Genomic DNA, 280,627 nt, shown 5'->3' with positions numbered 1-280,627 from the left:
GACCGAGTCCAACACAGCCCTGCCCTCATGGGACTTACCGTGCAGCAGGAGGGCACATCCTGAACTGTCACAAGAGCGACCAAAAGGGAAGGTGAGGCCACTCGGGAGCCTGTGACAAAGAGATCTAACCTCTCCCGGGGGTCAGAGGAGGCTTCCCTAAGAAGTGACATCTGGATGTGGAGACCCAGAAGAGGGACGCGCGTTAGTTAGGTGGATTCTGGATTCTGGCCACACCCAGCTACCCTACCAGGCTCCGGCAGATGAGGGACGAGGTGTGGGTGGAGGCCCATGGAGCAGTTTTTATCATTAAAGTGAAGGTGGCTGGATCAAAGCCACTTGAAGAACCAGAATGTGTTGCCCTAATGCCTGCACTGGCCCTGGGAGCCAGCCTTCAGGGAGCCAGGCCGGCGCTGGGGTTACCTGGGGACAGCAGCGGGCTTGCGAAGATGTTTACTCAACTTACTACGTGTCCAGATGCGCGTTAGGCAGAGTTGTTACTTCCTGCCCCCGGGCCTTTGCTCATGCCTTCCTGTGTGCCCCCTCCCGCCCTCCCAGAACACACACTGCATACCTCCTTCTACCTTCGGGGTCCTGTTTATCTGAAGCTTGGGCTCTGGAGTCAGATGACCTAGATGAACGCTAGCGCCGCCGCTTGCCAGCTTCTGACCCTGGGGAGGTTACTTCCCCTCCCTGTGCGTCACCGCCTCATCTGTCAGCGGGGATAATAATAGTGCTGCCTGGCGGGAGGAAAGGACGCCTGTGAAGTGCTTAGGATAACGCCTAGGGGGGTATTATCGGGTGTTAATATAGAAGACCCTTGCTCGTTCGGGAAGTGTTCTGTAACGAACACAACTCTCACAGCCCTGGGATCCTTACAGGATCCACGCTGCACTTGGGGTATTCTTTTTGTTCCTCCTTAACATTTACTTGGTCAATGCCCTTCGGCCAAACATCCGCAGAAGCAGCCCTGGAGCTAAACAAGCAGGGTTGTAGCGAGCGAGAGTCCAGACCAGGAGCGGTGGAGTGTCCCAGGAAGAGGGGCTTAGAAAGAGCTTATTGAGGATTTCGGGGAGCACCTAAGGAAATGGGGCTTTGCCCTAGATTGGAGGCTGCCAGGAAGCAGGCAGGCGAGTCTACGATTAGGTCTTATCTGCAGGAGGGGAAGACAAGCCTGTGGATAAGCTGTACTGTGTAAAGAAGCAGCAGACCTCGTTGTGGCTGAGGGATGGGTGTTTGGTATTCTCTGGGTGGCACACTGACCTTATTTTCGTCTGTGCTTAGACAAAATTATGAGGTGGCCTTGCTGTGTCTCATTTGGTCATAGTCTCCTCGTAACCTTGCCCGAGGTTGGCATTCCGTGAGTTGATGAGCAATGGGAGAATAACATGGCAGTGCAGGTGCCAGGCGAGGTTCTAAATGTCAGGGGCTGTTCTCTTTTTCTCTCTCAACCTATTAATTAACTATTTATTTGGACTAGTTTTCTTCTCCCAGGGAAATTGTAAGTGAATATATTCATTCATTCAACAAAGCACTAGCTGAGTATCTGTCTGGACTAGGTAGCAGGCACTGTGTCAGGCAGGATACAGTGGTGAAAACCCTGCCTTCCTTCAAGGAACTCAAAGTCAGGCATAAGAGGAGATTTAGAGACTGTCTGTGTCACTCCGTTTTGCTAGTTGAAATGCCTTCTTCAGCTTGCCCACCAAGAAATTCTCCATCCTGTCTGGAACTCCCAAACAACCAACCCCTGCACCCACGAGGCAGGGGTAGAAACTCAGCATGAAGTTTAGACCTGCCACCCCTCCCCGTACCTTGCACCCCTCGGACCGTGTCTGCCCAGTGAAGATACCCAGACCAGGTGTTCTGCGTGTTCCCTGCTGCACCCCTGTGTGGTCCACACTCAGGGGGTGTAAGGGAACTTGACATCCTCACGTCTCAACACTGCACTGGCTCCTCTCATAGTTTTCTCAAGAGGATAGTTTAATTCAACAAACAGTGTGTCCTGAACGGCTTTGCTGTGTAGGGCGATCCTGTCTGGGTGGAGGACCGACCCCACGATGCTGGGGGCTCCTAATTAGACTGGCGCCTGGGCAGTGAGGTGCTGTTGAGCGTGGAGCAACAGGCACTAGAGGGCAGCATCTCACCCCAGAACCCAAGCCGCAAAGTCAGGAGCTGAGCTCCTGTCACTGAACTTCAGAGAGCAGGGTGGAAGTCCCCTCCAGAAAGCGCCTGGTCTCCTCTGCCACGAGGTGGCACCGTCCCTGGTCAAGTCCATCTGGGTCTGTATTCCTCCCGTTTGTAATAATTGCTGGGAAAAGCAGGCCCCTTTCCAACAGTGACCTCTTCAGATGTTTTAGAATCTGGCCTGTCGGAAAGCGCTTCCCAGATAACCTCTTCCCGTACTATCACTGAATCCTATTTTCTTTCCTTTTCTCATATGAAATTTTATGTCATCCAGCAAATAATTTGGGGGTACTTTTTGAGTCCATAAATACAAAGATGCTCTTCAAACCTTCCCTCTTCAGGCATCAAATAAGTGAACTCACAGTCTCTAATCCTGTAACTTCTGTCTTGCCTTACTCTCCCCCTCTTTATCTCCCCACGAGGCTACCTCCGGGGATGCTCCGTGTCATCGTTACGTTATGGTGCCCCGGAGTTTCACCATCCTCCTTGGCACAGCTAAGAGACTCGCTTTCTTACAGTTGTGAAGTCAGCACCTCGGAACACTGCATATCTGTGCTCTTTACCAAATGTGTGTCCAAACGTTGGGCCATAAACTTAGCTTAAAATTGGAATCTATGACATATCAACACACGTTTCTGAAATACTTCTCTCAAAGTCCGAGGAATTGAACTTGGTACGCTGCAGATTTTTTAAAGGTAAAATTTCATACCGTTCCTGTGAAACTGAGGTGGGGTCAGGTAGTAATTTGTCACTGCGAGGACAGGAAAAGCTGACTCCCGAGGTCATGTGTCAGTCTCAGAGCTGGCAGAGATCCCAGCCACAGGCTTTGTGATCACGGGGCCAGCAATCCATCTTCTACTGTAACTTCGTTGTAATGTGGCTGTAGTTGCCTGCTCTGGGCTCTGATAGCCTCCATTTAAAAACTATATGTATTATAAGATCAACATTTAAAAAATATGTGTGTCCTGGGTTTAGCATTTTCTGTTTGCAAAGCAATGTGATGTAATGAAAAACATAAGTTTCAGAGTCAGACCACCGTGTGTTACAGACCCAGCTTAGCCATTTTCTAGCCACGTGGGCTGGGAGAAGTCGCCCAGCTTCTCTGAGCCGCTGTCCCCTTGTCTTTTTATTTATTTATTTATTTACGTATTTATGTATTTATTTTTGGCTGCGTTGGGTCTTTGTTGCTGCGCGTGGGTTTTCTCTAGTTGTGGCGAGCGGGGGCTACTCTTCGTTGCAGTGCACGGGCTTCTCATTGCGGTGGCTTCTCTTGTTGCGGAGCACGGGCTCTAGGTGCACGGGTTTCAGTAGTTGTGACACGTGGGCCCAGTGGCTCGCGGGCTCTAGAGCGCAGGCTCAGTAGTTGTGGCACACAGGCCTAGTTGCTCCGCGGCATGTGGGATCTTCCCGGACCAGGGCTCGAACCCGTGTCCCCTGCATTGGCAGGCGGATTCTTAACCACTGCGCCACCAGGGAAGTCCTGTCCCCTTGTCTTTTAACGCTGCTGTGAGAATTACCCGAGACTGGGCTATGAAAGCGCTTGGTACAGTGTCTGATGCACGCTGGCTGCTCCACACTTAACATACAGTTTTATCCCTGGCTGAGTTCTTCCCAGAGGACGGCATCTATCAGGCCAGGGTGTAGGCCCAGAGGCCTGGGAAAAGTGACAATGGAGAGCTAGTGTCAGATCTCGACACAGGCCTTCGCCTCTCAAGGAGTGTAAGAGCACAAGATGCAGGAGAGGAAGACCAGGCAAGGACAGGCCAAGCGGCACGAATAAGCATCCATCTGTGACCTAGATTCCATCCCCCGGCTTCCAGACAGCCTGGTGGGCTGGGGGCGGAGCAGGTTGTTGATAAGAGTAGTAGGATTTCGGATATTCCTTCCAGCCTGAGGACTCTCTGTTGAGAAGTCTTCATCCATTTTCATCATCAACGATAACAACAATAGCACCTAGGGCTTTGGCTCTTCCTAGATTACCATGGCCTGCGGTTAAGAACCTGCCATCACCGACTGTCAAGTCCTCACGGCCAGGTTGTAATTCTTCTTCTCTTTTCTTCTGGCAGAATCTAGCTTATTGCCTTAAATATGCGCATGTATATTCGTTGGTTTCACAGTTCCCTGCATTAACTTGAATCTCATCTTGGCTCTTCCCCACCCTTGGCAAGTCACTTCCTCCCCCTGGGCTTCAGCTCCACATCTGTAACATGAGGGGGTGGTCTAAGGCCCATTCTAGCTCTTGTCTTCTGTGATCCACAGCTCTCACTCTCTCAGAGCCGCCAAAAATAAAAACAAGGTCACTTCTGCAAAGCAATTTATGTTCCCAGTTCTCCCAGTTTAACATCAGTCTTGGACCATAAAAAGGAGGGTAGACAGAACACTAAATATTAAGCAAAATATACTAAAGTAAAGGATGAAGTAGCAGAGATTGAGGGTATTTCAGTGGAGCCAGAGGTTTTGTTTTGTTTTTTTTTTTAATATTGGCTATATTACCAGTGCTGTACAATATATCCTTGTAGCTATTTTATTTTATTTTTATTTTTATTTATTTTTGCTGCACCGGGTCTTAGTCGCAGCACATGGGATCTTCGTTGCGGCATGCAGAATCTAGTTCCCTGACCAGGGATCAAACCCAGGCCCCCTGCATTGGGAGCGCAAAATCTTACCCACTGGACCACCAGGGAAGTCCCTAGCCAGAGGTGTTTGAGAGAAAGTGGACGCTCTTGCCAGATGACCTTTGAGAGTCTGGTCCATTGTAGTAAGAGGAATGAGACCCCAGGGGGTGTTCCCTGCTGCCACGCCGGTTATGTGACATCCACAGGCAGGGAAGATCCTCATAGGGAATCTAGATTTTGAGGAATTCCCCCAAATGTCTGGGGCTATGAAGTGTAAGGAAACTGGCACGACTCTGGGTGGTAAGTCCCCACCTAGAGCAGAGGGAGTACAGGGGCTTCGCAGGAGCTGGCTGGCTGACTTCATGCCGTAGTCTTCTACGTGAGAAAGCAAATTGCAAGGGAATGACATGGGGGGTCATTCTGAATAAACTCTAATGCGTGTGCAAAGTTAGATCACTCAAAACTAAACGCTCTTAATTGTAAAAACAGTTTACACAGCACAACTGTGTGGAATCTTTGCGGCCGAAATCTGCTAATCTAGGGAAAAGGCTCAGGACTGAAAAACAGGTATTTGCCTTGTTTAGCATGTAGCCAACCCCACAGGTACATTGTCCGTTCACTTGTCAGTAGCGCAGTGTGCACTTTGGAGCCCAGGGAAGATAAAAGTCTGTTTACCGTTCGGACTAATATGACAGTGAAGAAGCTTCAAAAGTGTATGGCAATACGGGACGATGGTTGTTACAATAGCATTTGGCGAACTTGAATAAAGTATTTTGGATAGAAATAATGAAACCAAATTCACCCACTCATTAGCCTTTAATTCACTCTCATTTCCTAGAGAAAAAAAAAAAGGAACTAAGGAGTTTTGGTAATGTGAGGTTTCAGCTATTAAAACTACCAAATGAATTCTCGAAAGTAGAAACTGTTCATTGTTGCTGTAGTCGTTAAACATCACAACAGCGTCCTACCGTAGAGCACAGAGAACTATATTCAATATCCTATGATAAACCATAATGGAAAAGAATATATAAAGAAAGAATGCATATGTATATATAACTGAATCACTTGGCTGTGCGGTAGTAATTAACACAACATTGTAAATCAACTATACTTCAATAAAAACATTTTTTAAAAAAACCACAAAACATTGATTGACCATCCACTATGTGCCCGGAGATAGCCATTCACATACCAGGCCCAGTACTAGAACTGACTTCAAAGTTGAACAACGGATGGTCCTTGCCTTCCAGGAGCTCTTGGCCTCAGAAAGAGACACACAGATCAACAAATAAATGATAATTCCTTGTGATAAGTGTTGATCAGAGAGATGAATTCACATGTCCTGGGAAATACAAAGGGGTCAGATGCACCTGGAGAGCAGGGTAGGTTTAACCTAAGAGTAAGGCCACTTTCTACCTCAATCTTGAAGGAAAATACAGGTGACAGAGTGAAAAAAGACAGTCCAATCCAGGCAGAAATGAGTGTGGGCGAACGTGCGGGGCTGGAGGGGGGCTGTGTGTCCGAGGAATAGCGAGCAGGTGTGGCAGCCACGTGTGCTTGTCTGGGAAGCAGAGAGTGGAGCAACTGAATCAGCGGAGGTACGGCCAGAGGGATGGCTTGGGCCAGGTTGGGAGGGGCTTTGTGTTCTAAGCAAAGGAGTTTGGATTTTGTCTGGGGAACCGACCAAACTTTTTAGGAAGTTCAGGCACAGTGGGCAAGACTGGATAAGTAGAGATGTCCTTGGGGGAGATGAAGGATACGGAACACAGAGCATTGCTGGAGAGCGCAGTGGACATTCACATGTTATTTACCTGGTGCTGCTCCCATCTCCTGGGGACAGCAGACACACCTGGACGCACCTGTTCTCTTCTGACCCAACCTGAATAAGTGAGCCTTAACAAGAGCTACCTTTTTAATTTAAATTTAAAAATAATAAAAATATTTTAATAAAAAAGGCATCTCCTTGGCTATAATGATTGTTCTAAGGGTGGATACCAGATACAGGCTAGTTCAATCATATTGTCTTATTTTCTCCACTGTCCAGAGTGTTTGACCAACATATGGGCATGTGACCTAATCTGAGACCTTCCGTGATAATTCTGAATTTTGACTTGTCACTGAGGGTAAGGGCCTTTTCTTTTTTTTTTCTGATGGTGAATCTGTCAAGTTCCAAACCTAGAGATGCTAATGGTTATGTCTCTAATATTTGGAAAAAGCTCATCTTCAGTAGAAAAAATAAAATAAAACTAACATATGGAGAGAAGTAGACGTGAGAGACGGAAGGAAGGAAGTTCCGGTGGCCTTTCAGCCTCTGGTGCCAGGCATCCCTGAAACTAGTTTCATCCCTGCCTGTCCTACGGTTTGGTTAACATGAGCCAATAAATTACCCTCTTTGCCTCAGGTAGTTACTATTGGGTTTCTGACACTTGCAAATGAGAGTCCTGACTGATGAAGACAGGAAGATAATGAAGTCTGATCTTGATCCATTGCAGTTTAAAAGACTCTTCTCTGGGTGGTAATGGAGCTCAAGGGGAAGATCAGGACCAGGGATAGAGATTTGGAGGTCATGTTTGGATTAGTAGCTGTCTGAGCCATGGAGGCAAATGAGCTCACCCAAGGTGAGCGTAGGAAGTGCCTGGAGGTGGGAAGTGACCGGAGGTGAAGAGGCATCTTGAAGAATGCCAGCATCCAAGGGCACAGAGGAGGAGGGGGACCAGCTGTCTCACTCTCAGGCCTTTTCTGATTTCACCCAGCTCTTCTGTTCTCATGGTCCTCCGTGGGGAGAAGGCAATCTCTAAATCCAGGAGGGGCCACCAGCGCTCTCTCTCTCTCACTTTTAACTGTTCTCGGGCCACATCTTTTGAAATCTGCCTGCTATAGCTCTTAGGCATCAGAGCAATTATAATTCTTCTTCCCGCAAACGCTCTTCCTTATATTTGAAATCTGTGATCTCATAGCTTCAGTCTTCTTCTTCAGGGTTAAGTCTCTCACGTCTTTCAGCCGATACTCATCTGACAGTGATTGGATTTTACTGAACCCTTCGGGTCTTTTTCATGGATGGTTGTTCTGTAGATAGTTGCAATGTTGGTGTGCTCGTGAGAGGAGGTGAGCTCGGGGTCTTTCTACTCCGGGTCTTAGCTGCTCTCTGAACTCTTCTAGATGCTTGTCCATGTTGCTTGGGAAGGGTGGTGTCTGGAACAGATACTATTTCCGATTTAATGTGCCCAGCACAGAGCACAGTGGAACTAGTGTCTCCCTGACCTGAGCACCATGCTGGTTGCACAGCTGGGAAATACTGCCCTTGTGAACAACCAAAAGATCCTAGGGCTTTCTTTTCTTCTAGAAATTGCTGGGAAATCAGACAAATAGAACCTATAGTTGTGATCGTGTTCGAGCCTAAATAAAGGCCTTTACATTTTTCTCTGTGAAATTATTTTTACTATAAAAAGATGATCATTGTAACATTATTTTTAAAGATCAAATACAAGCATACCTCATTTTACCACACTTCACAGATATTGTGTTTTTACAAATTGAAGGTTTGTGGCCACCCTGTGTCAAGCAAGCCTATCAGCGCATTTTTCCAACCGCATTTGGCTCACTTCGTGTCTCTGTGTCACATTTTGGTAATTCTCACAATATTTTAGACTTTTTCATTGTTATTATATTTGTTATGGTAATCTCTGATGTTACCATTGCAAAAAGGCTACAACTCACTGAAGGCTTACATAATGGTTAGCCTTTTTTAGCAAAAAGTATTTTTTAATTAAAGTATATATATGGGTTTTTCTAGACATAATGCTATCGCACAGTTAATAGACTACTGTGTTGGATAAATACGACTTTTACATGCACTGAGAAGACAAAAAATTCACGTGACTCACTTTATTGAGATACTCACTTTATTGCTATGGTCTGGAACCAGGCCCGCAGTATCTCTGAGGTCTGCCTGTAATTAGAAACAACGTACCTGGTCAAAATAGGAGAATGAAAAATATATTTCAGTACATACATAAGATGGAATATTGTGTGTCTGTGAAATGGTCTTTCTGAAGGAAGGATTTAGGAGGTAGTAAATGGATTTAAAAAAAAAAACTGCTAGTACCACCTCAAATTATTTAGGATCAAATTAAAATATAACATTGATTTATCTCTTTATTCCTCATTTTGCCACTTGCCTCTCCCTAAGGAGGTGACTATCTGGATGGAGAGCAGACCCCTTGTCCCCTAAAACTGCAGTTTTAGAATGAACTTCTGTGGGTTTTAATAGTGATGACGTGGTCCCAGGGTGCCTCCTAGTCTATTTGTTGTCTTTGGGAGAAAATCACTAGCCACCTTGCCCCTGCCTGCATCCAACAGCTTGTCCGTGGCCAAAGGCAATTGCACTGTCTTCCGTGTCACTAAATTTGGCAGAAACTTGTTTGCGTGAAAATGAAGGACCGTGTCTGTGTCCTGTTTTCTCCGTCAGTCCATGATGGGCAATTGTGTCTGGAGCTCTGGAGGAACTTCTTAACTGTCTCCAACCCCCTGAAGGGTTGTGATGCAGAAGATGGTGCCCAGATGCCCTCCGTCCTCTCTGAGGACAGACCAGAGGGGCCAGATTGAAACTACAGAACAAGATGTTTCTGGAGACATCAAAAACAATTGTCTGTCATGGTTTGGTTTGATTTTATTTTATTTTTAAACTAATTTTTTTTTAATTTATTTATTTATTTTTGGCTGTGTTGGGTCTTCGTTTCTGTGCGAGGGCTTTCTCTAGTTGTGGCAAGTGGGGGCCACTCTTCATCACGGTGCGCGGGCCTCTCACTGTCGCGGCCTCTCTTGTTGCGGAGCACAGGCTCCAGACGCGCAGGCTCAGTAGTCGTGGTGCACGGGCTTAGTTGCTCCGCGGCATGTGGGATCTTCCCAGACCAGGGCTCGAACCCGTGTCCCCTGCATTGGCAGGCAGACTCTCAACCACTGCGCCACCAGGGAAGCCCCTTAAATTAATTTTTATTGGCGTATAGTTGATTTACAGTGTTGTATTAGTTTCTGCTGTACATCTATCCACGGTCTTTTAGATTCTATTCCCATATAGGTCATTACAGAGTGTTGAGTAGAGTTCCCTGTGCTGTACAGTAGGTCCTTATTCCTGTCATGGTTTTAAAACGCAGAACTGGTGACAGGGCAGCAATGGAATTCCTTGCCCTGAGGATGTTACAGACAGGAAAGACAGGCAGCTGGACTGGGCAGCCTCCCAGGGAAGGTGACGTAGCGAGGTCGCCCCTTCATGAATGACCCTCCAGGCAGACACGCACTTGTCCTCAGAGCTGCTCTCATGGCTGATCACGAGGTGGGCTCATGCCTCATCTCCCCCCCACCCCAGCCTCTAACAATGTTTGGGGCAAGGAGACTATCTGACGTGGCCCCTTGTACATAGGAGAGACACAGGAAAGGTTTTGGAGGGAATGAATCAGTGCAGATGAGAAGTGTCTTCGGAATTCCTCAGTTCCTCACCTTCTTTTTCACCTCTTCCTCCTTTCAGCCCAGTCCCCCGCTCAGGTGAGCTCCCAGATCTCTTCCAGCTCAGCAGTTTTACTCGTCCGGGTTTGCTTGGGTTGTCACGACACGCTTTCACCTTTCTTGGCAAACACAGATCTTACAAGTCACACCTAAATGTGAATTTCCTAACAGAAATGATAGCTGCAGAATAATAGACATTATTTCAGTGAATCCTCACAATGCTGTGGGCTGGCGTCATCATCCCAATTTTACAAATAAGCAAAGCTCAGAGACTGTGACATGTCCCAGGTTCAGTAACTAGCAAGGATGTAAACTCACAGCTGTCTGACTCCAAAGCCCAGCACTTAAACACAAGGCCAAGTGAGTTCTCTCACCCAGGAATATACAAAATTATCTAAGTGTATTATCTATGTATATGTATATGTATACCTATACCTATATCTATACCTGTATCTATACAGATACCTATATCTATATATCTATCAAGGAGGAAAAGCCCAAGAGACATTAGTCTCTTTGCTTAGTCTCCTATGATGGGATAGCAAATCCTGTTCACCAGGGTGAGGGAGACATAAGTTGAATCGTATGAGGGACTAAATCCCCACCTACGTTGGAGAGCAGTCCTGGTATCCGCCTGCCTGAGCCTAGCTGCCCTCAGCCTGCAAAGAGCAGGCAGGTTCCCAGCTTCTACCGGCATGGGGGTTACCGGGTGCCTTAGGGGTGCTTGGGGCCCTGATACTTGACTGTGTGCTACTGCCTGGCCAGCGTGGGCCTCAGCACTGTGTCCACCCGCAGGGTCAGTTTCCATCACCTCCGATCTGGCAACTGAACCACGGGACGCAGGATCTCTGTCAACAGCCCAATTTTATGGTTTATATTTCTCTCCTTCAGTTGATTTGTTCTCATTTTGGGTCACTAATCCACTGCGGGGAACGGATGATCAGACTCAGGTCACAGAGGACCAAGGCTGTTACGGATTTAACTGCTACATCAGAAATAGCAAATACTGAAATCCAGCGCATGTTGCCTGCGGGCCTTGTGCATTGAGTTCTCCTGGCGAATTTCTTACTTTTTGACCAAATATGTTGGTCTTCTGAGACTCCTTTTTAAGAAAGTTATAAATTCCCTCCGTGCCATTATAGTGTAATTCACCAGGAAAGTATGATTTAATTTGCACACAATTTTCTTGGATTGAATACATCAACCTAAAGCAATTGTCTGTTGAAGGTTTGTTATCCCATCACTGGAGAAGACGGTCTAATTATCATTTAGGGCAGGGACTGGCCCGTTCTAAGGTGAGGGCTGAAGGGGAAACACGGGTTTATTTTCAGTGGCACTGGCCTTGGTTTCCAAAAACTATCATCCTCTGTGCTGAAGCGAAGCCAGGGCAGGGGGAGCTGGGACTTGGGGCCCCTACTTCGAAAGGGTAATGAGCTCCGGGAATACACCCACTAGACTGTGTCATTCTCCGTGGGCGAGGCCTGTTGCCATACACTCGTGTCCAGGGCAGCACAGTGCAGCGATTAGCAGTATAGACTCTGAAGCCGGGCAGCCTGGGCTCAAGTCCTGCTAGGAGCACTCGCAGGCTGTGTGGCCCCTCTGCGCTTCAGCTGCCCCATCAGTAAAGCATCACCTGTCCCCCAGGGCTGCTGTGACAGCTCGATGGGTCAGTATACCTCAGTGTTAGAGCACAGCCTGGGCTGTAGCAAGTACTTTACATCTGACACGGTGCCCAGTGCCTCCTGGGCTCACACAGGTCTGTGAGTGAGTAGAGCAGCCTTCCGTGGCTCACCTGTCCTAATTCCCACAGGTATCCGTACCCCTGGATCAGAAAGGTAGCGACACATCTCTAGAAAGAAAAAACTGACTGGTGGGAATGACTGACCGGGAGGGGAGTGAAATCTCTTTCTTTGTGGTTCTCGTAACAATCCTGACTCTCCTGGGTCCGGGAGTCCGGCGTGTAGTCCTGCGTATTTACCAGGAGCTGGAGGTGGGGGAGGGAAGGGGCTCGTGAGTTCTTCAAACCAGAGAAAGGATGGTCCTCTGCTCTGACCGTGCGCGGGTCCACGCTGGCTACAGCCGCCGCCGTCCGCCAGAGGGCGCCCTGGGGTTGACGTCGCCGAGCCAGTAACCGCGCCTACCCCTCCAGGGGGTCTCAGCTGGGTTTCTCAAGGACTTGTCCTCGGTCTCTATTGAATTTTTACCGCCTGGAGCCTTGACACTATCAGCTCCCCCTCCCACCCTTCTACATCCTCTTTCCTGTGACCCCGAGTCTCTGGTTAAGGCCTATGCCCTGTTTCGCTTCACAGTATTTAGAGATCACGGTGAACGTGATTCTGTGATCCCTTGGAGGAGATGGTCTGGTGGTCTTCTAAGCATTATCGCTGTGGCAGATCCTCTCACTGTCAGGCTGTCTTTAACATGTGTGTTTGCATGCACGTACGCATGTGCACATATACCCCCTTGTATGTAATTTATAAGTGAGTGTACGTACATGCACTTTAAAAATATGACGTTTGTACTCCTATTCCCTTAAGCTGTAAAATGCCTTGCTTCTCCTACTGCTTGAGGCTTCTGGCTTTCTGTGTTCCTTCTACCTTCCCAAGATTGCAATCTCCAGAACACTTACCTTGCTACCGGGCCAAACTTGGGTCCCCTTGCTCATGGGCAGTAAAGCCGTTCTACTGACTCTGGGTTGTAGGGAAGGAAAGGGCAGTGTTTATTGCAGGTGCCAAGCAAGGAGTCCAGGACAGCTAGTGCTCCAAACACCCGAACTCCCCCATGGGTTTCAGGAAAGGATTTTTAAAGGCCAGGTGAGGGAGAGGAGTCCCAGGGTATGTGATCAACTTGTGCACAGTTCTCCGGTTGGCAGATGGTGAGGTACCAGGGCAGTGTCCCAGGGGTTCACATGATCAATCCTCAGACTTCAGGAGTCCTGGGGTCTATGTGCTCATGGTCATCAAGTAGTTAACTTCTCCCATTTGGTGGGGGGTTTCACATCTGTAAAACAACTCAGGAAATGTGCATCAGATACTATTATCCGGCTCCTTCAGAGAGGAGCTACAGCAGAGGGTACAAGGGAGGGGTCTCACCCCGAAGGCCCCATAGGTTCCAGCTCGGTTACAACCTTGCACCAGATGTGAGGTGTAGTTCAACGCCTGGAAGCGAAAGGAAAGAAAAGGAAAAAATTGTCCCATCTCATATTCTGCTAGCGTGAGAATGCTTTATATATTTCAGAAAACGTTAACTTTACCAGGAGATGAACTTGTAATTCCTACCAAGTGAGCTAGTTGACCATACCTTACACACACCGCGGGTACACAGACCATACCTTACACACACCGCATCTACTGAGTAGTAGACTGTCTCCACATGTGTTCTCCCCGAATTCTCCATCCTCCAGATGCCAGGGTCCTCAGGGAAAGAGACGGCGCTTCTCAACTTTTATCCCCAGCCTCCCTACCAGAGCCTGAAAGACAGTCATTAGTTACATGAAGTCAGGGTAATCATTTCCTTGACTGGCTGTCTGTGAGGGTTGGCGGGCGGGGGGACTGTGCGTGTTGTTTGCAAGGAGCAGACGTTTCTGCCGGCTCAAGAGGAAAAAGGGGGTTCACTGCAGGACGACATGAGAGCTGGAACTGGAAACAGTACCAGGCTTTCAGCGGTTTTAAGACACCTGTCCTCCTCCTCTCTGCCTCAGTGTCTCTCTCATGACACGTTTTCTCATCTCTGTGTATCCGCTCTTCTTCCCTTTGGTCCTTGCTGGTCCATCCCCTCCGTCCTCTCCAGCCTAAATCCTGATGGGCTTAACTCGCTCCTACTGCTCTACTGGACAGCACGCTTCTTGCAGCCCGCCTCGTGGATCAGGGCCCAGCCTATGACTGAGCTTCCCGGGGTCCCATGCATAATCATGTCCTCAGTGGCCACTCCCGCCAGAAAGACTGCCTGGCGCAGCTTTGAAGGGTGCAAGGGCAATGCAGCTAAAGGGAACAATGAACACAGCAGGAACATTGTGACTCACAGCAGAGCATCCCTGGAGGAGGGCACTGCTACCCTGTAACAAGCAAGCAAAAGAGTGACAGCTCCCGTGACCTTTTCGGCCAAGTTTGTTTCAAGCCCTTCACACATAGTCACTCATCTGACCATTTATGACATAGTGTTAGGGTTGCCAGATTTAGCAAGTACAAAAACAGGATGGACGCCCCTGCAATATTTGGAACATACTTATGTTGCAAGAAGGGGGACCGCTTCCAGGGCCCGAGAGTGGGCTCTTGTCTAACACTCAGACATAAATTGTCTGAGGAGACACATGTGCTGACAAAGCAAGAGACTTTATTGGGAAGGGCCCCCCACCCCCTGGGCGGAGAGTAGGAGGGTAAGGGAACCCAGGAGAACTGCTCTGCCATGTGGTTTGCAGTCTCGGGTTTTATGGCGAGGGAGTGAGTTTCCAGGTTGTCTCTGGCCAATCATTCTGACTCAGGGTCCTTCCTGGTGGCCCGCGTGTGGCTCAGCCAGGATGGATTCCAGCGAGAAGGATTCTGGGAGGTTGGTAGGACATATGGACTGGAGTCTCCTCTCTCCTTCTGACCTTTCCTGAATTCTTCCCGGTTGGTGGTAGCTTGTTAGTTCTGTGTTCCTTACCAGGACCTCCTGTCGTAAGATAACTCGTGCAGACCTGGCCAGGGCAGGGGGTTTTAGTCAGTGGTTCCCCTAACACTTATACTGAGGAATTATTTGTTGTTTATCTGAAATTCCTATTTAACTGGGCACATTGTATTTTATATGGTAAGCCTATTTATCCCCATTTTACAGATGAGGACACTGAGGCACAAAGAGACTATTTGCCCAAGGATACACAGCTAGCAGGTGGCAAAGCCAGTTTGGCTTCATTTCCTGTGCTCTTAGCCACGGTGCTAAGTTGCCACTTTAAACCTATGTTAATGGCAAAGACATGCAAACACACACACACTTCCTAATAAAAGAGAGTCTTTTGTGCAAAATAAAAAGAGTCCTTTCTTCAAAAATAAAAATCAAACACCACAGTGTACTTAGTGTACTCAGACTCCAGGCAAGAGACAGAAATCACAGCGGAAGTTTGAACAGGGAAATTTAATAAAGAGACTTTTGACTATAGAAGGGGTTGGCAACTATGAAAAGGGGTCCAAGAGAACTCTAAGGGATAGAGAGCCAGTAACTGCAGGAAGCAGCTACTTGGCTGGGGACTGAGGGAAAAGTGAACAGGGAAGAAGCTTAGAAACTCAGAGTAAAGGGCCCACGTGCACGCTGGCCTCAGACCCCAGAGGAGAGTTTCCTGTGTCACAGGAACACGCTGCTTGCAGCGTGGTGATGGGTGATGGTGACCAGGATGAAGACGCCCACTGCTGACCGCCAAGGGCAGCCTGCTGCCCCTATGAGTAGCCACTGGGATGCCTGCTCACTGATCTGCTTGCCGCTGCTCTGAGAAACAGACAATGGGAAGGGGAAGAAAAAGACCCTCTTTCTCTCCCAGCCCTGCATTGTCCCACCCACGCTCCTATTGTCCAAACCTCACGTCCAGCCAGCTGGCAACAAGAAACCTAGCCTGTAGGGTCCAGCTCCAGTGTTACAAAGCAGGAGAAAGATGGGGGGTTTGGAGCTGAAAGACATTAAATTAATAACTGGCACAGATGGAAGGTAGATTTTTCATCCCGAGGATGGAAAGAAGGCCAAGACATCATCATGCAAAAGGGAGATAGATTGACTCAGAGAGGCATTTGCACCTAAAAAACCGAAGGTTTGCATGAAAACATCTCTTGGAGTAGAGCTATAAAATGCAGTCTGCCGGCTGCCAAGGTATTGGGGTAAGCAAGACAGGGTGTTATAAAGCCTATTGTAGAAAAATATGCAGAATGCTGAGGGCTTTTCAACTGAGCAAATGCCCAATACAGAGTTAAGATAGCTGTCTTTTAATGACTGAGTAAAAAAGTCAATGATTAAAAGACAGATCACTCTTTTGGGAGCCTCTTTAGTTATTACTTTCAAAAATGGTGATAAACTTGTACTGTGCAAAATAGCATTTACCCCCTGAAATCTTGACATTTCTGGAGAGTGTAAGACTGATGTTCGTAGGGTCTGGGGCACAGACTTGGTGAGCTGCGAAGACCCCACTCACTGCCTGAGGGTGTGAGTCTGAGGATAATGAATGAAGACAGCTCTTTGCACGGGAAGGAGAGGAAGTCAGGCATCCGTCCGGTCTGCTGCCTCTGCTTGCGATGATGGCCGAGCTGACCAGTCAGCAGTTACTCCTCTCTGCACAGCCCCAACTTCCCTGTCTCCATAGTAGCTTCTGTAATTGCAAAGTGTCCCCCTTGATTTGCTCTCCAGACCGTCATGTCCGTGCCGCGAACTGCTGACTCTCAGCCTTGCTGGGCAAATTGAACACATCACTCTTTGAAATGCCGGTGGTGCCAGGGTCAGTCCAAGGCGCCCTCTTCTATACTGAAGCATGCTTCCTCCTCCTGCCCACCCCAGCACTGGTGTCTCTTAGTATTTATGGGACGTCTACCCCCAGCTGTACCAGGTCCTCATGAATGGAGTCAAGCCCCAGGCCATCCTGTAGGCATGGAAATACGGCCTACCTATAGCCCATGCTTTAAATGCACCTGCTTTAAACTTGAGACCAGGGCTACATCCTACTCTTTCTTCAAATATCGAGGCGTGTTTTAGGGATTTTTATACTTCTAATACTTACTTGAGAAGCAATATAGCACAGTGCTTAAAACCATGAGCTAGACTTCCTGGGTTCAAATCCCACCTCTAACGTTAACCAGATTCATGAATTGGGGTGAGATTTTTCATTCCACTGTGTCTAGTTTCCACATCTGTAAGATGAGCATAACAATAGTAGTGTCTATTTCAGAGGGCTATAATGAGAATTAATGTACATAAGTGGGACTTAGAGTAGAAGCCACTGCTTTGGGAACTTCCCTCCTGCCCTAAAGAATTAGAAGGCATTGAACAACAGGGAGTGTAGGACTAGGATCTCTGAAAGAAGAGAAACAAACTAGAGGAGCCCTGTGATGCCCCAGCTGACTGTCTGGAGGCAGTTTACAGGCTGCAATGCAGGGCAAGGGGATGCAAAGGAAGTCCTGCAGTCTCACTAAGTTGATCAGAGCTCAGAGATTGGGGAGGCTAAGGCAGCTAGAATTTGTGGTGCAGAGAAGCCCCAGACAGCTGCAGAGGGGTCCCCTCCAGTCTCTGGCTGATGATCTGCATTTGTGTGAAGCAAAACTCCACAAGGCTGAAGAAATAATCATCAGAAAGGAGTAGGTTGAGCAATTACCAGAGCTCATACAAGGCTGAGGATATTTCCCATGCCACTGACCTGAATGGAGAAAAATTACAATACGCAGGACATCGGGCAGAGTTCTTAGAAGGGTCATCCTTTATAGTAGAGCTTTGCTCTGGACCCACTTTATCAAGCTTAAAAGCAAGCCTCTAAAAGAATAAACATACCTGCTGGTAACTTAATCATATTCCAGGACAAAACCCAACATTCTTTAAAGGAGTACAACAAAATCCAGCACTCAACATCATAAAATTCACAGTGTTTGTCATACAATAAGAAATTACCAGGGATCCAAAGAGGCAGGAAAATATGACCCATAGCCAGGAGAAAAAATAAATCGATAGAGATCAAAAAATGAGAGAGATGATGCAATTAGCAGATAAGGACCTTGAACAATTATATATATGCTAAAAGATGTAAAGAAAAACATTAACATATTGAAGAAGAAAATGGAATATATAATAAAAACCCAACTAGAACTTCTAGAGATGCAAAATATAATGTCTGAAATGAAAAGTATACTATCAAGCAGTATGAACTAATTGATAGTGATAGAACATTCCACCCAGCAAAAGCACAATTTTCTTGAAGTCCACGTGAAACTTTCACCAAAATAGACCATCAACTGGTCCATAAAATTAGTCTCAATAAATTTAAAGTATTTGAAATTATGTGGAGTAGGTTCTTTGGCCACAACAAAAATAATAACATAAATACATCAGGAAAATCCCCAAATAGTTGCAAATTACCACTCTTCTAAATAACACATAGTCAAAAAAGAAATTAAAAAGAGAATTAGAAAATACTTCGAACTGAATGAAAATGAAAACATGCATGCTAAAATTTGTGAGATGCAGCTAAAACAGTGCTTAGGGAAAGATTTATCACGTTGAATGATCACATTAGAAAATTAAAAAGGTCTTAAATTAATAATCACGTCTTCCATCTTCAAAACTACAAAAAGAAGAGCAAGTTAAGCCTGAAGTAAGCAGAAGGAAGGAAATAATAAAAATAAAAGGATAAACTAATGATACAGAAGTAGAGAAAATCAATGAAACCAAGACCAGGTTCATTTGAAGAAATCAATAAAATTGATAAACCTCTAGCCAACCTGATCAGTAAAAGGAGAGAACACACAAATTACCAATATCAGCAATGAAAAAAGGATGTCACTACAGATTCTACAAACGTTAAAAGAATAACCAGGGAATATTATGAACATCTTTATGCCAATATATTCAACAACTTCAATGAAATGAAAAATTCCTTGAAAAACTCAAACTGACAGAGCCCATTCAAGAAGAAAGCGATGCACTGGAAATTCATATATCTATTTAATATTTTAAATCTGTAACTTAAAACTTGTCCACAAACTCCAGGCCCAAATGGTTTCCCTGGTGAATTCTATCAAATATTTAAGGAAGAAATAATACCAATCCTACAAAAATGCTTTTATAAAGCAAAAGAGAAAAGGTGTTTCCTAACTCGTTTTATGAGTTCAGCATTATTCTCATACCCAAACCAGACAACGTTATTACAGGCATCCTCTGTTTTTTGAAAGTTCGCGTTGTGCCACTTCACTTTTATGAAGGACCTATATTAGTACCTGTTTCTGCTAACCGAAAGAAATCCAAAGAGGATTTTTGCTGTTATGAAAAAAAGGCAAACAGCTTTCAACGCTTGTTTTGTAGTGAGCCATTAGAGAGGCAGTGTGCACCCCAGAGCGGCAGCAGGAGTGGCCCAGCCAAGCTCCTTCCCCAGGAGCCACACTCACTCAACGTCTCCGCCTCTCAGCCTCAAGCCTCCGCCGCCTTGAACTGTGTGTGTGAGCATCCGTGCTTTCTCTCGATTTATTTTGTGCATCCATTAGCAAGATGTGTCCTAAGGTCATTGCTTCTTTGCTTTCTGCCATTTCGGCTTACAAAAGGTTACAAAGAATGCTGTACTTTCGGAGAGCGGAGAAAACCGGTACTAGAAAGCTACAGCCCAGTGCTCCGCAAGAACATAAATGCAAAGACCCTTAGCAAACAAAACATGAGCGAATTAAATCCAGCAGCATATAAAGAGAATAAGCATCCTGGCAAAGTGGCGTTTGTCCCAGGAATGAAATATTAATTTAATCTTTGAAAATCAAGCAATGTATCAATAATTCATCACATCAGTAGACAAAAAGAAAAACCACATGATCGACTCAATAGATGCAGGAAAAGGATTTGAGAACATTCAAAACTCGTTCATGATAAAAACACACAGCAAACTGGAAACAGACTGGAACTTCCTCAGACTAATGAATGGAATCTAGGAGAAGCCAACAGCTAACATCATATTTATCGGCGAACGATTATAGGCTCCCTCCCTAAAATTAGAAAGAAGACAAGGATGTCTGCTTTCCTCACTTCTACTCAACGTTACACCAAAGCTCTTTGGAAATGAAGTCAAGTAGAAAAAGAATAAAAGGAAGGGAAAGGAGGAAGTGAATTGGAAAGGAAGAGATAAAACAATATTTACAGTTGACATACTCTTAATATGTACAAAAAAGTAAATCTACGAAAAGTGAATAGAACTTCAAAAATAAAACTACAAAAAAGTGAATAGAACTAACTAGAGTTTAGCAAGATTGCACATACAGGGACAATACACAACATATATCAATTGTGTTTCTATATACTAGCAACTAGTAATTGGAAATTGGGATAAAGATAATCCTGTTTACAGTAGTGTCAAAAAACATGAAATACTTAAAGTTTACCAAGATGTATGCAAGAGCTTTACACTAAAAACTATATGCTTATGGATGAAAAGACTCAATATGGTTAAGATGTCAGTTGTCCTCAAGTTGTTCTATAAATTCGACACATTATCAAGCTGATTCTTAAATTTATATGGAAACTCAAAGATCTTAGAGTAGTCAAGACAATTTTGAAAAAGGAGAAAATTTGCACCAGCTTGCATTACCCAATTTCAAGACATATTAGAAGCTACAGTAATCAAGACAGTATCATATTGGAATAAAGACAGACAAGAAAGTCCAGAAATAGACCCACACATATATAATGGATTGTTTTTTGTTAAAGCCACCAATTCTATGGGAGAAAAGGTAAACTTTTTAACAAATAGCAGTGGAACAATTGGATACCTATGTGGGAAAAAATGAACTTTGACTCATGTCACACCATACATTAAAAAATAACTCACAATATTATAAATCTAAACATAGAGCTAAAATTTTTTAAACTTTAGAAGAAACTATAGGAGAAAAATTTTGTTACATTGGGTAGGCATAGGTAGGACACAAAAGGTACAAAACAAAAGTACTGATGAATTAAACTTCATCAAAATTTAAAATTTTGTTCTTGAAAGACAATTTCAAGAAAATAAAAAGGCAAGTCACAGACTAAGTAAAAGTATTTGCAAAACATGTATCTGATAAAGGACTTTTATCCAAAACAAGAACTCTTACAGTTAAGTTGTAAGAAGAAAAATGATTCATTTTTTTTTTAAGTGTAAAAGATTTAAACAGACACTTCACCAGAGAAAATATATGATTGGCAAATAAGCTCATGAATAGATGCCCAACACTATTTAGTCATTGGGGAAATGCAAATTAAAGCCACGTTGAGATACCATTACACATCCACTGGAATGGCCAAAATTAAAGAGACTAGCAATATGAAGTGTTGACAAGGTCTTTGAGCTGTGGGACCTTTCATACATTGCTGATGGGAAAGCAAAAATACAGCCACTTTGGAAAAACAGTTTGGTAGTTTCTTATAAAGTTACTAAATGCCTCAGCAACCCCACTTTTACATAATTATCCAACAGAAATGAGAACATACGTCTATACAAAGACTTACTTGTACACGGATTTTCTTAGCAGCTTTATTAATAATAGCCCCAAACTAGATACATACAAAGTGTCCATCAATTAGTTAAGGGGTAAACAAATTGTGATACATTCATTCATTAGAAGACTACTGATAACATGCAACAATGTGGATAAATTCAGAAACAGCATGGTAAGTAAAAGCAGACACTCAAGTCTACACAGTGTATGAGTCCATTTATATGAAGTTCTAGAAAAGGCACAACTGTAGTGATAAAAAGAACAGTAGTGCCTGGGGTCATGGTGTGAGAAAGGTTTGGTGGTAAAAGGGGCACAAGGGAGCTTTTGGAGGTAGTGGAAATGTTCTGTCTTGCTTGTCGTGATGGTTACAGGGTATATACATTTGCCAAAGCCCGTCCAATTGCACTCAAAATGGAGAATGGATAAATAATGGCATATTATTCAATAATAAATAGTTATAAACTACTGATGTGTAACAATGTGGATAAATCTCGCAGACATTATTCTGGGGGAAAAAGCCAGACACACAAGAATACATATTGTATTATTCTGTTAATCTGAAGTTCTAGAGTAGACAAATATATATATATATATATTACCCACAGTGAAGAAAAAGAGAGATGTGTTTGGATCTGAAGCAGGGCCTGGGGAGGATTGACTGGGAAGAGGTAACTTTTTGGGGTGGTAGTGATGTCTGCATGTTGATTGAAGTGTGGGTTACTCAGGTGTGTACATAGGTTTAAAAAACTCATTGAGCTGTATACTTAAGCTCTATGAATTTCATTGCATACAAATTATTCCTCAATAAAATTTTCTTAACGATTAAAAAATGTTTTCATACACATTGTTTGTTTGTTCTCTACGACAAACTGACAGAGGAATGCAGCGAAAATTCTCCCCATTTCCCATTTCAGAAATCCAATGTTCAGATAAAAAATTCTATGAGTTGCCTGAGATCACATAACTGTGATAAGATTCAGTCTTTTACTCCTATTCCATTCTTCTTTCTATTACATGTGGTATTTAGTGGTTTTAGCTGAACCATGAAACAGGGTGTAAGTTAGGTCTTTTATAAATACGTGAATGGGATATAATGTTCGAGAGCCAAACCAAACCTGCATGTTTCCTGAAACAATTGACTCAAATAAAAACTGGAACATAAAAAATATTCTCTGCAGTGATATTTCACATGGGCATGCACAATGTTTATTTTAAAAATTTAAAAATTGAAATACAGTTGATGTATAATGTTATTTTCAGGTGTACTAGGTAGTGATTTAATATTTGCATACACTGTGAAATGATCACCATGATAAACCTAGTAACCATCTGTCCCCATACAAAATTATTACAATATTTTATTTATATTCCTTATGCTATATATTACATCCCTGTGGCTTATTTATTTTATAATTGGAGGTTTGTACCTCTTAATTCCCTTCACCTTATTCACCTGTCCCCCCACTTCCCTCCTTTCTGGCAACCACTCATTTGTTCTCTGTATCTATGAGTCCATTTCCATTTTGTTTTCTTTGTTTGTTTTGTTTTTTAGAATCCACACAAAGTGAGATCATACAGTATTTGTCTTTCTCTATCTAACTTATTTCACTTAGCATAATACCCCCTAGATCCATCCATGTTGTCACAAATAGCAAGATCTCATTTTTTTAATGGCTGAGTAGTATTTCATTAGTAATATACATTGCATGTATATATACGTGCATATATGTGAATATGTATGTGTATATATGTATATATGTGTGTGTGTGTGTGTGTGTGTGTTGTCTTTTTTGGTAATAGCTGTTCTGACACGTGTGAGATGATATCGTATTGTGGTTTTAATTTCCCTGATGATTAGTGATGTTGAACATCTTTTCATGTGCCTGTTGGCCATCTGTATATCTTCTCTGGAAAAATGTCTATTCAGGTCCTCTGCCCACTTTTTAATCGAGTTGTTTGTCTTTTTGATGTTGAGTTGCGTGAGTTCTCTGTAAATTTTGGATATTAGTCCCTTATCAGGTATATCGTTTGCAAATATACTTGCCCATTCAGTAGGCTGCCTTATGTTTTGTTGATAGTTTCCTTCACTGTGCAAAAGCCTTTTAGTTTGACATAGTCCTATTTATTTTTGCTTTTGTTTTCCTTGCCTGAGGAGACATATCCAAAAAATATTGCCAAGACCAGTGTCCAAGAATGTACTGCCTGTGTTTTTTTCTGGAAGTTTTATGGTTTCAGTTCTTGCATTTAAGTCTTTAATATATTTGAGCTTATTTTTGTATATAGTGTGAGAAAGTAGTCCAGTTTTATTCTTTTGCATGTAGCTGTCCAGTTTTCCCAGCACCATTTATTGAAGAGGCTGTCTTTTCCCCATTGTATATTCTTCCCTCCTTTGTCTTAGATTAATTGACCATAACTGTGTGGGTTTATTTCTGGGCTCTCTGTCCTGTTCCATTGATCTATATGTCTGTTTTTGTGCCAGTACCATGCTGTCTTGATTACTATAGCTTTGTAGTATAGTCTGAAGTCTGGGATCCTGATTCCTCCAGCTCAAGATTGTTTTGGCTATTGGGGGTCTTTTGTGTTTCCATAAAAATTTTAGAATTATTTGTTCTAATTCTGTGAAAAATGCCATGGGTATTTTAATAGGAATTGCACTGAATATGTAGATTGCCTTGGTAGTGTGGTCACTTAACAATATTAATTCGTCCAATCCAAGAACACAGCACATCTTTCTGTCTGTTTGTGTTGTCTTCAATTTCTTTCATCAGTGTCTTATATCTTTCCAAGTACAGGTCTTTTACCTCCTTAGTTAGATTTATTCCTAGGTATTTTATTCTCATCGATGTGATTGTAAATGGGATTGTTTTCTTAATTTCTCTTCCTGATAGTTTGTTATTAGCATATAGAAATGCCACATATTTCTGTATATTAATTGTGTATGCTGCAACTTTACTGAATTCATTTACTAGTTCTAATAGTTTTGGGGTAGTGTCTCGAGGATTTTCTGTATATAGTACCATGTCACTGCAAACATTGCTATTATTCATTGGTTTCTCACAAAGGTTTCTTTGGTGTAAGTTCCAGCTTTGCCTGCTCAGTGGTTTACATTTCTGGGAAAACTTCAGAAAGGGTCCATTCCTGCATCTCTGTATGTCTAGATGGCACTCTTCTCATCCCAACCCAGATTTCAAGGTTTCCAAAAATGCCAAGGAAGATGGCACAGACGTTGTCATGTATTCTTCTTTGTGTGAAGGTTCTCACGCAAAGAATCTCCCTCCCTCCCTCCTTCCCTTCCTTCCTTCCTCCCTTCTTTCCTCTTGCTCAGCAAATGTCATTGAGCACGTACTATGTGCCAGGCATTGAAAATGCAAATGACACAATCCTTTTCCTTAAGTTACATCTAGTAACAGACAGATGTGTACCCAGATAATCAACACGATTTTAAAGTGTGTGATAAAAGCAGGGAGGAAGAGGACCCCGGAAGGGAAGTTTAGGTCTAGATTGTGAAGGGACTTGTATACCATCTAAGGGGCTAGATTTACTCGGGGGAGGGGGGGCATCAGAGAACCTGGGAGAGCCTTAGCAGGCAGGAGTCAGGACCACATCTGAGTTTGGAGAGGTCACTCTGGCCTCAGCATGAAGGGTGGATTAGGCTCTGAGAAGATCAGAGCCTCCTCTGCTGGCTGTCCCTCCTTTTCCTGACCTCCAGATGCTGGAGGGTCTCAAGGTTCCATCCTGGGCATTCTCATACCTCCCTTTCTCATGTCTTGTCTTCTCTAGCTGCAACCCCTCCACTGCTGCCAGGTGATCTCACCTCGTCCCTGATTTAAATAGGATCTATTGAGTGATGACTCCCAGTTTTATATGTCCAGCCTCTCTCCTGACCCACAGCATCCTGTATCTAAAAGCCTTCTTGGCCTCCTCTTGGCTGTCTAAAACCTGCTTTCCCCCTCATTTTTCCCAGCATAATAAATACCACCAGCATCCACCAGTGAGTTCCCATCAGACATCCTCTTCCTCCTTCATGACCCCACACCAACACATCAAGACTGGCCCTCCCCCAGAACACATCCCGGATCCATCCCCTTCTCCCCACTTTCTTTACTGTCCGGCTCGGCCAAGCCACAGTGACCTCTCAGTAGTTTCCTAACTGCCCTCTCTTCATTCATTTCACCCCCTCCGGTCCACTGGCCAAATGCTAATCGAGTGATTTCCAACAAACATAAGTCAGATTACATCACACCCCCCAACCCCTGATTAAAACCTATCATTAGAATCCACTGCACTTAGAAAAATATCCCAGCTCCAACCTGAGGACAGCGAGGCTTTCTATCCTTCGGTCTCTGAGCCTCGCCCTGCACCAGCCTCTCCTGCTCGCTGCCTCCAGCCTCCTGTCTTCAGGGCCCCGGAACGCTCTGGGTGAGGCCGGCCTCTCCTCCCCCAGGCCTCAGCTCCCCGTGTCCTCCTAGAGCTGCACTGTCTGTGCGGCCCCTCTGCCCTCAGCCACCTCTCCCTCTGCTTTCTTCCTAGAGCTTACCCTAATTTACAGTGATCGTACTTACAGGTTTTCCTGTCCGGCTCTTAGAGGTTTCATTCATTAATAAACCTTAGCCGTTTTATTGTCCAGAAGCGTGTGAGTGAGGCTCTCTTACTCATCACGGCGTCCCGGGCCTAAGAGAGCCTGATACAGGATGCACGCCCTGAATAAAGAGACACGGCTCGTTTCCAGGGCTGTGGCAATAGTTCAGGTGCGCGATGATGAGGCCTTGACCTTGAGCAGTCAGTGTCAGGATGGGAAGCAGAGCAGCTGTCAGTCAACATACATGCAGAAGATTGAACCTGCAGGACTTGGTGACTGAGGGTGTCAGGGGTGAGGGAAAGGAGTGAAAGACTTTTCTTGTCCGGGGGGATATGATGCCATCGATTTGTGATGCAAAATCCGGAACAAGGAGCAGGAATGAGCATGGAGACGTGCAGAAGCTCGAGGCTGGAGAGGAATGAGGAGAACTGATGACCTGATCTGTAGAACTGGCTTCCGTTCTAGAAAAATTTTACAAGTTTAATTAGACTTGTAGATATTTTCAATTAAAATCCAGGTTTCTGCAAGTTAGGCATGTACTAAAATATTGTATCTGAGTCTACTTTTTTCCCTACTTCTATTTCTAATTCTTTGTCTTCTCGTCTACCTTTAGAAATGGTGTTTTGTGTGTGTGTGTGATACACTCAAAGAAAATGCCAGAAAGTGAGTATCCCAATTTAACTGTCTGATCAGGACTCTGCTATTTTTTTTTAAATATAAAGCTTTTTGGCTTCAAAACATTTAAAATCTCCAGAACCACGTGGCTTTTTCAGATCCTTCGTATACTTTGAGCCCAGGTAGTGAAATTTACTGAGGTAAAGGAATGGAGAGTTTTAGGGGTGGATGGCACGTTTGAGGTCATCAGTTCAGCAGAGGAAAAAATGCCCACGTTCAACAGAGCTTGCCAAGTGGCTGAAGTGGGAAAAGAACCCAGGGAATGTCCAGCTAACTAAATCCACTGAGCAGCCCCGAATCTCGACCTGGCTTCTGATGGCAGCTTCTTTGGAATGCTGGTGGCCTGTTTTTTGCTGGCTTGTCACGGTCTCTGTATTAACTCAGTTTAATTTTCCAGCTGTCACAGCCAGTGCCCACCCTCATCCTTTTCCATTTCAGGGCCGATCCACGGTATTTAAGCAGAAGTTACTGCCTTGTAAACGAACTTACTTACAAAACAGAAATAGAGTCACAGATGAAAAAAACAAACTTATGGTTACCAGGAAGGAAAGCGGGGGGTATAAATTGGGAGAGTGGGATTGACATATACGCACTGCTATATATAAAATAGATAACTAATAAGGACCTACTGTATAGCACAGGGAACTCTACTCAATACTCTGTAATGACCTATATGGGAAAAGGATCTAAAAAAGAGTGTATATATGTACATGTATAACTCATTCACTTTGCTGTACACCTGAAACTAATGCAACATTGTAAGTCAACTATACTCCAATAAAATTTTTTTTAAAAGTCAGTCGTCTGACTTACTACATCTCTGACCCCTCCGTCCCTCTTTCTGAGATAGGACCCCTCGCTTGTGCCCTTCCCTTCTGCTTCCATTGCACGACTTCTGGCCCCAGCAGGTGTTTTGTATTCCTGGAACCAGCAGCCAAGTCGTCTAGGGAACGATCCCCGGAGGAGAGCTGGGAGAGATTCTGCATATTTGTCACCTTCTAAACTCTTCTGACAGCCTGCCTGAGCCTGCCTGGTTCCTCCACTTAAGAACCTTTGTCTGTACAGTGGAATTAATACCAATTTATCTGACAGATCCTGAAACAGCATGGGCGCACGCCCCGTATTGGCTGACCATCGTGCTAGCGGTAGGGACCAGCCCACTTGGTCCTTGAAACATGAGAGACCATGCATGTAGGAAGGCCATCCTCGCTTTCTAATCTTCAGAAGAGACTGACTTGTGAGCAGACCACGCCCGGGGCACATCCCCCGGTGGCCAGCTCTTACCCCAAGATCCATACTTGGCTCTGGCCACACAGGGCCTCAAAAGATGAGAGTTCATTTTCCATTCATGGCCTCCCAGGGCCCACCGAGCTTCAGTCTCAGGCTGGATGGGAATTAAAGGTCACCCAGGAGAACCATCCCTATTTTGTGACCATATGGGGACATTCTCCAGGTATGACTTATGGATCTGGTCAGGATGGAGCCAGAGTCTGCGTCTCCATCATTTACGTGCCTTTTGAGTCGGAGAAGGTTCACGTTGCCTGCCCAGAAGTGAATCAAAATCTTGCCTGGGAGTCGATGTCCCACGTGATTGGACTTCAGCTTATATTTATAGACTCATGTGCTACTGCTCCCGGACACAGTTCTGTATTTTAGCAAAACGATAAGGTTTTTCTCCCAAATACATCTTGTGCTTTCCCATTTCTAAAAGCCTCTACTTCCATGTACATATCTTTGCTTCTACTAGTGGTCTTGCCACTTTGTCACTCACAGTTACATCCATCCTGAAGGTCTGATTTCAGCAATACTTTCTCCATAAAGACTTTTCCTGACTCTTCCCCTCAAAAGGCTTCTCGCTTCCTCAAAATTCTGACGGCTCCGTTTGTATCACTGTTACCACGTTAGCTACTAGTTTAGGTATTTGTGTGCACCTTGTCTACCTCCTGCTGGAACTGGATTGTAAACTCTCCGAGGACGGGCCATTCTCTGCCATCTCTGTATGCCCCGCAGCATCTAAGATAGCCTTTTGCACAAACTAGGAGCTCCATAACCATCTGCTGTGAAATGAATGAGAATCAAGAAATGAGCTGTTAAGGAATTTTGGAAAACTCAGCTGGTGACGGGGTCCAGAGTAAAAGGGAAAGTCAAGAGCAGGAAATGTGCTGGTTTGATCCCTCTTTGGGGGAAGCCAGCTGCAGCCCTAACAAAACTCTTTCCTTAAAAAAAAAAAAAAAGAAAGAAAAGTCCCAAAGCAGCAAAGCTGGCAGAGGAAGTGATGACGTCAGCCTTTCATTCCTTCCCAGATGTGTCCCTCAAAGAACACTCAAGACACCAGATGACATCTCCAGGCCTCGTCTTCCACGTAGGTTTCCTGGAGCGTACACACACACACACACACACACACACACACACACACACACACACACACACATATATATACACTCATTCCTGGGGGACAAACAACAAGTATGTTTTAGATGCTTGATAACTATTCTTGTTGGGACAGAAAGTGTCACCCAGGTTATGCAAGTACAAAGCATTAAAGTACATTTAGTTCTTTTTCTGTGCAAAAGCCAAGATTGTAGATGAGAATTTATTTTTGTTAGATTTATAATAAATGCATATGGACTATCAACAGGTATCAGAATTATCTCGATATCGTGATGCTAAAAAGTACTGAGCAGGAGGCTGAAACCTGGCACCATGTCCCAGAGCTCGTGACAGTGAAATCCAAGGGCCCACAGGAAAGGCGTGACCTGACCAGGTCTGGCTTTGGCTGGGGCTACCGTGCAGGCAGCCCGGGTGGGTCAGGGGGAGGGAGAGGGAATTTATGTCACAGCAGGATGGCCTTGTCTGTACTTGTCTCTCTGGGCTTACATCTTCCGGAGGGCACGTCTCCCTTGCTGAATCAGTCCTGAGCATCAGACTTTGTTTTTACAGATTTATTGAGGTATATAATTGGCATACCTTAAAATTCACCCCTTGCAAGTATATGATTTAATTATTTTTAATAAACGTATAGAGTTGTGCAACCATCACTACAAGCCAGTTTGAGGACATTGCTATCATCCTAAAAATGTTATTAAGTTCATTTGCAGTCAACATTGACTTCCATCTCCCGACCCAGGTAGTCACAGATCTGCTTTCTGTCTCTGTAATTTGACTTTTCTGGGCATTTAATATAAATGAATCATATAATATATATATAGGCTTTGCAACTGGCTTCTTGAAGCATGATTTGTTTAGGTTCATCCATGCTGTAAAATGCACAGGTATTTCATTTCTTTCTAGCACCAAATAGCATTCCATTGAGTGGATATACCACATTGGGTTTATCCATTCAGCAGCTGGTAGACATTTGGATTATTTCCAGTTTAGAGCTATTATGAATAATGCTGCCGTGAACATTCACTTACAAGTCTTTGTGTGAACACATCTTCATTTCTCTTGCATAGATTCCTTAGAGTGAATTTGCTGGGTTTTGGGTAAGTTTATATCCAAAGTAGATGTACCATTTTCATTCCTGCCAGGAATGTGTGAGTGTTCCCATTTCTCCAGATCTTCGTCAATACTGTCCTTCTAAATAGAGCACACTAGTGGGTGTGTGGTGGTATCGCACTGTGATTTTCATCTGCATTTCCTAATGACTAATGACGTTGAGCCCCTTTCCATGTGCTTATTCACTATTCATATGTCTGTCTTGGTGAAATGTTTATTCAAGTCTTTTATCCATTTTTCAGTGGGGTTGTTTGGTTTCTTATTGAGTTGTAAAAGTTTTTATATTCTGGATACAAGTCCTTTATCAAATACATGTTTTGCAAATATTTTATCCCAGTCTGTGGCTGGATTTTTCCATTTGTTAAGGTGGTTTCTTGAAGCATAAAGGTTTTTTAGTTTTAATAAAGTGCAATTTATCCATTTTTTATGGCTCTTGTGTTGGAGCCATAAAGATTTTCACAAGGTTTCTCAAAGATTTTTCTCCTATGTTTTCTTCTAAAAGTTTTATAGTTTTGGCTCTTACACATAGGACTATGATCCATTTTGAGTTAATTTTTATGTGTGATGTGAGAGAAGGATCTAGGTTATGGCTATCCCCCATCCCAGTCCCTCTTGCTGCACAGATGATCATATCTCCATTGAATTGTCTTGTTACTTTAGTTGAAAATCAAATGACCATACATGTAAAGTTTTATTTCTAGACTTTCAATTCTGTTCCAATAATCTATATGCCCGTCTTGATGCCAATACCACATTGCCTCGATCACTGAAGGTTTTTTAATAAGTTTCGTAATCACGTGGCATAAATCCTCCAACTTTTTTTTCTTTTACAAAATTGTCTTGGCTACCCTAGGTCTTTGCATTTTCCATATAAAATTGTAGGATCAACTTGTCATTTCTACCGAAAATCAAATTAGGGAGAAATGACATCTTAACAACATTGAGTCTTCCAATCCATGACCATTTCACCTTCATTTATTAAGATCTTACTTTAGATTTAATTTGTTCTTCTTTTTCTAGTTTCCTAAGATGGAAACTTAGATTATTGATTTTAGATCTTTCTTCTTTTCTAATATATGCATTCAATCCTATAATTTCCCTTGAAGCACTGCTTTCACTGAATTCGACACATTTTGATAAGTTGTATTTCATTTTCATTTAGTTCAAAATATTTTAAAATTTCTCTTGAGACAGGAAAGTAGGTAATGTTTGGAGAGGTAGGTAGACTGACTTGAGACTTCTTTCACCATGAGTTATTTAGAAACGTGTGGTTCAATCTCCAAATATTTTGGGATTTCCCATCTATCTTTCTGTTATTGATTTCTACTTTAATTTTGTTGCAGTGAGAACACACTTTGTATTATTTTTATCCTTTTAAATTGTGTATAAATGTTGTTTAATGGTCCAGAATGTGTCTATCTTGCTGAATATTCCATGTGAGTTTGAGAAGACTGTGTATTCTACTTTTGTTGAAGTGTTATGTGAGTGTTGCCTAGATCCAGTTGATTAATTGTGCTATTCAGTTCAACTATATCCTTATTGATTTTCTGCCTACTGAATCCATCAGTTACTGAAAGAGGGGTCTGAAGTCTCCAGCTGTAATAGTGGATTTGTCTCTTTCTCCTTGCTTACTATTTTGACACTCTGCTGTCAGGTGCGTACATGTTAAGGATTCAGTCTTCCTGGGGAATTGACTCCTGTATCACTAGGTAATGTCCTTCTTTATCCATGACAACCTACCTTGTTCTGCAGTCTGATTTGTCATATTAATGTAGCTCCTGCAGCTTTCCTTTGATTAGTGTAGCATGGTGCACCCCTTTTATTTAATATATCTGTGTCTTTATATTTAAATTGGGTTTCTTATAGACAACATATAGTTGGGTCTTGTGCTTTTACTCATTGTGACAATCTCGGTCTTTTGATTTCTGTATTTGACATTCATATTTTAAGTGATTTTTTATAACATTGGATTAACATCTACTGCATTTATAACCGTCTTATATTTGTTACACTTGTCCTTTGTTTCTTTTTTTGTTTTCCCCTCTTTCTTTTCCTTCTCAATTTCTCCCTCCTGTCCTTTATAATATTGCTGTCATTCACTTATCTATATGGTATAATCACCCCAAATGTTGTTATTACTATTACTCTAAACAAATATTTATCAATTAGATCAATTAAGAATGAGATAAGTAAAAAATTTTATTTTACTTCACTTATTCCTTCCCTGATGTTCTCCCTTTGATTATATAGATCCAAGTTTCTGACCTGTGTCATTTTCCTTCTCTCTTTTTCTTTGTCTTTTTTTGCCTTTTTATTTTTTTATTTTTTTAAATATTTTATTTATTTATTTATTTATTTATTTATTTATTTATGGCTGTGTTGGGTCTTCGTTTCTGTGCGAGGGCTTTCTCCAGTTGCGGCAAGTGGGGGCCACTCTTCATCACAGTGCGTGGGCCTCTCACTATCGCGGCCTCTCTTGTTGCGGAGCACAGGCTCCAGACGCGCAGGCTCAGTAATTGTGGCTCACGGGCCCAGTCGCTCTGCGGCATGTGGGATCTTCCCAGACCAGGGCTCGAACCCGTGTCCCCTGCATTGGCAGGCAGATTCTCAACCACTGTGCCACCAGGGAAGCCCACCCTTTATTTTTTAATTGAAGTATATGTGATTTGCAATGTTGTTTTAGTTTCAGGTGTATAGCAAAGTGATTCAGTTATACATACACACATATATATATACATTTATATTCTTTTTCAGAGTCTTTTCCATTATAGCTTATTACAAGATATTGAGTAGAGTTCCCTGTAGTATACAGTAGGTCCTTGTTGGTTATCTATTTTATATATAATAGTGTGTGTATCTTCAGGTGAGACAGGAAGGCTCTAGGGAACTGGAGCTGGTTAATTGCCCTTCCCCCCCAGTGGATAAGGCTCTGGTAAAGTTGGTCCCTTGGAGAGCAGAACTTCGTTATGGAGAATGTTCTGGGCATATATAAAAATGGTTACTTCCCCCAACCTCTGCCTGAAACATGAGGGAATTTGTGTCGGGTCCTGACCTTGAGAATCCAGTGGGTTCCTGAAGGTAGAACTCGTAAAAATGGGGGGGGCCTCCCTAAAACTGCACCTCCAGGAGATTCTCACTCTCCAGCAAATCCACACTCAGCCTCCAGCAGTTCTTCAAAATTATCACTTAAGTGTTTCTACCCTTTTATGGCCACAGTGACTTCTTCCCCAGATGAGCTGATCGAGGCTGTGGTTCTCCATATTCACCTGTTCCCCCAGGATGGTGCCTTGGCTGTGACGTCCATTTTCTGATACTCATATTCTAAGATATTCATTTATTTTCAGTTGGTTCAGCTTTTATCTTGTCACAAGTATAGAAGTGATGAGTTCCAAGCTCTTTACGTGTTACAGCTGAAACTGGAATTCCTCCATTCTTTTACTTTTAATCTCATTGTTCCTTTGACTCTAAGCCACTTCTCTTGTAGACAGGATATAGTTTGGTCTTGCTCTTTTTTATTCAGTCTGATAATCTGTGCTTTTTAAGTGGAGTGTTTAGTGAAAATTCTGTACCCAGTTCCATGCGTGGGTCTTTTTTCCCACACCACCAAGCAATTCTCCGACATCAGCTGGGTTTTCAATTCAATTTTGACACTACCTGGAACTAGCATCTGATTCCACAGGTTGAGGGTTCAGTCCCACAAGCCTGTCCCCCACTTCAGATGCCAATTTCAAGTCCAGGTTGTTACCTGCGCTTCTGACCAACCAGCTATAAACTGGAGGTTCCCACGACCCCCTCCTCTGGTTTGATTAATTTGCTAGAGTTGCTCACAGAACTCAGGAAACAAAGGATATCAAAAGATACAAATCAACAGCCAGATCAAGAGATACATAGCACAAGGTCCCAAACAAAAGAGCTTCTGTCCCGGTGGAGTTTGGCACCCAGCATGGTGGCACATGGAAGTGTTCTGGTTCACCAACCTAGAAGGTCTCCAAACCCCATCCTTTGGGGGTTTTATGGAGGCCCCATTACACAGGCGTGATTGATTAAATCGTGGGCTATTGTAGTTGACTCAACCTTCAGCCCCTCTCCCTTGCCCAGAAATCAGGGGGTGGGACTGAAAGTTCCAACTCTCAATTCATGGTTTGTTCCCCTGCCAACTAGCTCCCCCCATCTTTAGGGGATTTCCAAAAGTCATCTCATTAACATAAACTCAGTTGTGGTAGAAAGGGGCTTGTTATAAATAACAAGACACCCATTTTACCTGTATGACTCTGAAGCTATTTGGGGAACTGAGGACAGGAGACCAAATATTATAACAAAAGATGCCCCTATTGCTCTAATCACTTAGGAAGTCCCAAGGGTTTTGGGAGCTGTGAGCCAGAAACCATGGGCAAAGACGAAATACATATTTCTTATCATAAATCACAATATCACAGTAGCCCGTTTACATTTAGTGTAATTACTGATATGGTTGGATTTACATCTGCTATTTTGGTATTTTCTATTTTTCTCATGTCGTTTTAAATTCCTCTCCTCCTCCCTTCCTTCCTTCTTTTGTGTTAAATAACTATTTTAGTGTATCATTTTAATTCCTCCGTTGATTTTTTTGCTGTATTTTTAGTACTTTCTTGATGGTTGCTCTAAGTATTATAATATGCATCTCAACTTACTGCAATCTAATTGAGAATAACACTAAATTAATTCTAGAAACTTTGTTTTGATATATTTTCCTTTCCTCTCCCTCCTTTGTTCCATTATTATCATATCTATTTCTACATAGCTATTTCTACCCAATAATACAGTGTTATAATGTTTGCTTTATACAACTTCTTTTAAAGAAGTTAGGAGAAGAAATGAGAAAATATATTTATAGAGCCTTTTGTATTTACGCACGTCTTCATCATTTCTGGAACTCTTCATTTCTTATTGTGGTTTTGAGTATTATCTGGTGTTACTTTCTTTCAGCCTAAAGGACTTCCTTTAGTATTTCTTGTAAGGTGTGTCTGCTAGTAAAACATTATCCTGGTCTTTGGTTATCTGGGAAGATATTTTTCAGCACTGTGAATATGCCAGTCCATTCCTCTGTGGCCTCCATTGTTTCAGAATGGATTCATTTGTATAATTTCTACCTTTTTATTGAGGTTTTTAAAATTCATTGAATCATTGTTGTCATACTTTCCTTAAATTTTTTAACATAGTTTCTTTTACTTACTTAAACATATTTGTAATAGCTGCTGTAAAGATTTTGTCTGATAAACCCAACATATTAGGGACACACAGAGACAGTTTCTCTTGACTGCAATTTTTTTTCTGAATATGGTCACACTTTCTTGTTACTTTGACTGTCTTGTAATTTCTTTGGTGAAAACTGGGTATTTTACATAGTATATTTAGCGACTATGTCTTCTAATTTTCCGCTGAATGCTGTTGGTTTTTGGTGTGTGTGTGTTTGTTTAATAACTTGCCCGCACTAAATCTGCTAAGTTTACCACTTCTGCAGGGTGCATCCATGAAGGCCTCTGCTGTTTGGTTTTTCTTCTGTTTTATTCTTGAGCCTAGCTTTCTATAGTCACCCTTTGTCTTCTTAGATCAGTGTTCAACCAAAGGTTGGTCACAGGTTGGGCTCAAGTACCGCGAGCCAGTAAGACCTCCACTCTCTGCTGATAAATCTGTGAGTGAGCTGGGCAGCACACTCCAATATACAGGTTTTGGTTTTTTTTTCCAAGTCTGCCCAGGCTTCTGTTTTCCATCAAGCCCTTGCATCTCCACCGTACGTGTGGGCAGGTTCCACTGGCCAGCACTGTGTGGGTGCCGTGGGCTGTTCCTGTCTGTGCAGTGCTTGCAACCTGGGTCAACCCGTGATATGTGGAGAGTTTATCCCTCTCCCCATGGCTGCTTGACCTCCCTCAGTTTCCTGTTAAATTTCCAGGTAATCAGCAGTCCATTGCTCACCAGTGTCAAGCTAGCAGAGCCGCGGGCCCTCCCTGTGCACTTGCTTCTGAGATCACTGTGTAAATTGACACCTCTCCAAATACAGAGGCCCCCCTGGCAATGACAAAACACTGCTCGTTTTCCCAGTCTGCCCTGGTTGAACCATCAAACAACAGAGCTGCTGGGGATGGGAGCAGCTCCAGGCAAGAACACAAATTCAGTCGTTTTCGTGGACAAACATTTCTCAGTTTGTGGCATGTTTTCGGTCAGTTTCTGGAGGGCTGAAATGGTTGTTTGTGACAGTTTTGACCAAGCTTTATAGTTGCTTTTTGGAGAACTGGTTTATCAAACGCTTTACGTTCTCATGCTGGAAGTTACCCTCTGAGCAGGAGGTTTTTCCTGTGTCTTTCCCAAACCTGGAGAAGCGATGTACAAGGAAGGTAAGAGCTCTGGGCTGAAAGCTTTTCAGTCTGGACTCTGCCTCTTAAGCAGCTCTTGCCCTTTGCCATTTCCTTAGCAGAAAAGCAGTGGGGGTGGATGGGTGATTGCCACTGTTTTTCCCATTTTGAAAATGTTAAGTTTCTAATAGAATTCAGCTCATAAATGTACACAGTGGACCTAAAAATATTAATTGATTTCACCCTTTCCCTGATCCTGATGTCAGTTTTATGTCAGACTTTGTCTCCAAGGAAGGTTATGTGTGTGTGTTTCATCTAAGAAGAGGCAAGTCCTTTGACTCCAGTAGAAAAAGGAGGTAATCGATTTCTTTTTCTCCCTTCTCTTTCCTTCCATCCCCTCCTCTTTTCTATCCCCCGCCCTGCCTTCCCCCCACCCTGTCTCTCTCCTCGTTTCTTCCGTTCTGTCACTGTGAGCCCTGACTTAGTCCCACGCTCCGGACTAAGTGCTGCCTACGTGAATTATCCCCTCTGCTCCCCACGGCAACCTCGTCAGGTCCGTCCTGCGTTAACGACATATGATGCGTGAGGAAACTGGAGATGGGAGAAACTTCCCGGTTTGCTCAAAGCCAAAGAGTTTGTTTCTACCTCTCTATTCCCTTCCCCTCTGGGACACCAACTCCAGAAATAAATTGGGTATGAGGCGGCAGTGCGATCACGTCTCTGGGAGACATGGTTGGGAGTCGGGGGTGGGGAGTAGGATGTTCCCCCCCGCTGTGAGGTGAGGGTGAAGGCTTCCTGTGCAGGGGCAGCGTGAGAGCTGGATCTGGCCCTGGACTTTGGATGGAGAGGGCAGGGAAGGCCCTTTGGGCAGGAGAACAAAGTCAGCACAGCACTGATGCTGGAGTGCAAACGAGGGGCTCTTAAAGGCCTGTTGTCAGTGAGTCAGAAGGAGCGAGGTGCCGAGGGCTTTGGAGGCCAGCCTAAAGATTTTGGAGTTCATTCAGAAAACACAGAAAGGGTGTTCATGGAAGGTTTTTTTTGTGCAGAGAGGGGACAGGTCTAGACTGTGCTTTGCATTTGTCATCATCTGGCCGTCCTGTGTAGGGAGCATTCGGTGCAGGAGAGAATAAAAGTATGCAGTCAAGGTCATTGTGCAGAAAAAGGCGAGGAAACCTGAGCCCAGGTGACAAACCGGGAAAGGAGACTAGGGGCAGGCCAAAGGCATCACCAAGGAGATTCCACGGGACTTAGGAGGACTTACAACTTCTCGAATCAGTAGCAAAATCCTACTACAAATCTCATCTTTTATTGCTGTCTAGTGAGATGTTTTATACCCTCTGTATTGTTTTTCCTGAAATAACGTTAAGCAGTTGTAGTCTTGATTATTTTTTCTCTTCCAATGGGTCAAGAGACAACTGTAGCTTTAAAAAAAATAGCTTTAAACAAAATTTACATTTTCTCTGGGAAGGAGGACAGATGCTGTCCTTCTGCGTGGCGCCCGGGAGAGTCAACATTGAAAGGTCTGTTTGTTTTTTTGGCTTCCACCTGTTGGAAATTCTGTCATCATAGCTGCTGATAATAAGGAAGAAGGGCCAGCAGGAAATTCCTGCACTTGGACAGGGAATGTTTCCACTGTTCCCCTGGGGGACCACACACGAGCAACTGGCCGCCCATTATAGTTGAGAGCAGCACATTAGCAAGAAAACACAGAGACTCCGGGGGGACTCAGGAAGAGGAGCGCGCATCTCCCTGAAGTGTGCCCTGCAAGCCCACGGACTGCTCTACGTGCCCCCCGCCCCCGCGGGGTGGGTGTGGGCAGGAGCTCCCTCACAAAGAATGAGTGGAGTTTGGTGAGAAAAACAGCCCCTTGGAAGCAGCGATTCCTTGGATGAGTCTCAGCCTTTCCAACCCTCAGTTACTCCACCTGTAAAATAATACAATGAACGGTAGCAAAGAATCAGTAAGAGCCAACAAATTCGGCATTTTTTATGTACCAGCGACTATTCTAAACCCTTTAAAGACACACTATTATTTAGATCCTTAGAGCAACCCTGTGATACAGGAACTGTCACTGCCCACATGCTAGCGATGGAGGCAAGTTCAGTAACTCGTCAAGGTCACAGCGGACAGGTTGGAGCACCGAGGTCCAAACCCAGGTCTTTGGCTCCAGACGTGTACTTCACTGCTGATATCTTAAGACCTCGTGGGACCCGGGGGGGCAAACAAGCATCAGTACGTGGAATGGCTTCAGGACTCGAAAGGCAATCTCAACCCGCACCGTAACAGCATTAGTACTACCTTTTAACAACAACGACAGCAATGGTAGGTACCTCTGATGCCCCTGATCTCTCTGCCCTCGGGGGTGGGTAGGCTTCGCATCAGAGGAGCTACGTGAGCCCTTGCAATCCTCGGACGCTGATAATAAAGGTCCTCCTTTCCCCTCGAGGGGCTGGGAGAAGGGCAGGCCATCCGTGCAGCTTGCTCTGCTCCCTGGAAGGCCAGCCCTCACCTGTGTGTGACGGGGCAGCACTAGACTCAGGGATGGACACAGTCATCTTTGACCTTGGGGCTGACGCAAGCAGGCATACCCCAGAGCAGGGACGGAGAAACCCAGTGCGTGGCGCAGGGGTGCGAGAAGGAGGGCGGGGGAGGCCTGACAGCCTTCTGAACCTCTGGTGGGGACGGCTCTGGTGCATCCCCTCGCTCTGGTGGGGCGAGGGGACGCTGTGAGCCTGTGGTACCTACCCGGGCTTCATGGAGAGGCACGTCCACACCACACAGCAATTTGTAACAGCATCTCGATAAGTGTTTATCGAGTGTTTCCTTCCCTCCTGGAACGGGGCTTGGTGTGGAGGGGAGGGGAGCAGAACCGGGCAGAGAAAGGAGATGCTAATCTATAAACCAGCGAGGGAACCATGGGTTCACCAAGAAGGGGCTGAGAGTTCTGTTGGGGCCGGCGTCTGGGGAAGGATTCCCTGAGAAGCGGGCATTGCAGTGGGGCCTGGATGGATGAGTAGGATTTCGTGTGCAGGCAGAGAAGAATGGGAAAGCGCATTCCAGGCAAAGCAAGAGCCCCCGGCAGCTGGTGTGTGGCCGCCAGAGCGTGGCTGCGTGTGTGTGTTTGGGGGAGAAGCTGTGAGTCTGGAAAGTTAGCTCGTGTCCAGAGAGTGTGCGTAGAGGGCCCTGTGTGCCAGGCTCAGGGTCATCCTTCAGCCCGACCGCCTCAGGAGGCCTTTGGAGATTTATTTAATGCTTTATTAATTGGATGCTTTTTATTACACAAGCCCTCATGACCACGGTAGAATGTGCAGAAGAGGCAGAAATGTATAAAGGGCAAAACCCCAGAGATACCAGCTGGAGGGGGCCTGCAGGTTTTCAGGGAGACTCACCTGGTCTGTAACTTTTTCTAGCGGGCTGCTAAGGCCGGGGACTGATGTCCACCTTTAGAGAAATGCCTGGAAACATCCCGGAATGGGGGCAAGAGGCCTCTGGGACTCCAGAACAGAGGGGCCCAGGAAGCCCGACCAGTCAGGAAGGCTGTTACCAGCAGCCCCGCCCTCGACACCCAGGCTCCCCCGCAGGGCAGTCAGAGGTCGCCACCGGCCCGGTCCCCACGCGGCGGGCGCGCGCAGATCCCGGAGGGCGCCCAGGAGGCGGCGGCTCCCGGCGCCGCTTCCGCTGGGGGCCGGTTCAGCGGCGCGGGGTCGCGCGGAGCGGCGGGAGAGCGGGCGGTGCCTGACAGCTGTGGGCCGGCGGCGCACGGTGGCGGCAGAGTCGAGGCGGCGGCGGCCGGTGCAAGGTGGGTCCGGAGGAGGGAGGGAGGTGGGAGGTGCGTGTGGGCGCCCCCGCCCGGCAGCCGGCCCGGGTGGCGCTTCCTGCTCTCTGGCCCGCCGCGGGGGCCAGCGAGTGTGTGCAGCACATGGAGTTCTGAGGTGTGCGCCCCAGGAGCAGCTGGACTCCCCACCCCTGTCCCCAGGCCCTGCCTGGCCCTGGCCCCCCATGACGCTCTGAACCCTCTGCGGACTAGAGGAGGGCCAGAAGCCCCCGGTCTGAGATCAGAAGGGACCTCAGGGACCCTGTCGCCACACCCAGCCTCTTCATTTCACAGAAGAAGAAACCGAGGTTCAGAGTGGTGAAGTGACTTGTTCAGGATGGCAGGTCTGGAAGCCAGAAGTCCTCACCTGGAGGTCAGTGCTGCCGGGAGCCCTTGCAACAGGGCCAGGACAGCAGGCTGTGGCCCTGAGTAGAAACAAAGTGCTGGGAGAGACGGAGTCAGAAAGACAAAGAGACAGAAAGAGAACCTCCCAGAGCAAAGGAGGGTCAGGAAATGGGGCGGCACTTCCTCCCTGGCCCCACTTGAGCTGTGGTCTGGCTGCGTGACTCAGCCAGCCTTGCTGACTCTGGCCTATGTGTGTATGCATGTGTGTGTGCATGTGTGTGTACGTGTGTGCGTGCACGGGAAAGTCCTCTGACTACATACGTCTGTCCACATACACGCAGTGACCTTGCTGGGAGTCTGCCCTGGGTTTGGTATCTGAAGAGGATACCAAGGACCCCAGATGACTTAGTTCTGAGCGGCTCCAGACAGCAGGAAAGGCCCAGAGGGTGGGAGTCCCCAGAAGGGGGGCAGATCAGAGTCCAGGAGAAGAGCCTAACTCATGAGGCGGTGAGTTCCCTGTCTCTGGAAGAAACCAGCATGTACCAAAGAATCTTTTTATCAAGGCTGTGGGCCTAGGAATATGAAACTTGCTAGGGCAGCATACTCCGTATAGAATTGGAATTATTTTAGTTTGGGGGTCCAGGGTTCGTGTCCTTTTTTGGGTGACATTACCATGCATGGCCATGTTGGGTAGTGTTTGCCCATCAGAGCTGCTCTGTGCACAGTTTTGGGGGATAAATGAGAGGCTTGTGTCTGCCCTCGGAGGTCCCCTCGCCTCTCAGGACTGACTGGAAAGGGTGATGAATAACGTGAGTCTAGGGTGAGTTTGCAGGAGGGGGTGGTCACCTCTGCGAAGAACGGGTCAGGTGGCCCTCTGGAGGTGGCGCTTCGGCTGGGCCTTGAGGAGGAGGCTGGGTCAGGGCATTTGGGGGCAGGGACGTCTCAGCAGAGGCGGGGAGGTGGCGGTGTCTGGGGACCAGGGAAAACGCAGTGGGCAGTGTGGTGCAGAACGTTGGTTGGGACGAGGTCGGGGAAGGCCTGGTGTGTCAGGCCAGGGAACTTGCGCTTCTTATTCGGCCTGGGCATTTTGGGATGGGTTCTGAGAAGGGCAGTGAGGTCACTGGGGTTCAGAAGAACTTGTCATTTGGCAGCGATATTTGGGAAGCCAAGGATGCTGTGGGAGGGGAACCCGGGAAGGAGAGGAGGCTGAGCCGGGCTGCAGGGCATACGGGGAAGCGCAGGACCAGGGATGCTGCTAAAGGGCGAGGGTAGGAGGAGAGACAGTCTGTTACAGGCCAGGGCCAGGGATGCTGCTAAAGGGCGAGGGTAGGAGGAGAGACAGTCTGTTACAGGCCAGGGCCAGGGATGCTGCTAAAGGGCGAGGGTAGGAGGAGAGACAGTCTGTTACAGGCCAGGGCCAGGGATGCTGCTAAAGGGCGAGGGTAGGAGGAGAGACAGTCTGTTACAGGCCAGGGCCAGGGATGCTGCTAAAGGGCGAGGGTAGGAGGAGAGACAGTCTGTTACAGGGCCAGGGCCAGGGATGCTGCTAAAGGGCGAGGGTAGGAGGAGAGACAGTCTGTTACAGGCCAGGGCCAGGGATGCTGCTAAAGGGCGAGGGTAGGAGGAGAGACAGTCTGTTACAGGCCAGGGCCAGGGATGCTGCTAAAGGGCGAGGGTAGGAGGAGAGACAGTCTGTTACAGGGCCAGGGCCAGGGATGCTGCTAAAGGGCGAGGGTAGGAGGAGAGACAGTCTGTTACAGGCCAGGGCCAGGGATGCTGCTAAAGGGCGAGGGTAGGAGGAGAGACAGTCTGTTACAGGCCAGGGCCAGGGATGCTGCTAAAGGGCGAGGGTAGGAGGAGAGACAGTCTGTTACAGGCCAGGGCCAGGGATGCTGCTAAAGGGCGAGGGTAGGAGGAGAGACAGTCTGTTACAGGGCCAGGGCCAGGGATGCTGCTAAAGGGCGAGGGTAGGAGGAGAGACAGTCTGTTACAGGCCAGGGCCAGGGATGCTGCTAAAGGGCGAGGGTAGGAGGAGAGACAGTCTGTTACAGGCCAGGGCCAGGGATGCTGCTAAAGGGCGAGGGTAGGAGGAGAGACAGTCTGTTACAGGCCAGGGCCAGGGATGCTGCTAAAGGGCGAGGGTACGAGGAGAGACAGTCTGTTACAGGCCAGGACCAGGGATGCTGCTAAAGGGCGAGGGTAGGAGGAGAGACAGTCTGTTACAGGCCAGGACCAGGGATGCTGCTAAAGGGCGAGGGTAGGAGGAGAGACAGTCTGTTACAGGCCAGGGCCAGGGATGCTGCTAAAGGGCGAGGGTAGGAGGAGAGACAGTCTGTTACAGGCCAGGGCCAGGGATGCTGCTAAAGGGCGAGGGTAGGAGGAGAGACAGTCTGTTACAGGCCAGGACCAGGGATGCTGCTAAAGGGCGAGGGTAGGAGGAGAGACAGTCTGTTACAGGCCAGGGCCAGGGATGCTGCTAAAGGGCGAGGGTAGGAGGAGAGACAGTCTGTTACAGGCCAGGGCCAGGGATGCTGCTAAAGGGCGAGGGTAGGAGGAGAGACAGTCTGTTACAGGCCAGGGCCAGGGATGCTGCTAAAGGGCGAGGGTAGGAGGAGAGACAGTCTGTTACAGGCCAGGGCCAGGGATGCTGCTAAAGGGCGAGGGTAGGAGGAGAGACAGTCTGTTACAGGCCAGGGCCAGGGATGCTGCTAAAGGGCGAGGGTAGGAGGAGAGACAGTCTGTTACAGGCCAGGGCCAGGGATGCTGCTAAAGGGCGAGGGTAGGAGGAGAGACAGTCTGTTACAGGCCAGGGCCAGGGATGCTGCTAAAGGGCGAGGGTAGGAGGAGAGACAGTCTGTTACAGGCCAGGACCAGGGATGCTGCTAAAGGGCGAGGGTAGGAGGAGAGACAGTCTGTTACAGGCCAGGACCAGGGATGCTGCTAAAGGGCGAGGGTAGGAGGAGAGACAGTCTGTTACAGGCCAGGGCCAGGGATGCTGCTAAAGGGCGAGGGTAGGAGGAGAGACAGTCTGTTACAGGCCAGGGCCAGGGATGCTGCTAAAGGACGAGGGTAGGAGGAGAGACAGTCTGTTACAGGCCAGGGCCAGGGATGCTGCTAAAGGGCGAGGGTAGGAGGAGAGACAGTCTGTTACAGGCCAGGGCCAGGGATGCTGCTAAAGGGCGAGGGTAGGAGGAGAGACAGTCTGTTACAGGCCAGGGCCAGGGATGCTGCTAAAGGGCGAGGGTAGGAGGAGAGACAGTCTGTTACAGGCCAGGGCCAGGGATGCTGCTAAAGGGCGAGGGTAGGAGGAGAGACAGTCTGTTACAGGCCAGGGCCAGGGATGCTGCTAAAGGGCGAGGGTAGGAGGAGAGACAGTCTGTTACAGGCCAGGGCCAGGGATGCTGCTAAAGGGCGAGGGTAGGAGGAGAGACAGTCTGTTACAGGCCAGGGCCAGGGATGCTGCTAAAGGGCGAGGGTAGGAGGAGAGACAGTCTGTTACAGGCCAGGGCCAGGGATGCTGCTAAAGGGCGAGGGTAGGAGGAGAGACAGTCTGTTACAGGCCAGGGCCAGGGATGCTGCTAAAGGGCGAGGGTAGGAGGAGAGACAGTCTGTTACAGGCCAGGGCCAGGGATGCTGCTAAAGGGCGAGGGTAGGAGGAGAGACAGTCTGTTACAGGCCAGGGCCAGGGATGCTGCTAAAGGGCGAGGGTAGGAGGAGAGACAGTCTGTTACAGGCCAGGGCCAGGGATGCTGCTAAAGGGCGAGGGTAGGAGGAGAGACAGTCTGTTACAGGCCAGGGCCAGGGATGCTGCTAAAGGGCGAGGGTAGGAGGAGAGACAGTCTGTTACAGGCCAGGGCCAGGGATGCTGCTAAAGGGCGAGGGTAGGAGGAGAGACAGTCTGTTACAGGCCAGGGCCAGGGATGCTGCTAAAGGGCGAGGGTAGGAGGAGAGACAGTCTGTTACAGGCCAGGGCCAGGGATGCTGCTAAAGGGCGAGGGTAGGAGGAGAGACAGTCTGTTACAGGCCAGGGCCAGGGATGCTGCTAAAGGGCGAGGGTAGGAGGAGAGACAGTCTGTTACAGGCCAGGGCCAGGGATGCTGCTAAAGGGCGAGGGTAGGAGGAGAGACAGTCTGTTACAGGCCAGGGCCAGGGATGCTGCTAAAGGGCGAGGGTAGGAGGAGAGACAGTCTGTTACAGGCCAGGGCCAGGGATGCTGCTAAAGGGCGAGGGTAGGAGGAGAGACAGTCTGTTACAGGCCAGGGCCAGGGATGCTGCTAAAGGGCGAGGGTAGGAGGAGAGACAGTCTGTTACAGGCCAGGGCCAGGGATGCTGCTAAAGGGCGAGGGTAGGAGGAGAGACAGTCTGTTACAGGCCAGGGCCAGGGATGCTGCTAAAGGGCGAGGGTAGGAGGAGAGACAGTCTGTTACAGGCCAGGGCCAGGGATGCTGCTAAAGGGCGAGGGTAGGAGGAGAGACAGTCTGTTACAGGCCAGGGCCAGGGATGCTGCTAAAGGGCGAGGGTAGGAGGAGAGACAGTCTGTTACAGGCCAGGGCCAGGGATGCTGCTAAAGGGCGAGGGTAGGAGGAGAGACAGTCTGTTACAGGCCAGGGCCAGGGATGCTGCTAAAGGGCGAGGGTAGGAGGAGAGACAGTCTGTTACAGGCCAGGGCCAGGGATGCTGCTAAAGGGCGAGGGTAGGAGGAGAGACAGTCTGTTACAGGCCAGGGCCAGGGATGCTGCTAAAGGGCGAGGGTAGGAGGAGAGATAGTCTGTTACAGGCCAGGGCCAGGGATGCTGCTAAAGGGCGAGGGTAGGAGGAGAGACAGTCTGTTACAGGCCAGGGCCAGGGATGCTGCTAAAGGGCGAGGGTAGGAGGAGAGACAGTCTGTTACAGGCCAGGGCCAGGGATGCTGCTAAAGGGCGAGGGTAGGAGGAGAGACAGTCTGTTACAGGCCAGGGCCAGGGATGCTGCTAAAGGGCGAGGGTAGGAGGAGAGACAGTCTGTTACAGGCCAGGGCCCGTGGTAGGGCATTTCCACCCAGGATCCCATGTAGTCCTCCCAGCAACCTTACGAAGAGATTGTTACTACTGTCTCCACTCTATAAAGGAGGAAACTGAGACTCAGAGAGGTCAACAACTTGTCCAAGGTCACACAGCACATGAGTGGTGGGGCAGAGACTGAACCAGAGAAAGCTGGAATAGATCCAATCTGGCAGCTAAGTAAATGTCAGAGGCCTGAGCAGAGAAAGAGACCATGGTGATGGAGATTGGGGTCCCAGTGCTGGACAGGGAAGCCCAGGTTTGGAGCAGCGTCGGGTTTGGTGGTGATTGGAGATGTGTGAGCCTGTGATGGTCCCAAGCACCGGGATCGGGGCTGCAGTAGCTATGGCTCTGCACCCCTGCCTCGAGGCTCCCTGTCATGGGTTTGCTGAGCCCACAGGCAGCTGGGGGGTGGCCGGGCTGAGGGAGTTTGGTGGGGGATCCCCCAGGGATCTGGTAAGTCAGTCGCTGAGTTCACGCCCACACAGAACATGCGTGCGTGCTGTGTCCGTGCTCAGGGCCCTCAGGCACTTGCCATTACTCCTTGGGTGAGAATTCGTTCAGGTTGTCACACTGTCCCAGGCCTTGGTTCCTTCCTGTGTTTCACCCATGAAAAGGGCTGGACAGACCCTGAAGATGGGTTTGCAGAATATTGTGGAATTCCACAAGTGCCTTTTTAGGATCCTAAGAACAGGGCCAGGCCTCTCACAGTGTCAGAGCATCTGGGTGACCTAGGGCCAAGTGTGCTCAGTTTTACAGATGGGGAAACTGAGGCTTCAGAAATCACGGTCCTTCACCAGTGGTGAGTGAGTGGCAGAGAGGGTGCCGACCCCTGAGCTCCTGGCCCTCTCCACTGCCATGCGGGGGGCAGCCTCCAGCCTCTCCCTTTATAAAATCGCCCTGGGTGGGGTTTTTCACAGACAGACCCCCGCATCGGATGGACCCTTTCCAACTGTTATTCTCTTTTTCCCCCTTAAACTATACACACTCACACCCATACGCAAAATGGAAAACGATTTCCATTCACCCGTCTGGTGGTCAAGTCATGTTTGACATCTCAGAGGGTTTCCATTTCTCTAAGGGAAATGTGGTGAGACCTAGCTAGTCTAGTCAGCGAGCCAGAAAGCATCCCATCCCCGTGTGCAGAGCCAGGGAAGTCCCCACTAAAGTCGGAATGTAAATGAGGTGGCACCGGTAGGGAAGCAGCGGAGAGAACAGGCGGGAGACCGGGAGACAAAGGGAGGAGAAAAGGAGGAAAGGAAAACTGAGCAAGTTTCCGGCACAGGGCAGAGCTACCTTGGGGGACACACCCTCTGGGACCTGGTTGTCTGATCCTCAGGCAGCGTGGAGCAGGGAGGTAACCAGGGGGACCTAAAAAGAGACAAGAGCTACTCAGCCTGACCATCCATCCTGCAACCCGTTCACGTTTGAGAGTGAAAGGCAGAGTGTTGGCAATGATGCTGGGACAACGGGCAGAAGCCAGGATGTCCTGGGCGAGTTGTCATCCTGATGACAGCCAGCACACATCGAGCGCCAGACGTGCATCTTCTTGGTTAAGCCTCACGAGAACCCAGTGGCGTAGGCGCTGCTATCATTCCCGCTTTACAGGAAGAGTACATGAGAAACAGAGAGGCAGAGCACCATGCCCAGGGTCACACAGCCAGTAACCGGCAGAGGCAGGATTTGCAGCAGGCAGTTTGGCTGCCCCAGAGCCGGAGCCCACAGCTTCACACCTCACTGGCCCTGGAGGCTTGGACGCACCAACAGCTTTGGCACAGACAAGACTCTCTGTCCCTTTCTACGACTCAGCTCGTGACCTTTTGGTCCTTGTCATACCTTCCCAGCTGTTCTCAAAGGCCGATTTAGCCTGACTTCATCTGTGGTTGAGCCCGAGGTGATGGGGAGGAAGTGCCCTGCAGGTTCTGTCCTCTGCGGCCTCTGCACCTGCTTCAGGCTGGTCTCTCCCTTCTTTCTTGCCTTGTAACCGCTCTGCCCATTCAGACAAGGTCACGGGGACGGATGGACTGGGTCAGACACAGGAAGACCCTCTTGAAGGCCAGTGTGGGGAGTGGGTTGTCTGCCTGAGGGGACTCTCAGGGGCCACCGTCTGGGGGACTAAGTGACACTCAGGGGCCTCTCCCAGCTTGAGGAATATGAGCTTTTCTTTTGTGACAGATTCTTCCGAGACATTGCATTCCCTTTGTCAGTTTGTTTTGGCTCCCAGCCCTGGTTCCAAAGAATGTCAGCAGTACTTTCTCCCCTGCCCGTTTGTTGACACATCCTGGTCGGGCTGGCGTGGCCGAGGGGGCAGTCACGGGGCAGCAGAGCCTGACTCTGGTGACACTCCAGCGGTTCTGGAAGATGCAGGGAGGAGGGAGCAGACAGGTGTCCCACGAGGCTCAGATTCCAAGGGCCTCTGAACCCACTGAGCCTGTGCTGAAGGCCCTTTATTTGCATAGTAGAGCAGCCCTGTGGCCCGTTGGCTTGGCCCCAGCCCTCTGCTCCCGGGACCCCTGGGCCTGTGCAGCTCCGTGTCCTGCTGGGCCGAGAGGAAAGCTGAGAAGGGCAAGACGTAGTGCACACGCTGTGGGTGTGCTGAGACCTGCCGGATCCAGGATCCAGCGGTGTGGACACCCGCCTCCCAGACCTGCATTTGCATCTCTGGCCAGGCAGCTTCCTGAACTCCCTTTTTAACTCAGGGGAATAGGAGGCTGGCTCCAATGGCTGAATTACCAGGGCAGACAAGAGGAAAATCTCCTATTACTGGGCGATTGGCTTATTTTCACTTTATTTACTTTAGAGATCGCTCCGTGTTGAGCTCCGGGATTTGGTGAATGGATGGAGCTTTGCCACACTGAAGCCGTGTAAACACAAACCCTTGCCCGCTTTGGTTTGGAAGGTTGCATTGGTGCTGAGGTGGGGGAAGGAGACCAGCGTCCCGCAGCGCTACCCTGATCCAACACAGAATGTCAGGAACCCCCTTCCCACCTGTGCCTTGAGGCTGGACGCCCAGAAATGCACCAGGCGCGGCTGAGAGCTTGGCTCCAGCAGACTCACTGGTCCTTACTCCAGCCTTGCAAGATAGGTAACTATTATTGTTATTCTCCCCATGTTAGGGATGAGAAAGCCAAGGCTGCGAGAGCTGGAGTAACGTGCTTGAGGTCCTACGGCTCCCGAGAGGCTGAGCTGGGATTTGAACCCAGGCAACCTGGCCCCAGGGTCACGGGCTCAACCCAACCTGCCCCTCGGGGTGCTGAGCGCCGGGAACAGTTCTGACTCCAACCAGCCATGTGTCGTTGGGATTCACTTTTCCGGCCGGCAGGGGCTGGGTCACCACGTCAGCTCTTGTTCTTGATGGTGATCAGTTGTGCTTTTCTGTGCCCTCTTTGTGTCTTGCTGTCGCCTGACCCTGCATCTGCTCAGGGCAAGGTACTTTATTTCTGGGTTGTGGTTGTCCTGCTACAAATGTGGCTAAGTGTGTTTCCTAGTTCTCTAGCAGGCATTCTTTCTAGCATTTTTATCTTCTGCGCTGTGTCTCTCTGGCACATTTCTTTTTTTGTTGGGGGGAGGGGCTCAGCAAGGCATTTAATTAATTAATTAATGAACGAACTTTTAATATTTTAATTTTATTGGAGTAAGTTGATTTACAATGTTGTGTTAGTTTCAGGTGTACGGCAAAGTGATTCAGTTATACGTATATATATATATATATATTTATATATTTATATATGTATATTCATTCTTTTTTAGATTCTTTTCGCATATAGGTTATCACAGAATATTGAGTAGAGTTCCCTGTGCTATTCAGTAGGCTCTTATATATAGTAGTGTGTATATGTTAATCCCAAGCTCCTGATTTATCCCTCCCACCATGTTTCCCCTTTGGTAACCGTAAGTTTGTTTCCGATATCTGTAAGTCTGTTTCTGTTTTGTAAATAAGTTCATTTCTATGTTTATTTTTAAATTAGATTCCACATATGAGTGATAGCATATGATATTTGTCTTTCTCTGTCTGACTTATTTCACGTCGTATGATGATCTCTAGGTCCAGCCATGTTGCTGCAAATGGCATTATTTCATCCTTTTCTATGGCTGATTAGCATTCCATTGTATATATGCACCACATCTTCTTTATCCATTCATCTGTCATTGGACATTTAGGTTGTTTCTATATCTTGGCTACCGTGAATAGTGCTGCTATGAATATTGGGGTGCACGTATCTTTTCAGATTATGGTTTTCTCCAGATATATGCCCAGCTCTCTGGCATGTTTCTTGTTGCTTGTCATTACCCTCTCCGTGAACTATACTAGCCCCTGCTGTGTTGCCCTGTACTCAGGTTTTGGGGGTTCATCTTTGCTCGGGGCTCGGGGTTCTGGTTTCAGTAGATGTGGTGTAATTCTGGGGATGAAGGCAGCTGGAGAAGCAGCACGGCCCCCAACAGACTTCCACAGGGACCCCTGCAAATAAGAGAATGTATTGAATGCCTGCCATGTGCCAGGCACTTTTTCTCATCTAGGACTTAGCATCCCCATTTTACAGATGAGAAAACCGAGGCTCAGAGAGGTAAATAAGTCGTCTGAGTCCACACACCTAGTTCTGGTATAGACACCTCCCTCAGGGACACCCCACCATGCTGCTTCTCCCTGCGCCCCACGCTGGCTGCCTGCAAAGAGCTGCTCCGGTGGGTGGAGGGCTCTGCTTGATACCAGAGCTCTGTTAGCACACCTGTAAGATCCCCTGACTCCACACCAGGTGAGCTGCCCCAGGCACAGGCCAGTCAGAAATACAGGGGTGGGGAGGGCCAGTTAAAAAGTCTGCTCTGGAACTTCTTTTTAAGGAACGCAATTTTAATACATTGAACCACAGCTCAAATCAGAAACAAAGACGCAGAAAGGAACTGCTAAGGGAAATGAATGTTAATGAAAAAAAAAAAAAAATGATTAGGCCTCCATTATGTAATCACACATTGCAAACTAAAAATATTTTTTTAAACGCACAAGTCCTATTTACTGGAATTAGAAATAGAATCAAAAGCTCTAATTTGTACTGAATAGTGATCATGTTATTCCACACACCACATCTGAATTTCCTGACGCTGGAGGGAATAAATCAATGCGGTTTTATTGAATGTTAATGCACAACCCCCCCCCCCCCCAAAAAAAACCCTCCAGAACAAAAGCAAAATGGTTGAACACCTACTGTGTGCAGTGCGTTGTACTGGGAGAAAGAACAAAGGCCACAGTACTTCTTCTGACAGCATAGGAGACCCCTGCCAAGGGAGCAGGACAGACTGTATGTTCTCTAGAAGGACGTGGGCTTTGGAGAGGCTTAACTAGTTAGGCGAGAACAGAGCGGGGCCTGCAAGGATGGTGGAATTCAGCAAATGGGAGTGGTGGGGTCCTGGAAGAATGTTCCATGGGGGCTCTTCAGTCCGTCTTAGTAGACAGCATCTGAGCACCAGTCTGCATGGAAATTAAACCAATGAAGTTCTGCCCAGGCCATAAGATGTGCCTTGACCCTCTCCATATTTCTAAGGGTCACCTCCTCCTCTGGCTGGCCTCCACTTACTCAGTTTACCATCTAAAAGCTGTGAGGACCCAGGATGCGGCCCTGGACCCTCTGAACCTTCCTGCTTCCTGTGGATAGAGGTTGTCGTATAGAATCAAGCACAGCTGGCCCTGCCTGGCACACGAGTGTCTGCTCTGGAGGGGTGTTCTCTAGAGTCTGCATGGATGTGGGTGTGTGTTACATGGACCACGCTCCGTTAGGAAGGAGATGGTGATCGGAACCCCACAGAAGGTGCTATGGGGCTGAGGGGGAAGCAGGTAGGCCCACACTCAGAGACTGCCTCCCTTCGTACAAACTTATCCACCAGGAAAGCCAAACAAAACAGACGGCAAGGAAAAGCCAGGTGATACCCTTTTAACAATAGGCCACTGTTGATTTCTTTCCTGTCTGCTGCCTCATCAGCCCTGGTTGGTTATAGGGCCAAAGGCAGCTTTTCACAGTTGGCCCCGTCCGAGGTCTGGTCACAATGGTCGGTGGAGACCTCTCTGCCCCCACCTGCCCAGGGCTGTGGCGTGTCCCTCACCGGGCAGCAGTGCCATGCTCCGTCTGCAGCCGGCGGAGTCTCTGGGCCAGGCTGTCCAGAGTCACTTTAGAAAGAGGTGCTAACTAGCACAGGGGTGGTCGTGGCTGACCGTCTCGCTATCACCCGGGGACACGTGTACCCACCCCACTGCCGACGGCAGGTAGCCTGACCTCCAGGCCAACTGAGCATGTGTTTTCTTTCCTGGGACTAAGACGCAAGCTGAGTGACCAGCTCCCGTCCTCCGGGCCTGCCCCATCTGATGGGGTCCAGATGCGGCCCTCCTAGGATGCAGTTCTAGAACTCAGTGCCGGGGGCCAGAGCCGGCAGGTGGGTGAGCAGCTGTGCTTGGTGGCAGGTTCGTGTCGGGAGGAGCTTCTCCACGTGCTGGTGGTGGTCCTGGGCTGCCTCACTGATGAAATAGCTGTCCTTCCCGTCTCTTAGGCAGGTCGTGACAGTGGGGTGAAGCAGCGACAGGTGAAAGTGCGTTTACGTGGGGCTGCTTATATTTTTTTGCAACCCAGTGGTTTCCATCCATTCATCAAGTTGGGCTTAATTAACCATTTGCTTCGTAGGTCATCTAACAGGTCCACGTGGTGTCGGCTCAGGCCTGGGTGCCTTTTAATAGGGTGGCCGCACAGTCCAGTTAGGGCACTGAGGCTTAGCCGGCGACCTATATTCCAGAACTCTCTGGCCTGCCGAAGCAAGACCCTCAGCTGGCAGTGGGAAGAGTCGGGCTGCCGGGGACCTCAGGGAGCCTGGGCTCTGCTTCCTTCCAGAGCAGCCTGGAGACACCCACAAAGCTAGTGAGAATCTGAAGGCTGGTCGTCTTCAAGAAACCATCCACAGTGTGTCCTGTTGTTCAGAGCTTCTGCCCTCCCTTTGCAAATATTTGCCCAGGCGTGGGGAGAGTGGATGTAACCACGGATAAGAAAGGAAGGAGGATGCTGGGAGTCAGGGAGTGCGGATGTGTGTGGTCAGACACCCGTGGGCTTAACTTGGTGTCGCTACAGTCGGTTCTCGTTCCCGGAGAGCCTCCCGTGTACGGAGCCCTGAGCTGCGAGATGGGGCTAATCTTACCATCCTTCACTTAGAAGGGAGGAACTGAGAAGCTAAGCAACTCGCTCAAGGTCACACAGCCGGTCAGCGTAGAATCAATCCAAGCACGGGCACTTGGACAGCAGAGCCCCCGCTCTTAAGAGGGTCAGTCATGTGACGCTGGTGATGATCCTTCATGCGGATGGAGCTCTTTGCCGTGTACACAGCCGTCCACGCTCTGCTTTTAAATCTTTACAGCAGTGAGGTGAGCATTATGCTGGGTATTATATACCTGACGGTGCATAGTAAATGAAATTATGACTGAGGAAACAGTTGGGAAATTGTAAAATGCTCTACAAATATGGAATAATTGTTGACTCCAATTTACAGGTGAGGAAAATAAAGTCAGAGAGGTTAACTGGCTTGCCTGGGGACACATAGGTGACAAAGGGCAGAGTAAAGATGTCAGCCCGGGTCCTAGGACCTCCTAACTGGTGCTATTTGTTTCCTTGACATCATCAGGGAAAGACTGGTTCTGAGTGTATCTGTCCCTTCTCCATCCCCGTCTCCCCTCCCTGCCCCCCACCACCAAATTGGTGCCATATGAAAATTAGGCAGAGAATCTAAAGGAGACTAAGGTCGCTTTCCTTAGCTTGGCTTCCTTGCCCTAAATGCAAAGGAGAGTGAAGTTAGGGGTGGAGTTGGGGAGGGTATCTGTCAGCACGGGGGCCGGGGGGCAGGATGCAGAAACTGCACAGAGGGATCCTTTGTGTGCTGCTACCTCCTAGTTGGCGGAAGAGCCCTGGGAAGGGGTGGGCAGGACAGGGCATTTTGCCCCCATGGATGGGCCAGCACGTATTTTATGATCTCATGAAACTGTGAACACAAATTTATTTTAAAATTGTGAGTTAAGCTGGAATCCAGGGTCTATCCCTGGGGCTTGTGTGTTCACATGCAGTATTTATAAAGAAATCATATTATAAAGAAATCATAAATATTTTGTCTGAAAGATCTTAGGCTTGCTACTGAAAAGATGAAAAGAAAACCTCTAAAGCATCAGCTCTGCAGTGCAGGCTTTTACGACGTGGAAAAGTGCTAGAATTCTATCTCACACTTGAAGCAGAGGGAGGGATTCTTTCTTGCTAACAATGTCTTATTTACTTGCTTGTTTATTAATTTTTGAAAAGATCAGAAGTGAACATTTATTTCACACCTTCTAAATGCAGAATCTATGTTCTGAGCATTTATATGTGGTGGCTCATTTATTCCTCACAGAGACCTTGCTTATGTATTTTTAAAATGAGGCTATCAAGATCCTGAGAGAGTAACTTGATTCAAACTTCCCAGGTAGTAAGAAATGACAGCAAGATGGGAGATAAATATGGCTGACTCCCAACTGATGTTATTTCCTCAACAACAGACTGAGAAACTCTATTTTCATTTTCTTTGTTTTTCATTCCTTCTTTAATCTCAGATCTCCCATCTAGAATCTTTCCTCCCATCTGAAATACCCCTTTAAAAAATGTCATTTAATGAGGGTCTGTTTGTGACAAACTAGAGTTTTATTTATTGGAGAATGTCTTCATTTCTCTTATTCTTAAAGGACATTTTCTTTAAGGCTAGAATTCTCAGATGACAGTTACTTTGGTTTAGCGTGTGGAAGGTATTCTACGTTGTAACCATTGAAAGGGAACTCTTTCTCTTTGGTTGCTTTTAAGAATATGTTAGCCTCTATTTTTCATGTCTCTTAAGCTCCCATATTTTTCTGAGTCTCTGTCTTTCTGGGCTGCATTTGGTTAATTTATTTTGACCTAGCTTCTAGTTCACTGCTTCTTTCTCAGGCTGTATCTACTATGCTATTAAGTCTGTCCACTGTGATTCCAGTTATTTAATTTTTATTTCTAAAAATTCTCTTGGGTCCATTTTTCTTCAAGTCTTCTTGATTATTTCTCATTTTTGTTGTTGTTGTTGTTCCCTGTTCATATTTACCAGCACGTCTTTAATTTCTTTAATTACATCATAGTCATTATTATAGTCAGAGCCTGAATATCCCATTATCTGAAGACATGCCTGGCCAGTGAGTTCCTTCCTTTCTTGCCAGCTTATCAGTGCTTTTAGAAATATTGTTTTTTATCATTTATACAAGATTTTCAGTGGGAGGTTCCGTCTAAGTACTTAGCCTGCCGTAACGCAGGAAATAGAAGTCCAGCATATTTATTTAGTATTGACAAAACTAGGAGAGGGAAAAGCAGTGCAATGGAGGTCGGCCTTCTGGACCTAGAAGCCCACCCTGTACTGAAGGCTTCTGTGAGCGCCCCGAGCAGCTCGTGAGGTACCTCAGTGAGTAGCAGTCACGGCGCGGCTCACCCAGCGGAGGTTTGTTCTGTTCAGCACCCACCCACCGAGGACGTGATGCCAGAAGGAGCATGGACCAAACAAGAGGAGGAGATTTTCAGGAGTCGTTTTATCTCTGAGAGTTCCCAGGATGGATGTAGAGAGGACCACGGAGTCCGAGGCAGCCTCCACCTCTCCTCCGCCTTTGCCGCATCGAACCCCTCCATCCTCTTGATCCCACTTCTAAATAGCCTAGCATCCATTCACCTGTACCTACTCATCTGCCTCTACCCTGGTCAGGATACACCAGCATTTGTCTGGACTGTAATATTCCCCTAACGGGTCTCAGTGTATCCACTCCCCCTCTTCCCCCTCCTAAATTCATTCCCACAAGGAGCCCAAGTCACCTTTTAAACATGCAAGTCAGATCCTGTCTCTTGCAGCCTTTAGGTGTGGCTTCAGTGATTTCTCACGGCTGTGTGGATGGAGTCCCAGGTCAGCATTAAAGCCAGAGATCTCATCCCAGAGAACAAAGCTTAACCCTGCCACTTCCCTGATACCAGAGGAAGGTGGGCCTGCATCTCCCTTAGGGGCCAGGAAAACGTTTCCAGGGTCCCTCCCACGAAGCCCCTCTCCTGTCTCAGTGAGCAGAGGCGGGTCAGAAGCCCACCCCTGCCCCCCTCCGGCAAGGGCCTGCACTTGCTCTGACTGGATGGGGCCCTGAGCTGAGCAGAAGGTCGCCTATTACCCTGAGTGATGAACAAAAATGGCATCTTTTTGGAAAGGAGGAAGGGAAAAATGAGTGATATTAGGCAGGCAACCAGGGTCTGCTGCAAAACCTGACCCAGACCACAGCTGGCAGTTGATTTCAGGAGTCCCAGGAGGAAAATTAAGAGACTTTCAGGGTGTTCTCTATCCTGAGATCTATAATGAGTTACTTGAAGCCAAACTGAAGACACCTTCCCTCTGTGTGTTCCGCCGGCAGGTCCCGCCCTGACCACAGCTGCCCTTCAGGAAACTGGCCTGGAGCCACTGTCGGGCCACTGGGCTGCTTGTCAAGGGTGGGGCAGCGGCGACTTGCCACCTCGCTTCGTCAGCCCGGCCTGGGGCTCCACCTGGCACTCAGCACGGCCACGGCTCTTACTACAGAGAGAGCTGCAGGACGAGCCCCGGTGCAGCAGGACCCCGGAGACCGGGATCCAGAAGAAACCGCAGGAGAGACCAGTCAAGGTGAGCTGCCCGGACCCCTGCCCACCCCGGGTGTGTAGCTGGACACGAGGCTTCTCATGGTGAGAATCAGAGGCTCCTAGAGGCAGGTATGGTGGGAGCAGCCGCCTGCAGGAAGGCTGGGCCGAACGAGCAGAGGTTCGGAATGATGCCGCAGGAGACAGTATCTCTCATCTTCCGTAGCCCCTCTTAAAAACTGTTGGTCAGCTTACCAAAGTGGACTCCCAGACCACGTGGCGCTTGTGTTTTCTGCGTGCCGGGTTTGTGGAGGGCTGCAGGAAAGGCTGACTGTCCTTCCAGGGCCTGCCTCTCTGAACAGAAAAAGCAAGTGGGTGAGAAACCAACGTGAGAGCCTTCGATCAAGGGTGGCAGAGGAACGTCACGGACAGCAGTGGGCCTCCGCGGTGGGTGGGCGAGAAGTTTGAGTTCCAGGCCAGGAGCAGGGGTGACAGCTTCTAGAAGTTGTCTGCTAGCCTGACATTCTAGTTTCCCCAGTTCTTCAGCCAAAATTCAATACAGTAGAAGATGGAGTCCAGATGGCAGCACAGTGGGGTTTAGTTACGGGTGACTGATGTAGCGTCCGCTGGGGGGTGAAGTCACGCCTATTTGGCCACTGTGATGTGTGTTGTTACGTTTTATGTGTCTGTCTTAAATCTTCAGATTGTCGACTCCTTGAGGGCAGTCACAGAATACTCTACTTCTCTTATATTCTTCACGAGGTCAGTACTCAGTAATTGCGTACTGTTTGATTGTTCGCTGTATACCTGTGCGATAAAACGTGATCAATCAGGGCCTAGAATTTTCGTTCATTGGGCAGAGTCGCCATCAGCATCTCCTGAGCACCTAGTGAGGTGGGAGAATGTCAGATGCCTTTGCCACTAGAGCTGGCCTGAGTGTATTCATTCCTTAGGGCTGCCCTAATGAGTGCCGCACACTGGGTGATTTAAAACAACAGAAATGTGTTGTCTCACGGTTCTGGAGGATGGAAGTCCAAAGTCAAGGTGTCGGCAGGGCCCTGCTCCCTCTCCGACCTGCAGGGGAAATCCTTCCTGGCCTCCTCCTTGTTCTGGCAGTTGGTTGGCAATCTTTAGCGTTTCTCGGCTTGCAGCCGCGTAATCCACGCTCTGCCAGCGTTGTCACACGGTTTCTCCCTGTGTGTCTCTGTCTTCACGCGACTGTCTTCTTCTGAGGACACCGGTCATATTGGGGTACCTTCTGAGGTCTTGGGATTTAGGACTTCACTGTGCCTTTTCTTGGAGATCGTAATTCAACCTGGAACACTAAGTGAGCTCTTTTCAGTGACAAGACGAGGACGTACACGGGGCCAGGGGTGAATAGTTACTGTGTCCCTTGGTGGGGGTGGAAGGAACAGGGAGATGAATCAGCGGGCCGTGTCCTCTGTTCTCTCGGCATCCTCCAGGGAACGTGGCTGGGCCCAGTGGAACACACATGACGCTCTGGCCAGTGGAGGGACGCCACGCTCCTATCACTGCACCTTTTTTATAGGACAATCCAGGGAGAGGCCTCAAAGGAAGGGAGCAAACAGACCATCTGGGTTCCGGTCAGCCTTAACTGGGAGGAAGGTGGAGAAACCCAAGCTCCGAAGGGGGTGGAGAGTGGCACCCCCTTCTCCTGGGAGAACAGGAGCTCCTGGGCCCAACCAGCTCATTGCCAGGCAACCCAGAGGGGGTTCCAGATGCCAGATTTGAACAGCCTGCTGGTCTTCAGACCCAATACAACTTGGACCCCTTGCTGCCAACTTTCTGCCTCCCGTTCGGGACCCCTTAGTGCAGAGGTTGTAAAGCTGAGGCCAACAGGCCATGTGTAGCCTGTAGATGTGTGTTGTTCACAGTGGCTGGTGTTCACATTGTTTTTATATTATTTTTGGAGTAAGTGCTATATTCACATAGCTCAAAAATCAAATCATTATAGAAAGATATCTAGTGACCTCTTATACCAGCCTCCATCTGCCCGTCCTGCCCCCTTCCCAGTAACCATTTTTATTTGTTTCTTATACATCCTTCTAGAGTTTCTTATTGCAAAGAAGAAGCAGTACAAGTATACATTCTCCCTCCATCCCATTCTTTCTTACATAATTATAGTATACATACTATACACGCTGTTTTGCCTCACTTTTTTCGCTTCATTGATCTTGGGGATCTTTCCCTATCAGTGAACCAAGAGCTTTCTCCTTCTTTTTCACAGGGGTGTAGTATTCCGTTATATGTATCGCTATGAACGTCCCTCTAAGAACCGCTGCATCCCATAGATGTTGTATGGTTGTGAGTGTTCTGTTGTATGGATGCACCGTCATTTATTCAACCAATCCCTGCTGATGGACACAAGCTGTTTATAGCTGTTTGGTGTTTATTACAAGTAACGTTGCAGTGAATAAAACTGTATTTCGTCCTGTACCTGAACACGTACAACATTTTAAAATTCGGAAATATCTTTGAATGATCAAAAGGGCTGGAAACACTGGGTTCTAATGACTGTTGACAGCTGGTTGGATCGAGTGGCAGCTGTCTCTAAGGGTCCCTAACTGGAGACCAGCCTGCTGCCCACATCCAACGTTTTCTCCACCCCCTCTCTGTCTCTTCCACTAAGGCTGAGCGTTGACTCTCACTGAGCACATGAGGGTGCTGCTTTTCTCATAGTAGATTAAGAAGGAAGGGAAATTGCTCTCGTCCTTATGTCTCTTCAAAGTGGAAAATGAAAGCCAGGGAGGCTGTCTTTTTCCAGAAGAAAGGGAAGGGCAGACGTCTACGTGGATGTGATTCTGCTTCACTTGCACCTGATGGGTCGGCCCCTGTGTGTTATCGTCTGAGCGCTTGAGCGCATCCTTGCCTTGCTAGGCCCCTGCCTTCTTCTCATCTCAGAGTAGGAGGGAAGGAACTCTGCTCGCTGGTCACTTTTGCTCTGCTTGGAGAACTTTAGCTGCTCAGAGCCCAGCAGTAAAAACGAACAAGACAGTCAGGAGTACTGTTCGATGACATATGTCATCGCACCAGAACCCCACGAGGACAAGGTATCCCTACTCCTGTTTTAGAGACAAGAAAACAGTAACGGGGTGAAGTCGCTCTGCCAAGGTTCATAACTTGTACATGGCAGACCTAGGATCTGACCCAAGAATTTCAGGCTCTAGAACCTGTTGTTTTAGCCGGTATATTATGCTGCCTCCAGAGTCTTAAAAAAGAGGTGTGGTTTATGGTTACACCTCTCACCTTTGTGACTGCTCTCAGTGGTGGCATGGTGAGGACGGTCACGACAAAGAGAACATCTCTGAAAATGGGTGAGATGGCGACACGCCCCAAAGAAGGCACATAAAGAGGATGCCATCTTGTTCTCCTGACAAAGGCGATGGCTCATCCTTTGCGGTCTGTCACACTGTATAGAGAGGAATTGGCTTCATTGCCCCTGAGGGTCTTTTATGCCCAAACATCTATGGAGTGCCTTCTGCATGCCAGGCCCTGTGCCAGGCGTGAGAGATGAGACGGAAGAGCCACATCCTGGTCGGAGGGGCCGAGTGAGGACATGTGGACCGAAAGCTGCAGTGCCACCTGGTACCCGGATGTGTCAGGCTGGGTCCTGAATTTCTTGACAAGAGAAACAAATTCACCGTGGAGTAAGGAGGTGGGTGGTTTCCTGTCTTGGGTCCACCGTTGCCTGATGAAGGAAGGAAGCGGGGCCCGGAAGCGCAGGCTGTGAGTTAAGGTGTTGAGCCATCCTTCTGCCTGCAGCCTGGGGGGAGGCTGATGGTCCTACTCTCCCGAGGCCGTGGGCTCCTTGAGACGGCCTCGGCCGGGGTCGAGAGGCGGCCGGAAGGAAGCCTCCTTTCCCCTCGCTGTCCTCCAGCTCAGCTTTTCTCGTTCCTGGTCATTTGTTGAGCAGGTGAGCTGGACTTACCTCCCTGTGAGGCACTCACTCTCTTCCCCAGTGAAGGACCAGCCTGGCCAGCCTGGGGGCGGGGATGGGGCCAGGAGGGCACAGTTCACAGGCCGCTGTATTGGACTTTTGAAATCACACCCCAGCAGAAGGATCTGCAGGCCGGGGCTTCTCGTCACTGGGACACGCCTTTCTTGGTTTTTTATAGTCACTGTTTATCTTTCATCTCGCCCAAGTTTGCAGCATCTGTCATCTCTGTGGTTATCTTAGAACAATGGGGTGGGGGGTTGCTTTCTATTTATTCTTTCTCGAGTGTGACAGTGTGACGAGTGTGACGCTAACCACAAGGGCCTACAGGCAGGGGGAGGGGGAGGGAGCCGGTGCCTCGTCAAACCCTGTGGTCCTCCGTGCAGCTGGGGCTGGTGGTGAAACTGACAAGACCAAGGTGGTAGATGTGCCCCAGTGACCGTGAGGGCTGGGGGCATGTGGCCTGTGCTTCTGTGGACGAGCAAAGGGAGCGAGCTGCTTTCTGGGTACAAAGGAGAATTTGGAGTCTGGAGGGAATACAGACAACAGGCACTTCTAGGCCCACAGCTGTGTGGGCTTCTCTGTGCTGGCAGCTGGGTGGGCATTCAAGAGAAGAATCCTGTGTCCTTCTTGTCCTCAAGGAACTTAGTGACAAGGAGAGGAGATAAATAACAAGGATTTACTGTAGAGCCCAGGGAACTATATTCAATACCTTGTAATGGAAAAGAATCGAAGAAAAAAGAACATAGATATATGCATATATATGTATATGTATAACTGAATCCCTTTGCTATACACCTGAAACTATCACAATATTGTAAATCAAGTATACTTCAATTAGAAAAAAAAAAAAAGAGGAGCAAAATGTACAGCTGACCTGCCCTCTTGGGCCTGTTTCCTCATTGGAGAAATGAATGAGGTTGAACTTGGTGAGGATTCCTAATGGGGTCGGTGGAGTAGTGCCTCGCTGTGTTCCGTGAGTGGATGAATCACCTGGGGGTCTCCTTCTAAAAGGAACATTCTGATGCAGTAAGTCTAGTCCAAGGCTGAAGATCCTGCATTTCCAGCAGACTCCCAGGTGCTACTGCTGGTCCAAGGACCACAGTGCTTTGAGTGTTGAAGCCCCACAGGGCATTCTGGAAATCTGTGGGGTGGCTTTGAGCTGCCGTGTGACTAAGAGATGTCCTTGGCATTGACTGGGTGCAGGTTAGGGATGCTCGTTGTGGTTCCATGTGCAAATCAACCCCATCAGTGAAGAATCATCACCTGCCCTGCCAAACTCAATCCAACACAAAGAGAAATCAGTTAATACCTTTGACATAGTAGTGTGAAACATTTTCAAAGAAGTTATGCCCAAAGCCCAGTGATTTAGGAGCTGGTTGTTTTGGGACGAGAAGAGAAGCCTAAATGGAATAAAGGCAGAGTCCTGAGGTGATTGGATAATTTCCCCACTCCACGCGTTCTGTCTAGTTTAGAGCATTTCCAAACATACATTTAACTGAAAAGGGTTTCAGTGCAACGTGTAGTTACTGCAAAGGCAAGGAAACCTTTGTAACAGGAGATTCGAGACTCCATCTAACAGACATGGACATGGGGCAGCACATTATTAAATTAGCAGGCACCTGAGATGCCACCATCGCGGTGAACTTCTTTATAGAAGCTGTTTTTGAAATAGTTTATATTCTACTGTATGTATATGTATAATCTAATCTATCTATATACATATATATGGAGTTCAATGATAAGAAACCTCTTGCAAAATTTACATATTACAATGATTTCCTTTGGGGTTGCCTGTGTGTTTCACTCTGACTCTGATGTTCTCATTAGAGATCTACCAAACAACTTTTTCCAATCCATCTTCCTCTCCCCTCTCCCTAAAGGAAAAGGATAATGTTTCCAAGGCTTTTTTTTTTTTTAATTAATTTATTTATTTATTTATGGCTGTGTTGGGTCTTTGTTTCTGTGTGAGGGCTTTCTCTAGTTGCGGCAAGCGGGGGCCACTCCTCATCGCGGTGCGCGGGCCTCTCACTATCGCGGCCTCTCTTGTTGCGGACCACAGGCTCCAGACGCGCAGGCTCAGTAGTTGTGGCTCACGGGCCTAGTTGCTCCGCGGCACGTGGGATCTTCCCAGACCAGGGCTTGAACCCGTGTCCCCTGCATTGGCAGGCAGATTCTCAACCACTGCGCCACCAGGGAAGCCCTCCAAGGCTTTTTTAATGCTAAAGACTGAATATTGGGATTGACATATATACACTAATATGTATAAAATGGATAACTAATAAGAACCTGCTGTATAAAAAAATAAATAAAATAAAATACAAAAATTCAAAAAAAAAAAGACTGAATATGTGTGCCTACCCCCCTCCATGGGTGGAGTTTCCAGGTTAGAGACTTGTTTTCCATGATACTTTGTTCCATGTCTCAGCATGCTAAAGTATATTACATCATACCTGTATATAAGGCTTAGCTCATTCACAAGAATAATTTACTTCTTTGTTTTCTCTATTTCCACACTTGTAATTTAATTTCGCGGTGAGGTGATTTCCTTCCTGTTACCAGATGCAGACAGGTAAACGGGTTTGTTATTTCTCATCCTAACGTGTTTTATTGTGTTGTCCTCTGCTCTTTTATTTCCTTGTGCTCCTTATATGGATTGTTTAGCCTAACCTTACCCATCACGAGTAGGTATAAGCATTGTCTGCCTCATTCTGGGTTCCAGAGCAGTCACGCATTAGTACTTCCTTACTGAAAAAGTTATTATTTTGTTATAAATGGTATTCCTTTTTCTCCTTCAGATTCCAGTTAGAGCTCAATGATGCATATGGGTCAACTGATTTATCTAGGAGTTTCATTTCTGGTGGCGAAGGGGGCGTTTCCAAATATTTGTTATAAAAATGGGGTGTTGATTGGAGAGGGCGGGGCACCATTAGACGAAATGATCTCTGAGGTCTCTGACCTTCTTTGTGCAACATTGAAAAAACAATAGATGACAGGCAGTGTGATTTGTGAGTAAACTGAAAATCATGCTATCAGTGAAAGTTGGTGTCACCCATGATGTCTGCTTGGATGAGAGGCTGTGAGCCCTCGAGCCTGGGAAACTCTAAGAAACCAAACAATAAAACCTTGCTCCCCTCCCCGACCCCGCTCCTCACACTTTGACCGCACTCAGGATCATGTGAAACTGAATCTCTGGAGTGAGGCCCAGGCATCTGGAGTCTAAAACTGTCCCCAGATGATTCTAATGTACTGAGAGGTTCTGGTTGTCCCAACTACCAGAACCTATGAAAGTGAGCCTATCAGAAAAAGGTTTTTGCAGATGTCATTCAGCTACAGATCTCCGGGTGAGACCATCCCGATTATCCAGGTGGGCCCTAAATTCAATGACAGGTGTCCTTATAAGAGGCACACGGAGGAGAGAACCAAAGAGGACAAGGCCGTGTGAAGACAGAGGCAGAGCCTCTAGTGATGGAACTACAAGCCAAGGGACACCGGGAGGCGCCAGAAGCCAGAAGAAGTAAGGAAAGGACTCTCCCTAGAGCCTTCGGAGGGAGCACGGCCCTGTGGACACCTTGATTTAGGACTTCCGGCTTCTAGAACTATGAGAGAATACATTTCTGTTGTTTTAAGATACCTAGTTGGGTATTTTTTTGCTTTTTTAACATCTTTATTGGAGTATAATTGCTTTACAATTGTTAGTTTCTGCTTTATAACAAAGTGAATCAGCTATACATATATATATATCCCCATATCTCCTCCCTCTTGCGTCTCCCTCCCACCCTCCCTATCCCACCCCTCTAGGTAGTCACAAAGCACCGAGCTGATCTCCTTATGCTTTGCGGCTGCTTCCCACTAGCTATCTATTTTACATTTGGTAGTGTATATATGATACCCAGTTTTTGATCATTTGTTTCGGCAGCCCCAGGAAACGAATGCTCTGCCTATAGGGTGGATAAAATTTGGTGAGATGGGGCTTCCCTGGTGGCACAGTGGTTAAGAATCCTCCTGCCAGTGCAAGGGACACAGGTTCAATCCCTGGTCCAGGAAGATCCCACATGCTGCGGAGCAACTAAGCCCATGCGCCACAACTACTGAGCCTGCGAGCCACAACTACTGAGCCCACACGCTACAACTACTGAAGCCCGTGTGCCTAGAGCCCGTGCTCCGCAACAAGAGAAGCCACCGCAACGAGAAGCCCGCGCACTGCAACGAAGACCCAACGCAGACAAAATTAAAATAAATAAAATAAATAAATTTTAAAAAAAGAACCATTTTTAAAAAATTTGGTGAGATGGAGGGAGTAAAGGAGTTTTTCAGAAATGGAAGCAAAATGAATGAAATTGAGAAGGCACGGCTAGAGGTAGAATAGAGGCAGAGTGGCTACCACAGAGGGCTGTTCCTAAGACGAGTGGGAACTCCTTCTGTACAGAGCCCCCCCCAGAACACCCCAGAAGTTGACGATGCCTTTCCTCTCCGTCTCTCCTGGCATATTTCAGGGAATTGCCTTTGCCACACCTCCTTAGAGCACAAAAGGCCCAGGAACCCGGGAAGTGAGTTTGAACTTCCTTCCACAAGCATGGGGGCTACCGAGGGACGCTGAGGAGGGAGCAGTGTGGCTTGGAAGTTTGGAGGCCTGCCTGCCTGGCCTGGGGTTGCACGGCGCAACACTGGGTCCCTTCTGCTCTCCGCCCCTCCCTGCATTGGGGGTCGGGGGGACCTCTTTCCATGGCGGCTTCGTGAGCTTGAGTGAAGCATTTGTTTCCCAGCCCGGGAGCTCTGGGTGACTTCACCCACATCAGTGGGTGGATCTGCCGACGCCTTAGAAGTTGATCCCTTCTGCAGACCCCTAAATAAAGCTCCATCACTTCTGATGAACCCCAGAGGGACCGTCCTCAGCCCACCGCACTGGAATGAGAGCAGCCAGCTTCCAAGCATGCACAATGCCAACTGTACTTTGTTAATAACCAGCCAGTTATCTTTTGGAGGCATCTCATGGGCACTGTGTCGAAACCCAGACCCAAACCCTACTTTCTGCCAACAGAAGCAAGGGAAACGTTCTTCATGGAGCCTGGGAAACCAGAGTCCTCCCTGACTCTTTGGCCAGCCGAGCGGGAGCTGAGAGTGTTTGTACTGGAACTCACTAATCACGTGACCGGATCGCGTGTGTGCATTTCCCAGGCATTGTTTTGAATAGCAGACTCAGAAAGGACCAGTAGCACGGGAGCAGAGAGGTCACCCTAAGAATGATTGCCTTAGGGGTGGGGGAGCGATTAAATGCTGCCTGGCAGGAGCTGTCTAGGGACTACCGTGCCCTGAACTGGGGGTGGGCAGGGGGGCCTGGGTGGGCTGCAGAGAGAAGCAGAAACGGGAGCAGCCACCCATCCGCCGTGTTGGGGATTCAACGTCACCTGGTGTCCCAGGTATGAAGAAAGGGCACAGGAACACCGTCATGTCATTTTGTGGCGATGAATGTCTTTAAAGAAAGCAGGTCACTTCCTCCATGGACACCCCGCTTTGACACTGTGAGGTCAGTGGCTTCTGTTTTAACGTCAAGGGCGAGGCTGCAGAATGCTGGGTGCAGGTCGGAAGGCAGCTGCTGACCTCGGGGAGCAATGTTGGGGTCCCCTGGATAGGATGCTCTGGTAGAGGTCATTCTGGGCGTCCTCCCGCTTCCAGGAACCCCTGCCCGTTATGGGTTGTGAAAAAGAAGGGCATCTTCAAGTGAGCGTGATGCTGAGGTCAGGGACGGAGGACCACCGCCGCCGCTAAGCCTCCCGGGCGCTGAGCCGCCCCCTCCCGAGCCTTGCTGTCACTGTGACCCTGAGAGAGGGCACCAGTGAAGGTGTCTCCAGTCAAGCAGCAGAGCATTCTGAACGCAGACACACAAACTGTTTCCAAACCTCCACCTCCGATGTCGTCCTATTTGCAAGAAAACCGGAGGGATTTTCCCGGGGTGGGTGGAGGACACCCACCGATCTGACACTAACTGGCCCCCTGCACTGTGGGGAGAAACCGGACCCCAGGGAGTCATGCCTCCCGGAGAATCCCTGCTGGGACGGGACGTCTAGGGCTGGCTGCCTTCCCACACGCGGGGACAACCCGGAGAAGGGGCGGCCCCAAGACCAGCCACCGGTCCATTCAGTGGGCAGACACGGGGTGCGGCCTCGGGCTGGGCACTCAGGACAGGGCTGAGGATGCTTCTGGGAACGGGCCAAGCTGCCCTCGGGGAGCTCAGGTCCGGCAGGAGAGGGAGAGGTTGACTGATGCTACACATTGTTACGATGGGCATACACGCTAGAGAGGGGTCGAGGTCCCTGAGAACCTACAACAGTAAACCTAGTCTGAGGGTCTTAAAGGGCATCTGCCCCTTTAAGATCTGCCCTATTTACAAATGGACCCTCCTCATTTACAGATGAGGAAACTGATGGGGAACGGGGGGGGGGGGGGGGGGGGGGGCGGGGGGGAGTCGTTAAAGTTGACCTCTTTAGTCAGTGATCGAGATGGTTGGGAAGCCACTTCTGGCTCCCAATTCTGCCTCCATCTCGGCCGGGGGAGTTCATGTCTGCTGTGGTCGGGGCCAGTTTGATGGGCATTGTCGGGACAGTGTCGAGGTCCAGGAAGTCGTAAAGCCCTGCGGCGGATGGGGGAGTGGCAGGGGTGCCCGCAGCCCGGGCTGGCAAGGGGCTCTTTCCACAGGCCCTGTTTCTGAGAGGCGGGAGCTCTTCCAAGGGATGGGTGAGCCCCTGTGGAGCTGTCTGTCCCTGAGTTGACATCAGAAATAACGAGCCTGCTTGGGAAGCAGCCGAGGCGCGGTCCGTGCCCAGGTGTCGGCACTGCCTTCAGGCTGCCCTCCAGCCTTTTCCTCCCCTCCCCTCCCCACTCTGAGCAGCTGGGCCAGCCCAGGTCACCAGAGCCCCTCCCTGCTCTAGTCTCCTTGTTTGTATGAGATTTCTGTTTGACTCCGTCCTCCACACTGTCTTCAAACTGTCCTGGTTCTCTTACCCTTGGCTGTATGACCTCAGGCAGGTGACTTGACCTTTCTGAGCCTCGTGTGTAAACGAGGGCGGTCGAGATCACACAGGGCTGTAAGTGGGATCAGTTAGGACAATGTCCTTGCACCCAGCACAGCGCCTGGCATGTATTAGCTGCCTTAAGTGCGTAAGTTTCTGGAACCCATGATAAGTGCTTATCACCGACGAAATAAAAAATAACCCCCCTTAGCATTCAACTCATCCAAGAAGCTTCTGTGGACTCCTGTTCTGTGCTAGTCATTGTGCTAATGCTATGGTTACAGAATGAGTGAGCCAGGATCCCTGACCTCCAGGAGCTAAAAATTTAGTGGGGGATAGATTTGAATAGAACCAAGTGTAACGCAGTGTGATGAGTGATGTATTAACAGCAAACACCAAGGGCGAGAGGAGCACAGAATAAACAACTGAGTCCGTTTGGCCTGGCCTCCCAGGCCCCCAGTCCTGCCTCTCTCGACGTGAGTGCCCAGGCATAGTCTTCTTGCTCGCGTTACCCCAAATCGGCCTCCCCCTGCTGCAGCCTGGTGGGCCATTTCATGCTGCCCCCTTTGCCTGGAATCTCCTCCCCTCGTTTCCTCCCTGCCCAATTCTCCCTATCCTGCAGGGCCCATGTATGTACCCCATCCTCTGCAAAGTCTTCACTTCTCACCAAATCACATTTATGTTTATCCTAAGAAGAAAGATCTGAGAATGTAGCAAACAGTAACGAAGAGAAAAAAATCACCCATAAACCCAATAAACAGAGATAATCACTACTAACATTGGGGTATATTTCCTTCCCATCTTTTTTTTTTCAGTACACACTCACACACACACACACACGCACACACACTTATTACCTTGCCCCGTTCTACCTCACATTTTAGGTTGTCACGTGCATCTGTCTGCATTTGATGGTGAGTTTTCTGCGGGCCCAGATGACGTGTCACTCACTTTTTATCCCTGTCCCCTAACCCAGCGCCTTGCACTAAGGGCCTCTGTAAATGTTAGCCCACGCATGAGAACTGCCAGGTGGATCCATTTGGCCTTGGGATGCAGCACATGATTATTCTGAGGAGGCAGATGTGCTGTCCTGGGCTTTGCTGGTTGGTTAAAACTCACGTGCGTTCCTCAAGCACCAGGCACTGCTGGCCCGTCAGGTGCTCTGCTGGGTGGCTGGGGAAGGGGATGAAAATCCGTAATGATTCAGCGGCTGAAACATGGGTGGGTGATTATGTGCGGTCTGCATCCCAAATCGGGTTGAGTTGAAAGCAGCTTTTTGATGGAGGTCCTTTTCTTGCATTAGAATGACAGTTGATTCTGGCCAATCTTTCTTTATTCTTTCTGATCAAAAATAGTGTTGGCGTGTCACCCGGGAAGGTGAGAGTGAGATTTTTCTTCTCTGAGAAATCAGTTTTGGCTCTAAAATACCTTTGCTCAGATAAAACTCAAGAGACTCTTGAGCTGGGGTTGGAAGTGGAAATGACAGATGCTTCCAAGAAGCTCGGTTTTGAGGGAGGTGGGTGGCATCAAGTCAGGAGGGGACCAGAGGGGAAAGCAGAGCAGAGCAGAGCACATTGGAGGGTTTCACGGGGACAAAGGCAGCAGAAAATGTTCACAGGACATCAGGATCCCTTCAAGGCGTACGTGGAGAACATGGGCGGCTGGAGGTATATTGACCACCTTCCTTTTTTGGGAATAAAATGTGGCAACCGAACAGGAAGAGCAGATATAAGGGCGACAGACCCATTTGCCTTCTGAGATTTGTATGTGAATATGGCAGGATGCTTGTTATTTAGATGTCTTTTTTCTTTCAAGGAGATGTGGCAGAGCAGAGGCTATTTCTAGAATCAAATACCTCTGAGGGAATTTAATGACAAGATCAAGGAAAAAGTCTGCAAGGTTTTGGCTTCTGATGAAAAGTATTGAAACCCAAGTAAAATGAAAGGGAACCTTAAGCTAACACTTTATGGATATGGGTGATGTGAAGGCATCTCAGCCAGAGAGGCTCTTTGGGGGCCAAAGCATGGAGAGGAGAGCGTGGAAATATTTAGGGCTCAGCCTCTCTATATGACAGGATGAGACATGAAACTGAGGGGCCCTGGTGGTTTACAAGCTGCAAAAGGGGAGCTCAGGAGCCCGAGGCCCAAAGCTAGGACATTGTTGGCGATGGAGGGGAATGTGCTTTGTAAGAAAATCCGAAATCTAGTTTTCTTTCTCTACTCCGCGTTGCTGTGGGCGGTAAAGGGATTTAGTAGAAAGAACTTAGGTTTGGGATGCACTTGATTTGACTCTTGCCGTTTGGGGATACGTTCTTAATATTTTTCCCAGACTCAGTGTACTCCTGTGTACGACTCCCAAACTGCCCCTGCCTCCTCAAGCTGACCTCCAGCTCTGAAAGCTCTCCTCCAGGCCTCACACCTCCCTGTGCTCATGCATTCAGGGCCTGTCCCGGGGGGCTGGGGACGCAGCAGTGAACCGGAGAGACAGAGCCTCGGCTTCATGGAGCTCGTGTTCTTGACCAGGACTGTGCAGCCGAAGTCTATGTGAGCACACGAACTTTCTCACATTCTAGTTGCCACTGAAGAAGAAGGAAAGGAAGCAGGCGAAATTAACTGTATTCACATTTTCTTTAACCTAATATACCCCAAGGTTATCATTTCAGCATGTAGTCAACCTAAAACGTTATTAATTAGACATCGCACGTTCCTTTTTTGGGAACTAGGTTATTCTTACAGCGCGTCTCGTTTTGGACCGGCCACGTTTCCAGAGCTGGACAGCCTGGTGTGGCTCGTGGTGACTGTGTCGGACAGTGTGGCTCTGGGGCTCGGGGGTGACAGTCCGCCATCCCCACCAGCCGTGAACACAGAGGGGAGCGCTTCACTGCAGGTCCTGCTGCTCGCAGGAGGGTGCTGCCAGCCCGGAAAGGGGGACCCCCTCCCTGGGTGCTCTGCCCCTCCCCCCGGCTGCTGATTTCATCCAGAGAGAGGAAGATGCCGTGCCCCAGGGTGCTGTCCTAGTCTGTGGGTTCAGGTGAAGAAATGACACTGAGCTCTCCTCTCTGTAATAATAATAATAATAGTAATGGTAATAATACAACTAGTACTTAACGAGCACTAAGCATAGGCCGGGCCCCGGGCTAAGCACTGTACCTTATTATCTTCACGACACCTTTATGAGAGAGATGCTCATATTATCCATGCTTAACAGAGGAAAGTGGCTCAGAGAAGTTAGGAGCTTGCTGAGGGTCACACACGTAGTAAGTCACAGACCCGGGGCTTGAACCCAGGGCTTCCTAAAGCCAAAGCCTGATGCTCTTAACGCAGAGAGAGCGCAGAATGAGATCCCGGATGAAGCCAGCTTCTCCGGCCTCCGCTGAAGGCTCTCTTCCTCTGCTCGCAGGCCTTGGAGATGAAGGTTTCCTCACGGGTGACTCAGTGTCCCAAGGAGAGGTAGACGGGAGATGTCCAGCACCCTGGGCTTGGCCCTCCACCAGCTGTTGTCCAGAAGCCGTACCTGCTGGCATGTTCTTATGACAAATCAGACAGCACGAGCTTTGGATGCCATAGAGTCATGTCTGTGTTACAAATATGATGTTAGCTGTTAGGCTTAGATGACAAACATCTTTGTTGACTCTAAAGCACCGTACGAAAGCTTGCTGCCGTTGTTGTATGGTTATTACCACTGTTAGGGTTGAGTCTATGTGGCTGGGTCACTCACCGTAGCCCAGATCACCGCAGCAGCGCCTGTAACGTCAAATGGCAGCCAACACGACTTGAGTTGTCTGCCCCCGGTGGGTCCCAGCACCTGGCAGTCTGGCACTTCGCTCATGCATGTATCGCAGTAGAATCCACTGTGCAGGTGACCTAGTTAGCCAGGTGTTCTCAGCATTTGGAGCTCGCCCTATGCGGAAATCTTCTCGATGTTCAGCCTGGGGTGTCTAGCAGCATGCCTGGCTCTTCAGAGCAGAGCGGGAGAGACGCTTAAAATCCCTCTGACGTGGTGGAGCGGCCGGGAAGCCAGCCACCAATGTCTGGAGGAGAAAGGGCCCACAGGCTGTGCTGTGGGTCTTCCGGGCGTCCTCGTGGCCTTGCTGAATGGATTGACATTGAGGAACATCCAGATCCCATTCACTCTCTGAGGCCACTTTAAGTGTCCCCTCCTACCCTGAAGACTTTCTTCCTTGTCAGCCCCCTCCCGTCCCGTCCCATCTCTAGTGTCCTGTAGTGCTGAAGGCCTGGACCCTCACTTAGATCTTGCATTGTCAGCTACACGTTTTCTGTATGGCCGTGCCCCTTCTTTCTGTGGCTTCTCCCAGTGACAATCCCGAATTGACTTGTGACATCCCTGGTGATCTGGTTGGTAAATTCTGCTTTGCTCCAGAGAGGGTTCCAGGGGCTGTTCCATCGCTGTGAGTGCCCGTGCTGCGCCCCCCCATTTTTTTTTTTTTTACTTTTCGGCCGTGCCACACAGCATATGGGATTTTAGCTCCCTGACCAGGGATCGAACCCACTTCAACTGCAGTGAAAGCGCGAAGTCTCAACCACTGGACCGCCAGGGAGGTTCCCCCATGCTGCCCGTAATTAAGTTTTCATCCGGCTTTGTGCGCTGCCTGTCCATCCAGAATGCGCATCCTCTGAGAACTGTGCTCTTGTGATCTTGGCCTCCAATTAGGATGTCTGCCTGGCTTACCTTGCGGCTCAGTGACAATGTATTGCTCCATGTGGAGGAAGGTCAAGCGCCCCGATCCAAGCAGCTTCCTCTGATGCTAATCATTTGCGTAATACCCTTTACTTTTATTTCACTGCAATGACCATGATTTGTAGTATATATTCACTAACTTGGTAAAACCTCTCTCCTGCACTGGAGACCTTTTCGGCTCTGCCCTGTATCCCAAGGCCCAGTTCAATACCCCTAGAACCTGGCAGGAGCTTGGGAAAGACTATAGTTTAATAATGCATGGATGAGTCAATCAGCTTGGTCACTGCAGGAGAGGCAAAGGCGGTGGCGGGGAGAGGGGCCGGAGCTGGGGTGCTCAGTGGCTTTTGGAGGGCTTCAGCTGTAAAGAGAAGTGAGGTCAGTTACAGAAGGACAGGTGGAATAACAGAAAACACATTGGCCTTGAAGTCAGGGCCCTGAGGGCCAGGCATTTTCCTGTACTGAAGTTTATTTTCTATGTAACCTTGGGAAAGTCTTGTGAGGGTCGAAGGAGGTATTTATTGTGAAATTGCTTTGTAAACCATAAAGTGGCCTGGAAGGATGTTATTCATCACCCTTAGATCTGGTTCCGTGCCTACCTGTCCAAACATATTTCTTACTCATTTGATTTAGCTAGAATAATCCTCTCATTTTTTAAAAAAAGATATGTTTTTTCCTTTATTGCAAAAATAACACATTGAAATTACAAAAATATTAGAAAATTCAGTGAGGTACCACCTCACACCAGTCAGAATGGCCATCATTAAAAAATCTACAAATAACAAATGCTGGAGAGGGTGTGGAAAAAAGGGAACCTTCCTACACTGTTGGTGGGAATGTAAATTGGTGGAGCCACTATGGAGAACAGTATGGAGGGTCCTTAAAAAACTAAAAATAGAGCTACCATATGATCCTGTAATCCTGCTACTGGGCACATATCTGGAGAAAACTATAATTCGAAAAGATACATGCACCCAAATGTTCATAGCAGCACTATTCACAATAGCCAAGACATGGAAGCAACCTACATGTCCATCGACAGATGAATGGGTAAAGAAGATGTGGTATATATATATACAATGGAATACTACTCAGCCATAAAAAAGAATGCCATTTGCAGCAATGTGGATGGACCTAGAGATTATCATATGACGTGAAGTAAGTCAGACAGAGAAAGACAAATACCACATATCACTTATATGTGGAATCTAACATATGACACAAATGAACTTATTTACAAACAAAAACAGACTCACAGGCATAGAAAACAAACTTATGATTACCAAAGGGGAAAGCGGGTGGGGGAGGGATAAATTAGGAGTTTGGGATTAGCAGATACAAACTACTATATATAACCTAGAAACTGTCATACAGTGAAGTAAGTCAGAAAGAGAAAAACAAATATCGTATAATATCGCTTATATGTGGAGTCTAGAAAAATGGTACAGATGAACTTATTTGCAAAGCAGAAAGAGAGACAGATGTAGAGAACAAACTTATGGCTACCAAGGGGGGAAGGGAGGGTGGGATGAATTGGGAGATTGGGATTGACAAGTATACACGACTATGTATAAAATAGATAACTAATGAGAACCTACTGTATAGCACAGGGAACTCAACTCAGTGCTCTGCGGTGACCTAAATGGGAAGGAAATCCAAAAAAGAGGGGATATATGTATATGTATATAGCTGATTCACTTTACTGTACAGCAGAAACTAACACTGTAAAGCAACCATACTCCAATAAAAATTTTAAAAACAAAATAAAATAGGTAATCAACAAGGTCTTACTGTACAGCACAGGAAACTATATTCAATATCCTGTGCTAAATCATAAAGGAAAAGAATATGAAAAAGAATGTATGTGTGTGTATATATATATATATTATATATATATATATAATATATATATAATGGAATCACTTTGCTATACACCTGAAACTAATACAACATTGTAAGTCAACTATACTTCAATTTAAAAAAAAGAAAAAACAAAGAAAATTCAGAAGAAAATCAAAATAAATCACCTTTTAAGATTATCATCTAAAGCAAACACTATTAACATCTTATATACAGCCTAAATGAGTTTTTTTCGGAACACATGTGACCGAAGTTTGCCAGGTGTCAGCAGCTGGGAGCAGACACGGCGACACTCCTCTGTGCCCTCCCAGTGCCCTGGCTTTGCTGACGGCTCTGCCTGGGAAGCCACTAGAAGGAGGCGCCTCCCCACTCTGGTTTCTTCCAGCCTCCCGGGGAGCAGAGCTGGCAGCAGTGCCGGTGAGGGTTATAGAGAGGTGCTCTAGGGATGGGCTTGTCTTCCTCCAGCACTTTCCATCATCTGAAAATGCTGACTGGGTTTAGAGATTTATTGTTTGCCTCTCTCCACTGGAATATAAGCTCCACGAGGTCCAGAGCTTGCTGGATTTGCCTGTTGCTGCCTCTTTGGCACCTAAAACAGTGCCTGCCCAGAGTAAATATTCATTGAATGAGTGAACGAGCGCCCACATGCTGTACAGAATAAGAAGGATTTGCTTCGGATGAACTGTGCATATTCTGAGCTGAGCAGAGGCCACAGTCACTGGGGATACCCGTCTGGTCTGCAGTTGCGGCTGTGGCTGGAGCTTCGGCCGGGGGTGACGGATCGCCCTGGCCCCCTTGGCCATCACCACTGCCTCTTGCCAGTCATGCCAAGCGTGCACACAGATGCTGTGACTTAGCACGTGGCCAAGGCATTCTGCCAAGTGCCTCTCCAGGCTCACGGCCTCAGCATCCCCAAGCTGCCCCAGGCCAGGAGCCCCATCCTCTCCCTGTCTCAAAGCTTGGTCCAACCCCAGCATCCTCAGCTGACTCTCCTCCTGGGGCCCTTATGCTCCTCTGACAAATACTCTGCACATCTCACTTAGGTAGGGATGCCACAATTCTGCATCTCTGTCTTCAAGGGTGAGCTTCAGTGATGCAGACGACATTTGTGGGTTGGATGCAGAAAGCTTCACAGCTGAGAGCTGGGGCTTCTGGAGGGGATGTCTAGTTTGCCCTGAGGCCACCCCCTTCTCATGCACAAGGGTCTGCCCCCGCTGGGCTGGGCACAGTCTCCAGACTCCCGTGGCTAAGCAGACAGCCCACTGCTACCCCTCCTCCTCACCTCCTCGTCCCCACAACCTGGAAGAGGATAGGACTGAGTTCGTTTTCTTCTGAGACATTGCAGCCCTATTAGGAGGGGCTTTTTCTGCCAGTTTTCTCTAAATTGTCATAAAATTGTGGCCCCAGTGGAAAGTAAGGTGTTCTCATCTCTGTGTGTTTCCTAGGTGGGATTTGAGTCACCGGTAGCAAAAATGTCCCCCAGATGTGAGGATTTACCCATCCTCTGAAGAGCCAGGACCTTCATCCACATCCCACAGCCCTCAACACCAGGCCCTGTGCTGGTGCCTCCGATGCTGTGTTTAATATTCATGAGGATCATCTGTGGACGCTTAGATTCGAGAAACCGAGTTCATCAGACTAGCCATTTCTCCCAAGCTTTCTTGAGCTTCTTTCTCTTTTTTCTATCTTTTTTCCCCAGCTTTGTTGAGATGTAATTGACATATATAACATTATAGAAGTTTAAGGTGTACAACATAATGATTTGGTGTATGTTTGTGAATATATGTGAAATGAATCCCACACTTACTTAACATCCATCACCTCACATAGTTATAATTTTTTCTTATGATGAGAACTTTTAAGATCTGTTCTCTTAGCAACTTTTAAATATGCAATAGAGTGTGATTAACTAGTCACGCTGCTGTACATTACATCCTCAGGACTTATTTATCTTATAAGGGGAAATCTGTACCTTTTGACCCCCTGCACCCATCCCCCCACCTCCTGCTGTTGGCAACCACCAATCTGTTCTCTATATCCACGAGTTAATTTTTTTTTAGATTCCACATATAAGTGAGATCATACAGTATTTCTTTCTCTGTCTGACTTATTTCACTAAGCACAATGCCCTCAAGGTTTATGTTGTCACAAATGGCAGGAATTCCTTCTTTTTTATGGCTGAATAATATGTGACTATCTAATTTCCCAGCACCATTTATTTAAAAGACTGTCTTTTCTCCGTTGAGTATTCTTGGCTCCCTTGTTGACCGTATATGTGTGGATTTATTTCTGGACCCTCAATTCTGTTCCATTGGTCTATATGTCTTGTTTTTTATGCTGGTACCATACTTGTTTGATTACTATAACTTTATAGTATAGTTTGAAGTCAGGAAGTGTGATGCCTCCAGCTTTGTTCTTATTCGTCAAGATTGCTTTGACTATTAGGGGTCTTTGTGGTTCCAAACAAATTTTAGGATTTTTTTTTTTTAATTTCTGCAAGTAAATGTCATTGGAACCTTGATACGGATTGCATTAAATCTGCAGATGGCTTTGGGTAGCATGGACTTTTTAACAATACTAATTCTTCTGATCCATGAACATGAGCTATCTTTCCATTTATTTGTGTCTTCTTCGTATCTTTCATCAGTGTCTTATAGTTTTCAGTGTACAGATGTTTCACCTCCTTGGTTGAATTTATTCCTAAGTAGTTTATTGTTTTTGATGCTATTGTAATTGAGATTGTTTATTTCTTTTTCAGATAATTCACTGTTAGTATATTGAAACGCCGCTGAGTTTTGTATGTTGATTTTGAATCCTACAACTTTGCTGAATTTATTGATTAGATCTAACAGGTTTTTGGTGAAATCTTTAGGATTTTCTATATATAAAATTATGCCATCAGCACACAGACAATTTTATGTCTTCCTTTCTGATTTGCCTGCCTTTTATTTCTTTATCTTGCGTGATTGCTCTGGCTAGGACTTCTAGTACTATGTTGAGTAGGAGTGGTGAGAGTGGACACCCTTGTCTTGTTCCTGATCTTAGAGGAAATTCTTTCAACCTTTGACCATTGAGTATGATGTTAACTGTGGGCTTGTCACATATGGCCTTCCTTATGCTGAGGTATGTTCCTTCCATACCCAATTTGTTGAGAGTTTTTGTCATGAATGGATGTTGAATTTTGTCAAGTGCTTTTTTGGCATCTCTTGAGTCGATTGTACAATTTTTATCTTTCGTTCTATTAAGGTGGTGTATCACACTGATTGACTTGTATATGTTGAAGCGTCCTTATAACCCAGGCATGAATCCCACTTGATCATGGTGCACGATCCATTCAATGGTGCTGTTGAATTTGGTGTGCTAGTATTTTGTTGAGAATTTTTGCATCTGTGTTCATCAGGGATATGAGGACACAGTTGCTTAAATATTAGATGACAGAGGTCTGTCCCTCCCCATTGGGGAAGTTGGTGAAACAAGTGGATATCACTTAAGTTTGTTTAAAGGAGGCCTCTGGAAGAGGAAGCTTGTCACTTTTCGTAGCTCTTTTTGCCCTGCAGTTACACGTGGGCAGAAGAGCCTGGAGCCTTTGCTGGCCCCTCTCCACGAGGAGCTGGTGCCAGGCACTCGCTTCTCATAGGAGTCGATTCCCCGTGGAGCATGCCCGTCTCTCTGCCCTTCTTCCTCTGCTCTCCGCCCTTCCCCATAGCAATGGTGAGGATACGTCTGCATTTGTGTACAACATCATGGTTCACTTTCATATTCAGTGTCCCATCTGACCCTCCTCCCATGGGACAGGTGGGAAACAGTTAGTTCTGTGTCCACCCTAATGCCCCTAGCTCTTAGCTCTCTACTCTCAAAGCCCCTGTTTTCCCTTTGATCATGACGTTCCATCTGCTTTGGAGACTTGGCAGGGAAGGATTGGAACTAAGGGGAACTGGGAGCACGTATTTAATAGAAAACACGCAAAACATTATCATTCGTGCTGAGTCGAGAGAGCTGACTTAGGTTGGGTTCCCTGGAAGCAGACCCCGATAGAGGGCTGACCAGGCAAGTGGTTTATTAAGGAAGTGCTCCAGGAAGACCTAGTAAAGGAGAGGAACACAGGACAGGAGAGGGGAGGAAGCCAGAGTGTGATGTGGGGCAGAGTTCCAGCTTCAGCCTGGCCTGACAAAAGTGTAAATCCCAGCTCAGAGTCTTCCCCACTGAAGCAGGGAAGAATGGGTTTCCCTGCTTCTGCACCAGCAGGTATTGGCTAAGGGCTGTTTAGGGGTGACTGGAAAACTTCAGACACTTCTGGCTCTGTCCATGAGACAAAGCAACTCCAGAAGCCCAAGGATGTGCCTTCTAAGAGTCACAGGTGCAGGGAGCTTAGAACAAAGGCGGGGACGGTGGAGGGGGTGGGTAGTGCACAAATATTGGAGGGGATGTGGGTGGGGCATCCATAGTGTCGCCTTGGTAACTGCATCCGTAACTGTGTCTGGCTGTACCACTTTGCAGCTTCCTCATCTGTCAAACAGGGATCGTGTTAACTTTACTTGCCCATATCATAGAATGATCGCGAAAACAAAATAAAATGAGAACAGGGAGCCCAGAACCATGTTGACAATAATCAAGACATTATACAAAGCCAGGTGCCATTATTGAATCATTCTCTTCCAGGCCCAGAGGATATATTAGCTCTTGGTCTCCGCTCGTCTGTCAGACATCAGCACTGACAGTCTTGGGAAAGAGCTTGTTCTGTTGGGAAGAAAGCAGGCACTTTTTTAATGTTGATAAATTTTGCAGCAGTGTCTTTAATATATACCAGCCGCCTTGAAATACATCTGATTAACCACCAGATCTCACTCTGAGCCTGTGTTTGGCTTTGATGTACTCATCTGCAAGGAAATATTGCAAAGCTAATCATAATAGGACTTAGCTCTTGTAAAACACCTTTTATCTTCAAAGTGGTTTACAACCACTAATTATGAGACGAATTAGTGTGAACAGCAGTCGTGTCGCGGAGACCCCCAAATCATGATCAAGGCCTTTAACGTATCTCATAATATAGCAAGAGAAGCGTGAATGGTGCCGCTGAATATTAGTTGTCCAGACTTGGAAGACTTATTTTATAGCGGTAGAAACAGCTGTTCCCTGTCTCCCTTGAGGCCAGACAAGGAAATTGGACCTAATTCAAGGAAAAAGGAGGCAGAACATAGCGGTTGAATAAGCCACAGCAGGCAGAGTGGTGAGTTGCCCTCTCAAAGGTGCTTCTGTACAGCTGCCCCTTTAAATGGGCTGGTGGGGCATGTTGCCTTCCTGGTGGCCTGTGGTGGGTGACATCACACCATGAGGTCCCCTCCCGCTGGGCCATCAAAGGTAGATCATATCTCTTCAGGTAGTGTTTTTTTGTCGTTGTGTTGCTTTTTTGTTTATGAGTCTGTTTTGTTAGAATTGTATCTGGGGTGGAGGAGGCCAGTTTGGGTTCCATAATGATAAGAATAATAACAGTAGCTAACACTCGTAAGGTACTACCCTTGCCTTCATTGTACAGGTGAGGAAAGCGGAGCTCAGAGAGGTTGAGTAACCTGTTTGTGGCCACACAGCCAGGGGCTCGGGGGCTCTGGACTTGGACCTGATGTTCTTACCCACCACAGTAAGAGGGCTATCAGAGAAGAGGTGGGACTGTCCGAAGCCCCCCAGCACTGTTGAAGAAGTAAAGAACAATCTGATACAGAACAGGGAAAGACTCCTTTCCAGACTGGCCTGGCTCCTGTGCTTAATATTTTTATCCTGAGCAGTGGTTGGGGAAGAAGCAGCATCTTTGTTCATCTGTCTCACTGCCCTGGTCCCACCAGAGGGTCTTCCCAGGGCTGTGGGGTGTCGGGGGGCCACAGGCATGAATGTCAGGCAGGCCACCTGTGAGACCCTCAAGCTTGGGAAAAGCACATTTTCCCAGGTACTCAGATGGATTTAAAATGGGCCCCGCCCTGTAAGCCTAGGGTGGGGAATACAGTTTAAAGAGGTGTCTTCACCTGTGCAGACTGTGCTGGGGATTCAGAGATCACCCTCTCGGGAGACCCTGGGCAGAAACATTAGCGTCACAATTTCTTTCGTGGTGAGAGCTGATGGTCGGTAGCTTGACAGTGGCCACGGTGGGAATATTGACACCATAGAAATAGGCAGAAGCTGCAAATCGGGGTTCTTCCCCACCCACCCAGGGGGACTGATTGTTAAATATGGCGGTGTCTTTTTTTCTAACACCACTTCTGACACCAAATGTGTGTCCTAGGATCCAGTTCAATTCTAACACTAACACAGACCCCACAGGGTAAAGGCTTAGTCCCACAAGCCTGTCCCCATTCAGATGCCAGCTGCGCGTCCCAAGTTGTTACCCTGCGCTCCACGCCGCAGCCCTGCAAGCCCTGTACTCGCCCAGCCTCAAAACCGAAAAAAGAGCCTGGAGACGGCGACAGAGACATCGGTGGTTTATTGAACAGGGGATTTTACATGTCGGAAGCAAAAGGGTCCTGGAGTGACACCCCGCCATGCACGGCAGATGGCAGGCAGGACCTGGCAGCGGTGTTCACTCCCAGGGGAAGAGGGAGGTTGCCACTTGTAGAGGGGATTGACATAGGTTGGCCCATCAGTTGGTTACCAGGAAAACCAGCAGAGGGATACACCCCTCAACACCCCTTTGATCAACTATCATAGTGGAGACGCTCTGATCTAAAGACGAGGACAGTCACTAGCTGGGGCTAGGGGCAAGTGCTAGGCATTTATTGATTAGGCTGTATGATTAGGAGGGAAGGTCAGTCATGTGAGTAGGTGTGGGTGCAGCAGGGACTGGTCGAGCAGGGGATGTACAGAGAGCAAGAGAACAGCCACCTTGGGGGGCCTCATCATACACCCCCATAAGTCTGACCGACTAGCTGTAAATTCTGAGTTTCCCACAACCCCTCCTCAGGTTCAAAAACTCTCTAGCGCACAGAGCTCAGGAAGGTGCCTTACTTATTATTACCATTTGTTATAAAGGATACAACTGGGGAACAGCCAGAAGGAAGAAATGCCCAAGGCAAGGGAAGGTAGGGTATGGCATGGGTGTGGCACCCCCTAGATCTTCTGCGGGTTCACCAACCCGGAAGCTCCCCAAGCCCCATCCTTTGGGGCTTCTTATGTAGGCAGAATCGATTAAATCATTGGCCATGGGTGATTAACTCAAGCTCCGGCCTCTCTCTCCTTCCTGGAGGTTGGCGGTGGGGCTGAAAGTTCCAACCTACTGTGGACAAAAAATGTCACCATTTCCTTAAACAACAATGTGGAGACCATCAAGCTATCGGCCACTGCAACCACCCCCAGCCGTGCATCCTGGGGTGATGCAGGATGGAGAAAAACAAGATACTGGCCCTAGATATTTACGATGCGTATGAAAGGAATAATTTCAATGAGCCCGGACTCTTGCATCTTCCCATACATAGAAAAGTCCTAAAATCATTAACTTGAGATGTCCGGGTTTTGTGATTAGCAGTCATCTTTTGATCTTTGACTACGAGTTTTATTTTTCAGCAAAAACTCCTATGTATCCTGGCTCCTTCCTTGCCTCTTTGGAACAGAGCGATCTGAGAGGCTGCCTTCCCGTGCTAGGGTCCTCAGGAGTGTCCTCAAACAAAACGTAATTCTCAACTTTTAGGCCGTGCATTTTTTTCAGTCGCCACTTCTAATCACATGGTTGGTTCCTCTGGCCACCAGCCCCCATTCCTGAAACCCACCCAGAGTCACTCCTTAGCACGAACTCAGGTGTAGTTGAAAAGGGGCTCATTGTAAATAACAAAAGACCCTGCTTTCATTCAGGAAATTCTGAGGGTTTTAGGAGCTCTGCACCAGGAACTGGCACAAAGACCAGATAGATATTTTTCCTTTTACCACCAATACGTTCCCTTCTCAGCCCTCACTCTCAGTGGCCAGTTAGGAAGCCAGCACACACTTACTGAGCACCTGTTCTATGCAAAGTACCAGGCTGGGAATTTGTTCATTTAAATGATCAAATATCAATTTCACACTTACTAAGATTTATTGATAGGGCTTCTGCTTTTGCAGAAGAAATAAGACATATCATGTGCACTTGAAAATCTAGCCAACTGGATCAAGCTGGGTGTTCTAATGCATAAAGCATGAAAAAAGAGTAAGTACTCAGAGGGACAGAGGCCAAAGCAGTCCAGACCAGGGAGTCAGGGAAGACTTCTCGGAGGAGGCGGACTTAGAACTGGGCCCTGAAGACACATACAAGGCTGAGAGTTGGCGCAGACTGTGGAGTGTTCTTACAGGGAGGGAGGACAAACTGAAAACTGCCCTTCACTGAGTCCTAGAAAACAAACGCAGCCCCAGTATGCTTCTGGTCTTCTCACTTACTCTCAGGGGTGGTAAGTTCAAGTCCTAGCTCTTCTTGATGTCCCTGGATGTGTCACGTAACCTCTCGGAGACTGAGATGTTCATTACTAAAAGAGGGAAAAGACAGCCAGTCCTGACAGCTTCACAGGATCACTATGGAAATGGGATGATAAAAGTGAAAGTTCTTTTTAAACTGCGAAATATAATTAGCATCATTATGAGTTTATATGTCTTTCATTATTTTATCACCTCCCAAGGAGTCATCTCACTATCAGAATTTCGAACTAAAACGAATAATACTGAAAATGCCCTAGAAATTATTGTAAGAGCTCACACTTACCAACCACTTACTGTTTGCCAGGCATCGTTTCCAAGTGTTTTACGTGTTTTTACGTTGCCCGGTCCTCACAGGAAGTAGGTACTGTCACCTGCTTTTTTACAGATGGGGCAATTGAGGGTTAGGGCCTGTGTGGATGGCATGTGGGTGGCCCAGAGCCTCTCCTTCGCCCACGTCCTATGTACCAGATGCCTTTGGTGGCCTGCCCTCATCACAGTGGGAGGACTGACCATTTCCTTGTCCTGTGGCCACTTCCAGCTGCTGGCCTCTGTCCCTTTGCCTGGGGGCTTTCTCCAAAGCCATCCCCCGTGGCCCACTGGAGCGCTGGGGGTTAACACCCTCAGAGGCAGTCTCCCCATGACTGAGGGGTTGACATACAAGTAGCCTGACCCTTTCCCCTGAGGTTGGATCCCTGAGACCTGTGATCTACCCTCGAGTTCCTGGGAGGCCCCAAGCCCCAGCAGCTGCTCGCCCGTTGCTGGCTGGAGAAGGTGCCTCTCACAGGCTGCTTCCCTTCCCACTCCCCGGACAGTGTTTCCCGTGTCCCTTCCAAACAAGCCACTTTCACCCAAATCCCTGTCTCAGGGTCTTCTAAGACACCACCAGTTAGAAGCTGAATTGTGTCCCCGAAAGGTATGTTGAAGCCTTAACCCCCAGGACCTCGGAATGTGACCTGATTCGGAAGTAGGGTGATTATGAATGTAATTAGTCAAGTTGAGATGAAGTCATTGAGTGGGCCCTTAATCAATACGACTGGTGATAAGACAGGAAGAGGATGGGGGCAGACACGGGAGGGGAGAGGCCACGTGATGGAGAAGGCAGAGCTCACAGGAGAGATGCAGCCGAAAGCCGAGGACTCCAGGGTGGCCGCCACCTCCAGACGCTGGGAAGAGGCAAGAAGGATGCTACCTGGAGTCTCAGGGAGCACAGCCTGCTCTGAGACATCTGGATTTTGGACTTCTAGCCTCAGAACTGTGAGAGAGTAAGTTTCTGTTGTTTAAGCCACCCAGTTTTTGGTCCTCTGTTGCAGCGGCCCTAGGAAACTAACACACCTCCTGTCTGAGGCCCTGATTCTTCCTTAACAAGCTCCCTCCCAGGGGTCCGGTAAGACCTGTGAGCATCTCACGTCCTTTCCTGGGGCAGCTCCCTTTCAGATCCTTTGCTCAGCAGCCCTCCCGTGTCCTCACAGCTTGACACGACTGGCCCATCTGCCTCTTTTTGACACGGCCAACGCGGAGTTAGTGGTGGACACGTGAGGTACTGCCACATGTAGAATATTCCTCCATTGGAGCCTGGGTGATTAATGGGATTTGAATGGATCCTGAAGATGCTTTGGGGCTCTTGATTTCCTAACTGTCTGCTGCAGGAGAGATTCAAGGGGGATCAGGGTGACTTTCAAGTTGGCCTCGGGTGTGGTGTGCCGCAAGGTATCAGCCATTCTCCAGCTCCGTGGAGCCCAGAGTGAGGGGGAAGAGAGCTTAGGGCCTTCAGAAGGGATTTAGGCTTAGGTCCGTGAACGTTCTGATTACAGCAGTTACTAAGCTGTGAATTACTTTGGAAGTCTGGGAAATGTTCCTGGAAATATTTGAGGGCTGGACAATTTCCATCTGTGTATAAAGACTTTCATGGAACCATTCTGGAGGGAGAATGGCAGTCTGCCGGCTCTGATAGAGACAGGCAGATAAAAGTGGGCTCTTTTTTCCCTTTGTGATGGTGATGGCCTTCGCCCTTTGCCTCTGGAACGCATCGCACCATTTTCCCTTTTATGAGTGTACTTTCTGGCGGCCTAAAAAATCTTGGAGACAGAAAGCTGTGTCCAGCCGGGGCCCAGGGCATCACAGGGCTTCATCCAAGTGTAAGGCAGCCGAGCCCATCACAGGGCTTCCATTTTATTTTGAAATGAAAGTAGAAACACTTCTGTTGTTTTGTCTTCCCTTCCACTCGGAAACCCCACAGATGCTGTGGGAAGATTGCAGGTCAAAGCCAGAGGAGAAAGGAGGCGAACTCATAAAGGGAAATTGTCCGCAGGAAGGACTCTGCCCTGCTCCCTTACTTTCCAAGTTCATTTAGCTCCCTACACTCAGGGACTGAGCATTTTCACAGGGAAATTACTTAATTTTCAGCCATTTCCAGCTTACCAGAGTTGAAGGTAAGAGGAAGAAACAGGATCCTGGGAATAAACACAGTAGGCAGGCCTAGATTTGCAAGTCCCAGGGAATATAAGAAGGGTCTGGCTGACCTATTCTTTTTTTTAAAAAGTAGATCTAGTCAACTGTTGACATACAATAAACCACACATATTTAAAATGTATAATTTGATGTTTTGATATATATTTGTATCTACATGGATGTACGTTTGCGTATGTGTGTCTGTCTGTATGTATATGTGTATCTCCATGAAACCATCACCACAATTAAGATTTCGAACATATCCACACCCCCAGAAGTTTGCTCTTGCCCATTTGTCATCCCTCCTTTTCACCCTCCCCCACCCTCCCTTATCTCTTTCCTGTCACTACAGGTGAGTCTTCATTTTTTATAATTTGAAATAAGTAGAATCAAATAGGATGCACTCTTTTTGTCCAGCTTCTTTCACTCACATGATTATTTTGAGATTCATACAGTTTGTGGCTTGGATCAACAGCCCCTTCCTTTCAAAGCTGAGTAGCATCCCTTTGTGTGTTTATACCACAACCTTACCAGTTCACCTGCTGATGAACATTTGGGCTGTTTTTGTCTACTACAAATAAAGCTTCTGTGAACCTTCATGGACAAGTCTTTGTATGGACGTATGCTTTTATTCTCTTGGGTAAGTAATACTGAGGCGTGTCATGGCTGGATCAGATGGTAGAAGTTTGTTTGACTTTTGTAAGAGACCACAAAGTGTTTTCCGAAGGGATTGTATGTTTGTGTACATTTCCACCAGCGACATATGAGTGTTCCATCCTGTCACCCCACATCCTTGCCGAGACTTGGTCAATCTTTTTCATTTCAGACATTCTAACAAGTGTGTATTGGCATTTCATTTTGGTTTTAAATTTCATTTCCCTTATGACTAATAATGATGAACATTTTCATGTGGTTATTTGATATCCACATATCTTATTTGGTGAAGCACCTGTTCAAATGTCTGTCCATTTAAAAACAACCGAGTTGTTGATTTTCTTTTAAAATTTTTAAAATAGGTATAGTGTTGTTCGGGCTATCTATTTCTTCTTGGGTGAGCTTTGATATTTAGTGTGATATTTCAAGGAATTTGTCCATCTCATCTAAATTGTCAAATTTATTGGCATAAAGTAGTTCATAATATTCCCTTATTATCCTTTTAATGTCTGTAGAATTTATAATGATGTCATCTTAAATTCCTTATACTATAATACGTATCTTCTCTCTTTATTGATCTTCTTAAAGGCCTAGCTTTTAGTTTTGTTGATTTTCTCCATTGTTTTTCTCTATGGTTTTCTATTTTATTGATTTCTGTTCTGATTGTTATTATTTCTTCTCCTTACTTTGGGTTTAATTTACTCTTCTTTTTCTAGTTTCTAGAGGTAGAAGATGAGGCCATTGGCTTGAGACCTTTCTTCCTTTCTAATATATGTGTTTAGGGCTATAAATTTTTTCCTCAGTACTGCTTTAGCAATATCCTACAAAATTTGAAATATTGTACTTCTTTTTCATTTAGTTCAGATTATTCTTAAATTCCATTTTTATTTCTCCTTTGAGCCATGGGTTTCTAGAAGTATGTTACATAGTTTCCACATTTGGAGATTTTCCAGAGGTCTTTCTGTTATTGGTTCTAACATAATTCCATTGTGGTCAGAGTACATACTTTGTATGACTGAATCCTTTTAAATTTATTGAAACTTGTTTTGTGGACCGGAATATGGACTGTCTTGGTAAATGTTCCATGTGCACTTGAAAGTGTGTTCAGGTTTTGTTGGGTGGATTGTTCTATAAATGTCAAGTAGGTCAAAATAGTTGACAGTTTTGTTCAAGTCTTCTGTATCCTTACTGATTTCTGTCTTCTTGTTTTATTAATTATTGATAGAGGGATAATGAAATCTGAATGTGATTGTGGATTTGTCTAGTTCTCCTTGAAGTTCTATCAGTTTTTGTTTTATGCATTTGCTTTTTGCACCTGTTGTTAGGTGTATATGTGTTTAGATTGTTTTATCCTATTGATGAATTGCCCTCTTTATCATTATGAAATGACTTTATCTCCATTAATATTCTTTGTTCTATGGAATCCACTTTGCCTGATATTAATATGCAGCTTTCCCTTGACTAGTGTTAACATGCTATATATTTTTTCAGTCTCTTACTTTTAACCTATTTGTGTCTTTTTTTTTTTTTAATATAAATTTATTTATTTATTTATTTACTTTTGGCTGCGTTGGGTCTTTGTTGCTGTGCGTGGGCTTTCTCTAGTTGCAGCGAGCGGGGGCTGCTCTTTGTTGTGGTGCGCGGGCTTCTCATTGTGGTGGCTTCTCTTGTTGCAGAGCACGGGCTCTAGGTGCACGGGCTTCAGTAGTTGCGGCTCGCGGGCTCTAGAGTGCAGGCTCAATAGTTGTGGTGCACGGGCTTAGTTGCTCCACAGCATGTGGGATCTTCCCAGACCAGGGCTCGAACCCGTTTCCCCTGCATAGGCAAGCGGATTCCTAACCACTGCGCCACCAGGGAAGTCCCCTATTTGTGTCTTTATGTTAAAGAACATTTCTTTTAGGCAGCATATAGTTGGGTTTCCTCTATTTAGGGTGTCTGTCAGGCGCCACCTGGGTTTCCCCTTCCTGTGCCATGAACTGAAAACTCTTTACGCAATAATGGGGCATATTTCATTTGTTTCCCATCTCTCAGGAACAAGGCTTAGACTAGAGGGAGGCAAGTGTGGGCCCTTTGGGAGCAAAATTTAAAAAGCTGGTCACTCTCAGATACACAGCTTCGAGAGTGGAATCCTCTTCTTGCACCTTAAGAAGACACTCTCAAGAGTGGGAGTACAGGGTTAGGACCTGAGACTCAACACGCCTCTTAATCTGATACTTTAGGGGCCTCCCTCCGCTCACCCTCGTCCCAGCCCTGCTGTTCACTATCCTTCATTGCCTGATATCCAGTGTCTGGAAAACCATTTAAAAAAAAAAAAAAAAAAATATATATATATATATATATGTATATATACATCTCATCTGGATTTTGGGTTATTTCAACTGGGAGGGTAAATCCAGTCCCTGTTATTCCATCTTTTCTGGAAACAGAAGTCTGGACTTGCTCTTTATGAGATGAAAATCCCATATAAAGAGCTTCCTGACCGAAATAAAATGCTTTCAGGCATCCCTGCAAAGAATTTACGAAAGAGCGATCTTCCTTCATTCAACAGAGAATCAATGAGCACTTACTTTATACCATCTTTGGGCTGATGCCTGGGGTTAAAATCAAATAAGAGGTGGTGCCTCTCTTCTAGTGATCATAGCCGACTTCTTTAGAACTGTGAGATTGCCTCTTTTATGCCATGCATCGCCTGTGACATGGGCCAGGGAAGCTGGGGGCCAGAGAAAGTCAGACCTAGAACGGAGAGGTCAGGTTTACTAATTCCCAAGCCCAGAGTGGCTCTGGGGCTCTCTTAAGCTCACACAGCTGGTCAGTAGTAGTGGATTGCTATGCACTCTATTTGGAGGGCTATAGAGGAGGAACCCAACCCCAAAGACCTTCCTCCACTGCCAGTCACCATGACTGAAATCCCGCCATTAGAGGGCGAGGAAATGGCAAAATGTATATAGAGACCATGGTGTGGGGCCTGCCTCCAAGTAAACACTCCAGAAATGGAAGCTGATCTATCAGCATCTGTGTTCTTGCCGTTGATTTAGATCGGGAGAAATTCTCTGGCCACCTCCTTTCAAGCTGGAAATGTCTGTTTTTCTTTCCCCCTTCTTCTCTGCTCTCTTTGATGGGCTGGCTGATCTGTTAATGATCAGGGCACACTTCCCCTTGTTCCGAGCTTGTGCTGATGAAGAGAGAATCAGGCACTGGTGAGCGGTCCTCTGCTTCCCTCCCATCCCCTCTCATCCTTTTCCAGCCTTCCTGCATTCCTACCACACCCACTCCTCTCTCTCGTCTTCCACCTTCAGGTTCTGAAAAGACTCGAAGAAATTGACAGATCTGGATGGCCACCCCCGACAGGAGAGTGGCCTCCAGACCCCGGGGACCTGGCTGGGGGCACCAGGGGAGCAGGGCCTGCCTGGGCTCCCTGGACGACCTGCCGTGTGAGGGGACCCAGGAGCTGGCACCGGCACAGCTGACCATGCTGAGGAAGGCACAGGAGTTCTTCCAGACCTGTGATGCCGAGGGCAAGGGCTTCATCGCCAGGAGGGATATGCAGGTAAGAGGGTCCCGGGTTGCACCTGCCCACCTGGAATGCCACCTGGAATGCATGGGTTTCCCTTTCTTGGGCTGGAGCCTGCCCCACGGGAGGTGACGTCTTTAACAGAAAAGATGCCGTCAACTCTGTCCTGGAAGGAGGCATCGGCCTAAACTCTCCTGGGGGCTAGATCTCCTGGGTTCATTCTTTTTCTGGCCTTCACTTGGTGTCAGAATTGGGGGCTATTTTCTCTGAGTCAGTAACTCCCCAGAATTGTGGAAAATGGTGGCAGCAGTATAAGAAACTTAAGTGAGACACGGAGAAGAACCTTCTGGAACAAAGGTGGAAAGGCACTGACTTGTTACTTTACAACACAGCTCCGAGCTGTGCCCAAGCCACTCCCAAGAGGTGCCATGACTCTCAGTCAGCTCTGTCACGGTGTTACTGAACCAAACTTGGATCTGTTCGCTCATGCACAGTAAAGCCGATCTACTGACCCCAGGTTGTGGTGAAAGAAAGGGCAGCGTTTATTGCAGGCGCCAAGCAAGGAGTCCGGGCCAGCTAGTGCTCAAAACACCTGAACTCCTTCAGACTTCCCTGGCGGTTCAGTGGTTAAGACTTAGCCTTCCAATGCAGGGGGTGCAGGTTTGATCCCTGGTCGGGGAGCTAAGATCCCACATGCCTCAGGGCCAAAAAACCAAAACATAAAGCAGAAGCGGTATTGTAACAAACTCAATAAAGACTTCAAAAATGGTCAACAGTAAAAAAAAAAAAACACCCGAACTCCTCAATGGTTTTCAGCAAATCATTTTTAAAGGCCAGGTGAGAGAGGGGAGTCCCAGGGTATGTGATCAGCTCGTGCACAGTTCTCTGGTTGGTGGTGGTACCCGGGCGGTATCACAGGGGTTCACATGATCAATCCTTAGGCTCCAGGAGGCCTAGGGGCTATGTGCTCGTGGTCATCAAGTAGTTAATGTCTTCCGTTTGGTGGTGGTTTTTAAAATTTTATTTATTTATTTATGACTGTGTTGGGTCTTCGTTTCTGTGTGAGGGCTTTCTCCAGTTGCGGCAAGCGGGGGCCACTCTTCATCGCGGTGCGTGGGCTTCTCACTATCGCGGCCTCTCATTGCGGAGCACAGGCTCCAGACACGCAGGCTCAGTAGTTGTGGCTCACGGGCCTAGTTGCTCCGCGGCACGTGGGATCTTCCCAGACCAGGGCTCGAACTCGTGTCCCCTGCATTGGCAAGCAGATTCTCAACCACTGCGCCACCAGGGAAGCCCGGTGGTGGTTTTAGCATCTGTAAAACAACTCAGGACATGTGCATCAGATACTATTATCTAGGTCCTCCAGAGAGGAGCTAAAGCAGAGGGTACGGGGAAGGGTCTGTCCCGCGAAGGCCCCGTAAGGTCCTGCTCGGTTACAGCAGCGCTAGCAGCCACAGGCAGTGTGGAAACAGCAGAGTGTGGCCTGTTGCCAAACAACTTTATTTACCTACACTGAAATGTACATTGTATGTCATTTTCATGTGTCGCCAAACATTATTCTTCTTTTGATACTGTTTTCAACCATTTAAAAATGTAAAAGCGATTCTTAGCTCTCTGGCTGTACAAAAACAGGCACTGGGTCCCATTTACAGGGCGGGGCGTGGTTTGCCCACCCCTGGTCTGGTGCCTTCGCAGTGTCTTCCTTAAGTCTCTCATGCTGCAGTCATGATTTCACCCCGAGAATAAAGGAAGCGCGGGCTGCACTGGACCTCTGACAGCATCTCTCCACACCGCCCTCCCATCGCTCGTACGTCAGGGGCATTTTGGGGAGGGACACACAGCTGCACGAAGGGGAAGAAGACCCGCGATGGGCAGGTTTTCTCTTTTAAGGCTGGTTTTTCAGAGTACACTGAAGTTGGGCCATGAAATGCAGACCCTCGTTCGTATCCGTCCCACCTCCACTCGCTGTGTGAGCCTCGCGGCCTGGAGGCTTGTGACCTGGATGGAGCACCGCAGGCCTTTCTCCCACCAGCCCCACGGGGTGGAATATTCTGGCTTCTCCCAGACTCTTCCCCGTCCAGTAGGTGCTGCAGGATTTGAGGGGAAAGACCTGGGAACAGTGGTACCTTAGCCCACAGGCGAGCCTGGGTCTCTCTAGTTTTCAGCAATTAACACCTGGTAAATTTCTGCCCCTGATACTCATCCCCAAAGCCTCACCCCACCTAGAAGTCCAGCCTAGGTGTGTTTTGAGAAAACCTCGACAACCCCAGCCTGGGAATTCATAGTTGTCCTTCACAGGCCTGTGGCCATGGTGCTTGTAAGAGTGGTTTTAATGGCATGTTTCATTTGTGCTTGTCCTTCTAGAAAGAAAGAAAAGGGAATTCTCTTTTATTGAGGGTCAACCGTGGGTCACATGCACAGTGCAACTCAGCACTCTCACTGAATATACCCCCATTAACCTGCACCGAAGCCCACTCTAGTGAAGGCTGGGAGAGGCACGGTGAGTTTAAACTGTAAAGTATCAATTGTTCAAGAAATCCTTTGCTTTGGGCTCGGAATGAAGTCAGAAGCATCAGATCCCAGAGACACCAAAGCAGCCTTGTTCCCTCCGGCCTCATCCCTGGTCCAGACAGCGGGAGGAGGGCGGGCCATCCCACCAGCTGGTCTGCTGGGTCCGTGGCATTCAGCTCTGCCGGCTGCAGTTTCCTGAACTTTCTGCGTGCCTGTGCACGGCGAAGCATTTGAAAAGTTCAGCTCTTCAAGCTGAGAGAATGATATCACGAGAGAACAAAACGCGTCGTCGAAGGGCCGCCTCCCTGCCGCTTTCACGGTCATGTCTGGAGGAGGATGGGCTGGAAGGAGATTTGGGAAGAAAGTCACCCTCTTGTTGTCCCCCCTGGGTTCCCTGTGAGGCCCACGCGCCCTTGGTTCTCCTGGCAGGACTGAGGACATCTGCCTGCTGCTGTCACCCCCGCACGTACCGCAGCGGCCGGTGGCTGGCCCCTTGGTCCTGGTCACCACCCCCTTTCTCACCCTCGGCTCCCAGCACGGCCTCTCGGGACCCGGAGAAGAGCTCACAGCATGCACGCACACCCAGATCCAGATGCCGGGAAAGGCCTGTTAAGGCGGAGAGGGGCTGGGTCGGGGTGGGGCGCCTGGGCAGGAGGGGCCGGCGGGGGAGGGGAGCTGGCACAAAACCGCACACAGTTGCCACCCTTTGGGGGAGGGGGAGGGGCAGGGCTGGTCCCCTGGTGCGGCCATCCTTCTTTCTCCTGAGTAACGGAAGAAATCCACCTGCAGGGGGTGAGACAGGCTCCCAGCCATCCGAGAGGTGGGGAGACCCAGGCATCCGAGAGGTGATCGGAGGGCAGCAGCCGTGGGCAAACAGACACCCTGACCGAGCAGGACCACAGACGGAAAGGAGCAGGTCCCCGGGGCCGAGGCCAGGATGCAAGCCGCCCTGAGCTCGGGTTGCGCAGGAGCAGGTCCTGCTACGGGACGTTGGATGGATGATATTGAGCTGTGAGCGCAGAGTTTAGGCAGGGGTTGGAGGGTCTTCAGCTCCAGCCGTGGCCCCCCAGACCTCACTCCCTCCTCCACAATGAACCCCTCTGTGTGTCCCATGGAGATCATTGCAGGCAGAAGTGGGGTGAAGATTGCTTTGCAGGGAAGGGGTCCCCTAGAGAACCAGAGTCGTGAGCCGCAGGGTCCCTAGTGAGAGGCAGAGGGACACGGGAGGACCAGGCTGAAGAGGGCGTGAAGGGACGCCTCCAGTTGGGAGAGGGAGATGGGGTCAGGTCGGGCAGGAGATCTCTGAAGAGACCAGCAGCCTCATACACCCTGTTTCCCTGATTTCTTAGAGGAGTGTAATGGTTATTACCAATGCCAAGTACCCACTCTGCAACACTGCCTGGAATTCCTGGATTAGCCAAACTGTAAAGAACCATCCAGGAGTTGGCCAGCCAGCCAAACCTGGCTCGCTCGCTGTTTCTGTGAGTGCCGTGTAATTGGAACACAGCCGGCCTCTTTCCGTCTCATACCATCCACGGCGGATTCCAAGTTACAACACGGACTTGGGAAGCTGTGACAAAGGCCCGCAAAGCCTCAAATATGCATGATCTGGCCTTTACAGGGGATGCCAGTTGACTCCTGATTTAGGTTAACAAAGAGACTCTTAAAGAATTTTGTGGTACATTGCCCTGAGTTTTCATCCTGAATCTGCCACTTACTAGCAATGTGAATTTGTGTAAGTCTCTTAAGCCCTCTAAGCTGTAGCCCCTCATCTGTGAATTATTTATAACTAACTCCCAGCGTTAGAAGAGAATCAGGCGCGTGTGTACATGCAGAGCACTTAGCCCCGAGCTGGGGCCTGGAAATCTCTCCATAAATGCTCACTGTGTGTGTGTGTGTCACTGGGGGTGGGGGGACTTATACCCCGAGTCTTAACACAATTCCTAGTGTCCTCCACTCTGTGATGTTTCTAAATTGTGGTAAAATACACGTAACAAAATTCCCCATCTGAAACCATTTTTAAGTGAATATTTCAGTGCTTTTCAATACATTCACATTGTTGTGTAACCCTCACCAGAACTCTCCTTATTTTGCAAAATAGAAACTCTGTCCCCATTAAACACTAACTCCCCATCCCCCTCCCCCAGCCCCCAGGACCACCATCCTACTTTGTCTCTATGGATATGGCTCCTCTGGGGACCTCGTATAAGTAGAATCATACAGTATCCGTCCTTTGGTGACTGCCTTATTTCACTTAGCAAAATGTCTTCAAGATTCCACATGGTGGCACATGAATTTCCTCTCTTTTTAGGGCTGGATAAGATTCCATTTTATCTATTTACCACATTTTGTTTATCCATTTGGCCTTCGATGGGCACTTGGGTTGCTTCACACCCTTGGGTGTGAATCACGTTGCTATGGAGAGGGACGTACAAATGCTCTTTGAGTCCCTGCTTTCAGTTCTTTGGGGTATATACCCCAGAGTGGGATTGCTGGATCATATGGCAATTCTAGTTTTAATATTTTGAGGGATCCCACGCTGTTTCCGCAGCGGCTGCACTGTCGTACTGGGAGGTCAAGTGCAAGTCATCTGTCTGCCTGAGAGATCAAGAAGGGGCATTTCTGCTGGAGAGGGTCCCTTCCATTCGTCTCTAGCTGGTGCTGCGCTTGTTTGTGTCCAGTCTATGTGAGCGAGGGCACTTTGGCTTCTTAGAGGACATTTGGCAACGTCTAGGGACATTCTTGATTGGAATGACTGGAGAGGGAGACGCCACGGGCATCTACTAAGCGGTGTCCGGAGATGCTGCTAAATGTCCCGTAAAGCACGGGCAGCTCCTCCCCCACCTCCCTCTCCAACAAAGAATTCTTCATCCCGAGATGTCAACAGCGCAGAGGTTGAGACTCCCGTCTGCACCCGGCCGTCAGCCTGAACCAAGCACATCAAGGCACCAGGCGGAATCAAGGTAGATCCCGCCTCTGGACCTCACAGTCCCATCCTGAAGATGTCTGGTGCGTCTGGGCTCTACCACAGGGAAGAGAGTGGTTGGTGCTGGGAGAAGGGTCTGAACAGGAGGCTTTGGGAGCCTGGAAAGAGGGAGAGATTAATCTGGCTGTAAAGGTGGATCTCCTGGTTTTCTTTTTAATGAGCATTTCTCTTAGATGCATTTGAAGCTGTGCAACCCTTGGCTTTAAGCTGCACGAGGCATGTTGCGGGCTGGTGACCAGGATGGTAGAGGGTCCGGCTGGGGTGTAGCGGGAGACAGCGTTTTCCCCTGGCTCTGGGAGCCTGCGCCCTCAGCATGGCTCCTGCAGGACTGTTTCCTGTTCCACGCCCCAGTTTATAAGACCTCGCCGAGCATCCCTGGGTGGGGGACGGGGACTGGTCAGGACCTAGAGTGGATGGGGTCTAGGCCAGTGCTCCGTGGACAGGAGTTCAGGACCACCGGCTATCACTCGTAGTCACTCGTTTGTTGATTCACTTGTTCAACAAGTATCTAAATACCGCCTGGTTGTCAGCCTTGGGCTAGATCCTGGGGCCATGACAGTGAACAAAAATGAACGGGGTCCCTCTTCCCAGAGCTTCCAGGCCACTGAAGGAGCAGACATTCATCCACTAATCGCATCCATCAGTATGTAAAGTACAAAGCGAGGTGAGACTTATGAACGAAAGAAATGTGTTTGGGGCGGGTCTGGATCGCTGGTCTAAGCCGGGGGCTGCAGAGGCTTCCTGAGGAAGTGATGCAGGAATTCAGGGTTCAGAGGAAGCAGGAACTTAGAGTGAACTGGAAGGCGGTGGAGGGAGGCCACGGTCGGAGGGAGTGTGGAATCGTAAAGAGCCGCTGGTTGGGCCGTGGGCAGAGTGAGGAGGGCAAGCCTGCCTTCTCCCCGACTCCCTCCCCCCTCACCTGCTCTTCCAGGTGGGAGTGGGAGACAGGATCCACCCGTGAAGCGGGATTCTGGAAGGCTGGCACGGGTGGTGCTGGCCGGGCAGACTTTTGGTGGCAGGGGTGGGATAGCAGTGAGAGAAAGGAATTAAGGATGCACGGATGCACGGAGAACCCTTAGCTGACAGCGGAAGCCCTGAAGGGGAAATTGCTTCTTTATCCCAGCCTGGCCTCCACTGTGACTTTAGGCAAATCTCAGAGCTTCGCGGGTTGTCAGCACTGTGGAATGAATCATCGCGTCCCTCTCCACCTGGCTTGGCTCCTTTAGTTAAAAATGTAGACAGCACTAGGTACCCAGGGGACAAGAGCAGAATAAGTTGGTTTTACGTGGCTCTGCAGGCCCAGAGAAGAAAGATAAATAAGAGGTAATTGTGGTTATTAAGACTAAAGGATTTTTCAGGTAGGGCCAATAAAGAGAGGTTGAGGCATCAGGCTTGTGCCGTTTGCAGAGAAGGCTGGAGAAGACCTCGGTACTACTTTGCCGGGATGTGAAGAGGGAGTATGACTTGGAGGATGTCATATTGCCCTCCGCAGCTTCAGTGACAGCAAGAGCAGGAAGCCGGTTTGAGACAGAGACAAGGAATAGGATTAGAGCATGGGAAGGACTTGGGGTCAGAAGTGCTGCTGGCTTCAGGGATGGCGCCTGAGGCGGGCTGTGACCTAGCTCTTCCTGGGTAATGCTAACAAGAGCAAGGGTGTCCACGTGTGGGTGTTTTGGGCAAGAGGCGAGTTGAGGGTCCCACTGACTCTGCAATTCCTTTCAGCCCCTTTCTGGGTCCGGCACAGTGTGAGAGACCACATTTTAGAGATCACATTCAGGCGGAGGGTAGGGAGGGGGGCAGGATTATCCCAAGGAAAGGACTGGAATCTTGGGTTTTCACCCTACCTCCAATGTGATGCCTTTGGCTTCAAATGGAGCTAATGAACTTCCTGCTTACAAACTTGGCTCCATCCTCGCCCTGCATTCTCTGCCTTTGGCTTTGAGACCGCTGGTTTATAGATTGTGGATAAGCCAGAGATTCTGCTGTTTGCTCAGCAGATGCACATCTGGAATCCTTGCACTAACTCTCACCTTCCTTTTTAAAAACCTCATTCCTATGTAATTCAGTGATTCTAAACGGCTCCCACATCATCCTGTCTCCCCACGTTGTAATGCATCATCGTCTCTCTCTTTTTTTATTTTATTTTATTTAATTTATTTATTTATTTATTTATGGCTGTGTTGGGTCTTCGTTTCTGTGCGAGGGCTTTCTCTAGTTGCGGCAAGTGGGGGGCCTCTCTTCATCGCGGTGCGCGGGCCTCTCACTATCGCGGCCTCTCTTGTTGCGGAGCACAGGCTCCAGACGCGCGGGCTCACTAGTTGTGGCTCACGGGCCTAGTTGCTCTGCGGCATGTGGGATCTTCCCAGACCAGGGCTCGAACCCGTGTCCCCTGCATTGGCAGGCAGATTCTCAACCACTGCGCCACCAGGGAAGCCCCATCGTCTCTCTTAATGCAAGTACCTGCCAAATTAATGGTTATGGCTTATCAGCTAGAAGGGTGCCTGAGGGTCAAACCGAGTGTCTCGCAAGTTACGTTACGGGCTTTCAACACCTGCCAGCTCTTTTTGACTGTTCAGATGGGTGTGTACCTTCCTTCCTGTGGCCCCGTGGTTCTTGTCTTCAGCCGTCAGTCACTTGCACAGTGGCAATTTTGTGCAGTCATCCCTCGGGGAACTGGGAGGATGGGGGAGGGTCAGCTGGGCTGTAATGAACTCCCTTGGGGAGTCTTCACTGGAAGGTTTTGATTATTAGGGTAGAAGAGGGTACTTGCTTCAAAGATGCAAATTAACGTTGGCCTGGGGCCACCGGTGCATCAGGCGGAGGCCAGAGGGAAGCATCCGCAGCTCAGCCACTTTGCTCCTCATCCATCAGTGTCTGCCCTTGTCTCCCTGCGTGGTCCGGCGCAGCCCAGGACTCAGGTCCAGTGACCTCACACCCCATCTTGGCCAACTCCCTTTTACAACACAATTCTGTTTTTTTTTTTTTTAAGTTTTTTTTTTTTTTTTGATGTGGACCTTTTTAAAAATCTTTATTGAATTTGTTACAATATTGCTTCTGTTTTATGTTTTGGTTTTTTTGGCCGTGAGGCATGTGGGATCTTAGCTTCCCAACCAGGGATCGAACCTGCACCCCCTGCATTGGAAGGCAAAGTCTTAACCACTGGACCGACAGGGAAATCCAACACAAATACTCTTCTCCATACCTTAAGCCAGTGGCAGTTCATGTCTTTTCAGGAAGTAGTTGAGGGCCAGCAGGGAGCAGGAGTGGGGGGCAGGCTGGTATGATGGGTGCGTGTCACCCAGTGGCCTTGTCCGGCTTCCCTTCAGAGCTAAAGGACCATAGTGTGTGTCCACAGAAACTGCAGCCCTGGGACATGAGTGGCCTCCATCAGGGAAGGCTTCTGAGAGTGTGACCCACACCTGCATGACAACAGGGGGACAGAGGGAGGGGCTTGGGCAGAGCAGGTGAAACCAGAGGGAAACCTGTCTGTGCCATTCACTCACTGAGTAACCTTGGTGGGTCTGTGGCCTTGGTGGGGACCTTCTGCTTCCCCCTTTCTTTCTGTACCTCCCTCATACTTTTTACTGAACGCTTTCTCTGTGCCAAGCACTGTGCAATATTCTTTACATTCATTATCTCATTGACCTTGACCGCATCGTGTCGTGCAGGTATTATCCTAAACAAGATTCAGTCCCATGCAGTTCTGGTCCTTTACAACTGTGAACAGTGCCAGCTTTGAAGTCAGACCTGGATTTGATCCTGGCCATGTCACTTACTGGCACGGACAGGTCATTTAACATCATGCTTCATCTATAAAAGGGGGATAATTATGCCCACTTCAAAGAATTGTCATGAGAATTAAATGCAAACATATATATAGTAAATTATATATAAATATAGTAATAAATATACACATATTTACTTATAAATCATCCAGCAAGTTGCCTACCACATGAGTAGGCAACCAAGAGATGGTGGGTGTCCTAATATTGAGAGGAGGAGAAGGGTGGTGAAGCTTCAGAACCCGGCTTCTGGCTTTTGTCGGGGGGCGGGGGCGGAAGGCGCTGCGCCCCTGGGCAGCCGTCCGTGATGAGCAGGGTTAACCAGCGCGGTCTGAATCGTTTGCAGAGTCTCCATAAGGAGCTGCCCCTCAGCCTGGAGGACCTGGAGGATGTGTTTGATTGCCTGGATGCTGACGGCAACGGCTTTCTGACCCCAGCGGAGTTCACCGCTGGATTTAGTAAGTTCTGGTGGATGCTGGGGCCCCAGGGTATGGGCTGGCCTAAAGCCGTATAAGGGCTTCCCTGCCCCACCAGCTCTGAGGGTCCATGGAGCACAAGCTCTCCTGCCTCCTGAAGTTTCCAGGCCGTGGGTCATTTGGTCTCTTTTCATGTGTCCGTCTCCACTGCTCACACCACTGCCCCCTCAGTGCCCACCACGCTGTCACCGCCAGGTCCCCTCCTACTGGAAAATGGCAAGGAACGGGCAGAGAAGCTCTGGCAGAAAGCTCAGTTTAAGAGGGGTGGGGGGGGCTGAGATGGGATTTCCAGCCTGTCCGTTTCTGCCGAGATACCAGTGGACCACAGAGTGGGAGGCGTGTATGGCTCGTTTCAACCTGAGCGTGGCCGAGTCCTCCAGGTTGAGGGGCACCAGCTTTCAGAGGAATCTGTAAAGGGTTTGAATAGACCAGGCGTTCTCAAGGTGACCAGGAGGAAAAACAACTGAGATCCATGAACAAGATAAAAAAAAAAGAAAAACAGATGCACCATCAGATCCAATACTGATCAGGTATTGATTAGAACAAATATGGGTCAGATAAATCACCATACATCTGCCTCCTTCAAGGTGCCAGGTATTTGCCTGGCAGTATCTGATGCCTTTCCTGACCTTCAGGAATTTGTAACTGACTTGTAAATGTGAAGCACAGTGATGCCGGTGGCCAGGATGACTGGGTGATAACACGGAGCACAGGCAAGCAGGCTGCTGGAGTGCGATGGGGGGAAAGGTCTTGTTGAGAGAAGAAATCAATGAAGAGATGATTCTAAGCCAGCCTTTAAAAGACTAAGAACCACAAAGGTGCCGTAGTACCTGCCATGCGCTCTGCCTTTCCCAGATTCTAGCATCTCTGGCAGAACCTCATCCAAGTAGGAAAGACATAAAATCCAGAGCCTGGCATCCAAGGATCTTTGCTACAGGGAGTCTGGCCTCCCCTTTTCTCCTCTCAGCTGAACCTCGATTGATTCCTGGCAACTGAGGAAGCAAAGGTCTTCCTGGGTGAGTGTTGCCTAATCCAGATCCTTGTGCCCGTGCATCCCCCAGGTCAGTTCTTCTTCAGCCAGAATAAGGCAAGTCAGGAAGATACTGGTGAGCACCCGGCCCAGCTCCAGGAAGAGAAGGTGTATCAGACCAGAGGGGATGAGGAGCTGGGTGACATGGACAAAGATGAGGAAGCCCAGTTCCAGACGCTGATGGACAGGCTTGGAGCCCAAAAGGTTTTGGAAGAGTAAGTGGCGACTGTGATTTGGGGGATGGAGCCCAGCCTAGGGGCAACCTCTCCATCTGTTCTGTCCAACCTTAACGGCTGCTAAGCCCTCAGCCAAGCCCTGGGTCCCTGCTTCCAGCTAGGCCACTGGCTCCGTGCAGCCTGCCCTTGGCCATGACCTGTCTGCGTCAGGGTCGAGGGCTCTGCCTCTGCTTTTTACATTATTTTCACGGGAAACACTCCTATCCCCTGATCTCCCACACTCCTTCCTCACCCCCCTGCTGTCCATAATCAGTACAGTCCTTGGCTTGGCCTTGCTCCCTGAGGGCTGCCCGCCCATCAGAGGGCTGTGCAAGGGTTGAAACCCTTGAGGGTTTCGGCGCGTCGCGCCTAAGGCTTTCCTGTCACCATCAGGTCACCAGCATCTCCACCGCCGCTGGGTCTCCGGGGCTGCAGTGCGTCCCACGTGCTGTGCTCCTGCCAAAGCCACCTTACACGGACGCGTCTGCGCATCAGATCCCTGAGCCGAACCAAACCTGTTCTGGAAGCCGAGGTGGGAGGTGAACCTGTTTTTACCAGCCCATCACTTGGGTGATCAGTAACTCAGCTGAAAATTTTAGGTGGCCGCAACTTCAAACCAAACGTAATACCCCCATTTTTTTTTTCTTTTTTGCAAAAAGTGTTTTGTAAGAAAGAGACGCATAGATGTAAACCCAGATCTTTGCCATGAAATGAAATGAAATCAAGTGATGTTGTAGCTAGTGGAAACCAGAGAGTCGCCCGAAAAACATGGAAGAACTTCTGCCCCTTTGCCATCACCTTTTGCTTTTTTGTGTTGGGGTCTCCAGGTCTTGGGTTGGGTGTGTGTTTCATGAGTGAGGGGCGGAATGGCCTGATGGTTGGAGCTGGTATGTCTGGAGCTTGGGAAGAAGAAGACTGTGGAGGAAAATGATAAAGGGGAAGCAAGAGAGAGGGGCCTTCACACAACATGCAGGCCAAGAAAGTATGTGTAGCTCCCAGCATCTTTTAGGTTGTGGCAGAGTTGAGACAGCCTGGCAGAAGCCTGGGCAAGCCAGAGAGGACACTAGCTCCACTTCTCCAAGGACAAGAGGCCAGAGCCCAGTGACCATGCCCACGACCCCGTGAAGGCTCGTCCTGGAGGAGGGGGCAGGAGAGGGCAGTGTGGGCGAGCCAAGGCGCTGTCATGAAAGAGAGGCGTCTCTCTGCCCGCCCATCACTTCTGGGCCGCCGCCCTCCTGGCAGGGCTCTCAAATCAGAGCTCACCAGAGGTTTCTCTGAGGACGTCAGTCAAAGGCCCGCGCAGGGCCGAGCCAACACGAGAGCTCCTGGAGAAGAGAAGGCTCTGGGGAAGGTTCCAGGAGTGGTCGATAAAAACCGACACACAGAAGATGGTGCCCGGCCATTGTCATCCTCCTTGAAGTTAAACAAGAAGGAAGTGGGCTTTTGCTGCAGCGTGAGGGAAAACGGTCCAGACTGTAGGACCCCAGAAGAGGAAACAGAGGAGGCTGGAAAACTTCAGAGGTCTTTAAAGATCTCACCGACCAAGATGGTTTGTGTGCTGTTCTGGAAGCAGGGAGACGGATGGACTGACCACCCAGGACCCTTTCTCACCCTGCACCCCTGTGTCCTTCCAAGAGAGTGGCCTTGGCTTTGTCCGGAAGTGGTAGACGGAACACCTGGGCTCCCGGCTTTTCTCGGTGCTTCGACTGGCTGAGGGATTTGGCAGCTAATCGGCCTTGGCTTATTTTTCATCCAGTGTTGAGAGACTTATCCCTTCTCCAGAAATCTGGCGGGGGTGGGGGGGTGATGTGGCCACGACTAGGAGGTTCAGATAGCTTTGGAAGAGCGTCAGATAGGTCTGCAAATCTCACTGGAGGCTCTCACCCTAATGGTTCTCTGCCAGGCTCCAGCAGGAACCCAGGGGATGGGAACAGACAGACCTCGGCCAGCAAGGTGCATTTGATTTTATAAGGCATTTACCTTATGAGGGGCAACCTGCCACAGTGATGGGAAGTCATCGTGGTATCTCCCAGAGACCCTTTATCTCTGAACCCTTTGTGCAATCCCCATGTATCTACAGCCCAATAGAGCCACAGCCACAGCGTGTTCTGTATGGGGGAAAATGGAAATTATTCTGGGAAACAGGAGGCTCCTTACCTCCCCTTCTCTCGTTTCCTAGATCTCTCATGTCATCCAGATCAGTGCTAGGTTTTCAACAAATAATAAATACTTGTTGGGTGGATGGATGGGAGGATGGATGGGGGATGGATGGATGGTCTAGATGAGTTGGGAGATGTTTGGATGGAATGGAGCAAGGGAAGGAAAGAGGGAAGGAGGGATGATTGGATAGATGATCAGATAACTGACCAGAAGTAGGTTCATTTCTCGGTGAGCCTCTTCTCTGCTAGGTGTGGAGAGTAACATTTACACCCCAGGCACATTACTAACATGGCACTATCAAGTATCACTTTTGAGTAAAATTTCTCAGATATAGTGCTTGTCACACAGCACAAGGATTTTATTCTTTATCCTGAGGGTCCCTAGTTGTAGCTACCTTCAGATCAAAGGGGTTTTAGAATTTAATGAGTGAAATCAGGTCACCCTCTGGCTGTCTGTTTGATCACTGGCTGTAGACTGTTGAGTTTCTCCAGAGGCAGAGCAGGTCCATGGGTGTGCCGCCTCCCGGCCCTCCCCTCCCTGATCACCGTGACCCGTGTGTCTCCTCCGCTGAGCGCCAGCCTGCCTGTTGGGGAGGGAGCGGTTCTAGGCACGTCTGTGCCTCTCTGCTGGCCTCCATCCTCCCGACTCTCCACCCGTCTCTCCGTGCGTGCACACACACCTCTCAGACCTGCTCCGTCCCTTGCTCTCTCCTGTCACCACGCCCGCTGCCTCCAGGCCCCAGTGGGCTGCTGCATCTTCCCTTCCTCTCCCTGCGGTGACAGCTGCCTCCTGCCATCCAGCAGATGCCACGTCCTTCCCTCTCAGCCGTGAGGCCCGTCCTTCCTGGGGCGGCAGGCTCGCTCCTTCAGCTCCACGGCATCCGTCCTCCCGCGCGCTGGGCTCCTGTCCTCCCGCTTCCTCCTGGCGTTTGGAGAGGCTCCTGGCCCGCGGCTCTGTGTGCTCCCCGCCACCAGCTCAGCGCGGGAGACAGAAAGCAAGGCTGTTGAGTGTGGCCATTAGGAGGCCAGCATGACTCCCGGCTTCATCACTTCCCAGCTGAGTGACCTGAGGCCGCTCACCTCCCCTCTCTTCATCCGTCCCCTCACCCGTAAATGGCGGTGTTAGCGGCACCTGCCTCACTGGAAGGTCAAATGAGCAAATGTGCATAAAGCAGCCAGCATGCGGCAAGCGCTCAATAAATGTCAGCCACTGCTGTTCCTTACTGACGATGATAATGATGCTCTAGCCATTGGCGTCACACCTGGGACCTCCGTGTGTCCCGTGAAGCCTCACGGCCACGCTCCCACCCTAATGCTCCTTTTTCTCTCACAGTGAAAATGACGTCAAGCAACTCTGGCTGCAGCTGAAGAAGGACGAGCCTCACTTACTGTCCAACTTTGAGGATTTCCTGACCAGAATCTTCTCGCAGCTCCTAGAAGCCCACGAGGAGAAGGACGAGCTGGAGTGCGCCCTGAAAAAGTGGGTACCAGTCTCAGCCGCCCTCTGTACAGATGCGTGCAAACCAGACACACCTCTTCCGTCTCCTATTCGGTGATGCCGCCTTACGACCATCCGCCAGAGCGGGGGCCGGGCCCGGGGCTGTCACCGGATATCTATTTCTAAGCCCCCGCTCACATTTATTAGGCCCTCGCCATGTGCTAGGCACTATCCTAAATTCCTACACAACCCATTTGGGTATTTGTCATTATCCACAACTTACCAATGGGGAAATCGAGGCACTGAAAGGGGAAGTAACACGCCCCCAGAACACACAGTGTGTAAGCGGCAGAGCCAGGACTCAGAGCAAGATGGTCTGGTGCCCGAGACCCATTAGAAACCACTCTGTCTGCCCCGGGGCAGTAAGGCCCCGGCCTATGGGACCTACCCCCATCCCTGGACCAGCCCCCGGCCCTCCTGCCCTCTCACTCCCGTCATGGTCTTCAGTTTGTCCTGCTGCCCTCTTGGCCCTGGGGTCTCTCCAGATACTCGGTGCGTCCTAGAACCCCTCGTGCACTGGAGGGCGCCGCACCAGGCAACGCGCTCGGGCCCTGCAGACACTGCTTCGGAGCCAAGCCCGAGTTGGCCAGGCCCCGGGCGCCGCAGGTGCGGGCCCGCCAGGTGGGTGTCCCTTGGCCTGTGAGGACGAGTGTGCCAGCGGGGCGCTGTGCTTGTCCACACTCATCAGCGAACATTACAGCAAGGAGCTCGATTTTGTGACCCACAGGGTAACTCAGGACAGCTTACCGTCCTGAAGCCTCAGCCAGAACGCAGGCTGGGTGGGGGGCGAGATCGGAAGCACCCTGAGGAGGTCCTCCCCGGGCCCCTTGTCCCACCCGGAGATTTGCTCATGTTCCATAGGAATCCTCAGCGATTCCAACAGAGACCACAAGAAAGCACACAAGCCCCTAATATAGAGAGAGATCACCACGTGTGCGGACCGCTGCCCACGCACCACCCTGAGCTCCCTTTCATCTCACGCCTCCTCCCCATCAACTCTAAAATAACTTGCTGAGGCCCACTGGGTATACACAGGTCTGGAAGAGGACCTTCAGGACCCTGAATGATGAGAAATCGTGGCCGTGTGGTGCTGGAGGGAACACGGTCGGGCTAGAGGAGTGTTCAGAGCATTCTGGGGCGAGGCTCCCAGGGCTGGGAGAGAGAGGGGTTGAGGGTATACGCTATAGAGCCTTTAGCTGAATAAGCTGTGAGTCAGAGCTGAGTCCGAATCTTGGTTCTGCTGCTTACTAGCTGTGTGACTTAGGCCAAGTTACTTAACCTCTCTGAGTTGCAGCTTCCTTATGTGTAAGATAGGGGCGGTAATACCCGTCTCATAGACCTGTGAGGATTACATGTCAGCATTTAGAACAGTGTTGGCACTTAGTAAGTATTCGATGAACGTTAAAATAATAACATTTATAACTATTTTAAATAAGTATGTCGGTGAGTCTTGGAGGATTTGCCTGGCTGAAGTGGAGAGTTGGAGGTGAAGTATAAGGATCCCTTTATCCTTCCAGACAACACAGTGTAGAACTTTCCTGTCGAAGTCTAGTCTACGGACCAGAAGCTTCGGAATCACCTGGAAGCTTCTTGGGAATGCAGAGCCTCAGGCCTCGCCCCAGGCCTACCGACTCTGCGGTTTTTTGTTTTTTTTTTTAATTTATTTATTTATTTATTTATTTATTTATTTATTTATTTTTTGGCTGTGTTGGGTCTTCGTTTCTGTGCAAGGGCTTTCTCTAGTTGCGGCGAGCGGGGGCCACTCTTCATCACGGTGCGCGGGCCTCTCACTATCGCGGCCTCTCTTGTTGCGGAGCACAGGCTCCAGACACACAGGCTCAGTAGTTGTGGCTCACGGGCCTAGTTGCTCCGTGGCATGTGGGATCTTCCCAGACCAGGGCTCGAACCCGTGTCCCCTGCATCGGCAGGCAGATTCTCAACCACTGCGCCACCAGGGAAGCCCCCGACTCTGCGTTTTAACAAGATGTCCAGGTGCCTCTTGTGTGGATGTGAGAAGCAGACCCAGGGAATCAGGGGCTCTGGGTCAGAGTCATGTGTGGCTCTCCAACCAGCTAGCTCTGTGACCTTGCTCTGGTCTCTTGGCCTCTCTGAGCCTCAGTTCTCCCACGTGTAAAATGAGGCTTATTTTCTGCCCCTCACCACCCCCCTCTCTGAGTCCAGCACTGATCACCCCAAGGGGCCACAGTGAAAGTCAGGGGGCACCCCCAGAGGGGACGGTTCCCTTGTTTCATAAGGAGACGAGGGCCTGAATGCCTGCAGTGACCTAGCTCGGGGCCCAGAATCTTACCTGCAGGGGGCCCCTCTGCTGGCCTGCACCTCCGCAGGGAGAGACTTACTGCAGAGCCTCTTGGGCCATACATCCATCTCTAAGTGGCCTCCATTCGTGTTTTTGTTCCAATTTAATGATGGTTAAAAAGTTCTTGAGCTGAAAGTCAAGGTCACTCTCAGCTGCATGGTCGAAACTAGCTCAGCCAGGAGTTCCAGCCCTCTGTGCCCATCTTCCCTTCATATGCCTGCCAGCTACCCCTGCCCCAGGTCAGCTGATGGGGTCCACTCCAGCCGGGGGGCTCGGGTGGGCTCGGGGGTCACTGAGCTCTCTGGCAGTCCTTTTCCCAGAGACCTGTAGCAAGCAGAGCACTGAAACAGGAGACAGGAGAAACCTGAGGTCCTGCCCAGGCACTGCCACTGACCAGCTGTGTGACCTCAGGCAATGTGCTTTACCTCTCTGTGCATCTGTTTCCTTACCGGCAACATTCGAGAACGGGATTGGTGTTGTTCAAACTTTCTGATTGTGACTGGCCAGAAGACACGCGCTTGACTTTGCAGCTCCCACACACTTGTGTGTGTGAATAACTGAGACAAAAGTTTCATGAAATGTGTTCACCCTCATGACATGTGACGGGCTCTGAGGTCTTCTCTTAGAGTCTCTTGTGTTCTCTTCTCTTCTGTTAAAGAAAGAAAACAGGTTGTTCACATCTTGTTTCCGGGTTCTACCTGGACCAGGGGATCCCTGGAGGTCCTTGCAGCTTAGAAGTCAAAGAAAAAACTGAAACCCCAATGGGATACAGAATAGTTAGATGGGAGGTTTGACAAATGGCTCAGCGTGAGGCTAAGTGATTCTGGGACATCTAGGAGGCGAGTTTGGGGGTCTGGGCTTGTTTGCAGGAGGGGCACACTCTGGCTGGTGAAGGGAGAGAAAGGAAGGTCTGGGGAATCGTTTGGCTCGGGCTGCAGCCTGGGGAACCCTGACTGTCAGAGCATCTCCCAGGCTCCGCCACAAGCAGGCTGTTCAGCCCAGGAGCTAACACGTCACTCCATCTGGGAAATGAGCGCTTGTCCCAGAGAGGGCGACGAGACTTGACTGCTGTGTGCAGCCCAGGGCTGGGCACCAGGGTACAGCCGCGTGTGACTAGTAGCTGGCACGTAACGGGCACTTACTCTGTGCCAGGCTGAGCTGAGCCAACGGAGCACAGCGTCCCCGTCTTTGAGGAGTTTATGATCACACCAGTGAGGCAGAGCTGTAAAAATTCTGCCGCAAAGCCGACCAGGAAATCCCCGTGCTGTTGAAGCACCTGACAGCGTGACCATTGGCAGCAGTGGCCTCAGCTGCCTCCCCCTTTTCCAAACCACACACCTCGTTTCTCTGTCCCACGGGGCCCAGAGACTGGCGACCGACCTGGGGGGAGTCCTGGTCCCAGGTCCCCAGGCTGGCCGTGTCCCTCAGGGTTACAGTTTCACTGCAGTGAGTGAGAAAGGCCCCCCCTGCAGCATCCTCCAGGGTCACCCCCAGCCTCTAGGAGGGAGGAGGAATACAGCGGGGGCAGTGCTTCGGCTTGACATCTTGAAGCTGATGTCCGGAGGCCCAGGCTCTAGGGCAGTGTCAGAAGCAACTCCAGGCCTTTCCTCCCGGCCGTGGATTTTATCTTCTGACCCTGCATATCGGGAGCAGGGGAAAGAAGCAAGCCTGGGGGCCTTCAACCTCCCACCCTCTTGCCTTTGGGACGGAAGTTGAGAAAACCTTAGATCTGAGTTAGACTCTGGGTTCAGTGTTTGACGCTGGTGCGTGTGCACCGAGAAGCAGCCACGGCCCGGTGGGGTGAGGTGGGGGCCAGGTGGAACGCAGGGCCCTGGGCTGGTGCCCAGCTCGTCTGCGGCACCTCCAGAGCGGACTGCATTCCCTCCACCTCCCTCGGAGGAGGAGGGGGTCAGATTGCAACCAAGCCGCTTTTCTCTGTGTGCACCATGCAGAGGCTTGTCGAACCTTACATTTTACCATGGGAGACATGGTTTGACGTGAGGAGGAACTTCTGGCCATCAGATCTACGAATTCCTTTGCCACTGAAAGCACCCTGCCCAATTATGTTGATCTGGAAAAAAAAACTTGAGCTCTCCCCATGTAGAACGATACTGCCTGGAGGCAGCAGGAACTTCAGACCTTTCACCAGTAGGGGATGCTGGGGCCCTACTCCAGGAGGGCCCCGTTGCCTTGGTCAGGGGTGAGGGCTCCAAGTCTGCGCGTATAAAATATCCCGAGGGATTCTGACTTTGCACCAGAGTTGGAATCTGCCGGAGGAGTTGCCCTGGCTGAGTTCCTTACCAAGATCTAACCCAGAGGATGGGGGTAAGAATGGATTAGGCTGTGTCTGGGGAGTGCTTTGAGCTCTTTGAAGAAAAGTGCTTTCGAGATCAAAGGCAGCCCTCTCTCAGTCTTCTGCAGCTCAGTATCCTGTTCTGCATCCTCGGTGGACCACCCTTGGCCTTGACAAGTTTCGTGATGCTCCCCACACCCTCATTGGCATCAGTCCCTCCTCTGCACAGTCTTTCCTCGTCCAAATGATTCAGGCCTTGGGCAGTTTCTCGGGAGCATGGGGGGTGGGGCTTTGGGAGGGCTTCGCTTGCAGCTCCCACCCAGCCACTATGCTGCTGCTTTCTGTCTAGACCAGTTTTCCTCGGCTCTGCAAGGGTGTCCAGACCAGGAGGGAATGTGTCTCACAACCTGACAGGCAGCCCAGCTGTGATCCCGGCACCTGACACAAGCCTGATAACTGGTGTTCTGTGATGTGTGTGTGTGTGTGTGTGTGTGTGTGTGTGGGCGGGGAGGTCATCATTTCCTTGGCCTTGCTTCCAGGTAGGGCAGCAATTAAAGCATCGTACGTATGGCAGGCGACCCTTACGTACCACTTGTGACGAGCCTTAGCTGTGTGGTTCTTGAATGTTAGCTTGTTTCAGAATGACCAGGGACTCTCGATTAAAGAGTAAATTCCCAGGTCCCTCCTCCAGGAGGTCTAAATCAGTGTGTTTTGGGGGCAGGGGACCCAGCAATGTGCATCTTAGCACACGTTCCCCAGGGGTTCTGATGCAGGCAGACCCCACACCCCACTGAGAAATGCTGCTCTAGCCTGTTCTTCCAGAAGGTACCAGCCTGCAAAAGGCACGCCCAGGAGCCCTTCCAGTCTATAATTCCACTCCTGTTCTCAGAGTGGAGGGAAGTTCTTGGGGAGGGCTCTAGGCCATAAGGCCACAGCTTAGTCACGCACGTGTCTTTTTATTGGTATATTATTATCGGAGGCAGAAGCACATTGTTAACTTGGCCCTGAGAGCAGATGGAAAGGTGAGGTCGATTTGTGCTCTGTGTGCACCGCGGGCATGATCTGTAAACTTGACTGATGAGAAATGGTTTGCTTTATAGGATGGGATAAAGCTGCAAAGTTGGTTTATACAAGGCAGCAGAATCTAATTAGGGAGAAACCATCCGTCTTGAAAATCCAATTGGCGATTTTACAGCCTTTGCAGAATTTTCTACAAACTCTTATGTTTGCCTTTCATTCACCGCTACCCTAATCGTGTGGGGCTGTGTGCATGTGAAAGAGAGAGGGACAGACAGAGACAGAGACAGAGACAGAGAGGCATTAGAGAGACTGAGAGAGACTGATTTCAGGGGAACAAGGGAACCCTAAGTGGGTTTTTCTAGTAAGAGCCTCCCTTTGCAGCCGGAGACCGCAGTTGTGTGGGGAAGGCGGCAGGGGGCAGTGGTGAGTCTGAGTCCCTCATGACTGTTCTCATCCCCACGGCAAAGCTGGCGGAGGCTGAACTTGCTTCCATTTTCTTCTCCGGCAAATAGCAGACTCATTGAGATGTTTCTGGCCCAGGGTCTTCACTCCGTGATCAGAGCATGAGGGGCAGGGGCGGGGGAGACCCAGGAAAGGGGGCAACCTCCAGACATTCGGCCCCATTCCTCACCCCAGGGCATGCTCACTGCACAATTGACAGATGCCAGATGGAATTTGGATGCTGACAATCCTAAATGCAGAGGTTTGGAGTTGTCAGGTTTTTGGTTTTTTTTTCTTTTCTTTCCTTCTTTTTCTTTTTTTAAAATTTTTATTGGCGTATAGCTGATTTACAATGTTGTGTTAGTTTCAGGTGTACAGCAAAGTGAATCAGTTATACATATACATATATCCCCTCTTTTTTAGATTCTTTTCCCATGTAGATCATTACAGAGTATTGAGTAGAGTTCCCTATGCTGTACAGTAGGTCCTTATTAGTTATCCATTTTATATATCGTAGTGCGTATATGTCAATCCCAATCTCCCAATTTATCCCCCCCCTTTCTCCCCCTGGCAACCATAAGTTTGTTTTCTACATCTGTGACTCTATTTCTCTTTTGTAAATAAGTTCTTTTGTATCTTTTTTTTTTTTAGATTCCACATATAAGCAATATCGTATGATATTTGTCTTAAAACTGTGGATGCTGGGAGGGAAGTGTGGTACTGTAGATGCACGTGGGGTGGGAGTTGAGGCCTGGATTCTTCCCCCACTCTGGCCCAGGGAACCAGGTGACCACACACTGGCCACTTGCACTGCCCCGACCCTCACTTCCTTCACATGGGATACAGGACACTTGTCTGTGTTGGGAGGGGAACTCTTCCTCTCTCTGCATCTGCCTTTCCCCAGGCTTTGCAAACCGGAGTCCTATGCATCAGACCACTGTTGGTCCACACGGAAACACATGAGATCAGAGCGACTGCTCTCCAAGGCCAGTGGCCATTTCTGAAGCTCTGCTTTGAGTTCGGCTTCTGAAATTTATCTAAACTGTAGAAGAATGCCATTTGTTCTGTTCAAGGTCAAGACTATCCTTTCATTTAGGGAAGGAAGACGCTACTTTTTTTCCTGGAATGATTTCAGCACACCCTGCCTAGAACCTAGAGGCGGGACCAGATGACTTTCTGAGACCCTTTGTTCCTAAGTGAAGGCAAAGGACAGAGGGAACAGGAAAAAAATATGTTGACCAAGTAATATTCTATAGCAGAAAGGCTCGGCCTGTGTGCCATCAGCTGGAACCCCGGTGGAACTGAGTATTAATGCTCTGTTCTAGCCTGGCACCTTGACTCTCTGTGTGCAGTGCACTTTGTGAAGCTTAATTAATTTCCACAGTGCCTGTGGGAGGCTGGCAGGGAAAGTCCTTGCTCGCTGCGAATTCTCTCTGAAGGCCTCTTTGAACCTAAGCCTTGTATTCACACGAGCATCTCTATTCCCAGCCCATTTTGCTTCCCACGTGTCCCATCCTTAGACCTCCAGTACCCCTGATACCATGCACGTGCACACTACACACCCACACACACATACACACACACACACACAGAGTCATCCTTCTGAGAGGCGCAATCCACCACAGTCCGACGTCCTGGGTGGCATTGCATCCTCCAGGTCACACCTGGGCCTTTCACCCTGGCTTTCAGTAGGTTCCATCCTTTCCAAGTCCATCACTACCCTTGCAGCATCCTCAGTATACAATTGTTCTCCTTCCCCCACTGTTGAAAATCTCCCTTGTCTGGACTCAGCCTTTCTTAACTTTTCCCCTGATAACTCTACACCTGCCCCACTGCCGGAGCAGGTAACTTCCTCCACTTAACTCAGCCAAGGCTCTGTGGTCGCAGAATTATGTCAGCTGGAGCTCAGGAAGGCACCATGGGGTGGGGTTGGCACCGTGGGGCGGTGTGTGGCCTCTTCTGCCTGTTCCTTTCCTCCACGCCACTTACACGTGGACTTGGAGTTCATAAATGCTGAATTCCTGGTGGGCAGAGACCATTCGGTAAGTCTAAATTATGTTACCCAGAATGTTGTTTTATGAAGTAGTCAGTCAATACTTGTTAATGCTGATGGTGACGTAATGGGTCTGCTAGACATTTCCACATGCATGATCTTACTAAGTCCACATGATTTCTTTCTTTTTTTAAAATTTTTATTGGAATCTAGTTGATTTACAATGTTGTGTTAGTTTCAGGTGTACAGCAAAGTGAATCAGTTATACATATACATATATCCACTCTTTTTTTAGATTCTTTCCGCATATAGGCCGTTACAGAGTATTGAGTAGAGTTCCCTGTGCTATGCAGTAGGTCCTTATTAGTTACCTATTTTATATATGTGGTGTGTATATGTCAATCCCAATCTCTCAATTTATCCCTCCCCCCCTTACCCCCTGGTAACCGAAAGTTTGTTTTCTCCATCTGTAACTCTATTTCTGTTTTGTAGATAAGTTCATGTGTACCCTTTTTTTACACATGACTTCTTTCTAATGCAGGTATTACCATCTGGTTTTCCAGATACAGAAAACCTCGAGCTCATTGAGGTAATGTGACTTGTCCAAGGCCAGAAAGCTTATAAATGTCAAAAGCAGGATTTGAACCGAGGCCTTCTCACTCTGGGTCTAATGAACTCGGAGCCAACTGTAGGTGTTAGCAGGGGGTTAAGACCTACACTACCCTGGACTACACAAGAGAGGCTCCCCAGCTATCATAGTGAGACAGAAAGAAGAGGATAAATAATTAGTGCTCATGACTCTTACTCACTCTCCCTGGCTCCTTCACACATATGTCCCCTGTCCCCCTGAGAACTCGTGTCTCTTTCCCTCCCTTCTCTTATCTATCTCTTCTCTGTCTCCTCCTCCCTCTGTTGTTCAAAATAACTAGGCATAGCTATCATAGAATGAAATCATTAGACACTGCCCTAGGGGAAGGGAGTGTTTTCAGAGTGGTTAATAGAAGACAGGTTGCATATTTATGCTCCCATGTAATTAATTAATAGCTCAGAGAGCTCTATTACAGACTGTTCTTCTTGTTATGTTCAACATGTTTACCAATGGCATGAATTAAGGGAGATATGGAAGAATATTTTGTAGTAATAAAAAAAAAAAGGTCCATCCATAGAGAAGATACAACAAATATAAACCTGTATGTGCCAAACAACATAGCAAAACACAAAAAGCAGAAACTTAGAAAAACAAAGAAAATTTGATAAAAACAAGACTTTAAAAGAGTTTTAGAAGACTTCAACAAACTTATCTCAAATTTGACATATCAGTCAAGCAAAAAGCACATCAAATATACAAAGTATTTGAAACCATCAGCCAGCAAGCTTGATTTAAGAGATGAATGTGGAGTTGTGTGCCTTGCAGTAGAATACACATTCTTGTTATAGAACTTATGTAAAAATTGACAATATGGGGATACAAAGGAAAGGCTAATAGATTCCAAAAAGTAATCCCTTACCAATATATTTTCTTACTATAATACAATAAAACTAGAAACCAACAGTTTATATATTTTTTAAAATGCTCTTCCTTTTTTTCTTTTTTAAAATATATTTATTTATTTTATTTATTTGGCTTCACAGGATCTTCGTCATGGCACACGGGAGCTTTAGTTATGGCATGTGGGCTCCTTAGTTGCAGTATGGGGGCTTTTTAGTTGCAGCATGCAGGATCTAGTTCTCTGACAAGGGATCAAACCCTGGCCCCCTGCACTGGGAGCTCAGAGTCTTAACCACTGGACCACCAGAGAAGTCCCTAAAATGCTCTTCTAAGTAAATCTCAGATAAATTAAATAATCAAAACCAACATTATAGGTTATTTAGATTACATTATGATTGAAAACTTAAAATATCAACAAAATTTGGAAGGTCATTGAGTACACTGAGCCACCAGTTGGGATCCATTAAGATAGTGACAGTTGAGAAAGATGGACTGAATCTAACAAGCATAAAATCTAACAGAATTACATTTGAGATCTTGCCAAAATCCAAAACACCAATGGCAAAAGCACAAGGTGGGAGAGATACGATTCAGTCACCCCATCTTTTTCTTTGTTTTTTAAAATAATTAATTAATTTATTTTTGGCTGCTTTGGGTCTTCGTTGCTGCACATGGGCTTTCTCTAGTTGCAACAAGTGGACTTCTCATTGTGGTGGCTTGTCTTTGCTGTGGAGCACAAGCTCTAGGTGTGCGGGCTTCAGTAGTTGTGGCACATGGGCTCAGTAGTTGTGGCTCATGGGCTTAGTTGCTCTGTGGCATGTGGGATCTTCCGGGACCAGGGCTCGAACCCATGTCCCCTGCATTAGCAGGCAGATTCTTAACCACTGTGCCACCAGGGAAGTCCCTCAGTCTCACCATCTTTAAAACAAAAACCATCACTCTGCCATCAGGTTTAGGGGTTTTAGTCGACAAATGGGTTCAGCATTCATCAACTATGTGATGTGAGTGCCCAGAAAAGTGAATGTGCTCTTAGGCTGCATGAATAGGTAGGCAGCAACTAGATCAAGAGAGATCTAATCTGCACCGATCAGACCTCATACACTGGGCATTCAGTTTGCGACTCTATGGCTTGAGAAAGCTCAATTAGAGCCCATTCAGAGAAGAGTAAAGGGGATGGTGAAGGGACTTCCAAAAGAAAAAATTCCATGTGAGACATGGCTGGAGGAAGTGGAGAGGCATGACCGCAACCCAAGGCTACTCCTTGAGGTCTTAATGCTGTTTTTAAATATATGAAGAGTTATTACACAGAGGCAGGATAAGGTCGTAGAAAGACACATGTCTATGAGCCAGAATAGTCCATAGATGAAAGACCTGCTTAGAGATCCAGCGTTCCCTCTCACTGGAGGTGTTCTAACCCAGTCTGGGTAAATACTTGGTGGAGATTTTGTGGCGAGGATTTTAACACTGGAAAAACAGGTGGTTGGATCAGACAAGCCTTCCAACCCCGAAATTCTTCAACTCCCCTGGAATCTGGTATTTCCCGCCATGTGGTCCACCCATGGACTTCTGAGTCTGGTATCCAAAGTCTTAAATTTATTTCTTACAGATTTTCAGCATTAACATTTTGAGCACAGGCCCTGTGGGTGACATCAATGTCTGAGTGTTCGTAACCTAGTGAAGACAGCATAAACCCAAAGGAAAGAGTAGTTCAGGACTTTGAAATGTTCAAATAAAGACATATGGTGTCCTCCGAGGTCAGAGAAGGGGGTCAGTGCGTTGGAACAGACAGGGAAATACTCATGGAGAAGACTTCAAAGTCTGTATTTGTGTGCGTCAGGCAATCTGAGTGGTTTTAGAAATTGTGGCAACAAAGGGGTGTATAAGAAGCAAACATAATCAGTTGCCTCTTTCCTCTGATGGCAGGACGTGGTAAGCCCGGCTGGAGCACCATAGGCCATATGCCCAGATCTTCTGAGAGTGTCTCTAGCCATTGTTTCTCCCAGAAAAATGATCTCTCTGCAGCCCCTGCTCACACACAGCCTGCATCTCTAATGGATCGCTCCGACAGGAGGTTTTATTGACTAAGCTTTCTGTTCTTCATCTTCTTGATTGCTTCTGACCCTTTCCAAACCTAGCAACCCTTTTATTCTTGAAACAAAGACCCTCCTCCCCTTGGGGAGTGTTAGCCTTTGCCCCCCGCAACCCATGATAATAATTACGATAATGAATAATCCCTTACATCCATTTAGGACTTTGCAGTTCCAAATACCTTGCACACCTGCTCTCTTGTTTGGTCATCGAGATGATGCTGGGAGGAACCGGGGGTACAGGTGCTACTTTGGGATCGGAGGAGGTCTTCTGCCCTCTGAGCTGGTTTGGTGATGGGAGTGGTGTGCACAGCACCTTAATGATCTCATTCCCGGGACTCGGGTGTCCAACCCTGGGTCAGGGCTCATCCTCTGAAGTCATTCAGGCCTTGGCAGCCTCCCAGGATGCTGGCCGGTTTTGTTCAAGAGCGTTTGCAAAGAATGAGCTCCATGTCTGATCCAGTGTGGGCCCAAGATCGCTGATGCCCGCCTGCATCCCAGGACTTCTTTGTGGTGGGCGCATCCTTTGTGATGAGGGCTGGGAGTAGGTGCCATTCAGAGGCTACATCTCTCTTCCCCCCATTTGTTTGTTTGTTTGTAGCAATTTGCAAAATTCCTTACTTCACGACTAACAGACTAACGTGTGAGCACGAGAAGCATAGAGTTTATTAATGTAATCCAATAAAACTTCAAGTTAATATAACACATTTAATGATAGTGTAGAATTAATGCTCTGCATGGTTATTAGGCCTAAATGGTACACAGCTTATATGCATGACTGTAGTTAGTATTGCTTTAGCGGCATCAAATCCATTTTTAAGTTTTTCTCATATCACTCTATTAGTTCCCTGGTACTTATATAGTTGGAATCACCGTCTCTAAAGTTTTCCTGGATACCATTTACCACGTAGCATCAGAATTTCTTCCAGCACAGGAAGATAATTCCAGGCACCAGGGGAAGACCATCTTTGTTTCTGAAATTTCCTTTCCACTGTATCATTTCTGTCCCTGAGGTGTCCCTATGCAACAGCAGGTGCCTCGGCTCCTTATTTCTTGCCAAGATTTTCTTGTAATTGTTATGGGGTAGGTAAGAACCAAAGTAACAATCCAAACATTTGTCATTTACCAAGAAGAGAGTTCTCACTCTTCACCAGAAAGACATTTGTTACTCCTGGGATGGGAAGCCCAGTGCTGAACACAGAGCCTTGGCTTGGAGGAGTCTTGGAGAGCTGTGTCCTCTTGCTGAGCGCACCCTGGGCCAGCGCCGTACTCACTCAGAGTCAGGTTTGTGGCCTTGGGGATACAACCAAGAAAGGGAACTCAGACAGGTGAGTGACCTTGACCATGCAGATCCACACTGGTTCCCTCGTCTGGGTCAGTTGTGTGGTTTCTGTAGAATTGGAAGGATGCCAGTCAAAATGGCAGCCTGTGCAAGTGGTGCCAGGTTCCCCCAACAGGTAGCGAGTGAGGAAGGGGCAGCCTATGGGCTGTGGTGCAGCCTCGGGCGGCGGGGGAGGCTTGGCGCTGGATTGGAGTCCTAGGGGGACTTAGGGATACAGGGAGGTGGGAGTTTGAATGACGGAAGGCTCAGGGGAATGAATGCTTTCCTATCCTTGATGATTTCTTCCGAAATCTCTCTGGTACCTCTTAGAACCGAGAACCAGGGCTGTTTCCTCAATTATAAAAGACTCCTTCGTTGAATAAAGAACAAGGGAGTGCCAGCATTTGAGTTTAGAATAGCAGGTGCCAAAATTGGCAGTAGGTGTGTATATTACAGGTTCAAAACAGACCTGGAGAGCTATGACATAAGCCTGCTTGCTGGAGCCTAGAGTTTCCTTAACAGGAAAGAGGGCAGAGAGCGAGGGGCAGAGTGGGCCTCCCATGCCCGGTCAGAGAAGAGGTGTAAAGATGCAGTCCCCTGGGAATGTCACATGTGATCATCTCCAGTCTTGGTTCAAATGCTAATACTTGGTCCTTCCCATTTGAACTTGGGGGAGTACTTGAAGGAGGATCTATTACTGGGAGAGAAGAGGAGCCATCCCAGGGGTGACCCACAAACCTTGTCCCCAGAGCCGCCTCTGTCTTTATCTCCATGTAGGAGCAGAGAGGCCAGCTACTTACTTCCTGTCCTGTGGGGCTCTTTGGAGTAGGAGGGGACGCTGAGAACCCAGCGTGTCACTATTGCCATCAGCATTTAACCAGCCTCGCCCTTCCCATGGCCCTGTGCCGAGATGGGTGAGCCCTTGGACAGGTGTGGCCCCCTTCCTTTCTAGGGGCGTCGTGATGGTGGTGGTGGTCATCACCATGGAACCTTTTGAGATCCTGTGAGAAATGAGGGTCACGCAAAGTTCAGCCCATAGTTTCCAGGAGAGTACAGTTCAGATGGTGCTGATGGAACCAGGCAGAGAGAAAGCGCCCAAAGTGGGAAAGAGATAAACCAAGAAACCAAGCAGAAAGGAAGCCCACACCGCACACCTTTATGCTGTCGGCAAGCATAGGGGTCAGTGGGCAATAGGATGGTGAGTGTCACAGAGGCTGGGTGGATTGGTGCTGAGATAAAGCAGAGGCAGGAAGATAGAGCCAGGGACGCTCCCCGGGGGGGCGTGTGGATCATCTGGGAGGGACAGCTGGGAGACAGGAGGATGAGAGGGTCCTGCCGGGCCTCAGTGGTCAGCTGATCCGAGGAGCTGACCCTGCAGCCTTGGCTGACCCAACCGCCATGGTCACCCAACCACCCAGAGCTCCACTGGGGAATAAAGGCATCTCCTCACGCTCTCCTTTTGTCACCTGTGCAGGAAAATTGCTGCCTACGATGAAGAAATCCAGCACCTCTATGAGGAGATGGAACAGCAAATCAAAAGTGAGAGAGAGCAGTTTCTCCTGAAGGTAAGAGCCCATTCCCGGGGCTTGGCTCTGCGGGCCAGGCTGAGATACCACCTGCTCTGACCGTGCCCTCTCCTCAGCCCCGGCTCTAAGATTGCAGTGCCCCATGGCACTATTGATTTCCTGTTTCCCTGTTTTGCTTATTTTTTTCAAGGCCGTTGTCACCTTCAAACATGGCATATAATTTACTGGTTTATTTTTATTGATTGTGGTCTGTCTCGTCCTACTAAGATGCAAGCCCCAAAGAGCAGGGATCTTTACCTTTTACGTACTAATGCACCCTGAGCACCTCCACCGTGCTTGGAGCACAGCAGGCAGGCGTTCAACAAGTATTTTGTTGGATCAGTGAACGAATGAACAAGGAATAAATGCAGAGAAGGATGGAGGGGCTTTACCAGTTAAAGCAGCCTGAAGACTGGCTTGATGCTGGCTGCTCCTGAGACCTCCACGGCAAGCCTGCACGAACGCGACAGCCCGTGCCACTCCACGCCCAGCAGCTCCCCTCAGGGCACCCTCGTTAGAGCCGATGTTTCCCATCCTTTCCCCTTGGAAACCTAGACATTTTAATTCCCAAGACAACTCAAGTTCCACGCTTCTCGGATTCCACGGGGGAAGATGTAAAACTCACATTCCTGCTCCTAGTCTGGCGCTTAGCCTTCAACACCAAGCCCTGCTGTTTGTCTTGGGAGCTCAGAACTGGTGAAATCCCTTCCTGTTCCAGGCTAAGCAGGATGCTTTAGGGGAACATATTCACCAGACAGAGCTACAAGAAACTCCCTCTTATCCATTTTCGGATTATCCACTTGTTGGGCTCTCAGCGGAAAAGTCTTGGATCTTGAAAGGTGGCCTCCTGTCTTAGTTCGGGGCCATTACAAAAATATCATAACCTGGGTGGCTTATAAACAACAAACATTCACTTCTCACGGCTTTGGAGGCTGGAAGTCCAAGATCAGGGTGCCGGCGTGGTCGGGTTCAAGGAACAGCCCTGTTCCGGGTTGTAGGCTGCCAACTTCTCTGTGTCCTTCTCTGTGGGCAAGCAGGCTCTCTGGGGTATCGGACAAGGTCACTAATCCCACTCTGGCGGGCTCTGCCCTCGTGACCTAGTCACCTCCCAAAGAGCCCACCTCCTTGGGGCCACCTCCTTGGTGGTTAAGTTTCAACGTATGAACTTTGAAGATAGAGACCCCATCCCTGCTGCCTGTCAACGCTGAACCTGAGCCGCCGTCACATCCCTTCCCTGCTCCTTAAGGCAGGTTGGTCTAAACCAACGTTTCACTTTAGGCTGCCGATTAGCCACACCACGGCCCCGTTTCTTATCACAGATGCCCTTCCAGCTGAGAGGGCGTCAGAATGCTTTCCAGAATAAGCCGGTTGTGTTCTCCACCCGGAGCCCTCTGGAGGCTGGGCGGTATTTCCAGACCTCCCCCTCGCCTTCCTTTTTAGAGCGCTAATGCATCCTGGCTGACCCCGCCCTCCCCCGACTTCCAGCGTTAGTGAATGCAAACACGGCAGAGAGAACTCGGAGCTCCTCACCGAGCGGACCCTACGGGGGTCTTCCGAGAGCATCAGCCTGACCCCCGCCGCACCCCCTGCAATAGTAGACCCGCTCCCTTTACCCCAGTGGCTTTGTGCACAGAGGGGCTGAGTTCTGGGGCGGGGGGAGGGGGCGGCATTTGGCCCCCTCGCCCCCACCATGACTACAGGTCAAAGGTCATAGCTGAGGAAAGATGCTGCTTCCAGAAGTCAACGCCTGGGGACTGGGCGCGGAAAGAGGTCGGGTGGGGGGGAATTCCAGGGCAAATCTGCACCAGTTGGGGGGTCTGACCCCACTGTCGCACCCCCACCTCCCCTCTGCTCCGGCTCCTCCCTTCTCAAGGCCTCTGAGCCCCAAACGCCTGTCAGGCTCAGCGCTGGGTTGTATGCTATTTGCCTATGCGTGGGAGCTGTGAACACGTGTTCGGCTGTGCTGTTAAGCCTTTGGACGCGCAGGCTTGGCCTGGCCACTGTGTGAGGACGGTGGCCTACAGCTCATGACAGCGTGAGAGGCTGCAGCCTCTGGCCAGGGCTTGGAGCTCGGCATCTCACTGGCCGTGACCCCCTCAGCACTCTGTGCCGGGCAGGGGCAGTAAGACACTCCGTCTGGCCTTCGTGGGGCTGCCGGCATCAGCTGGGGGTCCTGGAGCTGCTGCCCCACCCCCCACCGGCGGGATGGAGAAGACCCCCCGCAGCAAACGTGGGGGCAGGAGCTGCCTGGTGCACCCTGCCTGCGCCGTCAGGTGTGGTTGACACGAGGACAGTCACGGGCTCACCCCGAGCCCCGCCGGCCTGTCCTAAATGGGCAGGGGGCGAGGCGGCATCCCCAGAAGAGGAGCCGAGGAAGAGCCCTGGGCTTGGACGGGGGCTGCTGTCCCCTCACTCTGCTGCTCCCAGACAGGCCGCCCCCTAGGGCTGCCTCTCACCACCGTCCTCCTTGGGGCGGAGTCGTTCCACGTCACGGAAAGCCCGGGGGGCTCCCGTGGTGAGTTATACGGAGGCTGTGATGCTTTCTTCTCTTCCTGCCTGTCACGCGCCGCGGCCGTGCCTCGGACAAGCAGAGAGCTGCAGGTGGTGCGGGTACTTTTGTTTCCCAAGAAACAGCGACGTGGAAGAAAACAGCAGGGACGCTGGGCAAGGCAAGGGCTGGACCCCAAGTCTCCCGCTGCCCACTCAGGGCCCTTACACCGGATCAGGCGCTGGTGAGAGTGTCAGACATCCTGCCAGCGACACACTGTCCTCTTTGTCCCACGACCAGGCCCCTTCCCGCTTGCATCACTGGGGTCTCCGCATCCCTCAGTGGGGAAGGCTGGTTCTAGGGCAGGAGGGAGGGGCTGTGGAGCTCAGGGCAGAGATCCCCCCGGGGGCTTGGGAGCCCTCCGTCCCAGCGGGGACACAGCGAGGGCCTAGACCCGCCTGAAGGAGGAAGAAGTGGGGCCCCTGTGTTTTCAGAGGGAGGGCAGTTTAAAGGATTGAATGACTGCGCCCAACATGGACAGCATATCCGAGCCGGAAGGACGTTCCATCTTCCAGGGTACAGACGAGGGGCCTGAGGCCTGAGATTGCGGCTCAGCCCCCGTTCTGTTCCCCGTTCGGTACCCGCCCACTATCCGCCGCTGCCTCTCTTGTGGGAGGCGGTCGTCCGACATGGTCGTACGTGGTGGGAGCTGGCATTGTGCACACTCTCCATCCGCCAGGGCAGGCGGGTGACCAAAGCCCTGGGATGTTGTGGGAAGACCCCAAAGGATGGGCGGGCCCCTCCCTGCTATTGAGCAGGTTCAAGGTGGGGAAAACAAAAAATCTCCGTCCCGGTGCATCTGGGTCTCACGTGTCCTTCTTCCTGGCTTGGCAGGACACGAAGAGGCTCCAGGTCTGCAGTCAGGAGCTGGAACAGAGGCTGTTCTCCAAGGAGCAGGAGCTGGAGCAGCTCATTCAGAAGCAGAGGCGGGTCTGTTCTTGTCCGTGTCCTCGGAGCACCTGCTTTTCACTCCATCCTCTCCTCTGGCACCTGCCCACTTCCCCTGCCATTCACTTAAGGACTCTGTTTTCTTAAATCTGAGAAGAACCATTTAGTTGTACAAAAGAGAGCATTTGAAATCACAGGTGATCCCAAGATAAAGCCTTTACTCTCCAACGCCTGGTGTTTAACTTGGAAAAATTGCCAAGAATTCCCCCAAGTATCCTCCGCAGACATCGTGGTATAATTATGCCCAGGAGCCACCAGAATGCCAAAACGTTACTTTGTTTCCTGCATCCTGTATGAGAGATAAGGGGGATGCTGCGGTACGGGGGGTCACACACACTGGTATCTGGGGGGAGGCCGCAGATTGTGATGTCTTCCTGCCAGGATGGCCAGGGATGCCTCCAGCTGGAACGGCAGGTTGACCAGGACGAGGGTCAATGTGTCCATCCCCTGTCTTCCCATGTGCCCGCACAAGGTGCCTCAGCCTCCTCTGGGACAGTTCCCGTCACCCCGCAGGGTGGATGCAGACACCAGACGCACCCCTGCTGCACCTGAGTCCCCAGAGACAGGCTGGGTGGTGTCCCAGGGTCCATCCGCTGTGGCCGGGAGCACGTGGCTCAGGACCCCAGGGAGATGGGTTACCTAGGCAAACCTCGCGCTCGCCGCCGCCTCTCCAAAGCAAGGGGCTCGTAGGAGAGAGAGGCCCGGATGCCACTGGCCTCCTGTTTTGTTTTGTCTGGTGCTGGAAGGCATCCAGCCCTGGACAGACCCGGACACATTGCTTCCATTTGAATAGAGAGGGATATCTTTAGCAGCACATTAAAATACACTTGAAGACACCCCCATGCTAAGGCTGGAGACGGTTCCACTCCTCTGAGTACCCAACCTGTAGATTTCGGTTTCTCTCCTGCAGCAAGACGCTCTCACTGCCAGCTGCCTCCCCGCTCCCCTGCACCGTCTACCTGGCTTCTCATCCTCTCCCTCCTCCTCGCTATTATGCATTAAGTTCTTACCAATTAGATTTACCCCTCCAGTGAATGATTGCCACTCGACTTAATTACTGCATGCTTGCCTGATTACTCAGGGGCCTCTTGAGAATCACCCAAAATTCCTTGTTGTTGCTTCCTCCTTCTCTTACTGGCCACGTTCATTAAACTGAATTTATTCTTCCTGCCTCCAGAAGCGTGTATGTGTGCATCAAGGGGCAGAACAAAGCTGACTGAGGCTTGAGGGCCGTGAGGGGCAGTAGCATGGATTCCCGCCCACCGAGTGAAGGAAGCAGGGCGCGGCTGGGAAAGACCAGCCTGATGGGGCGGGGGGGTGCTTGCTCATCGCTCCCCTCTGCACAACGCCCCCGTTCCTTTCCAGCTGGAAGGCCAGTGCACCGCCCTGCACGACGACAAGCACGAAACCAAGGCTGAGAACACCAAGCTGAAGCTCACCAACCAGGAGCTGGCCCGGGAGTTGGAGCGGACGTCCTGGGAGCTGCAGGACGCCCAGCAGCAGCTGGAAAGCTTCCAGCAAGAGGCCCGAAAACTCCACCAGGAGAAGGAGATGTGAGTGTCACCCTTGTGCCCTCCAGATCCGTCCCCTGCTGTGAGCGCGTCAGCCCGCCCCCCAGACCCTTCTCCTTGCTCATAACATGGGGATGGGGCTCCTTGGTCCCTGGGACCTCTTCTAACCTTCTAGGGTTCTGAGACTATGAAGCAGACCAGTTCTGCGCCAAGCACTACCTAGGATTGACAAGAAACGTACAGCCTCATTCTCAGAAAATTTATTATGTGATTAGAAAGACGTTGTCCAACCAACAAATAGGAGGCAGTCTGGGGGAAGATCCTGAGTGAGTGGAAAGACCAGACATTGACTGTCATGGTTCGGAGACCTGGAAGAACAGGGTGAGCCAGGAAGACTTCCGAGGTCAGCGTGTAGTTCGACAGGGCGTGCGACAGTGCCCTGGACGCTTCACCCCAGCTCTGCCCATTTTTTTCCTTCCTCTTTTTCCTTCCTTTTTCAGCCTTCCTCTGTGTGGGCAGCCCCACATCTTTGGGGACTGGTTTGCTGATAAACTACTTTAGGTGTCCAGCCATTGGGTTCAGCTTGCTGGATGGAGGTGCCCCTGGGACCAGTCCAGGGCTGGGTCTGCACCTGAGCCAGAGAAGTCACTGAGGAATCGGTCTCAGGAGTGTTGGGCTTTGAGAACAAGGGCTCTCTGAGGCCCCGGAATCTCACTTGCTTATCTGTTCATCCATGTACCAGGGCATTCATTGGCGGATTCACCTCAGCAACATTTGTTGAAAGCTACTCAGTGCTTTCAACACTGTCCTGGGCACTTATTATGTCGAAAATCTGACATTAGCTCATTTGAACTTCTCAGCATCCTGATGTGCCAGGTACTGTTGTTATCCGCTCTAATTTATGGATGAGGAAACTGAGGGTCAGAGGTGTTAAGTACCTGTCCCGAGACGCTAAGAGGGTCAGAGGTGTTAAGCACCTGTCCCGAGACGCTAAGCGCTGGACACACGCTGCTGACTCCCCACAGTGACAAATGAATCAGCCGGAAAATCTGTGCCCAGCACTAGGACTGGCCGCCCTTCACTCACTCGCTTGTTCAAGGACTCATATAGTCATTCTGCAAAACCTGGGTGCCCGGTCCTGGGTGAGGTAATGTATAAAGTCTGATTTCTAAAAAAAGGGCAGTCTTACCAATGCTTGATGTTTTACGTGTGTTAACTCTCTTTGTTCAAAAGCCCTGACTCTGTCTGACCGCTGGCAAATCGTTGGTGCATCAGCCTAAATCAAATTGTTCTGCTGTCTGGCTCATGTGTGGTGTCCTGTACTGTTTGGGAATGATCTAGAGTGAGAGGGAGGGGATATGTTTGGATTTGGAGTTTTACCCTCGGAAGACATCTCCAGTTGAAAAATGTCTTCCCAAGCAGCTGACTTAAAGTAAAATCAACCCCTCCATTCCAAGGCTTGGATGCCGGGTGGAAGGACAGGATATTTCATTGTAAACAAGCAAAATCAGTTCCTCCCCATTGAGATCAGGTCAACCAGGCGCTTAACTTTATAAACAGAATTAAGGAGTCAGGCTCTTAAAATTCAATCAAGTCCTGAAAGCAAACATCTGAAAGGCACAGGCCTGAGAACCGCAAATGGAAATGAGCCCCGGAGCAGGGGTAACACATCACAGCGTGAGGATTAAAATCTTTCTGAAGTCTTATCTTAATTAAGCAAGCCAGGGACACAATCTCCCGAGGCTGGGAATTGACAAAGAGGGAAGGAGGGTTAGGAGGGAGAGATAAATGAGTCCAGAACCTTCACGACTTTTTTTTCAATAAGAAGCTTGCAGCAGCGTGTGCAGCCGGGGAACCGGCTGGAGCCCAGGAGAGCGTGTCTCGTCCAGAGAGGCCCGGAGAGAAGGGCAGGGAGAGGCTTAGCTAGTCCTCCGTAGAGCAGGATCCCAGACCAGCAGTACCGACAGGACCTTTGTGCTGGAACCCACCTCTTCATTTCACAAATGAAGAACGGAAGCTCAGAGAGGGGTAGTGAGCAGCCCACAGCCACGCAGCTAGTTAGTGTCAGAAAACAAGGTCAGAGCCTCGTCCTCCTGATACCCTGTGCTTCCCCGATGACGTCCAGCTGCCGGATGCTGCTGGGAGGGGGGAGAGTGGGCCTCTAGACCAACAGACCCCGTCCTGTATCAGCTGGAGTTCTGAACGGACAAAATGAATTTTCCTGTTCTCTGAAGATGCCCAAGGAAGGAGAACTAGAGTTTAAAATCAGATAAAGAAGGCGCAGTCAAGCAGGGGAGACAATATAAAGATGAAGTTCGGCTGGAAGGCAGCACCTCTGTCTGTTTTGTTAATTAACTTGTATCTGGGGGAGAGGTGGTTTATGACAAGGCAGGAAATGTGACAGAAAGAGGTGCGCCCCCCCCACCCCCTGACCCCCAGCCTCCCGCCACCCAGAGGGCGCCAGTCACGGCTCCTTGTGGATCCTTTCAGAGTGTTCTGTACATGTGCGCACGCGCACACGCACACACACACACACACACAGAGACACACAGAGATGCACACACTCACACACAGGCACACACACAGATACACACAGACACACACAGACACACACACAGACACACACACAGATGCACACACACAGGCACACAGATACGCAGACACACACACACAGATACACACAGACACACACACGCACTCACACAGAGACACACACAGACACACACACTCACACACCGGCACACACACAGATACACACAGACACACACACGCACTCACACAGAGACACACACAGACACACACACACACCGGCACACACACAGATACACACAGACACACACACACACACTTCATTTACAAAGCAACAGCACACTGTTCTACGTTTGCCTGCGTTTTTCACTTGATGGATCCTTTGGAGAACGCTCCATATTTCTTTCTTTCTCATAAAGACACAGCCAACAGCCCTTCCCTCCCAGCAGCCATAAACCTCTCACCAGTTACTACTGCAAAATGGCAAGTTCTGTTCCTTTCACTTCACCTGTTAGCCAGACATAAACTTGTAGAACATCTAGGTTAGAAGGACTTTCAAGGTCATTTTAGTCAAATATCCAAGTGTCTTTTTTTTGCAGAAATGCTTTTCCATTTGTTAACACAAAAAATCTATCTGAATATACATATGTGTGCATGTTTAGACAGATGTGTGTCCACTAGACAAACAGACATAGGTTTGCACCGATACATACCACGTATGTGTGTGTATGTGTGTGTGTGCCCGGTGCCAAGGTCCCTGGTGCCTTGTAAGCAGGGCCAGAGGAGGCTTGGAGTGAGGTCCTCTGTGTTGTGGAGGAATTGGCCCCTCGGTCAGACATCGTGAGAACCCGTTAGGTTAGGTCTCCGGTGTGAGTGACTGGCCTCAGCGGGGAAAGCCGTCTGCTTCCGGCTGCCCCAGGAAGAAGCAGGACCCGGGATGGGGGTGGCGGAGCCCCAGAGCGGGACGCAGGCAACCTGCGCTCCCAGGACACCAGGCTGCGAGCAGACAGCTGTGCTCACCTGGTGCCCATCGGAGCAGAGTCCCAGACGGCGTTTAGGGACCCAGCTTGGATGATGGGGAAGACACTGTTTTCCCTCCAGTTGACATTAAATATAATTGGTAATAAAATGTTGGGAGTTTGCAGCTCTGCAGGAGCCAGAGAAGTTCTGTTGCTTAATAAGCATTGTCTGAGGTGAACTTGGAATTTGAGACAGTCTGTTACTGTCGCAAATTGACTTTATAATTCTGCTATAAAGGGGAAAACCCCACAGATCCCGCTCAAGGAATCAGGCGATTGCGAGCCTGACGGACGAGTCCTGTGGCCCCAGCAAGCTCGTGGTGCCGTGGATGGGCTGCCAGCGGACCGTCCTTACGCAGCTGAGCCTGTGGACGGTCCAGACAGCCCTGACGGCCCGTGGCAGTGACGCATTTACTAGGCTGTGGCTTGGAAATATGGGACCCTTTGCAGTAAGCTTGGGGGAGATTTAAAATGTCTGAACTGTGGTGCAGAGCACAGAGGGAAGGATGGAAGCAGAACTGTGCAGTTAAGCAAGGTTTATTTTCCAACATCACCCCATTCTTTATTTTTTTCCTTTCTTCTCTGAGTGGTGCTGGATTCCTCCCTAACCCCCCCTCCCCCCTTCCGGCTCTCTTCCTCCCTCCATCCCTGCCATCTTCCCTCCCCACCCCTCCTTTCGCCCTCTCTCTTTTTTCTCTTCCCACTGCTATTTGTTGAGTGCACCTCCAAGCCAGCCACTGTGTCGAGGATACAGATGTAAACAAAGCACACACAGCCCCCTGCCTCACAGCCTGAGTTGCCCTCCAGCCACCCTGTGTATGTCTCAGCTTCTCTCTCCCCTTTCTCAAAACTCCTATGATTGACACGCTCACACTGTGATGTAAATGATGGATAATGATTGATACATTAAATCTCTGCTCTGTAGGTAGAGATAAGAAATTTTAGTCAAAGAAATGAATGCGCAACAGTGGAAATTCCAGATCTCTGGGAACAGATTGGAGACTGTTGAGGGAAGGTGGGGAAGGAAAGATAGGTCTTCAATAGCTCCTGCAAACAAACTAAACTAGCATGGGGGGGGACGGGGGGAGGGAGAAACACCAGCTCTGCTCTCACCCTCTGAGGTTGGGCTGGAGAAGAATACTGATCTGATTCCCTGACCTCTGGTGGGGGCAGTGCAGGACCACTGGGAGCCTGAGAAAACAGTGCAGTCATCATCAAGCTGTATCCTTGGGACAGGGAGTTGGGGGTCTAGATTAGGACCCTGGCTCAGTCCTGGGTTGTCCAGGGAGAGTTATCAAACCTATTTGACTGTCTGTGTCTATAAAACAGGGATCATTTCACCTTCCAAACAGGGTGTCTGAGACGATTTGGTGAGACATGGCCATAAGCCCTGCACGAGGCCGTGCTCTCCAGCGGAAGGCCAGCCCGGGCACCACCTTCCAGGTCCAACTTCATCACTGCCTCGTGCCCTGGTAGCACACCCTCCCCCCCATGTCACTCATCACTGCCGTCTTGCATCCCCTGCAGGGAAGTGTACCGCGTCACGGAGAGTCTGCAGCGGGAGAAGTCAGCGCTCCTGAAACAGCTGGATTTCCTAAGGTGCGTCCGCCTCCCAGAGCCTTGGGTGGGAAGGGGCACCCCCAGAGTCTTCCCTGCCTGCTGAGGGAGCACCCACATTTCCCTGGTCGCCAACGTACTGTTGGACAACTGAGCACCGCCTCTCCATTATGTTTGGTCCATTTACACAGGTGCCCACCCCCCTCTCCAGTTTGTACCTCTGCAGGCAGGCGCTGCCTCCTTCTGTTTGGTACCTGGCACGGGACTTGCTCAGGTAGGAGGAGAACTGAATTTATGGAGCATCTAATCCATGCCAGATGTAGTATCTCCTTCGTCTTCAACAAAACCTGGGAAGTAGGGCAGCTGTTAACACAGGGGTTAGCCATCAAGGAAGCTGATATCAGAGAGATGGACTAATTTACCAGAGTGACCCAGGCGCTCGCTGCCAGGGCCGGCACTGAGTCCACAGCTGGCTGATGCTCTTTCTTCTGCCGTATTCTGTTCGTGTTTGTTGAATGAGTAAATGAATCACAAACAGAGCAGCAAGAAGGGCGTCAGGAGTGTCCTCAACCTGTTAAGCTACCTGTAAATTCAAAGCTCATTGGTTTGGTTTGGATTATCCCCCCAAAAAAACAACCAAACCCAAACGGGTGTGGGGAAAGATGGAATGTTCAGTTTCGTCTCTGAGGTTTCTAAGTTACTATACTTGCTGCCTGTCAAACACCTCTTGGGGAATAGTGATGGAATTTGGGGCCTGATTTTTAAAGTGCAGGTGGGTTTGAATTGGGTACCTTTTGACAGTTTTTAGGTTTTTGTTTTTTTTTTTTTTAATTTGAAAGCAAGGTAAGATCACTGCATCTGGCATCTTTGATGCCACCAAATAGAAAAGTTCTTCAAACTGAATGCATTTCAGATTTGTTTCCCTCAAGATGTGATTCCAAAGGCCGGGGAGATGGAAGTGGTTCTTAGTGGCCAAGTTCTAATCCCTGTGAGAGAAGGTCTGGATTCTCAGGAAGGCTTTAGTGAAGGCAGAGAATAAGATGTACAAGAACGAGTTTGGTTGGGTTTTTTCCCTTTTTTCTATTGTACTTAGAAAAAAATACAGGGGCAGATTGAGTGTGAAGGCGCAGGGGAGTTTGGCAAGGCAGCACTCTGCCAACACTTGTGGGTCTTTTTCATGGAGACCAGCGTCTGTGCAGAATCCCAGCCTGAACCTTGCTGTGTGGTCCCCGAGCCAGCTGGGGAGGGCCCGGATGTGGCGGGACAGCCTACGGCAGACTCTTGAGATCTCCGGGTGGAGACAGAGAGCCGGGGGAAACGGGCATCAGGGAGAGAGAGAGAGAGAGCTGGGTGCAGGTGGGGAGGGAGGACAGCGGGAATGGGGGGGGGGCGATCGGGACCACGGCCGGGGTGTGACCCAGTGGTGAGGGGCTGCCGTCCTAAGGGAAATGGGGGCACATGGAAACAGTTTCTGGGCAGGCGCTTGGTAGGAACGTGCACTTTGGAGCTGGATCTGGTTCCAGACTCAGCCCTGCCCCTCATCACCTGTGTGACCTTGAGCAGTTGTCCGCCTCCTGGACAGGCCTGTGTCACAGGCTTCCTGGGAGAATGGCTGACTGGTGCACAGCCGTCGCCGCAGGGCGGTGCCATGAAGGACGGAGGACACACGTACAGAGCAGAACATTCCCTTGCCTATCGGAGCCTCTGCATGGAGATGCTCCAGGAGACAAGAGACGAAGGCGTGGCTTCCCCAGGCTCCCCAAGTCCTCACCCGGGTGCAAGGCTGCTGACGCCACTGCCCGCAGAGGGAGGGTCCTTGTGGCAGGAGGAGCTCCCTTCGCTCAGGGTTTATAAGATACCCTCCCCGCACCCCGCTACTGCCCCCACGAGCTTGTCCTGAGGCCCTGGCTGAGTGTCTGCCTGCCCATCAGATGTGTAACTGGTCCAAAACAACCCCACACGTGTTCCTGCTGTTTCCTGCAGGACCAGGGGACCGAGGCCGTTACCCCAGCCCACCTCTGGTCTAACACGCAGGGTGCATGCAGCACACGTAGCCGAGTGCCTGCACACAGTAGGCGCCAGAGCACGGCCGCATTGCAATGACAAGGGCCAGACCGCCGCCGTGCCCTCTCTTCCCCTTCAAAAGTGCTGATGGTTCTGAGGCCACTGGCCGGGAGGGTCAGAGGGTCAGAGAGTCACAAAACTGGAAAGCACCCTGAGGCCACCTGGCCATCCCCTTAACCTCACGCTTTGGTAGGTAAAGTTCCCACCGTAACCTCGAGTGCGTTCTGCGGTTGCACCGCGTCCCCAAGGCCACTCAGTCCCCCACTGAAGCCCTAACGCCTCCTCCCCATCCTCACGGCGGCCAGCGCCATCCTGAGACCTTCCCCCTGTGCTCCGCCCCCCCACCTCTGCCTTCACTGCTAGCCAAGGCCAGCCCCCAGCTCGTGCTCTGGAACTAGATCCCACCTTCCTCAAGGGCTACTCCCGTCTTTCTTCTCCCTCCTCTATTGTCAGTTTTTTCTCTTTGGGAGAGACGGACAAATGTGCTAGAATACTTCTTGTCTAATATCTCTTGTCTACACCGGCCCATCCAGCTACTTCCCATTTCTTTCATCACTTTCAACAGAACTTTCCAAAGAGTTGTTTCCATTTACACTCGGCCGTCTCCATTTCCCAGCCTCACCTTCTCAACCCTCCACCAGGCTTTTTCTCCCACTATTCCACCGAACATGGAACCAATGACCTCCATGTTGCTTAAGATATGGGCCAGTTCTCAGGGCCCCATCCCCCAGCACATCACTCTTAGCACAGCGTTTCTAGGACTCCTTTTAAAACTTGAGTCAGGTCAGGACACTCCTCGGCCAAAGCCCACCCCCCCCATGGCTTCATATCTCATTGGGATAAATTCAAAGTTCTGACAATGGCCCACAGGCAGGGGATGGCAGACCCCCACCTCCCCCATCTTTACTCTGACCTCACCCTGAGCATCCGCTGCCTCGTCTCCGTTCCCCTGGATGCACACCACGTGTCTCCCAACCCCAGGCCCTGCCCTTGCCGTTCCCTCTGCCTGTGACGCTCTTCCCCATCCCTGCTGGGCTCTCCCCTCCCCACCCCTTAAGCCTCTGCTCAGATGCCACCTCCTCAGTGAGGTCTTCCCTGACCACCCTCCATCTCTGGCCCTCTTTATGCCACTTCTTCCCCACTTTATTTTTCTCAATAGCAATGAAATACAAATGCCCTGGGGGCAGGAACTTTTTCTTCCGTTCCTTGGCGTAGCCCTGACAGCTGGAGCCGTGCCCGGCACACAGTGTGGGCTCAGGGAGACACGTGTGGCATGCAGGCACCCATGCACTCATGAATGAAAGGTTTAGAGAAGGGGTGGGGGCAACAGCAAGTTCAAGGCGGAGCTGGAACACCTGGTCAGCTCTGTGGAAGGCTCCCTTAGTGATCAGATGGACCAGTGCAGGGTCCTGAAGGGCCCTGGGTGTCACAAGGCCATTCTGTCTATCCCCCTGCCTCTGACCTGACTTATACACAATTACCCTCTGCCCTTAGCCACAATCCCTAAGGAAAGTGGTTCCACGCCCTCCCCGGGCCTTCCATGCCTGGCCTTCCTCTGTACCCATCTGACCGTCAAACCAATGCTATTGGATCTGTTGACTGCAAGCCCCATGTTTGAATAGATTCCCCTTTTCCATCCACAGGGAAAGGAACAAGCATCTTCGGGATGAACGGGACATATGTTTTCAGGTAATTGGCCAGTGCCCCCTCCCCTGGGGGAAGACAAAGACTGGGGTCCAGTGGCAGCCAGACCTGCGCTGGGACTGGCCCAAGAAGATCCTGAGGCTTGGAATCTGGTCACTCCTTTGTGTGGGCAGGACGGTGGCATAAGATTTTTTGAAAATAGTAAAAATTCAGGTTGACCTATAGGGTCATAGTGTGTTAATTTTCCGTGAAGTGACACACTTTCCCCTTGACATCACGAGACTGGAATACTTGGGAGGGTCCCACATTTCTTGGATGTAGAAATGATCGTTCCATCCATGAGACGGTGCAGTTGAAACGGCACCATCACTTTTAAACCAAAATGCTCAGTTTTTTTCTTCATTAACATTTTGATCTTTTGATGAAAAATTTTCATTTTTACACTGTCGTAGAAAGAATTAAAAATGTATATTTCATCATTTACATAGTTGATTTTATGTACAATTTTTTTACCCTATGGGGACCCATGCTTCTCTGAACCTGAGTGCCACACTTACATACTTTCTCAAACAGCATGAAAATCCTGTATTTATTTAAAGAATTTCACTTCCGGCTGCGTTAAACAGAATCTAGGATTTCTCATTCCCCTAACATCCTCCCCTTTAGACAGTAGCTGTGGAAGCTCTGAAGGGAAGAAAAAGGCGGGCAGGATGGATTGATGTGACATTCTGATTATCAGGATTATCGCACCGTGAATTTCACGTGTGTCCTCAGGCAAATCATTAGCCTCCTTGGACCATGACCCTAGTCATCACATGAGGAAAGAGAATCTCTCCTTTTTTCCATATTGTAGGGATTTTTGTGTGTGTGAAAAACTCTTGGAAAGGAAGGTCTTGCACTGGACCCTCAGCTGTTCAGTGCCCTAAATGCGGTCAGTACACGGCAGCTAGTTTGCCCCGGATTCGGTGCAACCTAGTTTATAAGTGCAAATCCTTTAGGGACCTTGTATATCACAATGTCTTTCCTACCATTGGCTGTCAGCAACATGTCTCTGCCGCCCACCTATGTGTACTATCAGAGCAAGACTTAAGCCTACACATGTTTGTTTGATGGTGGTAATGGTTATAATTGTTTAAGAAGTAACACTGAATTTATTTTAAAACTTCCTAACAAATGTCACCCTAATCCCTTGACCTCGCTTCCCTTCACCTGCCAAACTCATTCTGCTTTGAGAAGGGAATGGAATGAAGGGAATAAGAACCCTCGTGGGGAATAGAAGAAAGAGGGATAAAATCATGTTCATGCCGAATCACAATTAAAGATTAAGTTGGGATGACAGCCATACCTTCGGGGGCCCTGGGAGCACTGCAACCCCTCCTTGTTTCAGGAAGGATCCCTAGGAACCACGGCGCTGGCTGGTTTATGAGAGATTCTTCCTGTGATCTAACCACCCCCCCCTTATCTGGAAGACATCTGTCAGGGGAGCCCTGGCGAGGCAGGTGTAAGTCCCCCACTCCTCCCAGTCTCTCCACTGCAGATACGGGAGCAATTTACCTACAGCCAGCCTACTTCCACGAAAGATCTGAAATACCCTGTCCTAGCTTCGTAGCTGTGGACAAGGCACTGGATTCATTGATCCTCCTATCTGGGGGGTTGGAAATAAAGAGGGATTGAAGCCCCACTGAAGAGTGTGTATGATTTAAAGATGCACAGAGTTTTTTCTGCCCATAAATATTTTTCCTATGCATCCCACATTTAGCTTGTCCTCTTGCAAATTATCACTACTCCTGGGAAGGGTAACCTGGCAGACCCCAGGCTCAAAACTTTGATTAGCTTATTAGATGGGAGATGGAGGAATTATGGTGAGAGATGACAGCAAAAGGAAAGAGTGGGTGAAGGCTAGCTGGGAGCCCAGGCCATCACTTGCTTCCTTTAGAGTTTTATTTCAAGCCTGAACTATGAGGTGGGGAAATTGAGCCCTTTTCCGCTCCAACGTTGGGACAAATCAGTAGGCGCGGATCTGAGGGCATTTTGTGTTTCTACAGAAAGACAAGGCAGCCAAGGCAAACACAGCTGCTTCCAAGGCGAGCCAGAAGCAGCGATCTGGCTCTGTGATCAGCCAGTACGTGGACGGCAGAGGGGTGCGCAGAAGGTAAGGCACCCCGCTGGGCTCCTTCATTGCCTGTTCCTTGGTCTTGCAAGGTTGGGAGCAGGCTGTGAGCCCAAGCTGAGTGCAGATTGGCGCTGGCGGGAAGCCTGGGGACAGCCACTGTCGCTCCCCTTGAACCTTGGAGGACGCGTGCCTTCCTGTTCTGACATCTAGTTGCAGGGCAAGCACTGAGGACAGGCCGTTGTCTCCTGACAGCGCCTCAGGTTCCTGCCAGGGAGCGCTGAAGAGGGGCTGCAGATCCGCAAGGGACAGCGGGGGTGGGAGGAGGAGGGGGCAGAGAGAGGGAGGGAGTGCGTGCTGGGCCGGGCTCTGCTGTCTGTTGAGCAGGATGGATGCTCTCGGTTTTCCAGGGACAAGACTGCATGAGTCTGAAGGGTAATTAGAGTGTAGTACGGAATCTCCAATCGTTGAAGTCCTTTACAGATGAGAATGGGGCCTGTACCTGACAGACTCCTTTCAAGAATTCATATTTAATTAACTCAGGGATAACATGCTTGGTTGTTGTTGAACAGCACACGATTGCCTTTAAGTCCCCAGAGGGGTGGCCCGTTGCTCCCCGAAGGAGGCTCGCCAGCCTCCCGCCCCTACCCCTGCCCTGTCTTCTCTGGGGCGCGTGCTTCATCCCATGGATGGCCACAGAGAGGTGGAGGCTGCCAGATCCCCAAGTATCAAACCCGGGACAAAGTGTGTGAATTTGCTCATCCAGGAGACCCTGAGGACAGCAAGCATGACATAGACAGGTATGCCAAGTGGAGGTGACCTGGGGATGTCGATCCGCTGATGGGTCAAGACCTTGCACCTGACCATCGTGGATTCCTCTTCTAAATAGCTGAACCAGGAGACACAACATGGCAGCCAAATTCCGGCAGCAACAGTTCACCTGTTGGTTCCCCGGAATGGAATATGTGCTTCCAACAAGCAGAGACCGATTGCCTACTCTGTACCTGACATTCTCTGAGTTCTGTGAAGCCTCCAAATATCAATTAGACATGAGTCCTGCCCTTAATATCCATTACTGAGTGCCTGCTGTGTGCAAGACTCAGTGCCGTGTGCTGGGGACACGGGGTGAACAAAATAGACCCCATCTCTGCTTTCATGGAGCTTATAATTGAGTGGAGGAAACACGATAATTGATGAGTAATCGATAAATTGCAAACCCCGAATTCCCATGCAGACCTTGTCAGAGGTGACTGCTCTCTGCTGCTGGTACATAGCATTTGGTGGCAAAACCGAAAAGGAGCTTAGTCATGCTAAGCGGAAGGTATTCCAGAACGTAATAGTGCTTGAGAATTTCCCAAGTAAGAAGCTTTTCCAAGAAACGCTTCATTTAGGGTCATTTCAGTGTCCATTTCTTTTCTAGTTGCAAGGCCTTTGAAAAGCCATGCTCTGCATCTGTGCGTGTGCATACTTGCTCACAACACGTGCTCACACGTGTGCACTCGTGTGTGTGAGCAGAGTGAAAGCAGATGGGAACACTAATTGTGTGCTAAAGTGGCTGGGCACTTAGCAGGCTCGTCAGAATGTAGAAGAAATTTGTTGGAAAGATGACAGTTTCTGTAAAACGCTGACTTTATAAATAAGTGTAACAGTCCTTGAATTGCTACAAATCCTTTATTTTATATCAAGGGATCCAAACTAAGTCAGCACTTTTGTGAGCAAGCACTATACCTTAATTTATCTTTCAGAAGTGTCCAGAGTTCAGAACAGTGATACTCGCATTTTTTTCTTTTTTTTTTTCTGTTTTTGGTCCTTAGGGGCCAGAAATGCTAGAAGCCGGGGGACGGGAGTTGGGGCAAAGTGAAGGGGCTTCCCCTGTTCTGCATATTCTGTGTCCTTCGCCCACTTTCGCCTCACCCCCGCATCCTGCTCTATTTTCTAATTCTTGAGTGTGTGTGTGTGTGTGTGTGTGTGTGTGTGTGTGTGTGTGTGTGTTTCGATTCTGGACTCAAGTTCCTCCCCGTAAAACAGTCCTCAGCTTGACTTGTTCATAAAGGCCTGAGAAGGGGCCGCACCAGGAGGGCCCGTGGGGCCTTTGCTCGCAAACCTTGGGGACACAGCCCGTGCCCTGGACCCACGTCTGGTGCCCGACTGCTGCACACCTCCTGCTGCTTCCCCTTGTTCTGGATGCTCAGGTGCTTCTGCAAGCAAACGTGCACTCAGGCCTCTGAGGCCACTCACTCCTGATGCTAAGGAGGAAGGAAGGAGAAGCGGGTGGAGGGCTTCCTTCCCACCCTGAGCTGGTGGTGGACGCTTGCCGTGCCGGGGTCCCTCCCAGAGCAGTGGTCCCCCTCACCTGCATCCCCGAGGGCTGCTTCCCTAACAGGTCTGGTTTAGGCACTGGCTTACTGGGGAGGTGGGCAGGGCGGAAGGGTGAGGAAACAGGCCTGGTGAGTTGGCGTCTTACCTGGGGACACACAGCTGGTAAGGGCTGGCATGGGACCAGGGCAAAGGCCACCGACTGTTAACCCGGGATGCTTTGTTTCCACATCTGTTATGCTCCTTTCTTCACACCTTTACTTCTCCTTTGTGGCACTTCCCACAACCTGGAACAGTGTAGTGAGTGTGTCATGACTGCTCTAGCCCTGCTAAGCCAAGCGCTCCACGAGGACGGGGGCTGTGTGCATCTGCTGCTGGCTGTCATTAGCTTAATACCTGGGAGCCAGCATCCCCTTCACCTTCATCATCATCCCTTTCACCTTCATCACCTTCACCTTCATCATCATCACCTTCACCTTCATCATCATCCCCTTCACCTTCATCACCTTCACCTTCATCACCTTCACCTTCACCTTCACCACCTTCACCTTCAGCATCGTCCCCTTCACCTTCATCATCACCTTCACCTTCACCACCTTCGCCTTCATCATCTTCACCTTCACCACCTTTGCCTTCATCATCATCACCTTCATCACCTTCACCTTCATCACCTTCACCTTCACCACCTTCACCTTCATCATCATCCCCTTCACCTTCATCATCACCTTCACCACCTTCGCCTTCATCATCATCACCTTCATCACCTTCACCTTCATCACCTTCACCTTTACCACCTTCACCTTCATCATCACCTTCACCTTCATCTCACCTTCATCATAAGGACATTGAATGAATGAGCTAAGCAATGCTTGGTCTGGTTTTCCTTTTCTTGGCTCCTCTCGGCCCCCCAAAAGTGTGCTCCTCAACTATCTGTTTGTCACAGACCCCCAGCTTCCATTCAGATACATTTTATGATATTCTCCCCAATCTTCATTCTTCTCCAAAACAGCCAGTCAGAGGAGGAAGAAGAAGTGTTTGGCATCCTGAGGAGGAGAAGCTCCCTGGGCCTGAGTGGGTACCCGCTTACAGAAGAGGGGCCGGGGACTGGGGGTCTGAGCCCCCGGCCGCTCCGCAGAATCATCTCCATTGAAGAGGACCCGCTGCCTCAGCTGCTGGGGGGTGGCTTTGAGCAGCCACTGGACAAATGCCCGGAAGAAGGGGAGGCCTCCGACCAGGGAGTGGAGGGACAAATCGGGCCGTCCCGACCTCTGGGACTCACGCCTGCATCTCCCCGAGGGCAGCCCGTCGGAAAAGAAACCCTGTCTAAGGTAAGGGTGCATCCCACGCTGGCTTGTGGGTCACTCTGTGCCTTGTTCCTCGAGTGTGAGCCCAAGAGCCCCAAGGCCACGCAGGAAGCCAGACTCAGCAGGCCTGGTGATGCACCAAATTTATGTCCCTCGGGTACCACCCTTCTCTGCTCTGCCGAGTGTCATGATGGAGACTCGGGGATCTGGAGACAGTCTCCTAACAACTTCTGTTGTTGGCCCCTATGTGTTTTTTTCGGATTCAGATTCTGCATTTATAGAGTAGGACAGAGCCTCTGCTGGGCAATTAGCGTCAGCTGTCACATGCTTTAAAAATGGTACCTCTTCTGGTCCTTTCTGTAACCGCTCCCTGCAGGCCAGTCCCTGCTGGGGAAGTCTGCGCACCGTCGCTTTTCCCTCGGTTCCTAATCAGCTCGCCTCCTGCTCCTCCTGGCGGTGTGACCCTCCACTCCCACCCTCCATCCCCGCGCCCCCCACCAGCTCTCCCTGCTGAGTTCTCCGGGAGAAGGAGGCCGCAGGGACCGTCCTCCTGTGGATCACTGCGGATGCTCCTCACCTTGTCTGTGACCCAGGCCTTGGAACTGGCTCCGCAGCCCTCCCCCTGCCCGCCACTGGACCCTCTAGAACAGTTCCCTCACCCTGTGGCGGCCTTCAGAGCTGAGCGGTCCGAGTGATGCGTTAGCATGCGTGCCAGCGAGCCCTCTCCAGCCCCTGCACAGGGACTTCTTGGCCTCGGTTATCGTTCTTGGGCCTGGATTAAGATTCGTGCCTACAGACCACTCCTCTGAAGGGCCCTGGGCCAAGGGAGGGGGGAGAACTTGGTGGGTGGGGCCCTTGGTGGGTGGGGCATCCCTCCAACACCACCTTGTACATCCCCAAAAGTGCACAGACTACACTTGCTGGCAGTGGGCACAAATGGGGCTTTAAATACCCCACAATAGCCCCCCAAATGTGAAAGAAGTGTTAAGAGGTCCACGGGAGACGGGGTGAAGGGGGAGGCTGAGCGTCCGTGTCTGCCGTGGCATCTGATCCTCGCATTTGTCGGATGAGGGGCATCAGAGATCTGTTCTCCCCTTAGGCAGGTGGGGAAGTAGAGCACAGAGCGAGGAGGCCCAGCCAGCCCGCAGTGATGGGAGCCCAGCCTTCTCACCCACCGCTCTGCATCCCCACCGGCTGCACCGAGATGCGCTGCCGTTTAGCTGGGACGGAAACTGCAGCAGAGAGGAAATGCATCTGCTGGAAGTCAGTCACACAGCAACCTCAACAGAGGGTCCCTTGCAAGGCCGCTGAGCCATCAATTGGTACCAGCTTTCGGGAAAGTAGTTTGATAATAGGAATCAAGAACTTTAAAGGTCCGCCTCCTTTGAACCAGCCCTCCTACTTCTAGCAACCTTTCCTAAGGAAATAACCAAAATCAGACAAAAATTTAATTCAAGAATGTAAGTACATAAGAGCAAATAACTGAAAAAACAACAATAGGGACATAAATTAGACTATATTAATTTAATAGAATGTTATATAGTGCTATTAAAAATCGCATTTTTGGAAAACTTCAGTGACTCAGAAATATTTATATATTATTTAATAACATAGGAACAAATAGAAAATTATACATAAATTTATATTATATATAATAATATAAATAAAGTATACATAGTATATCAGATTTCTCTTAAAAAACATATATTGATTCATCTATATAAAAAAAGAAGCCTGGGGCTTCCCTGGTGGCGCAGTGGTTGAGAATCTGCCTGCTAATGCAGGGGACACGGGTTCGAGCCCTGGTCTGGGAAGATCCCACATGCCGCGGAGCAACTAGGCCCGTGAGCCACAATTACTGAGCCTGCGCGTCTGGAGCCTGTGCTCCGCAGCAAGAGAGGCCGTGACAGTGAGAGGCCCGTGCACCGCGATGAAGAGTGGCCCCCGCTCGCCGCAACTAGGGAAAGCCCTCGCACAGAAAAGAAGACCCAACACAGCCAAAAATAAATAAATAAATAAAATTAAAATGCAAAAAATAAATAAATAAAGAGCTATTCTTTAAAAAAAAAAAAAAAAGGAAAGAAGCCTGGAAGAAATGCATCCAAATAGGAATAGTGACCATTTCAGGGTTGGGGGGTAAATTATGAATAGTTATTAATTTCCCCTCTGCTAAGTTTCCTAATTTTAGAAATCAGTATATATTACTTTCATTTTTTAAAGCTTTTAAAAAAAACAACAACAGTGGTGGGAAGGAGGGTGAGAGCAGATCCCCTGACTTGCCAGTGGAGGGAGCCTTTCTCCAACCCCTCCCCACAATTTTGTTGTCTCACTGTCGTTCACGGGCAGGTGGATTGTCCCCCAGGCTAAGGGCAAGAACCGGAATAGCTTCGCTGCTCCTGTGAGGTGGGTCCTTCCCCCAACCGAACCATCACCGGGTTGATCATCGTATCCTGTCTGCGGGATAAGCGTCCTGCGGGGGGCGGGGGCCAGGGTGAGGGGAGCGCAGAGCGAGGTCAGCCACTGCCTCTGCAGCCAAGACCAGCTCCTCCCACCGTCCCCGGGCCTCGGGTGGACCAATGGCTGCGCTGAGCTTTAGTCTCAAACAAAGGACGAATGGAGCACAGGCCTGGCAGAGAGTGGCGCTTGTGCATTGCAGGAACAAAGAGACTGGGGCCAGGGCAGCGTTTCTGAGTGTGGGTTTCTCTCTTTGTTTTTTTTTTGAAGTTGGGTTTAAATTCCTGTAATTGACCTTGAATTCCCTCCTAAGTACAGCATGGAATTGATTTCTCCCCAAAAGGCTGTTAATGGCTTTTCTCTGAAATTCAAGTACTGCTAATATCTGCTGCTCCTCCACGGTGGTATTTGCTCAGTGAGAGGAGCTAATTCCCCCCAAATCCACTTCCAAACAGATTCTAACAAGCCTCCTCATCTGGCCTGGCAGTGCTGGGCTGGGCCTGAAGGCAGGATTTGGGGGAGCGCGCGGCTTTCGGGACCTAATGACCATTCGGAGAAAGGACCCTGTGCTGGTCTTCACTCTGCCTCTCACTCACCCAGCATCCTGGAGCAAGTCCATTTCCCGCTGGGCTGTAGCATGCCAGAGTAACAGGCAGGCCAGCTCCCAGTCTCTTCCGCTGCTGGCTGGAGAAGCAGCACCATGACTGTGTTCTGGAAAGTTCTTCCCGTAGCCTGGCATCTTGGGATTTCCCAAGCTACTGAGTGGAGGCTGTCTTGCCTTATTTCCAGGGCAGGCAGGGACCCTAGATGGAAGGTGAGCTGGGACAGAAGGGCAGCACGCAGGGAGGCGAGCGTGTCCTCCCTCCGGTCCGGGCTTTCAGTGACGGGGCAGAAACGAGAGGCCCAACCCCAGCCTGGGATGCGTCTGCCCCCGAGTTATAGACAAGCCGTCTTTTTCTCTCTCCCCTTCCCCTGCAAACACCCCACCTTGTCCTCCCCACACCCCCCCTTGCAGAGAATCTCTGCTTCCCCCTTAAGCCCCAGCCCAGAGCCCCCCGCACCCCGAGACCCTTGACTCCTCGTCCGTGCTCTGGGCACTGGGAACATCGTGCCGTGACTATCTGTACACGTGGCCGCCTTCCCTCCACCACACACCCGGCCCAGCACAGGGCCTGCGGCGCAGCACGTGGGCAACAGTGGTGGTGGAATGAAGGTCTCTCTTCCCGCTGCTGAAGCTGGAAGGAGCCTCGGTGCCCCAAGCCCGAAGCTTCCCGCATCCAAGGCCCGAGCAGCCTCCCCGGTGCTGGTTGCGGGCCCCTCCCTGGACACCGCAGGGACAGGTCAGGGGCAGGGGTGGCAGGCGGCCGTCCCAGCATTTGACCCTACTGTCTGTCTTCCACAGGAGGAAGGTTCTGTGTCCACCCCAGACCGGCTCTTCAAGATCGTGTTTGTGGGCAATTCCTCCGTGGGGAAGACGTCCTTCCTGAGCCGGTTCTGCGACGGCAGTTTCTCCCCGGGTTCAGCGGCCACCGTGGGTGAGTTCTCGGCCCTGGGCTGGACCCCAGCCCACCTCTGGGAAGGGGCGGCTGTGAGAAGGGTGCCCAGGGAGGGACTTGGAGCCCCGTGGGAGGGGCCGAGGGCTTGGCTGGTAGGTGAGGCCCCCCTCTGCCTGGTGCTCCACGGGGACTGGACCACAAACGGTTCCTATGCCCAAGATGAGGGGCTCTGAAGTTGGCAAAGGTGGACTTCTGGCCCTTTGTCCCCTCTCTGAGCCTCTGTCTTCAGTCATCCCTTCCCCACTTTGTGCGCGTGTGTGTGCGTGCGTGCGTGCACACTCGTGTAGACGGGCAGGATGGAGGACAGTGCCGTGGGGGCTTCTTTTACCCATCAGGTTTCCTCCTCCTGCATCCCGGGCCTGCTGCGTGACAGCGGGAGTCCATCGTGGACGCTCGTTAAGCTCAGCTACTAATAGCTGATCAGGGCTTCATGCGCCTCCATTATTATCTCGGGCAATTCTGTATTTAGATAGGAGCCTTTGCCCCTTCACCCAGAGGTGCTCCTTGCATTGGAGTATGTGGTTAAGACCCAAGGGCATATTGACCTTTTAGTTTCTACCAAGGTGAATCACTCGAGCAAAAAACACAATGAATCCTTTGGGTGCCTTCTATGTGCCATTTAACCACGCTAGGTCAATTATATTAAAAATACATTGATATGATCTGAATATTTCCCATGGGTTTTGATATTTATCATTTCCATCTGTCTTCCCAACAACCCTGAAAGGCAAGCATTGCTATCAGCCCAATGGACAGACCAAGACACTGAGGCCCAGAGAGGTCCAGAGGCGGGTCCTCATTCCCATCAGCTGGTTGGTGCTGATACTGGTCCCGACCCAACCCCACATGCACCCCTGCTGTCCCAGCCCACTGTCTCCCTAACAGTATTGTGCTGTGCGTGCTCAGAGCCCAATTTCTGCCACAGGAGGCGGGCAGAGGCTGGCACAGGCAGGGGAGGCTGCTAAGGTCCAATGGGGCATCGGAAGTCCCGGACCTTCATCTCAGCTCTGCCACTGATCAGCTGTGTGACCTCGGGAGAAGGTGTTTCCTTTTCGGCTTCAGTCTTTCCTCACCTGAAAAAAATGAGAGATCTGAACCGGGCCAGCCAAGACTGCTTCCAAGCCCAGGGCTCTGTCCAGACCACCTCTGACCCCTGGAGGTCTCACAGGCTGGCCCTCCAAGACAATCCGAGACAAACTTTCCTGCCCCAGAGCCTGCCTGGGGAGAGTCTGGTCTCTTCCTCCAGGATAACCTGAACGGGCCCTTCCTTCCAACTTTCTTCCTACAGATGGGTCTCTTCCCACGACTGTAGGCGCCCTGTTCTTACTGCTGAGCCTTTGCAGTTTCCAAATCCGGAGCCCCCTCCTGCCCCACCCAGAGACTGGGCGCATCCCAAGGTGAAGAATCGGGACTCTGATGGGAAGACGGCCCAGAAGAGCCTGGCCTCGTGCGGCCGGAAGGGATGCTAGGAGTGACCCCCGTGTGCCGAGTGTGGTGACGCAGGAAGCAGCGGCTGCAGAGCTGGACTGGCCCGCCCTGGAGCGTTCCATGGGGTGGCCACAGAACCACCCCTGAGGTCACAGCTCGGGCACAGGCTGTGGGAGCAGGGGAGGGCTGCCGCAGCCCCCAGGGGCGGCCCTCCGGCGGTGCACATGGTGCCTCTCCTGTTGGTAAAATCAGGGAATCGGGGTCTGCTTACACCTCCAACTGGTGCCCCCGAGATGGAAAGCTCTGAAAAAGAGAAAATCAGACTAATTTGCACTCCCCAGGAGGCCAATTATGGAAACACCTACAATTTAGGAAGGGGAAAAATATCAAAGTTTCCAAATCTGGAACGCCCTTCATCGAGCTGTGCAAAACGAGCCAGAGCAGCAGCTGGAATTAGCCTCCCCGGCACACGTGTCAGGGAGCTGATGTCACACCAGCCGCCTGGAAGATGCTCCCTTTAAAGACACAGATGAGCCACCGAGTCCTGGGCTCAAGCAGGCCAACCCCTGTCAAGCAGAGCAGCCCTGGACCCTCAGCACAGCACCAGCAGGGGCGCGGCGGTGCCTTAAAGCTCTCCTCCATCACCGAAGGGCCTTCCTGATCGCCCAGCCCCTCATGAGCACGTGACCTGTCCTCCACCTTCGGCTTGTGCGTGGTGTGGCTTCCACGATGCAACAGTTTGTCTTGGGGCGCCCCTGCCTTCCGCACGTTAGCACCAGCGGATCCCTTGTAAAGCAGGTGTGTGGGCCCTGCGGGTGTCCTGGAGACGTCAAACGATGGCTCTTGCAGAACGTTGGAGCTCATTTTGTCAATGAGAAGAGTGGCTGCCAGCGGCCAAGGCTCTAGAACCCCGGACTCTGAGTCCAGAGCTCTTCCCGAGGCCCCGCCTTGGTTCATGGCCCTGCTTTAAACCACGGCCCGCGGCCCAAGGTGTTTCTTCTGCCCTCTCCTGGGCACCAGTCCGTTTCCATCCCTCTCCTCGACTCCACAGAGAAATCCCGAGAGCTTCCCCTCCGGGACATCTCGCTGGCACTCCCCGCTCCCAAGCCCTCCTGCTTGGAATGACCTGTCCTGTCCAGAAAGGTGAACGCCGCCCTTCCTGGGGTCCATCACCCACAGCTCTGACCCACACATCCCACACACAGTACACTCCACGGTGATGGGGCCCCCGAGGTCCAGTCCTCACTCAGGAACCACTGGGGTTGCAAGTCGGGGGTCACCCCCACATGTTTGCTGAACGCTACAGCTGGACGTAAAATCATGGACACCCAACTTCCCTCCAGCACCCCCGTCACGCCTCAGTTTACAGATGGGGAAAGCGAAGCCCCCCCGATGGGGTGAAGTCATGTCGTCAAGGTCACACAGCTGGTCAGAGGCAGGACTGAGGCAGGAACGTGGGGTCTGGGCTCCCGGACCGCTGGAACGGGTGCAGCGGGCGTCTCAGAAGTCCCTCGGTTCCCATCTGTTCTGATGGGAGCATTTAGCCTTGGACTTTCTAGGTGAAACGAAGCTGCCAGGGGCCCCGTGCCCAGGGTACTGCTATGAAAAGAGCAGTGAGCCTCAGAACTGGGTTTGCAACTCGCTGAGGCTGCTGACCAGCTTGGGCAAGGCTGGGCTCCTGCTTCCTTATCCTTCTATGGTTTGGGAAGAGAAGGGGGGTGCACGTGTGTGCACGTGTGAGTATGGGTACGTGTGTGTGCGCGCGTGTGTGTGCAGATAGCAACCCGCACGTGGATGTCCCAGGGAAGCGCGGTGAAGAGGAAGAGATGGCACATGGAAACTGGGGATACCAAGCATTCTACCAATGGGACGCGTCCCTCTTTTCATTACCCAGACACGCGCATCCTCTCTCTGACTCTCTTCTGTGAGCCCAGGGCTTCTGTAGTCCTGCTAACATTGTAGGAGCAGATGACCCTCCCATCTCTCCTCCCCTGCCCGGCCCCTCACACACTCGCCTTTGCCTGGAGACCGTGGAAGGGATGCCCTTTTCCATCAACTGCCTCTTTGTTGTCTGTCTGTCTGTCTCTATCTGGCCAGGCTGCTGTTGCTGTCCCCTGAGCCCTCCAGAGTAAGGACCCCAGAGGCTGGGCCTTTTAGAGGTTGGGAGGGGATGCCCTCTGGTTCCAAGATCTGATGCCTTAAGGGGGAAAAACGTTTTAAAACCTGGTTGAGCATCTGTGAACATTCTCACAGGGTGTAGGAGGGAGGAATGTTTCTTATCAAAGCACCTACATTTAGGTCCTCTGTCTGAGGGCTGCTGTGGGGTCCGCAGTACATCTCCCTGCCCTGCACCCTCTCTCTGGGATCCATGACTCCAGGTAGGGTCACAGCTTCAGAGGGAGGATTGCAAGTGGCCTGATGGCTGGGATTAGGAGCTCTGATTCCATCTCTAAGGAGGATTTGCCTCTGATTCCCTCCCCCACCCCTTTTCTTCTCTTCCGTCCCTCCCTCCACCTGCCAAGCCCTCCCCTCCTGCTCCTCTCCTCCACCTACCTTCTCATTACCACAATGGAAGTCTGAAAGTGTGATCCATCCCCCAGGGATATTCGGATTTTACTATGGGAACTTTGAAAAGGGTTCTAGGGAGAAAGAAGAAAAGGGAGGGAGGGAGGGAGGAAGGAATCTGAGGACAGTCTTTCTGTTGCTCCATCTTCCCAAGGAGGGAGTAAATGATGATTCTTTGCGTTGGTAGATTGCTTTTCCGTATGTGATCTCATTTGATCCCTAAAGAGGGTCTGGATTACACTGCAGTGAAAAGCCTGCGGTTCAGAGAGGCTCCGTGACTGGATCAAGGTCCCACAGCCGGTCAGCGGCAGAGACAGGACCAGAACCCAGGTCCCGGGCCTCCCCGCCCAGTGCTCTGTCCCGGCCCACATCACCTGTCAGGAGATGCAGGGGGAGGGCCGCCCCTCGGGCTGATGGGATTCCAGGCTGGGGCGTGGCTTCCGGACTTGGACATGATGCTCGGCTCCCCCCGCAGGCATCGATTACCGCGTGAAGACCGTGCGCGTGGACGACTCGCGAGTGGCCCTGCAGCTGTGGGACACGGCGGGGCAGGAGAGGTGAGGACCCCCCTCCTCCCCGGTAACCCCGCCTCTCCTCTCCCCGCGGGGGCGGGCTGTGGCGGCAGAGGAGGCCGCGCACGTGACCCGGCCCTTCGCGCAGGTATCGCTGCATCACCCGGCAGTTCTTCCGCAAGGCCGACGGCGTCGTCGTCATGTACGATCTCACAGCCAGACAGTCCTTCGTGGCCGTGCGGCCGTGGCTGAGCAGCGTGGAGGTGAGCTGGGGGCCTCCGGGCGGCCCCTCTTCCTGGGCCCGCTGCCCTCTCTGGACACCTGACTCACACCCCACCTTCTCCGGGAAGAAACCGGTTCAGGCGTCCATGCGTCAGTCCACCCAAGTGCCCGGCACCAGGCTGGTTACTGGGGACCCAAAGGTGAACACGAGAGGTGCGGTCCCTGCCCTCATGGGGGGAGGGCAGATAGGGAGGGACGACTGTATACTAGAGCTGGGAAGAGGCAATGCAAATAGTCTGGGATTAGTAGGGATGGATGGAGAGAAACTTACAGAACTACGCTTTCTGCCATTAGTAGGGAGCTGTAGTTTCTAAGGCCCCTGTTTTGCAGAGAGCCTGGGATCTAGCCAGGAAGTGAAACGTCTGGTTGAATTTGAAGGTGGTGGTGGAGGTGAAGAAATGTCAGGGGGTCATCATTGCAGCTTGAAGCATGAGTTTGGCCATTCTGCAGAAAGCTGGGTCGAGCACTGCGTGACTGGCCTGTTCCTGCCCGGGGTAGGGCCGAGAAGCATCGCCTGAGCCACTCCCCAGTGGAAGCTGAGATGGCAGATCCGTCTGTGGTTAACTCAGATTATCCATATGCGGATGGGGCTTCTCTGTATAATTTGTAGTTTGCGTTTTCCTGCTTTAAAATTTTTGCAGAAGGTACAGGTAAATTTTAAATGATGATTCCAAACTTAGATGAACATCAGGATCACTTGTGAAGCTTTCAAACAAAACAGACACCAGGGCCCAAAGAGAATGATTCAGGTCCTGGAAATCCAAAAAACCAAAAAACCAAAAAAAGCAAAAGTCCCCCAGGTGGTTTTGTTTCTCAGCCACCATGGTTTCCAGCCTAAACAAGTGCTTCTCAAACTCTAATATGCATGAAGCATCTCCTGGAGACCTGGTTAAAATACAGATCCTGGGTCAGCAGGTGTGGGCTGGGGCCTGAGATTCTGCATTTCTAACAAGTTCTAACAAGCCAATGCTGCTGGTCCAGGGACCACACTTTGAGAAGCAAGATTCTAAATCCTTTTCAAAGATGTTTGTGTTCCTTCACCAAGAATTTGCGGGGCACGACCCACGTGCCCAGCCCGCGCCACGCGCTCTGGAGGACTCAGTGTGATGCACCGATGCAGCGGCCTCAGGGTTCTGCGAGCAGGTGTGTCACGTGGGGTTGTGTGTTGAGGATACAGAGCCGTGGCATCCTAAATGCAGTTGTTCTCAAGATTCTTGAAAAGCGAAGTCGTTATGCCTTGGCAACCAGCCATCAGAGACGTCAGGTGATAGATTAAAACTTGACACCTTATTGGATCGGAGGGGAAACTGAAAATAATCAGCACTTGATGTTTGTGGCGCACCTTGAATTTCCATAGCGCTCCCAGTGTTTCGCCTTGCCGGGAGAAGGGAGGGTGGAGGGGGAGCTTTAATAACAGGCTTTGGGTTCGGAAGCCTTATTATTAAGTGAATGGTGGCCAGCTGTTCCCAGCGCCCCTTCCCCCATCAACCTGAAAAGCTGTACCCAAGGAGAGGGCTGAAATTGCCACGGATTATACACGGCAAAGACTGACTCCTAGGTTGTGTCGGGCAGGAACAGCTGCTGGGGGGGCGTGGAGCTCCCTGCAAAGGACATTTTCATCGTCCCAGCCCAGCCACCGCCTGGCCGTGAAGCGTGGGCCAGTCACTCCATGAAGGGGTGGACCAAAGGGTCTGGAAGGTTCCTCCTGGCCCCCGCATTCTATAGGGGCTGGCACTTGACCCTCTGGGGGGCCGGGATGGAGCAAGTGTGTGTGGATGAGAGAACCCTGCCAGCCCAGAGGGAACCAAATGCCTTGGGCACAAGAGAAGGGGCGACTGCTCTGCTTTATGAGGTGTCCTGCCCCACACCCCCTCCTCTCCCACCTCGGCACCTTTACCTGGCCCGCAGGCCTCCTGCAGAAAAGACCCAAGCGGGGCCCAGACACACTCTGTGCTGATTCTCCCGCCATTTAGCTTTCCTGTGCACTTCCAGGAAATCAAAGCAGTTAGACCTTCCTACCAACTCAGCATCCCCCACCCTCCTGACCACCAAATCTCTGCTGCGTGGTACTGGTTTAACCAGTCCCATCTAGAGGAGAAACTGGTCAGGCTCTAAGGGCCCCCTGTTTAGACCGTGAGGCACCCTGGACATCTGAAGACGTTGGGGCCTGTATCAGGTAGAGAAGATAGGATGTGGTACAAGCCCAATGGGCTGGTATTTCTCCCGAATCCAGATGTTTGGTCCACAATGTCTGCAGTCCTGGCGTGTTAACATCTCGTTTGGCTCTTTCTGTCATGCCAAGAGCACTGTCCTGTTAGGCCTATGCATCAAGGAAGTGGCATCGGACCCAAGTCATCAACCAGCAAGGCCAGTGCCTCTGAGCCAGAAAAAAGCCAGGGAGATTAATCTCACATAGCCTCTTGTTTTATAGTTCTGCAGCTTTCCTCTCCCTTCCTGGATGGCTGACTGGCTCTCACTCTGTGATCTTTGTCACCGGTGACAATGTACAGCACACGGCAAAAAATAGCAGTTTGATTTTTTTTTTTTCCCCACGTTCCAAGTTGAGCTCAAAGTGCTGGCAGTTGAGAACGAACTACGCAAATAAATCTTGTTTTGACTCATCGTCCAGGGGGGCGGATAAATATGGAAACCCCCAAGATATAATTTTGCAGTCATTTTCTTCTGAGCATAAATGCATGCTTTAATGTGCTGAGAAATTTTTTTGTTCTGCCTCTGGAGAAATAGCAGCACTCGCCTGGCTAAGTGCTTTTTCTTGCCTCCCAGCAAATAGGTATTCACACACACACACACACACACGCACACATGCACACACATACACATGCACATATACACGCACACACATACGCACACACATACGCACACATATACACACACATACACACACACACACACACACACAAACACACACACGCTACAACCAACCAAATGCAACAGCTGCACGTCCTGAGCTGAAAGCCAACCCTTGCTCTGAGTTGACAGCTCCTGTAAGTGAAAATCAGAGACGGGGAATCTTTTGAATTTCAACAAGTGTGTCTTCCAAGAAGTTCAAGTTCAGAGAAAGGTAACTGAAGTGGTGGAAGGCGGAGAGGCTAGAGGGAGGACAGAAGCCAGCTCTGGAGCCCACCTCACAGCTCAGGGAAGAGAGGAGGGATCCAGGTGGGTCCCACAGAGAGACGTGGCAGAGCCGGACAGAGCCTGGGCCTCCTGCACAGAGACTGTGGCCAGCCCGGGAGCTGCCCTCCGACCGGTCCCTCTGACCTGGTGTGCCCATGGGACTTTAGCAACACCTATAAAAATGTCTGCAGACATTGGGTGGCCTTAGACTTAGTCACCAAAGGAGGTGCCCTTTGGACTTTTAAAAGTAAGTGTGGCTTCATCTGGTGGATAATTATGAGCCTCTTTGTCCAAGCAGTGGGCAGGCCAACACCCTCGTTAAGTAGGTGAATGGTGCAAAGTGTAGGCAAAAAGCTCAAGTCTCGAGGTTCAAGTCAGAGAGGACCGTGAAACCCCCAGCCCAGCCCCAGTGCCTCCCGTGTCGAAGGGTGACCTGGGGCCGGGGTGAGGGTGCCTGGCTGTCTGCAATGGGTGGCACACGCCCTGGCCTTATGTGTGTTCTCACTTATTTTTGCCACGTCTTTGGAGATAGGCCTAATTCTCCTACATCAGCACAGGCCAGGGCCCTGGGAGGGGACACGAGGGGTCCAGAGAGTTTGTATAAGAGGGGAACGCTGCAAAGAACAGAAAACCACCGCTCCAGCTGGGGCCTGGGCTTTTTTTTTCCTGCTCCTTCTAAGCTCTTTTATTTTTATTTTTTTAGCCAGGAATCACTTTAGGAAGGAAGGCGGCCTCTCCTTTTCCAAGAGGCAGCCCTGCTGCTCATGGTGCAGGGCCCAGATGCTGGGCTGACTGTTCCTACCTCATCCTATCGGGTCATTCAGGACCCGGCATCCCCTTTGCAAGGGAGGAACAAGCCATTGCCCGTAACAACTAATACCAGATTCCAGGCTAGAATCCCACCCTGGGATTTCAAGCCCGATGCTCTTATTTTCAGAGCATTTCCATGTCAAGAAACCCCACCAGCCTTAGTCATTCCTCACACATCCATCTACAAATATCTCTCGCGCGCGTGTGCTCCAAATAGCAAGTCTTTTGGCCCATATTCCTGCTTCTTCCTCTTTTCTTCCTTTTCTGTGAAAAGCTCTTCGCACAAGTTTCTGCGGCACAGCACAGGTGGGGGACGGGGTATTCCCGGTACCCGCAGTCTGGTCAAGAGGAAGCCTCAGGGTCCACGCACGTAGCCGTCAGTGGGTTTCTCACTCGCAGATAACTGGAATATGGCGAAGTCTACCCAGCACATCCACCACCATGTGCATAAGTCAGTCTACTTCTGAAGGGTCAGAAGGCACTGTGAGATCTTGGGCCTCTGAGTCATCGTTACGAACGTTCATTACCATCTCACCACGAATATGTGGAAATACTGCCTTTAGAGCGTTCTGGTTAATGAGACACTAAATAGCAGAGAGGTCATTGGAAATAAGAATTCAGAGCCAAGGATTAGAGAAAGGTGGCCCCGTATACTAAAGGGTGGGTCCTCATAATGCTTTGTTGGATGTTCTTTTGGATTCTCTGAGCTTTAACATTCTCATTTAATACATGAGAGGTTTTTTCACTGCTGAACTGCAATAAAAATGAATGTGTAGATTGAGGAACCACGGAGGCTTCATTTCGAATGTGATGCTATTTAAACCCGAAACAGGTGACCTGTCAGATGGACCATGGACATTTATTTGACGGGGTCTAGGGTAAAGCAGCCGAACTGTTGGCGAAACTAGCCGCCGGCAGGCTTCTGGTGTCCCACGGCCTTCTCTACTTAGTGAAACAGAGCTGCAGTGAATACCTATTTATTACCAAATTATGATTAAAAGCCCCTAATTAAATATCTCACAAAGCAAAAATAACAACCTGCGTAAATGTGAACATTACCATATTGACTCACTCAGTAGCTATGCGTCCTGGGCCCTTGGGGTGCAAAGACCCTGGGGTGCAGGGACCCTGGGATGTAGGGTGCAGGGACTCTGGGGTGTAGGGACCCTGGGATGCAGGGGCCCTGGGGTGCAGGGACCCTGGGATGCAGGGACCCTGGGGTGCAAAGACCCTAGGGTTCAGGGACCCTGGGTGCAGGGACCCTGGGGTGCAGGCCCCTGGCTGATATGACACAGGACACAGCCCCTGGAGGAGTAAGTAGTGTTGAGCCCTGGAATAAACCTGTTCTTCTGGCCCATGAAATACGACTGCTGTGGCCCCCGTTCTTCCGGATCAGGGCTCCTTCAGAGCCAGGACACACAGGACAGGGGTCGTCCCCATGGGGTGACCTCCAGGGAGGCACATGACAGTCATGTATCACGCGCTGTGGACCCAAGACCGTGAATCGGATCTGGACCCAGCCCTCGGGGAGCTACGTGCCCAGGTCAAGGCCGCCGGAGGTACACTTCTGACCGTGCAGCCCCTGGACCACCTCAAAAACCCATTGAGCAGCTCCTTGTTCATTCTGGTCACATCGATCGAGTCTGGTCACTTGGGAACGCCCTCGGGGGCTCCGTACGGACACCTGTGGTATCAGCGTCAGCTGTGCCCTCATCCTGCTCCCAGTGCCAGCTCACGGGGAGGCTGCATGTTCCAGCCAGGACCCGAGGAGCGGGGTAAAGGGGGGGGTCCCTGCGCTGAGAGGGCTGGGAGGCACCCAGAGGCAGCCTTGAGCACCTTGCAGAAGCCCGGCAAACGGGGGCTCTGGGAGATGGTGGTCCCCTCTGTGCTTTGGGGTGACTCTGTCATCGCCAGCCTTTGTGGCAGCAGGGGGTTCGCAAGCTAGTTTGTGTCTTTGCAACCAGTGTTTCCACCTGCCCTTCCCGGTTCTCCTGAAGGATGCTTCTCTCAGTTGGGGGGTTATCTGTTCCGCAGGAAGCTGTGGGAGACCGCATTCCCGTTCTTCTGCTGGGCAACAAAGTTGACAACGAGAAAGAGCGGGAAGTGCCGCGGGGCCTGGGAGAGCAGCTGGCCAAGGTGAGGGGCGAGCATCCCCCTGGGACAGGGAGGGACCCCGAGGGGAGTCGGGCATGTGCCCAAGAGCCGGTGTGGGAACCTTCTCTGAGAGCCCCCTGTGAAGGCAGCAAGCGGGCTGGATGGTGTCCTGGCATCGTGGGGCTGGTCCAGCTGCTGCATGTGGAACTTTCCGCAGAGAACTTGACTCAGGTGTGGGGAATTTCCCAGCTTCTCTTCCTTGGAACTCAGAATTATGAATCCTCAGATAGTAGGAAGTTACTTATTTCAGTCCCCTAGCTGATCCTTGAATCCCATCATCTGTGTTTCCCTACTTGGTTGCCTTCAGGGATGAAACACTCACTACCTGTCGGGCAGCGTGCTCTTCCTTGGGCAGCTCTGTTAGAGCATCCATCCTTCCTACCAAGACTGAGCGTCCAAGCTGCAAACTCCAGATAAATTCAGGGCAGGCGCTGCAAAGCTGACCATTAAAATAAGCATCAGCCCTCTTGCCCAAGCAGGGAACCGTTGCGGCGTGATGGAAGTCAGGCAGCAACACAAGCCATGCTCGCTCCTTGGCTTCCTCTACTGCCTCAGAGTGGTTTTCGGGGAACTGTGTGTCTGGGGAGACAGGGCTTCCCAGCCCCAGGATTCCATAATTCTCAGTGTGCTTGCTCCAGACAGGGACTCAGGACCTCAGAGGCTAGGAAGGCAGGCACAGGTGGTGAAACTCAAGGGGAAAAGGAGGAAGAAAGGCCCGCAGCTGCATGTCCATGGGCTGCATCCACATTTCCCAGCCCAAGGAGCTCTGAGCACAAAGGCTTTTGCATTGCGTTTGGCAGAAAAAACCTGACCGGAACCGATGTGAGGCTATTTATGGGTTTTGTTTACCTCACTTTGAACAAATATTCAAATATTTCACTGAAGAATTATTAATATATTTGATTATAGCGTGCTATCCCAGATCCACAGAGGCTATTATATAATACACATTATAGACAAGTATTCGCTTTATAAAACTCAAAAATTCTGGATTCCAAAATACATCTGGATCCAAGGTTTTTGATTAAGGAACTGCAGACCTGTGTTTTTAGTTTATCATCCCATTTTCTTTTCTTTTCTTTCTTTCTTTTTCTTTCTTTCTTTCTTTCTTTCTTTCTTTCTTTCTCACTTTCTCTCTTTCTCTCTTCCTTTCTAGTGAAAAAAAAACCTGTGGCTCCGAGAAGTTAAGTGATTTATTCAAATTATCACCTGGCCCCAGGGGTGGGGTCGGGACTCAAAGCTGGAAGGCAAATCACGTCTCCCAGTTCTAGGTCCTGTGTGCTGCCCGCACCCACACAGAGCCTTCATCCTTCCACAGATGGAAGGGGAGTCAGGGCCCAACCGAGGTGTGCAGGGACCAGACTGGGTGAAGGCAGAGGATGGAGCTGGGCCAGCGTTCGCGGGGCCTCCTGACCTGCAACCACAGAAGTGTCTGCACTCAGCTACCCGACCCCCCAGGGCTCATGCCAGATGCCATTATCATTGTCATTAAGGAAGCAGGAAACCTGTTAATGGGAGTGATAAGTGGAATAAGATGGGCCTTGGCCAGGACACCCATACCTGCACTCTCACCGTCCAGCTTCGGCCTAGCAAAGTGATGGACAATTGTCCTGTGGCGCCAGTGCGGACGGCATGGGCAGCCGGAGTATTAATTAACTGGTGTATGAATTAACTGTGCCCGTGTCCTGGGGAAAGCAGGCTGCTGGGAGCCCCGCTGTGACCTGAACAGGCCAACCCGCCGTTTGTACCTTCCTGAGCCTCAGTTTCCCTGCCTGTAAAGTGGGACGGATGTTGCCCACCCTGGCCTCTGTGTCTCAGCCTGCATCACAGGCTGGTGTGAAAAGAAAGGAGCCCATACATCCCGGACAGCAATTCCAGAAAGTGTAAAACATGAAGGCAGCAGTGTAGGTCCTGTTGTTTTATAGTTGTTACGGCTCCCCTGAGAGATAGTTCCAGAACCTGCATCAGTCAGGGAGCACGAGGGACAGAAATCAACCTGGTACAGAGTGGGGAGGGGACGACACAAGGAAGTGAGGGTGTGGTAAGTGCAGAGGGGCATTCTCCCATGCCCCCCATGGCTCCCTCCAGCCCCCCCCCCCCATATTCTCCTTCATGCCCTCTGTTCTCTGATTCCAGAAGCACAACCTGATCTTCTACGAATGCAGTGCCTATTCCGGTCACAACACCCAAGAGTCCGTGCTCCATCTGGCCAGGTAAAGAGACACCACTGAGCCTGTCCCTCTGTCCATCTGAGCCGTCTGGATAGAGCGGCTGGAGGCCTAGGCCTTTGTGTGGGACCCCAGGGGTGAGGGACAGCCCTCCGAAACACAGTGACAAAAAGAAAGCCTCCTTGCCTGTCACCCCGACCGCCCCCCAACTGCAGTCTTCTTTTTTTTTGTCAAAATCCATTACCTTTTTTTTTTTTTTTAACATCTTTATTGGAGTATAATTGCTTTACAATGGTGCAGTCTTCTTCTGAGCCTTAAAGGCTGCCTTTTTCCCAGGGATCCTCTTTTTAAATGCAAATGCTCCTGGGAAAGGTCAGATCAGAGGCCCCTCAATGCTGGCTAATATTTTAGCAGGGATTAGTTGGCAGCCAGCTGGGTTATACTGTGGGCTCCTGGGGGAGGGGGAGGGGGACCCAAGGAGAGGGGCTGCGATGGGGGACGCAGAGGCACCCAAGAGGACAGCACTCAAGAGACCGGTCACGTAAGCCTCTGCCTACACTGAGAGTAAGGAAACAGAACCACACAAGCCCCATTTCATTCCTTGGGCAATTCACTCATTCATCCATCTAGGCATCAGTCCACCCCTCCTTCCGTCTGTCCATTCATCCCTCCCTCCATCCATCCCTCCATCCATCTATCCATCCAGCCGGCAAATACTGACTAGTGCTCATTTTGCGCTCAGCCTTCATCTTGGGGCATCTAAAAAATATTTTTATTTGAGTAACTAAGAGCCCAGGACAACTTCTTCAATGCACTGGAGAGGTGGTGGAGTTATGGAAGACCTACGGAGTTATGGGGAAAATTCTAGGGTTTTCTCTGCCATTGATTCCCGGGGCAAGTCACCCTGCCTTTCTGAGCTTTGCCCCCAGCAAAGGAACATCCATCGTACTTTCCCTGCCCACTCGAGGGTTGTTGTGAAAATCAGAAGACATGCTTCAGGTGAAAGCTCTTGGAAAGTATAAAGCAGGGATAAGATACTTAATGCTATTTTTAATCCTTCACCTCTTATAGTTAATCTGGAGCTGTGCTCATGCGGGAAGCCCCACCATAAAGTTAATAACCAATAAATATAATTTTTGAGCCTCTGCTGTGTGCTGGGTACTGTGATAGGCTGCAGAGACAAAAGATACAGTCTCTGCCGTCAGCCCCTCACCCTCTGCTGAGGGAGCCAGCACAGAAGCAGTGCATTACACCCAGTGATGGGGCTAGAACGGAGAAAGGATCCAAGTGCTATCAGAGCATCAGGAGAGACTTCCTGGAGGAGGTGTTATGAAGGACCCATATTGACTACACTCTGGCTTTACAAATTATAGTCGTGCACCTGTGCTCGCCGGGGGAGACTTGGAGGACTCTCTCTGATGCTCTGGGGAGGCTGGGTCCCTCCTCGTGACCCAGATGGCCTGTAACCTGAGGTGCCTAGCAGCTCCTCTGCTGCTGACACTCTACCTTCCCCTCTCCCAGGATCCTCAAGGAACAAGAAGACACAGTGAGGGACGACACCATTCAGATTGACCGCCCCGCCAAGAAGAAAGCCTGCTGCGGCTGATACAGGCCCCCTAGGACTCCCACCCAGGCCTGAGGCCACGGGGCCTACCCTGCCTCCTGCACAGATGCCCTCACCAAGGCCCACCCAGACCTTTATCCTTGTCAGCGATGTCCCCCACCCCAAAGGAAGGAAAACACAGCCCGTCAGGAAAGCTGCTCTTGGAGCATCTTGGGGTCTTTCTCCCCCTTCTCTGTCTAGACCCAGTTGCCCATTCCTTTCTTTTTTCTCCCCCCAGCTTGGTTTCCTGGGGAAACAACAGATGAGCTTTTCCAGAAAGGCCACCACGTGCCTTTCCCACCTCCCTTCTCGCCCCCTGCCCTTAGGAGCCTCGGCACTGAGGTTGCCATGGCAACTGAGCAAGGCAGACTTGCTGCTTCCTGTAGGCCGAAGACACAGCACTGGGGCAGCTGGTCTGGCCTTGGAGCCTGTTCTCCGGATGGCAGTGGGATACCCTTGGCACATGCTTCGTGGACGTTGAGACGCCCGCGGGTGTTGAGAAAACACACTGGGGCACCTGCATCGTGTCCCAGCCTCTCCCCCCAGTGGCCCTGCTCCTTCCCAAGCTTCTGGGCCCCTCCCCTCTCAGCAGCCACCGTGCCTCCAGTATTTGTCCCCCTGGGGTCTCTGGGGCCATGCCTTGCAAAAACCACAGCCTTTGCTCCCCGCCGGCCACCCAGACCCCTGACGCCAAGGTGGAGTGTGGGCGATAAATGTACGCCTGGGGTCAGGGAGTGGGCTTACTAACTGCTTAACTTTGACTAGGAGATGAAAACCAGGGCAACAAAACCATCTGTTGCTAAACAGAGAGGCCATGTCTGAGGGTATAAATAAGTATACATAGCTATGTAAAAGCCATTTTCTAAATGTTTCTCAAAATAGCTCTTCAAAATTTGTACATGATGATTAACAGGGTAGATTGACAGACAGGCAGGGAGGCCCAACACCAGGTCCACAGTTACTGATTTCACTTTATGTTACTTTTTTCTAGAAGGCTCTATTTTTTTTTTTTTAAAAGTGTGGCTGTGATGTTGACATTTTGCTGGGGTTTGAGCGTGAACAGAGGGTAGCTGTCGGCCTTGGCACCCCTGTGAGGGCCCCGGCACAGGGCACTTGGATGGAGGGGACTGATCTGGGCCCGTGTGTGGGCCCGTCCACTAGGTGGTGAGGTCCCAACCCCTGGCAGCGCTCCAGCGTCACTGGCTGGTGTCCAGGGGGTTGGCGAGGGCACTCTTGCCCTGGCTGGGAGTTTGGATGCAATGATCATAAATATCACTGCCGATGACCATTCTAGGGCTAGACCCAGACCCCCTGTAGGAAATTGGGTGGTGTCCATGTGCGGTGGGGCATGCAGGAAGGAAGGGAGCAGGAAGTATCCACAGGCCTCCAAGAAGATGATTCAAGATACCTGCACACAGCCAGCCCGACCGTGGGGCGGGAGGGAAAGCCACCGGCCAGAGCTCCCAAGGGTATTCCTGTGGCCTCTTTGCCAAACCAGCCTCAGGGTCAGAGCCCATGGGCCACAAGCCAGCGCCAGCCGCCGTGTGCAGACTTTCTCTCTCGTCCAGCCTTTGTAGGCCCCTGGGAGCCCACACAGGTGGGGGACAAAAGCCAGCACTGAGCACCAGGAGGGGCCCAGGATCTTGGGCACGCCTGCTCCCTCCCGGGCCCCCGTCACATCCGTAAAATAAGGGGTGGGCTGTTTGATGCTTCAGGTTCTTCCTGCTAAGAGGGCTTGTGTTCACTGTCTAACTTTTGCTGGCCCCCAGTCCAGGTGTGAAGGGACCCACAGGAAGCTCCTTTCCCTAAGAGGGGGCACTGCTGATGGTCTCACTAGTGGGATGGGTCACCCAGAAGTGGCCCTCCAATGTTTGTGTGTGTGCATGTGGAGGGCAGTAGAAGAGAGGGGACAGCATGGAGAAAATGAACAAGCTCTCCCGCTTCTGACAAAAAACAGAGATGTCAACGGGACTCATGGGGCCAGCAGGCTGTACCTGGGGCTTCCCAAGCCCACAGGTGCCCTTATCCCCAGACACTAGTCCCTGGCTTGGGTTTCGAGCAGGGTGAGCTGACCCTAGTGCCTGGCCTTGCAGCATGTTGGGTAAATCCCCACGAACCCTCAAAGATCCAGGCAGAAAGAGGGGCAGGAAGGGTCGTTAGGCCTCTGCTGCTTCCTTCTCCAACCCCACCTGAAAAAAAAATGGCAGAGGGGGCCCTCAGAGAGACTCTCAGAAGTTCTGTGTCCCTGGGTCTCAGCTGCCCCTTCCCTCCCTATTCCTTTGAAGCAACCCCAGTGGCCGCCAGCCCGGCCCAGAGCCTAGCACAGTGTGTCAGAAAAGCCTCCTAGCTCCACCCCCTTGCTGCGGGAATGACCCTGAGCAAGTCACTTAAGCAGGTTTCCTTTCTGTCTGTAGACGGGAGGTTCCCATGTCTACCTCACAGGGACGTTTAGGTATCACGGGAGGCAGTGCATGTGAAGTGCCCAGAACACACAGGTGCTGACAAGTAGGGGCTGTGGTCATTGTCAAGGTCGAGTTTCTGCCCAGACCCCTTGCCTTGCCTCAGTTTCAGATTTAGCAGCAGCTAACACTAAGCGTCCTCCCGTAACTGGGAACCGCACGGACACCACCTCGTTTGTGTGCCTGCTTGTCCAGCCCGTTCCCCCGGCTTCTGAGCTTGTGTCCGGCTTTGCCTCTTGGCCCTGCCCGTCTTTGTCCTGCGGGTTTCCTGGTTTTCCAGTCGGGCCCACGCCCCACCACTCTCCCTCCCCGCCGTGGTTCTCCCGGCCTCAGCCCGTTCCCGGTGCTTACCCAGGGATGCCCTGTGCTCGTCGGGCATGCCCGCTCCCCAATTCCGATTCCTTGGGCTCCTCTTGGGTCTGCTGCTGCCTTCACCCTGAGTGGCCACCACGAGCTCCATCACCAAACCAACAGCCCTGTCGCTTTGCTCCTTGTCCCACACTTATTTCCCCTCACAGCCCCTCTGGGGTCTTTTCTGTTCCTCTGTGATACCCTGACTTTCTCCCACCTCTCCCCGCCCTGTACTCTTTCCCCAGTGTTCATACCTCCGCCCAATCTTGGACTCCTCTCCCCCCTTCTCTCCCCCCGGGCCACAGGCGGCACCTGCATCCTCCATCATAAATGGCTCAACCCTTTGACTCTGTCATGAGTGGTCACTGCTCCAAAGGGTCTTAAGCCAATTTCAGCTAAGGTGTTAATGCCAGTGGTGTTCAGGGCCATATTTATACTTTAACAAAGAACTCTAAAGGAGACAAAACTTTAACTCAAAGGAATAAATCCTTAGTGCTAGACTATTAAGCACCATAATGAGTCATGGGGGTCAAATATTTAGGACAGAGCTGCTTCTCCTGTACTCCTCTTAAAGATCTCAGTTTGCTTCATGTACTTTGGGGCTCTATTTCTAAGTTACTATATATTTTTTAAAAATTTTTATTGGAGTATAGTTGATTTAAAATGTTGTGTTAGTTTCTGTTATACAGCAAAGTGAATCAGTTATACATATACATATATCCACTCTTTTTTAGGTTATTTTCCCATATAGGTCTTTACAGAGTATTGGGTGAGTTCCCTGTGCTATACAATAAGGTCCTTAATAGTTATCTATTTTATATATAGTAGTGTGTATATGTCAATCCCAGTCTCCTGATTTATCCCTCCCTTGGTAACCATAAGTTTGTGTTCTACATCTGTGACCTCTATTTCTGTTTTGTAAGTAAGTTCATTTGTACTCTTTTTTTCAGATTCCACATATAAGCAATATTATATGATATTTCTCTTTCTCTGTCTGACTTACTTCACTCACTTGTATGTTTATAATTGTTATCTCTTCTTGATGAATTGACCCTTTATCATCATAAAGTGTGCTTCTTTGTCTTTAGTCACAATTTTTGTCTTAAAATCTATTTTGTCTGATGTTAGTACAGCCACTCCAGCTCTTTTGGTTGATACATCTTCCACCTGATGTATCTTCTCTATCCTTTTACCTTCAACCTATTTGTGCCTTTGAATCTAAAGTGGTTCTCTTGTAGACAGCATGTAGTTGGATCATGTTTTTAAATCTTTTCTTCCAGTCTCTGCTTTTTAATTGGAAAGTTTAATCTGTTTATATTTAATGTGATAGGTAAAGTATGATTTGTGTCAGCCATTTTGCTATTTCTGTTCTATATTTCAGATGTCCTTTTTGTTCCTCTATTCCTCCACTACTGCCTTTTGTTGTTTGTCTTAGTAATTTTCTATTGTAGAACTGTAATTCTCTTGTAATTTTATTTACTATGTATAATTTATTTGTTTTCTTGGTGCTTGCCCTGGGGGTCACCATTAATATCTCAATTTACAAAAGTTTGGATTAATAATGACTTAATTCCAATAGTATAAAAAATTTGTTCCTGTATAGTTTCCATTCCCCCCCCGTTATTATTATAAATTACATCTTTATACATTTTATGCCCATCAACATAGATTTGTATTTATTGCTTTATGCAGTTGTCTTTTAAGTCAGTAGAAAGGAGTTACAAACAAAAAATACATTTATATCATCTTAATTTATTTATGTAATTACTTTTACCAGTGCTCTTTATTTTTTTCATGTTGATTGAAGTTGCTATTTAGTGTCCTTTTATTTCAGTAGTATTTCTTGTAGGGCAGGTCTGCTAGAGACAAACTGTCTCAATTTTGTTTATCTGGAAATGTCTTAATTTATCCTTTAGTTTTGAAAGATAGTTTTGCCAGATATGGAACTTTTGATTGACAGGGTTTCTTCCCTTGGTCAGTACTTTGACTTTACCATCCCACTGTTTCTGGCCTCCATGGTTTCTAATGAGAAATCAGCTGTTCATCTTATTGAGGATCCTTTGTATGTGATGAGTTGCTTCTTTCTTGCTGCTTTCAAAGTTCTTTGTCTTGGTCTTTCAGTGGTTTGATTTTGATGTGTTTAACAATAGATCCCTTTGAGTTTATCCTACTTGCAGTTCACTGAGCTTCTTGGGTGTATAAATTAATGGCTTTCATCAAATTTGGGGGGTTTTTGGTTATTATTTCTTTAAATATTATTTTTGTTCCTCTCTCCCTTTCCCTTCCTTATAGAACCTGCTTGTGCATATGTTGGCATCCTTGATGGTGTCCCACAGGTTTCTGAGGCTCTGTTCATTTTTCTTTCTTTCTTCATTTTTTATTTGTGTTCCTCAGACTGGATAATCTCAATTGCCTTATCTTCAAGCTCACTAATTCTTTCTTCTGCCTGCTCAGATATGCTGTTGGGATCCTCTAGTGAATTTTTCATTGTACTTCTAGTGAATTTTATTATTGTACTTATCAACTCCACAATTTCTGTTTGATTCTTTTTGATAATTTCTGTCTCTTTATTGACATTCTCTACGGTGAGACATTGCTCTCACACTTTCCTTTAGTTATTTAGACATGGTTTCCTTTAGGTCTTTGAACATATTTTAAATAGCTGGATTTAAAGTTTCAAAGACCTCACACTGGCAGCCATCTGCCCTGTGCACAAATCAAGCTCTGTTTGCCATCCTGCTTTCCTTCTCCCACTTCACACAATGTAGCCAGGACTCCGGTCTCATTCCTTAGCCCCATCCCAAACCTCCTCCCCAAAGTCTTTCTTCTCTTCTAGATTGGAGGAGGCACCTTAAAATCAGAAGTTGTTTAGGTCTGAGAAACCCTCCCCTCCACCTTGAGCTTTTGGCTGCCCTGCTGGAGATGAGCTTCTCAAGGAGGTGTCCAGTTCCCTGGGGAAGTGAAGGGAGGCCAGCAATCCTCAGGCAGTGTTCTCCTTCCTGCCAGGAATCCAGACATTCCACAAAGCTTCACTCACAAGGGATAGGTGTGGGAAGACTGCAAATCAGAAGCTTATTTAAAAAGCAGTTTAATTACTTCAAAATAATGAAATCACAGCATATAAGCATACAAAAACCAAGACTTAGCTGTCCTGTGGCTGACTGGCCCTAGGTTTCCTGCTATTTCTCTTCCTATCATTCTGGGGAACAGAAAGTGGTTCTACAATTTCCAACCAATTCAGTCAAAATCCATAGTCATTAGTTATTCCCTCCCTCCTTATCCTGGGGTGTGTGTTGGTGGGGTGAGGATGGAGATGGTTGGCAGGATACAGGAGCTTTCTAAACCTCCCCACTTCCTAACTATTAACGTTTCTATTAATAGACACGCTAATTAGCAGCAGCAGCAGTAACAAAGAACATCATAACTCTACCCTTCACACAAATAGGGCACATAATCGAAGTGCCCTGTTTAGGAAGGACCCTGCTAGAAGTGATGGGGGTTGGGAAGCCGAATGGTGCTTGGCAGAGGACCTGAGATCAATGTGGAAACTGAGGAGCGCTCGTGAGGCTGGGCCATTTATCATCCTTGGGCAGGACTGGGTCAGGTCCAGGGACTGATCCCCTCCAAGGGCTAGGGCTTTATCAGGGCTTGGGCTCTGATCCAGAAGTGGTAATTGCAGGCCCTTGTCACAGCACCGGGAGATTCCACTCCCCAAAAATAAGGACTCCTAGGTCCAAGGAGGCCTGTGCTATCATAATGATTATGACTGCACCCATCTGACCTATAAAAATAAATACTACACATAAAAACACTGCACTCCTAAGCAAAAATGCCCAAAGAACATGGAGAGAGAGGATGGAATCTTTTTTGACTCAAAAAGAAGAATTAAAACATGTGGTGCTCAAGGGGCATAAGAATGAGTTTGGGTCATGTGACTATGGAAGTGGGGTTCAATGAGCAGGTGTAGAACTAGGTCACGGGCAGAGGGTTGGGGTGATCCAACATCCAGTCCATGGGTTGCCGGGCCGTCCTGTAAAGTTTGGGTGTGGAGCTTATTTATACACAGTGTCCACGGACCGATACCCTGAGGGCACGAACATTCACCTCTGTCACCTCATTTTGGGCACAGTGTCTGGCCAGCAGTGTTTGCCTAAAGGTCCAGTTAAGAGCAGAGCATCGTGTCTCGAGAGCAAGGCCCACCACTTGGTGGGTCATTTGGCTGGACACCTGGACCCCTGTGGCCTAGTAGACCCATGGGGTTTGCCCGCTGGCTCCAATGTGGAGCTGCTTCCAGCTTTAACACAAAGTGCTGAGGACCGTTCCAGCTGCTGTGGTTTGATTGCCTTTCAGACAGTGTGAGGCCCATCAAAGTCTCTGTCTCATCACCTTGCGGCCGCCCCGGCTCCCGCTGGCAGCTCGACAGCTCAATCTGACTTGGGCTCCATGCCTCTGAGCATTAAAAGATACTTCCCTGCCCGGCCCTCTTCTTTCCTGGTGTGGAACCAGCCACCTTCACCCAGGCGGTGCCTCTCCCAAAGGCTTTCTCTAGCCCCTAAAGACCTGTGCAGAGTGAGAACCTACACACAAGTTTGCGGCATTGGGCAGAACCTGGACCTGCTTGATGCTCTGAGCCCCAGCTTCCCAGGCTGTAAAAGAGTTCTCTCTGCCCGACTACCCTCACCAGGCATGTGTAGGTCAAATGAGAACCCTGGGGACAGGGCTTAGTCAACTGAAAAGCTCTAGGCAAACTAGTTACCACATCTGTCTCCCGTGAAGAGACCAGAGCCAAAACACAATAGGCAAGAGAGAAAATCCCTCAAGTCTTGGTACTTGGAAAAGCTGGGGTCTCAGGCAAGAGCATTTCCCATTTCGCTAGGCTAATAAAACAAGGAAAACCTGCATTCCTCCAAGCTAGACACTTGGTCTAAGAACGCTCTGTGTCTTCCTCCTCTGCGTTGAAGGTGGACGGGGGCCCGGCATCCAGACTCCAGGCTCCCCCTGGCAGGGTTCAGGTCTCATTCACTTTTGTATTTACTAGGGCCTGGCACGTAACAGACACCGGACTGGTGGATGGGCGGATTTAAGACTTTAGCTACCAGACTCCTAATCGAACCATCTTTACCCGCATGGTTTATGAAACACTTTCACTTTGTGATGAGGCACAAGTTCTGGCCTTGGAGGGCAGTGAGTGATGGCTGCACACACTGTTGTGAATGTACTTAATGCCTCTGAATTGCACATTTTAAAATGGTTAAAACTGTAAATGTATGCTATGTCTATTTTCCCACAATACATTTTTTGAACAACCTCTTTCACAAGCGTTTATGTTCCATGAATGAGTGAAGGATGGATCCTCTTCAATGCCACCACTGAGGCTCTAAAACACCCGATGTTTGTCTTGGGCTGTGTCAGGAGATGAGGGAGCAGGAAAGGAAGACCAGCTTGCTGACAGCCCTTGAGCTTCAGGGCACTGAGGGGAGGAAACACCTAGAAACCCACAACTATACATTGACGCATCATTAAAACACCGTCACAACGACCCCAGGCTCCCCTCCCTGCAGGGCCCCGAGCCAACTCCCCCAGCCCACTCTGCCGGCCTTGCTGCCCCTGCCCACCTGTGCACACCTGTCTCTTTAGGAGCTTGGCGCCTCTCCCTGGAGACAAGCTCCTGGGGATGAGGGGACCTCCATACACCGAAGGCCAACGGTAAGCATAGCCTGGTCCCAGAGCAGGGGTCAGAGTGGGTTGAATGACAACAAAACTGAATGCCAGAGTCTTTTGTCGTTCCTGGAATTTTGTTGCATTGGAAAATATGCATTCCTACAACAGGAAATATGTTAGTTTAGCACCCAGAAATATTTTGGTTTTGCAGAGATTTATGGGGTAAGTTTATGGGAAGGAGACTAGGCACCGGGCTGGGGGAGGGAGCTGAGTACGTCTTCAGGGGTAAGGGGCTGACTTTGGCATCATGCCAGGAGGACAAGAGAAGAACTAGTCAACGCAGAGGATGGGGCTTTCGCGTCATCCCAGGGAAGTTTACCCAGTGACTGCTCTCCAGCAATGGTGCAGGCTGCCACGTGAGGTACTGAGCTCTCCGACACTAGAGGCATTCAAGCAGATGTTGAGGTTCTGCTTTAAGGAATGCAGGCGAGAAACTAGATACCATGAGTTGCCAGGCCCTCACCTCCAGCCCACGAACCCCAAGAGTCTAGGATTCTTCTGAGCTGAGATCGAAGTGAGAGTATGTAGTATAAGTGTGTGACAGGGAGTCAGGATGGGTTAAACCAGGAGGTTCCCCTGGACCAGGAGAATGTTGGGCCAGTTCACATCTCGAGTTCAGTTTCCCACTACCCCTCTCCCCACCCCCGCAGCCTGTGTCGCCCTCCCCCAGTCAGCGGGGAAAGCACCTGCCTGAAAGCGCCCCAGAGAGCCGTGCTCCTACAGCTTCCCTGGCGCGGGGAGAGGCGCTGGATCCTCGCCAGTGTCCTGCCAGCTCCTCCACCATGGCAAGTGAAATTACCAGCTTCATGCTGCAGATCTATTTAAATCAGCCTTTCACGTCTGATGGATTTAAAAATATGCTAGAACTCAGCATCTTGAATACAAGAAACACAAACAAGCAGATGAGGCTGCGTTTTCCTTCCTCTGTGCCAGCCCCGCCCTCCTTCCTCCCTCCCCCTCTCCTGCGCCCTCCCAGAGCAGTTTTCATTCATGAGGCCCATTTCCCCCCTCCCCACCCCTCCCCTTCTCTCAATGGCATGGAAGTCTGCCGCTTGAGCGGTGTCTGGGCGCCCCTGGGGTCTGGGTTCCCTCCTCAGCTCATAGGAGACAAGGGAGACCACCCCACGGGCATGCGGGGCGCCCTCACTCCCAGCTCAATCCCTGCCTGGCCAGGGGGTCATCTGCATTGGCCGTTGTGTGCAAATGCAGTGCCAGGCTGACCCCAGGGCTGGGTTCACCAAGCCCCCTCCTGTCCCAGATGAGGAGACTGCAGCCCACTTCCCTGGCGGTCACGGCCAGCCTTCCCAAATGTCCGCATTCTGTTTTCCAGGAAGGCTGTTTGCTCTCTCCAGAGCCCCACAGCTCCCGATAAGCCACCTGTGAACACCTCACAGGCTGCTGTCACAGCAGGGGTCACAGTCTGTGCCCAGATATTCCGGAGCCTCGGCCCACTTTGGTTGATCTAACCCAATTTTCTCCTGCTGTAATTTAAGCCATATTCCCTCTAATCTCTGAGCGTCATCGCTTTGAGGCTCGATGAGCAGACCCCGCAGCACGTCCTCCATCTACAGGTAGGCGGCCAGGATTGCAGGGATTACAGTGGTAGCATCTGGAGAGCTGCTTTCACAGAAACGACCCACCTACCGCTCCGCCCCAGTTGCACAAGGAAGGTGAGGCTTCCAACTTGAGGTTCTCAGCTTTGGATGCCCATTGAATCACCTGGGGCGTTTTTCTTTATTTTTACTATTTATTTATTTTTGTTTATTCTCCTTTTACCTGTTTATTTTGTTATTTTAAAAAAATAATTTTTAAAAAAGATAATAGTATTGTGTTTCTTTGGGGGGGGGGTCATTGTTTGGTGTCTGTTTAGTGTTTGAAAGTGTTCCTTTAATTTTGTTATTTTACCGATAATACACTGGTGGATTATTTCTTTCAACACACTTGGTTGGTAAGTACTAAGAAAAAAAAAAATACCAATCCTTGTATTATTGGACTCCCCCCACAAGAAATTCTTATTTAATTAGAAGTTAAAAGACCTTTTAAAAAATTGTTTACTATTACCAATATTAACAAGGGCATGGAGTAATAGAAAGTGAACAACCCACCTGTGTGTGAACTTGTCCTCAGATCTGCTCTCTCGTGCCTCTGTGTCTCCACCCACAATCTTCCCTCTGTCTGGATTCCTTAAGAGCATTTCAAAGGTTTGCCTCTGTCCACACAGCTGGTCATGAGCGAAGCAGATGGCCTAACAGGGTTCTGAGACCTCCCCAGTACTGCAGACCCTCTAATTACCAGGCCTGGACAGCAGTCAGTGTAGGTGATCCCTGCACTCAGGGGGAGCGTTGGGGCTCAGGTGCTGCACCCCATCACCCTATGTCTGTTGGTCCACAGCACGTACCCGAGCGCGCGTGCACACACACACTAACACACGAATCCACGCGCTCCACCTATTCCAGTTTCATCCCTGACTCCCTTCCCAATCGTCCTACTATTACCGACCAGGGTTCTTGGCCTCCTTAATCAATCGAAATTGACCAGAGGCCAGACAGGAAATTCAGGCAAGGCTCTATTGGGGCCCCTGCTGCAGCAGGGAGAGTGAGAACAATCAACAGGTTCCCTTGCTGGCTCTCTCCCCAAGGTGGGGGGCAAGCTTGTTTCTTATATGGGATGAGGGTAGGGGTGTGTCCAGGGGTCAGGCCGGAGGGGCGGCTTAGGTGTTTTGCCCACCCCTTAGGTGGTGTTGTGTGCAGGAGGCATGCACAGTACCCTGCTTTTGCTCCAGGCTCTTCAAAAGTGGCAGTTGGGTTTTTTGGTCTCTTTGTATCTTTTGGTCCAGAATTTGCCCCAGCTGAGCATGCACTGGTTATTTTTAGTCCCGTACAGTTTCTTTGTATTTTGTTGCTTGAGGAGAGATATGTCCAGGTGCAAACGTTGCAGCAAAGGGTACGAGGTCCCAGCAAAGGGTCCCAGGTCCCAGCCTGTCTCACTACCATGATGGTGTGGACAAAGAATGTCACCTGCCATCTCAGTGAACAAAGGATGTTGCGGCCATAAAGCTATCAGCCACTGCAGCCCAACTGAGGGGATCTCAGGATGGAGGAAAACAGGACACTGGCCTTAGATAGTTAACTAACATATCAAAGGAATGACTTCAATGAGCCCAGACTCTTGCATCTTCCCATACATAGAAAAGCACTAAATTCATTAACATGAGATGTCTGGTTTTGTTTTGTCTGCTTTTTTTTTAGTTAGCAGTAATCTTTTGATGTTCCAGTACCTGTTTTGGGGGTTTGTTTTATAAAAATTCTTATATATCCTAGCTTCTCCCTTACCTCTTTGGAGTGGTCCCTCAGAGCCATCTGAGAGGCTGTCTCCTGGGCTTCAGTCCTTAGTAAGTCTGCCGAATAAAACATAATTCTCAACTTTTAGGTTGTGCTTTTTTTTTTTTTTTTTTTCAGTTGACAATGTCTTGAACTACTTTCCATGAAACTTTGCATACGTGCCATCCTGCCAAGCAATACGCTACCCAGGGGCTCAGAGCCAGTGAAGGAGCTACTAGCAAAGAGAGGGCTGGAAGTGAGAGAGTCTGTGCAGATGCTGGCGGAGGGGAGAGGTGAGCAGGGTGAAGCTGCCCGTGGGTTTGCAGGGGGAGGATGGGTAGAGGCAGCCGGATTTTAACACAGGATTTAATCAGGGTCTGAGAACTGAAGGATAAGGGGAAGCCCTGAGGCAAAGGTGGGAGGGGAGGAGCCCAACTGTCAGGAAGAGGAAGTCGTTTGGGGTCCAGCAGGGCTGCTGCGAGGCTCATGGGCTGGAGCAGAGCGAGGGAGGAGGACTCTGGGGTGGGGGACATAAGCAGAAGAGGCCGGAACTTAAGAGCCTCCCTGGACCGGAGGCTTTTACATATCACCCGCCGGTGACAAGGAGCCATCGGAGGGTTTCAGCAGGGGAGTGGCGCTCAGATTTGCCATTGTGCTCGAAGAGGGGGGAGTGGAAGGATGAGGGCAAGACTGGAGGCCTGAAGACAAGTTAGCATCTGTCACCCTGGTCCCGGAACACGGCAGTGAGAGAGGCCAGGTGTGGTGAGGAGAGGGGCGGAAGGAAAACCTCAGAACCAACCAAGCTCAGCTCTCGCCATGGTCCGCACGTGTCCACTAGCCGCCGTGCCGTCAGCCTTGGCCTTCCCAAGGTCCGTGTGCATCCGCGCTCCCCAGTACGTCCCCGCCCCGTACTTTAAGTCATTAAATCTCCAACTTAGTTGAATTTTTACTTGACGTTTTTCCAACTAAATCCAGAGAGCCTTAGCAAAGGGGATTTCTCAGAATGAAGTTGGGGCTTGGGGATTACACACTGCAGACCTCAAGCCAGAAAAATTAAATTTTGTATCATCCACTGCTTGGAATTGCCCAGGCCACAGTTCCCTCCACAATCAGGAGTAATCAAACCTAGCTGTGGTCTGTGGGTTGGAAGAGAGTAACAGAAAACCCACGAGTACCTGGCACTTCGGAGTTGACTAGTCTCTTCTGTGACACCCTCCGTGGACCATTTTCTCTCTGTGGAAGCATGAAGAACTCCTCCAGAGCACAGCTGGGACTCATCCAACCTAGGACCTCAAGTCCGGGGCCAGATCGCTGCTTAGATGTGATCGCATCTACTGGTCATCTCTCCCAGCCCTCCCCTGATCCCCGATGCCTGCCCAGCACTACTTCCCCCTCTGGTCCCCTCACCTTCTGCAGAAGCCCACCTCTCCAAAGGCGCACTCGTTAGGAACACACTGTAGGAGTGGTGCTTGAAGGGAATCTGATCAGAGATAATCAATAGGCAATATTAGCAGAGCTGAATTAACACCCCGCTGGATGAGCGTCACCCAGCCCTGGCCAGCTGGCAGCCGTATCCTTAATTCCATTTCCGCTCAGTTATTAAAATGATTTTCCAAGAGGCAGTCCCAGCTCAGCAGAGTCACAGACTAATAACGGAGCCGAGAGCCTCGAGGGGCCTGGCAGCCTGGTCCCCACCGCCCACTCTGCTGCACGTTGGCAAAGTCGCCGTGATGTCATGCTGCAGTCCTGGCGGGAACTTGTTTCCCCCTCGAGCCTTTATTTCTCACCCTGACCCCTGACGGCCCAGCAGCCGTTCTACTCTCCCCACTAAAAAGTCTGGGGCAGGATCTCCTTGGAAAACTCTGAGTCCAGGGTCACAAAATAAGAGGCATAGAGTCGCAGAAGCAGGAAATCACAGCTTCTTCAGCTGGGTGGCTCTAGGCTAGCACCTTCCTTTCATAGGTGAGAACAAACACGGAGGCCTAGCAGGGATTGTGCTGACCATAAGCCGTCATCGGCTCATTTGGTAAATATTCCCCAACACCTAGAAGACCTATGATGGGCGGGGTCTGTACTCGACACAACGCAAACACAAGTGAGATACAAACCTGCCCTCCAGGAGATCACCATCGAGGGAGGCACAAAAACAGACGCTGACAATACAGCAGGGTACCACGCCTGGGCACACATCCGCCCAGAGATGCAGGGAGCCAGGCGGGGCTCCGCGGGGCTGTGTGTCCCAGCCCTGGAGGGGCTCAAGTGGACCCAGGTCAGAGCCACAGCTGCAACCACAGTCATGACAGCAAACCCATGCCAGCTCCCCTCGTCCCGGGCACGGGTCCCACTTAGCTCCACCACCGTCCTCTGAGGAAGGCGACAGGTTACCGCCAGTGTGCAGGTAGAGAAAACTGGGGTGGAGAAGCTGCAGGTCACGCAGCCGGGAGGTTATGGGAGAATCGGGGTTTGAATGCGGTCCTCCAGCCCGGAGCGTGCACTCCACTGTGCCTCAGGCTCCTCCCACGTGAGGGGACCGCGGGTCCTCCGTGACGACACCGCGGGGGCCTACCACCACGGGCAGGTGTGCGCTCTGGCTCCAACTGCACCACGTGGCGGGTGGCGTGAGTCCCATTTAACAGCCTGAGGTCCCCCAAGCCCTGGCCCTGCTCTGACTTGCCACCCCGTCTCTAATCCGGGCATCCTCAAGCTTCCTTCAGAATCTCCAGGCAACGGTGGATCGTGTGCCCTTGGCCCCAGGAAGCAAGCACTCTGACCCACTGTGGGCAGAGGCTTTGCCTGGAGGGGCTTCTCCCTCCCAGGGGCGCCTGCACATTCTTGCCTGGGACCCTCAGCTCTGAGAGCAGGGAGCTACCGTCTCACCGCGCAGGATGCGTTCCCGGCCGTCGAGTACTATCTCATCTAACCCTCGCAACAGCCTGGGACAGAGGTGTGATCATGATGCCATCTAACAGGGAAGGTTTCACACGGGAACGAGCAATTCCAGCACCTCGCTGCGGGTCTCAGCCACTGGCTGCAGGAGCCGGGCTACAGCCCCAGGTCTGTTCAGGCTGGCTGGAGTTCAAGGTGTCATCCATGACTGTGAAGCTGAGTGGGAGCCTGAGAAGCCTGTGTCTTTGGCTTCAAGCTCCGTCCAACCGAGCTAACCAACCGTGGCCAGAAAGCAATTGTCATAACATCAGAAACCCATTACGACCCATGGAGACTCTGAAAGATGCTTCAGGAATACGCTCTGTGAGTGGAAAGTGATGCCACGCATCACGGTCCCCTGGAAACAGCCGCCTGGGGCTTGAAGGCAGCTGAACTATCCCGGCACACACATCGGCCTGGTGCGGACCCTACGCGCCCTCCTGCCCCCCAGACAATTACATCCCCCGAGCCGTCCTTGTGGGAAGAACAGTACGACCCGACACCAGAAAGGAAGATGCAAACCATCTCAGAGCTGCACAGATTGCCCCTTTGCGCCTCCGTGTTGGGGAGAGGCAGTCCTACCAGGCAGCCGTCTGCACTCCGGCCAATTTCCGCACCAGCATCCGGAGGCGCCTCCTCTCCACCCTCCACCCGGGGCTCCTAGGGGTTCTGTCGGGTGTACTTTGCGTGTACATCTTCTGTGGCTGATTTTCTGAAATAGGCAATAAGTTAAGTCTATTGCCATTTTCCAGGGGAAGCGACTGCCAAATTGAGTTCATTAGCTTGAGAGCACGTGTGGCCTGCAAACCTTGTCCTGTCACTTTCCTGATAAAAGCTCCAGTGACCGAGGAAAAAGTCTCCTTGACGTGGCCACAGGCTCTCGACCGCGGACCCCGGCTGCCTCCCAGGCCTCCCTTCTCCCCGTTCCCCCAGCCCCGGCCTTTTCCTTTGCTCTGCTCTGCTTTTCACACGTGCCTCCCTGTGTGGACTCCTTTGGGCGGGGCCTTCGCACCTGCCGTTTCTGCCTATGCACGCATCCCCCACCTCTCTCTCCCTTACTCTCCCCTCCTCTTCTGCTTTTTCAAGTTTTCAAGTCATATCTTCAGAGAGGCTCTCTTGATCTCCTAACAGTCCCTCGTAATATGTATCACTCTTGTGGAGCGTCTGTTCCTGGCGTCTGCTTTGTTCTCTGCTCTATTCCCAGGGCCTGGCATAGTGTCTGCTACCCAGGAGGTACCGAGACAAGTTTATGGAATGAGGAAACTGGAAGAGGCTCCTCACGTAGCTCTCCTGGGTCCAACTGGGACCAGAACCGGAGCCACCGTGTTGAGGAAGGTGAGGAATCCTGTGTGATCACCAAACGTGGAAGACCCACCTGGCAGGGGAAGGAGACACACTGCCACCTGTTACCTGGAGGTGGCTCCCAGCTTAGGCGTGGGTGCCAAGCCATCCTCGGCCGGTTATTTTCTGTTCAGTGTAGCCAGACAGCTCTGGAGCATTTCTGTGGCTGTTACTGCAGTCAAGATGGGTTTGACTGGTCTTACTGGTCCCCGCCTCCTCTCTCTTGCTGGTTCCCAGAATGTACTTCTGAGTCTCTCACTCTAGCCATCAAAGAGAATAGGTGTCCCCATTATAGGAACTGAATATGTTATTGACCCAAACCAAATATGACTTTTCCTGGGAAAAGCAGCGTGAGTTGAATTCCAAGGTGAAGTGAATGCTGCAGATTCCTACTGTGCTTCTCCAGGATGCAGCTGAGGCCCGAGGCCAGCTGGGTCTCAAGGTCACCAGGAGGTTCTTAGAAATGCAGGTAGAGAGAGCCACAAGGGAAGGCCCTGCCCGGAGCACCCCAGGTGGGGCTGTGGCATCTCAGTAATTGAGGAGCTTTTAGTTCTAATGGAAGGCCACATGTGTCTTGGTGCCAGGCGGTCGCTGCCTGCCAAAGGGCTGGGTGACAAACATCAAGACCACAGCAAGCCACGTGGGAAGCCTTTAACGAGCTAATGAGCAGAGCCACAAAGCGGGCCGCTCCTGCCCAAGGCTTTTGGCAAAACTCTACACGTGTGTCGCCTGCAGTACTGTCCCCGAACCCTGGGCCTCAGCCTGCAGCCCCAGGGCCTAGCCAGCTGCTGACCGTGGGTGGCGGTGCCTGCTGCTTCCCCAGGACCTTCAGAGGCCCACGGGCCTCAGGCGCTGGCACCCAGCCGTGCTTCTCAATGACAGGGTTGGAATGCAGGCAGAAATGTTATTACTATAGTAACCATAACTGGAATTTCCATTGTACTTTCCATTTCCAAACGTGTTTTCTAGTTCTTTCATTTCATCCGTGTTACCTCCTTTCAGTCTTACCTGGCCCAGACTCACGTGGTTACTTAAGCGCCAGTGCTGGGATTCGACCGGGTCCTTTGGCTCCAAACCTCCGTCATCTGGCAGAGTCATCCAGGGATGGACGCTTGCCTTAGGAGGTGGGGACCGCAGGGGCCTGGGTCCTTGACCCAGCACCCTAGGGGTTTCCTCTGCCCCGTGTGCTCTGGCTTCTCTTGAGGCCGAGTCATTGGCTACAGCCTAGAGGTTGGTAAAGACCCTCTTCACCTCTGCGGTGAGAGATGACCTATCGCTAGGGCACAGGAAGGGCTCCGGGCCTTCTCTGAAAGTGACAGGCAGGGCCGCCGTGGGCACTTTGCAGAGAGCAGGGAAATTCAGCAGGGTCGCTCTCTAGAGCAGATCAGGCCCCCCTCCCCCACCACCTGGACACAGCTTGTGTCCCCTGCTGAGGGGGCCAAGACTGCAGGGGACGGGGGAGAGGTGGGGTGGTCAGGGAGGACGGCTGAGGGACCCCGCTTCTCAGTTCTGGGGCAAGCGCAGGCCCCGCCCACCCAGAGACTGACCAGCCCGCAGTGCGTACCTGGAGCCCCAAGGGCAGGCACGGTGCCGCAGACTCTGCTCTGTTACCAGTGCCTGGAGCCCATGCCGTTTCCGATACACGTTTGTTGGCTGAATTTCTGCTCACTGAGCAGGCTGTGTCTGAGGCTCAGCTGAACATGGGCTGTTTCCAACAGGACGGGGGCAGAGCGGCCTCGGAGGCTCTGGACGTGAGCCGGGCACATCCGGTGTGGTCAGACAGGTGTGAGGTGATCTCCCATCCCCAGGAAGCCAGACTCCTCCCAGCGGTCACAGGACCACAGGCCACGGGTCTGGGCCCCACACGCCCAAGCGTGTAAGGTAGGATGCGTCACAGGTGGGGCTGCGCTCAGAAACCAGGCCTGCAGGCAGGTGCCATTCAAGACGCCAGGCAGGGGGCGGGGATCCAGAAGAAACTGTCTTCAGGAAGAAGACTCCAGAAACCAGGCTGGGGACCCTCCAGGTAGTCGAGAGGGGGGTTTGTGAAAACAAGACGGGGCTCCTGTCCTATGTGGGACCTGGGACCTCAAGACGGAAGACGAGGCGGGGCAGAAGCCCAAGGATCTGAGCTGGCCAGTAGGCCAGGGACAGGCGCTTGACCAGGTGACCGCCCGAGGCATGGGGATGGGCTGAGAGGTCTGGCTTAATTTCGTTCCGTTACTGAGGTCTGGAACCAGGCTGGGCCTATCGGTGCAGTACCGGGTGTGGTGCCCAGAGGAGAGGAAGGCTGCCGAGAGGGGACCAGGTGGGGCCTGGCAAAGGGGAGACGGGCATCCCCCGAGGGGCACAGATCGCAGGGACAGGAGCCTAGGGGTCCTTGAGTAGTTCCAGGGCACATTCCGCGGGAGTCAAGCTGGTCCACTGTTGCCTTGTTCCTCCCACCTGCACCCCCATTCTGTCCAGGCGAAACTCCGGCAGAAAGAGGCAGATCTCTGCCCTTGGAGCTTGTGGTCTAGCGGGGAAGTCCAAGCCTGCAGTGGACCTCAGAGCAAGCGCAGAGGGGCCCATGAACAATCCAGGCCAAATAAGACCACGAAAGGGGCACCGCGGCTGCAGGCCTGGGGAGAAGTGGGGTGGGACGGAAGGGAGAAATTCCCCAGAGAGGGAAGAGAGGGACACGGAGAAAGTCACTACTGAGTCGGGTACAGTCAAGGAAGGAAGGAAGGAAAAAAGAAAGAGGCAGAGTCAGGGAAAAACCGTTTTCACGAGTGAAGTGGTCTCCGCAGCACCCTGTTGTTGAGCTGAGCCCTCATCCCGTCCCGAACGTGCTCAGAGCAGACACTGCTTATTTCCCACGGAATCAGGGGAGATGACAGTCCCACTGCGGCGCTCCCACGGGCAGGAGGGAGGGGGCCGTGGTGCTCTTCCACACCCTCCAGACGTCACTCCTGCAGCCCAGGAGGAGAGCAAGGCGCCAGGGTGGCAGGTGCTGAAGCCCCGGGGCCCGGGGGAGGCCGCGGGGGTGCCCGCTCCTCGTCTGGTGACTGGAGAGGCCCGAAATACTGCTGGGCCTTTGCCCAGCCTGGGCCTCCCCGCCCGGCCCCCAGGGGTGTCAGGAACGCCTGCAGCTCCCAAATGCCCAGAGCTCCCGGAAGGTCATCAACCTTGCTGGCTCTTGGTGGCCATGTGGGATTTGGCCATGGACGGAATTCTCCAAAGCTGGATGGGCTCCCTGCCCAGGGATGGGCAGAATCCAGGGGCTCCCCGACTCCCACTAAAGGGTTCCCCTCGCGTGCCCTCTGGGGGACCCCCCGTTCTTCCTCAACCCCCTTCCTTCTTTTAATGCACTCACTGTTCTCCCCGATTAAGTTTCTCTATTTTTCTTGTCCAAAACATGTGGACAAAAGCCTTCCACGATTTGCACTGTGTTTGTCTCTAGCTACAAAGAGAGGCCTCCCCAGCCAGAGATGCAGAGGACTGAGCAGGGCAGCAGAGGACACGTGAGCAGGTGTGGAGATGGGGGCCCAGCTCCCCCAGGACCCCACTCCTCCTCCCCCCAGGGCCCAGAGGCTCAGCTACCAATGTGGGCAGGGCCTCCGTGCCCAACTCCCAGGGCTTCGGGGAAGCCAACACATATGCAGATGCCAGAGGGCAATGAAAGGGCAGGGGCCACTGCCACTGGAGTCGGTTGTCATTTTCCCGGGCACTGCCATTCCCAGGACACCCACCTACAGGCCAGCCGAGGCCTGCTCTGCATCTCCCTGTTGTGGGCTCTGTCAGCTACATCCACCGCCTCTAAATGGGCCCCCTGTCTTCCCAGCACCTGAGTGTCTCTCCCAGGGAACATGACACAGGTGAGACTGCCTGTCTTGGAAGCTAAAGAATAACCAGAAAGCAAACCAAACCAAACACTTCACATTTCCATCCTACAGAGATTCTGTTACCACACTTGGACCAAGCCTAGGAGTTTCCCCCCGACAGGTCTCTAAAGGAAAGCATGATTGGCTCAGAACTGAAACTCAGGACAGCCTTACACCAGCTGGAGGGAAACAAACAAGGGCTCTGCGGGCTCCCCACAGCCCCTCCCAGGGCCTCTGTGCACCGTTATGCAGCTTGTACACTGCACAGGAGCACGGGGCCATGGGGCCGGTGGGGACTGAAACCCACTTTGCCTGCCAAGCGGGGCGTCCTCAGAGCTAGGAGCCGCCTTGTAAAATCCAGACCAAGCCTCCCTAGCTTCCCACAGAGCCTGTCCCCTTTCTGAGTGATGACAGGTCCAGGGAGAATATTCCAGAGCTGATGGGGGCAGGAGATAAAGATGCAAGCAAGGGGAAATATTGTTCTGGGGCAAGAGGTGGGCATCCAGCCGAGACCCAAAGGCTGCTTTGGGGCCGAAGAAAGCCCTTTGGGTGAAACTGCACAGGGCTGGTGGGTAGGGGAGAAGAGCAGAGAGAGACCCCAGGGGATGGCTGACCTCAGGGCGTCAGGGCCAGGTGGACTGAGGGTCGCCTGCGTGAGCCATTTTCTAAGGTCCTTGGTTTGGTCTCGGTTCCTTTTCATTTCTTTATCATTTTTAGTAATATATAAAAACAGAGAAGGGAAGAATTGTTCTTTTGGTGAATCTGGGGAGGGGGACCAGAGCCCTGCCCACCGACCCCGGTACGGCCCACAGGCCCCAGGGCTCCGGGGACACAGTGTGGAGAGCACTCACTGGGGCCACAGAGCACGGGAGGCAGAGCCGGGCCTGGACGCCCACGGCCTGGGCCGGCCTGGCTCGCTCCTTCCCACACCAAAGACGCAGCCCTCAGGCCCCTCGGCAACTGAATCCTCAAGGCAGCTTGGTCTGGTCCCTGCGCATGGGTGAGGCCCCATCTTTTCATCGCGTGATCATCCCGACCACAGAGGTCTCATTCCTGCCGCGGCTGAGCCCTGGAGCAGCAAGGGGGGAACGGGGACGGGTGAAGAACTCCAGAGGCCCTGCCTGGTCCAGGGCACACCTGCCCCTCGGAGCCGGATGGCAAATGCAATCACAGTGTGTGACCTGCAGACAATGGGATGAGGCACCCCTGCCGGAGGACCAGCTCTGCCTGCCCGGGGCTCTCTCCAGCCCGGGAGGGCATCAGGGGTCACCAGGCACCTCCCTGAGGCCCCTGCAGTAGCTCACACCTTCTGCTCCTTCTCAAGGAGGGAACATTCTGGGCCTTCGAAGAATCCCAGGCCTCTGCTGACCCGGCAGGCCCCCATCTGGCTCTGCCCTCTCCACGATGGGACCAGAGTCTAAAGGGGTAGAGATGGCAGGGCAGAAATCGTTTTGGGAACTGGAGATTTAGCAACCACTCTGGGGAAGGGAGCTTCCGTAGAACCTAGGATGTCACCTCCAGGACCCAAGTTCTTTCACTTGGGCTCCGTGGGTGCCCTATTCAAGACGTGGGGGGGGGGCATCCCATTGATGGGGAGGGTGCAGGCCAGGGCAGACACCCACCTAGGCAGCCAGTAATGGGGTGAGGGAGCAGGAACGAGACTGTCCACCACCACGCCCTGGACCGTCCCTCCACCGGCCTTGCCCTCAGACCCGGCCCTAGTCTCACACTAGCAGCCCAGGACCGTGAGCTCAGCTACCATCTCCTGCTTCCTCTGGACCCTCCCAGCCTTTCCCGCCCCGACCTTGGCCTCTCTCCAGGCTACACGTTGCCTCCCATTCCGGAGCACTCGAGGTTCACTCATGTCCCCCCACCCCAGCTGCAGGACTCTCCTCCCACCCCTGAGGGTCACAAGGGAGAAGCCCTTGGACTGGTCCTAGCTTCAAGGCTCCCTTTACCAAGGAGCTACCTTCCTTTTGGGAGCAGCACGATTGGATCTTCTGTTCCACTGTGGCCTCTGACCTCCTCCCGCCCCCCTGCCCAGAGCGCCGAGAACACAGCCGCCCCATCGCTTCGCTCTCATGTGCATTTATTGAGCGCCCACGGAGTGCATGGTCCTATGTCCAGGGTTCGGAGCCACAGTCTAGTCAAAAGGAGACCGGAGCTAGTACAGAGGACATTTCATAGCTGGGAAGGGGTGGGGAAGGGGGAGAACTCATCACAAAACAGATTCCTATTCGAAAGCAACAGAATCTCCTCTGAGAGTAATATATATTCTACGCACACACGCGCACGCACACACGCACACAGCCCTGGATGAACACAGACGTTGCCGCTTGGCTGTATCTGCAAGCACATACCAGCGTGCCGGGTAAAGGAACTAATAGGTATGCTGTCCGCGCACGCGCACGCGCACCGCCGCGCGCACAGAGTCTGCCTTATGCTATCAAAGACGCTAGTCTCCAGGGTCTAGTGAAGCGATCTGTCCTAGATGCCTGCAGCATGCAAAACTTGAAGGTCCGAGAGTCACGGTTAAGGAGGACGATGGGGACACGCGTGGACTCCTCCATCGGGGCCCGGCTGCCGCGCTGGCCGTGGCTCTCTGTCGGGACGACAGAGCCTCTGAGAAGGGCCCCCAGAGCAGAGCCGAGGAGCTGGAGGCCCTCTGTCCAGTGGCAGGGCCCTCAGGAGGCCGGCTGAGTTCACCAATCTCAAGGGCAGAGTGTCAGACTCCGGTTGGGAGCGTGTAGTCCTGCAAACAGGGTCCCTTGTGGCGGCGCCTCAGATGGAGGTGAGTTTCCGTGCTCGCTCGCTCTCTGCAGCCTCCCACGTGTGCTAACGCATTTTGTAGCAATTAGATACAGATGTTTCGCACAGCTGTCCCTTAAAATCCAAGTCTACTGTGAAATCGAGGTCTCGCTGCAAGGAAGGAGGAGCCAGGGCGTCAGCGCGGAAGGAGGCGGGGACCGCCCCCCTCCCCGCAGGCAGAGGGCCGGGCGCCTCTGCGCCGCTAGGGTTTTCCAGCTCAGGACGCCACTCCCCACCACCAGTCCTCGGGAGCCTCTTCCGGTGCCTCGTTACCCTCACGGGAAGGCCTTTGATTTCTAACCTAAGTCCTTCCTGTTAGAATACACAGATGTTCCCTCTGGTTTCATCCCGGGAGAAGTGGGGCGGTTGAGTCTCCCACCCTCGGCGCCTGCCCGGCACGTGCCCGCACCCCAGGGGGGCTCAGAAAGACTCACACGGCCTCCAGCCCCCCAGGCCAGCCTGAGGAGTGCAAACCTGGTCTTCCAAGCCACCACACACTGTTCTTTCCTGGCTCAGCTGGTCCTAAATGAGGCAAAGTCCATGGCCACAGCCTCTGTTCTCAAAACACCTCCCACCAAGGGCGGGAAGCTGTCCTCACGGCTGGGAGGGTCCCCAGGGTGCCCTACAGAAAGGCTCCAGTTCCCCAGTCTTAAGGGGTCCAGGTGGGAGTCCTTGAAGGAGGCCATCCCATCCAAACCCGCCTTCCTACCACTCCCCCTGTAACTTTTCTGGTTGTGCCCACGGCAGCGAGGCACCCGGGCGAGTGAGCGGGTCCTGGCAGCTCCCTGGAAGCCGGCCCCCGGGGTCCCTCCTCCTCTCTGACCCCGGCCTCACAGAGGCTGCCTCAGCACTCACCACGTTTTTGGCATTTGGCTTCATGGATATGGTCCCGTAGATCTCCTCCCCCCTCCGGACAGTGAGGTAGTCTTCCAAGTAGAAGACAGTCTGCTTCCAGTGGGTGTAGGGGGCGTCAGGGGCTGAAGGATGACAAGGAGGAGGAGTTAGAGGAGACGTCTCCAGAGGGGCCGGGACCCCGCCCGGACGCTGCTGAACACCCCAGCTAGCACTCTCGCTGGGTCAGGCACCCAGCCCCTGCGCCTGCTCCTAGCCCGCAGGACGCCCCGCTCAGCCCAGGGACTCCTCCCGGGGTCAAGCCCCCCCGCCTCGGGACTGCGGGTCTTCGCTGGGGACCAGAAGAGAAGCAAGCTGATATCACAGAGTCATACAAGGGGCGGCATTAATACACGCATCTCACAGTGCCACTGCTTTTCATTAGTTCAACAGAGTGAAGACTTTCAGACATTGTAGGGGAGAGATTTGGAGGGTGGTGCATCCTGTCGCCCCTTAAATGACACCGTTCATGCCAACTCCACGGCTAAGCCAGTTTCGCCAATTCCACTGATACCCCAATCCTACAAATAGCTTTCCCTGCCTGCCTCTCTGTCCTAAAACCAATCCTAGTTCCCTTGGCCCAGGCCTGCCCTGGGGTTTCAGCCGTGCCTTCCTACCTGGATGAATAGAAATTGGGGATGATTCTCATTCCACGGACCCACATCTCATGCATGATCCAAAGCCACACTGAGGCTTGCACCTCCCCTCCCCTGTATTTGCCATGAAATCCCATCCATCCCTCTGGGCACACTACAAATTCTACAACTAGATGAGGGGTCCTGTCTTATGGGCCCCCTTCCTCAGCAGCAGCCGTCCTTGGGACACTCTTCCGTCCCTCATCACCAGCCCTTCCTCATTCTTCAAGGTCACATCCTTGGGCAAGCCTTGCCTGACCCAGCTGGATTAAGGGCACCCTGGGCTTATGTTACCACGGCAGCTGTCATGCCCCTGCATAACCGTCTCTGTCTCTTTTTACGTGTTTGTGTCCTCCACAAGACTGCAATCTCCGTGAGGGCCGGGGTCTGCTTACTGCTCTATCCTCAGAGCCCGTCACCACCCTTGCTAGGTCTGTGAGTACCGAATAAATGAACGACGGTAAAAAGCCCCAGAGGGGGCGTGTTGTGACACTTCAAGTTACCCAGAGGTGTTCGGTGACATTGCGGCTTTGGAGCCTAAGGGTTGTAGAAGAACCCGTCTTACAGTCAGTTCCTCTTGCCCTTCAAGGCTCTTACCGCCCTCCACCAGGATGCAGGACTCCTTAACACTGATTCCCTCTTTGCTTAGGACCAGAGCTAAAGGTGGGAAGACTTAGGGAGGATGTAATAAGTGCCTTTGCCTTTCAAATACTTCAAAGGCTGTCACATGGAAAGACTTATATGTGGCCTTAGAGATGGCTTTGGAACAAAGGCTAGGCCCTGAGAATCACTAGAAGGCAGAGTTTGAATCACAGGAAGGATTGGGGCTGTCCCACGACCGTATGCACACCTGCGGTCCAGCCCGGAGGAGTTCACACAAAACCTGACTGGGGATTTATCTTATGCCCAGTCAGACCAAGATTGTTCAAACCCCAAGATCTATTTTAATGGTGATGAAGAGTCTGTCTGTCTGTGTCCTTTGCAATGAACTAGCTTGATCAAATGTCAGTGGTTTGGATACTCGAGTAGCCTTCGATGTGTGCATTTAGGAAATCGATGCAAACTCAAGGTCTAGTGGAGGGGAGGATCTGGAAGGGCTTGAAGGAGGGTCATGAACATAGAGTCTGTGCCGCCCGGATCCTGGATCCCCAAACACACCGGCCTTCCTGGTCTCCAAGGCATACTGTGGTTCACAGGCGAAGCCCACCTGCTCCCAGCACCTTCCCTTCCAACGACATCTAAACGAATCGTCAAAAGATCGTCTCCGGGGTGCGCAGAGAATGGCAGCGTGTGACTGACAGCACTCTCACCCCCGCTGCCACCCACGCCAACCCAGACAGGTGTCTCTCCTGTTCTTAAAGACCTTCAGGCAAGGAGATTCCAGCAGCTTCCTTCTGCCTCCTAATCAGATGCCTGTGAGACTCCCAGAGACTTCCCTGGCTCAGCTCTGCCAGCCAGCGAGCCCAGAAGTCCACCTCTGATGTTGGTCCCCCAAAAGACACCAGCCTTGGGTTGGAGGAGAGTGATATTTCCCCTTGACATCAACATCAAAAGGCTAAGAACTTCCCCAAACATCTCATTTCCATGATGGGTCCACGGACTCATTGCTAAAGCAGTTTTCTCAATGCAGGTTCTCCATCAACGTGTCCAGGAGAAGTTGATGACAATTCAGATGTTCTGACTCTAGTCTAGAGATTTGAATTCAGTAATTCTGGGGTGTGAGATGGGGGCAGGCTTGCTGAGACGTAAAAGTCTCCCCCCAGGTGTTGCAGATACACAGCCAGTTGCTGTGCAGACTCAATCATTTACATCTAATACATCTCTTGGGTGGGTTATCAGTGGAAGGGACATTTAATTAGGCAACAGTAGGCCCAGTGTCCAGTCTCCACTTTGCCATGCATTTGCACTGTGACCCTGGGGCTCATTTTCTGCATCTGCAGAAAGTTTATCTCCCAAGGGACTGTGAGGATAGGTGATGGGAAGGGGAAAGGACACACTGAGCGTGACCAGCCTCCTGCTGTGCCCAGGACCGTTTTCCTCTCCCTTTCACTCTCAAAGTGTCCTCATTTGAAAGATGAATTATATGGTCCCCTTATCTGTAACATAGCAGGCCCAGGTTAGGGTATTGCTAAGCCATTGCATTAGGTGGTTATTTAATCATTGTGGAAAGTGGTATATCATTTCATTTATCCATCAACTATGGCTCTGGCCTGTAAAGCGGTGCTGCCTCATTGTCGTGGTCTGGAATGTTCTAGGGATTCTCCAGAAAGTTGCTGTGCACAAGGGTGAGCGTTCAGTATCACTGTGGACCACGACATCCAGAGTTCTGGTCAGTGGACAAGACTTTCCCTCCCGCTCTGCCCCAACTACAACCTTCAAGATAGTGTAAGTGGCTTTCAGGCTTCCTTGTTATGACTGTACTGTCATTCACACACTCATTCAGGCATTCATTCATTCACTCATTCATACATTTACTCACGCATGCATTCACTCATTCAGGCATTCATTCATTCACTCATTCATACATTCACTCATGCATGCATTCATTCAGTCATGCATTCATTCAGCAGACATCCACTCAGGATGCCTGCCATGTGCCTGATGTGGTCCTAAATGTGGGGAAAAACAGCCAATACAGCCCTGCCCCCTGAGATCCTGCAGCCTAAGTGAGAAGACACTCAGGTAGCTGGCCATAAAGTCCGGTGGGAGTTGTGACCGAGGATGGGGGTGGGGTGCACAGGGGGCTGTGGAACAAATGGCTGGGGCCTCTCACAGGAAGCGTTTTCCTGGTGCTTCTGGAGAGCGAGTGGAATCCTGCTTCCTCTTTCTCTTCCCAGTGGCTAAGTGGCTGGTAGTTCTTTCTCGAATTTAATACTTTTTCTAGCTGTAAATTTGTAATTCTGTTCCCCAGGGGGTTCACAGGCTTTTTGGAGAATTAAAGACTATGCATGAGGAAGCTTCTCTGACCGGAGAAAATGGCTCAGTGTCACAGGGTGGCAAAGCTGGGAAGGCGTTGCCAGGCAGTCGAGGTCCAACCATGTCATTTCACTCATAATGAGCCCCAGGCCCGGAAAGGAGCTCACTTAAGACCACCTCCACGGCCTGATCGCCCTGCCTTGCGGCTTCCTGGAAAAACTAGGACTTAGCGCAGGCCTGCTTCTACTCTGGGTACTGCCCTTCCAGCCGCTACACGGTAGCCCCAGGGGGCCCAGTTCCCATTGCCTACCCCGCCCTCCGAGGCTGTGTCCAAGGGGCGGGGCAGCTGTGCTGGCACCGCCTGGAACCCTGGGTGCTTGTGCCCGTTTGCAGCGGCTTCTGCCCGGAGCCGCAGCAGGCAGACACCAGCGCCATTCACGGGGACTGTTTTCAAGCTGCACAGTCCGTGACGTGCTTTCGCGTGGGTCTCTCGGAGCAGCTGCAAACCTTGGGGGCCGATGGGGAGGGGCCGCTTACAGCTGGCTGCACTTCGCCTGAAGTTCAAAGCCAGCTGAGACCAAACGATACCTTGTTTAGGCCTACACATACGCGTGATAAAACTTTTTTAAAATAGCAGGGGATAAGGAACTGAACATTCAGGATAATGTTCATTTAGAGGCGATGTGGCGGGAGGGGATAAGATGGGACCATCCAGGTAGCCGCAAAGCTATTGGTAGTATTTAAGTCCTTGAGTTAGATGGTGAGCTCACAGGGATTTATTATGTGACTCTGAATTAGTTTACTTGCATTTACTAATTATAAGCATAATCATATTATATTTATTCATAATGTATTTCTGGTTAATATTTACATTCTAATTAATAATAGTTTATCTCTTGATATTAACTAATGTATTTACATTCTAATTATAATTAGAATTATTACCTTCTAGTTAATAATGCATTCTAGTTACTATTACATTCTAATTAATAACACTTTATTTACAATCTATTACTGAGTTAGGTGGCAAGTTCACAGGTGTCCCTTGTATTAATTAAAAAATAAGCCAAAAGTGAACTGTGCATGATCCCACGATGGTAGTATGTCATGAACCACGAATTAGGATTAATCTAATTCTGCGCACCTGAGGTCCTTAAAAACAAAGCAGAAATATTCTTTCCTTGCTGGTCAGAGTGCAGAGGGTCTGCGTAAAGCCCACTGCCAAAGCCATGCCAGCTGGTAAAGATGGCCAAGATGGTAAAGACGTCTGCTACATGCTGGACCAAAACCACACTGTCATCCACCGGAAACAGATCATCTCAGGGAAAGAAAAACGCAGCCTGGAGCTACGGGGCTGGAGCCCAGGCTTTAGAGACACAGAACTCTTTCCAGAGTACCCTTGCCACCTGACTTTCCCATCACCTGCAGCCGGGCGGGCCCTGGGGGAGGCATCACCCAGGGATGGAGGAAGCAGAGCCAGCCACCGTGGCTCCATCCCTGGCCTCCAGTCACAGGCACCGTCCTCAAGCGGGCTCTTCCTCAGCCCTCACTGCCCCAATCCTCCCCATTGCAAAGCTGAGTCTCACCCATCCTTCAAGGTCCAGGTAAAATATCCCTTCCCCCCGCTGGCTGTTCCTGCGCACCCACCGAGAAGATAAGCTCGTCTGCTGCTCCCGTAGGGAGGGTAGCAGCTGACAGTGACCCGGATCGGGGCCCTCTGGTCTTCCCCAGGATGAGGAGGCACCAGCGCTGGCCTGGCTGATGGAGACCAGAAGACCCTGGTCTTGATGGTCAGGAGACACCAACTCTGGAAAAAGCCCTTCTGTGAGGGATTAGGTGAAGTCTCTTGTCCGTTCTTTCCCACAAGAAAATTCCAGGCTCAGGTGCCTTCACTAAGGAATTCCAGCAAGCATTTAAAAAGGAAATATCACTGATCCTTCAAAAACTCTTCCAGCAGATAAAGGAGGAGGAAACACTCCCCAACTTATTCTATGAGGTCAGAATTACTCTGCTGGCAAAGTCAGAGAGCGAGAGATCACAAGAAAACAAATCTACAGACCCAGTGTCATTCATCTGTATAGATGTAAAATACATCAAACAAGGTATCAGAAAACTGGGCAACACAGACGAAGGATTAAACAACATGATCAAATGGGATCACTGTCACCACGTGAAAGAGACCATTGGCACCATGGCTTCAGGAAGTGAATCATCATATCTTCAAATTCTGGTAGAACTCACCTATCCCCGCCACTTGCACGCTCACTCAGCCCCGGCGACAAGCTCCCAATTCCCAGGAAGCCCTCCCATGAGTGGTCAGGATGAACACATGCTCAGGGCAGGAATCCTAGCTTCATAAACGCATTGAACAGAGACTTGTTTAGAAATCTCTGAGCCACACCCCGCTGGGAGGAGCTAAGAAGGCAGAGATTAATGAGATGTGAGCCCAGCGGTGGGGAGACCCAGGTCTGCAGAAAACGATGGAAATGTTCAGTGAATAATGGCACAGCCTACATTGGAATCCCGGGTAGTTGTTTAAAAAAAGAGATTGGATATATCTCCGTGCAGCTATGGCGGCATCTCCAAGACACATGGTTAAATAAAGACAGGGAGCAGAGGGCAGTGTGTATGGTGCGAGCCGACCTGTGTTTCCAAGAAAAGTGTAGCTGGATGTCGTACTCCTGTCATGGAAGATGCCACCAGCGGAGGCAGCTGGGTCTACGGTTCACAGAAATCTATGTACTATTTTTGCAGCTTCTTGTGAGTCTATAATTATTTCAAATTAAAAAGAAAAAAAAAGTGTATATAGGTATGTAGTTGCTTGTGCACCACTGAAATTTTTTGGAAGGCTACGAAATAAATCGTTAACAAATATGCCTCTCAGGCATGGGATTGGGATGGATGGGGGAGAGGTCTTTTTCCTTAACTCTTTATGCCCCTTTTTATACCCTTTTGTTATCTTTTTGTTAGACTGCACCCGTATCACTTTAAGCGTGGCCATGACAGACGTAAGCACAGGATGTTAGGGAGCCCCGAGAAGGAGGCCTAACCTTGACCCTAGAGGGAAGGAGGGGATCATAATACCTGAGTTGAGAGATGCAGCCTGAGCCGGAGGTGGCCAGGTGAGGAGAGGGATGGGGGAGTTGCCATAGGCTGAATCATCTCCCCCCAGAATTCATGTGCTGGAGCCCTGACCCCCGGGACCTCAGAATATGAACGTATTTGGAGAGCATGTCTTTAGTTAAAACGAGGCCCTTAGTGTGGGCCCTCATCCAATCTGGCTGGTGCCCTCGTAGAGCAAGGAGATTAGGACACTCACAGAGACACCAGGGATGAGGACAGAGGAAGGACCATGTGAAGACATGGCGAGAAGGCGGCCGTTGGCAAGCCAAGGAGAGAGGCCTCAGGAGAAAACTCCAGAGGCCTCCAGAACCACGAGGAATACTTGGTTACAGTGGCCCCAGCAGACAAATACAGGAGGGAAGGAGACAAATCTGACAGAAGACCCTCCTGTCCCCTGGATGGACGAGGGGTTGGGGCGTGCAGAGGCCACGGCCAAGGGGCTGAAGACGCCTGGGTGCAGAGAGCTGCAGGGCCAGCGCGTGCTGGGCTGCGTGAGCAGCAGCGAAGGGGTGGGGTGCTGAGAGATGAGGCTGGGGAAGTGGGATGGGGCCGGGCAGGGCACCAACCCCCTGCCATTTACCAGGCGGAGCAATCTGGGCTAATCTGCTACAGGCAATGAGGCACCTCTGAAGGAGTTTGGAGCATGTCAGGGACTTAATGAAGATGGGCAGAAGCTGGGAAGACAGGAGGGAGACATAGAGACAGGTTGCAGCCTAGGGGAGCAGACGCTGAACCTGTCATGAGGCGTGGCAGCGGACAGAGAGAGATCTTGTTCCCCTCCGTATCCTCCACCCACACAGAAGGTGCTCGGGAAACACTAAGTGAACAAACGTGCATTTGAAAGGTGGCCTCCACGCCTGCCTCTCCCCACCCGACACTTGCTCTCAAGCTCTGCCCACTCCAGCCACAAGTGTTTTACCTTCTCCTCGGGCAGCCAAAACCCTGGGGACGTGCGATTCCTCCAGGGCTGGAGAGGCTTAGGAGGTGCCGAGTGAGGGCCCCTGGCTGATGCCCCCGGCCCTTGCCCCACGTCCAGGCCGGGGAGGTCACGTCCCACAGAGCCTTGGCACGAGGCCAGGAGGGTCTGGAAGGCCAGCGGAAGGCTCACCTGTGGAAAACCCCATTTTTTTGTGGCACTTGGTAAATTCGATATTGAAATAGGTGACCAGGGCGTGGACGTAGTCATTGCGCTGTATCTGCAGGCAGAAGGCGGATGTGAAGGACAGTTCCTCCGTCTTCACCGTGTAGATGTCCACCTCCTGCAGCCCAGAGAAGAGAGAACGCGGACCCTTAGTGCCTCCGCCGGGTCTGGGCCGTCCTCAGCTTCATTCCCCGGGGACACTATGGATGGCAGACTCCCCAGGGCGTCATGGCTCTTGGGGGGGCTTCCCAGGCCCACCCACCCCCCCTCCCCATGACCTCCTCCATCCTTTCTAGGGTGGGGTCCGCTAAGGCAACGCTGCAAACAGATTTGAGTCAGAGCCTGAGGACAGCAGAATTAGGAAGGTAAATCTGCCGGGGATGAGTGCTGATACGGGGGAGGGGAGAGGAGAGGAGGGCGAATGAGAGCAGCCGTAAACCCAACCCAGATATCCTCAGAGCCGTCCACCTCGGCATCACTGGTGCGTCTAGCTGTTCTCACGGTGTGGTCCCTGGAGGACAGCATCAGCATCGCGGGGGGGCAAGTTCCAAGGGGTGGGGAGGGGAGGGGAGGGCATCCCAGACCCACTGAATCAAAGCAGCAGCGTGTGCTCTGTCAAGCCCTCCCAGATTCCGGCAGACCCGACTACTCCTTTCCCAGCAATACGAGGTACGGAGTATTATCTCAGGGGTGAGGACCGAGCCCACACAGTCACGGACTGAGCCTGGGGAAGTCGGCTGACCATTTATCACAAGCCCGGACAGTTAAAAAAAATGAAAGGGGGAAATAAGAGGTGAGAATTTTTCAGTTCTAGCTAGGAATGGACAACACAAGGAACTAATAATTCTAACAGTTTCAGCTGGGAAGTGGCTGGAAATCAATCTTGCGTGGGAGCAGGAGTAATGAACAATGGTTTGCAACGTGCTGTTCTTTCTGCGTGAAGGATGCTGACCTGTCATTGGCCGCCTCCAGCGAGACCGAGCAAACCTTCCAAGGCCCGGTAGGCATCCAGACCGCCTTCAGTGAGCTCTAAGGAAGAACCTCCCACTGCCGGGCTGTATGGCAGAGACCTCTGTCCTGAAAGCTCTGTACGGGCCACACAGACACCTGTGTGCCTGGAACGGTTCCCAGGGGCGCCCCTGAGACCCGGATGATGCAAGATGTTGGGAATGACCAGGAGAGAGGGGTCTCCGGGTGGGGAAACAAGAGCAGCGAAGAGACAGAGACTTTTATCTCCACACGTTTCTAGGATGAATAAAGGAAAACCTGATGCAAAGCATCCTGGGGGCTTCAAAGCCAAGTCCTGTCCCCACAGGAGGGCAGTGGGCAGAGGCGCAGGCGAGGTGAAGGCAACCAGCCAGCCCAGAGCCTTGTCACGGTGCGGGCTGGCAGCTGTGACAGCCTCTGACCTGTCGGTTGGGAAGAGGGTGGGGCTGCAGGTGCAGGGGACTGTGGGAGCCCTCGAAGTCGGTGACATCACTTCAGATGCAAGCCCAAGGACGGGGAACAGGACTAAAGGTCCCTGTGAGCCCAAGGACGGGGAACAGGACTAAAGGTCCCTGTGAGCCCAAGGACGGGGAACAGGACTAAAGGTCCCTGTGAGCCCAAGGACGGGGAACAGGACTAAAGGTCCCTGTGAGCCCGGGTCAGGCGTGCAGAATTCGATGGGGTTAGAAAGCCAGTCTCCTTTTGCCCCGAGAATGCAAGAGCCCTGGGGAGCATCCCCAGGTAGTGGCCGCCGTGGGCTCCTGCAACCCCCCTGGGAGGACGCACTCACCGCCTTCCAGGTGGCCAATCCTTCCCCATGTCTCCAGTCAGTAGGTCCTGCTTCAGAACTAGCGAGCAGGGCCCACACCAGCCTCTGTAACTTCCACCCACGGAACAAGCCAACGCCCGTTCCTGCTCACGTGGGTCCCCTAAACCTTTCCTTCTCCAGCATAAACTGCCTCTCCTGAGTCATGACGTCTGACGCCTTCACCCTCCTGGTTTGGGACCCACTCACTTCTAGCAGCCTCTGACCTCAAAGCGCACTCTGCCGGCTCCCCCTGGCCAAGCCCCTCCCCACAACATCCCTCGCATAATCCTTTTTTCTGGGACCCGAGTGCAGGGGGGAGGGTCCTTCATTACACGTCACCCTGTTAGTTTGGGCCATTGCCCCCGTTGGGGAAATCTTTTTAGCTCCAGTACCTGTCAGCTTATGACGTTTGCCATCCCTCTCGGCCACGTGTCTGCAGGTCCCTCCAGCCCCAAAACTCTTAGAGCAGCAGTGCTTAACTGTGATTTTGTTAAGGGCTTTGGCAGGGTCCACTGGGCTGGGCTCACGCTGTCTACACTCACTGACGTTTCCTCTCCTTCTCCACTGGGGCCAGCCCGCCAGGCTCCAGGCTCCTTCCAAGGTCCCTGTCCCTTTCTCTCAGGCGCCCTCTGCCACGGGCCTCGCCAGGTCTTTCCACCCTGCTTCTGGCTCATCTCAGGGGTCTCACCACCTCTGCCCCTGTCCCCACCATTAGACTGGAACCCTTTAGACGCGGGGTCTGGACATTATGGTCTGTGCGCCCTCAGTGAGCGATGTAACCCCTGACACTCATCACTCTTCTCCTAAAACTGTCTCCCTGCCTGAGGACTCTCCTTTCCATCCCCTCCCCAGGCCTCTCCTTCAGACCAACCAACTAATCTCTCTGAGACGCATTCACACTATGCCACTCCCTGGATCTAAAGCCTTCCAAGACTTTCTATGGTTTACCTAAAAATATTCAAGCCTCTTGGCCTGGACTCAGAGAGAGACCTGGGAAGTAGACCCCGTGACTCCTCTGGACCTGGTTCCTTTCTCCTCTGTCCTCCGCTCGCTTCTTCACCACTCTCAGCGTGCACAGAGCAATGGTGCACCTGCACACGCGCACACACACACAGAAACACCCCCTCTATCAGGGACTCCGTCTCTATAGGGTCTCAGATACCAATGTCAGCCCCCAATGCCCTGACAGCGTTCTCTAGGTCCTACGGACATTTGCATCTTAATAGGGGCCTCTGAAGGAACAAAAACCGTCCAGGCTGAAAGTATGATCTGCATTCGAATGGGCGCGAGGGAGGAGACTGCTGGTCTCTGGGGTGGGGACAGGCAGCCTGTGCGGGTGACTCAGCTGTGGCTGGGCCTCAGAGACACAGAGGCCTCTGGTCAGGGCCCTCCCTCCTCTCAGGCCCAAAGTGTCCAGAGGCAGACGCATTATCCTGACCCCCAGAGCCCTGATCCCTTTGCCAGAAGGCTTTCTCTTTCAGCAGCCGCCGCAGCCTCTCTGAGACCCCAGCGAGACCCCTGGTTCGGCCTCAGGCCGCCCCACCAGGCGCAGGGCTCCGCAGGCATCGGTGACTCAGAGGAGCCCCGGCCGATGCTGTCCCCATCACTACATCATGTTACAAATGGATGTCTCAGAGCAGAAGTCTGGTCAAAACAGAGTCTTAATTATAATAAAGTGTCACAAGCCGCAACGTTAATAGCGATGAAAATAGCAATTAAGTGTGTGAAGAAGGGCAAGTGTTTTCCCCAGGAAGATGGTGCTGAGCACATTAGCGAGAGCTGACGGACGGCTCTCCTGGTGGCAGAAGCAAACACAGCCGTCCTTGCCCTTCTCAGAGCTCAGGAAGAAAGGTGACAGGCATGAAGGGCCCAGAGCTCCAGCGCCCCCATACCCACAGTCCCAGGCTGCACTCAGGTGTAACCAAGGAGAGACCCTTGCCTGTTCCTGGCTGGAGGGGGAGAGGAAGGAGGTGGGGACAGAGCAGGCCAGTCTGGGACCAGCCATGGACGTGCACAAGGGCCGTGGCCACACCTGCAGGGCAGGGGCAGAGAGCGACCCAGGGCCCAAGCACATTGAAGGAATCTTATCCCCACGCCACCATGGGCAGACGCCTATCGGTTCCATACAGCTGCCGTGCGTCATTTTGGCAGTCAGTTGCACCAGGAGATTTCTACTCATACTACAATATTGGCAGCAATGTTTTGCACTATGGGTGAGTTATTTGGGGTGTACTTTACTGGATCTTGTTTGGGAAGCCAGAGAGAGAGGCTTCGGGGACAGAGGGGCTGGTGGGAAGAAATAAAAGGACGTTTGCTCCTCATCAACCCTGCCTGGACTCAGAAAGGGCCGAGTTAAGAAGCAGCAAAACCCTTCGGTGCGAGGCCAAGGCTTAGACTTGGAGCCAGAATCCTCAGGCAGGATGTTCCAAAAGGGAGGCGGTGTCTATCTGATGGGACCTGTACGAGGTACATCTAGTTTTATCTGTCCTCTGAGGTCCCTTTTAAATGCCATGGTGACAAGGCTTGCGTTTCTTCTCAGGAAGACTGTGACCAGGGACGAGGGACTGTTCTCACCTGGACAAAGCAGCCGTTTGCATCAGTCCTGCAGAAACCTCCCCTCACCCCTGGGCTCTTCCCCGTCGCGTCCCCCCAGCGTTCCCGAAAAAGCAGTGATGTGCACAGGACCAGGGCAGGCAGGTGTGCCTCAGCAAGATGAGGGCTGGGAGGGCTGACGACAGCTGACACAGTGAATCCAGATTCTTCGATTAAAACATTAACTCGAAGCCTATGAGACTGATGTCTTTCTAGACTTTAAAAAAAGCAGTGAAATACCAAGAGTGTTCCATCGTTGGACAGGATAGATTAGCATATGTAAATGAAGATAAATTAGCATATGTAAATGCAGATACTTAGAAAAAGGGTTGGAAAGATCAGCTCATCCTGTGGACAGCAGTTGCCTCTAGGAGGAGTGTGGGGCTGGAAGGGAGGGGAGGTCTCGGGGGGGCTTTGATCTGTACCCTGGCAAGTTCGGCACGTCTGGATAGTTAGCGATAAGAACGCACTGGGTAAGGACTGGTCTGCGGAGGATGCCGGCAAGCTGTTCTCCGTCTGCGCTGAAGAAAGCCTCGGAGGACAGGCCGTGAGGGCCCGTACCAGCAAGGGCACTCAGGAGGAGGGGGGCCTCGCGCGGCCGGGTCACAGGTGTGCTTAGAGGGGCGGGCGTGAGGCTGCTTACACAGCGGGTTGGGGTGTGGGACTTCGTGCCTGAGAGGCCGGCCCCCTCGGAATGGAGGGGCTTCCCCCGACCTGAGCCTCCAGGATGTCCTCCCTCTGATGCTCCTCCAAGCCCACCCGACACCCCTCCCCCCCTCACAGCACCAAGCGACACGCACCGACCACCCCCCACCTGTGCCACGTGGAGTCCAGTGGCTCTCTCGCCCCAGCTCTGCTCAGTGACAGTGCCGGCTTTGACGGGTCACCATGGGCTGCCGGAGGCTCTGGCCAAGGTGACCTTGCCTCACAGCTTGGGGCCCTGCAGGAGCTGGCGTGGCCTTTACTCTAGGCCCAAGGGTCCAGGTGGCACAGCAAGGTCCCCGCACACCCAGGCCCGAGCAAGAAGCGTCTGCAGACCTTTATTAAACAGGCATTGGTCACCACTTGCTTTGGGTCCACGATGTCCACCAGGGGCTCCTTCATGGCAACGTCCCGGATGCAGGTCATGTCAAAGCCATAGACATTCTCCCACCCTGCGGGAACAGAGCGAGGAGTGAGGGCTGGCAGCGGGACCCCCAGAAGTCTCCCGACCCTCCTGAGTCCTAGAGAGTGGGGGGCAGCTTGTGTTCCCCTGCCTGAGGACAGGAGAGTTGCTTGCCTGGTGGAGAGCTTTGCAATGTGCCAGACGCTCATTCACACCATCTCGCTTGTACAGGTCCCGCTTTAGGGTTAGGAAAAGTAAAGCTCAGAGAGGCTGAGAAACTTCTCCAAGGTCACACAGCCAGATTCCCACAGGGTCAGGACTAGAACCCAAATTCCTGATTCTCCTGTACCTGCTCTCCTGCCCCCTCTCTGAGCCTCAGAGTCCCCTACGAACTCTCTCCTCTGCCGTCCACATTTCTACCCCGGAGCCTTTGTTCCATTCGTTCTCCACACCTACAAGGCCCATCTCTTTCCCTCCTCCCATCCCCGCCAGCTGAACCTCTCAAGCGGCAGAAAGAAACGTGGGCTTTCAGTGAAACAGGCTGCAGTCTGAATGCCAGCACCACCACCGACTGGCCAGGCCCTTGTGCAAATTTCCTAACCTCTCTGAACCTCCATTTTCTCAGCTGAAAAAATGAGGGGCAGGGGCAGGGGCAGGGGTGGTCCAGGAGAGGCCTTGACTTTCTCACACGCCATGATGTTCTCACTAAGGATCCATCTCATAAGACATATCCCCCCGTTGGGGCACAAAGCACCCCCACAGTGCTCCTTGGCCCCTTGGGGCTGTTCACAAGATGCTTTAAGCAGGGGACGTATTCAGGATGCAGGGTTGGAGAGTAAATGAATGCAGGTCTGGTGGTCCAAGATCACCCTTAAATGATGGTAATCATTGACTGATCACCTAGCCCTGGCCAGACCCTTCACTGAATCTCCCCAGCAACCTCGTGAGGATACCTCCGTACGACAGGTGAGAGAACAGGGGCTTGCAGAAGCTGGCACCCGGCTCACAGGCAGTATCTGGCCCAATATCCCACAGCAGGGAAACCGTGGAGCTGGGGCTCAAACCCGGCTTGGGTCCTAATCCTTCAGCTGCACTGACTCAGTCGTGAGAGCAACCAGGAAAGCCATTTGCTCTCCCCACAGCTCAGAGCGTGCCTGAGCGGAGTCTTTAGTTACTGGCCATCTGAAATCTCACTTGACCATTTATTCAGAGGGGTTTAGAAATACACTGCAGTAGAGACGCTTTTCTCTAAAATCTTACAGGATTAAATTTTTTTTAAATGTTCACCAAACAAATGGTACCTTAGGGAACGCATGAGCCTGCACGTGTTTAGGAGAGGGGGGTGGGAGGAGGGAGGTGTGAATGATCGGGGAAAGCTGTGCTCTTTTTACTCAGATTCTTTTCAAGGGCACACAAAGACCTTCCTCGGGGAGAGGAGGCCGAGAAAATAACCATCTCCCAGAGGGTGCGCACTTGTGAAATTCTGGCTTGAGGATAAGATGCCAGTCAGATCCCATTATATACACGAGGCTGGTGCCAAAGTCCCAACTGAACCTACCTATGTTTGGGGAAGTGTGTCAACAGCACATGCTTCAGAGAAGACCTCCTTCTAGAATCTGGAAATAGCTGTCCATGCTCACCCAGATAGAACATGCACACCAAAACACACCGCCTTTGTTTAAAACCCCTTCTCAAGAGACCTGCAGCCACGTACCTGCTCTTTCCCTCTCCCGGCCCTGCTTTAAGTTAAGGTTCAGTGAAAAAGTTAGGCAGATATCTAGGAGTCTATGTGGGTAATGGTTAAAGTTCTGGGCTTTGGGCTTCAAATCTGGGCTCTGCTGTTTATTTGCTGTGCAACTCTAGGCAGGAATTTAACCTCCCAAAGAGTTGGTTTCTTCTTTAAAATGGAAATGACGATCATGATAGTTACTCTATAGAGTTGTTAAGAGGAATAAATGTGATAATTTATGTAAAGTACATAAGACAGTGCCTGGCCCATAGAAAGCCCTTGATACACAATTGTTGCTGTCGTTATGTGGTTTGCGCTCTGGCTTTGCCACCATCCAAGCTGTGTGACCGTGGCAGATCAGTCCCCTTATCTCTGGCTTGTTTTGTAAAGTGAGGAGTTTGGTTCAGTGGTTCTGTGTTCCAGAATCATCTGGGACACTCTTTAAAATACAGATTCCTGGACCACAACCAGACCTACTGAATCAGAATCTCCAGATTTGTGCCCCAGTGAGCTGGAATTTTCACGTCTACATAGGCAATTCCAACCAGTTAGAAATCCTTGGGCTAAATGATTTTCGAAGTCCCTTCCAGTCCAATTTTCAAATGGACTTGAAGTCTCAAATGGCCATTGTGACACCTTCCCCAACGACTCGCAACCATGGGCCCTCTCCTCCTGTATCCTCAGCACCTACAGCAGAGCATCTGGCACAGTAGAGGTCCACGGATAAGGCTTTTTTAATTGGAATGTATTCCCAAACTTTTAAGCCTGCCCTGCTTCACAATGCCTCGTGTTTTAGTTATCTTCTTAGGGGTTAATTCGTGTCTTATCTCCCCAGCCAGACTGCCCCACTTGCAGTTATTCAATGACCGATCAGCCAGGACATTAGATTTTTTTCTCTCCTTTCTGCTGACTATTCATTTCCCATTAGCTTCTTTACCATATGCGAGGCAGGGATGGGAGAGGATAGACATCAAGCACATTAATCTTTTGTTGTAATTCTGTCTTGTCTATTGAATGAGTGAATGGCGGGGTGAGGGTCATCAGCCACCAGGAAATATTGTAATTAATTTTCTGGGGATTAAAAAAAATAACATCAGAAGGACCTGTGAAGTTTAGTTTATGTATTAAAACAAACTCTTGAAAAGGACCATGCTATGGTGCAATGAATGTTACTAAAGCAGCAACAAAGCCCAGACCTACCATAACTACAGACCAGATAGACTAAAATTCCCACTTTAATGGCCTGGAAGAGGAAAAGGCATGCTCTTCTCTGGGCATAAATTATGTATCTGTCTCTACTGTCCAGCATTACTCACAAGGTCCAGCATTAATAAAAATTACAAGACACATGGAAAAGAAAGAAAAATATGACCTATCACCAAAAGAAAAAATAGTCAATAGAAACAGACTCAGAGATCAGGTGTTGGGATTATCTAACAGAGACGTTCAAGTACCTGTAATAAATATTTTAAAGAATCTAATGGAGGGACTTCCCTGGTGGCGCAGTGGTTAAGAATCAGCCTACCAGTGCAGGGGACACGGGTTTGATCCCAGGTCCAGGAAGATCCCACATGCCACGGAGCGACTAAGCCCATGCACCACAACTACTGAGCCTGTGCTCTAGAGCCCGCGAGCCACAACTACTGAGCCCATGCACTGCAACTACTGAGTCCGAGTGCTGCAACTACTGAAGCCCACGCACCTAGAGCCTGTGCTCCACAACAAGAGAAGCCACCTCAATGAGAAGCCCGCACACCGCAACAAAGAGTAGCCCCCGCTCGCCGCAACTAGAGAAAGCCCGCGCACAGCAAAGAAAACCCAACGCAGCCAAAAAATAAATAATAAATTTTTTTTAAAAAAGAATGTAACCTGTAGAGAGAGACTGCCTATTTTTTTTTTTTAAAGAATCTAATGGAAAAAACATGCATGAACAGATGAAGAATTTCATCCGTGAGATGGGAACTATAAAAAAGAGCCAATGGAAATGCTGGAAGTGAAAATCACAGTATCAGAGATGAAGAATTCTTCCAATGGGCTTATGAGCAGAATGGATATATCAGAGGAAATAATAAACCTGAAAACAAAGACAGGAATATGAAAGACCAGAAAACAAATTTCACTCTTCATTGGAGAGACCTGTAGCTACATAATCCCTCCCTTCCCTGGCCCAAGTAATTTGAGCTTCCCTGCTAGGGCAAATGGGACTGCCTCAGAGAAAATCAGAGCAAGTGCCACCAGGTGCCACTTACAGCTTCTCCTCTAGACAGAAAGGAAGGTGGGTATAATAGTTTAATACACTTTAGGCTCTTAGATCAAAGTCAGCTCCTTGCGTAAAATAGGCTAGAAATAGAACTCTGGATGTCGGGGTGGTGGTGGAAGGGAAACCCATGGAGAGCATCTGAGCCCTCCAAGAGGTTCTGCCCTTCAACCCTTCAGCTACAGGCACCACCGAATCTACACGAGGGGTTCCTTGTCATCTTCTCGTCGGTGGGGAAGCTGGTGCCCATCCTCTGACCCTCAGCAGGTTCTAGATTCATGTACAGGGCAAAAAAATCAAATAGAATATCTACCAAATTTCCTTCCAATTCTGAGATTCTAGAAATCCCCAGAGTAAAAAAAAATTTTAATGATTGCCCCTCTCTCAGGGTTAAACCGTCCACCTTGCACATCTGTCTGCTGGTTTACTTCTATTCCTTCATTTACTTTCTCATTCATTCACTCAACAAAATATGTGCTGTGAGCCTCGTACATGACAATCATGTCTCTCTTTCTGTGTGTTCTCTAGTAGTCGGTGAGCAAATTGAGGGCAGGTTCTGTATTTCACTCATGCTGGTGTTCCCGCGTTGCACGTGGTTGAGAAAGGAGGGGAGGGGAGGAGAAGGGGGGAGGGAAGGGGAGAAACTGTTTTCTTAATTTCCTTTCTGCAAGGGACTGGGCGTGTCTCCCTCTCCTGCCCCACTTGAAGATTTTTCTTTTTTAGCTGGTTCTTGAGCCAACTGGAATTTGCTTACAATTGTTCCCTTGACAATCATTAACCTTTATGCTTTCACTCTTGATTAAGAGCTCAGAGCAATCAAAATCCCTGTTTATTTAAAACAGATTTCTAAATGGGCTTGCTTCCTTCACTAAAAACAGAAACAGGGCATTAAAAAAGAAAACGTTTAAATAGAAAACTTGAGAATATGTTAAATAAAATTTAAAGGTGTGTTTGATTTTTCGTTTTGGGGGGAGTGGTGTTGACAGGCTACAGAGATTCCACAAGAAAAAATGGGGCTGACTTTTAATTTTCTTTTCTTTTTCAGAAGGTTTGAACATTGCAATGGGCAGGACAAGACTCCACCCCATGGTCTCCAGTCCTGGGCTGGTACCTGAGTAGCGGCCAGTGCCCCAGCGCCTGTCGGGACTGGTCCAGTCCTCACTGCAAGATGCGTGAGCCCAAGGTCCATGATCCAGGCAAGGAGGAGGGTGAGGTATGTTTGCTTTTAAACCATGAGGAAGTTCCTTAAAGAGCTGTGTCGAGGGTCGGAGCTCAATCAGTATTTAGTGCACGTGAGAACAAAGAATGGGCCTGAATGTTCTCCCCCAAACACGATTTATACAGTTACGGCAAGAACTCCAAAAACAGCATTACCACGCAGCTCCAGGGCAAAATATGTCCTATTTATATATGCATTTGATCAACATTCACTGTTGAGCTCTTTCTGAAACTTATCAGGAGGGCACATCTGTCCTAGATTCTGAGCCACTGGAGGCCAACAAGCTTGGCAGTGAGGCCCGGGGGCCAGAGCCATGAGCAGGAAGGGGTTTAGTGATACACTTGGAGACCAGGCTGGTGCATGCAGCACCAAGAACTCTCACGTCCCTTACTATATATCACCTCACTTAATCCTTGTGGCAAGTCTACAGGATTGGGGATTTCATCTCGACCAAGTCTCGGAGATGTTAGGTAATTTGCTCACGGTCATCCATAGGATGTGAAGCCAGGGCTGGCCAACTTCACAGCAGGATCATCTAACCTCGGCCCCCCTACCTCTCATTGTTTATCGAATGTTGGAAATGATGCCAGAAGGGCTGTAGGCATAGGGCACAGAGCCTCAGACAATCATCCCATTTCTGTCTTCTCCTGAACCCGTCTCTGAACTTCATGCTCTGAGTTTATATTTCCAGAAGGGTGTGAACACACACACAGATGCACTCATGCTGTGGCACAGCCCAGCTGTGGTATCGCCAGCAGCACGAACGATGATTAGATGGCACAAGACTTTGTTGAACTCTGGAGGCCCCGCCTCTGGGGGCAGGAGGCCCATCTGTTCCGTCTGGGAACCCCTCCACTGTAGGTAGTCTTGCCAAGGGGGTTTAGCACTGCAGGGGCTGAAACCCAGATCTGCAGAGCCCATTAGACCGTTTGGAATTTCTGCTCGTGCTTTGGTTGCATCGCACACGTGCCCGCTTGAGTGTGGGGGGCCTTTGCCCCTTGGTCGTTTTAGTTCTGGCTGAGGACACACAGCTGTCTCTAAACCTTATGAAAACATAATCCGTTTAATCTCGCGGAGAACCAGGTTTGGGTCACAGAGAATGGATACCCTTTAAATGAAATAGAACACAACAACCCTTTGGGGACCAGATAAAACGTTGGAGCATCTGGGGGGCTTTTTTCTAAGAGAACACGTTTTCAGCTGATGAGGCATAATGAACACAGGTGCGGATAAGTCCCCTGCCTGCCCCCGACACCTACATGCCCAGCCCCCATCTCTCCCCGTATTTTACTTAATGTGAAGGAGAATCAGTATTATGCTGAAAAGTTTGAAGGGTACAAAAGCAGGGTTCAAAAACGACTGGCCTGGCTGGAGACCCCGCGGTCCCTGCCCCTGTGTGGACGCTGGGGATAAGTGACCCTTAACAGCTTCCAGCCCCCCGGAAAGCTCTGCAAAAACTCGGCTTCTGCTGCTTGGTTCATTTTCCATTCGCACTGTGTTCATTCTCTCCCCGCTTTATCTCCCACCAGCCGCGCTGCTTATTTCCTCTCTGTAGAACCCCACTCTTGGGACCAGGGGAAAACATCCAGAGAGAAGAATCCAGAAAGCGTCACAGGTAAACTCCAGAGGCACAGCAGGTGTGTCCGCGAGAGCAGCCGCACATCCTCGGCCCTCTGAAGCGTTTTCCACCCCAAACGCGCGAAAATAAGTAAATAAAAAAGCCCAACAGCCAATCAGAAGGTGACTTACAGTGGATTTTGAAGTCCTTGTATTGTCTGTCCTCAATTGCTACCACGTACAATGCTGCCCGGTCTGGAAACATAAGCCCTCCAGGTTTCTGTTGATGAATTGTGGAGAAATGGGTCTCGTAATCTATTCACCTGACAAAGACATCACATTTTTGAACTGCACATCGAGTCACCAGACAGGCACCCCCTTGCCAGGATTTCTCACTCAGCAGACTGTCTGTCACCTTGGCCGGGACTAGGGTTGGGCAGGGAAGCTCACTTTTGACTTTGGTACATGGGAAAACTCAAGGGGCCGAGGTGGGGTCAATGGGACACATGGGGAGGGGCAAAGGCATGTCCAGTGAGGGACGGTGGAAGATGTTTTAACTTTTGAGCCTGGAGAAGCCAAGGTCAAAAGCACGCTGGGCTCTCTGGCAGTCATGCAAGTCCCTAGCACTTGTTGACCGGCACGGACTTTGGACAGCAAAGAATGGGTGTCAATTATACCAAAAGAGGCCAAGGTTAGACCTAAGAAAGCTCATTCTGGCCCCAGAAGCAAATCTAGCTTAAAGAGAGGGGCCTGGAAGCGGTGGCTGTGTTCTTCCTAGGCTGCAGGCGGTAGGGCAGAGCAGCGCGGCGGCCGGCAGAGCAGCGGAGGGGCGGCACGCGGCAGGCTCACCAGCCACTTGTCCCTGGCGAAGATGACGGTGTTGAGCATCGATTCATAGAACAGACAGTAGCCCATCCACTCGCTGATGATGATGTCCACCTTCTCCACGGGCAGCTCCACCTCCTCCACCTTCCCCTTGAATATGGTGATGACTGGAAAATAAGAACCCCACGGCCACGCTTTTCGGGCACCCTGACCGGGAGCCGTGAACACCCCACATCAGGACCCCATCCATCTACAGGCGTCAGCGCTGTTCTGACTCTCCTTCTAGGAGGTGGCATATCTCCCCCTTCACCAAGCTAGTTTACCCTAAGAGGATTGAAAACTCTTTGCATGTTCCCCCTAAAACGTACTGCGCAGTTGCTATGTACCTGGCACTGTGCTAAGCCCAAGACAGGCACCTGTCCTGTCATCGTCCAGCGAGTCTTTGAAGTAAACCCTCTATTCTTATTCTCCTCTTTAAGGAAACTGAGGCTTAGAGGGGTTAAATGATGACCGTGCAAACAGAGCCCGGGTCCGATAAGCAGCGACTCTCACACTCATCGGCGTCCCCACCCCATGTCAGGCTACCGCGATGCTTCAAACCCACAGCAGGAAGAGAGGCTGCCTCTCCTACCCTTGTATCTGTTCACAGCCCGGGCTCAGCCTCAGGGGGTGCCCATCTAGAGCTGGAGAGGAAGGAAGTTTGGTGTTTTGACAAGAGCATGGGCTTCGCACTCAGGAAACCTGGGTTTAAGTGCTGGATCTTCTCATTACTAGCTGTATGACTTTCCGCAAGTTACTTGACCCACCCGAACTCCAGTTCCCCAGAGAACAACCAGGGGAAGTGATATCTACATAGTGGGAGGTTGTACTGATGTAATGAAATGTCACAGGTGAAGTGCAGGCTCGCAGTTGGGGCTCTAGAGAAGGCAAGCATTATCTGGCACCGTCTCCTTGGTGACCGGCCCATGGAGAGGTAAAGGGGGTAAGATCAGGACAAAGGCCCTTCTCTAAACGGCCTCTGTTCCTGAGTCCCTTCCAAGACCCATCCCTCTGTGACAGGAGAAACTTCTCAGTTGAGTTTTTGATCATTTGACGTAGACATACACAGAGTTTTGGAATCTCGTTTTGCATTCAGAGCAAAAGCTATCTTAGATGCCACGGGCTGTGCAATTGACACAGGGTGATGTATTGGTTGGCTGGTCCCATCAGAACCTTTCCTCTGGAAGGAAACTCTGTCTGCACCATCCTCTGAAAAAAACCACCCCATGCCTGAGCTTTTCTGGGAAAACTAAACAATGGCCTGTACTCAGGAGTAAAAAACAAAGGAAAACACCACCTCTGCCCTGAATCTGAGTTTCCTGAAAATTAATGTGGATGACAGACTCCTAGACGGCAAAGGGCACTTAGGTTACCGGCTTTACTCCCCGCCCTCACAGTGGATGGTGCTGGGGTGCCCATCAGTAGTGTCTAATTTGCTCTCCAGGGCGTGGTGTTTAATCAAAGCTTAATCAGATAAGGCCCCTCTGGAAGGAGTAGTAGTCAGGCACTTTGGGCACAAAGTGGGGTTCTCTTTTTTTTTTTTGCTGCAGATAACTTTAATAAGGCACGGGCTGACGGTTGGTTTGTGGAACTAAAGGTCGAAGAGGGAGGGCATCACATCTGGCTGGCTCATGCACTGTTGGATACTTTCCAGCCGAGTGGCGGCCGAGGCGCGGGCCTCCTCTGCAAAGCGGCGGTGCACCTCGTCGGTCAACTTCCAGAGGCAGGATCGGGGCCGTGTGCCGGCGCCACCCTGCATGCCGACCGGCACTTTCTCAAAGCTGTCTCGGAAGCAGAGATCGTGACGCCCGGTATTCTTCCAGCCTTCAGGAGCCGTCCAGAAAAAGGGGAAATGTTGTCGAGTGAAACTGTAGATCTGTTGCACGTTGAGGCCACAGGGGGAACCGTTTCTTAATGCCAGTGCAATTAGGTGGAAGTAATTGAGAGGGGGCCGGGACCAGAGCCTCCCCTCCTGGCTGCTGGCTTGCCGAAGCCTCCGACTCTGGAGCGGGGCCCTTTTGTGAGGGGATGGGAGAGCCACCGCGGAGCTGCCATCCTGTTCCTCAGCCTCCTCCTCCTCTGTGAGCTCCCAGTTGCTGGGGGAAGAGGCAAACCGCTTCCGAGGGGGATACTGGTCTCCAGAAAGTGATGGCGACTCCACCACTGTGGCCTCTGGGCACTTGGCAAAGTCTTCTTCTTTTGGGGGTGGCTGAGGGCACATTGGCCCTGATCACCCCCCGGCTTGCGTGGTCCTCCTGCTTCCTGCGCACAAGCCCTGCCCCTGGGAAGCAAGAGTAGGAAGGGCTAGTCTTCACCAAAAGGCTCGGAAGGGGAGGGGGCTGTCAAAGCTCTGCTCCTCGGGGGCTGGAGACCCAAGGGCAGGAACTCAAGCTAGAGCAGGACCCAGGATGCAGAAGGATCATCCACAAGGGGACAAAGCACGGGATTTTTGAAAATGCAAATAGAGTACCTAACTTAGTTCCTATTCCGAAAAAGCACTGGCAGATATATGCCGGATCCACCTGCCTAATCATTTGCACGCAAAGCCTGGTTTGTCTTATTTTTGTAAACATTTGAAAGTGTTTTCTTTCTCTTTGCACATCTCTTGAAGGCTCTTCCGTAATGTCTGCACGTGACTGCGGGGCTATGGGTCGGTCCCTCCTCCTGCATTAATCACGACCTCCCTGAGGCCCAGGAAGATGTTTTCTCCTGCCTCTGGTGCCCCATGGCCTCCACTCTGGGTGCCTAGGACAAGGCTCGCCCGTGATTCCATAGACAGTACTCCATAGACCGTGGGAAGCAGAGGAGGACAAGAACTTCTAACCCAGCCCAACAGACAGGAATGTACAGAATATTCCTCGGGTGCCCCCCAGCGAGTGTGCAGGCTGTTCCTGCACTAGCCCTGCTACCCATTAGCTGCTTACCCTGATCAACATGGATACAACAGATGGCAGGTAGATGGTAGGTAGATAGATAGATATAGATGATAGATAGATAGATGTAGATGATAGATAGATGTAGATGATAGATAGATATAGATGATAGATGTAGATGATAGATAGATATAGATGATAGATGTAGATGATAGATAGATATAGATGATAGATGTAGATAATAGATAGATATAGATGATAGATGTAGATGATAGATGATAGATATAGATGATAGATAGATACAGATGATAGATGTAGATGATAGATAGATAGATATAGATGATAGATAGATAGATAGATAGATAGAAGATAGATCATAGGTGCAGTGGATCACAGAACAGCAAAAATCACAGTTTCTGCCTATCAAAGGCAGAAGGAATCAATTAACTCCCTACAATGCTGAACAGCCTAGACCTCTGTCCATTTATCACCCTTCTGCATCCAAATATTTCTGGGCGCAGGCATGACCCCCCCCAACTTGGCTTGTTGAGTAGATGGGCCCTTTGTGAAAGGAAAAATGCACACCTCCCTTCAGTCCAGCTGTGGCCTGGATTCCAGACCCCTTTCATCGCCTTGTCCAGGTGCTTTTGTGCAGTGCCCAACCTTCACAACCTTATGCTTGGGTCCTGGAGGCAGATAACTTATATTCTCGTTCCATCTGACAAGTAACCTCCATCAAATAGTTCCTCCCCTCTTTTCCTCAATTTCCTTATCGGGGTAAAAAGGGAGAGAGATTGAACCTAGAAATCCCTAAGATACTTTGCAGCTCCAACATGCTTTGAGTCTTCAAATATGTATTGAGCATGTGTAAGGCATTCTGCGAAGTTTGCCAGTGGAGACGGCTGACATCAATGAAGAAGCAGTGCCTTCTGTCCAGTCTGACTCTAAATTGCAGCAGTTCCTCAATCCTGATTTTTGAAAAAGAGGCTACATTGTCTCTATGGACCCAAATACAATCGCCCCCCTGAATCATCAGGGATATTCTTCCTGTTTTCCATAGTCGCCACTAGCAACCACTGAAACTCCCCGATGTAAGTTTCCAATCTGCAAAATGCTGCCTCTTGTGGTGGGGTTGATGGCAACCAAGTGAGGGCATTGGGTTGTCTCTGAAGCCTGTGTGGGCACATGCAGCCCCGGGCATCTCGTCTCCATGGCAAACCTTTTCAAGGGGGATCTTAGCCACTGAAATTTAGGCTCTGATTAGCTACCGGCTGCAGAACCCCACTCCCAATCTGGATCCCACATCATTAAGACTGTGTCACTTCTCGGGATGGCACTGAAGTCACCCTCTGGAGCCTTGTTTCTGTTCCATAAGGATGATGAAATTTTGTTCAACCAGCTGTGACAGGACCCTGGCTGGTAAGTTTTAGAAGGATGTGTCATACGTACGTGTACAATGGGGACCCATGAACTCTAACCTGGGAGATTTTCCCCTGTAACTTCAAGTTCTCAAATTAGACACCCAGATATTTTGGGGGGTTGTTTTCAGTGGGATCTTTTTTCTTTTTGTCTTGAGTGATTATTACAGAAATGTAGTCACTCTGATTCCTGGTCACTCGTTTGACTTTAAAAAAAAAAAAATCAGGGCTTCCCTGGTGGTGCAGTGGTTGAGAATCTGCCTGCCAATGCAGGGGACACGGGTTCGAGCCCTGGTCTGGGAGGATCCCACATGCCGTGAAGCAACTGGGCCCGTGAGCCACAACCACTGAGCCTGCGCGTCTGGAGCCTGTGCTCCGCAACAAGAGAGGCCGCGATAGTGAGAGGCCCGCGCACCTTGATGAAGAGGGGCCCCCGCTCGCCGCAACTAGAGAAAGCCCTCGCACAGAAACGAAGACCCAACACAGCCAAGAATAAATAAATAAATAAATAAGTTAAAAAAAAGAAAAAATCAGCCCAGACCCATCTCCTTTGGGCCCCTACTGTGTTCATCAGAATCAGCTGACCCCACAGAGCCCGAAGTTCATGGTGTCCCCGTTGCAGGCCCCTCCCTGGCTCGCAGAGCAGACCCTGTGCCACAGAAGAATGGGCATGAGGGTCGTGAGCGTGAGGGCAGGGAGCGAGTTACTGGGCCGTGGCGCCGCCCCGATGCCGCCACCCCCCGCCCCCGTGGCACCAAAGCCACGTGACCCACACGCCTATCTGGGCGACACAGAGCCGGCTGCACACCCCTCCTGAGGGCCTGACCCACCTCCAGCCTCTGATCCCCTCCTCTCCATTGTCTACTTCAGCTTCCTAGTTACAGGACGGAGCAGAGCCCTTGACTCCTCACTGAAATCCTCACCGAGTGGATGGATGGATGAATAAGCAATTTTCAAAAGAGGGTACTGGCTTCAGAGACAAAAGATCTTCAAACTAGTCCTAATTCTGAGAGCAAAACACCAGTAGCATTTGACTAGCAGCTGGCAGAGTGATTTCACATATGTTACCTCGATCATCTTCATGGGAACGTGTGTGGACGTGTGTGGTTGGTTTTATTGTTCCATTTGTCTGATGAGAGGAGCAGAGTTTGGGACGTCAAAAGGGGAGCCAAAACCTAGGCCTGTCATGCAGCCTGGTACACGTCACCAAGCTCCCTGAGACCCCTGTCCTGCATCTGCGAGCGGATAGAATCACGACCCGGTTACCCACCGCTGTCAGCAGTGTAAATGCTCCCACCGCACCCAATTCCGGCTCACCCGTGACGTCACCGGCAGCAGGGCTGGGAGAGAACCTCTCGCCGGGCGGTGTGAGTCGGGTCTGGCATGCCTGGGCGACCACCCCACCCAAAGCAGAACCCCCAGTTTTCTCCACTCCTCCATCCTGTCCTTCCAAAGCGCATCACTGTTTGTAATTCTATTGTGATGTTGTGTGTCCACTTGCTTTTGTGCCTGTCCCCTCCCTGAGACAGAAAGCATCACAAGAGCAAAGACCTGGTCTGTGCCGTCCTCTGCCAACTCCGCAGCACCTGGAGCAGGGCCCGGAGGGTGGCTGACGACTCCCCCCGTCCCCCGGAGTGGTGCACAAAACCCACTCCTCAGATTATTCACGGGCTGCTTCTGATCAGTTAGGAAAGCAGCCATTGCCAGGAGCCACTAGTACAGGTTCATTAAAAACAATTATATCTGATTAATCTCATGCCTTCTTTGGACAGGGCTATTAGTCAAGTTAATGAATGAAATAATCATAACAATAGCTAACATTTATTAGCTGCTAACTGCACATCGTACACTGTTGTGTTTTACGAAGGGCTGTGCTGAGAGACACTTAACCATTGGGCTCTCCAGGAAAGAAGCCCTGATTTGTAGCATCTGCTGATTTCTCCGTGTAAATACTCCCACTGTGGCCAATTTCAAGCCACAAAAATGCCCGCATCCGTTCCACAAATTCACTGAAAATTTAACTATGGGCCCCAGCGCGCCGTGATTTTACATACGGTAACTATGTACGGCTCACAATGACCCTCTGTGGTCCGTACCACTATTATTCCCATTTCACAGAGCCGGAAACGGAGGCACAGGAGGTTGGGTATCCAAGATCACAAACTGATCTGCCGGAGCTGAGTGTGAACCGGCCAGAGCTCTTAACCACCGTGCCAGCCTTCCACAGGGGTCTGACAAGGCACCCCCTCCACGGCCTCAGGGCGGGGAAGCTGACTAATGATTGTGTGGATTCACAGCTGCTCCCCGACTGTATTCAAGGGTGCTGATTCAGAGCTGAACCGGACCAGCCCATGGGAGCTGCCCCACTCCCCCAGGGCTCCTATCAGTGTGTAGACGACACCACGCAGAGAACAGTGACCCCCAAAGAGTAAGGCTCTGGGGGGTCCAAGTAGTTTGTAAGGAAGGACCAAGTAGTTTGTAAGGAAATCTAACAACGTGAGGTTTGATGTGAATGTAAAGTGTGATTCTCAGTTTGGACGCAAAGCGTCCACAGACCGGACACAGGTTAGGAGCTGCTGCTCGCAGCCACGTGAGGGTAAATTGCAGATCGTGGCTGATGCCAGCTCAGCGCCAGCGTGGCACGGTGTTCCCCACAGCTGCTAAGCAAGCCAGAGATGTTAGCAGGGCGGCATCTGGGCCCCTCCAGCCGCCTGGCTGGGTCCTTGGGCGGGGTGAGAGGGACACTGAAGCATGGCCAGAGGAGAAGGGGGCTGAAACCAAAGCAAAGTGTGAGGGAACTGGGGGTGTGTCTCCTGGATCTGTGGGAGAAGGGCTGCCAGGTGAAGGGGCGCCCCCCTTCATTCTCTGTGGTCCCCAAGCGACGACACAGAGCATCGGTCAGGCTGCAGGAAGGCAGGTTCCACCTCAGTGGAAGGAAGTGCTTCGAACGGTCACAGCCCCAGGCGGCTGGTAGTGGGGTCCCCATCCGGGGACTCACCCCAGGACTGGACGGCTGCAAGCATGGAGGGATGTCACAGGAACGGAGAACTCAAGCATCGTCTATAAGAGGCTTGGGGCGAGTGGCCAGGAATGAGCAAAGTGCAGAACTGTAGGTCCTTCCTACATAAAGGTCATTCCTTTATGTAGGAAGGACCTACAGTTAATGCCTGTGGTACGAGGCGCCTCACATGCATTCTATCTAATCCCCCAGGAACCCTGCAAGCTGGGCATGGAGGTGTCTCCTCCACGGGGAGCCACCTGGCGAAGGCCCTTCCTCCTACCGCCTCCCTGTGCATCGTGTTCTTCTCAGGCCTCTCCATCTATGGCACTGATGCCCCAGGGCAGAAGAAGAGAAAGGAGGCATCAACTATTCCCTTTACTTTTCTGAAGAGTAAATGGATTATAATGTTTTCTCTAGAACTAAAAAATTGTCTCAATCCCTGAGCTCCTCTGTCACCTTTCACAAATGAACCCGCATTCCTAAGCATCCCGGCAGCCCACTGGTCTCCTGGGCAGGGAAAGAGAGGAAATGGGAGCTGTCGGTGCTGAAGTGCAAGAGGATAGTCTGAGCACATGTGCGGGCCTCTCGGCGGCAGGAGCCACGTGAAGGCGGCACGTCTGCAGGTGGCTGCGTGGAGGTGTGCGTCGGCCTGGGAACAAACCCATCCCGGGAGCCGTACGGAGGTGGAGAGGGAGGGAGATTGATTGATTCTGGGTAGCAGGTATTTTATGTCCTGGGTTGTTATTTATGTCTCTACACCTACGCTCCCGAGACCCACACAATTGGCTGTTGCAGCGTTTCAAAAGCATTTCCATGGAAGCCAAGCTGTCCTCTTTCTAGTACACGTGCCAAGGCAGAGCGAGCTAGGGCCGAGGACAGGGCCCCGGGGGTCTTGCCAGCTCCACCCACCTGTTGCTCCCCCCGGGGAAGAAGAAATAGAGGTGGCTTTGCCTTGAAAAGGCCCCCAGGACGGTGTGAGGAGTAGGACAGGCACGGGGCACGGGGGTGGCTATTCGCCTGGGACAACACTTTGTCCCTCCTGGGCCGTCACCTCCTTAGCGCAGAATCAAGTGTGAGCCATCAAAATATAGAGCAGGGAATGATTCCCTCCGGGAGTCATGAGGCGGGCTGAGCAAACCAGATGCCACTGGCACACGACAGGCCAGGGGGTATCTGAGGTCCCTTGGAGGGACCCGGCTGGGGGGGGCCTGTGTGCCGAGGCAGCCTGACTCCACCCACCGGAGCCTGAGCCCAGAGACGAGGTGGTCATGCGGGGGGCTGGCCGGCATGGGGGTCGGAGCCCAGCACAGGGTGGCAGGTGCTTGGGCAGGAGGTGGTGACAGTGGGCGACTGTTTACACACGGGGACTGACCCAGTACGTAAACATATTAAGAAGGATGAGAGCCAGGGTTTCACTGTCAGAGGACAGAATCACATGGAAAAGGGGGAAAGATGAGAGGAAACCCCGAGGTGCTGAATTAGAAGCAGGGGTATCACATGAAGGCGTCCTGGCCAATGCGCATAGATGCGGAAACATGCATTACGTCAACGCGTGTCCACATACGTGACACCACAGACGTGAGCATATGTGAGCGCACACACAAATTTTTCCCACGGAGACAGTCTGGGAGCCTCAACACCCTAAAATCAAGGGGCACACCTAGCCCCATGTCCTCATTTCTAAAAGCCATTGTCCACTAAAAGGATTCAAGACTCCGCAGGGAAATGGCTGATTCTAGAACAGAGACGTGGAAAGTACGACATGAGCCTGGGACATTTGTGCCAGAAGATAAGAAAGCTCACGCAAAGTGAAGGGGGTACATGGGCAGGACATAGCGGCAGCTCGAAGGTGCTCCCAGGGACCAAGTCAGGGAGAATTTGAGCACCAGAGTTAAGTACTGACACTAACAGTTATAACCGATCGAATAAGAGAGGAAATTAACGGGGAGGAAGGAAATATTTCCACGGTTCAAAGTACCTCTCCCAGAAAACCTTACTAATCACTAATGAAGGGGGAGAAGGCTGGCGGACATAACCCAGGCCAGGGATCAAGGCAAACGCCGTCGCAACAGGACGCATGTACACTGCGAGGACGCCATCCAGCATGCCATGAGGATGCAGCATCACGTCCGAGGCATCCCTGCAGGACGGGTGACCTGAATCCAGCCGTGAGGCGGTGTCCCACGTCCCCAGACTGAGTGGCATCCCACAGAACACTGGCCTGTGGTTGTCAAGCATCAAGGCCACGATGGTTAAGGGGCGTCTGACGGTTCCGGCTTGAAGGAAACCAGGACAGGACAACAAAGTGCAGTGGGCGGGTCAGAACCAAGTCCTCTTGCCGAGAAGGCCATGCTATTGCATCGAAAGCCCGCCTCAGCTGCAGCCTGAGCACGAGACCTCGGCGGCGGTGGGAGCTGGCCTCCCGATTTGGGTGGTTGCGTGTGGCTACGTAGGAAGTGCCCTTGTCTGTAGGAAACACGCACTAACATGTTTAGGGATGACAGGGCATCGTGTCAACAGCCTGCTCCCAGACTCAGAGGAAAAAACAGCTGTATTTGCCCCTTTCCTGTAAACTGGGATATTCCGAAGGTTAGAAGAAAGAAGAGGAAAAGGAGGAAAGAGAAAAAGGAAGGGGAATAAAAAAATTACAAGAGTTGGAGGCAGGGGAGGGGAGGAGGGACCTCGAGCTGTGAGCCAGAGGGGCCTCTGAGGGTGCCGCCCCCTCCCCTCCCGGAGGTCAGGGATTCCTCCCGTTGGGGCGCCCGTCCCCACTCGCCTGTGGCTGCAGGGCCATCACCCTCTGCAGAGGACCGAGATGAGCCAGGGAGGCTGGCCCACCAGACCCCAAGAGCTGGAAGCGAGAGGGACAGATACAGGGTAAGGGAGCTGGACAGACCCCCGGGGGAAGGAATCACTGGGCAGTGAAACCAGGGCAGAGGCAGGGGAGGATCCAAATATTCTCTGGAGGCTCCTGAGGGCCCCCAGGGTCGAGACTCAGTAATTCTGAGAGGAATCTGATCCCACAGGTATTTGCACACACCCTCCCCTCCTAAGAGGTTTGAACTTTCACTTTCAGGATTGGCAGGCACTCCCGGTGCTTCCTTGTCAAACTAAACACCCTTTGGGAAAGAGCACAGGAACGGCAGCCGAGAGCAGAGGCTCTGCCCCACGTCTCCTAACCTCAGTCTCCACATCTCTCAAGTGGGCAGAAGCACCTGCCGTATTTCTCAGAGTTGGGGGAGGGAGGTCAGATGAAAACACGAGGACGCCAGGCTCCGTCTCCCTTGTAGAGAAAGAATTGGCCGGTTTCTTTCTCCATCTTTAGTAGGCAAGTCGAGAGGTACCCTCTCTGTCCCTTCTGCCCAGGTCAAGGACTTTCTCAACGAGTGTGCAGAGACATCTTGCTCCCCCGAACCAAGGGAGACTGGACGCCAAGCCGGAGGTCGGGGCGGGGGGATGTGAGCCACGTTTTCCCCTACCCAGGCTGGAAGGACGCCTGGACTCTGCCCACGGCCCCCTCCACGCTGCCCCTTCCCCGCTATCACTTGCCCACCACCGCCCCTCACTCCCTCATTCCCTCCTCCCCCAGCTTAGACTCCATGGTCCATTACTGAGATCAACCACTGGCTCCTCCCTCCCTCCCTCCCTCCACTGTGGCCCCAGCGGCGCCCAGATCCAGCTGGCCCTCCCCTCCACTCCGATCAGAGCCGCTGAACGTGGTCGGGAGCAACCACACACCAGGGAGGACGGGGCCCCTGCAGGTCTGTGTCCAGCCATCTCCAGCAGGCGCTGACCCTCCCCCGCACCAGCCCTCCCTCCCTCCCTCCCTCTGCAAGGCCATCCCATCACTTCTCATCTCCCTCCAAAACCCTCACACCCTCCCCTCCCCGTCTCCCGCGCCAACGACGGCCTCTTTCTTCCTTGAGAAAATGGAAGCAACAAATCCAGCAGCCCTCCAGCTTCCCTCCAGCAGCCCACCTCCATCGGACCCACACGCCCCACGTCCCCTCTGTTACTGTGGCTAAGCTGTCCCTTCTCCAAGAAGACCCACTCCTCCACTGTGCTCTGGATCCCACCCCCTCTTACCTTCTCAAAGTCCTTGCTTCTGAATTTACTTTTTCCCAAATCTGCAATTTTTTCTGTCTATCTACAGGACAGTGGGATCGTACACATGTTTTCATATCTCCTATCCTTAAAAACCAACTCCCTTCCTTGGCCTCATCTCTCCCTGTCACTACAGTTCCGTTTTCCTGTTTCCCCATCACAGCAAAAGGAGTTATTTATAGCCCTTCCTTCACAGTCTCTCCTTAACCAACCTTACCTGGACTTCCATCCCCACCCTCCATCCAGTCTGCGCCTGTTAAGAACCCCAGTATCCTCCATGGTCACAATCATTCGACGGTCACGTCTCTGTTCTTATCTTACTGGATCCCTTGGCATCCTCCTCCTTTACTCCTCTTTCCCAAAGGTCCATTGACCTCACTGACTGTATCTTCTCTGCCTCTCGCTGGCCTCTTCTCCTCTGCTTGACCTTCAAATGTTGAAATGCGCTGGAGCTCCATCTTTGGCCCATTTCTCTCCTGTAGCTCTACATTATCCTTGAGGGAACTTGTTCTGGGGCTTTAAATAACATCAATACGCTGAAGACCCCCAACCACAGAGCCTGACCCTCCCTGCAACTCCAGATTCACTCTACACGTCCACCTGCATCTCCCCAGGGATCGCAAACCTGACCCACGCCAAGGAGAACCCTTGATTTCTTCCTCCTCCTGTCACTCAACATTCCACCATCCACTCTTACTCAAGGCAAAAAGCCAGCCCTGCTCCTGTCTTGTTTCTCTTGCCCCAGGCAGTCCGTCAGCGGGTCCTCTGGCCTCTATTTCCCAGCATCGCCCAAGAGGTCACTTCTTCCCACCTCCACGGCTGCCACCCTGGCCACACCACAGGCCTAACCTCCCCCCAGGGCTATGAAATAGTCTCTACCTGCACTCTGATGCCTACAGCCTATCCCAACCCATTCACCATAGAGAATGCGCCTCCCTTGCTTACAATCCTTCAAAAAGTCTTCATCATCCTTAGGAAAAAAGTCCAACCCTGTTTTCCTAGTTTATAAACCCTGAGTGATCTGGCCCCGCTCAGCACAGGTCCTGGGGACTAAATCTCATCCCTCTGACTGATTGGAGATACAGAAATTCTTCTGATCGGGGACCCTCGCAGGGGTGAGTGAGTTCAAGATGGGTCCCAGAGGGAGGGGCCAGGGATGTCACGAACACGTGGGAAAGGAGTGAGGAGAAGAAAGGAAGGGAACGCACACATCTTTATACTCAGACTCCAGCTGCAAGAAGGTCCCGCTCCCAAGGGCAACCTACTTGCCAAGACAGCCCCATCAGCAGCAGGGCCTGTGGCGTGAGAGGACCGCAGTTCTCCAAAGGAAGAGCCTGGGGTCTGGGGGGGATGCCACGGGGTGGGTGTCAAGAGAGGTAGGGCTAGGGTTTGTGGAGAGGGAAGAGGTGGAGGAATGGCTGCCATTTTGCAAAACTCAACAGATGCCTACAGCTGGGGCCAGGCAGAGGGCTTGGAAATGAAGGATTTAGCCTCAGGCTGGGCTCACTGGAGGCTGAGCTGGGACAGACGTGCCCTTGGCTGACCTGGCAGGGATTGGGACCCTCAGAGCCCCGTGGGCACAATCCTGCTAACAGGGCCTCGGCTGGCCTCCAGGTTTCCAAGGCCAAGCGCTCTTATGTCAGTCTCTGCCACCCAGACAACAAAGTACAAGCCCCCTCACCCCCTTCCATCCACGGGAAAGCAGGCAGAGGTAAGTCTTACTGTTGTCCAAGTGGTTGGCCTTAATGATCTTCTCTGAGTAGTCAGAAATACTGGAGCATTCAATCTGGAAAGGACACAGAGCAAAGGAGCAAGAATCACCGTATGTCCAGGGCCAGTTTAACAGATGGAGGGGCAGAAGTCTGGAGGGGTGCGGTGACCTGCCCACAGCTGCACGGCTACTTCGTGGCAGATGAAAACCTAACCCGCAGCCCTCCCGACGCACGGGCCAGTGGCTCTTCCGCTGGTCCGCCTTTGCCCCTCGATGGAGGGCCCAGTCTCTGAGCTGGGAGATCTGGGAGGGGCTGGCAGGCCTCACTCTCCTGGCACAGTCACTGCCCTCCCAGGAGAGGAGGTGGGAGGCAGAGACCCCCAGAGTGGCTGTGAGCCTCCCTGAGGTCATCCGCCCACCCCCAGCCCTCCCTGGTTAAACGGCACGGTCCACAAGAAGGACCATCTGAAAATGGCAAGTCAGGGCCTCAGGGCACCTTAAGATCCTTCCCCACCCCATGGGCAGACGCCTGTTAACTCTCATTCCTTCCGCAGTCTCCACCTTTGAAAGAATTGGTTCTTTTGAAACTAGAAGCTTTTCCAGGCTCCCCAAATCTCCTAAGCAAAGGGCCAAGGTATTTGAGAGATTCGCTGACCATCCGCTGAGAGCAGGACCTTGTGGGAACAGCAGACCAAGCCAAAGCCTGGGGGTAGGAGGTCTGGGCCAGGCGGGGAGGCCAGGTTGCTGGCAACAGAGGGACAGCTGCCAAGACCTATGGCTGGAGCCCCACACCTGGAAGAGAAGGACGGGCAGCCCTGCCTTGCCCGGCTCAGCCCTGGGCTCCCGTCCGATCCCGGAGCTGAGCTGGGGCCTCAGAGACACCCTGGGAGGGAGGGTGGGGCGTTACAGGGGGTGCACGTCCTGCCCTGAGGCTCTGTGAGCGACTTGGAAGGGGAGTCGGTCCCTTGGCCAGAAGCCCCCATCCTGGAGGGGAGGCCCTGTGAAGGAAGGAAGGCTGGCCGGTGGGGAGGGGCAGTACCGTGAAGAGTGCAGGACTTGACCTTGGGCGTCCAGGCTGGCCCCGTACCCTCAACACGCACGTCAGGTGAGTACATCATAGCTTTCCCAGTCAAGGCTACAACAGAGGTGTCTTGAGACAGCTCAGGTGTCCCAGAGACCCCCTCCAGCCTAGGCCCCGGTACCTTCCGGGTCAGGCATGGAGGGGGTTGTCGTCCCTGCCAGGGGCTTAGGGACAGGCACTGATGGGGGACACAGGGACTTGGAGGGCTCTAGTCAACCGGGAGCCAGGGGGTCTCAGGGCAGGCTGCAGGATGACCGAGCTAATGAAGCCCCACTGAAAGCTCCCCGCCGCCTCTGCGTTGGGCTGTCCTGTGCACGTGCTGTGTGTTTGACTGACTGCAGTGTGCCTTGAATTTTGATCAAGATGAATTCCCATTTTCCAGCCCTAGACCCACTGCATTTTTCAAATGTCAGTCGGAAGCTCAGAGCTCTTGTTTTTCTGTTTCTTCCCAGCTCCGGACCCTCCCAGCTCCCCGTCCTCAGGCTGTGTGCAGCTGCATTGTGGGAGCCTTCCCAGAAGGTCCACCACCACCACCTCTAGCTGGAGAGGCGGCAGTAGCCAGAACAGCAGAATTAAATCTACCAACTTGCCTTTAAAGAACAGAGAAAGAAGACCGTCTTGTTATCACCTAGGGCCCCAACTATACTAATAAATACTGAGCATTTGACTTAACGCCAGGCGCCATTCTAAGCACTTGACTTACGTATTAAAATCACTCACTCCTCATAGGCACCCCGTGGGCAAGGTACTGTAATTATGCCCATTTTATAGATGGGCAAACCGAGGTACAGAAGAGAAGTGAATTGTGCAGATCACACTTCTCGGGAGTGGAAGAGTGGAGATTCCAACCAGAGCTCACAGGTGTAGCCACTCTGCCCCGCCACCACAGCCCACAGTAGGGCTAAGGACTCTAAGGTAATGATGACACCAAAATGGTTTCAGAAAAGTCAAAAGTCCTCCACAAATGTCAGCTATTCCAGGACAAGGCCAGGGGCAATGCCCAGGTGACAGGGAGCCAGGGAGCTTGCCCACCTCCTGAGAGCTATGTCTGACTTCCTCCTGGAGGGTGTGACCCCAGCAAGGAGGGGGACCTGGAAGGGCCAGCGCCCCCGCAGGGGCCCGTGGAGGGAGTGGCATGCTCACCCCGAACACCTTCTTGGCCCCTGCTTTGGCAGCAAACATGGAGAGGATCCCAGTGCCGCTCCCCACGTCCAGCACGACCTTGTCCTTGAACACGTGCTTGTTGTGATACATGGAATTCCGGTAAGTGAGCGTCCGCACCTCGTCCTTCAGCATCTCCTGTATGGAAGGAAAGGTACAGCTGATGTATTCAGGGCACCTGGGCGCACACCTGCCAGGTCATGGGCCCAGGGCTGTCCCGACAAATTCCTCAGGGACCTCAGTTCTGTCATGAGGCAGAGCCACGGAAGAGTACAGCTGCGCCAGGGGCTCCCTGCATCAGTACACACAACGCCCTAAAACTCTGCCCCTTACAAGGCGAAAGATCGCCTTGTACCATTAAAGGAGAAACTCACGTCCAGACCTGGGAAAGCTCCAACTTATCAAAAACCCAAAGAAAGGAGCGATACAAACACAGCATGAGAGATTTAAGTTAGACCTGAAGCAGAACTTTCTGCCATCATGAGAGAATTGTCGTGAAACAGGTTATTAAAAGAGGCTGTGTGTGCGTGTGTGTACTTTTTCTATTTGCTTGTTTTTAAGAATAGAAAACATGTTTTTTTATCCACTATTATTTAAGTGCTTTGTAATAAGAGAGGAACTAGATTACCCTTTACTACTGTCTCCAACCCAAGGAGAACATGATTTATCTGTGTATGGTGGTGAGGCAGGGATCTTCGTCCATTAAAGATATCAGCCAAGGGCTTCCCTGGTGGCGCAGTGGTTGAGAATCTGCCTGCTAATGCAGGGGACACGGGTTCGAGCCCTGGTCTGGGAAGATCCCACATGCCGCGGAGCAACTAGGCCTGTGAGCCACAACTACTGAGCCTGCGCGTCTGGAGCCTGTGCTCCGCAACGGGAGAGGCCGTGACAGTGAGAGGCCCGCGCACCGCGATGAAGAGTGGCCCCCACTTGCCGCAACTAGAGAAAGCCCTCGCACAGAAATGAAGACCTAACACAGCCAAAAATAAATATAAAAATAAATAAATAAATAGAACTTATTTTAAAAAAAAAGATATCAGCCAACACTCTGACTAATCAATAATAATCAATAGCATTGGGATTTTTAGTACAATTTTTAATGTAACTTGCATACAATAAAAAGCACAGATTTTAAATATATGGCTAACCGTACACCTGTGTAACCACCACCATAATCAAGACATAGAACATTTCCATCATTCCAGACCTTTCATGCCCATGTGCAGGTAATCCTCTCCCCCATTCCAGACAACCAAAGATCTAATTTCTGTCTCAGATTCCTTCTGCCAGTTCCAGAATTTCATATAAACAGAATCATACAGTATGTACACTTTTGTGTCCAACTTTCTCTACTCAAAATTTCTGAGATTTCATTCATTTTATTGCATGTATCCAAGGTTGCTGTTGTTGTTGACTAGTATTCCACTGTATGAACATATCACATGTTCACACCCATTCACGTGATGATGGATATTTGGATTGCTGTGAATAAAGCTGTTACGAACATTCTTGTTTAAGTAGTTTTGAGAATACAGACATCCCCGACTTACAGTGGTTTTTCATGAGATATTCAATACTTCATTATAAAGTAGGCTTTGTGTTAGATGATTTTGCCCAAGTGTAGGCTGATGTAAGTGTTCTGAGCACACTTAAGGTAGGCGAGGCTTAGCTGTGATGCTCAGTAGGTCAGGTGTATTCAATGCATTTTCAACTTAACATATTTTCAACTTACGATGGGTTTATGAGGGCGTAACCCCACTGTAAGTTGAGGAAGATTTGTATATCTTTTCATTTCTCTTGGGTAAACACCTAGAAGTGGGTTTGCTGGGTCTTAGGGGAGGTGCTTAATTTCATCAGAAATTGCCAAACAGTTTTACAAAATAGTTGTCTTTTTATGATCCAGAGTTCAAGTTTCTTCATATGCTGGCCACTTAGTCTTATTAATTTTTTAACATTTTAGTCATTCTAGTGGATATGCACTGCTACTGCACTACAACTTTAATTTCATTTCCCTGATGGCTATTGATGCAGATAATTTTTTCATGATTTTATTGACTATTCATATATATCTTTTGTAAATTATCTGTTTTGTCCTTTTTTTTTCTTTTGAGCTATTTATCTTTTCCTTAGTGAATTGTAGGAGTTTCTATATTCTGGAAACAAATCCTTTGTTAGATATACATGTTACGAATATCTTCTCCCAATCCGTGATTTGCCTTTTCATTTCCTCAATCTTGTCTTTTGAAATGTAGTTTTTAATTTTGATAAAGACCAGTATTTTGGTTTTTTTCTTTTATGATTAGAATTTTGTCTGTCCTGCCTAATCTTTGCCTACCCCAAGGTCACAAAGATATCCTCCTATGTTTTCTTCTAGAAGTTTTATAGTTGTGCCTTTTAGGTCTTTGATTCACATCAAATTAATTTTTATATATGGTATAAGTATATATGTATATACATATATATATGGTATAAGGTGTGTGAGTTCATTTTTTTCATACAAATAGATGGTTCAAGCACCATTTGCTGAATAGACTATCATTTTCCCCACTGAATTAACTTGCCACCTTTGTCAGAAAACCAATTCACTATATATGGGTGGCCTTTTTGATCTGTTCCATTAATATATCAATTTAACTGTCATTTAACTACTGTAGCTTTGTATTACCTTTGAAACAAAGTACTGTATGTAAATCCTCCAACTTAGTTCTCTTTTTACAAGATGATTTTGGCTTTTCTGCATCCTTGGCATTTCCATACACATTTTAGAACCAACTTGTTAATTCATACAGAACAGCCTCCTGGAGTTGACTGGAGTTGCGTTGAATCTATAGATCTATTTGGGGAGAATTAACCCCTTAGCAATACTGAGTCTTACAACCCAAAACACTGAAATAGCTCTCCCTTTAGTTAGGTTTTGTTTAATTTCTCTCTGCAATGTTTTATAGATTTCAGTATAGAGGCCTTGTATTTCTTTCATTAGATTTATTCTTAACTATTTTATTTTATGATACCTTATAGTATTGTAAAAGATATGTTTAAAATTTCATTTTCCAATTGTTTTATGTTAGTATATACCTTGACCTTATATGTTGCAGCCTTGCTCACTTCACATATTAATTCTAGTAGGATTTATCTGTAGATTCCTTTTTTTCTCTTTTCTTTCTTTTCTGGCCACACTTCATGGCTTGAGGCATCTTAGTTCCCCAACCTGGGATTGAACCCGGGGCCTCGGCAGTGAAAGTGCAGGGTCCCAACCACTGGACCACCAGGGAATGCCCTAGATTCCTTTATTTTTCTTTGTTAAAAATATTATCACTTGTGAATGAAGACAACTTTATTTCTTTTTTTCCTACTTTATATGTTTTTTATTTCTTGTTCTTTCTTCTTGCTTTATTGCACTTGCAAAGGTTACCATGCAGTAAAACGCTGAACAGAACACACACCCCCTTCTTTTGTTCCAGTGATATATAAATATCACCATTGAGTATGATTTTGGCTGTGAGCTTTCCATAAATGTCTTTTATCAGATTGGAAAAGTTTTCTTGTATTTCTAATTTGCTGAGAACTTTTTATCATGAATTGGTGTTGAATTCTGTCACATGATTTTTATACATTTCTTGAAATTGTATATGACTTTTCTCCTTTGTTCTTTAATATGTTGAACTCCATAGATTGGTTTCATATGTTGAACCAACATTTTGTCATGACGTATTATCCTTTAAAATATTGCTTGATTTTATTTATACATATTTTGTTGCAGATTTTTGTATCTATATTTGTGAGGGACATTGACCTGTAATTTTCTGTTACCTTCTCTGGCAAAGTTCTGCTGGGTTCATCACACAAATTAGGAAGTGTTCTCTCCTCATTTATTTTCTGAAAAAGTTAGCATGAGATTGATATTTTTCTTCAATGTCTAATAAAATTCACCAGTAAAACCATCTGGGTCTGGAGTTCTTTTTGTGGGAAAATTTTAAATTATGAATTTCATCTATTTAATAGAGTGCTATTTTAGTTTTCTATGCATACTTACATCAGGTTTAACAAGGTATATTTCCAAGGAATTTATCCATTTCAGTTGAGTTGTCAAATTTATGGGTATAACGTTGTCATAATATTCTCTAGTCACCTGTTAAATGTCTATATGATCTGTAATGATGTCCTTGCCTTCATTTATGATATTATAATTTTTGTTTTTTCTTTCTTGATCAGTCTAGCTAAATGTTATCAAATTAATTAGTCTTTTCAAAGCCAACTTTTGGCTTTGTTGGTTTTCTCTAATGTTTGATTTCTACTTCATTGATTTCTGCTCTCATCTTTATTATTTCCTTCCTTCAACTTAGGCTTTATTTGCTCTTCTTTCTCTACCTTTGTAAGGTGGAAGCTCTGATCATTAGTTTTGTACATTTCTTTTTGTCTAATGGAAGCACTTAAAGCTATAAATTTCCGGGGCTTCCCTGATGGCGCAGTGGTTAAGAATCCGCCTGCCAATGCAGGGGACACGGGTTCGAGCCCTGGTCCGGGAAGATCCGACATGCCGTGAAGCAACTAGGCCTGTGCACCACAACTACTGAGCCTGTGCCCTAGAGCCCACGAGCCACAACTACTGAGCCCACTCGCCACAACTACTGAAGCCCGCGTGCTAGAGCCCATGCTCTGCAACAAGAAAAGCCACTGCGATGAGAAGCCCGCACACCGCAATGAAGAGTAGCCCCCGCTCGCCGCAACTAGAGAAAGCCCGCACGTAGCAACGAAGACCCAATGCAGCCAAAAATAAATAAATAAATAAGTAAATAAAAATTTTTTTAAAAGCTATAAATTTCCCTCTAAAGATTGCTTTAACTGCATTCCACAAATTCTCATATGTTGTATGTCTTAGTCACTTCAGTTGCTATAACAAATTACCATAGAGTGGGTGACTTAAACATTTATGCCTCACAGTTCTGGAGAATGGGAAGTCCAAGATCAAGGTGCCAGCAGATCCAGTGTCTGGTGAGGACTTACTTCCTGGTTTGCCTTCTCCTTGTATCCTCACATGATGGAGAGCAGACCGAGGAAGCAAGGCCTCTTATAAGGGCATTAATGCCATTCACGAAGGCTCCACCCTCATGACCTCATTACCTCCCCAAAGCCTCACCTTCTAACACCATCACATGGGGAGTTAGGATTTCAACACATGAGTTTTGGGGGGGGGGGAGGGACACACAAACATCAGATCCATAGCACTGTGCTTTCACTATCATTCAGTTGAGAATATTTTCTAATTTCTCTTGTGATTTCTTCTCTGACCCTGTTCTCAGTTGCTGTCTACTTTCCAAATATTTGGAGATTTTCTAGATAATTTACTGTTTACTGGTTTCTAAATTAATTCCATTATGACCAAAAAAGAATACTCTACATGATTTCAGTCTTTTGAAACTTAATTGAGATGTGTTTATGGGCCAGCATATGATCTATCTTAGTGAATGTTTCCATGTGCACTTAAAAAGAATGTATATTCTGTACACTGGGGATGCAATGTTGTATAAATGACTACTACGTTGGGTTGTTTGATGGTGTTGTTCAGATTTTCTACATCCTTACTGTTTTTTGTGTGTGTATCTGTTCTATCAATTACCAAGAAAGAAGTGTTCAAAAATCTTCAACAGTGGGATGTATTTTTCTCCCTCTAGCTCTGGAGATGTTGCTTCATGTTTTTGAAGCTCTGTGCACACATGTGTGATGGCTTTGTAATCAGTCACCTTACCAGGTGGAGCTATATTTCCCAGAATTGTCTTTCTACTATGTCTCCAGTCAAGGTGGTTCATGAGGGAGATTCCCACGAGATTCAGAAGATACAAAGGAAGCAGGAAGCATTTTGTAGTTCACATTTGTCACTGCTGATGGGTTGATCCACCTTGTTGGCATGAAGCAGCAGCTGGGCTTACAATTGCTCTACCTTTGCTTTCAGCTTCTCTGACTCCTGAGCCAGGTGTGTGTGTGTTTAGTTCCAAGGTGAAACACTCCAGGCTCTATAGGATATGCTCCCCACCAAGGTCAAAGGCAATAGAATGGATGTGTGTTTCAGCCCGTCCTCATAGGGTTCAAGCTTGTGCTTATGAGTTGTAGCTACTCCTGATCTCCCCTTATTTTGCATTCATAGTCCTTTCCCTGTACTTCAAGCTTCAGCATCAGACATGGAGACCTTACACAATTGCATGAGCCAATTCCCTGCAATCCTGAACTGACTTTATACATATGCTTCCATGGTTGAGCCCTGACCGATACAAAATTTCGTACCAAGAATAGCTCCTAAGGAGCAGAATCTAAGAATGGGTTCTCTGAATTGGTTCTGAGTTTTCTGGAATTGGTTTTCTGATCTGATTAGATTTAAAGGCACTAAGAAATCTATTGCCATTGGTGAAGAGGGCACTGGTGAAATGGCAAAAGAGTTACTCAAATTTTAGCCTTAGACACCAGTGACAAAGTTCCTACAGAAGACAAGACTCCGGATGACCAAGTATTTGCTACCTTAGAACATTTTAGTCAAAGTAAGGAATGTAATGGGATGGATTTGTTGGTTGGTTACTGCTAATTGTGCTAGAAAACTTAGAAAAAGAAAATGATGAGCTCAGGGATTTAAATTCCCAGTTCAAGGTCTTCATATAGCACCTGAAAACTTCTATGACTTCGGGGGAAAAAAAGAAAAGAAAAGGAAGAAAATAAAAGAAAGGAACAAAAACCTTATTTTCTTGCAGGGTCAAGATTTCTGAAAACCAAAGCCAAAGTCTAATCCTGCCTGAATTACAACACAAATTGAATTCCCATCCTTGCAAGAACTCTTTTGTTAAAGTTGAGTCATCTGTTGGGAAAGAATGGGGTCCTGAAAATTGGAACGGGAACATACAGGCAGATTCTGATGAAGTTGGGACCTCAAGTCCCTAAATTACCGTCTTCTCTGCCAGTAGAAACACCTTCTACCCCTGCCCAAGAAAGTTTGTTTTCCTTTTCTTGAAGATTCGTACTGGTGTCCTTTGAGGTAGTTGCTTGCCAGGTAATGTTAATACTCCTCAGGACCCATCCCCACCAACCCTATAACTGGATTTGACTCCACGCAGACCCCGAAGAACAAGGCACAAAGAGTGACCATGAGGAGGTGTGATACACACCAAAAGAACTGCATGATACTTCTAACATATAGATTAAAATATAGGGAATAGATGTGGGGATGTATAGTAAGGGTGAGGGATCAAGATGGAGGGAACATAAAGTTGGATTGAGCCAAGTCTATTGACATAGGTCCACTAAGCAAAGACTGTGGATTCACTGTTTTACCTCCAGGGGCTTGGAATGCCTCTAACGGTTGGTATGGTTGATTGACTGAAACATGGACCAAAAGTTAGTCTACACTAAATGAAGTGGAAATGCCAGAACTTCCTTGATCTGCTGAAGAGGAAGGTATCCAAAGACTTCAGGAGACTGGAATGTTAAAATGCATCTGTCACATGAGACTCGCTCACCAACGCCAGAGAACAGACCTCTAACCACAGCTGTGAGGAAGATGTTTATGAGGGAAGTCCAGTAGCCTTGAAGAGCTCTGTGTGCCCTTCTCTACAGATCAGAGATTACACTGGGAACTGAGATTCCTAATTGCCATGGGAACAATATCCAACTAGGATCCTGGGGTATCGGGGGCCAAACTGTAGTGTGTAATCGCCAAAGATGAGGTGGGCATGGTTACTGTAAAGGATAGGAGAGCCAAAGCAGTATTCAGGATAATCTGGCTCACCAAGACCTATGGCCAGTTCATTAAAGTACCTCTAGAAAATAAACAGTGGAAAACACACTAAATTCTTACTTGATCTGTTTAAGCAGAAAAGTTATAGGTCTCGTGAATGGAAGTCACGCTTGAATCACCAAAAGAGGGAGTCATGGCCCCTCAGTGGATTCCCAGACTTGAGCCAATTTACAGACGAAGGAGCCCTTAAATGAAGGGGAGGCCATGTCACATGAGGAGAAACCCTGTTATGTTGACAGAAATGTGTACTGTTAATCTTTCTCCAAGTCTTCCCCAAGATGACCTGCAGGCATTTACCAGCATGTGTGCATTGGAGAAAGGAAAATAAACAGATTTTTGAGGATTACTGGACACTGGCTCTGAACTATTGGAACACTAGCTCCATGAGATCCATTAATCCAGGAGACTAATTCCAGGAAACCCACATCTGCATCCAATTTGCCGATTTGGCCTGTGCAGAAGAGAGATGGAGCTTGGAGAATGGCTACAGATCATCATAAATGTAATCAGGTGGTGACTACAGTTGCAGAGGTTGTTTCAGATGTGGATTCATTGTTTGAGCAAATCAATCCAGAGAGTTGCTGGGGGTTTTGTTTTTGGGGTTTTTTTAAAATCAATTTTAGACATTTATCCATCTATATTTCTTCAAACATTTTTTTCTGTCCCATTCTTTCTCTTCTCCTCTGGAATTCCAATTACTCACATGTTTTACCACTTAATTCTGTCCCAAAAGTCACTGAGGCTCTGTTCACTTGTCAGTTTTTTTCTCTCTATTCTTCAGTTTCAATGATTTCTCTTTCCCTGTCCTCGTGGTCATAGATATTTTCTTCTATGTATCCTATCTGTTATTAATCCCATCCAGCGAATATTTGGTTTAGCTATTGTATTTTTCGGTTGTAGGATTTCAATTTCACCTAATGTATCCATCTCCTCCTGGAAATTTTTTAAAATCGTATTTATTATAGCTATTTACAAATTTTTATTTAATCATTCCAACACCTGGGCTGTCTATAGATCTGTTTCTATTGATGATTTTTCTCTTGACTATGAACCAAATTCTCTTGTTTCTTCACAGGTCTAATCATTTTTATTTTATGCCATAGATGGTGTCTAAGGATCAATAGTAGCTGAAGTTAGTTTGTTGTTGTTGTTTTTCCAGGAGGGAATAGCCTTTCTTTTGTTAGGCAGCTAGAATGATGGGCTGGTCAGTTCAATCCAATCGGGGGTTGAGCAGGTTTAGGAGTTGAGTAGGATTGGGATGCGGGACTTTAATTCCTGTAACAGGGCCTGGGGCCCCACAGGGGCTAAAAACATTTGTGTTTGCTTTTCAGCCCAGCACTACCTCCTGTGTTGCCCCAAGGCTTATATCTTTGGTTATATTAGAAACTGAATAAGGTGAGGGTTTGGTTAAATTGGGTTCATGTCTGATTCTTAACTACTTCGAAAGTGAGCTCAAGCCTCTCTCTCCAGAAGCTCTCTGGAACGAAACACTGCAAGACCTCTCAACATCAAAAGGACAAGGGCTCAGAACTGTGAGACCACAAGACTGTAAGACGGTATCCCTAGAACCAGGCACGGGGCACGGTGTGAAATTGGTGCTCTATAAGGACGGAGCCCAACTCCTGCACACGAATCATAGCTCCGAAGTTTCTGAGCTCTCCGGCCAGCCCAGAACATCATTCAGCATTCCATGTCTCAATCTCCTCACCTGGAGAATGGGGTAAAAATAGCCGCTATTGCGTAGGGCTGTTGTCATGACTAAATAGGCAGAGTTAGTGTTGCCAAAGTGCTAGCTCTTGCTCTTTGTGAAAACTGTGACCTTTTCATCTCTGTGAAGGAATTGTTGAGGGTGAGTAAGGAACGGAGGCAGAATAATGACAAAGGTTCAGAAATCTCTCAATCATACTCGTAGTTCAAAGTTCTCACTGCCTTTCCTGATGGAATTAGGTTGGCCCAGTATCTCTGCAGGTCCTGTTGTTGCTAAAAGGGATCCCCCCAAGGGCCCCCCTTTAATTCATTGTCTTTCATCACTTCTTCGGCCCCCCCTTTCCCTTCCTTAAGGCTCCAGACCACAGGAGTTCATTCCGAAGGCACAAGTTCTGGGGGCGGGGGAGAAGTTGTAAGTTCCCCTACTCACCCTGTTCAAAGAAACAGCTGTCTCTCCCCACCCTTCCCGTACCCCTGCTTTAATCACCCCTGAAGGAGAACAGCCCAAAGACGTCTCCAGACATTCAGCCAGGAGCATGCCACTCTTCAGTGAAAACAATTCCCACCCCCAGCTGTGGGTGACTTTATCTCCTTCCCACTGAACACATGGCAGCACATTGACTAATTGCTGGGAAATGAGGCCCTGAAGAATCTATTTCAAAAAACCCTGCAGTAAGATTGTGAAAAGAAGAGAGCTGGCCAGGAGTGGGCTCAGCGCCCAGGGCTGGGGGGCTGGGAACAGGGCCCCACTGGGGTTGATTCTTCTGGCAGCTGAGGCCCCATGCCCAAGGCTGACTGTTAAAGATGCTGAGAATTCAGAGCTAGGATCTCAGAGGTCATGGGGCTGGGCCCCTCCCCTCTGTGCACAAGGACACATCTGTCACATCTGCTCCTGTTCAGGACTCCTTTCTTTTCACAGAGGCCCTGGTCCGGAATGCACAGGCCTGCTCTCCCTGGCCCCTGACCTCCGGAGGCTGAGCATGGGGTCATCTCAGGAGAGGCCATGGGATGCAAGAAGAAAAGTGTCCAGAAGCACCTCCTGCTGTGCTCTCCAGCTCCCAGTAGCGTCCCCCTGCCACTCGGCGCTTCTTGTTTGTATTTATAGACTAAACCACCCCTATCCAGCCTGCACCATGTTTCGCAAACACTCACTGATCACTATTAATCAGCAAGCTGGCAGTGCCTCTGCCCGCCCGTGTGAGCATCTTGTTAATGACGGGAAAAGGCTGCCAAATGGCCAGCTCGGCTCCGGATGGGATGGTGAGACGTGGGTCTTGTCCAGACCGAGGAGGCAAAGGCATCGCCACGAGCCGTCTGGCATGGAAAGGAGATCCCTTGTGTTTGACAACGAGAAATGAACAGGCCCTGTCTGCAGACAACGACGGTAGGAGGCCATCTACTTGCCCTCACTTCCTTTTACAGCAGATGATCATGGAGACCAAACAGGCCGGAGGGGAAGCTCAGGGATGAAGGGAGGCCAGCTAAGCTGCCCCAGCGTGAAAGACCTATGCATTTCCCCAGGAGCCAGGATCTAGGCCTGGCCCCCAGCAGCAGCAAGAAGGATTTAAGCTGGGTGATCGGAAGCACTTCCCACTGCGAAGGGCTGCTAAACCTATTCTAGGACAGGTTACTAAGGAGAGAAATGAGATGGTGACCTGCAGATCCTTTACTCCAAGGTCATTAGCTCAGTCTGCACTGTGTTTGTATATGTGCAGGAACAGGTCTGATTCTTCTAGCCATACATGAAATGGAGGGAGCCTGGTACATACTATATGTACCTGGTGACCCTGGCTGTCTTCTCCCAGTGGAGACCAGACGCTCCGGATGCCCGGCCTTCGTGGGGACCAGGCAGCGCCTGAGTGATGAGATTAGCTGCTGTTTCATCAAACCTAGACAAATCAGACAACGTGCGGAGTGCCGGGGAACCCCGTCCTGAAGGAATCATAGAGATACAACGGCACCGGAGGGCGCATCCCAGGTGCCTACGTGTGTTGCAGGGAGGGGTGGGAGGAATCAATTGGAGGTGGCTCTGCGGGGCTGGGGCCTGAGGACGGGAGGGCGGATGGGAGGGGCACGCCGCCTTCGGCTGGTCCCTAATGGGGGTCCAGGCAGGCCCAAGGGGGGCATTTTAGGATCCCTGAAACTGCTGTCTCTTCCCAGCAATCTGCTCTGAGACAGGTGCCCAAGGACACAGGACTGTCCTTTAATTAGAGGCAGGGTCTTGAGGAGGGAAGCTCTTGAAAGCATCCTTCCCGCCCCCCAGACCTTCTCACCTCTCAGGCCTAGGACCGGGCTCCGTGCACCATCGCGACCCCAACCCAGTGGGACCCACCAAAAGCTGCAGGCTCAGCTGCCCAGGCCCCCCTGGGCCAGGCCCCCAGAACTAAACCCAGGGCCCAGCCCCTCCCCTGCAGGCCCCAGGCCTAATTAATGCTCTGATGGGGAGAGCAGTCCTCAGGGGCCAAACCCCTCCACCCTCTACCTCCATGGGAAATTGCAAAAGGACCAGCAGGAACAAAGCCAAAGTTTCCAGAAAGAAAGAAAGGCTGTATGGCCTGGAAATCAGGAAATGAAGCCCCGGGCCCCCCAAACGTGAAGGTTTCATTTCTAGCTCTGCGTGTTAACAGCTCGTGACCTTGCACGGAAAGGAACCAGCAAAGATGAAGGAAGGTTGATAAGATTCTTAAGGTCTTATATCCTCATCTGTGAAATGGGGACAAATAATAATACCAACCTCACAGGGTTGACCTCAGGAATAAATGAGCCAGTAACATAAAATGCTGGGAGCAATACCCAGTGTGGGGCAGGCACTCAAAAACATGTCGCCTATTACTTGTTAAACACGCTTCTGGCAACGCAGCATCACTGTTTGGATACAGGAAGGGTTTACAGAAGCATCTAATTGAAAGGGGAGCTTTGAGACTTATTTTCAAAAAGCATTTGCATAGCAAGCAAGCCTTTGTTCCTTTCTCGATATGTCTTCACACTGTAAGGGGATAATAGAAATACCTTCTTCATAGAGTTCTTGGGAATTCAATGAAATGACACGTGTAATGTATTCAGAAGAGTGGCCAGCCGTGAGCAAGCACTCGGCTCATGTCAGTTGTTTATTTGGGGTGAGAAAGTGCTGGAGATGGTGGGGAGGGGGGTTAAAATACTGTTGTGGCCCCCGCTGCAGCCAGGAAGCCTCTAGTTGGGAAACTCTGTTCTCTTCTACAGCTAACATCAATCTTCCCTGCTACGGAAGAAGACAGCATTTAGACATAAGAATTTCCTGAGAATCAATCAGGGTGTCAGACAGAGCCAGGTTTCCAAGGAAGCTTGCTGATTCTTCCCTGGAAGTGCTCATTGGTCCAGGATGAACCTGAGGGCTCGTGCCTGACTGAGGACTGGACATCATGAAGCCAAAAGGTCCTTGTGGCCTTGGGACGCTAGCTGCAAAGCACTCGAGCTCCTGTAGCAAGGACCAAGGACGTCCAGTCCTCCCAGACCTCCCAGGCTCAGGGTCAGGAAGAGACGAGGGTGCTGGACCGTAAAACAAGGACCGCGGAAGCACCACTTGCTCTCGGCTGAGGAACAGCCAAACATATGTTTTCACTTGCTCACCTGCTCCAGGCCTGGCCCTGACCCCCCGCCTGTGGGTCCCCCGGGATGGAGACAGGGCCAGGGCTCTCGAGCGACGGGGAGAACTCCCTTAATGACAGCAGAGAGCTGCACACATGATGCTGTCCAAGGAAACAGCGCAGCCACAGCAGAACCGAGGTTGCCCCGCTCGGCCACCAACTCAGGATGCTTTACCTCGTGGATCCCAAAGTGGGCATAGGAGTCGAAGTAATAGTCCCGCGAGGTCATCTCCTCCGGGTTCAGCAGCTTGGACATCTTGCCCCGTCCCGGGCAGCTGGGCTGAGTGGACACATGGTGGACACACTGCACAGGCTTGGCTGGGACGACGGGCTGCGGGGGCTGAGAGGGTGGGCTGCTCACCTGCGGGGAAGAGAAGGGGGCAGGTGTGAACAGCACCCATGAGGTCCTGCCCTCTGAGACTCCGCCCTCCCTCCTTCCCCCTCCCGCCCCGCCCCAAGCTGGCTCCAATCAGCCACAGCAGTCACAGCGAAGGGGCGATGGTGTCCCCAAGCTGTTGGCTGTGCTGTGTGGGATGGTGGTGTGCTACCCAGGAGCCCAACCAACCTGAATTTAACCCAGTTCCATCTCCTACTAGTGGGTGACCTGAGCCGATCTGGGCCTCAGTTTGCCTATCTGTTAAATGGGGACAATAATACCATCCCTTAGAGGCGAATAAAGGGAAAGATGTAATGGCATCACATAGCATCCCAGAGCAGAGTGGCTGGAGTATGGATTCCAGAGCCAGCCCCCCGAAACGTGAATCCCAGCCCTGCCACTCGCAGCTACACAACCTTGGACAGAGTTATTCATCTCTTGGTGCCTCAGTTTCCCCAACTCTAAAATGGGAATAAAATGGTCCGCGTGTCCTAGAGTCATCCTGAGGATTAGACAAGTTGGTATCTGGAAAGTGCTTAGAAAAGGGCCCAGCGCATCGTGAGTTTGAGTTCTTAAAATGAGTCCCACCTGCGTCCTTAGGCAGATCAAGCCCCTGGACTTCTCTCCACCCCGCAAGCAGCACCTGGCCCCCAAAATGCAGGTCTCTTAGGTTCTGGTTTCTCACACCTGTTGTCTTGCCGCTCCACCCACCCCCAGTTTCTGACTCACAGTTTTACTCTGAACTTCAGCGGAAGTTTCCTCTGAAATGCAAGCACCCACACTGATAGCCAGCCTCCTGCCAGCGCACTGCCCTTTCCTGGGTTCCCCGACCCTGACAGCCAGCTCAGCTCCACACCCCACAGCTGCTGCCCGGCACTGACCAGCCCTTCGTCCTCCACGGGCTAACAGGAGGACAGAGGAGGAGATGGAAGCCCAGAGGTTCAGAGTTCACTGCAGAAGCATCGTTCTGCCAGGAGAAGAAACACCTTTCCCTGAAGTGTAGGAAATCCAGATGTGCACGGCACAGCAAAGGCCTCAAAAGGGGCAGAATTCTGAAAAATCTATTTTCAGTGATGAGTTAATATTTGTAAAGAGTTTAGAACAGTTTCTGGCATATAGTAAGTGCTCTATTACTGTTATTCTCATTACTAGTAGCAGCAGTACTCAGAGTACATTAACATCTCCCTATTCTATGCCTCAGTTTTCTCATCTGTAAGCTGGGTCAATGCAGACTTACTATCTCCTTTCTAACAAGGGAAACAGGGAGGTCCTAGAGCAAGATCAAGAAATCCGAGTCCATCCCCTCCATCGTGCTTCGGCCACAGCCCCAAGACTGCCCAGAGTCCCAGGCTGGAGGGGAGCGGGCTGGGGAGGGTGGGGTGATGGTCCTGTTTTCCTGGTGTATCTAGGCTACAGCCTCTGGGAAATAGGCAGACTTCCCAGTTTAGCAACATCAGGTTTCAGGTCGGCACGATCCCGGGCTGTCTGGCAGCAGAGGCAACGGGCTGCCTCATTAGAATGCAGCAGGTGTGCGCACCCTCCACTTGGGATGTTGGTCACGGTCTCCAGGAGGCTAAAAATAGACTGTCAATTGCACACTCCCGTGCTGGCTGCAGTCACCTCTAAAGCTGGAGGAGGCTCTGTGCATGAAGCTCACCCCAATCATGACTCCATTTAAATATATTGAGAGAGAAAGTCCCAGTTGGACCAGGCTCTTGCATGGTCAAGGTCACAGGGGCCTCCTGCACCCCTGAGCTCCATTCAACTCTGAGTTCAAGGTCCCTTTCACGGGGTCCCCTGAGATTCTTTCACCGGTGCCAACTTACAAAGTGCCCACCACGCACCACACACCACGCATCACGCATCACGCATTGCATCACGAGGCAAAGGATGGATGGATTCAGGGTCCGTTCACCTCAATAACCACCGGTCATGGGGACAAAGAGGTGACTGTGACCCAGGCCCTGGGGCCGGAGGCTGTCAGCCCAGTTCAGTCTCCTGCAGAGGGGACTTGCGCTCTGCCCATCGGCTAACGGGGTGGCCTGTCCCAGGAGGCCGGGCCTGGGGTGGGGAACAGCAGTGGAACATGATCTCCAGGCATCACCACCCGGGCTGGTGCTTTTTATTCCACAAACACCCACTGAACGTCGGCGGCTGTGAATGCTGTATGGTCCCGTGGAAGAAACAGACGTGCGGGAACCGTGCCCTCAAAGGACGCTGTCTAGTGGAAGCGGAAGACCCCTGAGGCTCCACTGGATGATGGAGAAAGATTTGTTTTACAAGGGAAGGTCAAACAGATTGCTCTGGGGGTTCAAAGGAGAGAGAAGTCACTTCAGTGAGAGAGTCAGAGAGGCCCGGGATCGCTGGGAGCTTTCTCCGCAGATTTTGGTGGGGGGGCGACAGTGGGGGGGAGTTCTTGGAGGGTGTGGCTTCAGCAACCAGGAAAAGCGTGGAACAGCAGTGAGTGTGTCTGGGGAACTTGGCCCGGATAGTGGGAGATTCGGCTCGCAGAGATTACAGCCAGGCTAAGAGACTGTATTTTAATACGAGACGACGGGGAGCTGTTGGCAGTTTGTAACCAGGGAGTTCTAGGTTTGAGCTCTAGTTGGGGAAAACTGACGCGCTAGCAGCCTGCAGGAGGGGCAAGGGGGAAGGAAGAGGTGGGCACTCGGGCTGGGGAGGCAAGGTATGACCTCTGAGGCTGGTTCCAAAGTCCAGTCAAGAGATAACGAGCCGCTGTGGTGTCAGAAGGGCTGCCTGCAAGAGAAATAGCAGAAATAGAACCCACAGGAGTTGGCAACTGGCGGAACGGAGGGGAGAAGAGAGAAGCTGGAATCAGAGATGACTTCAGCATTTCAAGCCTGGGTGACTAGGAAAGTGGTGGTGACATTAACAGAAATGAGTGAGTCAGCAGGAAGAGCCGTGTGGGGCGGGGGGAAATAATGAACTTCGATTTGGCTCTGAGAAGTTGGACGTGTCATTGCATCATATAAGGAAAGATGTCTGGCAGGCAGGCAGTGATGCCGTCCCAGGCGGTAAATACCATAAACACAGCCGAAAGGTCAATGGTAAACTGAGAAGCACGTCTCTAACATACATGGCAGACAAAGGTTAATAACCTTAATATGGAGAGAGCCCTGACAAGCCAGCCAGAACGAGAGGAACGTCTCCAATTTAACATTGGACAGAGGATCTTACAGTCGATTCACATGAGGCTAAACACAAACGGCAAATTGACGTGCTGCAAAAATATTAACCTCTCTAGAAATCGGGTAACTTCAAGTGAACACAAAAAGTTATAACTTTTAAATACCAAATAAGCTCAAACCTCCCCCTTCCAAAAAGACTGAAACTGCATTTGTAATGGTTGCAGAAAAATAGGTGCTTGCATATACCTTTAGTGAGACTTTTGGGAAACTAGTTTGACAAAATGCCCTGAAAAGCACAAATCCTTTAACCCAGCCATTCCATTTTTGGGAATTTATCCTAAAGAAAGGATCGTGGATAATCTTGAGCACGTAGCTGTAAGAATTTTGTGACGACACTATTTGTCATGGCAGAAAATAAAGAGTCAACCTGGGGGTTCCATGAAACAGAACCGATTGTACAAACTATGGTGCGTCCACACTGGAGGCTACACAGCCACTTCAAATGTCGCAGAAGAGTGTTTAATGACAGAAACGCGATCGTGACAAACTGTGGGTTGAGGAGAACCAGTGGGAGATGAGTAGACAGGGTGATCGCATTTTTAGAATTAAAACGTTTTCATGCCTGTGACTGAGGAGGGGAAGGCACTGGGATCGGCCGCAATTGTCACGGTGCTTGTTCACGGGCTGTGAACAGTGCATGCTTTCATTCCTTGTGCTTGTTATATATATATATTTTTAAATGTATGCCACTAACAAGTACTACATTTGTAAACAGCCAAAAGTAGAAATTTGGAAATGTGATCCCAGACCTCAGATGGGAAACTGAGGCTGGCTCTCTGGATTTGGAAAGCATCTGCAGAGCGGAGCTGAGGGGTTCACTTGGGAGAGACCGCCGGGGAGGGGGTAGAGGGAGTGAGGATGGGGCAGGGAGAGAAGCAGGAAGCGTCCTTCTCGGAGGACCTTGGCGGCACCAGGGGACCCGGGGGGAGAGGCTTGGGAGGACGTGTCCTCATGCCTCCAGTTCTGTGACTGCCCCTCCTCTAAAGATGTGTGACCCAGAGACCAGACAAGGGCACTAAAACAAAGCCAACCTCTGTCTAGCCTCACGTGTCCAGAGGATGCTGTGTTCAGGAAGTTGTGCAGTCGCCTCTAAAGCTGGAGGAGGCTCTGTGCATGAAGCTCACCCCAGTCTCGACTCCATTTAAATACATGAAAGAGAGAAAAAGTCCCAGCTGGACCAGGCTGTTGCACGGTCAAGGTCACAGGGGCCTCCTGCACCCCTGAGCTCCATTCAACTCTGAGTCCAAGGTCCCTTCCACGGGGTCCCCTGAGACTCTTTGTCAGGTTCTGGTAGCATATCCACATGGTGGCCTCCAGCCTTGGCCCGCCCTGCCCTGCTCTCCCCCTCCCTCCCCAGGGCCCAGGGCTCAGGGCGCCGCTCGGGTGGAAAACCTCCCGCTGCTGCCTGCTCCCAGTCTGCTCAGGGTCACCTTCCACTGAGAGGATTTGTGACTTTGTCTTCTATTCTTAGCACCAACTGCTGATCGGGACTCTTCAGATGCTGTGTCCTGCCCCCAGGCCTGGCCTTTCCCAGGGCATCTTCAGCACAGTGTTTCTCCCCAGTACTTCACCTGCGATCTCCCTGGTCCACCCCATCCCACTGCAGCAAACAGGCCCAGGCTCCTAAACGCTGAGATAGGATAAAAGGCTATGGAAACACCAAAGCTGGAGACTGGAGGATGGCTCCCTGCCGACGAGGTGTCCAGCTGGTCCTCAAAGGGTGGGGGGATTTCCATGGGCAGGGCTGGGGATTCAGGGACAGAATTTTTTTACCTAACCCCACTTGCACCTAAAAATGAGGGTAGATGATAACGATGATGATGATGATGATAATAATGGTGATGATGATGGTGGTGATGATGGTGATGATGGTGATGGTGATGATGGTGGTGGTGGTGGTGGTGGTGGTGATAGTGATGACGATAAAGATGATGGTGATGATGGTGATGCTGATAGTGATGATGATAAAGATGATGGTGATGATGGTGGTGGTGATGATGGTGATGGTGATGATGGTGGTGGTGGTGGTGGTGATGGTGATGATGGTGGTGGTGGTGGTGGTGATGGTGATGATGGTGATGGTGATGATGGTGGTGGTGGTGGTGGTGATGGTGATGATGGTGGTGGTGGTGGTGGTGATGGTGATGATGGTGGTGGTGATGGTGGTGGTGATGATGGTGGTGGCGATGGTGATGATCCCTAACAGTGACTGAGGGCCCCCTGAGTGCCAGGCACTGTGCTAAACACTTCACAAATATTATCTCATAAAAGCCTAATAATAAGTGAGGTACTGAAATTTACAGGCGGAGAAACTGAAGCTCAAAAATTCAGTCAATTGCTAAGCCCAGAGCTAGCAAGTAACAGAGCCAAGATGTGAACCATTTATTATCTGTCTGACAGCAAAGCTGTGCTCTTGACCCTGATACCGTGGTTGGGCCAGTTCAGTCCCACCAAGCTTGACAGCTCCTGCTGGGAACCAGGCCCCGTGCTCAGAAGTGGGTGGCAAAGTAAGCCCAGGCAGGAAGCCCGGCCCTGGGAGGGGAGAATGAAGGTCAAAGGCAATGTGGAAACAGAGGACAATGCCTCGGTGGAGGGTGGCACAGGTAGGCACCTCGCCAAGGTGACTGAGTTCCAAAGGGAGTGGACAGTGGGCTCCAGTTTGTAGGAAAAGCTGAGGTTCACGTGAGGAAGGGAAGGTGTCTGGGGTCACGTGCGCAAATCTAGAACTGGGACCTCTAAGAAAATAGGGGAAGGGATGGGGCGAGGAAGGAGAGGCTTTAAGGAGGGAGAGGAGTGGGGGAGACCCGAGGCGAAGGCAGACGGCCGGGGGCGGAGAGCAGCCAGCGCTTTCTGCACCAGGCAGCCGAAGCCACCCCAAGCCCATTGGGCTATAAATGGCAGTCACTGGCACTGGCCCAAGCTGTACAAATGATTTTCCCGAGAACAAAAGGCGCCCCTGGAGGAGCCAAATCCTGCTCTGTCTCCAAATGTCAAGACAGCTTTTTCTAACCTTAGTCTGTCCTCAGCATCGGCCTGCCATGCTGAGGTCCCGCAGAGGGACAGAAAGGGGCCTGCAGGGGGTGGGGGTGGGGTGCAGGGAGAGCAGAGAAGGGCGTGGGAGCAGGGGGGCTCCTGGCCCCGGTCTCACTGCATGTTCCTTCCCAGCTGCCTTCATCGTCTCCCCACCCAGCCTGGGATCACCCTTTTCTCCCCCCGTGTTTACTCACAAGACTGCCATCTTGACCGTGGTCCATGCGGTCGGTAGTGACCTGGAGCTAGATCTTCTAGCACCATCTGTCTGCCTCTAGGTAGGGGCCAGACCTCAGCTGAAGGGGGAACATTTTAAGGGTGGGTGTCGGGCAGCAGCGAGGCAGGCATGGCTGTGTCGGGCACCTGGGACTCTCCGGTCCCCCATGACCACACCACAGATACAAAGCTTTCATGCCTGCCTTTGGCCAGAGATGGGCCTGGTTCCACCCTCCCATCCACTCCCTTGCACCCGTGTTTCCTATCACCTGGGCTGAGAGACGGGGTTTCAGCAAAGCAATCCTGCAGCCAGCCTCCCCAGGAGGAAGCACGGTGCTGGAGCAGATGCCAGGACCTGGCTCACCGCTCCTCCCCCTGGGACTCAGAAGCCTGCACGACTCGGGGATGGGGAGAAGGGTCTAGACACCGCTGGGCCTACAAGCTGGAGTTGTCTCCCTGTGCATCGCTCCCAGGCTTGCTCATTTGTCAACTGTCACCCTCATGCGCCCCTCTAGCGTTGGCTTTTTAAAGGCACAGACTCTCTCTAGAGCCCCCTGCGGTGAGGCCAGACACTGATGCCTGTCACAGAGCGTCAGCTGCTGTCACCAGCTGGCATCTCTCTATTATACTGTGTCCCTGACGCTAACTCTGGCGTCTCAGCAGAGCCCGCCCTCACATGCTTTTTCATCACTTCAGACTCAAGCCCCTTCCAAGGCTGTGCTCCCTGGAATCCTCCTCCCCCGGGTCCTGCCACGCACCCTCAGGTCTCACCCTCCCTCCTCTCGCCCTCGGGCTCACAGAGGGGCCGTGGCTCGTGGTCCCCGCACCGCTAGCGTCAGCGTGACCTGGGGGCTTGTAAGAAATGCACGTTCCCGGGCCTCGCTGGCAACACTAAATCAGACTCTCTGGGGTGGAGCCCAGCAATCTATTCCAACACAGGCCCGCACACGTGATTCCGTTGCATCCCAGAGACTGAGAACGGCTTGTCTGGAGTTGCGTTTTTCCACTCTGTTTCCCGCAGAACAGACACTCCTGGAACAAGGGGTTCTGTGGTCAAGTGAGTTTGGGCCAAAAAAAAAAAAAGCTAAAGAGATTTCTTTTCTTTTCCAGCTTCCTTGAGATAAAATTGACATATATCATTGTGTAAGTTGAAGGCACACAGTGTAATGATTTGATATATGTGTATGCTACAAAATATAAAGAGATTTCTTAATTGCAATCCTTTTAAGGCTTTAATTTGCTAAAATGAATCGTGAATCTCCCAGAGGGAATGAGGGTGTCTAGTGCTACCAATGTAATAGCGGCGGCATTCTTTTTCCCTGAGAGAGCTATGAACATCTCTAGAAATTAATGTTCTGCGGGAAGCCGTCTGAGGCCTCTGACTGAGGGCAGCGTTTCTCTCTTACAGTCTGTGTCAGTCACCTTGGGTGGGTGTCAGGCCCCACCCCAGACCAGCAGAATCCGTTCCTGTGAGGGTGAAGGCTGCCAGCCTGCACTTTAACAAGCCCTCCCGGGGCTCCCTGTGAAGCCCTGGTCCAGGCAAGGTTGGGGACAGCTTCTTGCCTTCTGCATTCCTCTGTGACCCCTGGCGCAGCCCTCAGAGGCCAGCCTGCCTCTGCCTCGGTGCTACTGAGGTTCCCGGACAATGTCAGAGCCGGGCCAAGGTCACCTGAAGGAGAGGCGGCCACGGGCTACGGAAAGCACCTTGGCTCTCACAGCAAAAGGACCGGGATTGGGTGAGGGCTCTGCCACCTGCAGGCTGGGTGGCCTGGGCCTGTCCCTATCCTGCTGTCACGGCCAGGGTCACAGTGTGGCTCAACTCCAAGGGCAGCCCTTGGCAGCCGTGGACGGTGTCCCGGTGCTTCCCGGCGCTTCCCGGCAGCCCCTGGCAGTCTGCTTGTGGCACAACGGCCATGCCTGCTTCACATCAGGACGGCGTTGCAGCCGCACGGCACCTGCTCTGTCTCCCAGATCTGGAACTGCTGGGAAGGAATCTACTGGAGTTGTTGCGCCTGACCTGTTTTTTAAATAAACTGGGGCTGTTTTCCAGCTATTAGTCACTTTTCCCCCAAGCCTCCACATATTGAATTCTCTTCTTATATCCTCAGATATTTTGGCTGCAAGAGATGTCAGGTTAATTGGATGCTTGGCTGCTGGCTCTTCCTCCTTAATGGGCTTACAAAGCAGACTTGCCATGTGTCCCCTCCCCTCCCTCCCTCTCCCCTCCCCAAGCCAACACGGGCCTCTCTCTCCTTTGACTTGAAGGACGTCACCAAGCACCCTCTCTGCTTCCTTTATGGACAGATGTGCAGAAAGATACAGCCAATCTCTTTCCCCACCCTCATCTTGCCTGGAGTTGGACGAAGCCTTCGTCCCAGATATGGGTCACATCATCCCTGTGGGACCTGAGCTGCGCAGGTGACTCTACACTCGGCCGGGGTCACCGTGGAGGCAGAGGGTGTCAGACGGAGGTCACACATTCGGGACACCTGTGGGTTCTGGTCTTGGTTCTCTCCCTATTCAGGTTATGATGCAAAATCCATTTAACCTCTCCGACCTTCAGTTTCTTCCTCTGTCAAATGGCAATAATTATGTGTCCTGCCTCTTCCACGGGCTTCTGTGATGACTAAAGTTGCTGTGTGTGTAAATATTCAGAGGCAATTCCGAAGTGTGATAGAGGAGAACAAGACTGGCATCTCTGGCCAACTGACTCTCTGCCCTGGTGTTATTTGGGAATGCTGCCTGGGCCCTCCTCTGGCACTGGACACAGTGGCTTTGGCTGCCCTTAGCGCTCTGTTCCTCTGGCTGCCTGATCCCTTGTCCTCACCCTCCACACCGTCTACTGCCTGGGCTCTGCTCTACCCCTCTTCCCCGGAGCTTTCTGAGAATTATGCAGTTGCTGTCTTCAAGAACATGACCCTCATGGAAACTCAGTCATTTTCTCCAGACGCTGACACCTGGTCTCTCCTGCTCCTATTCTGGGTTCCTGTGGCATCTGTTGGTCCAAAGCTACTGGTTACGTTCTGTCCTTTTTTATTGGCAAACAGTCTCATGCAAATTATCTCACAATTGTAGGTGTGGCTTCTACAGCCAAGAAGGAAATTCCTTCAGACCGGTACCCAGATCTTGTGTTTCACTGTTTCCCCCTTAATGCTTGGCACAGAGCTGGGGCTCAATAAGGATGTGATGATTAAAGTATCCTTACACCTCTACCAGGTCAATGTTGCCCTTCATAAATATATTATGCAAGAGTCCTTCCCACCATGCAACCAGAGACCTTTCTTTCCCCTTGAGAGGGCGGGGAGGTGGCAGCAAGGAAGACAAAACTGAGAAGAATAATCATAAGAATCCGAATAATACTCAGCACTCTTTAGAGGGTTCAGTGGTGCTCCAAATGTCTTTAGCGAGAACTGTCTTATCTCCCAGGATTTCTAGGAGACGGAAATATCTTGCAAATACAGAATGCATTTACTAACCCCCATATTTCCATCCATGTAGACTACAAGTGGCTTCAAGTACAGATTCAAGTGTATTTGTAGACGCTTTTCCAACAATCTCTTCACAGCGAAGTGTTGCAAGACCAGAATTGCAGGGAATGGTGCTGAGTTTCAGAGAAACTGACTGGACGATTTAGTCCCCACAGTGGGGCTGTTCAGGACCCAAGAACTGGCCCTTCACAGAGTCTCTGGCCCCATCATCTGTCCAATAAGCCAATGGCTGGAGAAAAACGAGCTACAGAGCCACAAATCAGAAAGAAAATCACAAGTTGTAGGCCAAGACCAAAGCCACATCAGCTTAATCCAGATTCCCATCTGGTTTCCAAGGACTCCTCCGGACACTTTCCATCCAGTTCTAGGAAACCCGTTTGCTCGAAATAAATACCTTTCCACCCAGATTCTTAGCAGAAGTGACTAACTCCTTTAATCAGAGGTTCCAGTGTATTTACTGAAAATACTGATGTTCCAGCTAGAAAGGGAACAATGTCAGCCACCCAGTAATATCCAGATCTACTCCAAAGGTGGCCTCAAATTAGCCAACGACAGATCCCAGGAATCTGGATTTTTCAAAGCACTCCCAGGCAATTCTGACGGTCAGTTTAAAAGCTGAACAAAACATGTGAAATAACAGTTTTCAAGACACTGAACATCAGGCAATGAAAAACTGTACCTTTGAAAGATGACAGACAAACAAGGCAAACCCTATGATGCCTCAGCTTATTGCCTGGTATATCTGAGCTGGGTTGTCGGAAGTGGAAACCCAGGCAGAGTGAGGCATCTTCCTTGGTGGAAGAGACAGCGGTGGGAATCAGGAAAGCAAGACAGCTAGAGTTTGAAAGGCAGAGTGCTGGAGGGTAGAAGACTCTACAGAGAGGGGGCTTTGGAGATCTGGAGTGAGTGCCCCTCAAGTCTTCAGCTGAGACTGACCAAATTATGCATGTGAAGAAACTACCTGAGACCAGGAAAATAACGACAAAGAAGATAAAGGGACGACTTTACGGTACTCACATAGGGCCAGTAAAGGGTTCTTGTCTCCCCAAGCCAGAGTGGAAAAACCTCATAATTCATGAATACTCAGAAGAGTTTTTTCCCCCCTCAGTGGTGGAAAATTAGCCCTAGGTTAAAGATTGCTCTGATTCCACCTAACAAAGCTTAAAAGCAAGACCTGAAAGGGTTAAACTCTCCAAGTGATTTAACTGCATCCCAGAACTAAGCTTAGAAATACAAAATATCCAAAAAGTATCCAGCTCCCAACAAGGTGTGGATTCCACAATGTCTAGCATTCAGTCAAAAATTATCAGGCTTGCCAAAGACGTGGGAAAATACTACCTATAATGAGGAGAAAAATCAATCTCTCCAGATCAACCTAGAAAGGACAAAGATGATGAACTTAGTAGACAAACTCTTTAGAATTATTACTGTAACTGTATTTCACATGTCCAAGAAACTAGAGGAAAGATTAAGTGTGTTATGTGGCGACATAGAAGGTAGAAAATGAACTTCTAGAGATAAAAACTATATGTGATTTAAAAAAATACACCGGATTAGATTAATAGCAGATTACATGTCACAGAAGAAAAGATTGACACAGGCAATAAAAACTACCCAAAATAAAACACAGAGAGAAAAAGATTGGAAAAAAAAGCTAAACAGAGCATCAGTGAGGTGCAGAAGAACTTCAAGTGACTTAGTACACATGTGACTGTGGCAACCAAAGGAAGGGGAAACAGAAAAATACTTAATGAAACATTGAAATGGTGGCTGAAATTTTCCAAATTGACCAAAACCATAAACTTATAGATCCAAAAAGCTCAGCAAATGCTGAGGAAAAGAAATTAGAGGGAAAAAAACACACCAAACTATATCACAATCAAATTGCTTAAACCATTGATAAATAGAAAATCTTAAAAGCATCCGGGGGCAGGGGATAAAGGTATGTTACATACAGAGGAACTAATATAGGAATGACAACCAACTTCTTATAAGAAACAACACAGGAAGACAGGACAGCACCACCTTTAAAATACAGAAAGGAAAAAAAAAAATCTCTCAACTTGGAATTTTATACCCAGTGAAAATATCTTTCAAAAATAAAGGCAAAGGGCTTCCCTGGTGGCGCAGTGGTTGAGAATCTGCCTGCTAATGCAGGGGACACGGGTTCGAGCCCTGGTCTGGGAAGATCCCACATGCCGCGGAGCAACTGGGCCCGTGAGCCACAACTACTGAGCCTGTGCATCTGGAGCCTGTGCTCCGCAACAAGAGAGGTCGCGATAGTGAAGAGGCCCGCGCACCGCGATGAAGAGTGGCCCCCGCTTGCCGCAACTAGAGGAAGCCCTCGCACAGAAACGAAGACCCAACACAGCTAAAAATAAATATTAAATAAATAAATAAATAAATAAAAGATTACTATTAAAAAAATCATAAATAAAAAAACAAAGGCAAAGTACAGATTTGTATAGACATACAGAGGTGAAAGATTTCATTATCCACAGGTCTACATTATAAGAAATGTTAAAGGGCATCCTTTGGGCAGAAGGAAAATGATACCAGATGGAAATCTGGATCCACACCAAGAATGAAGTGCTCTGGAAAAGTAACTTTTATGGATAACCACAAAAGACCTTTTCCTTATTATTTAAATCTCTTTAAATGATTATTAAAAAATTAAAAAATAATAACAATGTCTTCTAGGATTTATAACATAGGTAGGAATAAAATGTATGATAGCAATAGCACAAAGGCCAGAAGGGAAGGAATGGAAGTATACTGTTGTATGATTCTTATAGTACATGTGAGGTGCTGTAATATTACTTGAAGAGAGACTATGATAAGTTCAATATACTTACTACAAACTCTAGGCAGCCACTTTATAAAAGCACAAAAAGTTATACATAATAAGCCAGCAAAGAAGATTAAATGGAATCTTAAGAAATACTCAAGTATCGTCCCCCAAAAAAGGTTTAAAAAAGAGCGCAAGTGTAACAAAGAACAGATAAGTAATATAGAAACAAATAGCAAGATGGTAGGTTTAAACCCTACAGGATCAATATAATATTTATAATTACATTAACTATAAATGGTCTGAACACCTCAATTAAAAAACAGAGGTTATCATATTAGATTTTCAAAACAACCATATGCCTCCCTGTTTGAAACTTACTTCTAACACAAAAACAGTTTTTAAAAAAGGATGAAAAACAGTATACCATGTTAACTCAAATAAAAGGAAAGCTGGAGTAGCTATAATATCAGAGATCGTAGATTTCACAGCAAATAATATCAGGAAAACGAGGATCTCTTCATAATGATAAAGTGGTCACTTCATCGAGTAGACACAGCAATTTCAAATGTTTATTCATCTAATAAAAGAGATGCAAAATATATGAAGCAAAAACTGATAGAACCAATCATTAGGGAAATGCAAATTGAAACCACAAGGAGACACCACCTCACACCCATTAGGATGGCTAATAATTAAAGAAAACAAAAAAACGGGAAAATAAGTGTTGGCAAGGATGTGGAGAAATTGGAAACCTTTTGCACCGAGAATGTAAAATGCTGCAGCCACCATGGAAAACAGTTTGGCACTTCTTCAAAAAATTAAAACTAGAATTACCATATGATCCAGTAATTCCATTTCTTGGTATATGCCCGAAGTAAGTGAAAGTAGGGTCTTGAAGAGATATTTGTGCACCCATGTTCATAGAAGCATTATTCATAATAGCTAAAATGTGGAAGCAACCCAAGTGTCTATTAATGGAAGAATGGACAAGCAAAATGTGGTCTATACATACAATGGACTATCATTCAGCCTGAAAAAGGAGGGAAATTCTGACACAGGCTACAACATGGATGAACTCTGAGGACATTATGCTAAGTGAAATGAGCCAGACACAAAAAGACAAATACTGTATGCTTCCCCCTACATGAGGCACTTAGATTAGTCATATCCATAGAGACAAGTAGAATGGTGGTGGCCAGAGGGTGGAGGGGAGAACGGGAGTTATTGTTTAATGGGCACAGAAGTTCAGATTTGCAAGACGAAAAGAGTTGTGGAGATGGATGGTGGTGATGGTTACACAACAATGTGAATGTACTTCATACCATTGAGCTGTACCCTTAAAAATGATTAGGACAATTAAGTTTTATATTATGCGTATTTGACCACCATGAAAAAAATGGAGAAAAAAATGGATAGAAGCAGAAGGAAAAATAGACAAAACCTGATTATTCTGGTGGCTTGAAAACCATTAAAATAAGCAATCCTTGGATTTAAAGCCTATGAAATCTGGATGCAGCATTTCCCATTTTATCTTTTCTATCCCTTTCAAAATTCCTGAATCAAGAGACTTGGCTGGGAGTGGTGGTGAATACGACACATTAAACGTTTACTTGTCAAATGAGCACTTCAGTGCAAATTCACTCACAAGGTCCCTTCACTCCTGAGAGGAGGAAGAAAGTATGTTGTTATAATGATGGGAAAGAGGATGCAGACAAGCCCAAGAGGCCATTTTCCCAGGGCATACCTGTGGCTCAGAGACAACAAGTCACTGGTTCAAGGTCATAGAGTCAGAAACTGGTGGAACGTGGAGTCAGACTCAGGAGGGGCAGCGCTCCGAGGCCGAGACTCTGAGGGGCAGGAAACCAGTAATGGCAGCCCTGCCTCCACAAAAACACTTTCCCGGCAAAGTCATCCCACTCAGGTCCCACCGTGCAGCGCTCTGGACCCTCTTAAGCACCTGGTCATTTTCCCCATTGGACACAAACATCTGTCCCTCTCGTGAATCACCCCACCCTGGACCCCATCTCCAACAAACTGGCGAGGGCCCGTCTTTATGTAGGTTCGTAAAAGATCTTGAAGAGGCAAGTGTCTGACTGGGCAGACGGTGAAGGTTCAGCGACCCTCAGCCTCAGAGCAAGGACCACGCGATGAGCGAAGGCCACGCTGGGACCTGGGAGCTCTTTCTCCAGCCCCGGCTTTGCCCCTGCCTCGCTGGGCATCCTTGACCAACCTTTACCCTCTCTGGCCTTGGATTCCCATCCGCGGAAAGTGGCGGCACCGGATTCGAGACTGTGGATCAAGCAGACATGTATGCGGAGACCGCGTGGGCCGCGTGGAGAAGCGGGGCGGGGGGGTGGTGGATGCGGACACCCCTGTGGGAGCAGGAACCGGGAGGCCAAATGAAACATCTGTGCAGGGAGGTCTGGCCCATGTCCTCCTGTTACTTCTCAGCATTGTGCTTACACCTGGGGCACTGAAGCCCAGAGAAAGGAGAAGATCCGTGGAAGACGAGCCCAGAAAAATAGGAGCACAGCCCTGAGAAGCCAGCTGGGAGGAGAGCCTGGGCTGGTCACAGTCACCAAACACAGAAAACAGAAACCACCGGAGCCCAGGGCAGTGCCCGGCGCTGACGGAGCCTGTTCCCCAGAGCAGGCCGGAGGAGGACCCAGCCACGCCAGTCCAGCCACGCAAGGCTGGGGGAAAGGGACGGCGGCTGAGGTAGCGGGGGTCAGTGAGAGCAGTGGTCCTCAAACCCCGGGGGACATCCCACTCCTGGAGAGGGGACTGCGGGCCCCACCCCCCAGCCTCGGAGCCGGTCAGTCTGGGGCGGGGCTGAGAATCTGCATTTCTCCCAAGTTCCCAGATGAGGCGGGCATGGCTGGTCCAGGGATCCCACCAGTAACCAGCAGGCGCTTGGGTCCTGGGACATGGCTGCTTGTGTTTGGAACCAGCATCCGCCACTTCCTTGCTCTGTGACTCGGGGACATTCACTGCATCTTTCTGAGTCGCAGTTCCCTCTCTCGCAAGCCAGGGACATTATTAGCATCTACTCTCAGGATTATTTAAGAATGAAATTAGATTATCTATGGAAAGAGATTGGGAAGATGCTTGGGGCAGAGTAAGTGCTGGGTGAACACCATCAAGTATTTCTGTTCGTAAGAGCAGCTTCGCGGAAGCCCCCGGTGCTGGTAAGATGACCCCACGGTGACCTCTACATGTCAGGGGTCAAGAAGAGAGAAGTTACTGGAGCCCAGAGGTGGCGAGGGCTGCGTGAGAGGCTACGTGGAAGCCTCGGTTTAGGGGAAGAGTGGACGGTGGACCCTACGGGGAAGGAGCTGGAGGAATAGCTGTTCTGAGCTCACGCCCCTCCCTGCTCTGATCTGCGGATGCTCCCGTTGGCGGCCCCCCAGCTCACAGCAGCCCACCGTGGAACCCTGCCCGCCAGCAGCCTTGGGGAGCTGGGGTGGGACGGGAGCCTGTTGATCCAGTCCACGCCGTTCAGCTTTCTGGGGCTGAGAGCAGGCTGGAGAAGGATGGAGAGCACATGAGGGGAGCAGATGTAAGACCCCAGCACGCTTGCACATCGTTTCGTGCATACCCCTCCCCCTGGGGCAGGGTGACCCCCTAATCCAGCCATGTTGGGCATCCCCAGTGAAAGAGCTGGGGGGCTCGGAAAGGCTCCAAGGCTCTGGGTGAGCAACTCCTCTCCAAACCACATCCTGCGGCCAGAAATACCAGCCATACCCCAGCACGGATCTGGTCCCCGGCACGGGATCCCAGCAAGGTGAGTGGGAGGGTCCTGGTTCCAGCCCCGGCCAGGGCTCTGGCACGGAGCCATCCAGGCACCTACCTCGAAGGAAACTGAGCTCTTTGGCTTTCTGTGGGGGGACAAGAGACCACCTTGCAGGAAGCAGAGGAGAGAGGATGGATTTAGCCGAGACTGGGAAATAGACACAGCAACCTGACACATGGGACAGTCAGGGCTCAAGAGCCCGGCTTTGGCCCTGAAGTCAACTCTCTGACCTTGACAGCGGACCTCTCCTCGGAGCCCCCCTCTCCAAAGGACAGTCGCTATCACTCCTGCCTGCTTCTCTGCCCAGCCCCTCCTTGTCCTTCAGGATTTGGGGCCTAGAAAAGGATTCCCAGATGTGTTAAGTCACACTAGGCTCCTTGGATGAAATCACTAGAGCCGTATCTAGCCACAGTCATGGATATGCCTGTGATTATTCATTATCTAAAATTGGACGGGATAAAGTACTGCAAAATAATACGCTGTAGGGAATGGTTCTGCCGAGGCAACGGACTGAATTAAAACCGTCGCTATTAAACATTTCCCACTGGTGACTTGTGGTGTTCTCTTTACTCATATGCTGGGTACCACACACTTCCCTGATACTGACGGGAAAGTGACGCGCAAGAGGCAAGTGGCCAGCTTTCCAAAAAGGCCCAGGCACAGTGAGGTGTAGACACTGTGACAGGGAGATTACCTTGGAGAGAGAAGAGGGTATGCACCCTGTCACGGGCACAATTCATGCGCTGAACACTGCGACGGGAAGAGCAGAGTCAGCGCCGGAAACCTGAAGGGTATCTCAGTGACTCACTGGTCCTGTCCCCTGGCTTCAGGTAAGATGTGATCAACCAGCCCAAAGGGTCCAAGGGACTCCCTGGGGGTCACTCAGCCAGCCCCTCAACCTGAATACAAAATCCCCACTCACCCCGAAACATACGGAAACTTAAATAAGAGTTATCTGCTCAATAGGCACTTGCCCTATTTGGGTTAGTAAATCAGAGCTCTGCAGAGAGGCTTCTGGAACCCCCAAGATCCAGCCCATTTTGTCACAACGGCAAGGGGAAGAAGGACAGCCTGGAAGCCCCCCATTAGCACTTTCTGGGAGGGTGGGGTGATGCCGGGTGGATTGAACGATGTTTCACATAAGGAACGACCAGAACACCTCTCCTTACGGATTCAGCCACCTCTCCAGGTTCACGCCCTGTCATAATCTTTGTCCTTCTTCCTCCTAAAGGATAAGGCTCCTTGGTAAAAACGCACAGCAGCCGAGAACCTCAAGCTCCCTGATTTTGATTTTTGCTGTGCTCTCAGGGTCAAAGACAGCTCAGAAAAGACATGTCCCCTAGTAAGCAAGCTGCAGAGTTTGGACTGTCACCCAGGTCTCCTGAACCCCGTGAGCTCAAACCTAAAGTTCTTTAATACCCAAGCATCTCCACCAGGGCCAGAAGAGAAGGAGAACGGTGACCCTGACGTTAACTCACAACGTCCAGCAGCTGCAGAACAAACACCCGCCTTTGCTCCTCTGAGCAAAGCATCTCTACACATAACTCATGCACTCCCTCAGCCGGCATCCACGGAGGCCACCTGGAGTGCAGGCATCACGCTGTCACGAAGAGGACGACCTGGCGAGGGCAGGGACAGAAGCGGGGCAGCGGCTGCCGTGATCCAGACAAAGGATAATGATGGTCTGATTGGAGGCAGCGGGATAAGGAGAAAGAGATGCAAGTAAAGGATGCGAAGAAGGTAGATTTGGCAGGATTCTCTTGCAAATTCTCTGGGGTTGGGGGCGGGAAAGTGAGTGTAGGGAGGCCCCTGGTATGACTGCTGACTAGTGCCCTTCAAGGAGGCAGGAGCCCGGGGCAGGAACAGATGCACAAGCTCGGAGGAAAGGTAGGGAGCTCGGTTTGGGTCGGGGTGGACTTGAAGTGCTTGCCGCACACTGAGGAAGAGAAACCCAGCCAGGAGTGCAGGTCTGGACGTCACAAGACGTGCAGGAGGATGAGGTCATCCAGGGACGGGAAGCCGGGGTCAGCGTCACTACGGGGGGGAAGGGAGAAGGGTCCACGGGAGGGCTGGAGAGAGAACAGTCACAGGTGCGGGAGAGATGGGAGGAAGGAGGACGCAGGACCCCAAAGAGGAGAGGGAATCGGGAAAAACAAAACACAAACAGCGTCTGATGCCGTCGATTGACCAGGTGAGATTAGAGGCCGTTGCAGTCGGTAACAAGGGGGCTCCAAGGCCTGGGGCGAGAAGATGTCAGAGGACGGTGATTGCAGGGGTGGCCGTGGCATCACCCCTCCTCTGGGTCCCTGGCATGGTGCTCGGCTGCTGGCACCAGCCATGGTACCAAAGGAATACAACATCCTGGCTCGGCCTGGATCCTGGGAGACATGCCAGGTCCCAGTACTTTAGAAATAATGGTCCAGCAGCGCACACTGGGGAAGACAAGGAAGTATGGCGCTAACAGGTTTGAAACTCAAACCTTCCTTTTCATTCCCTCTACCCCGTACACGTTCGGAACAGGCGAGACCCATGGCACATCAAGTGTCTGGTCATGCGGGGGTTAAAGGAACCACTGCCCAAGACGGGAGCCTCTCCAAGATGCAGGCCCCCAGAGCCCGGGGCCAAGGAGCTGAGGCTGCCTGCCCCGCCAGCTGAACCGCGAGCCCCGCACGTCTCTCCTGCCTGAAAAGGAAAGAGCCATCACTCTCAGCAGCGCAGAGGGCCCAGCCTGGGGAAGGGAGAGCCCGAGCCAGCAGGCAGGCGGAGAGCAGAAGCGCAGGCAGAGGTTTCCGGAGAGAGGTTCGTTCTCCCGGACAAACACCTGCCTGCCAGCTTCCTCCCCTTCCGCCCTTGTTCAGGTCAGGACCCTAGAAGAGGTCAGCTCCCTGCCAAACCCAGACTGACGGCACCTCTTTGCTTTTCCCCAAACCTCCACTTTCTACACCATTTGCCACCTCGAGGGGAAAGCATCTCGCGTGCTCAACAGCACAAGTTTAGCACACGTGGGCAAGGCTGGAAGGGGAAGCCATGTGGAGGATGGTGATAGCTGTCTCCATCCCCGCTGGCAGCTCGATAGGGGGAAACAGGCACAAGGTTGGCTTGGAAGGCACCTGCAGCAAGCAGCAGGGGAGTCACAGCAAAGCTTAAGACTTGCACAAAGCCTCCCCGCTTTCCAAAGGTCCTCATGCCCTGGCCTCCGTCTAGTTCAGGGCCGCCCTATCAGGTGCGATAGACAAGGACCAACTCAGGCGTTTCTCACACGGGTGACTGAGAGGCAGAGGGCAGATGGCAACAGAGTCAGGGCCGCGGGTTCTGCCTCAAGCTTCTCGGCTCTTCCCAGGCTACCTGGTATCCGCCGAGGGCCCGAGGAACCAGAGTGAATAATCCAGGGAGGCCGAGGCCGAGCCGCCTTGGTGTTCAGGATGGAACCCGGCTGCCTTGACTAGGGCGTGTGCAGTACCCTCCAGGGGCGGGGGCGGGGCTGAGAGCTCTGGTCTCTGATGCTGAAGCAGAGCTGGAAGAAGAAAGGGAGGTGGGCACAGGCTTGGCCGAGCTTCAGTGACGCCTCCAGGAAAAGCCACCAGAGCTGGCCGTGTGGACAGAATCCCAGGGCCCTGCTGTACCGGCAGCCCAAGCCGCTGGTTTGCTTTTCTTTCCCTCCTGGAATATGGAGCATCTTATTTTTAACTTTATAAATAGAAGAGTGAATGACAGTGCCGGCCTAAGACAGCCGTGAATAAAGAACGCTCAGGAGCAGCTGGGCCCGAAGTCGCATCCTCCTGCAGAGCGCCGGCCCCGGCGCAGGAGCCTGGGGCCCCCGAGAGCCTGCAGCTAGGAGCCGGAGCCTCAGGGCTGTTCAGACCCCTTGTCTGGACATATCTGCCTCCCCCACCCCACCATGGCCCCTGCTCACATCAGCCGATGATGAAGCATCAGGCCTAGTGGGAAGAAAATACATTGTCTGATACAAACCCCGAGACTGCCCTGCTTCGAGTGAGGTTTTGCAGGGCTATCTCCACGGTCTCTCTGCCCCCTCTTCCCACCGCAGAAGTGCAGGGAATTCCCCCCACGGCCCAGGCATAGCCCTGACCGCCCCCTTCCGCCCTTTCTGAGACTTAAGGCTTGCCTGTTCAGGAGGGTACAAAACGTATGTCCTTGTTTGTCTGAAAATCTCCTCTTACCCAGTTTGCACTGAGTGTCACCATTCTCTCTGCAGTCCTGCCCTTGTCGCGCAGCGGTGAACATCTGTCTGGGGCAGCTTACCTGCAGCCTTGCTTTGGGTTGGCAGATGATGGCTGTGACCTCAGAGACTTCCTCTTTAGGGGACGCTGGGTGACTGACAGTCCCAACCAGCGTAGAAGGAAGGGAGCCATAGATAATGATTTAAACGCCAGCATCCATAGAACATTTTCAGTGCAGGAAAGGTATATGTCACAATGATCACTCGTAGAACAAAAGGTTTTTAACCTCTAACAGGTACCAGGCGCTGTGCTAGGTGCTGGGATCCGATGGTGAACAGCACGGACGGAGCCCCTTCCCTCACAGAGTTTACAGTGGACTTGTAGACAAGGAAGTCAGCCAGTGAGTACAAAGCGACGCGCACCATGACAGAGGATGCACAGGTACTGTAGGACCACATGGCGGGAGAGCTAAGCCTGACTTAGATGAGGGGGGTGGAGCCAGGGAAGGCTTCCTGGAAGAGGTGACATCTAAGCTGAGACCTGAAGGAAGAGTAGGAGGTGATGAGGGGAGGGAAGGAGGTGAGTGTAGCTGGAGCGGAAGGGAAGGACTTCAGAGAACAGCATTCAGGGGCATGAGCTTGCAGAGCCAGCTAAGCCACGGCAAGGAGGTGGGTCCTTCTCCGATGATAACGGAAAAGCCACTGAACGTGTCTGAGGAGGGGAGAAGCACAGTCAGGTCGCCACTTCAGAAGGCATGTTCGTGCTGCTGTGAGGACAGACCAGAGCCAGGCGCGGCTGTGTGGGGGGCATCCAGGAGGTGATGCAGAGATCCAGGCAAGAGATGGGGGGGTGTGTCCAGGACGGCCAAAGTGGGACCCGAAAGAGGAGGACAAACTCAGGGCAAAGGACAAGCCGATGAGATGCAGAATCACCAGGACAGCCATGGAGACGGGGCAGAGGAGCCGGGGCCTGTGCCTTGGGTAACTTCACACTCAGCAAGATGAGGACCAGCAGGAGGGGGCAGAGGGGTGGGAAGCAGTGACACCAGGAGGGGCCTTGGGGAGTCTGAGGTCCCTGTGTGGCCCCTGAGCGGAGGTGTCCTGCAGGCAGCCAGACATACAGTCCAAGCTCGGGGGCTGGGTCTGGGCTTCGGCTGGGAATCATCAGCACATCAGAGAGGAGGCGTGAGACGGCCTGGGGAGAGCGTGTAGCGCCAGAGAGGGTGGCCACCCAGCCCCCACCCGAGGAAAACAGCACCCGAGCTACGTAACAAAGGTCGTACATCAGCTGCAAAGCCAGGGCTGCTAACCTTCCTGACCCTGACCCTCAGATCCGCTCTACAAGATTCCCACCCAGGGCCTCACTCCCCAACCCCCCGCCCCTAGGTCCCCCCCATACAACACACCCCACCACGTTGAGTCATCAGTCCCTGGGTCAGCCCCAGAGCTCCAGGCTAGTGGTTAAATGTGCACCTCATTGTGTGTTACCTGCTGTGAACTACAAACCACACGTGACAAGTACATAAGCGCACGAGCACGTGCTTCTGCGTGACGGCCCCGCAGACTCACGTGCGTGTCCACACCTCCACGCATAAACACACCCGCCACCCCGCAGCCTGCACGAGGTCGTCTACATCCACCCGCGCTGAAATCCGAAAGGACTCTTCCCACTTTGCACTGCAAATTTTCCCCCAAAAGCAAAACAAAAGCTAAGCAAATAAACGCAAAGTTACAACAGGAGGAAAAAGGTGAAAACATGTGTCGAGTTTCTTTTTTTCTGTCTTCTCCTGTGATTGTATTTAATCTTCATGGATTATAAAAATGGGTGTTAATCCCAGAGGGATGAGGATGAGACTCAAACTCAGGTCTGCCTCCAAATCCCTCCCCGACTGTACACTGGGAACCGCAGCTTTCACTCTGGAGAGCTGGGAGTAGACAGACTCTGTAACAAAAGGAAGTTGGCTGGTGTACGTGTGATGTGCAAGTTTATTTCCTTTATCCATTCAATAAATATTCATCACTCCCCTGCTAGGTACCTGAAGGCAAGAATTGCACTGATGCACGTTAATAGAGAACATCCCACTGATGCACGTTAATAGAGAACATCCCTTAATTAGGATCCCATTTACCCTTGTGATGGGCTGCAATCATTTTTGTGGGATTCTCTGATTGCGTCTCCTTAGAGAAGTGCTGTCATAACTGCCTGTCAGGCCGAGACGAAGCCCTTGGATGTAATGCGTCTGGGGGAATTGCAGCCTCTCATTTTCTGGCAGCCCCAGCTGTTAAAGGCCACCCCTTTCCTTCCCATCAGCTAACAAGAGATGATCCTTCACAATAGAGCTACAGATGGGGACCTGAAGGAGGGATTTGCTAATCGCCGTTCCCTTTATAGTGGTTTGGTCTCAGCTGTACCACCCTCTGGTTGGGCCTCACCCCCGGTGAATGTCCTTTACTGGATTCATGGCCAAGAGGACAGGGTGTTTAACTCGGTAATTAACACCCGATTTGCGGCGCCTGCCTGGGCGACACCTCTGCCCTCCTCCCCTCCCGCCAGGCCTTGTTCTCCCGCCGTGGGAACGTGGGGAACATCAATCCAGTTATCAAGCAGTAGGAGTGGCTCTTGTCCCAGCAGCAGGGCTTGGGGGTGCCCGGAGAAGGCCAAGAGGTCTGAAGTGGTGGGTGCCCCATCTGCCACTTCTCTCCATCCCTAGGGGCTCCGTGAGGTTTTGTTTTCCTGCTGTGGACATTGCGAACACCGGAGCCCTGGAGCCCAACACTGAGTGTGCGTGTGGAGTGGGGCAGGCCAGCCCGCGGGGCGTGGAAAACCCTGTCCCTCCTGAGAACGTGTGGATCAGTGAGTCCATCACGTCACCAGTGGAGGCCCTTTATCCATCTGTGCGCCCCCCGCCCCTTTGAGACACCACCAGCTAAGCCTGGATGATAAATCGTAGCTCATCTTGAGCGTCTGCCGTGTACCTACGTGAGCTTCACACGAAGTCGCTCATTTAACCCTCATAATAGCTCCGCGGGATAAGGTGCTACCACCACGACACAGATGATGAAACCGGGCACAGATGACGGTGTAACGCGTGCACGCCAGGACCCAGCCCGGCTGAGGTCTGTACCCAGGCACGAGCCCCAGGGCCTGCGCCCTGAACCTCTGCACAAAACTGCCTCAGGCCCAGAAGCCAGTGACCCACGTGGCTTAACTGTTTGGAAGGTGCCGAGAAAGTCCTTACCGCTCCCGTCCTCCAGAATAGCCCTCCACGGAAGCTAGGAATGGGCTCACAATGCTACCACTACAATAATTCTCTGGCAACGATGGAAAGCAAATCCCCCGGGAGGACAAGGGGATTGAACACACGGAGCTGGGTACAGGCTGGCAGGCTCCTGGCAGGCTCCAGCCAGCCTCCACCCTCTCCCACACGTGGACGTTTACCAGTTCCTTCCAGCCCCCAAGAGGCTCTCAGTGGATGGGACCTGGTGTGGGCAAAAGCAAGGACGAGCTTCCCACTGGGGATGTGAATAAAAGAGGGGGAAGAGGCCCCGGTCGGCAGCAGGACTGTAGTATGGGACTACGTACTGGTCCTATAATCTTCATCAAGACAACCAACCACTGTGAGTTTCCATTTCTTCAACTACAAAATGGGAATAAGAAGAGTTGCTTTGTAATGTTGCGTAAATTAAACAAGGCAATGCATACGAAGCACTGAACAGCGCGCCCAACACAAAATAGGGACATGAAAATGGCAGCTCTTGTTATAATTTTGCTGCAACTCAAGGAAAGGGGGCCTGACCAAGGTTCTGTGGAAACAGTGGGCAAGGTGGACACTGGGCGAGCTGCAGGAGAGAGACTTAAAGGAGAGAGACAGGGCTTCCCTGGTGGCGCAGTAGTTGAGAATCTGCCTGCCAATGCAGGGGACATGGGTTCGAGCCCTGGTCTGGGAAGATCCCACATGCCGCGGAGCAGCTGGGCCCGTGAGCCACAACTACTGAGCCTGCGTGTCTGGAGCCTGTGCCCCGCAACAAGAGAGGCCGCGATAGTGAGAGGCCCGAGCACCGCGATGAAGAGTGGCCCCTGCTTGCCGCAAGTAGAGAAAGCCCTCGCACAGAAACGAAGACCCAACACAGCCATAAATAAATAAATAAATAAATAAAAATTTAAAAAAAAAAAAAAAAGGAGAGAGACAACCTTCACTGACTCTGCAACTGTTCTGAGCCCTCTTTACAGATTCGTTGCCATCTGCCAGCCACTCTCTACTCAGACCTACTACGTGTGGGCACCATGTTGGGTGACGTTATGAGTTGAATCAAGTCCCCCCAAAAGATGTATTGAAGCCCTAACCCCTGTTACCTGTGAATTTGACCTCATTTGTAAACAAGGACCTCGCTGATGTAATCGGATTAAGATGAGGCCATACTGGACAGAGTGGGCACTGATTCAATACGACTAGTGTCCTTAGAAGAAGAAGAGATACAGACACACGTAGGAGAAAAGGCCACGTGAAGACGGAGGCAGAGACGCAGTGCTGTGTCTACCAGCCAGAGCATCGCTGACAAGCACCAGAAGCGGGGAAAGAGTCAGGGAACAGATTTCCCCCTAAGAACCTCCAGCAGGAGCCCACCCTGCTGACGCCTGGATTCAGACATCTGGCCTTCAGAACTGTGAGAGAATAAATTTCAGTTACTTAAGCCCCCAGTTTGTGGTACTTTGTTGCACGAGCCCTAGACAATGAAATAAAACTACAAAGATAAATTTAAAAAAACCGAGTTCCTGTCCTGAAGTCTCTGCTATTCATTTCATCCCACGCAAGAAGCTGGATGAGAGTTCATGGTGGCCTCGGTCCAGCTTCCAAAAAGGTACAATTTGTTAGTCAAGAGTTTTGCCTGGCCCACCAGCTAGGACTCCCGGACCCAGGGACATCCGGGAGGAACGAAGACTGTCCTGGCCACAAGTTATACCGGGTCCCCGCCACCCACGGGGCATAGCAGTGAGAACTGAAAGTAGGAGAGGAAAGCCGGGGCTGGTGTCTTTTCCTCGGTTTCTTCCCAATCCACCATTCTTTGTTTCTCCTGTTAATTTCTCCATTCTTTCTCTTTGTATTTTAAGTGTCTATTCTGTTCCTTCTGCTGTCTTCACAGCCTGGCGGACTGGAAAAAGCAGAGGTCTCAGTGGCTAGAAAACCAGACTTTGAGTTCCATCATTTACTAGCTGTGGGTTCTTGGGCAAGTAACACTAACTTTCCGTGCTTTGGTTTCTTCATCTGTACGATGGCAATAATATGTAACTTGCCATGTTATGTATGGTGTACAGGATGTAACATATGTGTGTATGTATGAAATGTATGATGGCACCCATTAAACAAGACGATATATGCCGAAGCATTTTACGTGTTGTACGAAAAGGAGAGAGATCTTGCTATGCACAATTCCTAGATCTTACGTAGGGAAACACTGGTTTTCAATATGACATATCAGGATATACCAGAAAATTAGCACCAAATGTAAAAACAGTCAAGCTGGTGCTAAAGGAGGTAGAAATGGCATTGACCTAAGAGGAAACATGGACCCGACACCAACACCGAAGCACTCTGATATTGGGAATGTTTTCCCGTCTCTTAATTTGAATGATCTGAAGTTCCCATCTGGCTCTAAGGTTCTATGACTTTATGAAAATGTATACATCTAGCTGTTTGCTCTTATAAAATTACACTTTAAAAAGAGTTCTTTGCTTATGGGTCACCCACTACAAATCTGGAGAAAGCCGTGATGCCTGAGGGACTTCTAATAACAAGTGAAGGAGAAAAGCCATTTGATGTGTGAAATATCCAGCTGGCCGGGGACCACCGGAGGGGCATGTCTTCTCAAACACGCCTCTCCTGGCTAATCCAGAATTTCAGAGGAAGGGGTTGGAATCACTCCGAACAGAGGCTGGTAAAGAGGGTGAGACACCCCTCCTGCAGCCCAAAATGCAAAGGCAGCCAGACGATTTTTAATCTCCTTTTAGAATAACATAAACCAAGGTGACTCCAATTGCAATGGAAGAGATGGAGCTCAGACCTAAGGCAGAACTAACTTCCTGACTCTTGAGATGCACAAGGGGTTTGGGTAAGTTGCCTCCTGCGAAGCTCTGTAACAAGCAACCAAGGGGCCAACTGCGTCGTGGGTGCAGGAAGTGGGCTCAGGGCTGGAAGCACGGACAGAGTGACCTTCCGGAGGGCCCTTCCCGCCGGCGCTTCCCCTCCTCTCGCCAAGTCGGTGCACAATAGGACAACACGCCTGCCTGTCACACAACAACACGATCCCACTTCCAGTTACCTTGGCAGCTCACATCTCGCCACATTGCCCATTTTTTCCTGCTGGCACCGTAGACTCCAAGGTGTAAATGCTGTTTTTACAGATTTTTGCATGTTCCACACTGGAATGTGATCATCACTTCACATCGCAGTTTGCGCCGAGGAGGAAATGAAACCCACTCCCGAGTCAGAGACGGGAGTGTGGTTTCACCCTCTTTGACAGCCAAAAGCCAACGGAGGGCTCTCTGAAGAGCCAAGTCTCTCGGGGGCGGGGGGGGGGGGGGGCGCAAAAGACACGTGGGCATCTTCTTAATTCTCCTGAGCTCAGCTCAGGGCTGAAATCCGTGTTTGCTGAGGGATGTAGACTGTGGTTTGGCGATCGCTTCAGCTGGAGAAATAAGGAAGTAGGAGAGTTCATCCAGCTGGCACTTTTCTGGCGCGACTCCTAAAAGCTGACAGGTTGACGATCCTGCAGGCCTCGGGAGCTCACCATGCTCTAAACCCTTTGCACGAATTAATTCATTCAATCATCGCAACAGCCGTACAAGGCCCAGAGGGGTTCGGGGACTTGTTCATCATAACAACACGTCCACTGAGTTCAGTGTAAAGCCAGGCAGTCTGGCTCCAGAGCCCCACGCTCGTCGGAAAGAGACACGATGCAGACCCCAGAGAAGTGGGCCTGGGTCCAGCCTCCTCTTGCCCTCTTTCCTCTCCTCCCCTCACCTTTGTGCTATAGGACCACACGCTTGAGCCGAAAACCCTGAGAAGAGGGAACCATGAGCCAAAACCACCAACGTACACCACGTCGGAATTCAGCCCAGCTCTCCCCATAACTCACAAGGCAGCACCCATTGGTACCCTAACCCCACTGTCCTATTGTAGGAATTTTCCCAGCCCATAATTATTCTCTCTCCCCAGGCCAGTAAGTCAATAGCACATTCAAAAACCAGTCTCCAAAATGACTCCTTTGCTAAAACTGTTTTCTCACCCCTGGGGGTTCTCCTTTGAGGTGCAAAAACCCCAATCAGGGAGTCGCACCATACATAATACATCAGGCTTTCACCAAGAACCAGTAAAGCAAGCAGAAGCTCAGAAGGGTCCATCATCCCCCAGGGTTCATAATTGGACATTGTGATTAATCCATTTATCTGCTATTCAGACAAACACCCCACGGGAAGAGTCAGTAATAACAGACTATTAAGCAGGTACACAGGTAACCAAAGTGTACCCATGCTTTGAGCTTTGCAGCACCTCGATTCCCAGAAACTCTACTCATTTTTTGAGTTTTCAGGGTCCACAATAACCTAAGCACAGGAGTGGGAGATGGGAGGCCCAATTTTCAGAAAGCCGTGAGTGATTAACACCCAGAAGGCTCACGAGCTTGTTCATAATCCCCTGAATCAGTCAACACTTGTTAGCATTTTTCATTTACTCTGTGTCAGGCACACTGTTAAGACCAGGGTAGACACCCTCCCCCCAAAAAGTTCATTATCCAACTGAAGAAATAGACATATAAAAAGCCAATGGGAGATCAGCTCGGTGCTTTGTGACCACCTAGAGGGGTGGGATAGGGAGGGTGGGAGGGAGACGCAAGAGGGAGGGGATATGGGGATATATGTATACGTATAGCTGATTCACTTTGTTATAAAGCAGAAACTAACACACCACTGTAAAGCAATTATACTTCAATAAAGATGTTAAAAAAAAAAAGCCAATTATCGTGTAATAGGAAAAGTGAGAGACAGGTGTTAGGAGCACAGAAGAAGGAGAAGGAAAACTCACTCACCATGGGATGGAGGATAATGGCCGATCTGGGAAGGGTGCTCAGAGGAAGAGACCTTTGAACTGGGTCTTGCTGGTTGAGGAAGATCTTTTGTTTCCAGAGAGGCGGGGTGGGGTGGGGGGTCAGTGTAGAGTAGCCCAGGTAGAGGAACCAGGAAGCACAAAGGCATTCAGACATGAAGTCAGTGTTTGCAGAGAACTGCACGGGGCAGGTACTGAAGGGCTAAGGAAATGGGCTTTATCCTGTGTCTTAAAGGCAACAGGGCGACATGGTAAGTTTTGAAAGCAATGTCTGATCATGAGCAGGTTTGTGCTTCTGAAAGCCCGTCGAGGGCTGGATTAGAGAAGAGGACGACAGGAGAGAGGCTGTTGCCTTAGTGAGGGCAGAGTGAGGGCGGTGGCCTCTGCAGACAGCGGGCTGGGAAGGAGACCAGACAGTAGAAGGTTTCTAATGACACATGCGGAGCAGGGGATGATGCCCTCGGCTGAGGAGGAGAAGCGCATCTGAGGGACAGAGCCAGAAAAAGCGGACACGGAACTCACCGTGCCCACCCAGCCTGCACTCTGGATGCTCCCCGCCTCAGCTCCAAACTTCACTGGTCAAGGGAGGCTCTGCTCACAAGCAGGTAGTTTTGTTCCCCACTCTCTCCTTCCTGCCTAAGGATTAGAACATCTCTCCCTAAAAACCTCGTGAGAGGTCACCTTCTCCCTGTCACCCTTGCCTGTCCCAACACCGCATCTCTCCCTTCCCAAACATCCTCTCTCCCTATCCCTCTGTCCTGCTGCCATCCAAACGTGGCATCTTTTTAGAAGTCACGTAGGGACCTCCCTGGCGGTCCAGTGGGTAAGAATCATTGCGTCCACTGCAGGGGGAATGGGTTCGATCCCTGGTCGGGGAACTAAGATACCACATGCTGCACAGTGTGGCCAAAATAATATAATAATAATAATAATAATAGAATAGAAGTAGCAATGTAGGGCAAAGGGCAGTGAATCAGAAGTGGGGGCAGTCTGTGCTCCAAGGCTGTCTGTCCTAGCTGACCAGGTAACTTTCAGAACTTGCTGGACCTCTCAGCCTCGGCATCCTCACCTGTAAAATGGGGCTAAGAAATGAAAACTAACCTTTGCTTATCTCACAGGATTATGGTGAGGATGAAATGAGATAAAGTGCTTGTAAACCACACCAAGGAAAGGCAGGAAAAGGTGCTACCGAACTATCTGGATCATCCGGCACTACAGTCCACCAGACTGTGAGTTCCTTGAGGGCAGGGGCCTGGTGTCTTCATCTTTGGATCTCGAGAGCCTAATCATTCCTGGCACAGAGTCAGTGTTTGATAAAAATGTGTTGAATTAAAAAACAAGGAGCGCTACCACCATAGACACAACACACACACACACACATACACACACACACACACACACACACACACACACCACAGAGGTATCCTTGCCTCCCTCTCTCTCACCATAAATGCAGGCAGACCCACAACACCTCACTTTTGGAAGTACGGCTCTAGTCCTGGCTCATTCCAAAAACAGCCAGTTCCTGGAAGAAAACCAAGTGATTGTCACGCTGCCTGGATGCCTCCCGTGGGCACGTTTGACCAAGTCTGAATTCTTCCCCTTCTCAGGGGAAGCTGTGAAGAACTGAACCCCAGACTCACTCCCCTTCCCGGAGCCCCAGCTGGATCTGCCCCTCCCCCTTTGTGCCAGGCGTTCGACGTGGGTTTTTTTGTGTGTGTTTTTCTTTTTTTCTTTTTTTGCTCTCAGGAGCTCGGCCGCCTATACTGCTGTTTTCATTGATGCCTTGAGCAGAGCTGGCATGTGCAACTGCCGAGAAGGGGGAGCGCGGAGCTGCGGGGGAAGCATGTAAAAATAGCCTGGCGCGCGTCGTTCTGCCTGCTCCGGACTCCTTGAACCCGGGCCGAGGTGGGGAAGCTCACATCGCCGTGCACACTGCGGAACCTGGCCGGGGTCTGCACCCAGACCCTGCGCAACAACCGGAGTACCGGGGAGGGGGGTGGGGGGGTGGGGTGGGGCTAGAGACCTGCGAAAACTTTTTTTTTTTTAGAAGCCGAGCGGTAGGGGGATGGGCAGAGAGAAGCTGTTTCTTGCTTCTAGCGCTCCAGCCACACAGCTGCAGGGATTGCTACGTGCCCGCTGGTCCAACAGATTACAGAAGTGCAGCCTGGACTCTGGGCTAGTTTTAGAAACCCATTCTGCAGGTGGGCGATGGGAGGGAGGAGGGCGAGGGGATTGGTAAGGCTAGCTCTCTGCCTTGCACTACACATCATTCTGAGTGTCTGCTCGCCTGGGCGGCGGTGGGGGGGGGGCGGGGGAAGAGGAAGTGGCGAGGGGACAGCAGGCGCGCATGCTTTGCCCTAACTCAAGGCGACAGCATTAGCTCCCGAACACCCCACTGTTCTCCCCCAGAGCGTGTTTGTTTCGAAATCGACAGTTGCCAGATGCATGCTGCTTCTAGTTTCTCAGAGAACGGGGATTTTAAAAGCTTTGCTGCCTACGCGGTGGGGTTAGGGGGTAGCTGCAGTTCAGAACTCGAGGGAAGAAGGTCGGGAAGGGTCTCTGCCCCTTTCTGCAACCCAGCAAGACAGAGGGACAATCCCCGTGCCACACCTCCATCCCGCCCCGCGCTGCCTATGGGTAACCATATGTGAAGTGCTCGGCAGCCCCACCAGACACCCGGCTATTAATAGATCCCGGGAATTTGCTCTCTGCCTTTTTCCTGCCACCGAGTAAGGGATGATCTTCACACACATACCCCACTCCGCCCCCCCCCCTCGGCGCACCGTTCCTCCACGAAGGTAAGGGGGCTGCCCACGCGGATCCCCTTCGTGACTACAGGTGCCCAGAGCCTACGGGCTAACCCAGTTGTAATGACAGCAGGGTCAGAGCGAGGCCAAGGAACGCAGCCTCCAGTCGCCGGACGCAAATCCCAGCAGGGCTCTTTGCGGCTCCGAGCCAACTCCAGAGTACAGAAAGGGCAGCCGCTGGGCTGCCGGAGGCGGGGGACGAGAGCGCAATTTGCGGAGCTAGAGCGACCTCCTGGGAACTGCTGCGGGACGAGCGGCTGCGGACCCATTTCCCGCTGCAGCGCGGCGCGCAGGCCCCACGGCCCGCGTGGGCTCGGCTGCGGCAGGCGCGGGCGCTGTCCCTGGTCCTTAAGGTGGCCGCGGCCCGAGCTCCCTCCCCGGGGTTAGCGTCCCAGAGGCGGCTCGTAGGTGCTGGAGGGCAGACCTCTCCCCGGCCCGGATCTGGGCGCGAGGGTCTGTTGGTGGTGCCCAAGTGCCATCCCGGCGCGGCGCGGCGGGGCCCCCTTCCCCGACCCCCATCCCCGCGGCCAGGAGCTCTCCGCGGTGCTGCGGGGACCGAGAGCTCGAGCTTGAAGGCTAACGCCGAGGCAGCGGCCGGCCGGAGACGGTCAAGGCGCCGCAGGGAGCAGACCTGGCCCCCGGATCACCCATCCCGATCCGGCAGAAACCGGCACTCTGGAGCCCTAACGGAGCCCAGAGGGGAGGGCAGGGGAGCGCGGCCGCCCAGGGTTTGGGACTTGGTTGGGGTGGTGGTGGTGGAAAGCGAGCAGCGGGGGGCAGGAGAGGGAGCTGGGGTGAGAGCGACTCTTTTGCATTTTCAAGAGGGAGGGGGCCTGAGACAGGCACTGTCTTTCCCGCACCCAGCGCACACACACACACACACACACACACGCACACACGCGCACACGGCCGGCAGAAGCAAGCGGGATGGAGCTGGGAAAGTTTGGCACCAGGTGCGGAGCGGCGGCGGCGGCGGCGGCGGCGGCGGCGGCTGCGCGCGGCGCGGGGGTCCCGGCGGGCTGCGGGGTCTCCGAGCCCGGCCTCTCGCCTCCTTACCTCGGTGTTCTCGGCCGCGTTCTCCGCCATTTTCCTCCTTAGGAGCAGGCAGCGGGAGGAGTGTTTCATGCCCATAAGAGCCAGCAAGGGTTTGGTGATACAGAGACAGGGCAGAAAGAGAGAGCTGGTGTAGCTTTAAAAGAGAGAGAGAAAGAGAAAATGGGAGGAAAAATAAAATAAAATAAAAGCCCAACCCAGTCCCTCTGCTGGAGCATCAGCCGGTACCATCAACCACGGTGGAGTCTTTCCTGCAGTCTCCACTTTGTTTTATTTTCCTCCCTTCTCATCGGCTTCGGATTCCTTCACACAGTTTCGAGTTCCTGTCGCGCCCGCGACCCCCTCCCCGCCTCTCTCCACCCGCGCTGCGGGCCAGGCAGGAGGGAGGGAGCCCCGAAGGCTCCGCGGAGGCGGCGGCGGCGGCGGCGGCGGCTCCTCGCCGGCTGCTCGCAAAGTCCGGCCGGCCGAGGCAGCCGACAACTCCTCTCAACTTCTGCCGATCAGCGGGCGAAGCAACACGCTTCCTGCGCGTCCCTCCCGGGGGCTGAGCCGGTGAGTGGGGGCGGGGAGGAGGTTGGGCCGGGCGGGAGGCTGCTGCTGGGCGCAGACCGAGGGCCCCCGTGCCCCGGGCCGCCCCCTCGCCCGGGCTCCGGGGGTCTCTGGGCCGCCTCCACTCCCGGGCGCCGTGGACAACTTGCTGGGGGGTGGGTGGTGGCGGGGAGGCGGGGGGCGAGGGCTGCGCGGACGCAGCCGGGCCACGCGTGAGGCTCACAGAAGGCAGGCGCCGGGGCTGGGCTCCGGCAGGTCCTCGGACCCGGTGTGCGTCCTCCCACCGAGGACGGGCCCTGAGCAAGGCTGGGCCACGGTCACCTCGCCCCCATCCCAGCCCTCCCCCCCACCCAGCTCTCCCGCTCCGCTGCCAATGCCTGCATCCTCCCTCCGCGTTTGGGGTTTGGGGAGCCAAGGGGTGGATGCCTGGATGAGGGAGGGTCCTCAACTCCTTCAACTCTAGGGCTACGTGTGGCATCATGACCCCTTTTTTCTCCCACTCTCCCTCTCCAACGGCCTGGGGCTCCAAGCCTCGCCCAGGCCGAGAGGGTGGGACCAAGGTTCAGCCAGAGGTAGCCTGGGAAAGAGGGTGGGAGAAAGTCAGACGCGTGAGCCTTCCGCCGCGCTCCCCCTGCCCCGGTCTTCCCTGGCAGCCCCCTGCCCACACATCTCTCTTCTCCTTCCTCACCCCTCCCCCAGCATCACCAGATTTTGAAGTCCCTTTTATGGGAGAGAAGGAGGATGTCACGTACCCATTAGGATTCTCTTGATCCTTTTTTAAGGGAGTTTGGGCGGCAGCAGGGGGTGTGAATTTTTATACAATGCATTCCTGTCTTCACTTTGAGAGCTTCTTTTTCTCTGTCTTACTGGCCATCTGTCAGGCGGGTGGGGAATAAAACGGTGGGGGGGGTTGCTCTGTGTCCCCCATTACAACAGGCCTCTGGGGCTGACTCCTTCGAAGACAGCTGCACTTTCAAGCTTTCAGTTCACAAGTCAAGGGTAGGGACCTAAAAGGGGCTCCTTGGGCATCCTGGCTCTCTTCACTTCACCCCTGTGCTTACCTAGGCAGAGCAGTCCTGCATGCATGCCCTATTTGTTATTTAACGTCACCTTTGACAGCCAGGAGGTGTGAGCCTGATTGTCCTCAACTAACCCCAGAGTCCATTGACGAAATGGGCCAGGATCTAAAGACATTTCCATCACCTGGTCCTCGGGAAAGAGAGGATACGTTGCAATAAGTGGAGGAGGGAGAGGAGAGGAGGGGATGGAGAGTGGGCAAGAGGCTTGAGTTAATGGGTGAGTGTGTATGTGAGTGTGTGTGTGAGTGTGTGTGTGTATGTGTGTTGAGGAAGGAGTACATTTAAATGAAAGAATGACCTTAACCTCCTTAACCTTTTCCTCTCTCAGACCACAAACCTGGATGCGTGTTCAGGGTGAGCGAGCAGAGTCTGGCAACACCTGGTCATTCTCCTTCCCTTTCACATCCTGCCAACGCGCAGAAGGTGGTGGGGGGCAAATGAGCTGAATCTAAGGAGTGACCTTTACCCTCTTGAACCCCATTTTCTCTAAGCATCCTTCTCAGAGACAAAAGATCTTGAGACATCTGATCTCCTACCAAGAGAGGCTCAGTACTTGTACAATCAACGGAAACCAGAAAGGATCTTCCCAGTTCTTCAGTCCTATCCTCTCATTTGACGGAGAAGGACCCCGAGATCAGAGAGAGGACACGTGTCTGTGATCCATCAGCTAGCTGACGGAGCATCTCAGAGCAGCTCCCCAGCCCCCTGGCTTCCAGCCCAGCGCTCTCCCCCCACCCTACCCCACCTCACACTGCCGCAGCCTGTGCGGTGTATCCATTCTGTGACTAACCGGGGCGGGGAGGGAAGCTCAGACAAGCTCCCACCGAAATAGGCTGCTGCCTGTGCGTGATTATGTTGCTATGAGAACCTCAGTGGGTGTGTTTCCTCCATTCTCTGTTGAAATCTTTTGCTTGGCTTGGCTTCTCCCCAAGCACGGCTCCCCTTGGAATGGGGAGTGGAGAGGCTGAGATGGAGAGCTGTATTCTCATAGCAAAGAGTTTTGTAGTCCAACCCATCCAACCCCAAGCCAGCCCGGGGCTGTGCCTGAGGAGGCTGGGCCGCCAGGGTGGCTCCAGGGTGGCTGGAGGACAAGCCTGAGCAGTCCTGAAAGGGGACACTCCTGTCCTCTGCAGAGCTACCTTGGAGCAGGGAGGAGTTGCCCCTTCTACGCTCCCACCTCTTTACAAATTCCCAAGCAAAATAACTGTTACTTTTAAGAGACTAAGTTTGGGGGTAATTTGCTACACAGCAAAAGATTACCTGGATACCTATCTCCTGGAGCTGTGAAAATTCATGATGCATAAAAAGTGCCTAGCACATAGTGGGCATTTTGCGGTAGCATTTTCTCACCATCCCCACTGTCTACAAGAATTCGGTCTTTCTCCTTCTCTTTTGCATAGGTATGTCACATAGTCTTTTGCAAGATTTAGTCATTCCACAAAGAACTTACTGGGCATCACTTATATACCTAGCTCATGAATAGGCCCTGGGCTTAGCAATAGGCAACAAAAGATACTGGAATGACCATTGAACAGGTCTTAATTTAATCACCCTGGAGGCTTTGACATAGAGAGAACTTTTGTAGAAGAGCTTTGGAAAGGACTCTGCTGGGAGGCAAAAGGACGTATGACAAGGAGTACAGGAAGTTCTCCAGGATGTGAGTTAAATGAGTCGTTTGGACAGTAGGTCCTACTGGGTAAAGAGGTCCCGAAGACACATTTTGCTTATGTCATTTTTCTTATGCTAGATCTTCAGTGCAACAAAATGTATTGAATAGTACATGTAAAATGCTTAAAACAATGCCTGGCTTATGGTCAGACCACACGGACATTGTGCTAACATTTGCTAGGCACTGTGCTAGGCTCTGAGTTAAACTTGATAGAGCCCTTATGTGCTGGAGACTTTCCCAGATGTGTCCTCATGAAGTTCTTTCGACAACTCTTTGAGGTAGAGAGATGCTGTCACTGTCCCCACATCATAACAGATGACACAAAAACACAGAGAACTGCCCCAGTGGTAGAGTCGACAGGCGAATCCAGGATGTCGGCATGATCTTCAAGAGGTTACCCAGGTTCCAGGAACAAGGGAGTGGCTCTCAACCTTGTTGAGAATCATCTGGGGACTTTTAGATATGCCAGTGCTCTGGTTCCACCCCCAGAGACTACGATCTAGTGAGGGCTAGGCGTCCGGATTTTTTTTTTAAGTCCCTGGGTGATGCTAACGGGTAGTCATGGTTGAGGATAGTTGGATAAGGATGTTTGGAGGAGATAAAAAGACCCGCAGAGAAAGATCCCCAAGTCACAGGCGAGTCCCCCCAAAACTACAACAACCCCCACGTTATCCAGCCCTCACACAGAGGTTTTTGAGGACCAGGAGGTGCTTGAGAGCGTGAAGCTGTGCGGTGGTTGGTTGAGCATGCAGAGGTTGTTACGAAACCTTGGCGGAGGGCTATAACTGGACAAGTTATCCCGCTGTATGAGATGCCGCAGAGAAATTTAGTCTCCTGTCACTAGAAGGTTTCAGTTGGACTAATGATTTGGTGTAGCTGTTGTAGCAGAGCTGCAAACCCTGGAAGGTTGAGCAAGGCCTCTGAAGTTCCATCCACCCCAAGCTGCAACCCCATAATCATCTCCTCCCAGGCCTCCGGAAGGTGAAGACTGTGTGTAGTAGCTCTACTCCAGAAGCCAACCAACCGTTCCTCTGCTGCCTCCCAAAATCCAGTGCCTGGGGGCCAGGATGCCGTTTCTCCGACCTGCAGACCATACTGCCTGGGAAAGCCCAGATTCTAGCTTGTTCAAGTGTGGTTGCTTCAATAAAAGGGGCTGTGTAAGAAATATCGTGTGTCTTCCCCCTCTTCCTCCTCAGGGAACCTCACACGTGGCCAGGGCTCACATGTGGCCGAGACACGCTGCAGTGAATCCGTGGCTCCTCAAGAATCAGGCCACAGCCGTTATCCATCACCACCTCCCAGCAGCGAACCCAGCAGTGTGCTTCGTGTCTTCTGGGAGATGGGAGACAAGCCAAGGCTGCAGCAGCCGACTACCTGGCTGAGGCTCCAGACAGCCCCACACCTGGGAAGTTCTCCTGCACAAGAGCCTCTGCAGTCCTAATCCTCCCCAACCCAAGGCTGAATTATTTCTTAAACTGTGTTCCGAAAAACAACTTGTAAGAGTGCCACCAACGCCTGCAAAGTAATTTGGGTTTCTTCCCTTTTTTTTTTTTTTTTTTTCTTGCCATTAAAACCAGAATGTTATTTCTTCCTTGCTCGGATAATGTCTGACTGAATCAACTCATTGTGGTTTTGTGCTGGATGTGATACTGTTTGGTCTGACTATTTATTCTCACTATATTTGGGAGGCATTTTCTTAGTAGTTCTGCATTCAGAGCTTAATCCTTGGTGTTTTAGGCCCCGGAAGAGCTAGACTATTTTTACCTGCCTTTCTCTCAGGGTGAAAAGGACTCAAAAGACATCCAGACATTTTCTCAGTGGCCTACGATGGAACCCAAACTTCTCTGGAGAAAGCAGAAGAGGGACACCGTAGCAGAGCCCTTAAAGATACTAAAATATTCTTTCTAAAATGCTATCACAACAAAAATCAGCTTTTTCTTTTTGGTGGAAGTTGTACACGCCACTCCTTTCCTCTTTTTCAAGTCTTTCATAAAGGCTCGCCTTTTTCTGGAAAATCTCTCCTGAGTCCCCCCAAAGCCAGCTAGAAATCAACTCAGTCTATCTGGCGCAGTAACTTAACACACATTTTCTTCCATTAGCCCTTATACAACAACTACCACAGTAGCCAAGCACTGTGCCAGGCATTCTGGACTAAAAGATGAAAAGACAGCCTTACCCTGATGACCTATCTTCCAGGAGGAGTGGGTTATGGATTCAGGTACTATCAGAGGTCATATGGATTGGTTCTTATAGGTTAAATACAGCTATAATAAATGGCTTATAGTCAGGATGGCCCTGCAAGAGCTATCTATTGATACGGACAGGGAGACCCTGGAGGCTTTAAGGCCTGGACCAGAAGCATAGTAGCCTCCATTCAGGTAAGGCTGGGGACGCCTTCTTTATCAAGATACCAAAGTTCTTGTGTGCTTCCAAAACTTGTATGGATGGGAAGTTTCGCAGCCTTGGCCCCCCAAAAGCATTAAGTACTGGTGCCTCTTGGGGCATATAACACACTGTGACCTGCCCTAGTGCAGGGCTCATCTCTGGAGTTTCAGGGGTGGCCCTACCTGAAGGTGCACAGAGAATGGAGGCGGCAAAGAAAGCTGTGCTTGATTCCACCTGTTTCCTTTCTGGACCACTTAACCACCCTGATCTATTTCTTCCATTCCCAAAAGGTTTTTTCTTTAATATAAACCTCTGCTAGATTTTTTAAAATGTAAAATATTACCCCTCTACGATGATACTAACATTTTGCTGTGTATCCTCCATTCGTTTCTCATGCAAACGTATGAATAGATCTTCCTTGACTTACAATGGGGTTACCTCCTGATAAAACCCTCCCAGATGGAAAATATCATAAGTCGAAAATGTGCTTAATACACTTAACCCTCCCAAACATCACAGCTTAGCTCGGCCTACCTTAAACATGCTCAGAACACTTACATTAGCTTACGGTTGGGCAAAATCATCTCACCCAAGGCCTATTTTATAATAAAGTGTCAAATACACCATGTAATGTATTGCATACTGAACTGAAAGTGAAACACAGAACGGCTGTCTGAGTACAGAACTGTTATAAGTATGTCGGTTGTTTACTGTGATCTCGGGGCTGACGGGGAGACCTGGTCGCTGCCACTGCCCAACATCATGAGGGAGGGTTTCCCTGCCTATCGCTAGCCCGGGAAAGGATCAAAACTCAACATTCAAAGTATGGTTCCTACTGAATGCGCATCACTTTCATACCACGGTAAAGTCGTAAAATCATAAATTGAAAGTCTGTATATGTGTTGTACAGACGTGGAGTAATAGGCATGGCTCAGCGACTTGGTTTCTTTGTTACACAGTGTATGATAGACTCCTTTCCATGTTGTTACATGTAAATCCAAGTTATTATTGTTAAAAGCTGTAAAACGTCTCACCGTGTGGATAAGCCATGCTGTCGTAAACCAGCACCCTACTGATGGATTTTCAAGTCATTCTAAGTACCTTGAATGTCACTCTAAGCAATTTTGCAATAAATGTTCTTTTACATACACCCTTATGAACAGGAGCTTTGCTTCCATACGATAGTTTCCCAAAAGTGATATCATTTTAATATATATTGCCAGATCCTTTCCAAAATTTGATTCCTCAGAGTGTAGCCTGAACCCTTGGAAGGTGCACATCCAGCCTTCCTTCCCCTCTGCTATTCCAATGTCAAGTACAAAACTATTTACTGCATTCAAAGCCCTGGATTAAGCACTTGAGGGGGAAGATCCATGAGATAAAAGACACGATCCTTGTTTAAAAGGCATTTCTACACCAAGAGCTCTACAGCCTGGCAAAGTGTTCACGAGATGGGCTGAGACATGGGGTATTTTTCCCTAGAGGGAAACCAGATTCCAAGTCTAGGCAGCCGGGCATGAATTGGATGTTACCAAGAGGCTCTATAGTCTGAAAAATAATAAAGACAAAAAAAAAAAAAAAAAAAGTAGGCATCAATTACCTGCCACGTGGGTGCAATGGCCACAGAGGATACTCAGGCCTTCGGGGCCACCTTCATTTCCCGTTCCTTCCAGAAGGCTGTGCCGGAAGGAGAGCCTGGCTTGGAGGCAGGATGCCACTGCCACTTTTCAGGGGGCCTGACAGAAACCCGCCACCTGGAAAACCACAACCTCCACTTCCCAGAGGAGTCTTGTTTGGTCCCTTTTGAGATAACATTTGTCGTGTTCAGACTTGCCCATAAGATGTGACCCACCCGTGACCCCTTAACCCAAGGAAACCTTACACCACTTAAAACCTCCCATTTCAGGCTATCAGAGGATGCCTGAAAGTGTGAGAGAGGCCAAGGGAAGAAGAAGCAAAAGGAAGAAGAGACCTTTGGCCAGAGCCTGAGAGAAAGGGCCTGGGCTTTGTGGTCTTACAGACCAGTAGGTAGCCTCTCCCTCGGTGTAAAAGTGGCTTCCTGGTGATGGCTCTCTGGCAGATGCATTGGGAGAATAAAATGAACCAATGTAGATAAAGCATTAAGCACATTTCCTAGGAAATAGCGTTCTAAGAAAAGTGAGTTTCCTTCCCAGCATCTCTGCAGAGAAGACCATGTCCGTCCACGTGGGACAGTAACGGCGTGATGCGGAGGAAAAGCATCACTGCCGGGGGCCATCAGATCTGTGCTCTCGTCCCAGCTCTGTCGTTTCAATAGCTGAGTGGCTTTGAGGAAGTCACTTTCCCTCTCTGAGCCCCCTGCCTCTTCTTTAAAAGAAGGGATTTGCATGAGACAAGCCCCACATCCCCTTTCTGCTTTGTCCTTTTCATGTCTGGCATGAATTATGTTTCTAACCACACCCACATAACAACGAAGGCCGGTCACATGCATCTCAAACCGAAACTCAACTCTGATGACCAAAACAAAGGCTGAGGAGTGGGACACCCTCTCCCCCGACGTGTCAGAGTGATCAAATGGAAGGTCTATTCCTGTCCAGTCGGAGATTTACAAAGGGGACCTGCAGCTAATGTTCATTACAATGGTCACTCCAGCACTGGGCCAGGATTAGGGCTTTCCAGAGATCAAAGGGCAGATTCCATTTTTTTAAACCGTCCTGTTTGACTTTAGCGGTCTCAAAGTCATCACCAAGCAGTCATTATAATCAGTCATCACTTGATTTCCCAGACGCTTACCAAGGAGCAGAGCTCAATGGGAAAACCAGTGAATTTCTTGACAGCCCAGGCTGCGGCGCTCTGGTCAATTACAACCCTGTCAGGTCTCAGTGATCCGTATCAATGCATGAATCGTGCAAATTGGCAGATTACCCAAAAATCGCTTGTCTGCCTCATTTTATGTTTCCAGGTACGTGCAAATAGAATTTATACCTGTCTCATGAGTCTTGGCTTCAAAATTTATTCAGATTAATGTGTTGTCCCCAGCACACAACGTTGGCCATGGGCGATGGTCCAGACAGCGGCCAGCTGGGCTGCTGGCGAAGCCGGCCAGAGTTCTCATCCTATCAGGGGCGGTCCACTCTGGGGCTGATTCGCCTGTGGGGAAAACAAAAATCAGTTATCATTCTCACATATCTCTCAGGGTTATTCCATGGGAAAAACTGCATAAAGGTTGGGTGACATTTAAAAATCACACAGCAAGGAAAGAGTGGCTTCGGTTCCATGGACCGTCCAGGTATCCGTTTAATTCAAATGCAGCTGTGGCTTCCGGAGGGAAGGGCTTCCCTCTCCTGCGATGGAAATATGCTGGAAAAGCTAAGGGCCTCTCCCGTGGACATGCCGCTTCTCTCCTAGGGCCTCACGGGAGGAGGGGGAGCCTGGGGACCTCAGAGCAGTGACTGCAGGCCAAGCAGTGCCAGGCCAGGCACTGAGTCCACACCAAGCCCAGAGGCGAGCACGCTCCTAGTGGGGGACTGAACACAGCCTAGAGCCCATGCCTCCCCACAACTCCACCAGGAGGAAGAGCACAGACCTGGTTTTACATCCAGATTCTGATACTTTCCTCTGTGACTTTGGGCACATCGCTCCACTTCTCTGAGCCCCGAAATCCCCACCTGCAAAAAGAGGTGGGCCGAAATCGGCACACGAAAAGATGCTCAGCGCCACTAATTATTAGAGAAACGTAAATCAAAACTACAGTGAGGTAGCACCTCATGCCGGTCAGAATGGCCATCGTTTAAAAGTCTGCAAATAACAAATGCTGGAGAGGGTGTGGAGGAAAGGGAACGCTCCTACACTGGTGGTGGGAATGTAAGTTGGTGCAGCCTCTATGGAGAACATCATGGAGGTTCCTCCGAAAACTAAAAATAGAATTAGCATATGACCCAGCAATCCCACTACTGGGCATATACCCTGAGAAAACCATAATTCAAAAAGACACATGCACCCCAATATTCATTGCGGCACTATTTACAATAGCCAAGACATGGAAGCAACCTAAATGTCCATCAACAGATGAACGGATAAAGAAGATGTGGTACATATATACAATGGAATACTACTCAGCCATAAAAAAGAATGAAATAATGCCATTTGCAGCAACATGGACGGATTTAGAGATGATCATACTAAGTGAAGAAAGTCAGACAGAAAGACAAATACCATATGATATCACTTATATGTAGAATCTAAAATATGACCCAAATGAACCTACCTAAAAAACAGAAATAGACTCACAGACATAGAGAACAGACCTGTTGTTGCCAAGGGGGAGGGGGAGGAGGGCAGGACGGAGTGGGAAGTTGGGATTAGCAGATGAAAACCATTACATATAAAGTAGATAAACAACAAGGTCTTACAGTAGAGCACAGGGAACTATATTTAATATCCTGTGATAAACCATAATGAAAAGAATTTTAAAAAGAAAAAATATATACATAACTGAATCACTTTGCTATAGAGCAGAAATTAACACAACATTGTAAATCAACTCTACTTCAATTAAAAAAAAACTAACGTGGGTCAGGTTGGTGCAGCAGGCCTGACCCAGAGCCAGGCTCGTCGCACACCTCAGTAAACGGGTGCAACGGTGTGCTGGGTGTGGATGTGACCAACTTCACTCTGTAAAACTGCATCCGCTGTTCTGTTCGACTCTCCGAACAGAACACCCCCAGAGGCCCAGTATCTGTCAACCGGGCAATGGCTCGAGACAGGGCCACTCCATCTAAATGGCGCCTATCAAACCGTATTCTTGCTGCAGCTCTTTCTGTCACATCTGCTTAGTAACTGCTCTGAGTGGTGTCACCCTGGGTCACATACCATACTGGCAGGTATGGAGGACATTGCCCTTTTCCCTTAACTTCTGGAAAACTCAGCTTATGCAAGTGGCCAAATCTGCCACTCAACAGCTTCAGGACTCAGTGAATGCATCCTGAACAAACTAGGATTAATCACAGGCAGGAAGGAAGGAGTCGGCACTTTGGCAGGTGGATGGCGGAGGAAGAGGGGGAGAATGACATCAGAACAACTTTGCTTATACACCCTGACTCTTCTGCAGCCTGCGAAGATGGCCTTTTCTTTTTGAAACAAATCTCCACCTGTATCTTTCCCCGCTGTCCCATAAACCAGCCCTGGAAGGTTCAGGTCACGGTTTCCGGCTGGGAGGCTCTGAGCAAATCTCATCCCCCTCCTTCCGCCTCATTTTACCCTCAAGTTCATAAGACAAGGGTAGGCTTCCTCCTTTCTTCTCCTGATTGGATAATGCAGTCCCTGAAAACTCTGCCCTTTCCCAAGCCGAGTTTGGGACAAATTTTCCAGTCCTGTAGAATCATGGCCTTGACTTGGGTGAGGAAGGAGATTGCACCCATGAACTACTGGACTTTGTCTAAGCAAGACCAAGGGCTCCTTTCCTGTCCTGGGATCAGAGGCATTTTTGTCTATCAGCATCTCAGGCAGGGTTCGGCTGGTGTAAGAGGAACTCCAGTATAACCAGGCCACTCCACCCTGTGTCACAACTAAGCAACAATGGTCCAAAGTTCCTCTTCTTGAAACTTCATATGACAGAGAATCCCTTATAGTGCCCTAACCCCCCGAAGACCCTACTAAGAGTCTCTAGGAGACCCTGCAGGACCACACTGCACGCACTCACACTGAGTCTTCTTCGTCTCTGCTCCCCTTGGTCAATGTCCAGTAACCTTGAACTTGCTTCCCAGAGCCTTGCCGTGGCCCACGTTGTCAATGTCCCTCAGGAGGATGCTGATGGCCGTGGAGGCTGCTGTCTCCCTGTGCACCTGGCAATTCCCGATGTCGTGCAGAAGCTGGGGCAGATCTGCCGAGCCCCCAAGCTCACTTCTCGTGCTCTGAGTCTCACTGAGCCTTCTGGGGAAACGGCCCTTTCCATTTCTGACCCTAACCCTTCCATTCATCTGCCAGGACACAAGGCCCCGTGCCAGGGTGGAACACAGATCACACACCATCCCCTCTGCTGCCTCGGTCTCTTCGCCTGTCTTCCAATAACGAAATAACAGCACAAGCACCTCTGTTCTTCAGCCATGGATGAAAGCGCCCATGCTGGTCAATCCATGCAAACGATAGCCTGGGGGAGCAGAGGGGACCTGCCCCAGTGTCGATGGCTCGGGCTGGGCATACTCAGAGGGCAGGTGGGTGGGCATGTCTTTCCCTTTCAGTTTCCAAACACTTGCTCATGCCTCGGTGACAGGAATTTCCCACCAGTGTATCTGGTCATGTTCTGTCCTACATGTAGTGGGCAGGTGGGTGGTAGCATGTATGGAAAGTCCACAACAGGGAGGACCCGTTCTCACACCAGCCCCAGCTCTGTCCTCCTGCTTCAGCGAGTTTCATATCTTTCTGTCCCGCCTTCGCCTCCACCCCTACCACCATCAGCTATCACCTCTCCTGGAGAAACAGCCCAAGAGGGTTGCTAGCTGTCAGCCATGGGTGGCCTTCCCAGAGGTACGTAAATTTCAGGAGGAGACTCTGGAAGCCGGCCTCACCTCCAAGTGACAAAGGAATGAATCTCTAATGGTGGAAGGTCAAGCATCAGTTCCATGCTGATGGGAGCATTGTTCTGGGGTGGAAGTTCACCCCGCACTCTTCCCAATCAGGTTACACCGGGGTTTCATTCTCCTGACTGATGATATAAGTTGTGCCCTGGCCGGCAGGCTGCAGACAAAGCATGGAGCTCTGGGGAGGGGGGTTGGGAAAAAGCACTGAACTGAAATCAGGAGTCTCAAATTGTAATCCCAGCTCTGCCACAAGTTGCTGAAGACCCTGGGGAGGGAGTTATCAAGAGAGAAGTGGGAGGGGGTGACTAAGGTCTGTCCCAGCCCTTCAAGTCCCTGGTGCTCTTGGTCACCCTTCTTCCTCTGTAGAGTTTCGACGAGCTGAATCCGTGGGTCACGCTCAACTCTCCATTCTGTTATTGGGAACCCGTGGTGGCATCCAGAGGAGAGATGCTTCCCCAGCTCCAAACAAATGAGGAAGGGAAAGAAAAAGTACTGGGAAAGCTTGTGCTCCAAGGGCTCCAGCACGTGGGCCACAAGAACACCTAACCCTACCTATCTGCAAAGTGGTTTTTCTGTTTAAAAAAAAAAGAAAGCTTAAATGCCACCTCTTCCCCCTGAGGATCTCAAATGCTCATGGTCTCCTGGTAGGAATCATCTGTTCTAAAATACTGCATCCAAGTGAGGCTTGCAGAGAGGGTCTCTCTAGCTGGGAATTTATGGAGAAATATGCCAGCCAGGGTTCCACATTCTCCGTGCCCACGCAAAGCATCCGCGGACTGGGACCGCCGGGCGTCTATTTGCAAGGCAGCCACAAACGACTTCCTGTTCCTCTCCCATCTTCTCCACCACCACTGCCTCTTCCTCTCTGCCCTCACTTCCACAGTGTCCTCCACTTCCCTTGAGATGATTTTAAATGAGTGGATAGTGCCTGAAGCATGAAAAAAGAAACTGGAGGGCCGAACCCGACACTAACAGGTAACATGTAAAAACATGTAATATGCAGCATACACAGCAGGTTCAAGAACCAAGATGCCTCCTCATTCCGGGGCAAAGATGGCACGAGGCCATGTGTGTCCAGCGTTCCTCGGGGGTGGGGAGAGCCCTCAGGCTGGTCCTTCCCCTGAGCCCAGTGGGCTTGCACAGGAGTGATTTAACCTTTCTTGGCCATCAGCAAGTGAAAAGCAGGAAAGCCTTTTCAAGAGATGTCACGGTAGCTGTGTCTTTGGAGGTTGTTTTTTTTTTTTAAACAATGAAGACAGTTATCTAAGGAAAACGGTTTAAATCTAGTGATGCCTGGAGCCAGGGGGCAGGACATAGGGCTTCAAGGGCCCCCCACTAGATTGCACAGTCTAGGACTATAATAAAAACACTAGCCGAGTTCCTGGGGCCCTTCTGAAGACAGCTGATTGGGCACGGCTGGTTCCCAGCCTCCCCCAACCTGGAGAGCCAAGGAGAACCCGGGCCAAGGCCCATGTGGGTGAAGGAGGCTTGGGACCAGCTCTGGCCCACAGGGAACCAGGCCCAGCCACGAACAGCGGCCACCAGGGAAGCACAAACTCATGCCTGGAACATTAACCCCGCTTGGTTTTCTCAGACACAATTATGCAGAGGAGAGAAATTGGAGGGAGAAGTTTACTTAAATAGCATGAATTTTTAAAGAGCTTCCGAGCCTTTCTCTGTGGAGAGGCCTGCCAGGGGATCCAGACCACTTACCAGCCAGGACCGGCTCGCAGAGGCCAGCTCAGACTCCGGGGACCTTGGGGCAGCCCCTTACGCCTCCTCTCCCACCCGCCAGGTGTCCTAAAGCAGCACCCTGTGACTTCGCCTGGACCTCTAGTACCTGTAACCTCCTATAACAGTTTTTATTTCCTTCCTTTGTTCCTCCCCAAAGACATCAGGGCCACTTCCTGATGGATCTTCCCCCTCCATCCAGCACAGCTGTCAGTTTCTCAAACTGGCCAGGCCACTGGGCAGACCTCCCAGTCAGGCATATGCCTGATGTTCTTAGCAACCTAAGTCTGTCATCGCACTGCTTCCAATGGGTAAAGGTCACACAGGTGTGTCTACTGCCACCCAGAGCATCAGGCTGGGAGAGAGAGGCTCTCCCAGCCTCACCCCCTCTGAACACTCATGGGATGGATTTGAGAATTAAGAGACAGCAAACACTTCATGGGATGCTGGCAGCCCCAGCCAGGTAGCCATGCCTCTTTAGGCTCCAGAGACAAAAGCAAGGGCTCTGATGGGGGTTGAGAGGAGATCGCCAGCATTAGGTCCACTGCACACTTTACCATGGTGACCGCGCAAAGGCAGCCAAAGACCTCCTATAGTGGCAGTTGCTTCTGTTCAGCCAGCTGTCCTGGGGAGATGATGGGTGAGTCCACTCATCCCCAGCTAGCAGCAAACTGACTGTCTCTTTCTGAGACAGAAGTGTGTGCAGTTGGCCAAAAGGAGGTTCTTCACTCCCACTTTTATCCTGCCTTTTGTGATCAGTTTTAATTTTTTTAGAGGGAGACAGTGGATGGTAAACTCTTTGAATCCCTAATGTCCAAAACGACTCTTTTCCCCTACACACTTGAAGGAGAGTTTTACTGGGGACAGATTCCTGGCTCACTGTCTTCCCCACCCCTGAGGGTTCATGCCCGTGGTTCCACTGCCTTTTTGCCTCTACTGTAGCCAGTGAGAGGTCTGTTGTCCTCTTCATCCTTCTTCTGTTTAGATCATCTTTTTTTTCCCCCCTCTTTCTCTCTGGAAGTTGTTAAGTTTTTGTTTCTGTTTTTTCTAGTAGTCTTCCTCTGACTTTGTGGTTGTGCTGTAACTAGTTATAGGTGTTTGTCATTCTCCCTACTTGGCACTTGGTCATCCTATTTAATCTTGGGCTTTTGTCTTAAATGGTTTCTTTTCTATCTCCTGGTAGATTTTCTAGCAGTGTTTCTTTTCTATTTTATTCTTTCCATTCCAGCCTTTCCTTCCTTTGGAAACTTCTTGTGGACAGAATGTGCCCTCCGCATCTCAGTGTTTCTTTCCGTAGCTCCATCTCGTGGTCCTTTAGACCACATGCTGCAGAGAACTCCTTCAGTGCACGAATTTCTCTTCAGTTACATCCACTCTGCTGGTCCAGCCCATTTGTTGATTTTTACATGTGTCGTTGTGAACACTTTTAGTTTCCAAGGTCTCTGGCTGACTTTTTACAGATCCGATAGCTGTACTTATTCCAAAGGCTCTGGAAAAGTCCTATTCTGCTTACACGGTCAGCATTTCCTTGAGTGTGAACTTTTGTTTGCTGCAATCCGTACCTTTTGCACATCTTTTTGGTGAATCCTGGAGGCACGCTCATTTTTTTGTATCAGAAAGTCCATGTGGGCCTGGTCAGCAGAGGGAAGGATCTGGATATATGGTGGGGCAGGTTTTACCCCAGCCTTTCCAACATAAGCAAGGGAAAGTGCCTGTTCCTGGGAGAGTGAGTGAGCAGGGAGTGTAGAAGTGGACATCTTCTTCCTGGGTTGTGTCAGCCACCCAGAACACTGCTCTGCCTCTCTAACCCAAGCATCCAAGCAAGCTCTATTGCCCACTGCCTGCCCCATGGGGGTCAGATATGGAGGTGTGGAGGGATTCACCTGCCCGCCTGATCCTCCTGGTAACCCCAGCTGCTCACCCTCTCACGTATGCTTGCCTTCCCTCTGCCCCACGTCTGCCACTTCCAGCCCCGGAGCCCATTTCTTAGTAATCCTTCTGTAGGGACATTTGGAGCCGTGAGTTCCTTCATCAATCTGATCTTGCCTACTTTCCATCCTTCAGGAATTCGTCCATTTCTGATGTACCAGGGACATCCTTTTATGATTTCTGGCACTGCTTATGTTTTTTTAAAGTATATATTCTGTCATTTCTGGGAGTTTGGGATGGAAGGGTGAGGTTGCCAATTTCGCTGAAACCTCATCTTTTTTTTTTTTTTTTTAAGTTCTTTTAAAATTTCTTTATTTATTTTTGGCTGTGTTGGGTCTTCGTTTCTGTGCGAGGGCTTTCTCTAGTTGCGGCGAGCGGGGGTCACTCTTCATCGCGGTGCGCGGGCCTCTCACTATCGCGGCCTCTCTTGTTGCGGAGCACAGGCTCCAGACGTGCAGGCTCAGTAGTTGTGGCTCACGGGCCCAGTTGCTCCGCGGCACGTGGGATCTTCCCAGACCAGGGCTCGAACCCGTGTCCCCTGCATTGGCAGGCAGATTCTCAACCACTGCGCCACCAGGGAAGCCCTGAAACCCTCATCTTGAACCAAAGAAGTGATATGCTCTCAATAAAGGGTGGTTAGATGAATGAATGGATTCTAATGCCTCACTCTACATTTTATTTTAAATTTTCCTGCGTTTGAAAAATAGTTGTTGATTCATTGACAGTGACTGATTTCAACAAGCTCCCCCTCCCATTTTAAGTGGATGGACAACCGGCCATCTGTTGGAAGGGTCTTAGGCCCAGTTGAATGGTTGTTGTTTTTTTGTTTTGTTTTTTTTGCTTTTGCCTATTATTCTGGATTTCCCAAGGATTTATACATTGAAAAAAGACCCTCACGTTTTTCGTTAATAACAGGTGCGCACATGAGCTAATACCCACTGGTGGCTCCTGATTTCAAGTGCAACTTTGTCATCCTTCCGAAATATTAGGGAAAGTTGGATTCTAGAGAAGGGGATGGGCCTTTGACAGCACAAGAAGGAGATGAAACCAGCCCTCTTCCTCCTCTGCCTTTGAAGCACACATGGAAGCTCAGTGATGCTGTCCCATTTTTTGTCATTGGAGTCAAAGCCGGGGGAACAAGTTTCCGTCCTGTGATTCACACTCACAATCCAGGCAGCACCCATGGCCAGCAAATGTGCCACTGGTTCCTGTGGAACGCGGAGGGGCCCAGGTTCTATAGGATAAATTCCTGCGTGGGCTGCGGGGTGGAGGATGTGGCATCACACAGAGCCTCATGAAGAGTTATGTGTACATATCATGAAGATGTCCTGGTTCCATTGGAGAGTTCAGTCTACCCCTTCTCAATAATGTGGCCGCCTCCCCTCGACTCACAAAGGCCCCGTTCCATTCCCAAGGTCTAGCTAACTTTCCGTTCCATAAAACGTTTCCTGTGGCCTCCCAGCCCCAGGGGAATCTTTTTTTTTTTTCTTTAAACTCTCAAAGTATTATACACCATGTCACTCACTTGGACACAGCATCTTACAGAGTTTTGTCCTACTTTAGTCAAAAGTTACATCCAGTCACTGTGAGTCTGCAGAACACAGCTTAAGGCAAGGAAAACGCTCTCAGAAGAGTACAAGAACAGTCATCGCACTGTCCCTGCAACACCCCAATCACCAAGCCAAAGCTGATTACCCTCAGGTTGAATACGAGGCTCAGCTTGCTCATTAAACAAAATCCGTTCTGTCCTTCCTCCAGTCGGTCCTCGATTGGTAAGGGTTACGGCCGATTAGGGTACCGCAGCGGCAAAGCAAGAACAGGCTGGGGGACAGTCAAGGGAAGGGAAGGTTAGGACCAAACCATTAAAAAGAGATGAAGTTGTGTTCCATGGGTTCTGTTTCCTAAGGCAGAGGGTGGTGTCCTTTTAAAGATCTCCATCAAAAGTGCTCAGATGAAATGTTTCCAAACTCAAAGGCCATAGGAATATCCACCACAGGGAAATCCAGGTACCCGGGGCACCCCATGTCCCCCCTCTCCAGTCCAAGATGAACAAAGTGCAGCCACCTCCCAGTCTCGTGCTGCACGGGGGCTCCGCCGCGTCCTGGCCATGCCTTTTGTTTTCCCCATTGTGAGCCCCAAGGGCACGGAGCCAGACCTGCTGTGTGTCCCCCTCTCCGTGCCTGGCCCCGCTCTCTGCTGAGCACACAGAAGGTGCTTATGCACACTAGTTGAATGAATGAATGAGTGAGTGAGTGAATGAATCAATG

General features: G+C 50.4%; 4 protein-coding genes and 1 long non-coding RNA gene across 8 annotated transcripts; 3 read left to right on the top strand and 2 right to left on the bottom strand.

Annotated features, from left to right (window-relative positions):
• The first annotated feature begins 40,021 nt into the window (after positions 1-40,021).
• LOC132372812 (uncharacterized) lies at positions 40,022-64,296 on the top strand. Its single transcript, XM_059934931.1, has 4 exons — positions 40,022-40,349; positions 56,196-56,440; positions 57,098-57,156; positions 64,269-64,296. Exons 1-4 carry the CDS (start codon positions 40,022-40,024, stop codon positions 64,294-64,296), a joined length of 660 nt encoding a protein of 219 aa, XP_059790914.1.
• A 24,451-nt stretch (positions 64,297-88,747) lies between these two features.
• CRACR2A (calcium release activated channel regulator 2A) lies at positions 88,748-168,534 on the top strand. Of its 4 annotated transcripts, none has more exons than XM_059934412.1 (17): positions 88,748-88,987; positions 98,577-98,688; positions 99,768-99,951; positions 103,444-103,590; positions 118,044-118,134; positions 121,517-121,612; positions 122,996-123,183; positions 128,217-128,288; positions 131,954-131,999; positions 134,000-134,106; positions 137,390-137,708; positions 141,541-141,673; positions 146,163-146,244; positions 146,348-146,462; positions 152,461-152,562; positions 154,717-154,793; positions 168,341-168,534. In XM_059934412.1, the coding sequence occupies exons 1-17, from the start codon at positions 88,772-88,774 to the stop codon at positions 168,342-168,344; spliced, it is 2,091 nt and encodes a 696-aa protein (XP_059790395.1). In that variant the 5' UTR covers positions 88,748-88,771; the 3' UTR covers positions 168,345-168,534. The 4 variants fall into 4 exon arrangements, with proteins under 4 accessions (XP_059790395.1, XP_059790394.1, XP_059790396.1 ...); XM_059934411.1 differs by lacking the exon at positions 168,341-168,534 and adding an exon at positions 156,270-159,801; XM_059934413.1 differs by lacking the exons at positions 141,541-141,673; positions 146,163-146,244; positions 146,348-146,462; ... (1 more) ...; positions 154,717-154,793; positions 168,341-168,534 and adding an exon at positions 140,031-140,073.
• A 10,144-nt stretch (positions 168,535-178,678) lies between these two features.
• On the bottom strand, positions 178,679-262,539 carry PRMT8 (protein arginine methyltransferase 8). Its single transcript, XM_059934410.1, has 10 exons — positions 262,465-262,539; positions 229,592-229,777; positions 216,292-216,447; positions 214,079-214,142; positions 200,946-201,088; positions 200,289-200,376; positions 193,268-193,383; positions 187,810-187,960; positions 179,992-180,113; positions 178,679-179,247 (listed from the first exon to the last, which is right to left on the bottom strand). The coding sequence occupies exons 1-10, from the start codon at positions 262,537-262,539 to the stop codon at positions 179,164-179,166; spliced, it is 1,185 nt and encodes a 394-aa protein (XP_059790393.1). The 3' UTR covers positions 178,679-179,163.
• LOC132372494 (uncharacterized) lies at positions 198,198-200,148 on the top strand. The gene is made up of 3 exons (XR_009505198.1): positions 198,198-198,265; positions 198,366-198,533; positions 200,069-200,148. It is a non-coding gene; the product is annotated as an uncharacterized LOC132372494 (long non-coding RNA).
• Positions 202,552-203,181, bottom strand: LOC132372779 (forkhead box protein R1-like). The gene has a single exon (XM_059934916.1). The coding sequence runs from the start codon at positions 203,179-203,181 to the stop codon at positions 202,552-202,554; it is 630 nt and encodes a 209-aa protein (XP_059790899.1).
• Positions 262,540-280,627: the final 18,088 nt, after the last annotated feature.

The sequence above is a fragment of the Balaenoptera ricei genome, chromosome 10 (genome assembly GCF_028023285.1).
Source record: "Balaenoptera ricei isolate mBalRic1 chromosome 10, mBalRic1.hap2, whole genome shotgun sequence".
Taxonomy (NCBI): domain Eukaryota; kingdom Metazoa; phylum Chordata; class Mammalia; order Artiodactyla; family Balaenopteridae; genus Balaenoptera; species Balaenoptera ricei.
The sequence above is the reverse complement of the archived record's forward strand: the minus strand, read 5'-3'. Positions and strand labels throughout refer to the sequence as shown.

Bases quoted from the DNA above. Each gene is read 5' to 3' on its own strand.
- PRMT8 (XM_059934410.1), bottom strand. From the start codon at position 262,539: ATGGGCATGAAACACTCCTCCCGCTGCCTGCTCCTAAGGAGGAAAATG. The intron at 216,448-229,591 runs GTAAAGCATCCT...CCTTCCATACAG, and splicing joins CCCACTTTGGGATCCACGAG to GAGATGCTGAAGGACGAGGT. The intron at 193,384-200,288 runs GTAAGTCACCTT...CTGTTCCCGCAG, and splicing joins CAAGGACTTCAAAATCCACT to GGTGGGAGAATGTCTATGGC.
- CRACR2A (XM_059934411.1), top strand. From the start codon at position 88,772: ATGGCCACCCCCGACAGGAGAGTGGCCTCCAGACCCCGGGGACCTGGC. The intron at 99,952-103,443 runs GTAAGTGGCGAC...TTTCTCTCACAG, and splicing joins GCCCAAAAGGTTTTGGAAGA to TGAAAATGACGTCAAGCAAC. The intron at 141,674-146,162 runs GTGAGTTCTCGG...CTCCCCCCGCAG, and splicing joins GGGTTCAGCGGCCACCGTGG to GCATCGATTACCGCGTGAAG.
- LOC132372779 (XM_059934916.1), bottom strand. From the start codon at position 203,181: ATGTGCCCTCAGCCACCCCCAAAAGAAGAAGACTTTGCCAAGTGCCCA.
- LOC132372812 (XM_059934931.1), top strand. From the start codon at position 40,022: ATGGGGGCAAGAGGCCTCTGGGACTCCAGAACAGAGGGGCCCAGGAAG. The intron at 40,350-56,195 runs GTGGGTCCGGAG...TTCCGCCGGCAG, and splicing joins GCGGCGGCGGCCGGTGCAAG to GTCCCGCCCTGACCACAGCT. The intron at 57,157-64,268 runs GTCAGTACTCAG...TTGTTTCGGCAG, and splicing joins TCTCTTATATTCTTCACGAG to CCCCAGGAAACGAATGCTCT.